This window comes from Dermacentor albipictus, chromosome 7 (assembly GCF_038994185.2).
Source record: "Dermacentor albipictus isolate Rhodes 1998 colony chromosome 7, USDA_Dalb.pri_finalv2, whole genome shotgun sequence".
In the NCBI taxonomy this organism is placed as follows: Eukaryota; Metazoa; Arthropoda; class Arachnida; order Ixodida; family Ixodidae; genus Dermacentor; species Dermacentor albipictus.
Window position 1 is genome coordinate 64,385,079 of NC_091827.1, and position 241,215 is coordinate 64,626,293.

Sequence of the window (241,215 nt, forward strand, 5' to 3'; positions counted from 1 at the left end):
AGGAAGTCCATGCCGAGAATGACGTCTCGTGAACACTGTTGGAGGATACCGAAGGTGGCAAGGTAAGTCCGGTCATGAAGGGCTATTCTTGCCGTGCAGATTCAAGTCGGCGTAATGAGGTGTCCTCCAGCGGTCCGAATTTGGGGCCCTCCTACGCAGTCTTAACCTTCTTCACCTGGGCGGCGTTGCGTCCGTTCATTACGGAGTAATTGGCCCCTGTGTCGGCCCCTGTGGCATTGCACTTGGGTCTTGGCGTCGGATCACGGCTGCGTCGCGTCGTCAAGCCGTCTTTCTTCGGTGTAGTCCTGGCTTCCTGACTTCGTCGGGACGGCGGCGTATCGTCATTAGGTCGTCGAGATGGTTTCTTCGTCGTCTTCGTCAGCGGCGGAGGATCTTCGTCAGTTCGACGAACAGCAACCGCACCTCCATCGGTTGCTGCTTTTAGTTTACCGGATATGGGCTCGCTGACCGGCCCCGGGCTGGGCCAGTGTATGCTCGGCGCTGCGGGGAGAGGTAGCGTCCTGGTGATGGTGAACGCGACGGTCGTCGAGAGCTCCACTGAGTAGCGGCGAGGTAGTCGGCGATATCGCGAGGGCGTTCACACTGCTGCGGGCGCGGAGCGTTGACGGCGAAAACTCGCAGTCCCATCTCCCGGTATGGGCATCGGTGATACACATGGCCGGCTTTTCCGCAGCGATAGCAGAGCGGGCAGTCGTCGGGGGTTCGCCAAATGTCCGTCTTCCTCGCGTAGGTGCACTGGGCGACGGGTGGGCGTGCTGGTAGCGGCGGCGGCGGACGACGGAATTGCTTCGTTGCAGGGCACTGGCGTGGTCGCGGAGGGGGACCTTGACGGCGTGCGACGGCGGCGTATGTCATCGCTTCTGGCTGGGGCGGCGGTAACTGTGGTTGCAGCTCGGGAACTCCAAGCGATCGGTGCACCTCTTCTTTCACGATGTCGGTGATCGAAGCCACTTGGGGCTGCGACGAAGGCAGGACCTTGCGCAGTTTTTCGCGCACAATGGCCCTGATGGTCTCCTGAAGGTCGTAGGAATCCAATCCTTGGATGGCGTACTGCGGCGTGAGCCCCTAGCGGTTATATTGCCGGGTGCGCATCTCCAGAGTTTTCTCGATCGTCGATGCCTCTGCAGAAAACTCAGCTACAGTCTTCGGGGGGTTAGGAATAAGTCCTGCGAAAAGTTCTTGCTTGACGCCCCGCATCAGGAAATGGACTTTCTTCTCCTCTGACATTTCCGGGTCGGCGTACCGGAAAAGACGGGCCTTCTCTTCCGTGAAGATTGCGATGGTCTCGTTTGGCAGCTGCACTCTGGTTTCTAGTAGTGCTTGGGCTCGCTCTTTTCGCACGACGCTTGTGAACGTTCGCTAGAAGCCGCTCCGGAACAGGTCCCACGTCGTTAAGGTGGCTTCGCGATTCTCGAACCAGGTCCTAAACTGCGTCTTACAGTGCGAAATAGACATGCCGCAGCTTGTCGTCTCTGTCCCAACTGTTAAACGCAGCGACCCTCTCATACGTCTCGAGCCAGGTTTCCGGGTCCTCGAATGTTGATCCGCGGAACGTCGGAGGTTCCCTGGGCTGCTACAGCACGATGGAGGACGCTGGGGCTGCCGTTGGGGTTGCCTTGGCCACAATCTTTTTGGTCTTGTCAGGTAGAAGTCCGGGCTCTGGGGACAGCTGTTGAAGACGGCGGCTTGCTCGATGCTCCGGGATTACGTTGGTGTTCTCTTTGAGGTGCGGGCTTGGATCACGGCTTGTCGGGGGCATCCTGTACATGAACGAAAAGCACCTCCACCAGATGTCACGTGGTGGTGACATTGAATAACACAGTAGCAAATACTGTTAAACACAAAACTAACTTTTATTGGGTGAACTTGTGCCCACAAAAACAGGCTACACTTATAGCACAACGATAGCGGCGAACACGGTCGGTGATCGTCGAAAATCTGATCAGCGGGTCAAGCGCGTCGGCATTCATAGAGCAGTCGTGGAATGTTCCAGACTAATCGGTCGGACCCGCGTGCCTTCCACAAAATTCTACACCATTCGCGTCACGCGATGAAATGAAATCAGATAACAGCCAGGTAGAAGCATCGATAACCTTCCAGAAACTTCGGATACATGCAGGCGCGTCCCGCGCTATGCGATTACATTTGTTAACCGGCGAAACGTGGTCGCCCGATAAAGATAAGTACACGTGTCAATATGTTACTGGGAGGTTCAACGCTCGCCCCAAGGAACTCCTTAGGTTTCAAAGAAAGGTGGTTCAGGACTCTTTTTAACATTGCGAATCTCTGCTCGTTTACAAAGTAGAGCATGTGCCTCTGATTTCAATAGTGCACATTAACTGACAATAATTCTTGGTTACTATGACTAAATATAAAAGTGTGTACTCAGTTCAATTTCAGTGTTATATGTATTGGTGCAAAGACGTAACGTATACTTCCCGAGCAGTGTGTTGCACCGTGTCACATTTCTTTTATATATGTTAGTAATGTCCTGCAATCAGTTTCAGACAAGCACAGCTGGTGTACTATAAACATAAATATGAGAAGTAATACTCCGTAACGTCCCAATTAGCTCACCAACCAAGGCAGAAGCACACATGGGCCTACTGTACAACGCATTGGCATTGCCACACAGGAAGCAGTATGCCGGTACAAAAGAAAAAAATCAAGATTTAGAAATTTTCCGAAGGTTTATAGTAATTCTCTGGCTTTACGTGTCAGAACTACGATATTGTCACGTTGTCGTGACGGTAAAATAAAGAAACCACAGTGGTTCAACGCAACTCGCGAAACTAGCTGTTTATTGCGAGAATCTGTGGCCAGCAAAACCGACAGCAAAATGATAGCCCAGCAAATACTATAGAGTATATAGAGTATAGAGTACAATCATAGCAGCAAGCGTAATCGTCGATTGTCGAAATTTTAAGAGCAAATCAGACACTTCGGCAATTTATACATGGTTCAGTGAAAATCCGAGCGTTATCACAGGTGCCTAAGTTCTAGAATAGACACCTCTACTCACATCACGCAAGCACTCTGCTTAAACAAAGCTCCGCGACAAGATAGGCCAAATATAGAGTCAGCTACAGCAATCGAGAGTCTTCTGATAAATGCAAGCGCATCTTGCGTGGAGCGATAACACTTGACACTTGTTAGTCAGTGAAACACAGTCATCAAAAGATATGAACGAGTACGCCTGTCATTATGATTACGAGGCACGCCTTAGTTCAGGACATGCCATAGGCACGCCGCAAAGAGACTCACGCGCAGTGGGAAACAGCGTAACGGAGGGCTACAGATTAATTTCGACCACTGGGGGCACCTCAACGCAAATCGCAAGCGTAGTAAGCTAGCGTTTTTATTGCAATAGAAATTATATGGACACTCCAGGTGTACTTCCACCGTTGCCGTCGCCGTGACATTCAGTATAACGTCCAAGTGTGATAAATTTGTCGCCGTGCGCCGCATGCTGCTGGTGCAAGTGAAAGCGTGCGATGATGAGCGGACGACGGGGGCTCAGTATCATCATCATCATCGTCATCAGCCTGGTTACGCTCACTGCAGGGCAAAGGCCTCTCCCATATTTCTCCAACAACCCCGGTCATGTACTAATTGTGGCCATGCCGTCCCTGCAAACTTCTTAATCTCATCCGCCCACCTAACTTTCTGCCGCCCCCTGCTACGCTTCCCTTCCCTTGGAATCCAGTCCGTAACCCTTAATGACCATCGGTTATCTTCCCTCCTCATTACATGTCCTGCCCATGCCATTTTTTGTCTTGATTTCAACTAAGATGTCATTACCTCGCGTTTGTTCCCTCACCCGATCTGCTCTTTTCTTATCCCTTAACGTTACACCTATCACTCTTCTTTCCATAGCTCGTTGCGTCGTCCTCAATTTGAGTAGAACTATTTTCGTAAGCCTCCAGGTTTCTGCCCCGTAGGCGAGTACTGGTAAGACACAGCTATTATACACTTTTCTCTTGAGGGATAATGGCAACCTGCTGTTCATGATCTGAGAATGCCGGCCAAACGCACCCCAGCCCATTCTTATTCTTCTGATTATTTCCGCCTCATGATCCGGATCCGCAGTGACTACCTGCCCTAAGTAGATGTATTCCCTTACGACTTCCAGTGCCTCGCTGCCTATTGTAAATGCCTATTGTGGGCCTGTGGGCTCGCTGCCTCGCTGCCTATTGTAACTGCCTATTGTGGGCTCAGTATAGTGCGCACAAAGGAGAAAAGCCGGGAAGTAGCGTGCCGTCTTCTTCTATCACGTGCAAGGCTCAGTGGGGGAGCAGTTTCAGTGTAGCCAACATTCCTGCAATGCTTTCAAAGTTTTCCTTACCCTGTACTGTAACACAACGCAAAAACAGCGAATATGATATTCGATAAATGCAGCACTCTTTCAAGCCCAACGTACGGGAAATTCAACACGGTACAATACCGCAGCCAATCTTGCACCACTTCCTCATACTTTAGACGTTTCGAGGGCTAAGTCAAGCCATGCTTTTTTTCTAGAGACTTTATTGAGGATAAGCACATCGGTGTTTTCTAAAATTTGGTTGCAGGCTCGCCTCATGCAAGAATTGCGGAATTGTCAACAAAAATCCTCTTATAATAGCCAGCAAGCATAACCTTCAATTGCACTCTTAAGCAAAATTACATGCTTTTGCCACAACAGTGATCGTCATCTGTCTTGTCCGCATTTCTTTTCCTTAACGCGGCGAGCCCGGTGCTTTCCAGTAACTAACGACATGCGCGTTATCAGCATGACATAGCATTCCCGACAGGAATGTAGCGGGTGCGGAAAACGCAAGCAAGGCAGAAGAAGCTTATTGTTGTGGGGCCGGAGATACACCCCAAAGGGTGTCACTTTGCCTAAGAGTGTGGATGTGTCCGTGGTTTGGCTTGCCCGATTTTATTTTACATGTTGTTTTATTAAGTGTGCTATGGGTTATTTGTAGAGTACGCTTTCACAAATGGGCAATGTGGTCTGAATAACACATAAAGAAACATTGGTGAAGCCATGGTAAATGGGAATGTATGTTTCACTATCAGAAATAGTGTTGCACTGCTAAGCACAACGTCGCGTGTCCGATTCCCGAACGCAGTGGCGGAATTCTGACATTGGCGAAATGCAAAAAAAGTCTAATATAAACGGTAGTGCACTTAGATGTAGGTTAACCTTAATTAACATGAAGTGGTCAAAACTAATCTCGAGTCGCCCAAGGGCGCGCCTCATAATCTATTTTCAAAAGTAGATAGCGTGACTTCTCGCATCTCGGTATTACATCATGCCATGAGGTGACCAGACAAGGGTTATCCTGACAAAAGTATATCGGAGGTTACTCCCGAAATGTGCAGCATTGACAGTGATCACAAGATTTAAACTTGCCCTCGATATCCTCGGACGATGCTGTGACAATACTTGAGGGGGGGGGGGGGCGTTTTGCCGAATGCAGGGGACAGAGCAACTGCTGTAACGCCACAGAAGCAATGTTCAGGCCAGTTAGGGAGGGAGCATTTCTTTCATGACCAGGTGTCTCACGACGTTGACATTATGAGGAGTGTCACTAGCAGCGGTGCAGATGTCCGAGCTTAAAATGGTGCAACGAGGAGACGGACCGGAAACCGTCGGTATTAGCAGGATACTGGTATGTAGCCAAGTATCAGCACCTGATGATATGATTAGATAGATTTAGTTTGGAGTTTACTGTGCCTTTTGTTTAGACTAGTGTATGCGTCGCGATGTGGTATAAACACTGTTTCTCAGCATGAAGCTAATGTGTCTCTGCAGCTTGTCCTCAAAGCAACGGTAGGCAAAATTTTACTCTAGCTCAGGAGTGGAGCGGCACGGTGCGTCCCCTGGTTTCCGCCATTATTGCATTCAAAAGCAGCGCATGTCATTCGCACCTCTGGAGACCTCCTTACAATATGCGCTCTGGCCGCGTATGTTGTTGGTGTTGTCCTGAGTAGCTGTGGCACATACCCACAGGGGGGGATGTGTCGTCGACACTGTCTCATGGAGAGGCCGATGACGTGACCGCGCCTCAAGTGTATGTAAGGAATGCTATCGCAACAGTGCTACTTCAAGAGAAATAAAAGCGATTTAGGCCCACACTGCTATTCATAGGCGGCTCGCATTAAATTGCAACTGTCTAATCGATGCATGCTTAATTGTTCAGAGGCTTGTAAACCATTGATACAAGTATCCAGAATTATTCGTTATATGCTCTCACAAAACGATTGCGTTTAACAAAAATTGAAATAACACTGCGAATGTTTACGTACAAGCTTAAAGGGATCCTGAAACGATTTTGACGATTTTCTACAAAAGCACGGAGTTGTTAGAGTACCCCTTTCTTATCATTATTTATGCATTATGCATTAATTACGCATGCGTGCCCTGCATAAAGCGTGTGATGTATTATAAGGTTTTAAAAATGAACATCGCTGCCAATCGCAGCACACTGCTCGGCGGAATTTTATGCTGCCCCTACCCATATGACGTAAATCACCAAAATGACGTCAGTGGGGCGAGTTATCCGATTGGCTGACCAGGACGCTTGATTGATAATTATCCAACTTTATGGTAAACAAATGATGCTCGTAATAGTTGGAATGTTAGTTAATTTCTTTTTATAAACAGAAAGTAACCTAAACAGAATGCACAAGAACAGTTTTTCAGTGCACTTAAGCACTTCCGGCACACAGCAAGTGTCGTCTGCTTGTGTCACAACGTGCTCGGTCTTTGACGAGAGCTCCGCCGTCAGTGTCGGTCTCAGTCCTTTAGCGAGCACCATGATTCGACTATGTTGCGTTGTGGACTGTAAACATAACGACTGGCAAAATGTCAAGCTGCGACATCGCGTCCCTCTGCAAGGCAGCAGACGAGCTAACTGGCTGTAACGCATTGGACTGCCGCTAGCCGATTGGCGTCAGGATTTGCGTGTTTGCGGCCGTCACTTTACACCAGAAGGTTACTAACGCAATTGCGTTTCGCGAGTCCGGTGTTAAGGCAAACACAAGCGCAAGGGGACAGGGCCTGGCCGCTTGACTGTGCCGTTTAGCAGAAGTGCAAATGTGAACGGTCTGCGTGGTGCAGCCACCTGGTGGCACAGAGCTCAACCATACGCAGTAGCAGTAACGATATGTATTTTTTGCTGCTGGTGTAAACTTTTCGCAGGAGTGTAATCATCAAAATTTTGTTTTTGTAAATGTTTAAAACGTTTCACACTTGGTTAGAGCATTATTAGCGCTTTGTTTGGCTAGTGAAGCTCTGCGCCAGCAAGTTCGCTGGACCGCGCAGACCGATCACCGATCACCGCTCACGTACGTGTACGCTAAGTTCCTTCATCAGTTTGAGTTTATGCCTACAGCAATCTGCCGAAACGCGCAGCTTGCCTGTGGTTACCGGGATACCAGACACGTTCGGCGCTGTGAGCGAATGCTCGCAACGCACGCTGCTTTGATAGCTCTCGCTTGAGGTCAACTGCCAAGCAAGCTGGCGGAGATTTTGGAGAGGCTTCGCGCGCTCGCTTCTAGAGAAACGGCAATCACCGACACGACATACCATCATGACGCAGAGCCAGTGAAGGCGGAGCTTAGCCCCGATCACTCGGCGAACGAGTTGAGGGGAAAATGCATGACCGTGGAGGAGGGTAACTTGTAATCGTCTGTAGCTCTCTTAATATCAGACGTTTCACGCAAAATGTGGTGCGAATGATTAACTTTAGCTGTACCCAACGCGTCTGCAAAATTTGTCCTAACCCTTTTCAGGGGCCTTTTAACTGGAAGTGAGAATTGCTCACTATTTGAATGAAACGCAGAAGCTATAGCAGAGCATCTCCACAGCCCGAGCGTACTTCCAAGGGCGAACCTTCCTGGGAGTCAACGTAATCTCTATCGGTCTCACCAATTCTGCACATCAAGCTGGAGTAGTGCCGGAGTGATTAGATTTTATCCTTTCTTCGCTTGTCCGGTAGTGAATGGCTGATGTTTCAGCTGACACTGCATTGTGTGTTCCTCTATGAAGCGCTTCATTCTATTTATCCACATTAGAGCCCGCATACAGTAGAGTGCTCATATAGATAGAGGCACAATAACCAACTTGTAATGTATAGTGTGCAGGCGATTCTTTCTAGAATTCAGGCGGTTCCTTTATTTGCCAGTTCTGCACAACGAAGACGAAGTGCCTGCGAGCCAGGACGCTATTTCTCTAGCTCACCTGTTTTCTCCTTATTTCTGCGTACATCTTTGGAGAGTCGGCATCGTTCGTGGCGCGGATGCAAGTTTACGTCCCCGTGCCTCTGCCGGGAATAACGACTTCAGCGGCGGCTTCGTCTAGGAAGCGGACCGACCTCCAGAGTGACACCGACGGCGATGACACCAGCGTCTACTCGCTCAACAGTTAGGACTTCTCCTATGCCGCCTTCGAGCTTGTGCGGAGCCGCAAGGCGAAATGAAGACGCACCACGAGGGCATCCATGTCTAGCACGCCAACGGTAGGACCAACTCAGAATACCGCAGTCAGTACGATTCTATTTGTACCAGAACTCGCTACCGACAACCTGAATAGACTCAACAGGCAGTCTGTATCGGTGTAACTTGAAGCGGTGGGGCAAAATCAGGTCACAGACATTAGAGTCAACACATGAAAAAATGTGTTGGCTATCGACGTCACACATGAGAATGCGCTGAGAAATTTGACTAAAGTAACAGAACTAGGTGGAGTTAAGCTCCGCTCGTACATCTCCCTGAACACTGGTTCCACTACTGGTGTCATCTACGACGTGGACATCTCCATCTCCAGCGCTGACTTGCCGATGCTAGTGAAGCCTGCCATTGATGGCGTCGCCATAACACATGTGTATCGCCTCGGCACAACCCGCTGTGTAAAAATTATGTTCAAGGGCGAGGCTTTCCCTTTGCATGTCAATGTGGGCCAAGTGGGCCCCATGCGACCATTCATCCTAAGGCCATTGCACGCTGTTGCGAGCCCCACGCTGCAGACTCTTGTGCAGCCACCATTCTCCATTCTCAAATGCACCAATTGTCTTGGGTCCCGTGATGCTTCCTTGAAAAGCTGCCCCAAAATGAAGAAGGAAAAGGCGATCTTGAAACAAATGGCGAGAGACCATTCGTCTCGTCAGAAAGCTGTTACGGCCTTTAGAAAGCGACGCTCCCGACGCCGTCGGACTTCAAAGAACACTGATGCCTCTGTGAAGCGAACGCCCCACCCGACAGCACCTCCTCCTATACCTCCCAGGCCGGACGAAATTCAATCTAAATCTGACAAAGACATGGCGGAGAACAATACAACTTGGTCCGCACTAATAAAGCAACAACCAAAGTGACAACAACAGCGGAAGTCATAACCGAAACCGCAGCCGATGCCACAGCCGGTGGCACAGTCGGTGGCACAGCCGATACCACAGCCAGAGCCGGAGCCACGTCAAATGATACAGCTGCGCACGGCTGTAGAGCGCACAGCGCGGGTTTCTGACTAATTGCCCGAAGACGACCGTAGAGTGATTATGAAGCTCCGGTCTCCAGATGAATACTTTTCGAATGTTCTTAAATAACCTGCACACTCCGTCATCGCGAAGTGCAATGAAAGTGCTGGATGCTCTCAATTCAGTACTTGCAACTCTTGAGTTAGTTTTATGGCTCACCCGCGTCATTCCATTCGCACTGAAGTCAGAACGGCTGGGGTTTAGTTTAACAACATACTATCACGCACTGCAACGTACTGCTGACGCCCACCGCCTCCTTGGTCTTCACTGGTGACTTCAACGTGCATCAGCAGCTATGGGGAAGCACCAAGATTAGCTTCAGACAGCAGAATGACGGCTACCTAACGTATCGGCGGAGCACTTGCTTGGACTTGATTGCTTTACAGGCGCTTTGCTGCGTGCACACAGTGTTCCTTATATCCCGCTTTCTTTCTTTCTGTTCCCCTTTCCCTTCCCCCAGTGTAGGGTATCGAACCGGACGCTCGTCTGCTTGACACCCTGCCTTTCCTCTCTTTGCTATCTCTCTCTCTGCATGATAGTGTGATTGTACCGCTTATTTCTCATATTTAGGAACTACAAAACACAATGCTCATTTAACTAAGTGTTAATTTTCGAAAAGGTTCACCGGCAGAGACGTTTTATATATTTCCCACCAGGGAACTGCAAGTACATGTGGCCAATTATTGCAGGATTTGGAGTTTACAAAGAGTCCGGTGTCGAACACAAGCTTCCGGGTGCCTCTCTTCCAATCTAGCCGTAAAGTTATTTGAGATTCTAAGTAATTTTGCATAAAGTGTTCAAGGAAAATTTTTTCATTTAATGCTTACATTGCAGTATGCATTTCGTGGGACTTTTTTCTTTTTTTTCATTTTACCATCGATTCTCAGTGTTACGGACAAAGAAACATGCCTTTGGCGCCTAACAGCTCCAATCTTGCTTTTGAAACCCTTTGTCTGATATGCTTATTTAACATTTCATGATTGTAGCAACGTACCAAAGAAATACAACTTACCACACATTTTCTTGCAGTCAGTTGCAGTGGAGAATCCATAATTGCCCATACTGCAGTTGCTAAATTTGAAGGGCTTACACCGACCTGACACCTGGCTTAAATACCAGCGATCCTCTAGTGGTACACAATTATCGCTATCAGCCTCCCAATTCTTGGGCTGAAAACAACCTCCAGACATTTGATTGGTTTTTGCTGCAAAGCCTGTACCTGAAACGCACAAGATCGGAGAGTGTTAAATATTTTGAGACCTTCCTGGTGTATACCGTTGTTTCTTTGTTTCACGTTGTTAAAGCATGGTTACGCAGCGCTGAAAGAACCTGAACATTTATAAGACATGCGATGAAGGGTTCGTTTTATATATAAAAAAATTATGGTGTTTTTACGTGCCAAAACCACGTTCTGATTATGAGGCACGCCGTAGTGGAGGACTCCGGAAATTTCGACCACCTGGGGTTCTTTAACGTGCACCTAAATCTTAGCACACGGGTGTTTTCGCATTTCGCCCCCATCGAAATGCGGCCGCCGTGGCCGGGATTCGATCCCGCGACCTCGTGCTCAGCAGCCCAACACCATAGCCACTGAGTAACCACGGCGGGTATATATATATATATATATAAGTCATATAATGAGCAGCCAACAAACACTGACACCAAGTACAACATAGGGGAAATTGCATGTGCTTAATAAATGAAATAAATTAATAGAAATTAATGTTTAATTTCCGTTAAATTAATTAATTTCCATTAATTTATCATTACTTTATTTCATTTATTAAGCACATGCAATTTCCCCTATGTTGTACTTGGTGTCAGTGTTTGTTGCTTCTCATTATATGACTAATAATTATCGGGTCCCTCGGTTAACCCCCTTTCTTCTCGTTTATATATATATATATATATATATATATATATATATATATATATATATATAAACGAGAAGAAAGGGGGTTAACCGAGGGACCCGATAATTATTAGTCAAATAATATCTATTGATAATATTGATATATATTGCATAATAATTGAATGTATTTGTATAGAACTTGAAGAAACGCCCTATATATATATATATATCGGGTTTTTTTTTCAAATTTCAGCGCGCAGCACCCGACGCAACATACGCAGGAAAACGACGGCGAACTTTTTGGAACACGTATGTACTAAACGTTTTCGGCTGGTGGGGCAGCCTTCGTCAGAGTAGAGTCACTGACGAAGAGCACTGTACTCTGACGAAGGCTGGTCCACCAGCCGAAAACGTTTAGTAAGTCTTCCAAAAAGCTCGTCGTCTCTTTCCTACATATATATATATTGTTACGGGGTTAAAAACAGTCAGACTTGTATTTAAAGAATATTTACAACAGTTACAGCAGCTGACAAGACGGTAGACAGCGCGCGAAGACCAGAACATCGTCTTCTTCCGAAGATGATTAAAACTTTTTCGTCGTCGGCATGTCACATGACCCCCGGGGGCTGCTGAAGCACCGGCTCGGTGCTGGTTAGGAGGCGGGCGAGTGATACAACTTGAGACACGCAAAGTAGACCACGTAGGAGCGATGCTGAGCCACGGTTGGCTCAAGAGGGGTGATTTCGTACGTGACGTCAGTTACATGACGCAATACACGGTAAGGGCCGGAGTAGAGTGAAAGTAACTTCTTCGAGAGGCCAACGTGTCGCGACGGCGACCAAAGGAGAACCAGGGCGCCCGGTGTGTAATGGACGTCACGATGGCGGGTGTCATATAAGCGCCGCTGATTGTCCTGCGACTCCACAAGTTGACGTCGAGCAATATGGCGTGCTTCTTGTGCTTTGAGGATGGCTTCACGGGCGTACTCGGATGTGGAATTCAGACTAGCAGGCAGAACGGCGTCGAAAGGTAACGTAGGTTCACGGCCACACAAGAAGAAGAATGGAGAGAAGCCTGCGGTATCATGGCGAGACAAATTATAGGTGAAGGTAACGAATGGCAGCGCAACATCCCAGTCGAGATGATCATTGGAGACATACATGGACAGCATGTCAGTAAGGGTGTGGTTAAGGCGCTCGGTTAGAGCGTTCGTGTGTGGATGGTAAGCAGTATCAAGTTTGTGTTTAGTCGCGAACGAGTGTAGAATGTCATTGACAACGTTAGAAAGAAATTAGCGGCCTCGGTCGGTGAGCAGCTGTCGAGGGGCGCCGTGGTGAGGGATGACGTTTTCTAGGAGGAAATCGGCGACATCGGTGGCACAGCTTGTCGGAAGAGCCCGTGTGATTGCATATTGGGTGGCGTAGTCTGTTGCTACAGCAATCCACTTGTTTCCCGAATCAGACGTAGGAAAAGGGCCTACAAGATCAACACTTACATGGCAGAATGGTTCTGATGGTACGTCAAGTGGTTGAAGGCGACCAGCAAGGAGTGTGGTTGGCTTTTTGCGTCGTTGACAAAGATCACACGCAGTGACATAACGGGAGACGTCATGGTATAGACCAGGCTAAAAGAAGCGCCGACGAACGCGGTCATAAGTCCGTGACAGGCCAATGCCACCGGCCGTCGGTACATCATGAAACTATGCGAAAACAGTCTGACGCAGATGCTCAGGCACAACAAAGAGTCGGACAGGGCCGTCCGGCCGCATATTACAGCGGTGCAATATACCATCTTGAAGTTCAAGCATGCGAAGGGAAGGATCGGACGTCGTTGAAGTGAGCCGCTGAATAAGGTGTTGCAAGGAGGCATCCCGACGTAGTTCGGGTCCAATGTCGCGAAAAGCAGCCAGAGACAGAACGGTGACAGGCATGCCGGCCGCAGAACCGTCAGGAGGGTCGACAGGATGGCGCGACAAGAAGTCCTCATCTTGATGTAACCGGCCGGTCATGTAGACAACTCAATAGTTGTATTCTTGGAGGTGCAGAGCGCAGCGGCCAAGGCGCCCAGAAGGAACTTTGAGGGACGAAAGCCAACACAGAGCGTGGTGATCAGTGATGACTGTGAATGGGTGGCCGTACAGATAGGGGCGGAATTTACCCACTGCCCAAACGAGAGCCAGACACTCGCGTTCCATGATAGAATAATTGCTCTCCGCCGAGGAAAGAAGGCGGCTGGTGAAGGCAATATCACGTTTTCGCCCTTGTTGTTTCTGTGCCAAGATAGCTCCAATACCGTGGCCACTGGCATCGGTATGGACTTCTGTTGGAGCTGACGCATCAAAGTGAGCGAGAATGGGTGGAGACGTAAGCAGCCCAATCAGCTCGGTGAAAGCACCAGTTTCCTCAGGGCCCCAAATCAATGCAGCATCGTTCTTGAGGAGCCCATTGAGAGGGCGCGCAACGTTCGCGAAATTTCGGACAAACTGACGGATGTAGGAGCCATGGCCCAAGAAGCTGCGAACATCCTTGGCACATGTTGGCACGGGAAAGTCTTTGACTGCGCGTATTTTATCATGATCGGGGCACACACCAGAAGAATCGATGAGATGCCCGAGAGCAGAAATTTCACGACGACCGAAGTGGCACTTGGACGAATTTAGGTGTAGCCCCGTCTGACGCAAAACAGATAGGATCGTAGACAGGCGCTCGAGGTATGTCGCAAAAGTCGGAGAAAAGCGATCACGTCGTCCAGGTTACAGAGGCAGATGGACCGCTTGAAACCGTGTAGGAGGGCGTCCATCATTCGTTCAAATGTGGCCGGGGCATTACATAAACCGAAAGGCATCACTTTGAACTTATACAGGCCATCGCGAGTAATAAAAGCTGTCTTCTCGTGGTCCATCTCATCGACGGCAATTTGCCAATAGCCGAAGCGAAGGTCGATGGACGAAAAGTGTGCTCCATGCGGGCAGTCCAGGGCATCGCCAATGCGTGGTAGCTACCTTGTTGAGGTGTCGATAATCCACGCAATATCGCCAACTGCTGTCCATCTTTTTAACTAATGCAACAGGGGATGTCCATGGGCTGCAAGAAGGTTTGATGATGTCTCGAGAAAGCATCTTGTCAACTTCGTGTTAGCTGACATGTCGCTCAGTAGGCGAGACGCGGTAGGGTCGCCGATGGACTGGGCTCGCATCACCGGTGTTTATTCGATGTTTTACGACAGATGTTTGTCCTAGAGGGCGTTCTCCAAGGTCGAATATGTCCCAGTATGAGGCAAGGAGGCAACGTAGTTCTTGAGCACGCTGTGGAGGAAGGTCGGGAGCAATCCTTTTTGTTAGGGCATTCAACCTCGACGAATGCAGTATTTTGCCAACTTCAATGCCCGCTTTTTCTGCTGTAAACACGACATTGCTGCTGCAAGCACGACATTGAGTTAAAGGTAAAAATGCCAACTTTGGCTGAACTGTTGCCCTATTCAGACATAAGCTTTCCAATAACTAGAGTTCCGCTTTTCAGAGTAGAAATTTGAACGCTGGTAAGGCAACACTTGACTTCCGTCAACCAAGATGACAGGCTGGCTTAAGGAAGGGATACTGTACAATGGAACTCACATCCATGTAATCAATCACGCAATCGAGAAATCATCCTCTCTATATGGCTTTCATAGATTAGGAAACGTTATTTGATTCGGTAGGCATTCCAGCAGTCATAGAAGCATTACCTTATCAAAGAGTGCAGAAGGCTTACGTAAATATCTTGGAAAACGTCTACAGAGCTTCGACAGCTCCCTTAACTCTCCACAAGGAAAGTTGAAAGAGACCGATAAAGAAAGGAGTCAGACAAAAAGGCACAATCTCTCCAATGCTATTCACTGCATGCTTGGAAACAATTTTCGAGGTACTAAACAGGGAAGGCTTAGGAGTAAGGATCCTGTAAGGGAATTCTGGAAACCAGCAATGCATTTGTCCTCTCGGATTCTGTCACAACTACCCCGGCGGCCATAGTTCCAGAAATACAGTTCAACATGAATTCAAGTCTCCTCATGAGTAAGCTGCAACACCTTAGAAGTCTTTTCCGACGATACAAAAACTGCTTTTCGACTTCATCGAGGATTCGACAAACAGTAGTTGCAAAGCGTCACGTAATGACCGAAGAGTGCGCTGGACCACTCCGGCAGAGCCCTTGCCGTGCTTTGACGCGAGAACGTGAAGCTATAAGGCAACATGTCGACGAAATGCTGCGCGACGACATCATCCAGCCGTCGAAAAGCCCGTGGGCATCTACTGTAGTCTTCGTGAAGAAAAATTTAGAGGACCCTTATGCTTCATCTTAAAGAGTGAAACGCGATACCATTCAAGATCCCTGACTGCTTTTCACGCTTCCCTGGCCGTGGAGCGTACTTAACTGTAATGTTTTTCGGGAAATGCTGGCCGCGAACGCTATGCACGAAGGCAGGTTTTCTGGTAGAAATGCAGCCTCTTGCGGGAGCCGCGATACGATGGACGCGAGTGCCAACTGGAGGTATTGCAAGGAACGGGGCTCACCGCTACGTGGCCCCCGAGACATCCGCGCGACGACGCACGCAAATGGCGGACGCCGCAGCTCGTTTGTAAGTGGTAGAAACGCTGAAAAGGGATTTATTTGTGTTTTCGCGTAACAGAATTATGTTTTCATGTATAGTCAAATTGTAATCCGAGAGCTATCATGTTGGTAGGCTGTGCGTAAGTCATAGTTTACTATTTTTCACGTATTTCAGCTTGAGAAATTCAATTATTTCAGTAAATTGCTTCGGTCCAATAGAGGGCCTGGGTATGTTTGGATCGCCAATCTTTTTTTTGCGAAACGACGGCCGACGCTGACACCAGATTTTATGTGACACGGGCTGCTTAACTCTGTCGCATTAAAGAGGACGGAACCCTGCGTTTCTGCGACGATTATCGTCCACTGAACAAGGTGCCAGAAGAAGGACGCTTACCCCCTCCCACGGATAGATGACGCATTCGATCGGTTCTGCAGCGCTGAATACTTCTCCTCCATGGATCTCAAGGCCGGCTAACAGCAAGTAGAAGTCGACGAGAGAAATCGCGAAAATACTGCCTCCATCACGCCAGAAGAGCTTTATGGGTTCGGGGTCATGCCATTTGGTCTATGCTCGGCGCCTTAAGCCTACCAGCACGTGATGGACCCGGTGTTAGCGGGATTGAAGTGGCAGAACTGCAATGTTTACTTGGATGATGCCGTTGTCTCCGCAGCGAATTTTTACGATCACCTTGGGCGGCTTACGACCGTACTAGAGGCCACCAAGTCATCAGGGCTCTCCCGGAAGCCGGAAGCGTGTCGCTTCGCTTACGATGACCATGTGTTTCTGGGTCACGTCAGCAGGAAGTCTGGAGTCCGCCCCGACCTGCAGAAGAGAGCTGCCCTAACAAATTTCCAGCAGCCCATCGACACGGCACTGCGTAGATTCCGTGGCATGTAGGCCTACTACAGGCGCTTTATCAAGGACGTTTTACGCATCGCTTAGCCGCTGACACATACAACTAAATGTGATGTCGAGTTCAACTCGAAAACGCGGCATGCCGGAGCATTTTAAGTATTCAAACGACGCATGCAGTCGTCACATGTACTTGCGCACTTCGACGAGGACGCCGACAGAGCCATCCACACTGACGCCGGTAGCCTAGGACTCGGTGCCATCCTAGTCCAGAGGAAAGACGGACTTGAGCGGGTGGCAGCTTACGTTGGCCGGTCATTACCAAAGGCGGAAGGCAATTATTCTACTACCGAAAAGGAATGCCTCGTCATCATTTAAGCTGCAGCAAAATGCCGGCCTTACCTATAGGCAGGCTGTTCAAAGCCGTCAGCGACCATCACATGATCTGTAGGCTAGCGAACTTAAAGGACCCTTCATGACGCCTGGCGTGGTGGAGCCTCAGACTGCAAGAATATGACATTATTGTAATAAGAAAGTCCGAACGAAAGCACTCTGATGCCGACTGCCTGTCTCGCGCCCCTGTGGACCCGCCATTCCAAGATTACCAAGGTGAGAACGCCCTTTTATGTACTGTAAGTGCAGACGACCTTGCCGAGCAGCCGCGAGGGGACATGAAGCTCAGAAGCCTTGCTGAGTCTTGCAAGGCAAGACTGACTTTGTACCGACGGTATTTAGGCGCGGATTGTGTTCGTTTTTCTTACGAAACGACGTCCTCGTAAAGGAGAACTTTTCACCAGCTTGCGCAAACTACCTTCTCATTGTGCCCACATCACTCTGGTCAGAAGTCCTGCATGCCCTGTACGATTATAAGGTAGCCGGGTACCTCGGTATTTCGCTTACGCTCGCAAGAATACAAGAGATGTACGGCGCCTGACCGCCGACGTCCTCCGTCAAGACTTGTCGATACTACCAGAGGAGCAATGCCAGCGTGATTACTACAGCCGATCAAGCCTCCTTGCCGACTGTTTCAACAGATCGGGATGGATTTGTTGGGGCCCTTTCCAACATCAACATCTAGAAACAAGTACAATGCCGTGACTAGTTACTACTTTACCCGCTGCGCCGAAACGAAACTTCTGCCTAGATGTGGTGGGGCCGAAGTTGCTAAATTCTTCGTCGAGAGCACTGCGTTGCGACGTGGTGTCGCAGAAGTCCTTATCGCGTCCCGACAGGGGAAGGCCTTCCCCGCAGAGGTCACCCAAACCACATTGCAATACAGCCAGAGAAACTACAGGAAGAGAACTGCCTACCACCCGCAGACGAATGGTCTTACGGAGCGGCTGAACAAAACCCTCGCCAACATGCTTGCAATGTATGTCGACGTCGAACAGAAGACGTTCGAAGATGTCCTGCCATAGGCAACACTCCCTCACAGCACTGCGGTGCAAGAAACAACGCAGATCACGCCGTTCAGGCAGCTTAACGGCAGGAATTCGACGACAACTCCCGATGCAATGCTGCCGCACGTCACCGACGAAGAGAACATCGACGTCGCCACCAATCTCCAGAGCGCCGAAGAAGCCCTACGGCTTTCCTGCCTACGCCTCGGTAACCAGCAGAAGACCGACAGGTGACACTACACTCTTCGACGACGCGACATCGATTACCATCTCGGCGACCGTGTTTGTATCTGGACTCCGATACGCCGACAAGGACTTAGCGAGAAACTGTTACGCCGCAATTTCGGACCTTGCAAGATCATCCGACACATTGGCGCACTTGAATGCCAGACGGCATTTCGCCATCACAGCGGTGCCGCGCAAGACCTGAAGTCATCCATGTGGTGAGTCTTAAGCCTTTCTACGCCAGCTGAGAAACTTGGGGGCTGTTTTCTTGTTATTTTGTTATCGATGTTTTTTTTTTTTTGTTAGGCGTGGTTCTGTTTTCGCTTTCGGCATAGTAGCATCGGGACGATGCTTTTTAAGAGGGGGTATTGACGCGCTTACTTGTTAATCGGCTGCGCGCGTTTTCACCGTCTAACCAATATTATCTCCTAATGCAGAATGCGCCTGTATGTATCGGAAACTTCTCGAATGCTATCGATGGTTCTATCAGCTGTCTGTTGCCTACCGGACCTTGTGTTACCCGATTACATGTATGCCAGATGCGAATTCTACAGCACTTCTAGAAGACACATAGGCACCAGCGATTACTTTGGAACCTTCGATGACTGATATACAAAATCCAATGCGCTTGACCCAATGATCAGATTTCGGCGATCGCCGACTGTTGTCGCCGCTGTAGTTGTTCTTGCAATATAGCCTGTTTTTAAGTGCACAGGTTCATCCAAAAAGATGCTAGTTTCGTCACCCACAGTTTAGTTGCTTTCTTCACAGTCACTATTGCGAGCAACATGTGTATATATATATACATATATATATATATATGTATACATATATATATATATATATATATATATATATATATATATATATATATATATATATATATATATATACATGGAATTTTCTTTCTCTATATCTAACATGATACTATCATTACACGGACAATATTTTCACATAGGTGAGCGGTGTTAAAGGTCATCTCATCACTTGTTGGGCCGCGGAAACTAGTTTGCACACATTATAATTTCATACGAAGGCGCTAGCTACAAATACACTCATTTGGTGCGCTATCTATTAGAGCATACTCTCTAGAAATCATCTGTGAATATTACATGAAGGAGAAATATTTGTATGAAAATCAATATGAGCACATCAAAACCTATAGGCACTTTCGTGGAATACTTCTTCCTCTCTTAGTTTCACTTGTTCCTGAATAGGACTTCATTTCGTGAGTAATATATAACGCGATACGTATTAATACCAGTAAAGAACTTCGTGTTTCACGAAGAAATGAATTCGCTAACTTTTACCTTCGCAAAGCACATTAAAATGTTCAAAAGTCGCCTTCTTGATCCGGAAACTGAGATCCAACTTGACCTTACAATGATAGTGTATCTGACAAAATAATGAAATGACAATACATGTGGCTAAGTGCAGCATCACATATTGAAATTTTGTTTTATGAGTGATAAGCATAGCAAACTTATGACAATTTTGAGAAAGATATATCACGTCGACATGGCTCTAGTCGATGTAATGTCACTGCGAACATATGACTACGCTGCTGTGCTCTTCTTATGCAAATATATATTTTCGAATCCATCATCCACAGCCATCAACCCAATTGTTAACATACTAGATGAAGCCGCTGGATTCTTTTTTGCCAACAGTGCAGTAGGGCACAATAGGGCAGAATCTGTATGTGAGTCAGTTTTCATGCCTAAATGTGTAGTAATGACGTAAAATAACTACAAAATGTCAGTAAGGATAGGCCGACCTTTTAGCTCTCTTTGAAGTTTGCTTAACATGTGAGTGAGTCACAAGGGAAAAAATAAAGAGGCTTTATACTCAATGCAAGTGTGCCAGCAATTTTTGCTTCTATTCGTGCATTTTGTGGTGGAACTGCATTCTTGGGTTGGTTTACTTATTACAGCAGCAAACGGCGCCAAAGATGGAGACAAATAGGATGACAAGACGCACCTAAATTTGAAGGTTTTTTCGTGATCACGCGGAATAAATGTGGGTCGGCAAGAATAAACAAAACATCCACATCAGCCTGAGTACATAGAAGAAACAAGCCTGCTGGACGTTCATTTCGCATCTCAATAGAAAACGGACATCCTTCAGGGATAGCATACCAAAAGGCATGCTCATACAAGATTCCCCACACTTGTTATCTCGAAAGCTTTCATAATTTCTCTAGTCAGTTGAGATATATGAAAGGCATATTAAACTAGCATAAATATACTACACGAAAAGTTGTCTTTCAGTTTTGCAATTGCATTGTAATGTCTGTGGTCGTGCATTGTGCTTAGAGATTTCTAGCGTTCTGTACTGATCAATGCTCAGTTGACTAAAAAAATTCTGGAAGCTCTTGTGATGAAATGGCTGAAGGAATCTTGTGTCAGCATGCTAGTTGATGTGCCAAAGAGAACAACTTCGAATTCTTATTGGGATAGTAGGCTTGTACGCATGTTTTCCTTGTGCTGATATGTAACTTTGATTCAATATCATCAATGAGAATTTATTCTGCGCGATTAAGAAATAAAGCTTCAGTTGGTAGCGCGTTTCGCATATTCTCGGTTGCCCTTTTGTCCCTCTTCCTTTTTGGCACCGTTTGCTTGAACGCGGGCACATATTTTGGCTTCGAATGTTGACTTGAACTTACATATCAATTTTCTAATACGCTGTTTACACCACGCTTATTATTTTGAGAGCAAATACAGATTTCATTTCATTAGACAAGAATTGAAAATGCATAAGCAGAAGTTAAAGAGTAGGCACGTATGGTATATTACACAATGAGCTTAACCCTTTGACGGTTTCGCCGTACATGTACGGCGGCGGTTTTCTGTCCCGCAAGGTCTTCGCCGTACGGGTACGGTTTCGACCCTGCGTTCGAAATTTCGCGCCATAATGACGATGGACGCTTACTGGGAGGTGCTGCCACCTCTTAGGTCTTACAAGAAGCGTTTGAAATTTGCGCTACCTTCTTGGGGAGATAAACAGAACTGACTTCAAGCTTCAGCGCGTCGCGCAGACTGCGGCCACACCCCTTTCGCGGTTTCTGTTTCGCCGCGTGATCGCAACGGAGGCGCGCGATGCGTCATTTTTCTCTTTGTCGGCACTCTCTTGCGAATGCTGTGGAAGTTGATTTCTATCTTGATTGGCGCTGCTCCTAGCTTGTTTATAACCGCCGCTCGCGAGGTATTCTCGCTCTCAGCGGCAACGCGCTTTCGCGGTTTCGGTTCCGCCGCAACGGAGGCGCGCGAAACGTGATTTTTATCTTTGTCGGCACGCTATGGCAGGGGCGGCGGAAGTTGATTTCTATCTTGATTGGCACGGCTCTTAGCTCGTTTATCACCGCCGCTCACGAGGTATTCTCGTTCTCTGCGGCTGCGCGGAGACTCGTGTTTCAAGGAGTACCACACTCTAAAATACTATTGAACATATTGCAGTTCTGAGTGATGCCGACGCCAAAATACTGTTCCCTAATTTTTTTTACTATTTATTCCCGACTTTATACATCTTGTACATTCAATATCTGCAATAAAATAATTTGACCACCCGGGAAAGTTTTTTTCAAAATAATTCGACCCTCAAAGGGTTAAAAATTGTAAAAAAATTGTTTCAGGGTGTGGGTCGACGAAGATGCCCTGCGACAATGGTTTCTTGTACACGCTCTCAAGCAACCTAGCGTCCTGGTTACTGCAGTTCATAAATAGATTGTGTTCAAATGTTTTAAGTTGTCTGGCGATGCTAGCAGTAAGGGCTGTTTAAACTGTCAATGCGATGTGCCTAGCTATGGGGGAAACCAATACGTAGAGTTAGTGGCTACCTAAGAATTACCAATAAGTGATGCCCTTCAAACCGCACTGCAATGCATGGCACATCGGTGTGCGCAAACGCTGATCAAAGCGTCATGCCGCAACTGGCTTCTCTTTCCAGTTTTTTTTTTCTAGAAATGCTGCGCCATTCAGTTAGGTACTGCGGAGGCGTCCGTGCGTTTTTTTCTGAGACTAGTAGCGTGGCGGGTCTGTTGCTGCAACTTCTCAGAATTGACCCCTCGGAGGCCGCACGCCCAGTGGCAAATGCTAAGTTACCCAAATTGGCGCGAATTTCATTGGAGAGCGGTGCATTTCTCAGTACATTCAAGGCGTACCTTGCTAAATCGTTGGCGTGAAAGGTGCTCATTAAATGCTGCACATGCCCAGTTTATTTGTAGGGCCACCTCCTAAAGCATCGGGTTGCTATCCATGAGGAACGCTTGTGGCGCGAGTTCCATTCCGCTCAGCGTCGGGTAAACATGAGGGATCTTTTCAAGCGAAGCTTGTATTGGCTCACAAATGGCGTTGTCGTGGTCATGCAAAAGACGCAGTTGTTCCCAGAGCAGCAGGCGGGAAAGTGCGGTTTTAAAGAGTTGAGCGCTGCACCGGCGCCGAAGCGTGAGTCGTCACCGAACATTCCAGCTGCATAGGCGCGCGCTCACGCCCCGCGCTACCAGTCAGTGACCTTTCGCTTTCGCCGTGCAAGGAAACGGTAGAAAATGTTTGCGCCGGCTACTTTTCTGTTCAGTTCAGTCTCGTTAAACGTATGGGACAACCACGTGTTGTGCATTCGCCCGAGGAAAGGGCAGCCTTCGACGAGCGGTGGCGAGAACTCGCCCGTGAACGGGCTCGCCGTCGGCGCACTGGTCCAGCTTTTAGAGGCGCCCGAGCCCAGGCAATCCGACAGCAACAAGAAGATGCCGAGCTGAGGACGCGGGAGGCCGAAGCAATCCGACACCGTTACCAGTAGCTTACTTAACCGGGACTAAGGTCAGGTGTACGCTGGACAAGCGTCGCTTACCTCAATTTTCCGTTATATGTGTTGGTCACTTTTCTTCATTGCAGAGCTGCACTTTCCCAATGGCTCACCTGTGGTTACCCAAGTTGGTATCAAATACGTTCTGTGGAGGGCGGCAGACAGCTACTGGCACCTATACAATGGCCTAATTTGTCATCTAAGTCTAGATCAGACTGATCAGCACATACACAGTGCTCCAAGTCGGGGTCAAATAGCTTCTTCGACTAGTGGTAGTTACCCAGTCCCACACATACAATGATCCATGTGGAAAGTGCGTTGGACTAATGTTCTAATAGAACAGGGTTCGAAAGCAACCGACAGGGAAAACTTGGGTCAGTTTGTATGTAATACTGGGTATGGATCTAAATACAGAAGAAGAAGAAGAAGCTCGAAGCGTGCAGACGTGCTTTGCATCGGCTCCGTGATTTCAAATTTCCCAAGCGCCCAAAATCTCCTGGTACTACCGGTATCAGCGGAATATTTGCCAACATCAAGGGGATTCAACGGAGCCGAACTTCGGTGAGCCGCAGTTTTAAGACCAACGAGAGCCCTATTCGTTCGGCCACGCCGACGGAAGGGTTAGCCCTAACGCCGAACGCTGGCGCGCGGGAGCTCGGAGACCCGCAAGCAGCCACCGTGTCTACGGTGAGCTGTGGGGACGATCCAGCCCGGAACGCTACGATCGCGGGGAACTCAGGCACCATTGCCCACCAACCCACCGACACCGAAACCATGGAAGTTGTACCCGAGAGTCACCCGAGACCCCTGCCTGACGAGGCCTTGCCCGGGCCGTCTCCCGTCCTCTCGGAGCAGCTCCACAATCAAGAATCCCAGTGGCAAACGGTCGTTTCCCTTCATCGGAAACGCCGCCTTCAAAAACAACAATCCACTGGTGAGCAAGATCCAGTCGGGCAAACCCCGCCATCGAAAACCACACCGTTAGGGCCAGCTCTCACCCAGGCGCCAGCCGCCGCCGCGAAAGCCACGTCGCAAGCTACCTGCGAAGAGCGCGGAGCCGGAACACCTATTTCTGAAGACGCGGCTGCAACGAGCAGGCCTCGCCGACGCGCGCCTCCACTCCCGCGCACTGACATGAAAGTCATTATCCGACCGACCCCGGGCCTCATCGTTAGAAAACTACAGACCCACCAAGTGGCCAAGGCGATCGTCCAAGCCACCGGAGGTGCGCCGACCTGCAAGGGGGACGACTTCATCGTCCGCCTGCGACACGGCTCGAACATCATCATCGTGAGCACACCTCACGAGGCCACGGCGGCCACCCTCATGCAAATTATAAGCCTCACCTTTCACGGACGATCACACCCTGTGAAGGTGTATCTTTAAACACCCGAGGGCCTGCTTAAAGGTGTCGTACACGGCATCGACGCACGCACCGGCGAAGAAGAGCTTATGGCGAATCTTCGGGTCCGCACACATGGAGTCCGCATCGTGCGGGCCCGTATGCTCGGAAAATCCCAGACAGCCCTACTCCACTTCGAGGGACCACAGGTGCCTAGATTTGTGTACTACTATGGAGGGGAGATGCCCTGCCGAGACTACCAGCCGACAAGGCAGTTCTGCTCCATCTGTAGAATCACCGGACACCGACCAGACGTCTGCCCCAACCCAACGGTTCGTGCGTGCAACGTTTGCAACTACATTACCCCGACGCCGGACACACTTGTGTTCCGAAGTGCGCCCTGTGCGGAGGGGCCCATCTCACCGCCGCAACAGAGTGCAACAACAAGCTCAAACGCATTCCACCCAGATGGAAGCCTGCCTCCACCACCACACCCAAAACCCAACGACAGCCCCGCCCGGTCACTCACTCGACCAAGGCGGCTGACCTTCGCCCGCGATGGTTCAGCTCCGAGCGGGAAGGCTCCGACTTCGACTACTCGGAGTCTCCGAGCATCTACGGATCTCGGTCCGGTTCCAACCCGAGGTCCAGGTCCAGGTCCCGCTCCTGTTCTCGCCCACGGTCTCACTTTCGGTCGCCCAGACGGCGATCTCGGTCGACGCCCAAGCAAGGACAGCAGGCAGCACCAGCCATCGCGGTACTGAAAGACAAGGGGCCCCAGCAACACCACCGAAAGACCAAGGAAGCCTCAGTCAAGAGGAATACCAGTAAAGAACACGAGGTAAGCTGGGCAGCAGTAGCCTCCCCCTCGTATAAAAAACCACAGACGCCACCATCGGTGAAATTGGAACAGGAACTCGCCACCATGCGCGCACAGATACAGACACTCACACAAGAAAACAGACAACTCAAACAACAAGTGACACAGGTCACACAAATACCACAAGAGGCGGCTCCACACAAGGACATCATTGACCTCCAAACCCATGTCGATGTCATCCGCACCCAGATGCAAGCCTTTATGGACGCTACACGCGCCCAGTTGGAACAAATAACACAGACTGCAATACAACGGACAGATGCAGCAATAAAACATATGGAAGCCACTGTAGACAGCAAGCTTAAGAGCCAGCTTCACTCCGTAAAACTACGAAAGACACTACGACAGAACCTTTACAAGGTCACACCTGTAGCAGCACCAAACCAAATCGTAACATCACCGACCACAACGTCCAACAATGCCTAGACCATATAGGCAAGTCAAAGAAAACTTAGAAATTTGGCAATGGAACTGCCGTGGGTACCGCAGGAAGAAAGGGCTGCTGGCACAATTGATCGCTCATTCCTCAAAACCACCAGGGGTCATAGCCCTACAAGAGCCCGGTACCCGACCAACACTACATGGCTACGAAGAATATCACACAAGTCAAGACGACAAGTGGAAGGTAGCCACACTAGTAGACAGAAACATCACAACCATACAACACAAACCCATAGACGACGTGGACGTACTACATGTACTTCTCGAAATAATATACAAAGGCAACCAGAAACAGAGCGCCTTCGTACTCAACATTTATTGCCCCCCTAGCCAAAGGCGGGCAAACATAGGAAAACTCTATGGGGACACCCTCCGCCTCGCTAAAGACAGTCCCCTGGTAATCATGGGCGACTTCAACGCTCAGAACACCCTGTGGGGTTACCAGAGGCAGGATTGGAAGGGTCTCCAGCTACAAACACTAATTGAACAGTGTCACCTTACACTCATCACAGACCCGAACATACCGACGAGGGAAGGGAACAGCGTAACACGCGACACCACTCCCGACCTCGCCTTCATCACTCAAACCACTCGAGCCGAATGGCTCAACACACTCGAAAACCTAGGCAGCGATCACTTCATATTAAACATAACACTACAGACTGGACGCCTACGCAGGCAGATCGGCACAGCTAAACTCACTGACTGGCGAAAAATCAGGGAAGCCCAAGAACAGGACGCCGACACAATCACGAATCTGGAAGATTGGTGCGACAACCTCCGTCGACATAAACAACGCCACACAAAGGAAATCGCCAGAACGGAAGAGACCCCAGAGGTGGATCCCCACTTACTACACCTGTGGGATGCGAAACGGGGCCTTACCCGCCGCTGGAAAAAACAGAAACATAACAGGAAATTGAAGACGCGCATAGCACAAATAACAGCGGAAGCAGAGGAATATGCCATGCAACTCGCTTCCGCGAACTCGTATAGATTCTGTGACTCCTTCGGTGGCACGCTGGACACGGCGAAGACGTGGCACATCCTCAAAGCAATCCTGGACCCCACCAAAACCAAAGGAGAAGGACACAGGGCTCTGGAACGGTTACTACACACCTACGCAGGCAGCCAACAAGACCTCATCGATGCCATCAAGACCAAGTGCTATAGAGATCCCACTCCCACACAAGCATGTAGAACACCCAACACAGGACAACCCAACCCGCTAATGGACGAACCTATCACCGAAAATGAAATGAGAGCGGTTATCGCAGCCACCACCCGTAACACAGCGGCGGGTACGGACCAGATCACAAATTCGATGATCAGAAACCTGAGCGACAAGTCTATCTCCGCGCTCACAGCCTATCTCAACAAACACTGGGAACAAGGTACGGTACCGGCGATGTGGAAACACGCACGAATAATTATGATCCCCAAACCGGGCAAGAAATTGGCAATTGAAAACCTCAGACCCATATCGCTCACCTCCTGCCTCGGCAAGGTGTACGAAAAAATTATAAACACGAGACTACAGAGACACTTGGAAGATAACAAACACCTGCCGGACACCATGTTCGGTTTCCGTGCAGGCCTGTCCACACAAGATGTGCTACTCCAAATCAAGGAAGAAGTCCTCAGCAACGTTTCCCGCTGCGGCGAACACGTCCTCCTAGCAATCGACATCAAAGGGGCTTTCGACAACGTCAGCCACCAAGGAATCCTAGAAGGGCTGGCCAACACCAACTGCGGCGTGCGAACGTACAAGTATGTTCAGAGCTTCCTGAGCCACCGCACGGCGGAGCTGAAGATAGGAGAGATCCAGACCCCAGTGTACCACCCTCCCAACAAGGGAACACCACAAGGTGCTGTCATCTCTCCCACGCTGTTCAACGTCGCCATGATCTGCCTCGCAAGCAAACTGCAGGACGTAGCGGGTCTGCGGCACGCAATCTACGCAGACGATATAACACTCTGGACCACAACAGGGTCCCTCGCTGAAAAAGAAGAACGCCTACAAACTGCAGCAAATCTAATCCAAGAATACGTCAGCCAGCGGGGACTACAATGCTCGCCCGAAAAATCTGAGCTCCTACGAGTCTGGCGAGGCCGGGGTAACCACGCAGTCCCCACAGACCCAACAAGAAGACTCGAGGTACGCCTAAACGGGGGCCTCATACCAGAGAAGCCATTGCTGAGGGTGCTGGGCATGTGGTTGCAGTCCAACCAGCGCGCTACACACACCCATACACCCCTCAAAACCAGTGTCAAGGCGATATCACGCATGATCTCCCGCGTAACATCCAAGAACAGAGGAATGAAGGAAAGGGACACCCTCCGACTGGTCAGTAGTCTGGTGGTGAGCAGAATGACATACAGCCTGCCTTACTACCACCTCACACAGTCCGAGACGAAGCAGGCCGACACACTTTTGAGGATGGCATTCAAGACCGCTCTCCGCCTGCCGATGAGTACATCGACTGAAAAATTATTGGCGCTAGGGTTGCACAACACCCTCAGCGAACTGACAGAAGCCCATTACGTCTCGCAACAACAGAGACTAGCGCGGACTCACACGGGCCGGCAGGTCCTACAAACCTTGGGGTTCCCAGCAATAACAACACGAACCCAAGAAACCTGCTTAATACCTCGTCACGTCCAGGACAGGTTTCACGTTGCCCCGATACCACGCAACATGGACCCTAACCTACACTCCGGCAGGAGGAGAGCAAGGGCCCAGTACATGGAGAAAGCGTTCTGGTTCAATACCACGGCCCGTTTTACGGACGCCGCCATGTATGGGACGAACAACAAGGGCGCAGTGGCAGTGGCATGCGACCACCGAGGCAACGTTACCTCCGCTGCATCGACCCGCCCCTGCACGATCACGGAAGCCGAAGAGATGGCCATCGCGTTAGCCATCCGCGAGGGCCTACGCGCAAACCAACCAGTGACGATCCTTACGGATTCCCAGCAGGCCTGCCGCAACTTCCTACAGGGAAGAATTGGAAGACCTGCAGCACAAATCCTAGCACGAATACCTAAGGAGGACCCTGAGGACTTCACCACCCAAACCATCATCTGTGGCATCATCTGTGGCACCATCAACAGTGGCATCACGGGCAACCTGCAGGCCGACAGAGCAGCTCGAGGATTCGTACATAACCGAGCACTCATCACGCCGGCTGCAGAAGACCCGGACCCTGTCGACCTCGAGTATTCAGCCATCGTTAACTACCACAGAGGGCGTCGCTCGCGATATCCACCACCCCATCGAAATCTAAAGACAGAAGATGCCGCTGCCTGGCGTAGGCTCCAGACAGGCACTTACACGAACCTACACATATTACATCGGATACACCCCACAGCCTACACAGACGAATGCCCATGGTGTGGGGCCACGCCAACCCTATACCACATTACGTGGGAGTGCACACTACAAAACATAGAACACCTAGACACGAACACCACGAGGGAGCAATGGGAGGCACTGCTGTCCAGCTCGGCCCTCGACGACCAGCTCAAGCTGATAAAGAGAGCGGAGAAGATGGCAAGAGCCAGCGGAGCCCTGGACTAAGGGCCCCGACCATTAGCGGTTTTCTGATTATTCTTTTTATAAAGTTTATCTATCTATCTATCTATCTACTGGGTATGCGCCGCTGTCCAGTTAAATTTTTTGTTGCCAGCTTCGCGAATGGCAACAATATGCGGCTTGTATATATTTGTCTCAATAAGGCAATCAAACTCATATATGGAAGCAATGTAAGGGGTGCTCAAATAGTGCTCACCTCCTGTACAGGCGAACGACTTCAAATGATCTGCCATAATAATAATTTTCGTTTAGAGGTATGCTAAGAAAAACGGATAATTGCTGACAGGCCTTTTTGGGGGGCATTTGCACAACTAGTTAAACTACCACACGGGCAGTTGCATCTTAAGCGTGCAGCTGCCCATAGTACTTTCTCAGTGAGGATATCCTCGCCTTTCCGCCAGAATATTTTTTACTTGCAATGTTCATTTAGAAAGGGAATAAAATTATATGTCAAGCTTTCCAAATTAGAAATCAACATGGCAGCTCTGTGAAAACCTCATGTATGACTGTATATCAAAAACTGCGGTTAGCTTGATCAGGATGCCACGCTAAACTGCACCCGTGATTAATGGATGCCTGTTTTTATTGCTGCTCCAAGCGCTGCTGTTGTCCATTGATTCTGTTGAAGCAAATGAGCTACTGCAGAGTGCCAGTTCAGTCTATTTCTTGCGGTGTGCGTTTATAGCGCTGCACATGTGTCAGTCATACCATTCAAAAGGAGAAAGAAGTGCACACCAACGAAGGTCAACCCGAATTAAACGTGTTGTCATCAACCCGTAAAAAGTAAAAAGTGTGAATTAAATTAATTTCAGTTCATTTCACTTATTGAATCCTCAGGGCCAAAGGCATTAAAGAGGGGAGTGGTTACAAAACAGAAATACATAAATAAATGCAATGCATATTACAGAACAAGTAATATCATCCTCCTGTTATACAATGTTAGCTAGTGCAGAACGAAAATACTGGTTATCAATTATGTCGGCGATACCTGCGGGAAGGCAGTTGCATTCGCGTGATGTGCGAAGCAAGAAAGACTGAAATGCAATTTTAGTGTTACATATTTCAATGCCAACTTTGTGATGATGGTCAATGCGATTTGACACGTATCTGGGGGGCGAAATGAGGGAATCGCGTAGCATGGGGTGATGGTATAGTTTATGAAAAAGGCTCAAACGAATTGTCTGCCGGCGGGATGCTAGAAGAGATAAAGAAAGATTAGCTTTCATGCTTGTTACACTTGCGTTATGGTAAAAGTTGGACAGGATAAAACGAGCAGGGTTATTTTGAACCAGCTCAAGTAACGTTATCATTTTCTCATGAATCGGATCCCATATCGCGGCGGCATATTCCAAATTAGAACATATGAGTGTTTTATAAAGCAGTAATTTCAAAGAAGATGGAGTTTTGGAAAAGTTACGGCGCACGTAGCCCAACATGTGGTTAGCTTTGTTAGTAATGTATTCAATATGACGCGTCCAGTTAAGGTCAGCAGAATTATGAACACCCAGCTATTTATATGAAGTAACCGCTTCTAACGCAACGTTATTTAGGTAGTATATAGGCGGAGAGTTGGCACTTCTTGATATTCGCACAATTTTTCACTTATTAGTATTAAGTTCCATAAGCTATTCATTACTCCAAAGAGAAATGTTAGAGAGGTCACGCTGAAGACTGTTAGCATCGTCGGGAGATTTTTTTTGCGCGAAAAACAATGCAGTCATCAGCAAACAAAAGAATGTTAGATGATACAATGGAAGAGAAATCATTGATGCAAATAAGAAATAAAAGGGGTCCAAGCACTGACCCTTGTGGCACGCCCGAGTAAACTGCGCTGAGAGGTGAGTTAAAATTATTAGCGCACACGAACTGCGATCGGTTAAAAAGAAAGTATTCAATCCATTTCAGAACATCGTAGCCGATATTCAGTTGGGTTAGCTTTAAACATATTAAGCGGTGACAAACCTTGTCGAATGCTTTCGAGTAATCTGGGAAAATGCAGTAAGGTTCTGATGCGCGATCTGAAATATGGTGAAGTTTGGTAGTGAAGCTGGCAAGTTGTGTTTCGCAAGAAAATGACCCACGAAAGCCAAGCTGTGCGGGTGTAAAAAATGAATTAGGCTCGAGAAAGTTCACAAGGTTGGTGAAGATTACATGTTCTAATAGTTTGCTACAAGTACTAGTGAGCGAGATGGGGCGATAATTTATAGGGTATGTTCTATTTCCTGACTTGAATAATGGAACCACCTTGCCGACTTTCCATTGTGTTGGCAGAGTGGAACTATCGAGAGTCTGCTGAAATATCTTTGTTAGTATTAAGCAACTGTAGAAAGTCGTATTTTTTAAAATTTAGCATGAATGCTGTCAAAACCGGGCGATGAATGAAATTTTAGGACATCAATAAGTTTAGCAACGCCAAATGAACCGATGAAAATTTGAGGCATAGTTGGGAAATTATACCGGAGTGGAACGGGATGTTTCGTGTTTGATATGCGCGAGAAGTTCAGAACAAAAGTTTCGTTAAGTTCCGATGCGCGTAAATGAACCGTAATAGGGTCACCTGACGCGTCAGTTAGGTTACTAGATTCTTCGGTATGCGGGTTGATGACGCGCCAAAATTTTTTATTGTTGGTAGATAGCATCGATGGTAAAATGTTAGAGAGGAAGTTATCTTTTGCTGGCTCAAGCGCAGTTGTATACGCATCAGCGGCAGTCTTGTAAGCGTCTAAGTGTGCGTTACGTCATGATAGCCTGGCTGTACGATATCGGCGCTTTTTCTGTTAGATAGGCGTTTTATATGGGTAGTATACGATGGGGCTTGAGGATTAGAAGTGATGGTGCGTCTTGGAACATATTCTTGAGTTAGTTCGTGAACTTTGGCCGTGAACATACCCCAGTTAGTTTGCACAGTGTTTTTAAAGTTTCTGAAGACGTTTTGAATAAGAAGTGATAATTCATTGTTAATGGCATTGAAGTCTGCTCTAATATAATCTAGTATGGTCTTTTTTCTTTCTTGCAGGTTTAGGACAGGCAGTGTTAGTGTTGAAAATGAGCAAAGAGTGATCACTTATGTTAGGTAAATAGGTGATGGCTAAAGCAAAGTCGGCTCGATTGGTTAGGACCAAATGTAAAGTGTTGGCAGTGTTGATAGAGATTCTCGTAGCGTTAGTGACCAATTGGGTAAGTGAAAAAACAGAGCATAAATCAAGAAAATCGCTCACATCGGATGAAAATTGAGATAGGGTGGGAGGCCGGGTAACCCAAGAAATATTCGGAAAGTTAAAATCACCTAGTAAAAACAAGGAAGCCGATGGAAATCTGGCGCGTATTAAGTCTGTCATGAAGGTCATTAATAAACGAGCGTAGAGAAGGAGGACGATAGCATACGCCGAATATTATTTTCTGATGGTCAAGACTAACTGATGCCCAGACAGTTTCCAAGACGCTATTAGTGTAGATGCATGGTGACGGTACGTCTTTCGAAATACCAAGGAGTACGCCGCCTCCCCGTTGATTAGTTCGATCACTGCGATGTAGTGCGAAGCGGTGTGCGTTGTGAAAGAGTTCGTTATCGTGAATTTGAGATGATAGCCAAGTTTCAGTAAGTGCGATGATATGCGCCGAACAGGTGTCGATTGCCGATGAAAGAGAAAGAGAAGTTTTCTTATTCAAGATACTTCTGATGTAAGTACACACAATCGTAACATCAGATGGTGATGAATGACCGCTGCCCCTCTCGCGCCCCTAGGACGCCCCATGTGACGAAGCGCTTCATCCTTGGGGCGCTTGTTCGAATGGCTGCTTTATTTCAGCGATTGTGCCGTTAGATGGATTGTACATGAAGCATTTGCCGCGTATGTATAGCTTATTGTAGCGAAGGCGAAATTTGGGTGATCCCGGATGGCCGATTCCAAATTAGGTAAGTTTCCGTCTCGCAGCTGGAATGGCGGGTGAAAATCTTCGCTCATTGAAATTTTGTCTTCCTTGAAATCATTGAGATTTGATAGGATTAACTCTTTTATTTTGTAATTGGTAAACGTGGCAATGATGGGTCTGCATTTATTAGCGGAAAATATTCCTAAACGATGAACACGCTGAAATGGGTCGTTTCGTAGCGAGTCAAGAAATTTCGTTAGTGCATTGGTTAGTGTGCTTTCAGTTCGTTGCCAAGTTTCAACTGAATCTGTTAGTCCATGAAAAATCAAATTATCGCGGCATGACCTGTCCTCCATGTCATCTAGGCGCTTTCGTAAAAAACTTTTTTGTGAAGTTAAGCTTTCAATACTTTCTTGCATGCCTGCAAACTCATGACTGAAGGTATCAAGGCCTTTCCCTTTCTCTTCTAGTTCACCCAAACGATAGTTATTTTTGTTTCGATGCTTTTCTGCCCAGCCTTATTGGATTTAATGTCTGCGGTCAGCTCATGTTGTGCCTTCGAACTTTGTAATGAGCGGGAGTGAACATCTTTGAGCAGTTGAAAAATTACGGTCATCTGTTCTGCAGGGTCTTCAGGGAGTGATTCAATTTCTGATAAGGATTCGGATCGAGTGGTGGGGCCCGCGTTCGTTTCTATGTCACCGGAGCACAAGGGTAGGAAAGCCATAGGAAAGCAATTATGCACAGTTTCACACAACACCCCTGGGAACTGGAACAGCAATAAGCAGATGTCATCGCTTTTTTTCAGCGTACAACGAAAACGTACACACCTGCATCGGAGCAAAGCGAAAATCAGGAGCCATGCTTCTTGCAATGTTCCGGTGCCCACTGAATCCGAGGATGCAGTGGCCACAGCTTAAATTCTTTGCGGGTGATGATGCAGTTCTCGATGGGTTGAACGGCCGAAGGCGAGTGATTCCATCGGGTGCGCAGGGATGAAAGATTTGTTGAAGAGGCTACAGTCAGGCAGTGGTAGCATCTGAGCTGATGGGCATGAGGGAGATAGCGATTCCGGTATCAGCCAGGTGAAGAAGAGCGTCAGCGTAACCTCCATCGGAGCAAAGCGAAAATCAGGAGCCATGCTTCTTGCAGTGTTCCCGTGCCCACTCTATGTGTTCTATGTGAACGGCAGACACATTACATTGCGCATTATTGATTTTTTTTTACTCTTTAGACTAGCTTTTCAAGCACAGAAAAACCAACAATTACTAAAAAGCAGTGTATAAATGCGAGCAGCGTATGAGTAGGAGCCGTGTAGAAATACGGGCTAACACTGCAGAGAAAATGACATACCTGGTGGCAAACAGACACGTTGTTTCAGATACATGGCCCTGAATATTGCGCAGAGAAATTGTGAAATGCTTTTAAGAATTGATGCAAATGTGCATTTGGTGTTAAATATAGTTTAGTTTAGTATATCTTATCGTTAAATTTAGTGAAATATAGGTCACGTGAACAAGGTTTTCATGTAAGGTATTGTGTGTCTTACGTCGTGTAAAACTCCAATAATGTTTATTCACCATTGCTGTTCTCAAAGAGTAAGCACAATTAAACCTAAGCAGACAGCACAGCAGGTTCTCGGTATGGTGCATTTTACCATTAGCTCAGGAAAATTGTAATTAGCGATTATAGTTACACTTACTAGGGCAGATTTTTGCCTCCACTTTTTGCAACAAAATGTACTTAATCAATAGAAGCTTGCTAAAGTGAGTAGAACAAGTTTGTCTGCATGCATAGCTGTGCTAAGTGTGCACATAAAGACGAAAAAAAATCAACCACCCAAATAGTTAACAGCGGAAAAGGCAAAATACTGCATTAAAGGTACACTCACGAAAAACACTAAATCGCTCTACAGCTGCTTAATACTGATAGCGTATTCTTCGCAAACCTAATTATCCATAATTGAGGGGCAATTGCTTAATTATTAAAGCATATATTGAAAGTCAAAGCAAGGTATCATTTTCGTTTATTTCGCGCTGAAACCCCGGCGCTTGTACATCAGGGCGATGTTACAAATTGCGAATTATATCTTTGATATTTGGGTTACGTTAGATCGGGAATGTTTCCCCAAACTTGCCATGTTCAATGTTTTGCTAATTTCTTACGCACCGTAGGTAATGCTTACCAATAAGCAAATAAATAGCTAGTAGCATAGGCAGTCAAAACGCATGTCTTCGCAAGCTGAGGTGGGTAATAAAGCAGCCGCTGCCACGTTTCATCATATTTGTGCGCCTTGCCTAGTTTACCGCGCCTTTTCTCCTGACAGGCGTCGCGTTTTTGGTACTGCCAAATGGTACTTTATTTGTAGAGATCTACATATTTTTCACTTTATTGTCCCAATAAATGAACGATAATGAACTTTTCTACACTAAGGAATCCAAGCTTTATGCAGGTTTATTCGACAGTTGGACTGCTTACATTGGTTTTTGCTACACAAAGTATTGCAGATATGCGTTTAGCTGTGTTTAGCAACCAGTTACCGCGAAATTTGTTCGAATTGCAATTCTGCTTTCCGTTATGGATTCCAACGCGGTTACATCGAAACGAGGTTCTTCGTTTCCTGAGCTGTCTGCGGGGGACTGACCACCAACACCGCTCCGATATTTCAAAATAGCAGCAGAATGGTAACATTCTTTCGGGCCATGTTTTAAGGCAGCTCATCTTAAGCCATTACGTAAAGAATCGCTTTCGTGAACCTTATCCATACATCGATAAACCATTTCTGGAGGAGTAATTTTACATGCAAATGCAATGGTATAATTAAAAAAATTCTTTTTAGTGTTAGTAACAGATGCTCATGTAACAGCACCTGTCAATCTGCAAACTATTTTCATTAGTTCATTCCTGGAAGTCGTTTCTAAGAGGCCAGCATGTCACCAGTGATTAAAGAAACTAAATCGCCAATCTGGCCACAATCCTTGCTGCACTACCACAATGCATGCATTAAATAAATACAAGTATCCCGGCAACGGCGGCCGCATTTCGAAGGAGGCGAAATGCGACAACACCCGTGTACTTAGATTTAGGTGCACGTTAAAGAACCCCAAGTGGTATAAATTTCCGGAGTCCCCCACTACGGCGGGCCTCACAATCAGAAAGTGCTTTTGGCACGTAAAACCCACATTTAAAAAAATAATAATAAATACAAGTAGTCCATAACTGCGGAACATGAATGCGCAACACTATAGTCGGATACAACTTTAGAAAAAAAAACAAAAAAACTTTTGGCACGTAAAACCCCATATATTATTATTATTATTAACTTTAGAAAAAAGGGGAGGCCCCGCCCAGATGACCGAAGCGGCGAAGTCACCGGCCGTCCGGCGCATGACGTCGGTCCAGAATGCGCGCCCATTGGTGCACCCGCCTCGGAGGAGTAAACGCCTCCTTTTTTCTAAAGTTGTATCCGACTATAGTGTCCTCTTCACGTCTAGACTGAATGTGTTTACACCAAATGTAAAAGTAGTACTGGTATGCCAGTTGAAGCACAGAAAATTGCTTGTAAATGGTCAGAGGGCCCTAAATAATATACTTAAATACTTGTTGCTTGGAATCAGTTTTGTTTTCAAAAGGTGGATGCTCCGTGACGTCATTAAACATCAGCTCTCTCCTTTCTCGTAAGCGTTGCTAAAAGAAACGCGCGGGAACATTTTATATTTAAGAGGAATGCCATCCTACGTGAACTTACGGCTGCCCAACATCAGTGATCCTTTTCTTTTGTCTCAATGTCAGGACGTCAGGATTATGTCAGACGCCAGGTTCACCACTTGGAGTGCAGCTTTTATATGAAACTAAAATAGCTACTACCTTTTTTCTAAACGTCATTTCTGCAAGCTTTGTTACCTTTATATGAGAGGGATACATGTAGTTGGTTTTACACGCCCCTACCCTTATATGCTCAAGTGAAAAAAAAATGGAAACCGCCGGTGCAGTTGGTATGTTTACAAGACTATGCTTCTTGATGCTCATTTTTTCTCGCTGCTATTTCTTTAATATGACTTATTTTTTTCTTATTGCTCAAAAAACGTTCTTAGATCCTTCATATAGCCTTCTTTACAAGCCAGTTTGTACGTTTCGAGTGCAGTTCAAAGCGCGATACATTTCGCGGTGCTTACCACGGAGATTGCACATTTTATTGATAATTTTTGTTGCAATTTTATGCGGTAATTTTTGAGAATGCTACATATATATTCCCTACAAAAATTAGTCTGAGCTTGCAAAGTTAAACGTGACAACTATTACAAGTACATGTAAGCGTAGAAGTGCTACTACCATAGGCGACTCGGGCTAATGTTTTTGTTGTTGTTGTTGTCCATAGTTTAAGACATCTTATATTGTGGTGATAGTTGTAGTTGTCTTCGTAGAAGTGGTACTGGGGACGAAAACCGAATATTATCTACATGCAGAAGCATGTAGCTATTGCCTGAAAAAAGACATGAACACAAACACAAAAAATAAAATGAAAGTAAGTGCGTATCTCAATCTCGTTATAATTTTGAATAAAAACCGAACAAGCAATACACCTTGGTTTCCTCAAGGCAAAATATGCTACTTAGAATGAAAGAAAAGGAAATGGGCATATAATGGTGAAAATTGCTGTTTGGAATATGTGCGGAATATTTGGAGATTGAGTACATTGTTACGATATAGAGGTAACTAGAAGAAAGCTTACCTAATATTTTGAGATTCGTTTGAACAGTCCTGATTTTAGGCTTAAGAAGAAGCTTTTGCTCGGGTGCTCCTATTTAAATAAATGTGAACGAATAATACATTTTTCTCGGCAACCATTGCATCAAATTTGAGGAGGTTTGTTTCATTTAACCGAAATACTTAAAATCTAGTGACTGTTAACTCCTAATTTTTTATTTATCTCGTAAATTTTTTTACCAAAGATTGGTAAAATCGCAAATTTTCAGAAAACGAAACTATCAAGTTTAATACTCTGTAACTCAGCAATACAAAAACACATCAAAATTATATGAATTTCATCTAAGCGTACATCTAAAGCGAACAAAATTCATAGGTTACACATGAATCTCAAGAAAATTTAGTAATATGTAAATACGACTTCTTCAGAACCCTTGTACACAACGTAACGATTTCGCGTAAGATATCAATTGACGTACTGAATTTGTCCGCTTTGAATGATCTAATGGAGCTGTTTACAGAACTGCGATATCTGTTTTTGATGCATAACTATAATTTTGTAAACTTCGTGCTTATAATTTTTTCAAACTTTCGAATTTTTGAAAATTCTTTTACCGAAATTCAGGCCCTAAATAGAAGTTCCGCTCCCAACAGTCAGTAGAATTTACCTCTCGCTCTGTCTCAAATGCAGCAAATTTCATTAAAATTGGTCCAGGAGTTACCTCAGAAAAGCGTTTCAGTGTTTTGCGGGTATTTGAATAGGCCGCGTCGGAGTTGGGCCCGAACTAAAGCTTGCTTTTAAATCATGAGAGAAGACGGTCATGTATATTCATTCGAGTTGATTCTTTATGCATAATTTGATAAATGCGTACCTGATTTTGCGCGTAGTGCACATCAAACGTAACCAAGATAAGTATATTAGTTGTACAAATGACCTTTTGTATATATATCTGAAGTTTGAGCAGAAAGATGGCTCCTGTACTTTTGCGTTTCAGTGCTGCATTGTGGGCTTTAAGTATTGTGACGCCCTGAACTTCCTGTTCTTTTTCTACTCGTACGTTTTAATATTATTTTCCATAAAGCAATATTTGTTTGCCCATTTAATGCGGAAGAGTGAGTCGCCACAGCAACACTTTGTGGAAACGGGCCAGCAATAGTAGCGAAGGTTACGGGAGTGTTGGGCAGATGCGGTCGCTCGTATTGGGCGATTAATCATGTTTTTATTATTCATGTAGACGTTAATGACGTAATATATTTTATTAATCATGTAGACGTTAACTCCCGGTTTACGCACGGGTGTAGTGTCAGCACGGAATACCCAGAAACAGTGGAACGGGTTGTGATTTTGCTTGCGCTTACCGACCCCCTCGGCGAGGTAGAAATTGGCGACTCACAAGACGCACTTCGTAACAACGCGCGGGGGCGCATTTCCTCCGAAGCTCTCTGGATCTTAAGGAAAGCTGGTCGACAGCACTTGAATAGAACCGCGTTCATGTGGTTTCCAATGCACGTCGATAACCCCACCGACGAGGGCCCCCCTAACTTGAACGAGGTAGCAGACCGCTCTGCGTGAGAAGTGACCCGCCACACAGAGTCGGAGACCCCCTCTTCGAGTTCGGACTTCCTGGTGCGAAACAGGCGAGAACATTTAATCAGATAGAATGACATCACCAAGGACTACCACTTAGGTAGGCCGATATTGCCCCCACTTCATCCCAAAACGTCCCCAGGCAGTCTTCTGGTGACAACTGCAAACACACACCTTTCCCAGTCCAGTGCGATGGTGGTACATTTTCCCTTCGCAATACCCGAGTGCGTTTTGCAATTTATGTCAGGCAACTAGAGGGACGCGCTTGCACATGTTGTAGAAGTGTCCTGTCATAGCAGCTAAAATGGCAGCAGATCCGGAGCCTCTTGCGTCGAAGTGGGCCACCACTCTGCGCATCTCCAACCTCAAGGCACAAGAGCAGGCAGTCCAGCGGGTCGGAGAGGTGGCGACGAGGCGAGGCCTCGAAGCCCCCTCATGGGAGACCTGAGCTCGGGTTCGTAAACTTTGCCGGATTTTCAGTAAAATTGTTTCCATCTATCATCGCTCTGCGTGGGAATACATGAAGGTACGTTGTAATGCTGAGCATTTTAACTATAGCGCCGCTGCCGTGGCACATAAAAGGCAATGCTAGCATTGAGCGCTCGCAAGCTCCTATGGTTTTCCGTCAATATCAGCTTCTACATCGCACCACAGACTGATCGAGACGCGAAAGCTACCACTTAACGCACGTGCGTGGCAGCACTTGCTCACGTCAAGGAGGAGGAATATAGTGCTTGTTACCGGTAGATCTAGCCTCGCAAACACATTGCGGCAATTCATCTGCCGAGTGTCAATTACCTTTAGAAAAGGATTGGGGGGAGGGGATAAACTGTGCTACAGAGGTAAATGCGACTCAAACATCAGATTTATCGGTAACGCTGTTTCCTTAGCCGGCGTTCTTATTACGCTCCACTAGGTATCTGCGAAGTATTTGCGTTGCAAAGTGAATGCGCGAAGGTCACATGAGCAAGGGGAGTGATAGCGAAGTTAGTAAGTAGAGCATGAACGAGAACTGGTGTAATGGGTGTGTCATGTACGCGCGCTACTCTGGCGCCATATCGCAGCCATCGTCATCGCACAGCCCGTCTTGCACGGCACTATGCTTCTCTTCACACGCTTTCCTTGCCCCAACGGCAAAGTCGTCCCATCGCGGCAGGAAAATTCTCCCACCAATATCAGCGGAGACAACACCCAATAAAGCGTCACATCGATCCTTACGCGTAGCCGCTCGTCATCGCCTCTTACAGGAGCAGTGACTCCGTCAGAAGCGCTGGTACTGCAAACTGAACTCAGCAGCTGACGCCGCGGGCGAGCGTAGCCATTCCCACCACATGCCGTCACCTGGAAGCTGAAGCTTTCGCTCAATACGTAGAAACATATTTTCGTTGGGCTTGATTAAAGGAAATTCATTACAACTCTTCATTTGACAAGTTTGGAATGGGCACTGTGTAAAGGCAGTAACCCCTATTTCGACCTCGGGTTATATTGCCAGCATATAGCAACAATAGGTCCAGATACCGTAGTTGGCAGATCTTTAATGTTTCCTAACTGAAACTGAGCCCGGCAGAGTTGGATAAGAATACCTTAATAATGTCATGAACACCGGCCTCCTGATCATCGTTTGAAATATTTCTTAAAATTACGAGAGAATCATCTACGTACCGGCATATTTTAACAACACGAGGATCCTGCACATGTGAATGGATGCGTGCCCCGACATAGGCCAAAAACACATCACACAAAACCGAAGCTACTGCCGAGTCTTTACATATTTCTCGCTTTGGAGGGCAACGTTTCCCTCAGACTTCACAGCAGTTGAGTTAAAAATAAATTCTAACAAATTTAAGCGAGTGGTATTTCAAATCCCTGTAGCATTCTCAAAATCCCTTTCTCCGTAAGCCGCTATCTTTTCTTTTAGGACACTTAAGAGCTCTTGATGTGGAACAGAGTAAAACAATACTTCTATATCAACTGGAAAACCATTTTCAACCCAGGTGACAGTTCATCCAATATAATTTCAACGTCCGAAGAATTCCTTATCGAAAAGTGATCTCCGCTCACTAATAGCTGTAGATGCTTTTGAAGGTATCGAGCGAAGACGCATTGCCATGACCCATTTTCCGAAACTATGGCGCGAAGTAGTACTCCTGATTTATGGCTCTTCAGCGTGAAACAAACGTCAAGAAACCCTTTTCGCTCCTTCCTTGCTTGATTAGCAAGGCTCACTAAGCGCAGATCGTACACCAAACCAAGTGCTTTTCTTTTTTGGATCTGCAGATTTAACGTACATTTAAAAAAAATTTGTTCAATGACACGAGCTGTTTTCTCCCGAGCCATTGCCTTTGGCAACACGGAAAAACCCCCTTCCTTATCATCTTGCTAAACAATACGGTTGTGTTTTTCGAGGGCTTTAAAAATCTTCGTAAAGGCAGTTTTGAGGCCGGAATGGCCGCGCCATTCCTTTTCAAGCACGCCACTTCTTCCGTAAGGGCAGCTTCTTTGTTCTGCTGGGCGCTGCTGTCTGCAATGCGGCGTACCATGGAGAGCAACTCCAAACGCCGCACAGAAGCTGAACTTTGGTCCTTTGTCCAAAATATTTTTGACCTCTGGTGGGATCTTGGCTCCCCCTGGAGCTTTCACCTTATTCCCGTCTACAACTGCCTTCCTTGGTCGCATTTCCAGGCTTCGAAGCACTCGCTGCCGAAGAAATTCAGTGGAAATTGCCGCTTGCCTTTTCACTGCTTCCAGGATCCTCGCGTTTTTAAATTTGTCGTAGATAATTATCTCGGAAACTTAAGAAATGTTTCAAACGATCATCTGGAGGCTGCTGGTCTTGACAATATTAAGGCGTTCTCATCCAACTCTGCCGGGCTTAGCTTCACTTGGGTAACTTCAAAGAACTGCCAACTACAGTATCTGTGCTTATTGTTGCTATATGCTGGCAATGTAACCCGAGGTCTAAAAAGGGGCTACTGCCTTTTACCAGTGCCCATTCCAAACTTGTTAAACGAGGAATTGTACTGAGTTGCCTTTAATGAGCACTAAGAAAACATGTTTCCACGTAATGAGTGAAAGGTTCGGCGTCCAAGTGACGCGGCTTAAGGAAGCCGGATAAGCATCGGTTTTAGTTACTGCGGTTTCAAAAGCGTTGCTCCTGAATCATACATCTCGCGATGACAACGGAACCTTTCTGTGAAAACGCTGGAGTTAGGACTCGCGGCACTAGCCGCGAGCCAACTGACATTCGTGCATCTGTCACTTCAACGCGCACAAAACGTTGAAAGTGCAGCGCATACGAAGCTACCGGCTCTACGCGGACTCTGAAAACATTGGAGATCACTTTGAAGTTCAGGCCCGCGCGGGCACGCACTTTAGGCGCGTCGCAGACCGCTTTCACGACACATGAGCGCCGGCAACGCGCGCCTACAGTGTCTGTCAAAGTTGCATACTACGGCGTCCGCGACTCGCCTTTTAACAGGGCATGTTAGCACTGCCCATTCCAAACTTCTTAAAAGAGGAATTGTACTGAATTGCCTTCAGTCAGCCCTAGGAAAACATGTTTCCACGTAATGCGCGAAAGGTTCTGCTCCCAAGTGACGCGGCTGAAGGAAGCCGGATACCCATCGGTTTTAGTTACTGCGGTTTCAGAAGCGTTGCTTCGAAAGATTAAGAACCCTTATCGAAAGAGTAAGCCTAGTAAGCAAAAAAAGCCTCGTGTAGGTGATTCCGTATATTCATAAATTGTAACACAGTATGAATATACGGAAAAACTTTACAACTTTTACAATGAGAAGCAAAGAGAAGTTGTAACAATGCACTACTAAGCATAGAAATTAATTCGCAGACAGAAATGTAGCCAATGAAATTCCTTCGGGTTGCGGTCGCCGGTATATAGGCCAAACGGGCCGATGTTTCAACGAGCGGGCCAGGGAGCATAATCTTAATGTGCGTAATAAGACAGGCAGCTTTCTGGTTGAACATTGCAAGCTGTGCGGCTGCAAGCGAAAATTTGACGACACTAAGTTTCTGATCCAAGCAAAATACAGGACTGAGCGAGATATCATGGAAGCATCTTATCAAAAATTCGACGGACAAATGCGTCAGCAAGCCATCCATGTTTTTGAATGATGACGAGATTGAGTATCTTAAAGTTTATGTTTAGGACCTAAAGAGTTTGATCCCCTTCTTCAAGGTGTTTTTTTCTTTACATAAGCCTGCTCAAGCCAAGTGTGTCAATGCCTTGTTCTGTGCGCATGATCCTTGTTTTCATTATTGTATTTTCTTGTGCATAGTGATTTCACCTTAGGCCGAAGCATTGAGATACGTGGTGATAGTAGACTATATTCGATGAGCGTATCTTGTTCTTACTGCTTCAATGGATTTAGTAACGTGTTCTTAAACGCGTGCGGTATCTTGTTTTTGGTTGATCATGTGTGACCATATCTGCGCTAACTGCGATGCTACATGGCAAGCTTCCTTGCACATAAATAGGCCGGTTTCGGTGCAGATAAAACCAGTTGTTAGACATTGTGTTGTGGTTTGTGTTTCTTTGTCTGCGCCCCAGTCGCGCTGCGCCTTTTGAATGTGTCCCTACGTTTCATTACCCGGGTTAAGGCAGATACAGGTAATTACAAACATAGGTGCTATTATGCCGACTTAACAATACTGTTCCGTATAGTCCTCACCCCAGTTCCGATAATTGTCCCATAGCAGAACAAAATTTCAGACGCCTGTGTGGTATAATTCGTCCGACAAACTGTGGAAGCACCCTCTGACTGCTGTCGTGTATCTCGTTGCACGTGAATCGCTGTCTTGCCAGGAACTTCTTCAGTGAACCGAAAACATGGAAATCACTAGGCGCGAGGTCAAGACTGCATCGTGGATGGTCCAGACTCTCCCAGTAAAGTGTCCGGAGCTTGTCGGTGGTTGTGATTGCCACATGTTTCCTCTGATTGTGGTGGAAGATCACGGTGTTGTCCACATCGAGAAGCCCTCTGCGTTCTTGCCTGATGGCAGCCAGCAGAGGTTACAGTGTTGAACATTAACTGTCCGCATTGATGGTGGCACCTTGTGGCATTAAATCCAACAGAAGTGGGCCTCGGCGAAAAGACCGTTAACGTAACTTTCCCAACAAATGGCACTGGACGAAATTGTTTTGTAACAGGCGAACCCGGATGTTTCCGCACCATGCTTTGCTGCTTTGACTCCATAGTGAAATGCAGGATCCACGTTTCATCATTCGTAGCAGTGCAGCCCAGGAATATTTCGCCCTTCTCGGCATACATTTGCAGCTGATTCAATGAAGCAATCATTTAATGAAGAAACCACGCAATTCAACTGCTTAGGCATCCACCGGCATGAAACCATCCGGTACCCTAAGGATGCGTGAACAATGTCGCAATCACTCCCATACGAAATGCCAAGCTCCCGGAAATGTCCTTGAGGAGCACACGCCGATCTGCTTTCACCATCGCAACCACGTGGGAAATGATCTTGTCAGAAAGCGACGTGTGCGGCCACCCCGAACGGTCATTCTCATGGAAGTGTACACGGCCTTTTGCGACCTCACAACACCACTACCTCACACTTCTCAAAGCTAGACACCTTTCCCCATACGTAGGCTTTCTTAACTATGAATTTCGATGGGCGTTCGTCACTTGCTCCATAGAAACCGAATCACACATCGTGATTCGTACGCCATGGATGTGTGAAGCCCAACCGCCATCTTCAACTGACAGCAGCGCCATGCCTCGGAGCTACCGGCAGATAAGACCAGGCCGGTCCAAGAAAGGTTGACCGCTAGGAATAGATATGCTGACTTCGCATTTACAGCCATAATTTGGCTAAAAATATAGGGGTAAAGACTTTTTGATTAGTTGTGTTTCTTCTTTGCACGCAAGTCTACCGGTTTTGTTGGGATCCCAAAATTCCGGTCATGACTTCTGTAGTAATGTTGGTGTCAATAATTTCCGGTGCATGGCTGTTCTTTCCCGTACGAAGTCGCAATGAGTGGGACATTTCACTGCGCACTTATATCTAAGGCAATCGCTGAATTTCCGAGGCTTGAACAAAGCGTCGTCTTATATGTTCATTGGTGCAAGTACGTCGGCGGTGGCCACACCGACTCGGCGACCGATGCCGCACTGCGCACTTGCATTGAATGGATTTCTAATGTAATGAGCTTCGACAGTGAAGGCAAAGCAGCTGGAAGGTGTGCAGCTCGGAAATCAGATGTTCCGGAACTCAATGATACCCAGCACTGCGGGACCCAGGACATGAATTGTTACTTAGAAATAATCATTCACATTTCGCACTGACATATAGGTTGTTCCTTCATTTGAGTGTTTTTTTTTATTTTCGTTGGTAGCCTGTTTGCTATGATCGATGGAAAGCTTTAGTTGGTTGACATTGGCATGACGGGGATAGTCTGCACTGTGTTTTGGACAATCGCACAGCTGTCGTGCATGTCGCAGTGGCACAATATAACACGGGTTTTTTGCGCTGCGCCACGTGAGCCTGAATGTGAGCCTGAATGTGAGCTTTGCGCAAACAAGATATTTGTGATGAAACTGTAGCATGTGTGGCCTTAGCCTAGTGCTGCCTCTATAGATACGTACCTGATTTTTGAAGTCGTATGTGAACATAGAATATGTAATTCATGAACCTTGTGATCCTTCGAATTACTGAATCCTACTAAGATTAAACCTAAGGCTGTCACGTTGATAAAGGAGCATAAGTTCATGCGCTAAAATCACTTTTTAAAGCTGTATGTAAATTACGAGAAGTCTACAGCGCCGAAGAAGACATTTATTGATTTTTGGACCAGCGTTCGTGAGCCCCTCATATAAGACATTTCAATGTGATAGCGTTAAGGGCCCCGTTTCGCAGAAAATCTGGTGTCGGTGTCAGTGTCGGCAGAGTTGTCCATAAGTGAAACTTTCCGTGAGTATTTAGGTATATGAATATACCAGGCCTTGCTATATGACATGTGGTATATGCGGGCTATATTGCCACATCATTCTATCACTAAATTTGCTCATACCTTGTTTTACATTCTTTGCCAAGTTAATCCTCGGAGTTCTGAGAATGAGAGCCGACAAACGAACGACAAGGCTGATATGTTGAATCTTCCCAGACCTAAATATTAAATGTGCGAAACAGTAACAAAATCTGAAAATTATGCACTGTTTGGAGCACCTTTGCACAACATTCAGAATTGGCCGATGCAAGAGGCCGCGTTTCTACGAGAACGTTTGCCTGCGTTGACAGCTTTCACCGCCAGCGTTTTCCGGCAAAAAAGTCTGCGAATCCCAAGCCCAGTAGGAACCGTTGCAAATGAAGCTAGTGTGTGCTGGTTGCTTTGATTTTCGATAATTAGCGGCGATGTTGGCGGCGTATATGTAAGTTCTTCAGCGTTTAGTCCAGTACTACAGTGGTGAGCCGATGTTAAACATTCTCTTGCGGGCACTACTACTATTTGTCTGCGTCGTCCACAGAACACACAGGGAGACGTGTTTGCTTGAGGCGTTGTTATGCCTTGTTCTTCATAATCTCTGAGAGTGATGATCATTATTATTGCCTCGCTTGGTACGTCACATCGGGGCAGAAGTGTTATACTTTGATACAATTATTGGGCTTACTTATATTAATTAGGATAAAATTGCATGTGTACATTGTATACATACATTCGCTGTCTGCGTCAGGTTACGTGGCGTAGCGAAGACGCACCTGTTCCGCGCGGCTCTTTTTTTTTCGGGTCTGTGTGTCCTAGCTGCTTAGACGCCAGCTCCAAGCGCCCTCTTCATGCTACAGACAATTGTAATGTTCACGCAATCAAAACCCAGCACGTGACCTCATCACCCCAGCACCTGCACTTTTTTCGTATAGGAAAGCAAGCACAGCACGTGGCACACGCTAATACTACGCCTCTCAGCACGCGGCGGTGCCGGCTGCGATGTGCGGATAACCCAGCGGCACACGCGGCAAGACCATAGCAACAGCGTCTGGAAGGCTGGCAAAAGAGGCCAAGAAAGCTTCGCTTTAAAATTAAGGTACACATGCTGCAGTTGCCGGGAAGCGTGACAAGCAGTAAAGGACCTTTGAATGCTATCGTGTTCCACTCCTAAAGGCGAAGCTTAATCGTCATCAAAATTGTTCATGCACTTCTATTACGATAGCAATTATATGGGGACTCCAAGCGCATTTCTACCATCGCCATCGGCGTCGCCGTTGCCATGAGATTCCGCATAAGTGAAAGTGTGTGAGGATGAGCCGGCGGACGTGGCTCAACCTCGCGTGCGCGAGCGAGGAACGCGGCGGGATGCGAGCCTTCTCTTGTGGCGCGTGAGGCAGAGCGGTGAGGCGAGGGAGGCGGGGCGTTCTTCTCCGGCGGCTGCTAGGGTTACAGTGTAATAGAACAGTAGAATTGCTTCTAGTTAACTGTACTACGGTGCCGCGATGTCCTCCTCGCCAGCCGCTCCATACAGAGTGGAGACAACCGGGGCGTCTTCCACGGCGTTGGCCACGCGAGTCGCGGACGCCGTAGTAGACACCTTTGGCGGACCCCGTAGGGACGCATTGCCGGCACTCGTGTGTCTTGAAAGCGGCCTGCGATTTGGCTAAAGTGCGAACCTGCGCAGGCTACATCTTCAAAGCGTTCTGCAATGTTTGCAGAGACCGTGTAGTGCCGGTGGTTTCGTATGCGCTGTGCTTTCGACGTTTCGTACGCGTTGAAGCGACAGATGTACCGAGGTCAATTGGCTCGAGGCTGCTGCCGCAATTCCTAACTCCGGCGTTTTCACAGACAGTTGCCGCTGTGATGGAGAGAGGTGTGTTCATGTTTACCTGTGCGTGCGTGACACCGTGCTGGTTAATTTAGTTAAAACACGTTGACGGGCTAGTTGGTTTGAATTTCATGTGTACACGCGACTGAACAAGGACGTAGAAAGAAGCAGACACGCAAAGACAGCGCTGTCTCGGTGTGTCTGTTTCTTTCTGCGCCCTCGTTGAGTCACGCTTACACATTCTATCCTTGGTAATTTAGTTAGTAAGCGAATGTTTACAAGTTTATACGGCCGATAAAATGACTATCTTTACTTCGTACAGCTGTCTATTAATGTCATCGCCATCGGTGCTTCGCCTTTCCGGCGTAATTGTGATTTTTTTTTCATCGTCTACTCTCATTGCAGCATTGGCATCCGCAGTGTCGTAGAATCTTCAGACGCTACTTACAAGTCCCATATGACGAATCGCAAATACTTGTAAATAGTAGAGACGATGTATACGTGCCCAGTATACTTAAACTTCTTAACCCCCTTGGAAGATCCCAGAAGTTTGGGATATACTCTACTGAGTATGGGCAGACAATTAAAAAAAAAAACTTAAAATGTTTTCGAACATGAAATATCTGACCGCTGGTCTGGCAACTAAAATTTTCCTAGAACCTGTTGTGCCCGTGACGTATAGGGGATCAAAATGTCGCAGAACCATAACGTAATTCGTGAGAGTGAGATACTATCACGCTATCAAAACAGCGGGGTTATCACGGTATAATTGCTTAGTGTACACGAATATTTTGTTGCCGCAACAAGAATTACATCGATTTATTAGTGTCAACGGTCAATGCATGTGGCACCCTCCCTCTTCAGGCGCCATGCCTAGGGCGGATGTGTGACCCAGGTAGCCCAGGTTTCCTGACACGCCCTGAAATAAGAATTATGCAGGGGAATATCACATGTTTCATATATTTATTTTGTGAATCTTTTGAGGCTAATAAGTCATTTCAGAAGTGAGTAGGCATAATATAAGTGTACCAACACGCACTACAGACAAAAACCAGAGGAATTAATAGAGGAAAGATACACGAGCAAATGAACCCAAGAAATTATAAAAGGAAATAAAAAGGTATCTTCAATTGCAGACTAACACGAACCTAACTAAAGCCTCAAGATAATAAAACTGCGCAGGGTTTCATTTTCTAGTTTGGTGAGCGGAAAAAAGAACATAAGCCTACATCTGTCAGTTGTGGGAATTTTTTGTTTATGGGCAGGTTCTAGGAAGCAGGTTGCGCCTTCGATGTTTATTGCAGTAAGTTTTTTCTCTCTATCTTTTAAGACGCAGTCACTAAACAGTTCCCGCAACTACATGCAAAGGTGGACTGAACGTTAGGTTTATAGACCAAACTCTGGATTTACAACGGTAGTTGTTTCAAATAACACTAGCACAACGGTTCTAGTAGCTTGTTAATACTATATGTCACTAATAATCATGTCATGTATTCCATAAATATAGCTCATGGTCAACTTCAGATCGAACGACAGTTTCAAAAGTAATAAATACTTCCATTATTAAAGGGTAATAATTCCACTCATCTCCGCACCCCAACATGCACGAGCGGCTTTAAGTTGGCTTGTCTCAGAAAGCATAAGTCATAAGGTTAAGTGAATAACTGATATTCAAACTCACAGCAGCGGCTACATCGCAGCTTACCTCATTATAATGGGTCTCAAGCCAGCCCGTTCAGTCGTCTTACGGCCATAGGTGGGCAACATATACAAAACTTCGCCGTACCCACTAAAGAAACGTGTTTTGTTTAGTGATGACTAAGCAATAGGCCAAACGTTTTTATGTTGATGAAACGTTAGCCTTAACTATGGTTAGATTTATAGGTGTTTGCAAAGATAAATATTCGGGCATCAAGCGAGAGAAAAAGAGAGAAAGGACGCAGATAAAGGCAGGGAAGTAAACAGAGGCCGTTGCGTTGGTTTCCCTGTACGGGGGGGGGGGGGGGGGGGCGAGACTAGGGGGATAAAAGTACAACGAGAGCGGGAGGGAGAAAGAGAGAGACAAGCACAAGCACACCGCATACACTATATAGCAGTAAGGTGTGGCGTTCTTAGTCTACCGTGAAGTCCTGTAGACTTCAAGAATCGTAGTAGCGCTAACATCCACGTGGATGTTTTGGGAGCACTGGCCTAGAACTTTTAGCTCTGATAGTTGACGATTGTCCAGTTGATCCATCGCTCTGCACATCCCTGGTCTCTCGACCCTATAGAGCGGGCAGAAACAGACAATGTGTGCGAGCGTCTAATCACGGGTACATGTGTCGCAAGTGGGGCTCTTGACCATTCCAGTAAGGAATGCATAAGTTGGGCGTATGTTACAAAACAGCCCTTCTTTCCAGTACACAGAGCGAGCGAGCTTTTAGTGTAGCCGCCAGACGTCTTCGTCAGAAAGTGAGAAATGATTACAGAAGAAAATTTCAAAAAATCAATTTTTTAGTAAACCTAAACAACATTTGAATTGTTACAGAGAACGCATTAAAACAGCCAAGCCTGCTTATTCTAGGGCCCTATAACGTAAAACTATTCCAATATGTTTCTATTCCAATTTCCTGACGTCAAATTTGCGTAACCACCGACGCAAGCACCTGGCGGTCACCCATAGGGTTGTCTGAACAGACCAATCAAACGCTCTCCTCGTTCATAGGAGGTCCCTTTTGTTTGCTTGAAAGCGAATAACATTGCCTACACTGAGCGGCTTGTTGTATCTAATTGGCTGACAAGAGGCTAGGAGAACGCTCAAGTGGAGAGGGATTCACTAGGGCAGAGCCAGTGCACTGAAAACCGATACCCGGATGAAGAGGGTGGTGCCGGCGTCTGCGATTGGTCGGCTTTCCCTTACTTAGCTTGTGGTGGCTGGTCGAAAATCGCGGCGGCATGCAACGGAAGCTTAAGAATGACGCTAAAATTGACCGTCAGCAAAGAAGAGTTGGCAGAATGAGGTAGTAAACGTGTCGAAAGTGCTTAAAAACGTTACACGGTCATGCAAGAAGTTTTATCATACGCAAATACACCCATGCTCTCCGGCAGGTGCGTGTAGCCAGCGTCTCAGCGATCGGCAGCAGCTATCTTTTATTCCTTTCGGAACGGGGCAGCCTGCGGCTATTCCGAAAAAGATTCAGTTTTGTTCGGCATATTAATGCGTCTTTATCGCGTAGACGTCACTTTGACGCGGTGAGTTCGTGCGGTTTTGTGACGTCGCGTGACAGGCAGGTGAAGTGGGTGCAGCCCGAAAACTTCTTACCAGTAGTCGAGGGCTAATGGCGAAAAGGGGTCGAATCAGAAATAACTGTTTTTCTTTTTTCTGTCAAATTATGCATAATCAGTTTGCACACATCATATCAGATGGGGAGGTATTGCGGTTTTTGTAACGTCGCGTGACAAACAGGTGAAATGGGGGGTGGTCGAAAAAAGTTTTTGACCAATCGCAGAGGGCTGATAGCAGAATTGGAATAGAAAAGTTTGGAATAGTTTTACGTTATAGTGCCCCTAGTTACCGTACCTATGCGGTGGTAATAAAACCACGGACTAAATCAACGGTCAAGTAATCGATTAGTTTCTACTAACTGCTACATTACTTTTGTGAGGCAGTTTATGGCACCTGTAATCAATGACATTTTTGTTAATAAGTAATTATAATCGGATGCGTTTTCTGGAACGTGTACAAGTCTGCAACTATCTTGTTCGCTACCACGGTTTCAGCAACTTCCCCAAAAGCGAAGTGTGTCCCCGATCTGAGATTGCATGCTCGCAACGCCGCTGACACGAAGACGCCGTTCGCCAATCCCCGCATCAACATTTCCGTTTCCCGCCACCAGTGGGACGAAACTGGTGCGAACGATGGGCCACGAGATGATCTGTATATAAAGTATGTATTCCTATACCTGGTGTTTATAAAGTCGCTCTTTCGACAGAGGCGCTGCAGTCGGTGGGAAGAATCGTTTTTTTTTTTAGAATATCGCTTTGAACGAAACGTCGTATTCGCGTGAGACCGAAACGTCACTTTGTGCGGGCTCGGCCGCCAACTGTTGCACCTGTCTGCTCTGCTTTTGTTGCCGCTGGTGCGCCAAAGTTTAGAACTGAAGTCAGTGTATTGCTGGTGCCGCTCACTACGACAACATATATTACGATTTGACAATTTTACGCGAATGCGGAACGACCTTGTTGCAGTGTTGGCACGATTTCCCTCCGCGGTGACGTGCACGTACTGAAGCCTCAGAATTTCAATGACACGGAAGAGGAAGCATTTGCTGTGTCGGAAGAAGTTGTTCTGCTTCCGCTAACGTCATTATTTGTATCGTTTGGCGTTACGGGCGCACGTGTCGTTTCTTGTGATATGTACAGAGAGACAGAAAGAGAGAGAGAAAAAGAAAGGGGAAGAAGGAAAGGCGGGGAGGTTAACCAGACTGAGTCCAGTTTGATACCCTGTACAGTCAACAGCAAAAGTTTACGGGATGCGATTTCCCCTTCAAATGTCAATTCCTGCCCCGTTAGGGCATGACACTTCGTATTTAGTGGATCACAGTATAGGTGGCGAAGGCCACTCACTACATGCTAGAACATTTAATTCGAAACTATGTGACCACGCTTTGAGAGAATTCAGCTTCCTGGCAAATCCTGCATCTCGTGAGCTTTTGCGGTTAACTGTACGATAGTTTAACCTAAATACACAAACATGCAGAATAATGGTGTTTTAGTTCCCGGATATGCAATTGAAGCCACGGACAGTAACGCTCGCTTGGGCTGGCGCATATGTCAACGGAATTTTTCATTCGGCCTGTTTGTCTTAAATTAGCGAGTTTTGATGAACGAGCCTTCATTAGCGAGTGCAAAGTTCAGTCGTTCGAGAACACACAGAAACCGAGCGACGACCATTTAGCATATGACTGAGAAGCCGCTGTGTTCTATTAGACAGCGTCAGCCACAAAAGAAGATTGCTTGTCCTCTACCTCACGGTGTTTTTGGTCCAGAACCCGTGTAGCTCTGTGGTGCCGGGAAGCCGTACTGAACACCGCATCAAGACTGGGTAAGCGACATTATAGTTCGCCAGAAGCCATGGTGCATTTCGTTAATTAGTTTGTTTCCTTACGCATGATTAGAAAGTTTTTTCTTCAAATGTAACCAACCAGACGACTGTTGGTCATTTCTGACAAGTTTCATCGGGTTATAGGAATTCATTTCTTCGGTATTTCTTTCACTCCTCTTAACACCGAATGCCAAAATCACAAGAAAATTCAGTACTTACCGCATTTTTTTACACATTCACTCCTGTTTTGGAAACCCCCTTTGTAGCAGCCATTGTACTCCTTGCAGTATTCGCCAGGCGACCAGTAATACCGAGTAAACCTAGCCTTGCAATTTCCTTTTGAAGGACCCTGCCTGCACTGCCAGTTTGGGCGTTGTTTCCTAACCGCGTCCGTTACTGCGGAAAAAGAAGAGCATGCAACCTTTTAAGCATGGGAAGCGTTTTCCATGTAGAAATAACTTTTATTTCGACTTTGCTTTTATTTTGACTTTGCTTTATTACATTAGCAAAATTAGTAACATGCTTCCTTTGAAGGCGTTCTTGAAACCTATGAGCATGAACAAGCGCAGCATGCCTCTGTCAGGGGTTTGTGAATGAGCATTCGAAACGGAACTGAAGGGGAAATAATCAGGGGCGTTTTTATATGCTCGTAATTTGCGGTAGCTGTTCCTTCTGTGCGTAAATTACGGGAAAGAAAGGTGGCGACCTCCCTTATAAGACATTCCTATCGCAAATAGCTGCTGATGTAGCTGTATGCACCCGAAAAGCAAAACCTAAATAATCAATTCCACGAAGCATTATCATGATAATCATCATCATTAAGATTGTAATTAGTCTGTTTTTAAGCCCACTGCAAGACAAAGGCCTCTGCAAGGGATATTCAATTACCCTGTTCTGCGCTTACTGATTACAATTTGCGCATACAAATTTTCTCGTTTGATCAACGCACATCAGTTTTTGCAATCCTCAAACGCACTTCCCGTCTCTTCGAACCCATTCTGTAACTATAGTCCACCGGTTCTATAAATATTGGTCCACCAGTTGTCTGCCCTGCAGATTACATTGCCTGCCCAGCACCATTCTTTTTCTGCTAATGTCAGCAAGAATATGGGTTATCCCCGTTTTCTCTGTGATCCTCAATGTCCTCTTCCTATCTCTTAACGTTCTGCATAACATTTTCCCTTCCATCACTCTTTACACGGTCCTTAACTCGTTCCAAAGCTTCTTTGTTAACCTCTAAATTTCTGCCCTATATCTGCGCCGGTAGAATGCAATGATTGTGTACTTTTAAACAACAGTGATAAGCTCTCAGCCAGGATTTGGTAATGCCTGTCGCATGCAAATAAACCGATTTTCATTCGTTCTTTCTGTATCCCTCTCATCATCAGGGTCCCGCTAAGAAATGCATAAGTATTATTTGGGTTGTTATCATTCATGCATTTCGAAAGCAATTATAAGACACTCCAGGTGAATTAGCGACTGCTTATTGCAATGTACACGGCCGATAAAACTACGACCCTTAAATAACTTAGTTTCCTAATATATTTTCATCACTATTCTATTATTGCTTCCCCTTTCTGGTGTACACGTGACTTTCTTTTTTAACCCCACAAAGGGCACATGACAAATGCCTGCTACAAAATTTCTGATGGGAGATACCTCAGAACAACGACGAAAGACTAACTGCCTAACTGTCTGGTAGTCATAGAAGCCATGTGGGCCGGCGTTGGTTTTGGAGGCATCGGTGGAGCATTGACGAGAGGAACTGCGGCCACTTGTGCGTACGTTGGTGGGGCTCAAGGGGTTAGATGGGCCGCATACGCTGCGCCAGCCATGGAAGCAGATTCCTCCTTGACAGCGTCTCGCAGATTGGTATCCGAGACATAAGCCCTCCGGCGAAGCCAAGATACTGTAGTTCTTGTCGAATTATTGCACGGACCATTCTTGTAACGTGGGGTTGTCGGCGGTAGTGTTTGCAGTGCTGTATGACTGCAACCATACTTATTCGAGTTCGTCAAGCTGCTGGCAAGTAGTGACGATATCAGCGACGGTAGCGGGTTTCTTGATTACTAACGCATTGAAAGCGATAGCTCCGATGCCTTTGAGGATGTGGCGAACCCTTTCTCATTCGATCATGGCCGTGTTCATGCGTGGACAAAGAGCAAGCACATCCGCGATGTACGACGTATAAAATTCCCAGAGTGCTTGCTTGCGAGTGTCGAGGGTCTTTTTCGCGAGGGCGGAATGAGCCGCCAGTGTGCCGAAGATTTGTCGGAGCTGCTGTTTGAAAGTTCACTAGTTTGTGAAATCAACCTCATGGTAGAAAAGCCTAGTCTTCGCCACTCCTGTGAGATAAAAGGCAACTTCACGTAGCTTGGACGAATCGTCCCAACGGTTAGCCGAACTCACTCGGTCGTAGTCATCCAGCCAATCTTCGATGTCTTCACCGCGAAGTCTAGCAAATAGATGGGGATCACGCCGGTGCCCCCTAACAATCCAATACGGAGATGATGATGAAACAACATTCACTGGGCCCGAAATAAATCGGTGGTGCACGCAGGCACCAGACGGGGTGGTTCCCTAGTTACGGGACCCATATGTTTCCAGCAGCTCCTGGCCCCTGTCCGTCAGTGCGAGCTGAATCTGTAGGGCGGGGCTGGATAACAAGGTCTCCCATCGCTCAAGGGGTTGGGGATTGGGGGTGTTGGTGGGAAGGGGAGGAGGGGGGGTCTTGAGTTCTGTGCACTCTGCCAAGACGTGCGGCAGGGTGCCCTTTTCTTTTCTGCAAAAAGGACAGAGCATATCGTATTCCGCAGGGTACATGCGGTTCATCAGTACGGGATGCGCAAGCGATGCCGCCTGCGCTCGACGCAGGATCGTCTGTTGTTGCCTGGTGAGTTTGGGGTGCGGTTCTGGCAGTCTGCACCTTTCTTCTCGGTACATCCGCGTAATGTCGCGAAAGCTGTTAACCGGGTGCGGTAGCTCTTCCGGCTCGTGCTCGGCCCGGATTGACATTTCTCGGGCATGGTAGTCGGCGATGGTGTTGCCTGCTACCTGCGAGTGAGCCGGGACCCACATGAGCTCTATGGCTCTTCCCGGAGGCTTGTGCTTGGCTAGAATGGCTCGGGTCGCGGAGGAGATTACCCCCCTGCGGAAGCTTCTGTAGGCTGTCTTTGAGTCGGTGACTACGGTGTCCACGCTCGGCTGTGCGAGTGCGAGGGCTACGGCCACTTCTTCGGCAACTGCGGGGTCTGTTGTCTTCAGGGACGCACTGAGGATCAGCCTCTCTTTTGAAGTAACCACCACGGCTGCACGGTCACTGTGTTTTCGGAGCGAGGCGTCCGCGTAGAGGACCCTGGGTTTCTCTTCCAGCTTACGGGCTAGGGCTTTGGCTCGCGCGGTGCGCCTCTCATCTTCCTTGCCCGGCGTCATGTTCCGGGCAAGGGGTTTTGTCTGAATTATCATTTTCCAGTCTTCCGGAAGGGCCGTCTTGATGGGTACTGGCTCGATCTGCCATCCTATCTTGCGTAGGACGGCTCGTCCGTGTTCCATGTGACTGAGCCGGATTCTCTGATTAGAGAGGTGGGCTTCGATGAGCTCCTCCACCGTGTTGTGGGCGCCCATGTCTAGTAGTTTTTGCGTGGATGAGTATATGGGTATGCCCAGTGCTTGTTTCGTTGCCTTACGAAGCATCGTGTTTAGGGTGTCCCTATTTGCCTTCGTCAGCTGGAGATACGAGGCGGAGTAGGTAACCCGCGACACGACGAACGCGCGTACCAGGCGCATGGCATCGTCCTCTTTAAGGCCTCAGTTTCTGTTTGATACCCTCCGAATCATACCAAGTATCTGTTCGGTTGTAGTCTGGATCTTTGTGATGGCGGCCTGTGCCTTTCCGTCGCTCTGAAGTAGTAGGCCGAGAATCCTAATCTGCTGTGTTGGCTTGATGGTCATTCCGGCGATCGTGATAATCACGGTCGGCGGCAGCTCCTTCTTGGTTTTTCCCGGTTGGGTCATGAGCAGCTCTGATTTCTGGGGAGCGCAGCTCAGTCCGCACGACTTTGCGTGCGGACTCCCCTATCCTGATGGTCGCCGTTCGGTTTGACAGAAAATCTTTTATGTAGCCGAATGTCTTTCTGCCACACCGGGTTTTGTTTAGATTCTGCAACACGCTCGCGTGGGACACGTTGTCAAACGCCCCCTTCAGGTCGAGGGCGAGTATCCCACGCTGCGCGTGCCTCGTTGCCGGCTTGACGACCAGTTCGTGGAGTTGGACCATCACGTCTTGGGTGCTGAGATGTTGCCTGAAGCCGTACATCGTTTCTGGCATCTGATCCGTTTCTTCGAGGTGCTTTTGCAACCGGCGAAGGACCATGCGCTCCATCACGTTCCCCACGCAGGATGTGAGGGAGATGGGCCGCATGTTGTCTATCGTGAGGGCTTTGCCGGGCTTTGGAATGAAGCGGACCTCAGCGTCCTTCCATTCCTTCGGCAACTGCGAGCTCTCCCAGGCTTCGTTAATGTGCTCTAGGAGGCCGCGGTCCGCTGTACCGCTCATGTTACCGAGTAATTTGTAAGTTATGGCATCCCTGCCGGGTGCACTTCTCTTGTTACTATCATCTATAGCTGTCCACAGCTCCATCATGGTAAACGGCCGGTCCAGTTCTTCGATTTCGGGTCCTTCGCACCTCTCGGGCACCGGGTACTGGCCCTTCTCTGTCTTTAGGTACTTGGCCTACAGGTCTTCCAGGAGCCTGCAACCGTCTGCCTTGTACGTGTTCAATACTTTGGTGAGGTTGCGATTGGTCGCAGTTTTGCTACTCAGCGGGTCGATCAGATGCCTCAAGAGACACCACGTCTTCCACGTCGAGAGCTTGGCCTGTAGGCCGTCGCATGCCTTCAGCCAATTTTCCTTACATAGCTTGGCCGCGTACTCGGCGATCTGTTTGTTCAAGACTACTATGCGCTTGGCCAGCTTTCTGTTACGGAGAGGCTGGGGTAGTTTAGGCCGAGCTGGTTGATGTATAAGTGCCTGTTGGCGCGTCCTACGACATGCCGGCGGACAGCTGGAACAATCGGTGACCTGATGGAAGATGCAGGAGGTTGAGCTTGAAATAAGAGGACGGAGGACCGAAGAGCACACTCCACCAATTGTGACACAGAAGTTATCACGACGTTTATTACGCGTCGGAGATGTGGGGAACCGACCACGCCCAAAGCACAGATCACACTCAAAAGAAAGCCCCACAAGCGATGACGAAGAAGAACCCCATGTGAACCCCACGTGATGGTGATCATGTACAGATGACAAAGAATAGCTCAATCAATGCCCCCATTCAATCTTTTTGGCGAATATGTTGCGAAACGTAACACTTCCTTTTACCTAATACAGACTTATGACACCCTTTCCCTTGGCGAAATTTGGACGCTTTCGCCAAAATCATACTGCTTTCGTAGACACTCAAAGGGGGTGTGGTGGTAATAAGAATCAACATAGTGCCAGCAGAAACCACTTCCCTTCACTGAAACCCAAGTTTGGTATCGAGGCGCCCTCGATTGTGCTAGCTTTTATTGTATATCCTCACCATAAGCAAGGGCACCATAGCTGCAGCTCTACTGTCATGTTTTTGTTTTGCATGGCTGGTAAGGAGGCGTGCTTCTGATTAATTTTGGAGGAAACAGTATGTTTGAGTGGTAGTAATGGACTCAAACGTGGTATCCAGCAACATGAATGGCATGTTGAAACTAGAGCGCTAATTATCGAGTGATTTTGACGGCAAAAAGTCAAGTACAGTTGAGCGGGGAACAATGAGTAACAGGGCAATATGCATCATTTTGAACTAACCACTCCCTATATTCTAACTGTAGTACCAGTTTGTTTACAGGTGTCACTGCATTACTACTGTGCTTGATCAGAAATCATTCGTGATTGCGAAATGGAAATTAGAGGGAGAAATGCGCACTGAGTGCTCGTGAGTTGTAATCCTGACAAAAAGAGCCATAAATAAGTTCACCTTATTTTTGGAACTAAGTCAACACAGTCCCGGTACAGTTCTCAATCAACACATTTTTTCTTTGTATTTTTTTTCTCTTCCCTAGCTACGCCTCGAAGAAGTTTTAGCTCGCTGCGTCTTAATATTCACAGAGGTAACATTATTTGAGCAATGCTCTCTATTAAAAGTCCTAATTGCTTGTACCTGCTTCATGCTATTTAGCTCTTCTCCTATAGAATGGTTCGGGCATACAAGAGAGAGATATCCCGTGCGGCTACGGCCCAAAATGGCAGGCAACGAGCCCACCACGGTTGAATGCCAGCGCTAGCAATACGCCCGCACATTGCCGTACCCTATCTCTCACTTATTCGACTCCCTCTCCTCGATCCACTATCTAAACCTCTTTGTGAACTATGAATACTCCTTGTAATGGCTGCTATCAATGGACTATCACCCACACGTGCGGAGTCACCGGGCTAACTGCATCAACCCGTGACACGACTCCTAACCGTATTCCGTATCCATCGCCTCTAGCTGTCTTTCGGGTCGTACCTGCACCTGGGCCCTCCAAGAAGCACGAATCTGCGTTGACCGGTTTAACATGCACCGACTTTCGCGCTTCCGCGCCACGTCCGCTGTTCCGTGCAGTTCGTGGTCGGGTGTCTTCAGCACCACTAGTTTCCAGGGGCTTTTTCCTCCTCGGCACGAGCCAGGCAGCCAACCGTGCCCTTCGAGTGTTTCACTCTAACTGTGGAGACATGTCACACTGAAAGAACAGACGTCTATGACGTCACACGCCCTCATCGCCAAAGACAAGAGGGGCATTGCATGGCGGCTGGCTTCGTTGGCTTCTTCAGCTTACGGCTACGTGATCAATCAATCGCACCATCCCAATCTCACCAAAAGCATCGCGACATTGCCCTGTGCCTTCTGACACTCTGTAAACCAGTTGGGAGGGTGGCGTCTACCGGTTTCGCACACTTTTTGCAACGATGCCTTGCAACGCCCATCCGCAGTGCCACTTTCAGCCTCGACACCAGACAACTTTGTTCTTCCCCTTCGCTTCTAGACCGACTTTATGCGGGATGCCTAAATGGAAACCGAGAACTGCCGGTTCTGTGCACATTCTTTTTTTGTTGTGCTTATTTTGTATATACGTTTCAATCGTATTATGGCTTAGGGAGGGGTGGTGGTAGCTGGCGAGCCTCTGCGCTGGCGTCACAGCTAGGTACAGCAGCACTAGGGAAAACTACCACCACTTGTAGATTTGGGATGCGGATAAGAGCACGATTACTAGCCCGATCCGAATGGTCGCATCTGCTTATTACTCCCGAAACTATCGCTACTATTGCTGACCGGTTTCGATAATGTGTTGCTGCGGCTGCTGTCTAGGACTTCGGCCTTAAAATATTCAAACTAGAACAAAATAATACGCTCAAGTGAGAACAATGGGCTATAAACAAGTCCCATATATCAAATACTATTAAAACTTACGAGTAGAAAATTAGCATAAAGAATGATCAGGGCATCACAACATTACGGTGCCTAAAACTGATAATGTGACTGTCAAACACATAAGTAAAAAAGCCACTTTGCTGCTCATATTCTCGGTATATGCATAGAGTCCTTTACCCAATCAGCATGCTACCTATGGTACCGTTTGCTGTATAATAAGCGAGATATCAAGCATATATTTTATGCTTTACAATATATGTGTGTTCAAAGTAGGTACAGAATATCAACTCGAATTATTGTAACTATCTTCCCTCATGATTTATGCCTCGCGTCAGCGCTGTTGAAACAAATCTCAAATTTTTGATAGAATGCTGTCTTGATAACTGTACATCACAAAAATGCACCTAATCTCTAACTATTCCGCACGTATTCAGTATAGCCACAATTTTCACCATATTACGTGCAATTACTTTTTCTTTCATTCGAATAATTATCATTTCTCTCGAGCAGATGAGCAAGTATTGCTTGTTCATATATATATATAGTCAGCGTTATACCGAGAAAATGATTCATATTTATCTTCAGAGGTTCTTTTTTTGCGTTTTTCTGCGCGTGTGTGCATGTTTTCCTCCCAGCTATTTCTATATGCCGTTGTATGTTGATGACCACATATATTTTCGTACCCGGCATCATTTCTACAAAGACAATTACAAATGACACCTCAACGTAAAATTTGGTCAAACCATGGACAACAACCACAAATAAAGCAACCCGCGTCGCTTAGGATGGTAGTATATCTACGCATACATAAACTTCTAATATTTATCCGATTTAATTTTCGAAGCTTCAGGAATTTTTTTATCATGAACATAACTAGAACTGTGAGAACTTACCGCATAATATTGCAAGAAATATCACAAAAATCACCAGTAAAAGACGCATTCTTCCTGATAGGAACCGCAATGTCTTCTGTGCTTTGACCAGTCGAAATGTACAAGGTGGCTTGTAAGGAAGGCTATATAAAGGATATAAGAACGTCTCTTGGCCAGCGACATATGAATAAATGATATTAAAGGAATAAGGAAAAAACAAACGAGCATCAATGAGCCAGGTCCCGTAAAAACGATAGCTGCACCGCTGCGTTTAATTTTTTTTTATTTGGGTATTGACGTGGTCGCTTTGACGTTATCACATCGAGAAAAAAAGAACATCGCTGACGTTTTCCAACCGTAAGGGTAATTAGGAGGGCATTGCTCCTAAAAGATAACAAATACGCGCACGTTCCTTCTGGCTGCGCCTGCATGTGGTCGCAAAGAAGAGAGGGAGCTGATATTTAATGACGTCATGAAGCACCCACCTTTTGAAAACAAAACTTATCCGAAGAAACAAGTATTTGCGTAAATTACTTAGGCTCCTCTGACCATTTACAAGAAATTTCTTACGCGGTAAAAACATGCCAGTACTCTGCTTAAATTCGTTTAAACACATTTACGTTAGGATTGAAGAGGATTATATTGTGGACCAATCATGCTCGGCAGTTATAGACTGCTTGCTGCATTTATTTAATGCACGCATCACGGTAGTGCCGCCAGGGCTGTGACCGAATTGGCGATGTCATTTATTTTAATCACTGGTGACATGTCGGCCTCTTAGATACGACCTCCATTTGTCAACTTGAGGAAATAGTTTCCACATTGATAGGTGCTGTTACAGGAGTATATGTTACTAGCACTCAAAAGAATCTCGGTAATGATGCCATTGCATTTACTTGTGATATTGCTCCTCTGAAAATGTTTTCTTGATGCTTGATTAAGATTCTAGAAACCGATTCCTTGCGTAATAGTTCAAGGCTAGCTGCCTCAAAGCATGGTCTAAAGAAGGTTACGGCTCTGCCTCTATTTTAAAATATCCGAGTGGTGTTAATGGCGAGTCATCCACAGACAGCTTAGTAAAACGAGAGCCTCGTTCCGACCTAACGAAGGTGGGATCCACAGCGGAAAACCGAAATACAAAACGAACAAAATCTGCGGCAGGTCGTTTCTGAAAACAGCTAAACTTATAACTGCAATATATTGTGTATCGAAAACCAAAATAAACCCTCCTACTGCCGCACAATCCTGCATGAAACTGTTCTTCCATACTCTATAACAGTTGATCGCTGTTTATTGAATGGGACAATAAAGGGAAAAATATGTTTACCTTTTTTATTAAAAAACCAAATGATGATACCTAAACGCAAATCTAGGGAGATGTGTTCATGTTTGCTTGTGCGTGCGTGACAGCACGCTTGTTAATTTAGTTGTTATTCCTATGCTTACGGGTTTATACGTCTGATAAATCTACTATCCTTACGTCATACAGATGTCTAATAATTTGCTATCGCAATCGATGCTTGGCCTTCAGGGGAGAAACAACGACTTTTTTTTTCGCTCCAACCGTTTTTCTGTACACCAGGGTCTTGAGGTAGTCCCGGATCGAATGGAGAGCGCGTTGGACTCATGTTGCAAGGGAACGGTGTTCGAAACCACCCATCCGAACAGTGGGGGTTGCCGTGTATATAGCAATGGGTATACGCCACTGTACCAATGACTTTATGAAGCTAAACCTTTACTATACACGTCGAGCCAAGTTTCGCCATCGCCGCGAATTTCACCTTCATTTGACTGCTGCTGCGCCGTAGCCTTGGCAACGCATCACATGGCTCGCCGCGCCGAGCTCCGCCGCCCCCGCCGCCGGCTTGGCGCATGCGCTCTCCGCAGCTGGGTTACGGCTTGACCACCTGACTTGCCGCACACCTCGCTAATAGGAGCGCCGCGCTCACGTAGTCAGTGCGAGCTTGGTCATGGATGAGAGCGAGACCGGGCCTTCTTCTCAGCGTTGCGCGGGATCTGGAGGCTTTGAGCCGTCATCGCCATGCGGCGTCTGAGCCCTCCGTGGTTGTCACCCTGTGAGCTGCCTCACTGGAGAAGGTCCGGAATGCAACAAGCGCTGTTCCGTCGAGATCAATGTAGCGACCACGTCCACGCCCTGTCCGTTTGTGCTTCGACACAGCGCATGTTCGTGGCGTCTCTTTGCATGTCTAACACTTGCGCTTTCCCTGTAGCACAACAGGTGTCGCACCATAGGACGACGCGGGTTTACACAAACTTAATCACAGTTTAGGCACCTAGGCACCTAGGTACCTGGGCACATATGAAACTGACCTAATCACGGCCGTCACATCTGGCTTAACCATGATTGTATTTCTCAGTGTAATAATTGCAGCTAAATCAAATGTTAAGCAAGTGAAAACAAGTTTAACAAGGCTAAACCAAGCTTTCGCTTTGCATATCCAGGGTTACCTGAGCTAAGCGCAGGAAATTTTTGAGGTTATCTTGGCAAAGGGCAATAATGTGTGGATTGTGTGTATTTTGCCACAGTGTACATGTGCCTAAGGCTAAGGACCTTTGAAGACGTCGTTTTCCCCGGAGGGCCCGCGGCTTTCACGAAGAGCGTGCAATGACTGCTGATATCCTTCATGCGAGGCACCGAGTTCTTTGGCACCTGTTGATCCACATAGTGATACTCGCATTAGGCTCAAGCTAAGCAATTGCCAGCTGTGTATGCCAGGCTAACCTCGCCCCCCCCCCCCTCCCCTCTGTTGAAACACCACTACCGCCAGCACCACCAGCGTAAGGTAATAGAATTCATATATTGAGAGAGCAATGTAAGGGGTGCGTATTTTGCCTCAGTGTACATGTGCCTAAGACTAAGGACCTTTGAAGACGTCGTTTTCCCCGGAGGGCCCGCGGCTTTCACGAAGAGAGTGCAACGACTGCTGATGGCCTTCATGCGAGGCACCGAGTTCTTGGGCACCTGTTGATCCACATAGTGACACTCACATTAGGCTCAGGCTAAGCAATTGCCACCTGTGTATGCCAGGCTACCCCCCCCCCCCCCTGTTGAAACACCACTACCGCCAGCACCACCAGACTAAGGTAATAGAATTTATATATTGAGAGAGCAATGTAAGGGGTGCTCAAACAGTGTCCTCCAATTTTAAAGGCACAGGACTTCAAATAATCTGTCATATTAATAATTGTCGGTTACAGTTTTGCTGAGGGAAAGTGATATGTGACTTTTTGGACAGTTGCAAAACTAGTTGAACTACCCCATGGACAGTTGGAGCCTAAGCCTTCAGCAGCCCACGCTACTTTTGCAATGAGACGATCACCGCCTTTCAATCTAAAACACTTGTGATTTGCATCTCTCATTTATAAAATTAGTATAGTAATATTTCAAACGTTCCCAATTAAAAATTAACATGTCAGCTCTATGAAAATCTCATGTGTGGCTCTCTATCAGAAACTGCTGTTAGCTTGGTCATGGTGGCACGCAACACTGCATGCGTGATGAAAGGTTGTTTTTATTGCCGCTCCAAGTGCTGTGATAGTGCTCTCATTCTGTTGAAGCAAATGAGCTGCTACAGGGGCCCTGTTCAATCCAATTCATGTGGTGTCCAGTCTCAGCGCTTGACATATATCCTACCATTCAAAGTGAGAAAGAAGTGCACAGCGACGGGGAAGATCAACCCGAATTAAATGTGTTGTAACAGCGAATTTATGCTGTGTATGCGCTGTGCATACACAGCATTGTGCACTGTATTGTGCACTATTAACTTGTTCGCTCTTGACATTACCTTTTCATGCACAAGAACGTCAACAGTGTCTAAACAATTAAGTAGCAAATGCGGCATCAGAGATTGTAGCCAGCAGCGTATAAAGTGCGCTGCTACTACACAGAAAATGAAATACCTGGTGGCAAAATGACTCGTGGTTGCAGGTGCAAGGCCCTAAAAATTGCGCAGAGAAATAGTGAAAAGCTTGTAAGTGATGTAAACGTGCGTTTAGTGTTAAATACAGGTCACATGAAAGAGCCTTCCATATAAAGTATCGTTTCCCTTGGATGCAATAATGTTTAATCGTTACCGCTGTTGGCGAACAGGAAGCGCTATTAAAGTTATGTAAACAACACAGTGGCTTTTCGCTATGATGCATCTTACCGTTAGCTCAGCAAGATTACAATGAACGCTCATAGGCACGCTAGTTACGGCAGATCTTTACCGGCACTCTATGAAAGAAAGTGCATTTGAATCATTAGAAGCTTGCTAAGATGAGTATAACAAGTCTGTTCGCACGCATAAATGTGCTAAGCGTGCACATAATCACAACAAATGAGTCGGCAAAATAGATAACAGCAGAAAGGGCAAAGTATTGTCGTTAACGGTACGCTCATGAAAAACACAAAATGAGTCTACATCAACTTGATACCGATAGAGTATTCTTTGTGAACTTAATTATCAATCATTTAGCGGTAATTGCTTGATTGTTAAAACATAGATTGAAAGACAAAGGAAGTTATCATTTTTATTTTATTGCACGCTGAAAACCCAGCGCCTCTACGTCAGCGTGACGTTATAAATTCCAAGTAATGCCCTTGATATTTGGGCCTCGTTGGCTCGGCAACGCTTCCCCAAACTGGGCATTTTTAATGATTTCCTCATTTGGAACAAAATGAAGGTAATGTTTAGTTTAAATAGCTCGTAGAATATGTAGTAAAAAGCAAACTGGGGTGCGAATTAAAGGCGTTGTCACCACGTGTCATTGCTTTTGAGCGCCTTTTCTCGATTACCACGCCTGTTCTCCAGGTACAGGTGTCGCGTGTTTTGGCATTGTCAAACGATAATTCATTAATAGAGGTGAAATTATTTTTCACTTCATTGTCCCAATAAATAAACGGTAATCAGCTGTTCTACGTTAAGGAATAAAAGTTTTATGCAGTCATGTTCCATAGTGGGACTGTTTATATTTGTTGTTGCTAGACGGAATATTCCAGATATGTGTTTAGCTGTTTTTAGCAACCAGTTGCTGCGGATTTTTCTTCGAATTGCGCTGCTGCTTTCCACTGTTGATACCAACGTGGTTACATCGAAATGAGATTCTCGGTTTTCTTTGCTGTCTGCTGTAGACTGTCCGCCAACACAGCTGCGATATTTCAAATAGCAGCAGAACGGTAACATTCTTTCGGCCATGCTTTAAGGCAGCTTACCTTCAACTATTAAGCAAAGAATCGGTTTCAAGAACCTTATCCAAGCATCGAGAAGACATTTCCAGAGGAGCAATTTTACAAGTACATACAACGGTATAATTAAGAAAATTATTTTGAGTGCTAATAACAGATATTCATGTAGATGCATTTGTCAATCCGCAAACTATTTTCACAAGTTGAGGCCTCAAATTCGTTTCTAAGAGGCCTGCATGTCACCACTGATTAAAAAACATAAATCGCCGATCTGGTCACAATCCTGACTGCACTACCTTGATGCATCCATTAAATAAATGCAACAAGCAGTCATTAACTGCGAAATATGAATGGGCCGCACAATATTCATCTTCCCTTCTAGCCTAAATGTGTATGAACAAACTTAAAACCAGTACTGGCACGCCATGTAAAGCACCGAAAATTACTTGTAAATGATCACAGAACCCTAAATAAATACTTATTTCTTCAGATCAGTTTTGTTTGCTTAAGGTGGATGCATTACGAGGTCACTAATCATCAGCTCGCTCCCTCGCGACTGCTGTGGCTGCCACAGGCAAGCGCTGCCAGAAGAAACGCGCGCACTTATTATTAAGGCGAAAGAAAGCCTTTCTAGTCTCATAACTTCTTCTTTCAGTCTCATAACTTGTAATGACTACTCATGACTCCGAAATGACCAATATGTCTAACGACGGCTTCTAACGACTACAATAGTAGGAGAGGACTAGAAACGTCTAGCAATGAGTAGTAATGGCTAAAATGACTACTAATGACTTGTAATGACGTCTAATGACTACGAAATGACCATTATGTCTAACGACGGCTTGTAATGCCCATAATTGATTACAAAGGACTAAACGTGCTTGCTAGTGCACAGTAATGACTAATAATGACTGAAATAGCGTGTAATAACTACAAATGACTGAAAATGCTTAGTAATGAGCAGTAGGGACAAATAATGACTGAAATTAGTTTTAATGACCACTGATAACCACGAGATGACTAACATGTCTAACGACGAATTGTAACGACTACAGTTGATTACAAATGACCAAAAATGCTTAGTAGTGAGCAGTAATGACTAAAAGAAAGAAGAAAAAGAGAAGAGGCAAAGAGAAAGAGGCGAATGATTAGAGTAAGAGTAGGATTTCGCCGTTCACCTTTTACGAGCGATCTTAAGATAGCCTGTAATTTTTTAAAGAGCAATACCATCCTAACTACCCTTACGGCTGGACAACGTCAGTGATTTTTTTTGTCAGTGTGGAGACGTCAGGACAACGTCATAGACGCCAGGTCAGCCATCTAAAGTTCAGCTTATATATGGAACTAAAATATCGATTATCTGTTTTCTAACCATCATTTCTGCTAGCTTTGCTACCTTTACATGAGAAGGGGCGTGTACTTGGGTTCCTACCCTTCTTAAATTAAATATTATACCCAATTGAAAAATAATGCTTACCCTTCGCCTTGATGTTCGTTTGTTCTCGCCCGATTCCTTTAATATCATTTCTATGTCATTGGCCAAGAAACTTTCCTGGATCATTTATATCACCTTTTTAAGCCAGGTTTTACGTTTCGAGTGGCGTTCAAGGCACTCTACACTTTTCGGTTCTTACGAAGGAGAATGCGCCTTGCAAATTTAGCGGTCTTAGAGTTCTTTCTATGTCCATGATAAAGAAATTGCTAGATTGCAGAGAGTTAGACCTGATGACTAGTAATACTACACATGGCCACAAAATATCAGGGACCACGAAAGCTGAGAAAAAGCTGCACATCTCCAACGCCATTGACCTCCACTCGCTCTCTGTGACACGACTCAAGAATCAGAGTCGAGCACCGGGAGGGCACTCTCCGCCACCTGGCCCGTGCCGACAAAATTGCCTGTGGAAACTAGTGCCGCTGAAGATACGTACCGACGAACAATTGCCACCGGAGTACTTTGACAATACAACCCGTAGATGCCATCAACCTACTTGTCTTTTCTAGCTTACCGCGCCCCAGGTGTGCATACCTGCTGTGGCTCAGTGCATCGGAGGTTCCGCTGGTGAACTCGAAGTCACGCTTTTGAATCACTACAGCGGTGGTGACATTTTTACAGCGAAGCTGTTAAGTGCTACTTCTCCCAGGTTTGTATCCCTGCCTGGGCACACAACTCGAGCCTTCTCCTCCGCGTTCGACGCCAGCTGCGTCTTTCTCCAGTTTCTCGTAAACCCTCTGTAGCTCTCAATATAATGTAGGCAGCTTGTAAAAAATTATGCGAAAATTGGCCACTTAGGGGACTCTTTAATTAGGCTGAGTTTCAGTCACTTTTCGTAATTTGTTAGTGCACAGTGAAGTTGTAAACGTTTGAGAATTCCCGTCTTTTACCAATGCATAGCAGTCTATACAGAGGGAGTATGGTTACAGAAAACGGCTCTTACTCGTTCTATGGAAACTATCGCGAAACAAATTATATTACAATTAGCCACTAGGACGACTCTAACACTACCCAGAGTTTCATATACATTTAATGCTTGCGCAGTTCACACTGAAGTTGTAAATATTGTAAAATTCCCGTCTGCCATGCGGCGATACTTGCACACGTCCCTACTTCATAAAAGAATAAGAATGAATAACTCCATTGTCAAAACATGTATTCTTTGTCTTTGTCCATCAACAATTATAATGATGATAATCATTTTAATAATACCTGCACATACATACAAGCATCGATTGAGGTAAAACACACCACAGCTTTGCGGCTCGTCCTTCTTCACAGAGGGGAAGGGCTGATGAATTTATTTTATGGAGGATACATGTAAGAACTCTCATCTGGTTAAATTTGAGTCCACGCTCGAACACCAGGTGATTGAAGGTAATCCGGAGCTGACAACTATACGGCGTGACTGTACGCACGAGTGTTGCTTTGAGACATTGGAGGGACACAAATGAGAAAAAAATTGCGGAGCTGTTGTGGTTAATTTGGCTTGTCTAATGCTAGAGAAGTCGTGCTTACAGTGTGAAGCAGATTAGTAAGCCAGACAAGTCGCAAGAAAAAACAGCTGGCGCCGCCACCATTAGGAAGTTTCGGCACCGACTCACCATGACATCATGGAATTCTTACGCCGTCTGCTATAGGGCCAAGAAGAGAAGAGTAAATGAAGATTTATTGTGCCAATCACCGATAAAGTATTATTTTTTAGCCCTAGGAGGGTGGCTCTCTCAGTCCAGAATGCCGTTGGCTGATTGGCTGATACCGCGGCCCGGGCCCGGTCCACCAGACTTTGCTGACGCTCCCGGCTCTGTGCTATTAACATTGCCTCCCCCGTTTCTCTGAAGCGGATCTGAATTTTCATCATCATTGTTGTGTAAGTGGTGTGGGTAAACACAGTGTGCTGGAGTGTGTCTGGTTAAATCACAAAATCGGCATAGTTATGGAAATTTTGTGGGGTGCATCCGGGGCATGATAATTCCGTGGATATGTGCATTCGTTTGTAGTCTGCGTAGGGCGGTGGCTTCCCCCTTGCTAAATTTTTGATGTTCGAGACGATATTGTCTGCCTTCCAGCCGGTGGTGTTGAGATATTACGGCGTAAATGATTGGAATGCCCTCCACCCTCGTCGCATTGCGGAAAACATACTGCAGGAACCCCCTACTGGTATGCCCTCGGGTGACAACATGTGCTGCTTCGTTTCCTGCCAGATGTTCATGGCCTTGAGTCTGTGCGATGTAGGTTTCGGGCAGTTGTCTTGTTATGTCTTTTAGAATCTTCACTGCGGTGACAGAGATTCTGCCTTTTCGTAGGTTTCTACACGCGGTTTATGTGTCGCTCCCGATGATGGGTGGGTCTTTGCATATAGCAATGCCTAGGACGAGGGCCACAACTGCCGTTGTTTCTGGTTAAGGTTAACCCCTTAACCCCAATCGGCGTTCCACTTTCTGCTACCCTGAAAAATACAACACAGGCACTTACCCGTTGACCACTGCCATGGTTTGTTTTCAATGCTGCAGGCGGCTTGAACTGGCTTGGCTTTTCAACTGAAAAGTTCCAGCGTCCTAGCAAGGAAATCAATTGGGTAGCTTGGCCATCCTCTAAACTTGGACACTGACATTGCGGGATACCCGCCGTGGACGCTTACATGCTAAGGTGTTGCGCTGCTAAGCACGTGGTCACACATTGGAGACACGTTAGAAATCTCCTGGTGGCCTAACTAACCCAGATTCGACCAATACGGTGCGTTTCATAATAAGTGGTGGTATTGGCACGTCGACCCCCCGAATTCAAGCATTGCGGGACACCTTGCTAGTTCACTCTTTTATCTACAACCGCAAATGTTATCGGCTGCAGCTGCTCAAAACAAGTTTCAGAAAATGGTGCAATCAAGCACAATGGTTGATGCATTAAGACCAGTTGAACAGAGCTTAAATTCCGCGTATAAAGAATATAATAATCAAGTTCCATTACTTAGTTACCACGTTACATGTAGTACAGCACCTAATTTATCGGTCGCCAACCGAAAGCAATAAAAAGATTGAGATTTCAGGCTCTTTTGTAACATAAAACAACACGTCCTCTAGATTTCTAGAAATCCGCAAAAATGTTCTCGGAATAAACCTGTCAATGCTTCCTGAGAATGTACCGAACACATCGTAAAAAGTGTGAAAGCATTTGTACCATTTCAAGACGTCCTGGGAACGTTGAGTGCTGTCCGGCAATATCATACCAACGCTAGAGGAAAAGCTCCCCATAACGCCGAAGCATGAAATCATTAATCGCAACGGCACCACCATTTTGCTTGTCCGTTTGTGACCGCTATATTAAGCAACGTGCTAACAAAAAACATGAAATGCAGTCAGAGAGGGTGACATAATCTCATGGGTGGCCACAAAAGGAAAAATTTGGAGGACGCTTAAGCTTCGTATTTTAAGAGGAAAACACGGTACCATTCAAAGATCCCTGACTGCTTATAACGCTTGCCGCCAACTGCAGCTTATGTAACCTGAATGTTTACCCAGAAACGCTGGCGGCAAACGCTATGCATACTCTCCTACACTCTAGCTATGCACGAAGGCGAGTTTTCTGGTAGAAATGCGGCCTCTGGCGTGGGCCGCGATGTGGCGGAGGCAAGCCCCATCTGGAGGTGTTGCAAGGAACCGTGGGTGCCGGTTTATCGCATTTGATAATTGCGCGCGCCGACTTGCGCAACTTTCAAACGTGATAAACCAGCAAAAATAGTGCACTCAAATCACATGTATTCGCAAACTAGGATGAAAATTAAAAAGGTCATCTAACGTGTAATTATTTTTGCGCGCCTCTTTAATGGTCCAGATGACGCGTTATTGGTATTGTCAAATGGTAATTTATTAGTAGAGTTTAAAATAATTTTCACTTTATATAATGAAGCGGTCTGCGCTGGACGCATGAAAGAAGACGAAGGAAGGTGCTAGGGGAGAAGTGAGAAGGAAGAAGTTGGAATAAAATGGCGGACGACACCCGTCTCACTTAGATTATGTCATTTCTGTTGCCGTTCTAGTTAGGAACGCTACATTTTGGCGCAGCCGACAGTTTTCGAAGACCAGCGATGCGGGTGACGTTTTTCGTCGACCAGGCGTCATCAGAGTCTGTTGTGTTCACCCGATACCAAGTGCACGGTGAGCCAGCGACGGACCTTCCTCTTGAAGTTAGTTCTACCGCGCTGATCAACGTGGTGCTGCAACAAGCTGCAATCAGCCGCCAAGCCCTCGTGCAAACAGGATCGGTGACAGTGAATCTACAACTGCAGACACTGAGCGAACTCGTTCTGGAACCCATACGACGTGGCACCCTCAAAGAGGAAACGCCTGCCGGGAAGGTGAGCCTAGACTTGAGTGTTATGGAACTGCAAAGGAACATTATACAACAGATCGAAATAATGAGAACTTTCGTCCAAGCGCTTAGTCGAGAGCAGTCAGCACGAAGTATTGTTGAACCAGATGTTTTTGAAGGAAAATCGCAAAATGCACACTACTGGCTGTGTTTTTTCGAGTACGCCTGTGACAAGAATCTGTGGCACTCCGACGACACAAAGATTTTGCATATGCGCCGCTATTTGGGCGGTATAGCCAGAAAATGGTATGACGTGCAACTCATGGATTATGGAACAACATGTTGGGAACTGTGGAAAAGCAACTTTTTAGGGGCTTTCGAAGGCAACGCAGTAGAAAGATGGGATGCGGCACTGCGGTTCAGTTATACAGGTGGCTCTCTGCTTGAGTACTGTCTTGAGAAGCGTCGCCTGTTGTATTCTGCAGAACCGAAGCTGTCGTCTTCTGCTGTTGTAGCTTTGATAACGCAAGGGTTGTGTATCGAGATCCGTAGTCATGTCCAGCTCAAAGGTCCAAGAACGTTTGATGACCTTCTGAACTTTCTACAGACCTCAGTGCCAAGAATTACATCGAGAAGACAGCCAGATGGTAGAACAGAGCACCTTGATTCCAATCTAGAGTCGTTGCTGTCAACTGAATGTGAACACAGCTTCATAAACAAATCTCTGGGAAGCGTAAATCATGACTGTGAGGATGGTGAAGAACCAATTACCGCAGTTCACGGCAACCTACTTCCACATAATCTGTCTACCGTGCATCACAAGCCCCAGAAAAAGAGCTTCAGTGAGACAGTATATTTGGTGTCGTCAAGCTTATTGTACGCCCCCATTAAGGTAGATGGCATTGAAGTGAAGGCTCTCGTTGACAGTGGAGCTTCGGTATCTATTATCAACAAGACTCGAGTGGATGCCAGTCGTCTGCACGCTGGTAGAACATTGCGTGTCCAAGCCTACGATGGGTCGGTGACCATGCATAGCGAATGGGTAACCCTGGCTATTGAATTTCAAGGAAATGCTATTACCAGTGACGTATTGGCCATTCCCAATGTCACCTACGATTTTCTTTTGTCCCGTCCAGACATGAAAAAACTTAAGATGAACCTCTATTGGGATGACAAGGTAATGGCCGAAGACACGATAAGAACAGAAGACCCTGGTGAAGAACCTAGTGTATCAAGGCTAATTTTTCACCACGAAGACATCAAGACTAAGTACCCAGAGCTTATATGCATAGGAAGCTACCCTCCAGCAATGAAATCCCATGTCGTTCCTTTCGAGCTCGCAGATAAAACAGTGGTTCGTAGAACCCCCTATAATATGTCCAGAGATAAAAAGGTGTGGCTGAAAAAGGAGTTGCAAGAAATGTTAGACGCAGGTATCATCCGGCCTTCTGTATCCCCATTTGCTTCTCCTATCACTATTGCACCTAAAGAAGACGGGACATTCCGCCTCTGCAGAGACTACCGGGCTCTCAATCGTCAAACTGAATTGATACCTTATCCAATGCCGAGAATCGACGACATCATTGACGAAACCGGTGGTTGCCATTGGTTTTCACGAATAGATCTCTGCAAGGGCTTTTGGCAGATTCCACTAAGTGAAGAAACGAAGAAGTACACCGCGTTCATAACCCCATTTGACTTGTTTGAGTACAACCGCCTACCATTTGGTTGGAAAAACTCCCCTGCGTGGTTTCAGAAGATTATGACGGACATTCTGAAACCTTACCTGGGCACATTTTGCAATGTGTACATCGACGACATCATCATCTACTCAAAGACAAAGGACGAACACCGTAGTCATCTTTCAAAAGTTCTTCATGCCCTCAGTCTTGCCCAACTCAAAGTCAACTTCAAGAAAAGTGCGTTCTTTCAAGATACCGTAGTATTTCTTGGCAGGGTGTTTGATGGACAGACTAAAAGCACCAAGCAAGAATCGGTAGAGAGAATCTCCAAGCTGGTAAAGCCTTATGATGTGCACTCCCTGCGCGTTTTTCTTGGCCTTGCAGGACACTTCCGGGCGTTTATCAAAGACTACGCACTGAGAACAAGGTGCCTCACACGTTTAACTCAGAAAGACGTGCCTTTTCATTGGGACGAGAAGTGCGAAGCTGTCTATCGTGAGCTTGTAAAACTAATATCGTCGGACCCCATCTTGCGAATACCGGATTTTTCCTTGCCTTTCGTGCTGAACACGGACGCATCACATTATGCTACCGGTGCAGTTCTATACCAGAAGCCATCCAAACAAGCTGATCAAACCAAACACTACGTCGTGGGGTACTACAGCTATACCCTGAAACCCGCCGAAATCAATTACTGTACCACAGAAAAGGAAGCTCTGGCCGTCTTAAAAGCTGTGCAGTACTTTCGTACTTACCTGGAAGGTGCCAAATTCATACTTTTCACGGACCATCAGGCATTGACTCAACTTCTGAGCATGGCCCAGCCAAGAGGCCGCATTGCTAGATGGGTGAACTATCTGCAACAATTTGATTTCGTAATTTCGCACCGTCCTGGCCCACTCCTCACTGACGCTGACGCACTATCAAGATTACTTGTACAGGAATCAAGCAATAATCCAGATACAATCAATCATATTAAGCTATGGGAAGGTACAGAAGAGCTCCAGTTTATCAATGGAAGGTATCACGTACCACCAACTATGATTCCAAGGATTCTTCATCTATACCACGACACCCCTGAATCGGGTGGACATGATGGCTTCTGGCGCACTTATAAGAAATTGCTCATGAGATTCACATGGCCGGGCATGAAAAACGACATCAGCCATTACATCCGCACATGCCACCTCTGCCAGGTGAACAAAGTTAAATTCAAGCAATCGACAGACGTTATGACAAACCCTGAATATTCAAGCATCCCGTTCGAAGTAATTCATTTGGACTTCGCGGAGCTCAAAAAGAAGGGGGAAGGAGTCAAGCGAACGCAAGCTTTCTTGCTCTCCATAGATGAGTGCACACGGACGATTGCGGCTAAAGCTGGCAAAGAAGACGCAAACAGCGTAATAGACCTCCTCAAAGCTGAGTGTTTTAAACACACAAAGACGCTCGTCTGCGACAACGGGCCGGCTTTTCGGAGTGCCAAATTATCAAAGTGGGCCCAGGAGCACGGCATCATGATAAAGTATTCTTCTCCATACCACCCGGCAGCAAACGGCCTAGCGGAACGTGCCATACGAGACATCAAACAGTATCTGAAGATGTATCCAGACTTTGCCGGTGGCTGGAAGTGCTGTCTCGAGGCCGCTGTGAAGCATCACAACAGATCATACACCACGAGTTTAGGCTGCAGCCCTCATTTTGTAACTTCAGGTACAGCGCCCATACTTCCTGCAGATCGTGAGCTAGGTCTCCTAGAGAACCTCGAACTTGCGGAAGTAAGAAAAACTGTCAAAGAACAGGAGATCTACAAGCGCCGCATGAAGCGAAACTTTGATAAAAGGCACAGTAGCGAGATACCGGACATACAGCCTGGAGACTATGTCCTTGTAAGGAAAGGAGCTGTGCCCTCAAATTCAAAATATTGCGGACCATTTCAAGTTATTAGGACTGCATGCCAGCATGGAATATTGAAGAATGTCTGGTACGCCGGAGCCTCCGGCCAAACGGAGTGCGCCGCTATTGGAAACGTGTTCAAGTATTACCCCAGGAGGTGTAATTAAAAGAAATCCGGAAGAGTGAAGCGGTCTGCGCTGGACGCATGAAAGAAGACGAAGGAAGGTGCTAGGGGAGAAGTGAGAAGGAAGAAGTTGGAATAAAATGGCGGACGACACCCGTCTCACTTAGATTATGTCATTTCTGTTGCCGTTCTAGTTAGGAACGCTACATATAACAGTAGGATCATCAAGGTTACGGAATGTATACCAAGAAAAGGGCAACGCACTCGAGGGCGGCAGAAGACTAGGTGGAGCAATGAAATTGGGAAATTCGCGGGCGCTAGTTTGAATAGGTTGGCGCAGGACATAGGTAATTGGAGATCTCAGGGAGAGGCCTTCGTCCTGCAGTGGACATAAAATAGGCTGATGATGATGATGACGATCTCCCAGCAAATAAACTGTAATCTATTGTTCTACCCTAAGGAATAAAAGCTTTATGCAGGTTTCTTCCTTCGTGAAACTGTTTATATTGGCCTTTATTGCCCAAAATATTAGAGATTTCTGTTTAGCTGTTTTTAGAACAAGTTGCCGCGGATTTTCTTCACATTGCACTTCTGCTTTCCGCGATGCATACCAACGTGTTTACCTCGACACGAGGATATCGGTTTGCTGAGCTGTCTGCGGTGACTCACCGCCAACATCGCTCCGATATTTTAAAATAGCAGCAGAGTGGTTGCATTCTTTCGGCCATGCTATAAGGCAGCCCATGTGTTGACTATTGCGCAAACAATTGGTTTCGAGAAACCAATCCAAGCATCGAGAAGAAATTCGCAGAGGAGCAATTTACAAGCAAATGCAATGGTATCATTGCGGAAATTTTTTCAGTGTTAATAACACATAGTCATGTAACAGCACCTGTAAACCTACAAAAAATTTTCACAACTTTATACCTGAAAGACGTTTTCGAGAGGCCAGCATATCACCAGCGATTACAATAACCAAATCGCCAATCCTGTCACAATCCTTGCTGCACTGTCGTAATCTATGCATTAAATATATGCGGCAGGCAGAGCATAAATGAGCCATAATATCATCCGCTTTACTTCAAGCCCCATATGTGCTTAAAGAAATTAAAGACCAGCGCTTCCACGCCATCCAAAGCACAGCAAATTGCTTATAAATGCTCAGAGAACCCTAAATGATTTACTCAAATACTTGTTTCTTCGAATCAGTTTTGTTTTCGAAAGGTGGATGCTTCATGATGTCATTATACATCGGTTCACTCCCTTCTTGCAAGCGCTCCCAGAAGAAACGCGCGCACTTATTTTCAAGATCAATGTCTTCCTGCCAAGCCATATGGCTCTACAACGTCAGCGATCTGTTTTTTTTTCTCTTGGTATCGAGATATCAGGATAATGTCAAAGGCACCAGGTCCGCCATTTTGAGTTCAGCTCAAGAGTGAAACTCAAATATCGATTACCTGTTCTATAACAGTCATTTCTGCTAGCCAGCTTTGCTACCTTTACGTACAAGGCGCGTGTAGTTGGGTTATTGCCCTCCTTTAACTATATATCGATACCGAAATGAAAAAAACTGCTACCGCTTCGCCTTAATGCTTGCTTGTTATAGCCGTATTCCTAAATTATCATTTATATGTCATTAGCAAAGAACCGTTCTGTGGTCCCGTAAATATTATTGACGGCGCCACATGCCGCTAACGCCAAATCTCACGAAACTGTACTGCTGCGAAGATTGCCTGGATGGCCATTAGATGTTTCAGTTGACATTCAGAACCTCTAACAGAGGTCCAAATAGATCTATTTTATGCTATAACAACTTAGGTGGTACTGTCAAAAGTACCCTTTCTTTACGCTGAAAAGACGTTATATAGATGTCGCTGCTGGGCTTTTTCTACCTAGTTCGCATATAAGTTTTGAGCCGAAATACGTCATAAATACGTTAACGCGATGCAAGTTTATACGTTCCCTGGGATGTGTGGGAAATGTGTAGTGTGTTTTTCACCTGATAAAAAGGTTACACTAGCCTTGAAAAGTTTCACAGCAACACTTCATTCTAGAACAAAGATTTCGTATAACAATAAAGTAACCTTCTATATAATGGACACAACTCAATAAAAGAAACAGTACGATTATATTCTCATGTGTGTTTCTTAAAAGAGTTCCTGAAACATTTATTTAGCATATTTTAATAAAATGTACGCAATGCGAAACGTCACAAATGAACATCCCGATGAGCATCACACGTATTCCATACATATAACAAGAAAACATAATATGAACATTGAAATGCCCGAATGATGACTAGCATGAAATTTAACAAAAGGTTTTCTGCACACACTACCGTTACGCTTGGCAGCACAAATAATATTGTCTCAGAAATATCTGCAACCTTACCAAAATGCAGATAACTAGAGTGCAAATGAAACAATACTATAAATTGATTTGTAGGTAAAATCAGCAAAATGTGAGTTGAAAATTGGTCGAAGAGAAATCCACAAAATGTGACTAAATACACACAAACTACAAACGTACTGGTGTGCCTCAATGAAGTGATGCAGACACATGTAGCGTGAGTATACCATTAAAGGCAGTACATTGTCTTTGTGATATCTGCAGAATGTTACTAGAAATACGCAATGGAGTGCTATCTACTCTATGTTATAGAATGAAGGGAAAACTTAAAAGACAATAGCGTATTGTCTGCACTTGTGCTCGTATGAAGGCTGCGTTGGCAATGATGATATAAATGGCAGCTGCATGACCGCATAATTGGGGCAGCTGCATAGATTCAGGAAAGAGCACAAGGTTCCCGAGAGTGGCAGAAAAAAAAAGTTCACTCATATCTGCTGTACAGGAAGAGTAACAAAACTCTGAAGTTTTTGTGCCTACTGAAACAGAAGTCTACGTGGAGACGTCTGTATGCATAACGTTTTGCAATAGAGCTACCGGCTAAACAACCCTTGTTACTTAGGACACGTATCTCATTGACAATGGATTTACTTGGCACAACACTGGAACACAAAATGCAGTATTGGAGCAGATGGCACAACCTATAAAAATACCGACAATTCAAGTGCAAGTAATACAAGAATATCAATTTATGTGCAGGTAAGATTAGTGAAATTTAACTAGAAAGTAGGTAGAAGTAAAATCCACAAAATGTGACTAGAAATGCACAAACTACAAACGTACTCGTGTGTCTCAATGATGGGATGCAGACACATGTAGCGTGAGTATAACACTAAATGCCGTACATTGTCATTGAGGTATCTGCAGAATGTTACTTGAGGTACACAAAGAAGTACAATGTTCTCTCAATATTAGAATGAAAGGAAAATTGAAAAATGATGTTGTACAGTCCAAACTTGTGCTCTTTTGGAGGTTGTATTGGCAATGACGAGAAGAATAGGTGCTGCATTCTGGCATGACAAGTCGTGGCCGTTGAATAGGAGGCTGGGCACTTTGTATAGGAAACAGCACACAGGTACCGAGAGTTACAGAAGAAAGAACATGCTGACTCGTATCCATTTTACAGGAACAGTAACGCAACTCTACAATATGTGCACGTACTGACATAGAAGTCTATGTGAAGACCGACTGTATTCATATTGCTGTGCAATATACCTATTGACTGAGCAACTCCTGTAGATTAGGACATGTATCTCATTTAAAATGAACACACTTGGCACAGCAGATGATGCGCATGGCACACTGGAGACATCGTAAAGCATTTCACACTAATATAGCACATGGCAAAATGGAGACGTGATGGTGCACTTGGTGTTCCGGAGACATGGGGGCACTTGGCACAGCGGCGGAGCAAATAGCACGGTATTGGACTATTTGGCCCATTCGGGACTTCGCAAAGCCCTTGGCAAATGGAGACCTTATGGGGCACTTAGTATGCTTGACACGTGAATAGCACTTGGATTAGTGGTAGAGCACATAGCAGTATTGCAGTACTTGGTAGTATTGGACCACTTGTAACTTTCAACACATACCGTACTGATCAAAGTCATAATATACGATTTTTAGATTCTATGTATGCGTTCAAAATTATTCCTTGATAATAATAGGTAACATGTCCACTGAATAAATTTTCTTTACCATCATATACTCATTTATATGTGCAGTTTACTTGCAAATAATAGCTTCAAAACATAAGTGTTGTATATAATGTGCCGGCTACACTGTGCACATAGCACTAACGTGTACGAAAATATTCACGGGATAATACGCACTCAGTGTTTTACTTTAGATGAAGATTCGGGACCCTGAAGCAATACCCGAAAGCCACAGAGCACCCTCAATAATGCACTGTATAGGTTTTCTAGAACCAGTATTTGTCTTGGAGAGGCTGGTGGATGGAAAACCTACGCAGTATATGAAGTAGGACAACTTCCTAGTTTTGTTTTGTAGGATTTATGTGTCAAGAACCTGCATTTAGAGCAAAAAGTAAAAGGCCAGAAATATGTTGGTATCTCTAAGTTAACTGGTACACTATAGCGTACCTTGGCATGTATGGTGAAGCAATCTTTCTATGTTATCACACTAAACGTGTCCACCATACAACTTGCTGTACGATTCTTAAGCTCCTTCAAATATTTCTCTGCACTTCAACTTCACCGGAAAACTGCAGTAAATAAATTCTTCAAATGCACGGCTGCTCGAAGCGCCTAGTGTAAATAATATTACGTGCATATTTTGCTAAGCTTACACTGTTTTAATATAACTTTCTAAAAAAATTATGCAGCTCTCAGGCACAGTGCGAATCGATGTGCGCGAAGCTTTCTGTGCTGCTTGCTTTGACTGACGATACTTAGTGGCGATGTTCACAGCAAATGCTTAATTTCTTCAACGTGTTGTCCAACATGAGAGTGGTGAGTTGATGTTAAACGTTACCTTGCGTTTACTACTGCTGTTTGTCTGCGTAGGGCACAAAACATAAAGGAAGAGGTGTTTGTTGAGGTGTTGCGCCGTGAATTTCATAACATCTCACAGTGCTGAGCATTTTCCTTGCGTCACATGGCACATTGAATCGTGGCAGAAGCTTTAAACTTGAATTGGATTATTGCGCTGTAGGTGCCAAAACCACAATTTGATTATGAGGCAGGCCATAATGGCGCACCCAGGACATATTTTGGCAACGTGCCCTTCAATCAAAGTGCCCGGGCGTTTCTTATTTCGCTTCCGTCGAAATGCAGATGTTTCGGTCAAATCCGAGACCTCGAGCAATGCCATAGCCGCAAAGCTATCGAGGTGGGCACAGAAGTGTTGATATGGCATGTGACCACTTCCGTTGTGCCGCCTAGACCCATCGGTGCGCTTTAATTAATGCGTCTGTTTCTGCATGCCCTACGTATGTTGTCCGCCAGACATATCTGTATGGTTTTATGTTTACCAAATAGCAGAAAGCGCCCCGAACCACGCCTTGAACTTAAGTTCATCGAACGTTTTCTTGCCTTGTGACGTGACATTTTCCTTATCCTCCCCCCCCTTGTGTCTGTCTGGGAACTGCGATCGAATTGTGGCAAGGCCGCTCGCTATTCACTCGTTTCACGACTGCGTCGGTTCTACACTTCTCTGCCTCGTCTGCCCCGTCCTCTTTTCCATTTTATTTAGCTACCCTCTGGACTTGCACGTTCGTAGAAAGGCGGGGGATCATGGATAATTAGAGCTGTCGATACGCTTATGTGGCGACGACCTGGGTGCTTCAGAAGGCAGTGTGCACATTCGGAGTGGTGTTCCTCGTGTCTCCTTTCTTCTCTGCCACGCTCCTTCCATGTATATACACGCACTCAACCCCCCCCCCCCCTTCCGACGTGGTGTGCCGCACAGCAGCAGCAGCCACAGCAGCCACAGCAGCAGCAGCCACAGCAGCAGCAGCCACAGCAGCAGTGGGAAGGCCGAAGGAGAAGGCAAGGAAAGGTTCGCTTTGATAATTACTGTTAGTCCAATCATGAGAAGTCAACGAACAAAGACGCCAAGGACAACATAGGGGAAATTACTTGAACTTACTAATTGAATTATTCAAAGATAACCCAATGGCATTGAAAATAGGTGAAAAACAAGTTGCCGCAGGTGGAGAACGATCCCACGTCTTCGCATTACGCGTGCGATGCTCTAACCGATTGAGCTACCGCGGCGCCGTTTCCCCATCCACTTTCTTGGGTATCGAGCTAACGGCACATGATACACTGACAGAAAGGTTGAAAGAAGCCTGAAATATCATGGAGACTCGAACGTTTGATATGCCTTCATCCAGAAACACTGATAAGCGAGATCCCATACGAGACACTAAAAAAAAACAATTAACAACACCTTGTCAAAAAATACCTTACATTCAAGCACATAGAAATGACAAAATTAAGAGCTATGTCATACTTTGAAGCACTGCAGCACAACATTACTGCATGAAGCACCGAAGCAGCTTCTGCTGATTAAATTGTGCTTTTCATGGCAAAATCAATCCCGTCAATATAATTTTGTAACAAATAATATTGTTCACTTTGTTGGCTGAGCCATGATACTAAAAAAAACATAAATAGAACTGCATACAACCACAGCTAGCTTTGAGGCCGACATAACGGGGTATTTGCCACCTGCCAGTGCTAACATGTCGGACTTTTGGGGAGTTCGCAACAATGGTCTTGTCGGTAAAGGCCACACCGAAAGGTACTTGTGGTGGCTTAGGTGTTGAGAGTAATGTCACAGTGACACTCAACCATCGGGAAGCGACTGCCCCAACCGTTGAAATCATGACGCTTAATGTCCCCACTTCCGCGACCAGGCACAAAATGTCACAAACCTTATTGTATTGGCGAAGCGACGCCGTAGGGGCCAGCACCCGTTGCATCCGGCAAAGTCGCGCGAAGCAGTCAGATTCATTACGGAATGTTATTAACTAATGTTTTCACTTAGCTGTACGCTAAGTGAAAACATGCGTCAATTCGCCTATTTGTCCCCAGTAGAAATTGGCGTTCCACTTTCTTTCACCCTGAAAAGCACAACACAGACACTTACCCGTTGGCCACTGACATGGTTTTCTTCAATTCTGCAGTCGGCTTGAATTGGCTTGGCTTTTCAAATGAAAAGTTCTAGCGTGCCAGCAAGGAAATCAATTGGGTAGCTTGGTCACCCTAACTTGAACTCTAACATCGCGGTACCCGCCGCGGTCGCTTAGTGACTAATGTGTTGTGCTGCTAAGCACGAGGTCTCTCATTGGAGGCACCTTAGAAATTCTCTGGTGGCCAAATTAATCTCATTCCCTCAATACGTTGAGTTTCAATATCAGCGGGTGGTCATGGCACGTCGAACCCCAGAATTCAAGCATTGCGGGACGCCTTGTTAGTTCACTGTTTCACTCCAACTGCAACTGTTATCGCCTGCAGGTACTCAAAACAAGTTTCAGAAAATTGTGCAATCAAGTACGATGGTCGGTGCATTAAGACCAGTTGGCCAGAGTTTAACTCCGCGTATAAAAAAGATAATAATCAAGCTCCATGGCTTAGTAACCCTGTTACATGAAGTGCCCCACCTAATTTTTCGTTTGCCAACCGACAGAATCTTAAAAGTTAAGATTTCAGGATCTCTTCTAACTTTTAACAACACGTCTTCAAGATTCTTACATATACGGAAAAATGTTCTAAGGATAAAACAGTCAATACTTCCTGGAAACGTACCGAGGACATCGTAAAAAACTATAAAAGCGTTTGTACCATTTCAAGACGTCCTGAAAACGTTCAGTGCTGTCTGGGAGTATAATACCAACTCTAGACGAAAAGCTCCCCATAGCGCCCATGTATCAAATGGGTACTCGCAAGGGCGCCGCCATTTTTCTAGTCAGTATGTGACCACTATAGTAGGCAACATGGTAACAAATAACATGAAACGCAGACAGAGAGGCTGACATAATCTCATGGGTGGCTTCAAAGGAAAAAAATTGGAGGACGCTTAAGCTTCGCTTTTAAGAGAGAAACGCGGTACCATTCAAAGATCCCCGACTGCTACTAACGCTTCCCGGCAACTGCAGCTTATGTAACCTTACTTTTTACCGGGAAACGCTAGCGGTGAACGCTATGCATAGTCTGGTACACTCTAGCTATGCACGAAGACGAATTGTCTGGTTGAAACGCGGCCTCTTGCGTGGGCTGCGATGCGCCATCTGCAGGTGTTGAAAGGTACCGGGAGCGTCGGTTTATCGCGTTTGAGATTTGCGCTCGTGGGTGCGCGCAAATCTCAAACGCGATAAACCGGCTAAGATAGTACAGTCAAAACTCATGTCTTAGCAAGCTATGGTGCTAATTGAAAGCGTCGTCTAACGTGTAATTATTTTTTAGCGCCTTTTCTCGATTACCACGCGTCTTTCCTCGTACAGGTGTCACATTTTGGTATTGTCAATTCGTAATTCATTAGTAGAGTTGAAAATAATTTTTCGCTTTATATACCCGTTGGACCATTAGGGTTACAGAATGGATACGAAGAGAAGGGAAATGCAGTCGTGGACGGCAGAACACTAGGTGGAGCGATGAAATTGGGAATTCGCGGGCGCTTGTGGAAATCGGTTGGCTTAGGACAAGGGTAAGGTCCGATTTACGCTGGAGCCGCCCATCGCCACATGCCGCACCGCACACGGTTGGTTCATGAAAAGCGGGTGGCCGCCGCGATCGGTCACAAAATTGCATTTACGCTGAAACCGCATGATGCGGTGCGGTTCGCATGCGCCCTCTGGTTGTCCGAATAAGTAACCGGCGACTGGCAACATGCAACAGCGAGTTGGCAGCGTCGTGTGCTCGCGACCAGCAAAATTTCACGCCGTGCGAGCATTTTGTTATTACGTTTGCTCTCTTCGTAGTTATTGTTTAATTATTTAGCTCGAGCGGTTCGCATGCGCCGGCATCCGCACTTCTATTGTACGGCGCGACGTCTGTTGAAAGCTGACAAACTTTCGCAAGTGCAGAGAGCAAAGCTGTTCGAAGCCGGCAACTATCGCCAACAGCCGACGACACTGGCATATTTTTTTTGTCGGTGTATAGTTGAAGCTTCCACGTCATGGCGAAAACGCGACTCTTGCACTGTCAAATTCTGTGCTACATGTTCGGTGTTGACGTGGTGACCAACCTTTGGAACACTGTAGTTACCTGTGCCACTTTTTTCCTTTATTTCTGCCGCCTAATGTTGGGACAACATACATCACTGTGTGCTCGGTTGTCTCCGGTGCGATGGCGATATTTTTGTAGCTGTGCTAGCGAAAGTTTGGGTTGTGTACAAGGGACGCACCACCGCTCCTTGGCTGCACGAAGCAGCAGCGTGGAAGAAACAGGAAGCGACCCCCATCCAGAGTGGAGTTCTGAGAATCCTCCAACGCCCTCAGTGTCTCGGCTACCAGACAGGGACCGAGAGTTTGCCCCCTGGAACACATGCAGCTCTCACCAGCGTCTTTTGTAGAAAATAAACTCAGTCTATTTTCTGCCACCAACCGACGCACACGCCTTTCATGGACTGGGCCAGACCCTGTACGTAACAGCTTGCAAGAATGCGCATACACGAACACACAGGTGTAACTAAGCCAATGAGCAAGGGATCTGTCGCAGCAACAGTGTAGGACGCTGAAGTGCCGCAGCTTTATCTATTAACATATTTCTGCAAAGATGGTTCTATTATCGCGGAATACAGCTGTGTTGATGGGACAAGTCACTTCATCATCGAGCACGCGTGTGAATCTTCAACAGCGACTTTTTGATTTAGTTGCACTTTGCTGCCGAGGTTTCTTTAGTAGCTGTCAAGTTAATAGTGAGCCTACAATTTTACATGATGTAATGTGGCATTGCACTTCGAAACAATGATTTAACAGCATGAACGTACAGGAGCGCTCTGCGACACATACACACAAAGCTAGTATTTGTTAATTATACGTTACATCATTGTTTCAAAGTGCGCTGCCACATTACATCATTACTAAATAACTCACCCACCAGTAGGTCTTATCAAATGATTGCAATTATGACAGACATAAAAGTATTATGTACGCATCATAGCTACTTTTTAGGCAGAGATCCTTGCCAGATATGTTTTCAGGAGAAGAATGTTTGCATGAAAAACAATAATGATTCATATTGCTGAAAAGACACCCCATATAGGCATGAAATCACTTAACGTTTCCATTTCTTGTTGGTGCTAAAAATGCCCCTGTAAATCGATGTAGTGCTATCTCATTCATGCCTTAAGAGATGGCAGAAGTTTACAGTGGCTTAAAAGGCAGAAATGCACATGCATAAAGGCCTAGGTGGCGAATATGATGCTCCTTCACTATTTATCCACACCTCTATCAGCATTTGGTCCAACAGCCTTTGGTCAAAGTGAATACAGGCATGTTTTCTCTCTCAGCAATGGTAACAATCAAGGATGATTGCCTTGAGACCATTTGTTGCTGTCAGAATCATTTATGCATGCATTCTCTTTTTATTTGTTCCCGTAGATAAAAATGAAACTTGCACACGATGAAATAAATCAGTGAGCTATAGCAAAGTAATGTTAATTGATAGCATTGGGCATGGCCCAAATGTCCTTCATGTAGTGACAACCTCGCTAGCTAATGCACAGCCACATTAATATAAAGAGAAGTGCATAGGCTAAGCAGGTGCCCAAGATTATCAAGCGACTATAAAGATCTAGATTAAGGGGATGCAGGTGCTGATGCCCCCTAGTACTTGGGGCCCCAACGATTGCATCCCCCTGATCTAAAACTCTCTAATAAGCTTTGCAATGAGTGCAGTGATTTTGCATGCGAGATGGTTGATGTAGTGAGTCGTCTTATATTTGCATTTCTTAATCAGTAACTTCTTCAACAGCTACACAACAAAGAAATTAAACGCTGGCTCATATGGTGCACAAGACACAAGCAGGGAAGAACATTTGGCATGCCTGCTGTAACACCAATTCCAACATGCAGTAGCTTGTAGGCAATATGTGCATGTTCATTGTGTCAGTGCAACTTGCGCCTACTTGTAATGAAAGAACAGAATGTCTGCATTGTAGACATTAGTTCATTAGCACCATTTTCAGGGCAGCACAAGAATGTAAGGGAATGTTTGTTGCCATTTTTTATTTTCATAATCAACAGACAGTTTGTTGGGTGGAGCTTTATGACAAATTCACAATATGTTCTATGTAAATCTGCCATGCGGACGTGTTCTATTATCCAGCCATTTCATAAGTAGTCAAACGGATGCGAATAGCCCCATAAGCACTTTGAGACGGAACGCAGAAATTGCAGTTAATAATCCGTAGTGATTCACACTCTGTGCTGAATAGTGGCCAATGGGGTGCACATTCTCATCTGCCATACAAATCCATATATTACAAATATTATTTCACCCGCTCTCGTATTGCTTACAGTTGCACGAACCTTACTACATCATTCTCTGTGGAGTGAAATTATCTTGCAAGTCACAGCTACTTGTTCACTCTATTAACATTTATTAGCCCCCAGACTCTCCTGTGTTCCTCCATTCAAGCTGACATAGCATGGCGCTGCACAAACACCTTTTTCCATTCCAGTGAAATGAACATGGCGTATATTTGTCATCAAAGTGTGCTTTAAAGCATAACTGTTTATAATTCTTTAAGCCTCTGAGAAGTAGGGATGGATGTTCAGCCTTCTGTTGTGACATTTCATAGCTTCTAACCCACCGTCATATTTCTAAACAAGTAATGATGAAACTATATATTCAACCCATACTATTAGTACAACTGGGGTATTGCTTCCCCAGGGAAGTCTCACTGCCACTTCCGCAATTTCGCAAATACTTAGACATGTTGAAGTTAACTTCAAAGCCTGTGTTTTAATAAGAAAAATAAACCAGGTTAACCCAACAGCCCATATATCATTCTGTTAATCACTTGAAATACTAACTAGTACATGGCATATAGCCATATTGGATTCAGTTTGTATGTTTGGTGAATAGCACAAATCATTTTTGTCGCCCTTACAACCTAGCTGATGCTATATTTCTTTATGATACTTAAGCAACAACCTTACTTGGAACATTGCTGTAAGAACTATAACTAGCTTCAGAGGAGCACTGCACATGTACCCTCAGACCACATCGTAGACCTTTTTCGATAGACACTAGAGGCTAGCCAAAATCAGCATAATTTTGAAATCTAGATGAACAGGGTGCGAATTAATGTGTGTCAAATAAATGTCTGTTCCATTGAGAGGCTGTGTATTTGTGTGCGATGTAATTATAAATTCACTACCCTTATGGAAGAAGAACATAGCACACAAATCAACAAAATCAAGTTCTCTCTGAAAAGTTGCTTTTGGCCACTATTATATGCAGCGAAGTAAGACTTCACAAAGCACAACTACGGCTTGGGCGCATATTTGCACATTATATAGGAAGCAGAGGTGGGCGAGTACTAATTGTGTTGAAAGAGAAATTGAACAAAAATAGTAAGTGTCAAATATTGAATAGCGACACGACGACGTAAGTACTTGTAGTAGCAATATTTATTTCCATGTATTTAGGTACTACATCTTAACCAAATAGTGCAAAAGAGAGCTACCTATTGGGGACAACGCTGAAGTTTTAAGTACAAGGCTACTAATTGTTACATTAAAAAGACTACTTGAATAGACTATCAACAACTTTAGAGTTGTTGCAAATGGGGTGAAATGTGCGGCCACTGCCTTCCTAATCTAGAGATCGCGTGAGCCAACGCATGGGTGACGCGTGGGTGTGATTTACAGAAGCCACCGCCAGCAAACCTCCCAGACATTGCATGCTTCTCTGGCACCATCTCGTAGCTACTGTAACCGCACTTCGCTTTTATTCTCACGCTTTCGCTATACACTCATCTGCTTTCTGGCTCATGAATCTGCTGCACCTTCCTCTCCGCTTTCCTCCTGCCTCTTCTTGCTTGCTGCGTTTTCTACCTCCCACTGCGTGCTGCGTTTGATCCCATATTTTGCTGTGCTCGTTCGCCCGGTTAACCCGAGAGAACGACTGGTCCTTACAGCACGACAAAAGCAAAAGGGAATGAGCTCAAAAGTAAACGGAATAACGAGTGAAACGAATAGCCTGAATGCATGCACTATAAACCACGTTAAAATATTGGTTGGTTGAATTGGATGCTTAAAGGATGATTGGTTGAATGCGCAATAGATGTGGTCTACAAGATACCTTTGCCACGTGGAGACGATTACGTGGGCCAAGCAGGCGCAGGTGCCTAAATGATTTTCTGTCCGAACATCGATACAACTGGTAGTCTGGTACAAGCACCTGGAGACCTTGCCATACATTGCGCTTAATACCTTATCTTTCACAGCACGGTGACCTTGCCGAAATGTGGTAACCAGTGAAAAAGGAAAGTAGTCGAAGCCTACAACATCAAGATGACTCAATGTGCCGTCTATCATAATAATCATCATCATCACCCTGGCTATGCCCACTGCAGGGCAAAGGCCCCTCCCATACTTATCCAACTACCCCTGTCGTGTGCTAATTGTGACCATGTGGTCTCTTCAAACTTCTTCATCTCTTCGCCCACCTAACTTTCGCCGCCCCGTGCTACGCTCAACTTCTCTTTGAATCCATACCATCCGTTATCTTCCCTCCTCATTACATGTACTGCCCATGCACATTTCTTTTTCTTGATTTCAACTAAGGTGTCATTGACTCGCGTTTCCCCCGCCACTCAATCTGCTCGTTTCTTATCCCTTAACGTTACACCCATCATTCTTCTTTCCGTAGCTCGTTGCGTCGTCCTCATTTTAAGTAGAACCCTTTTCGTAAGCCTCCAGGTTTCTGCCCCGTACGTGAGTACTGGTAAGACACAGCAGTTATACACCTTTCTCTTGAGGGATAATGGCAACCTGCTGTTCATGATCTGAGAATCCCTGCCAAACGCACCCCAGCCCATTCTTATTCTTCTGATTATTTCAGTCTGATGATCCGAGTCCGCGGTCACTACCTGCCCTAAGTAGATGTATTCCTTCACCACTACAAGTGCATCGCTACCTATCGTAAACTGCTGTTCTCTTCCGAGACTGTAAAACGTTACTTTAGTTTTCTGCAGATTAATTTTTACACCCACCCTTCTGCTTTGCCTCTCCAGGTCAGTGAGCATGCATTGAAATTGGTCCCCTCAATGACTAAGCAAGGCAATATCATCAGCGAATCGCAAGTTACTAAGGTATTCTCCATCCCCAATTCTTCCCAGTACAGCTCTCTGAATACCTCCTGTAAACACGCTGGGAAGAGCATTGGAGAGATCGTATCTCGCTGCCTGACGCCTTTCTTTATTGGGGTTTTGTTACTGTCTTTACAGAGGGCTATGGTGGATGTGGAGCCACTATATTTATTTTTCAGTATTTTTACATACGGCTTGTCTAAACCCTGATTCCGTAATGCCTGCATGACCGCTGAGGTTTCGAATGAATCAAACGCTTTCTCGTATTCAATGAAAGCTATATACAAGGATTGGTTATATTCCTCACATATCTCTATCACCTGATTGATAGTGTGAATATGGTCTATTGTTGAGTAGAGAGAGAATAAACATTTCTTCGGGTAAACGCAGCTTTGGAGAGGCGTCCTCATTACAGCATGCGTTGAGCTCGGGTCGTGTCCTGGGCCCTCGCAGCCTTTACGAAATCCTGCCTGGTCTTTTGGTTGACAGAAGTCTAAGGCATTCGGGATTCTATTTGCGATTACCTTAGTAAATACTTTGTAGGCAATGGATAGTAAGCTGATCAGTCTATGATTTTTCAAGTCTTTGGCGTCCCCTTTATTATGGATCAAGATTATGCTGGCGTTCTTCCAAGATTACGGTACATTCTAAGTCATAAGGCATTGCGTATATAGGGTGGCCAGTTTTTCTAGAACAATCTGCTAATCATCCTTCAACAAATCTGTTGCTACCTGATCCTCCAAAGCTGCCTCCCCCTTTGCATAATTGCCAAGGCTTTCTTTACTTCTTCCAGCATTATTTGTGGGCATTCAGGCTTTTCTGGAGTATTCCCTCTTCCATTGTAGTCGTCGGTGTCACTGGTATAGTACAAATCTCTATAGAACTCCTCAGCCACTTGAACTATCGTATCCATATTGATAGTCGCATTGCCGGCTTTGTCTCTTACCGCATACATCTGATGCTAGCCGATTCCTAGTTTCTCCTTCACTGCTTTGATGCTTCCTCCGTTCCTGAGAGCGTGCTCAGTTCTATCCATATTATACTTCCTTATGTCGCTATCTTACGCTTGTTGATTAACTTGGAAATCTCTGCCAGTTCTATTCTAGCTGTAGGGTTACAGGCTTTCATACATTGGTGTTTGTTAATCAGATCTTTGGTCTCCTGCGATAGCTTACCGGTATCCTCTCTAACGACGTTACCACCGACTTCTATTGCACACTCCTTAATGTTGCCCATCAGATTGCCGTTCACTGCTTTAACACTAAGACACTCTTCCTGAGTTGAAGTCGAATGCCTGTTCTGTAGCTTGATTCGAAATTCATCTATTTTCCCTCTTACCGCTAACTCATTGATCGGCTTCTTATGTACCAGTTTCTTGCTTTATCTCCTCAAGTCTAGGATAATTCGACATCTCACCGTCCTATGGTCACTGCAGCGCACCTTGCTGAGCACGTCCACATATTGTATGACTCCAGGGTTAGCGCACAGTATGAGGTCTATTTCATTTGTAGTCTCGCCATTCGGACTCCTTCACGTCCGCTTTCGGTTATTCCGCTTGCGGAAGAAGGTATTCATTATGCGCAAATTATTCCGTTCTGCAAACTCTTCTAGTAACTCTCCCCTGATATTCCTAGAACATGTGCCATATTCCCCCACTGACTTGTCTTTAGCCTCCTTCTTGCCTTCTGTAAGGTCGTTGTGAGTGTTCGGCTTGGTGAAGCTCATATGTGCATTATTTTCGTTGCTTAAGTGCGTGCTTCCCCGACTTCTCTGGGGCCCACTCTGTTTTGTGTATGTGTTTCATGGCAATGTTGTGCTGCTGGCTCGCACCCGGGCCGCTTCCAGAGAGCGCCTGCTTTGAGAAGGCGGTGGCCGGTCGCTGTTCGGCGAAAAAGGGAGCGGCAGGGGTTCTCGCACACTGGTTCTGGCGAGGGCCATAAATCGCGCAGCGAGCCGCCGTAGCGGCATCTGGAGAAGGGAGTAATTGGGGAGTGTTTTGCGTCGGGCCGAGGCGCCGCGGGGGGCTCGAGTGGCGGCCACCGCCGGTGCGAGTTACGCAGCCCGGGGACATGGTCCCGCGGCTGGGGGGTGATAATGTGTGCGGCTGAGCAGGCAGTGTGAGCTGAGGCCTGAGAGACGACGGACCGTTCTCGTCAGGTGCCCGATCGGAGCGACGGACTGCTCCGAGGCCTTGCTCAGCCGCATTCGTTAATGTGAAGCCGTTTTCCTTGTTTGCTTGTATCTCCTTGTACTCCATATACTCCTTGTAACCATTACTATCTGCCTGTAAATAAATCAGTTCGAATTATTGACATCAAGCATCGTTAGTGCCAAGATACCGAAACAGAGAGCAGGGCATCGGCTCAGGAAGAGCCGAGAGCGAACAACAACCACAAAGAAAGAAGAACCCGGCGGAATAAGAAGAGAAGAAAGAAAACTTTACTCCTTCCCTGGCATTGAGGTCGCCCATCAGTGTAGTGTATTTTGTTTTGACTTAACCCATCGCCGATTCCACGTGTTCATAGAAGCTTTAGACTTCCTGGTCATCATGAGTGGAGGTAGGCGCGCAGATCTGTACGACCTTCAATTTGCACCTCTGATTAAGTTTCAGAACAAGACCTGCCACCCTCTCGTTAATGCTATAGAATTCCTGTATGTTACCAGCTATATTCTTATTAATCAGGAATCCAACTCCTAGTTCTCACCTCTCCGCTAAGCCCCGATAGCACAGGGCGTGCCCGCTTTTTAGCACTGTATATGCTTCTTTAGGCCTCCTAACTTCACTGAGCCCTAATATATCCCATTTAGTGCCCTCTAATTCCTCCAATGGCACTGCTAGACTCGCCTCACTAGATAACGCTCTAGCGTGGAACGTTGCTAGGTTCAGATTCCAATGGCGGCTTGTCCGGATCCAGAGATCCTTAGCACCCTCCGCTGCGTCACAGGCCTGACCACCGCCGTGGTCAATTGCTTCGCAACCGATGGGGACTGAGGGCCGGGGTTTGATTGTTGTATTCATGTAGGAGGTTGTGGCCAAGTACTGCACCAGAGTGGCCAATCCTGCTTCTGTGAGGGAGTGTGTTACCGGTTCTGGTCACCGAGATCAGGCCGCACTCCAAGCCTGTTTATGCAATTTTATCAACGTGAAGATTTTTTGTCATTTTCTTTTTTTAATCCGGTGGAAAATTGCACGGCACCGGCATTCGAACCACGGTCCTCTTGCACGCGAGACGGATGCTCTCTACGCCATCGCTTTTTTACCCAAGTTTGTGTCAAATACATTCTGTGAAGGGCGGCACACAGTTACTGGCACATATTGTAACATTCGTGGTGCTGGTCGCACTCTACGTTGTAATCTGGAGATAAGATTGCCCCGCTTGCCGCGCTATTTTCCTTTCTTTTGCCACTCCCTCATTGGCTGCTTAGCGCTCAAAACGCGCGTCGTCGAACGAATCAACGTCATTGTCTTCCTGGCGCTGCGGGGGTCGTCTGTTCCTTGGGCCGGTCATCCTGCCGCCCTCAGCGTCTAGTCGTCGAATACGTAACAGCTAGTGGCCGCGGTGGGATCGAGCTTATGGGCGAGCGCTTCGCTCCCCGCTCACCTTGCTAAAAAAAGTGGGAAGACAAATTCATGGACAAATCCGTTGTCGAGTACGTGCTGACCTTGTTGAAACGCCTTCGTGAATCGCAATAATTGGCGCAGATAACCATGGCAGAAGCGCAGCAATGCGCGAAGGTGTATTACGAGAGATCTGCACGCACTCGAGCCTTCAAGGAAGGCGACATAGTGCTCATCTTGAAGTCGTCGAAGGCAAACAAACTGGAAGTAGCATGGGATGGTCCGGTCACGGTTAAGCAAAAGCTTTCAGACACCAATTACCTGGTAACGACGCCCGGTGAACGCGACGACGTGACAATCTACCACTGCAATCTAATGAAACCATTTATCGAACGTATGGAGACGCTGAGCATCGTCCTAAACTAACCAGAGGAAATAAATGTTCCAGCCCCTCAAGTACCGAGCCCTTGCTCTTCCCCGTCGACAGAAGAAATACTCGAATCTGTCGCTAAACGAGCTTCTTTAGCAATCGAGCAAAGTAAGGAGTTAAAAGAGCTTGTACACATCAGCGAATCAAGTTCTCACAGGCACCGAGTCTTTTGCTGCGCCCTACGTCGATGACATCGCTGTTTTCTCGAATACCTGGAAACAACATTTGGGACATCTGCAGCAGGTATTCCTTCGAATCCGTGAAGCAGGCTTGACTCTCAAACTGAGCAAATGCTGTCTTGCAAACACTGAAGTCCACTACTAGGGGCACGTTGTTGGCTAAGGGAAGCGATGCCCTTCCGAATTAAAAGTTGAAGCCATCACCAGCTTTCCTTTGCCAAAATAAAAGACTAACTTGCGTTCCTTTTTGGGTTTAGCTGACTATTACAGAAGCTACATTCCAAACTTCGCACATATCGCTAGTCCTCTTACAGATGCTCTGCGCAAGACCGAGCCAACTATTGTCCGTTGGAATACGGCGCGTAAGGAGGCATTTGTTGCGATTAAAAAGATTCTTGTCAGTGCACCGGTTCTCACGGCACCAGATTACTCTCTCCCTTTCTTAGTTCAGTGTGATGCCAGTGACCACGGAATGGGCGTTGTTTTATGTCAGGTAAAGGAAAAAGGCGAGGAGCACCCTGTTTTCTACGCAAGTCGAAAGCTAACGTCACGCGAGCAAGCCTACAGCACAACAGAAAAAGAATGCGCTTGCTTAGTGTGGGCTCTCGAAAAGCTCCCATGTTAGTTGAAAGGCTCTTCCTTTATTTTTGAAACCGATCATTCCCCCTTAGTGTGGTTAACCCAAATGTCAAACAAAAATGGTCGCTTGATGAGGTGGAGTCTAGCGCTTCAAAAGTTCGATTTTCTAGTGTGGCAAAAGAAAGGCAAACGCCATGCCAATGCTGACTGCCTTAGCCGCATTCCCTAGTTTTGTTTTTTTTTCTCGTATGCATGCTAGCTAATGCAAGTCTTTTCATTCTCGTATTCAGTTTTCGCGTGTTCTGCTCCCAGTGAATTCAACTGCCAGACTTTCCTAAACATGGGCACGAGGTTACTTCTGACGTTGTTACTGCGTTTCTTCCGCTCTTCCAAATGCCCCTTCAGATCATATCGTGCCGGCTGACGGATAAACCCTGCGCCAGAGGTCTGCGGCCTGCTCCCGGTCGCTACGTGCTCGGCAGCCTTCCGGCACTCGGCGAGCAGTGCTAAATATGAGCGTCACCTCCTCCCGGACGTGTCAACCCCATCCATGGGCCTGTTCCTTGAGCCTGAAGACGCTTGGCGCCTTCTCAACCCTTTCTGCGATCTCTAGCTCAACTTGCCCACCTGTGCCACCAAGCACCTGAACGTCTTTTCCAAGCGCAAGGACAATGTGATCTTGCAAAGCGCTTCAGTGCTGTGGCGTGGACAATCTTGTTGCCCACACATACCCGCCTTCAGTTGTTCAAGGAGCGTCATCCTCTTGAACGTCTTCCGAAAAGGGTAGCTTTGGCAGAGCTGTAACATTCGCGGTGCTGGTCCCATGCTACGTTGTAATCTGCAGATAGGATTGCCTCGCTTGCCGCGATAGCTTCCTTTCTTTTGCAACTCCCTGATTGGCGGCTTAGCGCTCAAAAAGTGCGTAGCCGAACGAATAAACGTCATTGTGTTCCTGGCGCTGCGTGGGTCGTCTGTTCCTTGGGCCGGTCGTCCTGCCGCCCTCGGCGTCTAGCCGTCGAATACGTAACAATATCTAGTGACCAACGTTCGCATCTAAGTAGTTCATTGAAGACAAGCTCAGACTGCTCGGCACGTACCCAGTTCTCCAAGTTGGTGACAAATAGCTTCTTCGACTAGCGGCACCTACACAGTCCCACACATACAGTGACCCATGTGGCGTGAAAAGGTTCGTTGAAGAGCGGTCTTTTTGTAGAAATTGTCACACGCTCAGTGACCCTAGTTATACCAACGGTTGGTTTCGAACCCTATAAACTGCACAGATCAGCAAGATGTGCTGCCCATTCGAACATGGACTACCCAGAGACCCAGGTAGGCGGCAGGACGGGTAGATGCAAACATTCATAGTGCGAAACAAACAAGCATTTACATTATATATATTGTCCTTGGTGTCCGACTTCATATATATATATATATATATATATATATATATATATATATATATATATATATATATATATATATATATATATATATATATATACAGAACAGGACGTGCAGGCAAGAGTTTATCCTGATTGGTGGACGTGCGGGGTACCAACACGGAGCTCCCGAGCGGTCGCCCCGTGAGCCCAGACACGATGATCGACAGCCAAAGCACCACAATAACCAACCACCCACCTCCGGTGCTGCAGACAGTGACTTCCGTGGTGTTGTCCCAGCTGTCAGACCCAGGGACTTTCAATGGCATCGGTGGTACGGGCGTTGAATACTGCATTTCCTGGTACGAACGTGTAAGCAGAAATAATCGGTGGAACCCAACACTATTGCTAGCGAATGTGATATTCTACCTCTGAGAGGTAACAGCGCTAGCATAGTACGAGACCCACGAACGCAACATTATCAGTTGGTACGTCTGCAAGCAAAAGCTTTTAGACCGCTTTTGAATAGCTCTTTGGTCGTCAGCTGGCAGCGAAGAAGCAGCTATCGACCCGTGCTTAAACGTCAACAATATGTTAGGTGGCATGTATTCAAGATGTCCTCGCGCTCTGCTTTAAAGCTGAAGAAGAAATGAACAAGACCGACAAGGTGGGTTACATCCTAAAGGGCATAGCAGATGACGCATTCATCTGCTTATCTGCGAGAACTTATGACTCGGTGGACGTGATCATCAAAGAATGCCGCATTTTTGAACTGATGAATAGTCGCCGCAATAAGCAGCAGCTCAACAGGCTACTAAACACAGCTTTGAGGTCTTTGTCTGAGCAACAGCTACATGGACCTCCTCTGTCTGGACAAGAAAATTTCACGCGATTAATTCGTCGCCAGCTCGAAGCCATGTCTCCCGCCGTTCCTCGTCAGCATTGCCCAGACAGCGCATGTTCTTTCTCACTTATACAGGCCGTTCTCAGACAAGCGATAGCAAATTTAGGCCTATCGTCTCTCTGCCCTATTCGTGATGCCGCTATTCTAATGGACCAACCCCGTCCAACCACTGCTTTTCCGTTTTCAGTGGTTCCATTCCGCCATCGTAACCCGGCTGACAGGAGAACACAGGACGATAAGACGATATGTTTCAATTGGCCGCGTATTGGACATATCGCTCGTCATTGCCGCCATCGTTGGTCATCGCCCTCAGGTACGGCTTCCCGTCCACCCATCCAGATCAAAGTATTCCCCGTTTCTATGCACCTCTTTCATCTATGAATACCGACAATGTACCTACGACCTCCCCAACCAGCTGGTAACCATCGCCCTTGGTCATCGGTCATCGGTCTCGTTCGCTGCAGGCCCGGCGCTCTTGTTCCCACGCATTCGTGGCACAAGAAAACCACTCGAATCAACTCCCGGAAGTGATGCTGCGTCAGCGACCCGGCCGACAACCTTTGGAAATATATTTGATGTTGAGGTGGATAGAGTCTCTGTCAAGTCCCTCGTCGACAGCGTTGCGCAGATGCTTGTATTGAGTGCCGCACTTCGCAAAAGACTCAGAAAGGTCCTCACGCCGGCCGTACCAGGCACAGTGCACGTTGCCGATGGCAGCACGCCACCGGTTGTCGGCCTTTGCACAGCAGGCGTAGTGACTGCCGGTCATCAAACCACCGTCTTATTTATTGTGTTAGGACGCTGTCCGCGTGACCTGATTTTTAGGTTGGACTTTCTATCCACCCATTCTGCCCTATTAGACTGCCTACAGGTGTCGTGCAGTTGGATCTTCCTTCTGACAGTAACTTTGATTCTGATGCACATCATCCGTCCCTGTGTTCTGCCGAATTCGCCCGGTTGCCGTCTCAAGCTGCTAGTGTTGTAGCTTTTAATGCTCGACCACATGTTCCTGATGGCGACATCGTCCCTGCGCTTGTCGACGTTACTCTACAGCATGGCGTCGCGCTCCCAAGTACTGTTCTCACCATTATCGATAATTCTGCTTGGATTCCCGTTCTCAACTTTGGTTCTGTTGCACATGTTCTTCCCTGTAACATGAGAGTGGCCGGTCTGACACATGTGCATGAGTATGAGGTATCTCCGCTTGCGCCCACTATTTCAGCCTCTGGACATATGGTCACGTGTTCCCGTTCGGCTTCGTCACCCTCCCACAAAGTCGATAAAATGGCTACCAACCTCTCTTCAGCTCATACTGAAGACCTTAGGCTCTGTTTAGCCTGTTTATTTACTGCGGTAATTTTTTTTATTTCGATGACGGCCCGCTCGGCCAGACAGCAGTAGTCACTCATCGGATTCACATTGGTGACGCAAGTCCCGTCCATCGCCACCCGTACCCCGTATCTGCTGCAGAGCGCAGCATCATTCAAAACGAAGCCGCGAAGATACCGAAGACTAACATTATCCAGCCTTCCCGTGGGCCTCACCAGTTGTCCTATTCAAGAAAAAAGAACACCTGGAGATTTTGTGTTGATAATCGCCATCTGAACAAGATCGCCAAGAAGGATGATGTCGCCTCGTATCGATAATGCACTTGAGTGTTTACATGGGGCGAAATATTTTTCATCAATGGACCTACGCTCGGGCTACTGGAAGATCGCTGTTGATGAGAAGCGTCGTGAGAAGACAGCGTTTATTAGACGTGAAGGACTTCTCCAATTGAGAGTCATGCCCTTCGGGCTTTGCGATGCCCCAGCGACGTTCGAAAGAATGATCAGACACCCTTCTTCGATGCTTGAAGTGGACCATCTGTCTATGTTATCTCCACCACGTAATCGTTTTTTCTCCAATCTTGGAAACCCACATTCCACGTCTCACTACTGTCTTTGCTGTGCTTCATGCTGCGAAACTTTAGCTCAGCTCGTCGAAGTGTCACTTCGGTCGTCGTGAAATAAGTTCTCGGCATCTTGTATACGCCAATGGAATGCAACCTGACCTGGCCAAAGTTAGAGCCGTGCAAGACTTTCTTGTGTCATGCTCAGTTAAGGGCGTTGGCACCTTTATAGTCCTATGCTCGTACTTTCGTTGCTTTGTTCAAAATATTGCTTACGTTGCGCGCCCTCTCACCGAGCTTTTAAACAACGACGTCGCTATTGCGTGGGAACAGCGGCATGCCTAAGCCTTCGCAGCACTCACAGCATCAGACTCTTGATGAGCTCTCCAATTTTAGCCCATTTGGACCATCAGCACCAACTTAAATCCGTACACATGCTAGTGGTCACGGCATTGGCGCTGTTCTAGCCCAGATTAAGCGCGGTCAAGAGTACGTTATGACTTACGCAAGCCATCTTCTGCCCATGGCCCAACTATTCTATCATGGAGGGAGAGTGCCTAGCGTTTGTTTAGGGGATAGCAAAGTTTCGGCCATACCTATTTTGTCGGTATCTGCGCGTGGCTACTGACCACCCTTCTCTCTGCTGGCTCTCCTCTTTGAACTACCCTACAGGGCATCTTGAGCGTTGGGCATTGCGCTTGCAAGAGTACATTTTCTCTGTAGTGTACAAATCCGGTCGTTTACACCAGGATGCCCACTGTTTTAACCGCCACCCCCCGCAGGGGCGTCTGCGTCAGCAGGCGTTTGGTGTGTTGCGATACCACGTACCCGAGCACATGAGGGTTGGACCTTCCCGCGTGTAGCCGTGCGCGGCTTAGCCGTGTCTGGGGAAAAAGGGATCCTGGAGGTTGAGCCGATGCTAGGTGTCTGGACCTTTAAGGCTCCCCGGCGGAGGCAACACACCTCTTTGGCCTCTGCTTCACATAGACGGCACCTCCAGACTGACCAACCTGGAGGAAATCGGCAGTCACTTTTGCTGTCCCTCTATTCAACCTTTTGCTTTCCCTCGCGCTATCTCTTCTTTCCTGTCTTCTTATCACTTCTTCTCACTTCCGAATTTCTTGGTGGCAAGGGTTAACCTGGTGTATGTATCCAACCTTGGGTATGTTATATTAGGTTATAGTGGCTACGTACAGCTGGCGTCTGCGTTTCCTTCCGGACTCGTGGCGTCCCCTTGTTGGGCTCGGTGGTGGGCGGCTGGCGTAGCTACCGAAATAAATAAATTCTGCATGGCTAATACGTAATTCCCCCCACTTTCCTATCGTCCTCGTTCAAAAAGAGGGCACACCGAAGAAACTTTTCAACTATTCAGCCAGCGCAAAGAAACTTTCCCCCGCTACCATGTAATACACAGTCAAGACCCTGAAAAGACAGTCAGAACTATCTCACCTTTCATCGTAGCTAAATGCCTTACCGACACACTAGGTGCTGGCTACAAAGTGACAAAACTAAGCAGTGGCGACCTACGTCTTGAGGTCCGCGACACTCTACAGCATGGTAAACTCTCCAATCTCTCAGCTTTCCGTAATGTGACAATCACTGTTACCCCCCACCGATCACTGAACACGTCTAAAGGAGTCATCTCTGATGAAGATCTGTTGAGCCTAAGCGAGGAAGAGCTCCTGGAGGGCTGGAAGGAACACAGTGTGATTCAGGTCCAAAGAATAAAGATCAAGCGAGACAACCAAGATATCCCAACTAAACATCTCATCCTCACCTTTGCGTCCAGTGTTCTACCAGAAATCTTAGAAACAGGATATACCAAACTTCGAGTCCAGGCTTACATTCCAAACCCCCGAAGGTGCTTTAAGTGTCAGAGATATGGCCATGGTTCGCAAAGCTGCCATGGCCGACTTACCTGTGCAAAATGTGGCGAACACGAACACGAATCCAACTGTAATGGCACCCTCCACTGTCCCAACTGTGACGGTAGACATGCAGCATACTATCGAACCTGCCCCACATGGAAAAAAGAAAAAAGACATAATCACAATGAAAATCAAAGAAAACATTTCATTTCAAGAAGAGCGGAAATGTGTTTCCTTTTTCCATACCTCAGGGTATGCTGGTGCGGCGCGCAAGGGGGCAACGTCGCAGTAGACTCCGGCTCCGGCCCAGCCCCCAACGAGTGTGGTTGCGGCCTTGCCACCAGCCCCCCTGGCAGCCCTCAGCAGCCAGCGCTGCTGCGCCGTCCCCGAAGGAGGGCCCATCGACCTCTGCGTTGGCGGCCTCCAAGGCCCTGCTTTTCGAGGCAAGGTCTAAGGTGAAAGCACCCCGCTCGTGTGAGTGGAAGTCCAGCGGCTCCCAAGAGTCGATGGACACAACCCCGAGCCAGAAGGCGAATCTAGTGCCTCGGGAGCGGCGCGAGTCTCACGACCGCTCCAAAAAAGACAAAACTCGTACCATAACCACGGGGCCTGAAAAGGCTCCGTAAGTCATTTCATTGACTTAGCTCCTCTTGACACACAGCACAAAAACACGAACAATATGGCTACACAAATAATACACTGGAACGTTAGAGGCCTTATCCACAACCTCGATGACGTTAAAGGACTCTTACACAAACATAACCCAAAGGTGCTGTGTGTTCAGGAGACACATCTTAAATGCACACAAACAAACAAACAACCCAGGAGACTATATGCTATAGTGTTGCTATATGCTGGCAATATAACCGGAGGTCTAAAAAGGGGCTACTGCCTTTTTTTTTATTGCGATGAAGGCTTGCCCTTAAGGCATAACTCTTGGAGCGTATATGTGTATTATATGTGTGTGTGTTGTGTGTTGTGTACTGCCTTTTAACCGTGCCCATTCCAAACTTGTCAAAAGAGGCATTGTACTGAATTGCCTTTATTCAGCCCTAAGAAAACATGTTTCCACGTAATGAGCGAAAGCTTCGGCTACCTAGTGACGAGGCTGAAGGAAGCCGGAGACCCATCGGTGCTAGTTACTGCGATTTCAGAAGCGTTGCTTCGAAAGATTAAGAACCCTAATCCAAAAAGTAAGCCTGGTAAGCAAAAAAGGCCGGTGTAGGTAATTCCGTATATTCATAAATTGTCACACAGCATCAAGAAGATTGCTTCGAAGTATAAGGTTCCAACTTTGTTTGCTGCGCCATGTAAGGTGTCGAAAATTTGTACAATGACAAACAAAGAGAATTTGCCCCAGTGCACTATTCAGCACAGGAATAAATTCACAGACGGTATGGCAAATGTTTTCTATGCAATTTCTTTCGGTTGCAGTCGCCGGAATATAGGCCAAGCGGGGAGGTGTTTCAACGAGCATGCTTGGGAGCAGAATCTTAATGTACGTAATTAGACAGGCAGCTGTCTGGCTGCAAGGGAAAGTTTGACGACACTAAGTTTCTGATGACAGCAAAAGACAGGCCCTAGCGAGAACTCGTGGAAACATATAAAAAAACTGGCGAACAACTGCGTCAACAGGCTATCCATATTATTTAATGACGATGAGATTGAGTATCTTGAATGTTTTGTTTAGGATATAAAACGTTTCACGCCCTTTTGAAGGTGTCTTTCTCTCGTTACATAAGCCTGTTCAAACCAAGTTTGTTGATATCTAGTTCTGTGCGCATGTTCCTTGTTTTCATTATCGTATTTTCTTACGCATAGTGACTTCGCCTTAGGCCGAAGCATTGAGATACGTAGCAATTTTAGACTATGTTCGATGAACATATCTTGTTTTCTCTGTTTCTATGTATTTAGTAATGTGTTTCTAAACGTTTGCGGTATCTTGTTCTTGGTTGATCATGTGTAGCCATATCTGTGATATCTGCGATGCTACATGGCAAGCCTTCCTGAGCATAAATAGGCCGGTTTCGGGGCCAATAAAACCAGTTGTTAGTCAGCGCTTATTTTGTGGTTTGTGTTTCTTTGTCTGCGCACCAGTCGCGCTGCGCCTTTTGAATTTGTGCCTATGTTTTATTAGCCAAATTCAGGCGGGTACACGTAATTACAGATACACGTACTATTATACCAACCTAACACTACTTTTCTGTATAATCCTCACACCGGTTCCGACATTTGTCCCATCGCAGCAGAAAATTTGAGAAGCCCATGTGGTATAATTTGTCCGACACACTGTGGAAGCATCGTCGAATTGCTGTCGCGGCTTCATTGTTGCACGTGAATCGCTGTCTTGCCAAGAACTTCAGTGAAATGAAAACGTGGAAATCACTAGGTGCGAGGTCAGGCCTGCATTGTAGAACATTAACTGTCGGCATTGATGGTGGCACCTTGTGGCATGAAATCCAGCAGGAGCGGTCGTCGGCGAGAAGACTGTTAACGTAACTTTCCCAACAGATGGCACTGAAGGGAATTGTTTTGTCACGGGCGAACCCGGATGTTTCCTCACCATGCTCTGCTGTTTTGATTCCGTAGTGAAATGCAGCATCCACGCTTCGTCGCCAGTAGCAATGCAGCCCAGGAAACTTTCGCCCTTCTCGGCATAACGTTGCACATGACTCAATGAAGCAATCATTCAATGAAGCAGCCATGTCATCCAACTGCCACCCACCGACATGAAACCTTCCGGCACCCTAAGGACCCATGAACAATGTCGTAAACACTCACATACGAAATTCCAAGCTCCCGGAAATGTCCTTGAGGTACACACGCCGATCTGCTTTCACTATTTTAACCACATAGGAAATGATCTTGTCAGAAAGCGACATGTGCGGCCACCCAAAACGGTCATTCTCATGCAAGTGTACACGGCCTTTTGCGACCTCACAACACCGCCACCTAACACTTCTCAAAGCAAGACACCTTTCCCCATAAGTAGGCCTATTTAACTGTGAATTCCGATGAGCGTTCGTCCCTTGCTCCATAGAAAACGAATCACAATTCGTTGGTCGCACACCATGGATGTGTGAAGCACAACCGCCATCTTCAACTGACAGCAGCGCCGTGCCGCGGAGCTACCGGCAGATAAGGCCAGGCCGGTCCAAGAAAGTTCGACCGCTGGAAATAGATATGTTGACTTCGCATTTACTGCCATAATTTGGTCAAAAAAATAAAATTAAAGACTTTCGGATTAGTTGCGTTTCTTCTTTCCACACACGTCTACCGGTGTTGTTGGGAACCCAAGCTTCCGGTCGTCGAAGCTGTAGTAATGTTGGCGTCAGTAATTTACGGTGCAGGGCTGTTCTTTCTCGTACCAAGTGGCAATGAGTCGGACATTTCATTGCGTGCTTATATCTAAGGCAATCCCTGAATTTTCATGGCTCGAACAAAGCGTGGTCTTATATGTTTATTCGCGCATTTACGTCGGCGCCGGCGACACCGGCCGTGCGATCGATGCCGCAATACGGGCTTACACTCAATGTACTGCCAATGTAATGAGCTTCGACCATGAAGGCGAAGCACTTCAAACGTGTGCGACTCGGGAATCAGATGTCCTGGAACTTTCATGATACCGAGCGCTGCGACATCCACAACATGAATTCTTACGCAGAAATAATCGTTCATATTTCGCACTGACATATACGTTTTCCCTTCATTTCAGTGTTCTTTTATCGTTGTTGGCAGACTGTTTGTTACCATAAATAAAAAGCCTTAAATGGTGGACAATGGCATGACGGGGATAGTCTGCACTGTGTTTTGGACAATCGCCCAGCTGCCATGCACGTCGCAATGGCACAAAATATTGCGCGTATTTTTGCACTGCGCCACGCAGTAGCCTACACATAGCCTGAATGTGAGCTGCGCGCAAACAAGATATTTGTGATTAAACGGTCGCATGCGTGGCCTTAGTGTAGTGCTGCCTCTATGGATGCTTGACTACTTTTTGAAATCGTATATGAACATAGAATATGTAATATATTAACCTTATGATTCTTCCAACTACTGAATCCTACTAAGATGAAATCTCAGGCTGTCGCGTTGATAAAGAAGCTTATTTCACGCATGTCTCTAGTGAAGCTAAGACGGGAAATATTTGCTCACTGTGTGTCTCGTTAGTGCAAAAACAGAAAAGCAGGGAAAATTAATTTACGACGATTTCACAGGAACCATCAGTATGGCTTTTAAAATTTCACTTTTTTTGCAGACTCACTTGGAAAAGCTCGATATTGAGGACCCGCTCCTTGTTCCCAGTTCTGAGTGTGGTAAAAATGTTCCCAAGAACACACTCCGGGGCAGTACGCAGCGCTTGGTATTCACATGGAAGATTTATACTCTCACATGTCCCGTGCACGTCCTTAAGTAGTGTGCTAGCTGACTGCATGCTCATGACGATCAAAGTGGCGCACTAGATCTTCTTGAAAGATGCAGAGTCGCGAGTCCACGCTGTTTGAATCTACATAATTTAGGCTTAATGTGCACCCTCATAGAGTAGGAAATAGATTATTGTGTTGCAAGATCAAGCCTCTCCATACGCTTCAATGCAGCCCGCATGCTCAGTAATACCTTCTTAGCTTGTGTTGAAAAAAAAGTATTCAGATACGTTGAATACTATTTGGTTTTATAGGCAAACACAGCATTAGCAAACTTGGGGTCGATGTTGTTCAGCTCTTCAGGAACGAGGACGACACATCAACTTCACATTTGAAGTTCTGATGCTAAAATTCCTGTATATCAGGCTAGATGTTATTAGTGAGCATGTCTGTTGGCGATATCGGCTGATAACGACGAATGCCCTTCATGACTTTCTACACTAATTAAGAATAGTGTTGCTAAACCCCCAATATAGCCACAGCCGTACGCTTTCTTTGCTCAATTTGCGCAATAGAGCGTGACTAAACAAATCATGTGAGTACCCAGAATATTATTCCATTGACCTACAATAAGTTACTTATGAAACTAAAAACACAATCTCCCCACAAACTTCACCCCCGTAACAGAATGGCGGGGATCAGTGGCGTAGCAACAGGGGGGGCCGGGGGGCCGTGGGCCCCGGGTGCAAGGGGCCAATGAGGGAGGGGTGGTGTCATATACGTCTGAAGACACCCCTCTTTCCGCCGGCTACACCCTGCGGGGGGGGTGACAGAAGACCTAAGGGCCCCGGGTGCCACGTGACCTAGCTACGCCACTGGCGGGGATACTTCAGTTGCATTCCCTTTTGGAAAAGTTGAAGAAAGTGTCATCAAAGTTTTAAATCAATGTCGCGTTATCAGCAAAGGTTAATATTAACAGAATTTGAGAAGCAGGTAGACTAGCGAGTGATCAAGAAGTGACCCGATACAAGACGAATGCAATGTGAAATATGTATTCATGGCAGTCCGATCACGGTAAAATTTTTGTATTCTATTCCTTTTATCTGCTAGGTTCAATATGTTATATCATAAGAAGCCAACAAACACTGACACCAAGGACAACATAGGGGTATTATTTGTGCCTAATAAATGAAATAATGAAAGGATAAATTAATGGAAATTAATGTGGATAACAAAACTGGCTGTGGCTTAGCTAAGGTTAAGCCCAGGATACGAAGCATACTAGCCTTTATTTTAACGCGACAGCGTTAAAGAGCTCGTGTCGCAGAAAAGCCGGTGTCGTCGGCGTCGGCTCAGGCGTGCGGCGCTTGCTCAGGCGCACATTTCGTTGTCACGCCGAACGCTGCGTTGCTCAACGCTCACCGCGTCCGATGCGGGGCGCGTAGTCGCTGCGCCGTAGCAAAGCCACCTAGAAACAGTCTCTGTAGCACGCCGCAACCTTCGCTTCTCATTCCAACGAGCAGCTCTGTCTCCAGGAGGCATCTCACCTCGTGAGTGTCTAGCAGAGGCAAGCGCAGCTGCTTATATACCGCCGCGACGCCGCGAGTGACGGCGCGAGTTGGAGCCCCGTTTCTCCTCTGTCGTGACGTCACGGTGTCATGTGGTATTGAAGGCGACACCGCCGCGTCTGAGGAGCTGGGTTGAGCTCTAGTAACATGCTTCGCATAAAAACAACTTGCCGCAGGTGGGAACCGAACCCACAACCTTCGCATTTCGCGTGCGATGCTCTACCAATTGAGCTACCGCGGCGCTGTTCTCCCGCGGTAGCTCAATTGGTACAGCATCGCACGCGAAATGCGAAGGTTGTGGGTTCGGTTCCCACCTGCGGCAATTGTTTTTTCATCCACATTAATTTCCATTAATTTATCCTTTCTTTATTTCATTTATTAAGCACAAGTAATACCCCTATGTTGTCCTTGGTGTCAGTGTTTGTTGGCTTCTTATAATATGACTAATAAACATCGGGCCCCTCGGTTAACCCCCTTTCTTCTCGTAGTTCACTATGTCAGTTAGACAGGACAATTTTCGAATACAATTTCTAGGGCACACCACAGCTCACTTACGTGCTTTGCGCATTCCCACATTTTAGTGACTGTGGGTGACACATGGACTATACTGCACTATTCTGTTGCGGCGCGCCATTAAAAGATTTCGTGTGTAATTACGGAGGCTTACTGATAATAAATAATGGATCAGATATTGCTAGCCATTCATATCACTGCAAGAAAATGAGGTTGTTTTATTACATCTGGGTTGAAGTAGTACATTTGCTTCGTGTCTAATAATATTTGTGTGGTATATCTGTATTTTTGTAATGCTGCTGCTTTTTTTCCATTTTCTGCTGTTAGTTGCATTGCCATGTTTTGTCGGTATTCTTTTTCTTTTTTAATTGATGCGTGTGACTCCTCCCGATTCTTGCATATTTAACTTGAAGGTTGGTTTTTCATATCGGTCAATGATGTATGGAGAGAGGGTTAAGATCATGCGACTGTTACTTGTATATTGTTAGCTTTGCTGCAATAAATTTCAGTGCACAATGAGCATCTTGAGGTTTTGGTTTATTTTTTTAGTGCTTGTCTTGTTGCACTGTTCAAGCTATTAGCTTACGATTAGCAAGAGTATTAAAAAGACCACTTAAATGCTAAACATGAGGTCTCTATTGCTTAGCTTGTCTTCGTATGAATAATATTCCATCACAACAGCAAAAAAACACACTTTTTGAAGCTGTATGTAAATTGCGAGGAGTCTGCAGCGCTGAAGAAGACATTTATTGATTTTTGTCGTGTGTTCATGAGCCCCTCATACTGGATAAATTGAACGCGGTAGCGCTAAGGGCCCCGTTTCGCAGAAAATCCACTGTCGGTGTCAGTGTCGGCAGAGTTGTCCATGAGCGAAAATTTCCGTAAGTATTTAGGTACACATACACCAGGCCTTGCTATATGACATGCCGTATATGCGGGTTACATCGCCACGTCATTCTATCACTTAAGTTGCTCATGCCTTCTCTTACATTCTTGACAAAGTTAATCCTCGGAGTTTTGATAATAAGAGCCCACAAACAAATGTCATGGTACAAAACACTGACAGTGCACGGCTGATATATTCAGTCTTCTCAGACTTAATTATGAAAAGTGCGACAAAGTAACAAAACCATAAAATATGTACTTTTTGGTGCGGCTTTGCACAACTTTCAGAATCGGCCGATGCTAGCGGCGTCGGTTCTACAAGCCCCAGCGTTTCCCTGCAGCAAAGTGTGCGAATCCCACGCACTGTAGAAACCGTTGTAAATAAAGCTAGTGTGTGCTGGTTGCTTTGAGTGTCGATAATTAGCGGCGATGCTGGCGGCGTATATGTAAGTTCTTCAGCCTTTAGTCCAATACTGCAGTGGCGAGCCGATGTTAAACGTTCTCTTGCGAGCACTACTACTATTTGTCTACGTAGACACAGAACACACACGGAGACGCGTTTGCTTGAGGCATCGTTGTCCCTCGTTGTTCTTAATCTCGGAGAGTGTTGAGCATTATTATTGCCTCACATGGTACGTCGCATCGCGGCAGAAGTGTTATACTTTGATTCAATTATGGGGCTGTACGTAATTTAACTAATCGTGATAAAATTGAATGCATACATTGTATACATACATTCGCTGGCTGCATCAGGTTACGTGGCGTAGCGAAGGCACGCCTCTTCCACGCGACTCTTTTTTTTCGGGTCTGTGTGTCCTAGCTGCTTAGACGCCAGCTCCAAGCGCCCTCTTTATGCTATGGACCATTGTAATGTTTACGCTATCAAAACCCAGCACGCGACCTCCTCACCCCAGCACCTGCACTTTTGTCGTATAGGAAAGCAAGCACAGCACATGACATACGCTAAAACTACGCTTCTCAGCACGCGGCGGTGCCGGCTGTGATGTGCGGGGGTGGTGGTGTGGCAAGAAACCCAGCGGCCCACACGGCAAGACGTACCATAGCAACAGCGTCCGGAAGGCTGGCAAAAGAGGCCAAGAAAGCTTAGCTTTAAAATTAAGGTGCACACACTGCAGTTTCCGGGAAGCGTGGCAAGCGGTAAAGGACCTTTGAATGCTATCGCGTTCCACTCCTGAAGCCGAAGCTTAATCATCGTCGAAATTTTTCATGCACATTTATTACGATACCAATTATATGGACACTCCAGGCGCATTCATGCCATCGCCGTCGGCGTCGGCGTCACCGTGATGTTCCCTATGAGTGAAAGCGTGTGAGGTCGAGCCGGCGAATGTGGCTCAATCTCGCGTGCGCGAGCGAGGAACGCGGCTCGCATGCGTGCCCTCTCCTGGGACGCGTGAGGCAGAGGGGTGAGGCGAGGGAGGAGGGGCGTTCTTTCCTGCGGCTGCTACGGTGTCGCGATGCCCTCCTCGCCCACCGCTCCATACAGAGTGGAGACAACCGCGACGTCTTCCAAGGCGTTGGCCACGTGAGTCGCGGACGCCGTAGTAGACGCCTTTGGCGGACGCCGTAGGAACGCCTTGTCGGCGCTCTTGTGTATTGAAAGCGGTCTGCGGCTTGGCTAAAGTGCGCACCTGCGCAGGCTCCATGTTCAAAGCGATCTGCAATGTTTGAAGAGACCGTGCAGTGCCGGTGGCTTCGAATGCACTGTGCTTTCGACGTTTCGTACACCTTGAAGTGACATACGCACGGAGTTCAATTGGCTCGCGGCTACTGCGGCGATTCCGAACTCCAGCGTTTTCACAGACAGTTTCCGCTGTCATCGTGCGATGTTTGTTCATGTTTACCTGTGCTGCATAATTTAGTTAAAACACGTTTACGGGGAGTTGGCTTGGATCAGTAACAGAATGTGTAAGCGTGACTGAACAAGGACATAGAAAGAAGCAGACACACAAAGGCAGAGCTGTCTCCGTGCGTCTGTTTCTTTCTACGTCGTTGATGAGCCATGCCTACATATTCTACCATTGTTAATTTTGTTAGTAAGCGAATGTTTACAAGTTGATGCGGGTGATGAAACTACAATCCTTACTTCGTACCACTATCTACTAATTTGCTATCGCAATCGGTGCTTCGCTTTTCCAGAGGAACTTCGATATTTTTCCACCGTCTACTCTCATTTCAGCATTGGCATCCGCAGTTTCGTGGAATCTTCAGACGCTGCTTGCAAGTCCCATATGACGAATTGGAAATACTTGTAAGTAGTAGAGACGACATATACGTGCTTGGTATACTTAATCTTTTTAACAGCCTTGGCTGATTCCAGAAGTTCCGGACATACTGTACTAAGTATGGGCACACAATTAAAAAAAACACTTAAAATGTTTTAGAACATTGCATATCTGACTGGTCGTCTGGGCATTTAAATTTTTCTAGAACCTGTAGTGCCCGTTACGTATAGGGGAACAAAATGTCGGCGCTAATCAGCAGGAGAGCCATAACGTAATACCTCAGAGTGAGACACTATCACGCTATCGAAACAGCGCTGCTATCACGGGATAATTGCCGAGTGTACACAAATATTTTGATGCTGCAACAGGAATTACATCGATTTATTACTGTCAATTGACAATGCATGTGGCACTCCCCTCTTTAGTTGCCATGCCTAGGGCGGTTTCCATAGCCTGGTAGCTTCAAGTTCTTGAGATGCCCTGAAATAAGAATAATGCAGAGGAATATGACACATATTTATATTTTTATTTTTTGTCTCTTTTGAGGCTGTTAAGGCATTTCAGAAGTGAGCAGGCATAATATAAGTGTACCAACACGCACTACAGACAAAAACCAGAGGAATTCATGGAGGAAAGATATTTTACACACGAAACGATAGCAACACAAGCAAATGAACCCAACTATAAGAGAAATAGAAAGTTATATTCAATTACAGAATAATACGAACGCAACTAAAGCATCAAAATAATAAAACTGCGCAGTGTTTCATATAAAGTTTGGTCAGCTGAAAACAGAACACAAGCCTACATCTATCAGTTGTAGCAACATGTTGTTTCTGGGAAGGTTCTAGGAAGCAGGTTGCACATTCGATGTTTATTGCAGTAAGTTCTTTTTCTCTATTTTCTTAAGATGCGCTCACTAAATAGTTCGCGCAACCACACGCAAAGGTGGACACAACGTTAGGTTTATAGACGAAACTCTGCATTTTTGGCGGTAATTGTTTCAAACAACACTAACACATTGGTTCTAGTAACTTGTTAATAGTATACATAGCTAATAATCCGATCATGTATTCCATAAATATAACTCACAGTCAACTCCAGATCGTATAAGAGTTTCATATATCAAAAATACTTCCAATAATAAAGAGTAATAATTCGACTTATCCCCGCACCTCAAAATGCGCGAGCAGCTTTAGGTTGGCTTTTGTGTCAGAAATCATAAGTCGTCAGGTTAAGTGAATAGCCGTTTCCAAACACACAGCAGCGGCTACATCGCAGGTTATCTCATTATAAAGGGTCTCAAGCCAACCCGTTAAGTCGTCTTACGACTACAGGCCGGCAACATATACAGAACTTCCCCGCACTTCCCCGTAACGCGTTTTGTTTAGTGATTACTAAGCAAGAGTAAGCAAGAGGCAAAATTTTTTTTATACTGATGAAACTTTAGCAGTAACTATGGTTAGGGTTATAGGCGTTTGCAAAGATATTTATTGGGGCACCAAGAGAGAAAAAAACAGAGAAAGGATGCATATAAATGAATGTCGGTTAAGCAGAGGTAGTTGTGGTTGGCTACCCTGTACGGGGGGAGGAAGTAGGAGGATAAAAGTACAAAGAGAACGGAAGGGAGAGAGAGAGAAAAATGAGCACAAACAAACCGCATACACTAGAGACCAGTAGGGGGTGGCGCTCTTAGTCTATAGTGAAGTCCCGTAGACCGCAGCAATCGTAGCAGCACGAATAAGGCCCTCGGCGCAGGTGTTCTTTGGGAGCACTGGCCTAGACCTTTTAGCTCTGACCGGTTGTGCAATTCGTCCATCAATATGCACATCACTGGCCTCTCGACAGTATAGCGCGGGCAGGAACACACAATGTGTGCGAGCGTCTAGTGACGGGTGCATGCGTTCCAAGCGGGGCTCTTGGCCACGCCAGTAAGGAACGCATAAGTTGTGCGCATGTTACATACAGCCCTTCTTTCCAGTACACACACAGCGAGCGAACTTTCCGTGTCGCGGCCAGAAGCCTTCGTTAGAAAATGAGGAAAGAATACTGAAGGAGATTTCAAAAAATCAATTTTTAGTGAACATAAACAACATTTCTATTGTTACAGAGAACGCACTTAAACAGCCAAGGCTGCTTGTTCTAGTTAACGTACCTATGCGGTGATAATAAAACTACGGACTAAAGCAACGGTAAAGTAATCGATTACTTTCTACTAACTGCTACATTACTTTTCTGAGGCAGTTTATGGCAGCTGTAATCAATGCCATTTTTGAAAGAGGTAATTATAATCGGATACGTTTTCTCAGCAACGTGTACATGGCTGAAACTACCTTGTTCGCTACCACGGTTTCAGCAACTTCACCCTAAAGAGAAGTGTGTCCTTTGAATGAGATTGCACTCTCGCGACGCCGCTGATAACGAAGACGCCGTTCACCAATCACCGCGTCGTTTCCGTTTCCCGCCACCACTGGGACGAAACTGGTGCGAACGATGGGTCGCGGGACGGTCTGTATATAAAGTATGTGTTTCTATATCTGGTGTTTCTAAAGTCGCTCTTGTCGATAGAGGCGCTGCAATCTGTGTGAAGAAGCTGTTTTTTTTAAGAATATAGCTTTGAAAGAAACGTGGTGTTTGCGTGAGACCGAAACGTCAGTTTCTGCGGGCTCGGCCACCAACTGTCGCACCTGTCTGCTCTGTTTCTGTTGCCGTCGGTGAGCTGCAGTTTAGAACTGAAGTCAGTGTATTGCTAGGTGCCCCTCACTACGACAACATATATAATGATTTGACATTTTTACGCGAATGCTGAACGACCATGTACTGCGATGTGGGCACGCTTTCCCTCCGCGACGACATGCACGCACTGAAGCCTCAGAATTTCAGTGACACGGAAGAAAAAGCATTTGCTGTGTCGAACGATGTGGATCTGCTTCCGCTAGCGTCATCATTTGTATCGTTTGGCATTACGCGCGCACGTGGCATTTCTTGCGATATGTACAGTCAGCAGCAAAACTCTACGGGATTCGGTTTCCCCTTCAAATGTGAATTCCTGCCCTGTTAGGGCGTGACACTTCGTATTTAATGAGTCACTGCGTAGGTGGCGAAGGCAACTACGTGCTGGAGCATTTAATTCGAAGCTGTGTGACTACGCTTTGCGAGAATTCAGCTTCTTGGCAGATCCTGCGTCTCGTAAACTTTTGCGGTTAACTGTACGTTAGTTTAACCTAAATACACAAAGACGAAGAATAATGGTGTTTTAGTTCCTGGATATGCCATTCAAGCCACGCATGGTAACGCTCGCTTGTGCTGGTGAACGTGTGAGCGGAATTTTTCAATGCATCTGTTTGTCTTAGATAAGCGAGTTTTGATAAACGGGCCTTTATTAGCGAGTGCACAGTTCAGTCGGTCGAGAACACACAGAAAACCAGTGACGACCGTTCAGCATATGACTGAGAAGCCGATGTGTTCCAACAGACAGCGTGAGCTACAGGAAATGTTCTTGTCCGCTACCTCACGGTGTTTCATTGTGTCTAGAACCCGTGTGGCCCTGTGGTGCCGGGAAGCCGTACTGAACACTGCATCAAGACCGGGTAAGCGACGCTATGTAGTTCGCCAGAAGCCGTGCTGCGTTTCGTTAATTAGCTATTTTTCTCACAAATTATTCGTAATTTTTTTCTTCAAATGCCACTAACCTGACGACAGCTGCTCATGTCTGACAAGTTTGATCTGAGTCTACGAATTCATTTCTTCGGTATCTCTTTCAATCCTCTTAACACGAAATGCCAAAATGACAAGAAAATTCAGTACTCACCACATTGTTCTATACAGTCAATCCTGTTTACGAAACCCCCAGGGTAGCAACTAGTGTGCTCCTCGCAGCCTCTTTTAGGATACCAGTAGTACTGAGTAAACACAGTCCTGCAATTTCTTTTTTCAGGTCTCTGCAAGCACCGCCAGATTCGGCGTGGTTTCCTTACCGCGTCCGTGACTGCAGAAAAAGAAGTGCATGTAACCTTTCAAGCATGGGAAGGGATTTCCATGTGGAGCTAACTGCTCTTTCGACGGTGCTTTTAAACAGTTACAAATGCATAACTATCACGTATGACTGCGCCTAACTATTCCATCAGTTACATTTAAAATATTTATCGCATTAGCAAATTTGGTAACATGCTTCCTTCCAAGGTGTTTTTGAAACCTATGAACATGAACAAGCACAGCATGCCTCGGTCAGCGACTGTGAATGAGGTTTCAAAATGGAATTGAAGGGAAGATAATCAGGGGAATTTTGATATATTCCTAATTTGCGCTAGCCATTTCTTCTGTGCGCAAGTTAACGGAAAGGAAGATGGCGACCTCCTTTACAAGACATTCCTATCGCAAATAGCTGCTGATGTAGAAGTATGCACGCCAAAAGCAAAACTGAAATAATTAATTCCACGAAGAATCATCATGATGAACATCATCATTATGATTATAATTAGCCTATTTTTATGCCCACTGCAAGATGAAGGCCTCTGATAGGGATATCCAATTTCTCCTGCTTTGCGCTAGCTGATTCCAATTTGCACATGCAAATTTTCTCATTTGATCAACCCACCTCTGTTTTTGCCATTCTCAAACGCGCCTCCCGTCTCTTCGAACCCATTCTGTAACTATGGTCCACCGGTTCTGTACATATTCATCCACCGGTAGTCTGCCCTGCGGATTACATGGCCTGCCCATCTCCGTTCTTGTTCTGCAAGAATATGGGTTATCCCTGTGTGCTCTCTGATGCTCAATGTCTCTTCCTATCCTTAACGTTACGTCTAACGATTTTCCTTCCATCACTCTTTACACGGTTCTTAACTCATTCCAAAGCTTCTTTGTTCACCTCTAAGTTTCTGCCTCATACCTGCCCCGGTAAAATGCAATTATTGTGCACTTTTCAACGACAGTGATAAGCTCCCATACAGGATTTGGTAATGCCTGTCGTGTGCAATCAAACCGATTTTCAATCGTTCTTTGCGTATCCCCCTCCTCATCACGGTCGCGCTGAAGAATACATAAGCATTATATAGGATGATATCATTTGTACATTTCGAAAGCAATTATCAGACACTCCCGGTGAATTAGCGACTGCTTATTGCAATGTACACGGCTGATAAAACTACGGTCCTCACATCACGCAGTTTTCTAATAGATTTTCATAGCTATTCTAATAATGTATCCTCTTTCTGGTGGACATGTGACATTCTTCTTTAATCCCACGAAGGACACGTGACAAACTCCAGCTATAAAATTTCTTATAGGGGATACCGGAGAACAACGACGAAATTAGGGCAAGAGTCTTTAAAAAACCAAGCAGGATTAGTGCGTCATCTGCAATTCTCTTAAGGACATGCGCCACGGTATGGGCTTCGGATATTTTCGCATTCACCTTGTGGCGCAGAGTGAGCACGTCCTGTATTTACGGTGCCGAGTGATTGAAACGTGATGCCGGAGCTTTTTGTGCCACCAATGAGCGTTGGGTAATTGTTGTGCGGGTCCACATGCGGTCACAGTTCGTTATAAAGGGCGTCGATTTTTTTATCTCAGCATCCCCAGCGCTCAGCACTTGCGCAGATAGCACCGGCAGCCATACGCTCTGAGTATGCCATTTCGATCGCTGAGCACTCTACGCATGGTCGGAATCAGTCGGTGTGTGAACAGTCTAAGCTATGTCTTTTTGGCCAGTGAAGTGACGTCCAACGCGTTTGCTAAATAGTGCATTTATGTATTTATTTATTTAGCTCAACGTACCGTTTCCCACGAAGGGGTATCGCAACAGCGGAAAGTACAGGATTCAAAGATGGTAAAAGAAAGAAAGACAACATACATTACGAAATCAGTGGTTGAAAATATGCAACAGGAATTCAATAGGCGGTAAAGATCAAACCTTATTAGGAATAGCATTCCACTGTTGCATGATGGGGACAAAAAAAGCTGTATTTGAACATCTCAGTGCTGTGTTGAAAGGAGACATTCAACTCCTGATGGTGTCGTGAGGTCTCGCGGGTGCGACGTATCTGCTGACTAGAGGAATCACGCAATTGACTGGTGGCCCGGAATTGCGTTAATCTGCACTCGCTTGCCCTGCACCAACTCTCGTTCTCATCAACGACCCTAATTTATGCATTTCGGAATTTCCAACAGAAACAACTCGATGCTGTTCCTCCTCCTCCTCCTCGCTGGATGTTGTACCTAAGTTCCCATTTTCCTACCTTCTTCCCTGCCCTCCCCCGTAGTCTGCTGTCCCCTCCTTCACACTGTTGTCGTCTTCAGCGGCGGACACTTCACTGGTAGTGCCGTCATGACCATCAATCATGGACGAAAGAGAAACAAAATACGAGAGGCGCGGCCATCACATTTTGAAGCCGGAAGTGCAGCCATGTTGGCGTGTCATCCTTCCTTGCTGGTGAAGCAGAGCACTGACATGGACACGGCGAAGACACACAAGAATACGCGACATTCGCTGTTCTTGTGTGTCTTCGCCGTGTCCGTGTCAGTGGGCTGCTTCACCACCAAGGTATGATGATTAAACAGCAACTCGTCGAACTTTCCACGTTACTGAGTGTCTTTCTTCTTTGCACTTCCAATCAGCTTTGGCGGAGCTGATAGGCGCGAGTTTTGAATTTCCATTGCGACGAGCCTCCGGAAGCGTGTGCTGCTGGCCACGCGCCAGAATAGAGCCTACGAAACGAATAGAGCCGTAACAGTTTTCGTGAAGCACACGCAGTCCCGTCTATTTCCGTAGCACGTTGAAGAAGACAAGAAGACCACGCTCTGACTACTGAAGTGTGTCTGTTGCTGGCTGACACTCACACTCACAGCACCAAAACACAGCATTCAAGCTTACACACCACGCTCCAAAGTCAGCTTGTCTGTCGAACGGAACGTTCTGCGAGAAAGACGTGGGCCGAAAAATATTATTCCACTTTTCAAAGGCCGAGGGCAGCAGCGAGAGCTTCAGGGGCGCGTTTGCTATGGCAGCGTTGAAGTTTCGTCTCCCAGACCCAGCGCTGCTTTGCAAAAAACAGCACTGACTTCCACCACACTTTCACCAACACATCCACGCTGGCCGGGCCCTCTCCTACGCTTTTCCTTCCTCCATGCCATCGCTGACGGGTCCGCGACTGCTTTCCGACGTGGCTATTTAGATTCCTTTCCTGTTCCTGCTACGAAGCCAGCCTCACTCACGGTGCTCACATGAAATTGTCCATCATTACGTGGCGGAATGACGGCCGTCAGCTTTATTTCTACATTTGGTAGCTTCTCTTCTACCCCATTTTCTGGTGCTGCCAACTCTTGCGTCCATTTTCTAGTTCATCCCAGCTCATTCTCCTGCTCTAGACAGTCTAGTCGCAACACTAGCACTCACATCATACGGATCAAATGCGTGCCATTGGCCGCGCCTACCCATTCAAGCCATGTTTTTTCCAACTCGTAGGGATACACGCACTCAGTACAACACATCCTGGAACCCTTCCTACCAACCATCGTATGTACTAAAAAGGCTCCGTAAAAAAGTAGCCCTGCTTGTAGAAAATAATTTCGTGACTTACCTTAACTTTACAAAAATGACAAAGAAACTGAAAAGCACAAAAAATAAACTGGAATGCTTGTTTAAACTAACAACCTAATGAGTGAAAAATCTAATCATAAATAAACTGATGGCTTTGACGTACTGCTCCAGCTGATCTGAGCAGGCACTTCCCGTGGGAACGTCTGTTCTCTTCAGCGTCACTCGAGAGAGTAACACCTAAACAAGCACCTTATTGCGCCGCTGTTACAGCAGTTCATGTCCACAAATCCTTCGCGCATTGTATCACTGCACAGTGTCTGTGTCTCGTGTACGCGCACGGGACAGCGCTTGGTGCCTCGTCCAATCAGGAATCACGGCAAATAACTCGCTATCATCGGGGTCACTATAGAAGGGTATTTAGGAATAGATGCGGTTGTCTTTGGAAGGATCCAGTCAACTACTTTTTTCACTAATCCAAGTGTGCTTATCTCTTAGTTTGCGGGCACAAGTCGTCCCGCAATGAACCAGTTCTGGTACCGTCTTTCTTTAAAGACTGATACATTTCTGGTGCTGCGCCAGGGCATGATTGGAAATCTGCCGTGCACAAGAGGATACACATGAGACTGCCACATTGTAACCTGCAGAACTGAACTGTCTTCAGCATAGCATCACATGTGCCACATCCCTCACCTTCATAAAGACCTGCCTGATTTCTGACCACTTTCCAATGCGCCGACATCCCTGACAATGATTACCACCGATGTCGCTACCACACCATGCCCGGGGACATTATGCCAGCTCGTCGCATGTTTACACAGGCCTGAGTCGTTCCATGGCTGTATGTTCGGGGATGAAGGGGACTGATAAGGCTAATTCAAGCATGTCGCAAATATCGACGCCTGTAACGAAGAACGAAAGCTTCAGAACACGCACTTCGCGTTGGAGGAGTCGGTGAACACGTGGTTTGAAAACCATGAGGCAGAGCCATCGTCGCAACAACAGTTTCGGGGCAGCTGCTTACAACATATGCCAACGCCTGTCACCGAGAGATGGCGTAGCACTCTAGCTTATTCCAAACCAGAAGCGACGACGCACGAGCGACAACGGGAGGATGTACATTAAGGACATGTCCTGCCTCTTCAGACTGGCTAATCCATACTTGACCGAAGAGAAAAAGCCGTGCCATCTGACGAGTACCGTTAAGCGAGAACTTTTTGCAGGATTGGTGGGCAGTCCATCAAGCATTTTTTTTTTAATCTTGTGCCACAGCAAGTACGATTGGAGAAGACATTCTAGCAGTGTGCTCGTCAATACAAACTTGACGTTCGCAGTACATCTTCAGAAATAGTAACTGCAGGCTTAGGCAGTAACACCGAAGAGGTCAAGGATCATATGCGATAAATCGTAAACGAAGATGATCGAAACCGTTCCATCTCTATTCTTGCCTATACACTCACTTTACTCCAACGTCAGTCGAGATAAAGTTAGGCCACGTAGCCTTCCAGCTCACCGCAGATAACCTTCAAGATAGGGTGCGCTCAGCCGCAGCAGCCGGAGGACAAAAGGAGATAGGCAGTGACCTGTCTGCTTCCGCCCCTTCAAATACGCACACGTCTTCCGCTACATCGAAACCAGCCAGCCTGGATTATGTCATGATTGAGGTGATTTCTAACCTGGTGAAGAAGAAAAGCGTGTTTATTCTGAACGTGTATAGTGCACCGAGGGACAGGGGGCAGAGATTCAAGCTGATTCTGCAGAAGGCTTCTAAGCTTGCCGGGGACCATCCGCTGATCGTGGCTGGGGCTTTTAATGCTCCGTATCACGTGTGGGGTTACAAGCATGACACAGTTAAAGGGAGAGACCTTTGGCAGAACGCTGCGCAGTTTGGCCTTACGCTGGTCGCTGACCCTGCCTTTCCGACACGTATAGGGACGTCGACGCGTAGTGATACTACCCCTGACCTCTGCATTGTAAAGAACGCGTCCAAGCCTAGTTGGTGCAATCTTGCCCAAGACCTAGGTAGTGATGATTATATTAGCCAAGTCGTTTTTGAGGTTGAGGGTAGGCACCCTGAAGCGTTAAGGTTTATAGACTGGGATAAGTTTTCGATGATCCGGGAGGAGAGAGGAGAAAGTGGGAAGGAATTCGAAGGCCTGTACCAGCCGTCCCTGGAGAATTGGGTCACCCAGGTGAGGGAGGATGTAAAGGAGGCTACGAACGAGATCACTACGGATTAGGAGGTGGCTAGTGGTGATAGCAGGCTGGCCCATCTGACTGAAGCCAAGCGGTCGATGCTGGCTAGATGGAAGGGGCAGCGGCTTAATCGCAGGCTGCGTAAAAAGATTTCCGCACTGATTAAGCTGATTGAGGAGCGCTGTAAGCTTTTGTCTAGACAACAGTGGGATGAGGTATGCAACTCGGTGGACAAGCAGGTGCGCAACGGGACGTCGTGGGGCTTGCTTATGCATTTGATGAACGACTCCAGTACGAGAGTTAGTCAGGGGCACGTCCTTGCTAGAGCTTTACACGAAGCGGTGGGGTCTGCCTCGGAGGAAGAGCTGGTTGAAAAGCTGGCCAACAAATACCTTCCTGTTGTAGACCCGGATGCTCTTTTGACGGAGCAGGCTTACACGGGAGAGGACAAGTTTTCCCTTGATGAGGACTTTTCTGTGGTAGAGATACGCAGGGTTTTACATAACCTTAACAGCAAGTCGGCTCCCGGACAGAACGGGATTTGGAAGAAGCTTTTGAAGAATCTGGACGATAGGTCAATCAAGTACCTTACCGGGGAGGTTAACGCTATGTGCAGAGACGGGGTGGTTGCGGAGCAGTGGAAGACAGCTCTCACGGTACTGATTCCCAAGGCTTGCAAAGTCCCGAGCCCACTTCCTGTGTGGGCAAGGTAGCCGGGCATGCGGTGCTTAATCGGCTTACGAGGTACCTTGAGGAGAACCAGGTCTACCCCCCCACTATGATTGGTTTTCGGGCCGGGCTGTAGACTCAAGTGAAGCTCATCAAGCACCAGGTCATTGATCGAGATGGAAGGGGCATTAAGGCCCTCCTAGGGCTGGACCTGTAGAAGGCTTTTGACAACGTTCGGCACTCCTATATTCGTAAGTCCATTTCGGATCATGGCCTCGGCGCGCGCTTTCATGACTATGTCAGGTCCTTCTTGTCAGGCAGGAAGGCTACATTGAGGGTTGCGGAGCTGGAGTCAAAAACGTTAAATCTTGGAGACAGGGGCACTCCTCAGGGGGCCGTCATCTCGCTTACATTGTTCAATCTGGCCATGGTCGGATTGACCAAGAAGCTGTTGGAGATTGAGGGGATTAAGCACACCATTTATGCAGATGAAGCGACCATATGGTGTCGCGGTGGTAGTCAGGGCTATATCGAAAGTGTTCTGCAGGAGGCATTAGATGTAATTGAGAATTATTTGGACCCGACTGGGTTAAGGTGTTCCCTCACCAAGTCGGAGCTGTTGCTGTACAGTCCAACTAGTAGGGGACCCAAGCCAAGGGGATGCCCCGTGGATCAGCTGTGCATTCAGCTTCGCACAAGTAATGGCGATCTCATGCCTAGGGTAGATTAGATCAGGGTTCTGGGGATGGTGATAGAGTCGAATGGCGCCAACACACTGACGATCCAGAAGGTCATTGCCAAGACAGAAAATATGGTACGCCTAGTGAAGAGGGTGGCCAACAGCAGACGGGGTTCAAGGAGCATAGTCTGATTAGACTTATGCACACATTTGTATTGTGTCACTTTATTTATGCGGCGGCCATGTACAAGTGGAAACCATCGGAAAAGGAGCAGCTTGACACGCAGATTAGGAAAATCATGAAAAAAGTGTTGGGAGTGCCAATGTCCACCAGCACCGACCGACTTCTCAAGCTGGGAATTCATAATACCTTGGATGAGATAGCTGAGGCTCAGGAGAGGACGCAGATGGTGTGTCTATCCACGACTAGCGCGGGTCGGCATATTCTGAGTGAGTTAGATGTTCCTCAGGAGAATAATTCGCAGCGTGATGTCGGTATTCCCTTGAAGATCCGTAGTCGGTATCACGTCAAGCCTAGTGCCAGGAACATGCAGCCGGAGCAAAATGTGGGTAGAAGAAAGGCAGGGGGGCTTGCCTGCTGAGACTCATTCGTGATGAGAATCAGAAGGTTGGCTTCGTCAATGCTTCCTTTAACGAGGAGAGGAGGGTGTTTAACATAGTTGTCGTGGACAATGAGGGCAGTGTCGTTAACGCTGCTACCGTTTGCACTGATAGGCCAGAGGTCGCGGAGCAAGCGGCTATTGTGCTCGCCCTGGTTGACAGGTGCAGGCCTTTTGTATATAGCGATTCAAAGTCGGCCGTTAGGGCCTTTGAGAAGGGCTCGGTGGCTAAGGTTGCTTTTAAAATTATGCAGACATGTGAGATCTCTCAACACTACTTCAGTTGGTTCCCTGCTCACCTTGGGATGATTGAGGGAGCCCCTCCGAATCTCAATGAGTCCGCTCATAAGGCAGCGCGAGATATTACCCTCCGCTCTGCCCTGCGCCACGGCGTGGCGGTACTCCCCGATACAGAGACTCCCCTTCCACATACAATGAAATCACGAAGTATTACTTTCTTAATCGCAGGGTTTACGGTTTGCCGCATCCTAAACTAAACAGGGCTCAGGCACTTACATTACGCTTACTGCAGCCTGGTACTTATTCTTGCCCACGAAGAGTAGACATGATTTATCTGGAGACGTATACAGAACCTTATTGCCAAGATTGTGGTGCTTTAGCCACGCTCGAACACATGCTCTAGTCTTGCGAATGAATTGAAGACTCGGCGATTAAGGATGCGTCCAGGTGGGAGGCTGCACTTCGCAGCCCAGACCTGGATGAACAATTCTGGGCTGTCCAGCGGGCTCACGACGTGGCCGTGAGGCTTGGCCTTCCGGTCCCGACGTGGGAGCGGCCCGCTTAGTGGTTAATTATCACTACTTGCAGGACCAAATAAAGTTTTCCATCCATCCATCCATCCCGCTCCACCGTTTTGCGCGAGAATTAGTTAGCTGGCGTTCAGAACTCCATTGCCTCTTATTAAGCGTGGAATTCTTCTTTTCGCAGTTTTGAAGATAATCCATAATGTCTGCCAAAGAGAACTACTCTGTAAGAGCTGGCATTTTGGAGTATTCATTCCCTGCTGGGAAGTGCATCTTTGCCAGAGAGAAACTGAGCAAACCGCGCCCTCCCAGATAGTACCTAGGGAAAAGCAGATTTCAAGAATCAAAAGTCCCCACATGTGTCTCTCGCAATTCACGCATGCGCGAAAATCGAACAAATGCGAGAAAGAAGGTTTGTACCAGCAAACGTAACCGGGCAGCTTGTGAAATCGGTGGTGTTTTTCTTAAGCAGCTTTGCAACCGAACGAGGACGGCGTCTGCGCCCCCGTGCTGGCTCCGGTTTGTCTCCAAATTCTGTCTGCACATTTCTTTAGCACTATGAACAAAGGCAATGCTGAAATCTGATGATAAAACTTGTTAAGCGTCCTTCATATTCTTTATAGAAAAACTTAGAACACAAAGTCTGGCGCCTGTATACCTGAAATTGCGCTGCTTAAATGTTTGCTGTTGATGGATAACAAATTTTTTTATGAAGAGCCAACCCCGCTTACCATTCAAGAATGCGTTGAACATGCATTGGCAGGTTGTTAGTTGCGGCACTGAAGAATGATGGGTGTAACGTTAAAAGATAAGAGCAGATTGGGTGAGGGAATAAACGCGAGTTAATGGCATCTTAGTCGAAATCAAGAAAAATAAAAGGGCATGGACAGGACATGTAATGAGGAGGGAAGATAACCGATGGTCATTAAGGGCTACTGTCTGTATTCCAAGCCAAGCGAAGCGTACTTTTCAGGTACATGGCCACAATTAGCACATGACCGGGGTTGTTGGAGAAATATGGGAGAGTACTTTGCCCTGCCGTGGGGGTAGCCATGATGATGATGATGATGAATACACTCTGTTATGGCGTGCCGACTGCTCGAAGCGTTGCGTGCTCTGTGATGTCACCGCGTTGAACCGATAAATAACTCGAAGTTAACTTCGCTCGCTGCTGCTGCCGCAATCTCTCACACCAGAGTTTTTATAGCGAGTGTGCGCGGTTACCGAGAGTGAAGTGTTCGTGTTTCCCTGTGCGAGACACCGACCATGTTAGGTAATTTAGACAGTCAGCGAATGTTTACAACGGCGCCTTCTACTCCGGCGGCTGCTGCGTATGGCGCTGCCGCTCGAGCCCGGTCTTGAATACGATCTGCGATGCGAAGAGCGTAGGCATCTAGGCGTATCGATGGACGATAGCGTCGAGTACCCACTTGTTTGCGCGTCACCCGCGTTCGCGAAGTGAAACGTCACTGCCACTTTTTTGTCCGCGTTACCTTGAAAAGCGCCTGTGCCATACTGGTTTTCTCTGAGGTGGTCGTGTACTGTTGTTGCTCCTTGCCTGACGCCTTTCTTCGTCTTGTTTTCGGCTAGCCTTTTGTGCCTGTGCGCGGATTTGTGCGCGCTGGTTTGCGTGTGCATGTGTGGATTGACCTGTATGTGTGTGCGTGCATGGCTCTGTGTATGCAAGCACGGAAAGTTTACGTGCGTAATTGTGAGTGCGTGTGTCGTGCGCGCTCAGGCACACACGTTTGTGCGTCCATGTGTGTGGGCGTATGTGTATCTTTGTGTGTGTCCAAATACACAGTGTATACCGGCGTTTGTGTTTTTCCGTGTATGTGCGCGTTCGTGCATGTGTGTGTGCCAATATTTGCACGTTCGCGCATGTGTGTGATTACGTGTGTGCACGTGCTTGTCAGCGTCTTTGCGTGTTTGCGCGCGTGTTCTTGCGCGCATGTGTTTGTGCGTGTGATCTTGTTTATGTGGGGGTCCCTATGTGTTTGGTCGTTTGTGTCTATTTATTTGACACAGTCATCTGAGTTTACTTTTACGTGCTAGCAACCCCTTCAAAATTCAATCTATGGTTATCGAGAAAAGTAATTCTACCTTTATGGGTATTTAGGGAGCAGCTCCTGAAAAAAACCTTCCGCTTTTGAATACCTAATTTGGTGTTTCAAATTTTTTGCAAATATATTACGAGACCTAACACTTCCTTTTACCTAATACAGACATGAATTTTCGTGGGCAAAATCGTACGCTTTCGCCAAAATCATGATTGCTTTCGTACATGCTCAAAGGCGGTGCGGAGGTAATAAGAATCAATATGGTGCAAGCGGAGACCACGCTACCACACTCAAAGCCACGCTTGGTATGGAGGCGCCCTCGCTTCTGCTAGCTTCTATTGTATATGCTCACCATAAGCAAGGGCGTCATATATGCAGCTAAACTGACAGGTTTTTGTCCTACATTTCTGGTAAGGACGCGTGCTTCTGATTTATTTTGGAGGAAACAGGAAGTTTGAATGCTAGTAATGGACTCAAACGTGGTATCCGGCAGCGTGGATGGCAGATTAATGTTGCTCTTTGAAATTAGAGCGCTAATGATCCAGTGATTTTGATGGCAGAAAGTCAAGTACAGTTCTTTTTATTGCGACAGCATGCCTTCTGGCGTAAAAAATTATTAACACGTGTAGGTACACGCCAGATTCTCGGAGGAAGTCCAGCAGTGACCGGTGGTGGTGCCCCAAGATCGAACTGTCTACATCCGGCGGCCGACCTGGGCGTGGTCCACATCGAAGCAGGTGTTTCTGTCGGAGGGCGTGTAGAGAGGGGCAAGGCCAGAGGAGGTTCCCAGTGTCCACCTTACATACAAGAGCGGGACAGAAGGGGCAGGATTCGCTGATAGAGGCATGGTACAGTGCCGACCACGACCAGGTTACCGCAGAGGTAAGGGCGACAGGGAGGCGTAACCTTCATAGCAAGACTTCTTCCCCGTGCGCTAGGCTGCCAGGGAGGTCGGTGACACACGGTGGGAGAAGTGCTCGCGTGACCCGCCGAAGGTGTTCTTTTTCTGCGAGGAGCCTTGTCTCCGGAGAGCTGAAGGCCGATTGAAGTGGACGAGAAGTTTTGTTATTACTTGCTGCATCCCCTAAGGCTTGTGTGGGATGTGCATTGCGAAGTATCCATTGCACACGTACTGCAAAGGGTAACTGCTCAACTGTGTACTGAATATCCTGTGCCAAAACGTTGGAATTCTGAACACGTGGCAGACAACGGATGGCAGCTGAGAAATCGGTGAAGCTCACAATGTGCCTACTAGAAGGCAAAAGGAGCAGACACAAGATGGATACTCCGTCTCGGATTGCCAAGAGCTCCGTCTGTGTCGATGGCCCAGCAGGGGAGCATGCATATGGGCAGGTTGCTATTCCTGACAATACTTCCGGACAAGCGATAGCCGTGGGGACGTGATCATGACGCACACTAGCGTCGACATACGCTACATGTCAGAAAAAAGAGCTCGCACTCGTAGTTGATGACCTATTTGCTATTACACTGGACTCACTAAGGTGGCCAACGGATCGTGTGTGTATGCGAATCAGAGGCCGATTGTCCGTAACTGGCTGATAAAGCCCCGGTGGTTGTGGCGGGCAGGATTCGCGGGACTTCAGCGAACCGTCTGCGACATACTTATCAAGAGTTGCGGCTTCAGGGATATTATGGCACTTTGTGGAACGAGCTTGGCAACGCTGGGGAACCAGTTCGTCTTGCACATTTAATTGCGCTTCGGTCTGGAGCGCATGAATGGGCGTAATTTGTGGGAGGCCCGTAATAACACGCATTACTACTCGATTGATAGATTACAAGCCGTCCCACACTGCGCGTGTCATGTGGTCAAACTGGGCGTGGCATATCAATCTTGGCTGTAACACAGTACGTATGAGGAGGCGGGCGATGGTAGTGGCGGCACCACCTGACTTTTGAGAAATTCTGCGGATGAGTTGCAACATTTGGATACCTTTTGACGTGCTGTGCTAATCCAGGGGCTGGTGCAGCCGGAATCGTACAGGTCCAGGCCGAGAACTCGGAGTGAGCTGAGGACTAGAATTCTGCCTCCATGCAAAAAAGGACGATAGGGGTGGAGATAAACGCAAGCCGACCGCGCGCATTCGTGACCGGAAGTAGACTCGTCTTTTGAGGCGACAACATGATTCCTACAAAAGAACAACATTGATCTGTAATTGTAAGAGCAAACTGTAGCTTGTGGCTTGAATTTGGAGAGACGGGTGGATGGTCCAGACTGTGCTGTCATCGGCATGAATGAGTGCGTGCAGGTCAGTAACGTCACTCAATCGCCATGCCAAGTGTATGAGGCTAATGTTGAAAAGTATGGGGGCCAGCGCTCAGCCTTGCGGTACACCGCGATGTGGCCGAAAGGATCCCACATTGTCTTTGTTGATGCGGATGGCGAATTCACGAGATGCAAGAAAGGTGGGAATAAACTTACATACATGGGCGCGTAAGTGAATCAAGTGTAGCACTTCAACGAGGGCAGCGTGGCTGACGTGGTCGCATGCCTTATGCACATCTATGCCGATAATGGACCTAACTCGGGTCGATTGGCCACCAATCAAAACCATAGAGGATAAGTGAGCTAGGCCATCCTCTGCACCAAGATGGGGGCGAAAGCCAACTTGCGATGGATGATACCAATGATGGACGCCTAGCCACCACCGGAAACTGTTAGCCACCATGCGTTTCAACAATTTCCATAATGTACAGATAAGAGAAATTAGTCGAATATTTGATATGTTGTCATGAGGTTTGCCTGACTTTGGGAAGGTGATTATAGCTGTTTACAGCCAGTGCTCCGGTACTTCTCCTGACCGCCACGCAGCGTTTATTGAGCTGAGAACGCATTTTCACGCCTCATCACGATTCTCACCAGTCCACCGGTCTTGGCCCATTTTGACCCGTCCGTGCCTACAGAAGTCCGAACCAGTGAGGTCCAGTGATTATGGGATCGGCGCCGTCTTATCGCAACATAAACACGGACATGACTGCATTATAGCCTACGCTACCCGGGTCCTGACAACTGCAGAGCGCAACTATTCGATTACCGAGCGCGAATGTCTTGTTCTCGTCTGGGCTGTTTCAAAGTACCGCCCATATTTATATGGCAAGCCCTTCTCAGTAATCGCAGACCATCATGCGCTCTGTTGGCTTTCGTCGCTCAAGGATCCTACTGGCCCGCTCGGTCGTTGAGCCCTCCGACTATAAGAATATCCCTACTCAGTGTCTTCCCAAGTCGGGAGGCCAACACCAGGACGCAGATTGCCTCTCCCACTACCCACTCGAAGACGTGACCTCTACGTCTGCTACTGACACAAACGCTTGTGAACAGCCGAAAGACTCACCTGCGCAGGTGAGAAGTAGGAGCTCCCGCTTGTCTTCAAAAAACGCAATAAGGCCAATATTCCACGAGCCATCACATTGCATCTCAATGGCAACGTTATTCCAAGGGTAGACAGACCACGTGTACTAGGCCTTCACATACAAGACAACGGGAAGGCAACACATACCCTACACGTGCTCCGCCAACAACTTACCCAAGTAAAGCACATGATAAAGCGCATTACAGACCGCCGACAAAGACTACAAGAAAATGCGCACTCCAAATTGTGCAAGCCTTCATAATTAGCCAATTACCCTACCACCTGCCCTATCATAATCTGACTCAGACTGAGGAGCACCAGATGGACACCCTCCTCCGTACGGTACTAAAGGCAGCACTGGGACTACCCCAAAAGCGTCTACACAGCTCCTACTACGACTGGGGGTGCACAACACCACCCACGATCTAGTTCAAGATCATCTTAACAGCCAATTGCAACGTGGGCAACGAACAATTCAAGGGTGCCACATTCTATCCCGGCTATGATACCAAACACTAAGAAACCCACAACAGGAAAACCGCACACTTGTTCCGCTGAGCATTCGCAACAAAATTCACGTGGCCCCAATTACCCTTAATATGCACCCTGACTATCATAAAGGCCAAAGAAAGCAAGAGCTCAAGCCCTGGCTCGTCTCTTTGGCGATGGCACATCGAACGCACCGGTCCTATACACCGGCGTGACCCGATACCCACAGAAACGGGCCCTCTGTCTAGTCGTACTATATGGTAAAGACATTCTGAGAGTTTCGGCCACGCTCAACACTGTGGACAGTGGCACGGCGGAAGAGGCTGCTATCGCCCTAGCCATCGTACACGCTTCAACCATGCCGGCACTGGATGGGCCCGTCACGGTGGTCACTGATTCCCAGACAGCCTGCAGCACTTTGGCACAAGAGAGGGTGACACCCTACACGCACCGCATCCTTACCTCATTACACCCCACCGCTTTACACAGGGTGCGTATCGTCTGGACACCTGGACACGCCTCTCCATGTTAATGAACGCGCTAATGCGGTAGCCCGAAAGCTCGCTAACCAGGTGCCATTGGAAGAGCTGTCCAACCCAGACCGCGCACCGACAGAACCACTAAACTACACTGAAACTCTACAATATTACAGAGGTACCAGGAGACACTTCCTTCAACCATTTAACTCCCTTCATCGAGAAGATGTCATCGCATGGAGACAGCTTCAAGCTAATTCATTCCCTTCCTCGTCTACGTTCACCTCTTCCACCCCCAAAAAATATCCCTCATACTGTACCTACTGTGGAGCAAAGCCCACAGTATATCATTGCACCTGAGAATGCCCACACCTTCCAGGTTACTCCCCTATACCTTCACCTTCCTCCTGGGAGACTACGCTAACCAGCTCAGACCCGCAAGAGCAGCGACGGCTGATCCGGCAGGTACGCGGAGTGGTGCGAGCCAATGGGGAAGTCACCCAATCTCATGACAAATAAATGTTCTCTCTCTCTCTCTCTCTCTCTACTTTTCCACTGCTGCATGTCATCAACGACCATCGCCGTGACCTGTCCTTGCGTATCATCATTGACCACCTGGAATCGTCACTTGCCACTGATCCCTTCGCTTATTCACACTTTAAGATACTTCAGCAGTATCACCCTCCCAGTGATTACATTTAGACGCTCCGGGACATCCCTGCCGCCGGGTGATTATGCTACACGCGTGTGGTATTTGATTGTTTGAACGAGGTGATTGGGCGCCAACACTCAAGAAGAGAAGATGAAGAACAAGCTGGGCTCACGCTGTGGAACCAACCGGTCAGCGCTGTAGCCGCTGTTGTAAATACGACCTGTGAATAGTTGCTCGTCTTACTGACTTGTCCTTCGCGTAACAATATGTCTTATTTCTTTTTCTTCCACTCCAATAAGCATCTTTTCTCTCGAGGAAATGAGCAAGTATTGCTTGTTCATCTCTTAATCAGCGTTATACCGAGATAGTGATGCATATTTATCTGCAGAGTTTGTGTTTCTGTGCTTCTTCATCGTGTGCGTGTGTGCATGTTCATCTTCTGGCTATTTCTATATGCCATTGTATGTTGATGATCGTATGTATTTTCGTACCCCGCACCATTTCTACAAAGACAATAACAAATCACACCTCAACGCAAAATTTCGTCAAACCATGGACAACAACCACAAATAAATCAACCTGCGTCACTTAGGATGGTAGTACATCTACGCTTACATGAACTTCTAATATTTATCAGGTTTACCTTTCGAAACTTCAGGAAATTTTCGATCATGAACATAACTAGAACTTTTGGAACTTACCGCATAATATTCCAACAAATATTACAAGAAACACCAGTAAAAGGCGCATTCTTCCTGATGGGAACCGCAGTACCTTGTGTGCTTTGGCCAGTCGAAATGTACAACCTGGCTCGTAAGGAAGAGTGCATAATTTATATAAGAGCGTTCCTTGGCAGGTGACATACGAATAAAAGATATTAAAGGAATAAAGCAAGAAGAAACGAGCATCAAAGGGCATGGTCCCGTAAAAATGACAGGTGCACCGGTGAATTTCAATTTTTTCGATTGGGTATTGACCTGGTGTCTTTGACATTATGATATTGAGGAAAAAAGACGTTGTCCAACCGTAAGGGTAGATAGGAGGGCATTGCACTTAAAGATAACAAGTTTGCGCGCGTTCTTTCTGGCTGCGCCTGCATGTGGCAGTCGCAGCGGTCGCGGGAAGGGAGTGAAGCACCCTCCTTTTAAAAACAATACTGATTCGAAGAAACAAGTATTTGGGCAAATAATTTAGGGTCCTCTCACAATTGACAAGCAATTGCGTGCGCGTCAAATTGCATGCCAGTACTGCTTTTAAATTTGCTTAAACACATTTAGGCTAGGAGTGAAGAGGATCATTTTGTGGGCCAATTATGTTCCGCAGTTATAGACTGTTTGCTACATTTATATAATGCGCGGATCACGTTAGTGCCGCCATGGATGTGACCAGACTGGTGATTTCATTTTCTTAATCACTGGTGACATGCTGGCCTCTTAGATACGACTGCCATTTGTCAACTTGTGAAAACAGCTTGCACATTGATAGGTGCTGTTACATGAGTATCTGTTACTAATACTCGAAAGAATCTCTGTAATGATACAATTACGTTTCCTTTATATTGCTCCTCTGAAAATGTTGTCACGGTGCTTGGTTGACGTTCTCGATGCCGACCCTTTACGTAATAGTTCAAGATTAGCTACCTCAAAGCATGGCCGGTTACCTCTCTGCTGCTACCTTAAAATACCCGAGTGGTGTTGGTGGCGAGTTATCGGCAGTCTGCTCAGCAAAAGGAGCACCTCATTTCGATGTAGCCAAGGTGGGATGTACAGCGGGGAACAGAAAGGCAAGCCGAACATAGTTTGCGGCAGCTAGTTTCTGAAGACAGCAAAACTCATATCTACAATATATGCTGCACGAAAAACCAATACAAACAGTGCTACTGTAGAATAATCCTGTATAAAACTGTTACCCCTTACTGTATAACAGTTGATCACTGTAGATTGAATGGGACAATAGAGCGAAAAATGTTTTCGTCTGGATTATTAAATTAGCACATGACAATAGAAAAACGCGAATTGTGTGCGACGAGAAGAGGCGTGGTAATTAAGAAAACGCGCACAAAAATAATAACACGCGACGTCCAGGCCTCGCACACTATCAAGTTCCAGCGGTCGCCACTGTGGGCGAAAAATCAATCCAGACGCATTCCAGCTTGATACGCCTAACTGGAGCTACCGTAATTTGGTCGTATACTTTACTTCGTGAGCTTTCTGCTAGTGGCCCTCAATGCGGCTGAATATCAGGTCTCTAAATGTACATATAATAAACGACTTACAGAGGTAAAATGCCATTGTTTTACAAGATAAGCAGATAATTTTTTATTGTATTTCTGTTATTAAAGTCTGTGCTCGAGCCGCCCAGCGCCGCAAGCCGCACCGCAAGCGTAGGGTCGTACGAACAGTGGCACATGCCCAACACTTGTGCACAAATTTTGGTTTAACTGTGCATGGTTTACACTGTATACACAGTGCAAACCGAAATTTTCGCCCAAATGTTTGACATGCGCAAAACGCACCGTACGCGTGCGGTGCGGCTTGCGGCACTGAACAACTGGAGTCTAAATTGGCCTTAAGAGCACTCGGCATCATCTAGCGCCACCGCCGAGAAGTCTGGGATGGCATCCGAAATGCATGGCACACCGGTATGTGCAAACGCTCACAAACCCGTCACGCGACAACGGGACTCTCATGTGCTTTTTTCATGGACACCCTGCGCCATCTAGTGATACTGCCTAGAAGTCGTTACGCTGCCTCTGAGAAAAGTAGCGTGGCAGGCAGGCTGCTGCCAACACTCGGAACTGTTTCCTCGTGTACCACACACGCAGTGGCACATACTCAGCGGCCCAAGTTGGTTCAAGTTTCATGGGAGAACCGCACATTTCCTAGTGCATACAAAGCACTAGGAAATGATAAAGCAGTGATAAAGCAGTGACGTGGAAGCCGTTAACTAGAGGAAGCACAAACCCCGTTAACTTGTGGAGCAGCCTGCTATTGCATCGGGTTGCTATCCACGAGGAATGCTTCTGACGTAGGTTCCATTGCGCTCAGCGTCGGATAAATTTAAGGGATTTTTTTCCTTCATTGCACCATGGCATGCTCCCAGTGACGCATCCACAGTTCCCCAAACTCGTCTCAAACACATTCTTTGAAGGACGGCGCACATCTGCTGGAACATACCCGGTGACCCAAGTTGGAATCCAACTGATTCATTGAAGGCCAGCGCTGACCGATAGGCACATACCCAGTGCTCCTCCATGTCGTAATGAAATGGCTTCTTCGTACAGCGGTCCACACATGCATCCCGTCCACACCCCTTCCCCCATCTACATAAGGTGACCCATGTGGGCGTGAGAGAGTGTTCGTTGAAGAGCGGTCCGTTTGTAAAGATTGCCACAAGCTCATTGACCATAGTTAGTCCGACACTTGGTTTCGAACCCTGCTAACTGCGTAGAGCAGCCGGATGCAATACTCATTCGACAGAGCTACCTAGGGATCCAGGTAGGTGGCAAAATGGTTAGGCAGGGCCATATATATATATATATATATATATATATATATATATATATATATATATGTGTGTGTGTATGTGTGTGTGTGTGTGTGTGTGTGTGTGTGTGTGTGTGTGTGTGTGTGTGTGTGTGTGGCCCCCAGATAGTGCGTGTTGTACAATGACAATGCGAACGCATTCAGTGTGGAGCGAGCCAGACCCGGTAATGCGTAGGGCAGATGACCGATGGACGATTAAAGTTACACAGTGGGTGCCAAGGGAAGGCAGACACAGTCGAGGACGGTAGAAAATTAGATGCGGTGACGAAATGACGAAATGTTTCGGCGCATGTTGGATTCATCTAGCGCAAGGCAGGGGCGATTTGAGATCGCTGGGAGAAGCATTCCTCCTGCGGTGGACATAGAAATTGATCGCAGCTGATGTGTACCATTCTTTGTGGAATCTGTCATTTTAGATTTCTGTGTAACCCTCATAGTGCTGCTATTTTTGAGGCCAAAGCATCGTAGAGTAGGTCGGCACCTGTTTTTGAATTGTTTTCCGCAGTGTAGAAGTAGGTATCGAAAACTGTAAATAAATCAAAACGCCTCTCAAGCATATATATATATATATATATATATATATATATATATATATATATATATATATATAGAAGGTAGACAGGGCTATTGACCACAAGAGAGTAGGGAAATAGAAAGCAGAGAGAGCGATAGACAGAGGGAAGTTAGAGTGACGTGCAGAGGCAGCAGAATCGCTGAAAGAGGTTTGCTAACTTATTCCACGTTCGTAGGCTCCAAAACACACCCGAAGACACCACATCATAATTGTGCCAACGCAATAGTGTTATATGAAATTGAGCTGATGATGTAGTTTTACATGTGGAATATTGCAGTTAGTTATGGTTATGTAAAGTTAGTGCCAGCTGCCTCTCGGAAGCGCAAGTAGATATGATATGGATTCATGTCTTTTTATGGCCATCGTTGAAATGACAGCCATTTTCCAATGTTGAAGGCTTTATGCAGTATAACTGCTGCAGGTTAGCTTTCTGTTTGTTTTTCTCTGTAGTAAACGACGCCGAATAGAAAACGGTCACATTTGTTTATGCGCGGAACGAGCCCTAAACAAGGATTATGCAAAACACCCTTTACGCGGCTTTACTAGTCGCCTTACGGATTCTGCAAGCGCTGGAGCGGTTTCTACGCAGGGGCATTTAGAAGCATGACAGAGTGCAAGAAAGAAGGTGCTAACAGTTCAAATATCGTTTTTTTTCAGTTTGTGGGGAATAGTGGTCAAAAACATGGATTATACGAATTTGTATACGCGGACCTCAGTTGTGAGAGACGTTCAGCTAGCACTTATTCGTTCAGTAAAAGCTGAAAAAAAGTTTATAATGACGAACAGCAAAAAACAATAAGAAACTACGAAACAGTGGTAATGCAGTGTAGATTGCCGGCTAAATTACAGACGAAAAAACTGGCTGTGGCTTAGCTAAGGTTAAGCCCAGGATGTGAAGCATACTAGCCTTTATTTTAACGCGACAGCGTTAAGGAGCTCCGGTCGCAGAAAAGCCGGTGTCGTCGGCGTCAACTCAGGCGTGCGGCGCTTGCTCAGGCGCACATTTCGTTGTCGCGCCGAACGCTGCGTTGCTCGACGCTCACCGCGTCCGATGCGGGGCGCGTAGTCGCAGCGCCGTAGCAAAGCCACCGAGAAACAGTCTCTGTAGCACGCCGCAACCTTCGCTTCTCATTCCAACGAGCAGCTCTGTCTCCAGGAGGCATCTCACCTCGTGAGTGTCTAGCAGAGGCAAGCAGGCCCCGTACACTCTCAAGTTCAACAAATGGCCACAGAGGGCGAAAAATCAATCGAGGCGCGTTTCAGCGTAAGCGCGCAAGTGGAGCTACTGTAATTTGGTCGAATACTTTAATTTGTGCTTTGTCTGCTAGGGGCGCTGAACATGCTGAATTTTTTACTTTACACAAACCATTGACATAAACAATCGAGGCGTCTAAGGATGTTTTGTTACCTCAGGCAAATAGGCAGTTGATTTTTTTTAAATTTGATTGTTGAAGGTGCTGTTTAGTCATTGCGTCAAGGTTTTTGTACTTGATTAACCACCGACAGCCGACAGCCTATTGGTATCGATGTGTTTCCTGGCCGTTGGCGTTCGAATACTGCGGCGGTAAAACCGGTAAAACATTTTCGAAAGCATGCTGGTTTCGTCTGCAAGTAATTACATTGACTTGCTGTAAAGAGGTCTACTCTTGGCGAAAAATAGTGCCTCATTTTGTTTAGGCGTTGATTATCATAATGAATGCGGCGGAGGTTGAGGGAGTACGCTTGAAGGTACGTTTTTATGCCGTTGATCTCCATAACACCGAGAGTACGCAAACCGATGTCACAGAACACCTGATGCATCATTATTGTGTGTTCTCCGTCATCGCTTGTTTGCTGTACGCCTACTAATTCTTCATTTCTTCAAGTGTTGTACCCTCCTTTTGTTCTTGTTCTCTTGTGCTTCACTTACAGTATGTCGTTCCGTCAGCTGTAATGCGCATTTGCAAAACCAATACGTTTGATAAGACGCAGTGGTTATCATAATTTCACTACACATGTATTAGGCTGGCACATATGGTTCAGATACAGATGCCTGTATGCGGACTTGCACGACGTTGATGCGGAGATTAGGATAATTATGACACCCGTAAGGAAGAGGCAGCTGACGGCCGTAAGCTGTTGCGTTCTTTCAGCCACACTACCCGGCCTGGTAGTGCTGTAAAGATGCTGTATAAAAGTGACACGCGGTGACAGGGAAATTATTATACTTAGCAGCCGACCGTACGTTTTGTAGCTTCGGTCTTCTTTCTTGTGCGTTTGTGCTAGCCTTATTAATGAGCCATTTCTTGATTATGTTCTTGACTATGTAACCGCGTTTGTGTGGATGCGTAGACGTGTGCTTTCTGTTTGTACTTGTAAAATGCAAATAAAATATTTTCAGGCTTACTCAATCTTTGGTGTCATGTGCGTTTATTCCAGTCGAGGCCATCGTGCCACCTGGAAACCGCATTCTATCAGTAGCCCTACACGAAATGCAACAGCTGGAGCGCGGCGGCACAACTCGGGGTAACGGCGCCGTAATAAACGAAAAACCGCTCGGGATGCCCTTAAACGTCAGTTCAGAGTGTGCCTTAACTCGATATGACTCAGCGCTACATGTATTCTGCTGCGCCTCGATCGCGCTCCCGCCAGTTTGGTTGCTGTGTGGCAAACGTAGCGCCTACATACACACACAGGCGCTACGTTTGCCACACAGCAACCAAACTGGCGGGAGCACGATCGAGGCGCAGCAGCCAGAAACCCAGTAAAGCCACAGAACACCTGGTAAAGCGTGTGCAAAACCCCGTTTCCGTTTCCTGTTGTACAGCGCCACCGGTGGTCGCATACTTTAGTTCACAACGCCACCGCTACGCTTATTTCTGTAGCACTGTGGAAGCTACAGTTTCCCTTCTCTAAGTTTGTATAGGTGTTCTGTGAGGCAAGCGCAGCTGCTTATATACCGCCGCGACGCCGCGAGCGACGGCGCGAGTTGGAGCCCCGTTTCTCCTCTGTCGTGACGTCACGGTGTCACGTGGTATTGAAGGCGACACCGCCGCGCCTGAGGAGCTGGGTTGAGCTCTAGTAATATGCTTCGCATAATAATTAGGCTGCGCTTTCGGTGCAGCGCTGTCTTCGTGTTCGTCAGTCCGCTACGGGCGAACGTAAGGTGGTGACGCGTTTAGCGTTCTACTCCGGCGGCAGAGGTGTATTGCGCGGCCCAGCGCGGCCAGGCGAGCCCTGTTGTTGAAAGTGATCTGCGATGGGGACAGAGTGCGCCGAGCGCTGATGCCTTCGCGTGCGCTGTGTTCTCGCCGCTTCGCTTTGAAATAAGAGGCAGCACGAAGGTCATTTCTCTCACTGCTGCTGCAGCGGTTCCTCACGCCAGCAAATTGAAAGGGAGGGTGGGGAGGGGGGTTCCAAGTTCATCGAGGAAGGTGTGTTCATGTTTCCTTGTGCGTGCGTTACAGCATGCTTGTTAATTTGTTAACAGATGTTTGTTGGATGTTTGTTGAGAGATTAAATGGTCAATGCGGCCCCAGCGACTCTAGCCAGCAGTGTATAAACGCCAGCTAATACTGCACAGAAAACGACATACATGGTGGCAAACTGACACATGGTTTGAGATACGAGGCCCTAAAGATTGTGCAGAGAAATGGGGAAAAGCATGTAAGTGAAGTTATACATGCGTTTAGTGCTAGATACAAGTCACGTGAACAAGCCTTTCATATAAGGCATCGTTTGACTTAGATGCAATAATGCTTAATCGTCATTTCTGTTCGCGAAGAATAAGCGCTATTAAAGTTGCGTCAACAGCACAGTGGATTTTCGGTATGATACATCTTACCATTAGCACAGCAAAATCGCTATGAACGCTTATAGGTACGCTCATAACGGCAGATTTTTACCTGCACTCTTTGAAAGAAAGTGCATTTCAATTATTAAAAGCTTGCTAAGGTGAGTCTAACAAGTTTGTTTGCATGCATAAATGTGCTAAGCGTGCACACCATGACGTAAGAAATGAGTCGGCAAAACAGATAACAGCGGAAATGGCAAGAGTTGATCCTTGCAGTTGCTGCCGGCAATTGCTCCACCGTAGCGACAATTAAAATAAATCACATAAGTATTGTCATTAAAGGTACGCTCACGAAAAACACAAAATGAGTCTACAGTAACTTTGTACTGATAGGGTATACTTTGTAAACTTATTTAGCACTTACTTAGAGGTAATTACTTGATTATTAAAAGATAACGTGAAAGTCAAAGTCAGGTGTCATTTTTATTTTTTATTTCGCCCTATAGCCCCAGCGCATCTACGTCCACGTGACGTTTTAAATTTCACGTCATGTCTTTGATATTTGGGCAGCGTTGGCTCGGAAACGTTTCCTCAAACTGGCCATGTTAAATGCTTTGCTCATTTGGGGAAGAACGACGACGAAGTGTTTCTATCATAGAACGCTTGTACCTTTGTCTCGCTTTGTTTCTTTCCAAACTTTGGGAGCTGCCGCTCCCGTGTTGTGGCAATGGACGAAGAAGCCCTCGAAGACCTTCCTGGAGCCAAGCCATCACGTGCGGTCGCATCCAGGAAACGTGGAAATGCGTCAAGTGACACGGACAGCGAGGCAACCGAGTTGTACTCGGACAGCGTCGACTCGTCGGACGACGATTTCACGCTTGTCATGAGCCGAACCACAAAAAGAAGACTACTGCGGAGGTCATCGTCGCCAAGTGTCTCTACCGTGAAGACAACATCACAGCGCTGGCCGCACACTATGCTCTTCATGCCTGTGGACCCAGTGTCAAATCTGCGACTCCTAAACAGGCAAGTCCTTTCTGCGTTTCTTGAGGGAGTCGCGCCAAATGAGATAAAGGACGTGAGAATAAACGCACGGAAGAATGTCCTAGCAGTAGATGTGCTACACCGTAGTGCACTGCAAAGCCTGCGGCACGTAACGGAGATCGACAAAGTACAGGTGCGATCCCTGATACCTACTGGCTGCAATGGGACTATCGGCGTCATTTATGATGTCGATATTTCTATACCAACCGACGACTTACCAATAATAATAAAGCCAACTACAGAAGGCACTCTTATCACGCACATCACAAGACTTGGCAACACCCGTTGCCTGAAGCTGTGGTTTGATGGAGACAGCCTTCCCTCACATGTCAAAGTTGGCCACGTCCGCCACCCAGTCCGCCCATACATACCGAAGCCCCTGCAATGCTACAAATGCTGCAAGATGGGACACGTAAAAGGTGTCTGTAGGAATAACCTCGTGTGCCCACGGTGCGCCGAATCTCATTCAGCAGATGCCTGCCGCGCAACTGTGTTAAAGTGCCCTAACTGCCATGGTACTCATGAGGCCTCATCCAATGATTGCCCGCGGGTGCGGAACGAGCGAGCAGTACTCAAACGTATGGTACGGGACCATTCGACACACAAAGAGGCTGCCGCTACTCTCAGGCGACGACGACATCGGCCACGAAGAGCAGCACGAAGAGTTACGTCTACTGAAAGATATACACCAGCTTCCGGCAAAGCGGTTACCGTATCAACGCCGACTTCCACAAAAACAGATACTGCGAAAACGAAGACTGCGGCAGCACGCTCACCTCCTGAAGAGTGGCCTACACTTCCAAGAGCACAACCTGCCTCGGAGTCACACCAAAGTGCGCCGCCCACAATGACCTCACGAACCGCGGATGAGACGACGACTGAGGATCGCCAAGTCATAGTGATGCTGAAGTCACTTATGGACGCCATGCGCATTCTACTGAGCAGCATGAAAACCCCGTCGGCACAGAGCGCACTGCAGGTGCTGGACACCTTGAGTCCGGTGCTTGCGGCTCTAGGGTAAAACCATGGCCCGAACGATGCCGTCGTTTCAAGAGGAAGTCAAGCATGCATCTGTCCTGCAGTGGAACGCCAGAGGGCTTAAGTCACGCATGTCCGACTTTAGACAGTTTGTTTTTACGCACCAGTTCCCCATTATCGTGATTTGCGAGCCCCACCTGTCAGCTCCCATCAGACTGTCCGGGTATGAGTGCTTTATGTCCTCTACCCACGGAGAGTGCAGCAAGGTTGTTGTGTTTATGCGCCGTGACTTGACTTATGTACATCACCCAGTGCCTCCTGACGAAGCAAATCAATACGTTTGCTTAACAGTGAAGAAGAAAAAGCTCACGTTTACAATTCTTGGAGCCTATTTATCTCCAACAAGCCGTCTAGATTGTGAGCGCCTACGGGGAATTTTGACATCTACTCCAGAGCCGTGGGTGCTCACTGGTGACTTTAACGCCCACCATTACCTATGGGGAAGCTCCAAAGTTAACTCTAGGGGCAGAACGTTGGTGTCCTTTGCCTCTGAACGGGAATTTTGCTTGTCAAATGATGGTAGCCCTACTTATCTGCGTGGATCAGCGTATGGCAGCTGCTTGGACCTAACCTTCGTGTCACGGTCGCTTTCGAGAAGAGTGCACTGGTTTTCCGATTTAGAAACACGGGGTAGCGACCACATCCCAACCTATTTGAAGATCGAAGGTTTGAATAGTTCCATGTCTTCCAAAACCGTCCAGTGCACCGATTGGCCTAAATACAAAATAATAATGGAAGACTGTTGTCGCGACGGCACCTCTTATAACCTACAGGGTGCGATAAAGGATGCCATACAAACAACCACGCATCTGCTTTCGAGGAGTTCTTCCCGCACCGATTTCGACATTGAACTATCAAAACTTCGAGCCATTCGCCGTCGTGCGGAGCGAAGATATAGACGCACGAAGTCAAATCATGATTTGAGATTGGCTAGACGAACACAAAAGAAAATACAGCGGCACATGAACAAGCTGGCTTCGCGACAATGGGCATCCTTTTGCGAGTCCCTGGATCCGCGAAAACCATTGTCGCTTATATGGAGGACTGTTCGTGGCCTTCGCACAACCTCTGGTCAGCGCCACCCGTTTAAATCATTGGCACTCTACCTACAATGTAGAGAAATTGACGTCGCTGAATCTTTCTGCAGAAAGATTGCTGGCGAGGCACATTCCGATGGAACGGGTACGGGAACCCTCGACCACCCACCGTTCTCACGCGATCCCCGCATGGAATTCCCTTTTTCTATGGAAGAACTAGAAGCTGCGCAGGCTTTGTGCAGGCGTTCTTCAGCGCCAGGACCTGACGGCATTACATACCGTGCCCTGCGTAACCTAGGAGACCAAGCTCGGAAGGCACTCTTGCTCCTGTACAACGGCTCCTGGCAAACGGGTACGGTTCCGCAAGAGTGGAAGTCAACTCGCCTCATTCCACTTCTCAAAGCTGGCAAGTCGCCTTTGGACATTTCCTCATACCGTCCGATCGCACTTGCCAGCTGTGTCGGAAAAACAATGGAACGAATGGTATTAACACGTCTGGAATGGTACTTAGAGTACTATGAAATCTATCCACAAGCTATGGCCGGATTTAGACGGGGCCGTTCGTCAACAGACAGCGTTGTTGACTTGATAACCTTTGTGCAACACCAAAAGGCCTGTAAGCGTCTATCTGCTGCTCTGTTTCTAGACGTTAAAGGAGCTTATGATAATGTCACCCATGAAGCCATCCTTAGCACGTTAGAAGCCGTCGGACTTGGTGGCAAGATGTATATGTGGGTGTGCAGCTACTTACAGAGGAGATCATTCTACATGCACACAGAAAATGGCCCGACGTCCGAGCATTATGGTAGCCGAGGAGTCCCTCAAGGAGGAGTGCTTAGCCCAACTCTCTTCAATCTCACCCTCAGTGGATTAGTTTACAACCTGCCAAGCACCGTACGACTTTCCATCTATGCGGACAACATCTGCATTTGGGCATCAGGTGTGACACGACTTCAGCTTCGTGCTCGGCTTCAGAAGGCAGCCACAAAGACATCTTGCTACCTTCGTCAACAAGGACTTGAACTTTCATGCGGAAAGTGCGCAATGGTGGCATTCACGAGGAAGCCAATGTCTGGTTACGGCGTATCTATTAACGGACAACTTATACCATACAGCAGAAGTCACAGGTTCTTGGGAGTCGTAATTGACAGAGACCTGTCTTGGACTCCGCACGTCAATTACGTAAAAAAGCGGCTGACTGCTATCTGTCACCTGTTCAGGTTCCTTGCAGGAAAAAGTTGGGGAGCATCTATACACGCTATGTTACAGTTGCACATGGCGTTGTTCGTTGGATTCCTGCGCTACAGCCTGCCTGCAATATCCAACACCTGCAAGACTAACCTGCGTACGATTCAGAGCATTCAAGCCCAAGCCCTTAAGATATGTCTTGGCTTACCACGCAGTGCATCAACGGCTGAAACCATTGCCCTAGCGCAGGATTACCCGATCACGACGCACATTGCCGTTGAGACAATGCGTATGCATCTCAGGCATTATGCTAGGACCCCTTCCCACCACTTGGCGAGCCTCACTGCTTCAAGGCCCTGCTCGACATTTAGCGGTATTGTCAGTGCACATCGTGCGTCGTTTACCTCAGGGTACGCACCTGCGGCCACGCCAGCGTTTCCTCCGTGGTGTTTGAGCCGTCCACAAGTTGAGATAATGATTCCAGGACTACAGAAGAAGACAGATCTACCGGCCCCTGCTCTAAAACAGCTGAGCTTACTTCTTCTGCATGAAAAGTACAGCAACCACGTGCACATCTATACCGACGGATCGACTACGTCGTGCAGTTCTGGTGGTGCCGTGGTTATACCAACGCGAGGAATGACACTGCGGTTCAAGACATCGCATGTCACGACCTCAACGGCGGCAGAACTAACGGCCCTGCGTCGAGCACTGGAATTCATTGATTCGGAAAGACCCAGAAAATGGGCTGTGTTTTGTGATTCAAAACCGGCATTACAGTGCACGCAGTCAGTTCTCCGACACGGATGTCATGACCAATTGACATACGAAGTCGTGAAACTTCACCATGACGTCCAACAAAAAGGCCACGAAATCGTTTTTCAGTGGGTACCTGGCCACTGTGGAATCAGTGGCAATGATTCCGCCGATAACGCTGCTCGCACAGCTCATCAAGAAGAGCACAGCGTTCCGATTCCGCTTTCAAGGACTGACGCTGCAAGGCAGCTTCGACACTTGGCACGTAGCCTCACAGTGACCGAGTGGAACTCGCAAAACACACGACTGACACGACTACATCGACTAAACCCCTCGCTGCAGCTCCGACCTCCACCCGGACTTCCTCGACGTGAAGCTACGCTTCTCTGTCGCCTTTGGTTAGGAGTGGCCTTCACAAAGGCATACTCTACAGTAATTGGAATGACTGACAGTGCAGCATGCGAGGTCTGTGGCACCGAAGAAAACATCGAGCACCTGCTGTGTCACTGTCCAAGATATGCCCTAGAGAGACAAGAACTCGCCAAAGCTTTCCAAAAACTGGACAATCGACCGCTTTCTGTGCAGGTGCTGCTGGAACACCGCCCCCATCGCCGGTCGGCCCATAAAGCGGTGAAGGCACTTTTGTGTTTCTTAAGGACGACGGGTTTGTGCGACCACCTGTGACTATTAAGGCAGTTTTTGTAAAACCACACGCGTCAGCGAACTTGCCGCAATTTCCTTCTTTCCTTCCCTCCTCTCTCTCCCTGTGATCTTTGCTTTCCCCTTTCCCATTCCCCCGGTGTAGGGTAGCCAACCGGACGTTAGTCTGGTTAACCTCCCTGCCTTCTTCTTTTCTCTTTCCTCCCCCTCCTTGCTCATTTGGAGAACACTGAGGGTAACGTTTACCAATAACCAAATAGCTAGTTGCATGTGTAGTAAAAACGTATGTCTTTGCAAACAGGAATGCGAATTAAAGGCGCCGTCAGGATAGGATAGGAATAAACTTTATTTGTCCAACGGTTGTTGATGTTGGTGCCCGGGGCTAGGCTGCCAGGGGTCCATCAACCGAGGAAAATGTTTACGCTCTCCTTGATGCTCGTTTGTTCTCGCCCTGATCCTTTAATATCATTTATATGCCATTGGCCAAGCGCCGTCAGCACGTGTCATTATTTCTGAGTGCCTAAATTTCCTCGATTATCACCCCTTTTCGCCTTGTACATGCGTCGGGTTTTTGGTATTGTCAAATGATAATGCATTTATAGAGGTCAAGTTATTTAGTTATTACGCTAAGTAATAAAAGTTTTATGCAGTCAGCTTACATAGTGCGACTGTTTACATTAGTTCTTGCTAGACGAAATATTCCAGATATGTGTTTAGCTGTTTTTAACAACCAGTTGCTGCAGATGTTTGTTCGAATTGCGCTGCTGCCTTCCGCTGTGGATACCAACATGGTTACATCGAAATGAGATTCTCGGTTTGCTGAGCTGTCTGCTGAGGACTCGCCTCCAACACCTCTCCGATATTTCGAAGTAGCAGCAGAGCGGTAACATTCTTTCGGCCATGCTTTAAGGCAGCTTCGGTTTCAAGTACCTTGTCCAAGCATCAAGAAGTCATTTCCAGAGGAGCAATTTTACGAGCAAATGCAGCGGTATCATTAATAAAATTCCTTTGAGTGCTAATAACAGATGCTCATGTAACTGTAACTGTCAATCTACAAACTATTTTCACAAGTTGATACATGGAAGTCCTTTCTAAGAGGCCAGCATGCCACCAGTGATTCAAAAATAAATAAATCGCCAATCATCTGGTCACAATCTTTGCTGCAACACCTTGATACCTGCATAAATTAATGCAGCAAGCAGTCCATAACTGCGGCACATGAATGTGCCACAAAATAATCATCTTCCCTTCTAGCCTAACTGTGTTTAAACAAATTTAAAACCAGGAAAAGAAGGGGTAAGGCGGGCAGATATGGACACAAGAGAAAAGAGGTCGACAACACCAAGGCCGACTATCAACTGGTACGCCATTTAAAGTACTGGAACGCCATGTAAGGCACCGAAAATTGCTTGTAAATGGTCACAGCTCCATAAATAATTTACTGGAATACTTGTTCCTTCGAATCAGCTTTGTTTGCTAAAGGTGGATGCTTCACGGCGTCATTAAACATCAGCGGGCTGCCTTCTTGCGACCGCAAGCGAGCGCACGCACACGCAAGCGCTGCCATAGGAAGCCTGCGCGCTTGTTATTAATGCGAAAGCCTTTCTAGGCTCGTGGTGAAGTCTGTGTCAGCAGACGTGAACGCCGGCGTGTCGGCCGAAGCGTCATCACACCATATGAAGGCAGACTAAAGACAGATTAAAGAATGAAAAATGATTGCTGGGGGCAGTTAGTGAATGAAAAGGTTATAATAGTGATCGGTACCGGTAATAATGACTAGTAATGATTAATAATGACTACTAATGACTCGCAATGAATACTCAAGACTCCGAAATGACTAATAAGTCTAAAGACGGCTTGTAATGACCACAGCTGATCAGAAATTACTAGAAATGTCTAGTAACTAGTAGTAATGACTAAAATTACTACTAATGACTTGTAATCACTACTAATGATTACGAAATGTCCACTATGTCTAACGACAAATTGTAACGGCTACAATTGAATAGAAATGGGTAAAATGTTCAGTAGTTGAGCAGTAATGACTAAAAGAAAGAAGAAAAAGAGAAGAGGCAAAAAGAAAGAGACAAATGGTAAGATGCGGAAGAGTAGGCTTTCGCCGTTGACCTCTTAAGAGAGATCTTAAGAATTCCGGTAATTTTGTTAAGAGCAATGTCCTGCTAACTATGCTTCCGGCTGGATAAGGTCAGCGGTCTTTTTTTGTCAGTCTCGAGATGTCAGGATAATGTCAAAGACCCCTGGTCTGCCATTTGAAGTTCAGCTTACATATGAAACTCATATGTCGATTATCTGTTTTCTAACCGTGATTTCTGCTTGGTTTCCTACCTTTACATGAAAACGAGCGTGTAGTTGGGTTTCTACTCTTCTTAAATTAAATACCAATGTCCAATTAAAAAAAATGTTTACGCTCTTCTTGATGCTCGTTTGCGCTCGCCCTAATCCTTTAATGTCATTTATATGCCATTGGCCAAGAAACATTCTTCGATCATTCATATAATATTCTTAATAAGCCAGGTAGTACATTTCGAGTGGAGTTCAAGGCACTCTACATTTTTCAATTCAATTCAATTCTTTATTCAACATCGTCATGAGGATGTTGGGTGCATCGACAAAAAGCCAGAAGAAAGGCTTGACAGAGGTCGACGCACCCTACAATGACTTGGCAACAGTATTGCAGTGTATCATACAGCATGTGTAAAGCATTCGCAATAACAACACTGACACATATGAAACGGTATTTGAACATTACAGGCAAAAACAAAACCAAGCACAAGCAAAGAGAATGCGCCTTTTACTCATAATTTCTGTTGCAAATAGATGCAGTAATTTCTTAGAATTTTGTGTATCTTCCTGATAAAGAAGTTTCTGAAGAGGGGAGAATTAAAACTGATAACTATTGCAATTGCACCCGGCTACAAGATATTACGGACCGCGAAATCTGAGAATAAGCTCAATATCTCCGCAACTTCACAACGCGGCCTAGTATTTGCATTTCGGGCCTCCACTAGAACATGCTAGGAAAGTCTTCATATACAGTGTTACTGGCCATTGCTACAGGCTACTCAGGAATTGAGCGTTTCCCAATCCCGTGGTACGTAAACTTTTGTGGCCGGTGTTCTACCATGCGTAGAAGTACTATCAACATAGTTGACGCGGGGTGGTGTTTTTGTAGTTTTTGTCCACGGTTTCGGGAGTTTATATTTAGGTTATAGTTGTAATTCTCTTTGTATAAGGTGTGCCGGGGACGAAAATATTATGTTGCCTACAAGCAATGGCATATAGATATAGCCGGCAGAAACACATTCACATACACACAAAAAGAAGGTGAACATAAATACGCATCACGATTCAATTATAATGCTGATTAAAAGATGAACAAGCAATACTTGCTAGTCTCTTCAAGACCAAAGATGCTTCTTAGAATGAAAGGAAAAAGAACTTGCACATATAATGATGAAAATCGCGGTTACCAGGAATATGTGCAGAATATTTGGACATTGACTACATTGTTGTGAAATCGAGTAAGCAAGAGAAAAATTTATTTAATATTTCGAGATTCGTTTCAACAGTGGTGACTTTAGGCTGAAATAATGAAAGAAGACTGTCATTTTCGGCCACGGAATTTGATGCTTTGTGCATACAATAATAAATATATTCTTGATATTGCGCATAGTTTACAGCAAACGGTACCATGGGGAGCATATTGTTCAGGTAATGGACCCTGTGTATATACCTGGACTTGCCCTTCTTTAATGAAACACACAGCCATATTGTGAGTTTTAAGTACCTTAATGTTGTGATGCTCCGGACTTTCTTCACGCTCTTTTTCTACTCGTACGCTTCCATGCTACTTTACATATAGGACTAGTTGCTAGAACTATGGTTTTGCCTGAGTGCGTTATTTTGTTTTCTATTGAGTATTTTAAGGCAGAAGAAGGAGCCACCACAGCAACACTGTGGTGGCTCCTTGACGAGTATTCTCATTAAAGGTGCGCTCACGAAAAGCACAACATCAGTTTACGGTAACATTATGCAGATAGAGTATTCTTTGTGAACTTCACTATTAATAAATTAGTGGTAATTGCTTGATTATTCAAACATACATTGAAAGCCAAAGTAATCATCTCTTTAATTTCATGCTGAAACCCCAGCGCATCTACGTCAGCGCGCTGTTATAAATTCCAATGCCTTTGATATTAGGGCCGCGTTGGCTCGGAAACGTTTCCCCAAACTGGCCACTTTCAATCGTTTGCTCTTTTGGAACACAATGAAAGTAGTATTTAGCTTAAGTAGCTAGTATCATATGTAGTAAAAACTGATGTCTTCGCAAACTGGGGTGCGAATTAAAGGCGTCGTCACTAGGTGTCATTATCTTTGAGTGCCTTTCCTGTATTACCACGTCTTTTGTCCTGATACAAATGTCGTGTTTTTCGTATTGTCAAATGATAATTCATTATTGGATGTCAAATCATTTTTCTCTTCATTGTCCCAATGAACAAACAGTAATCAGCTATTCTACGTGAAGGAATAAAAGTTTTATGCAGTCATGTTCCTTAGTGGGACTGTTTATATTCCTTCTTACTAGATGAAATATTCCAGTTGTTTTTAGCAACCAGTTGCCGCGCATTTTTGTTCCAATTGCGCTGCTTTCCGCTGTGGACACCAAAGTGGTTACATCGAAACGAGGCTCTCGCTTTGCTGAGCTGTCTTCTGAAGACTCACCGCCAACACCGCTCCGATATTTCAAAATAGCAGCAGAGTGGTAACATTCTTTCGGGCATGCTTTAAAGTAGCTCATCTTAAACTATTACGTAAAGAATCGGTTTCAAGAATTTTATACAAGCATCGAAAAGGCTTTTCCAGAGGAGCAATTTTACAAGCCAATGTAACGGTATCATCAAGAACGTTCTTTTGAGTGCTAGCAACAGATACTCATCTAACTTCATCTCTCAATCTGCAAACTATTTTCACAAGTTGATACCTGGAAGTCGTTTCTAAGAGGCCAGCATGTCACCAGCGATTAAAATTAATAAATCGCCAATCTGGTCACAGTCTTTGTTACACTACATTGATGCATGCATTAAATAAATGCAGCAAGCAGTCCATAACTGCGGAACATCAATGTGGCACAAAATAATAATCTTCCCTTCAAGCATAAATGTGTATAAACAAATTAATAACAAGGCAAAGAAGGGGTAACGCGGGCAGACACGGACACAAGAGAAGAGAGGTGGACAACACGAACGCGGAAGCGAGATGCCAAAGAAAAGATGGCTTGTGTGGTCGTACTTAATTTACTCGCACGCCATTCAAAGTACTCGCACGCCATTTAAAGTACTCGCACGCCATTTAAAAATTTAAAGCGCCATAAATTGCTTTTAAATTGTCACAGCACCCTAAATAATTTACTCGAATACTTGTTTCTTCAAATCAGTTTTGTTGGCTAAGGTGTATGCTTCACGACGTCACTAAACATCAGCTCGCCCCCTTCTTGCAACCTCGGCGGCTGCTACACGCAAGCGCTGCCAGAAGAAACGCGCGCGCTTGTTGTTAAGGCGAAATCCTGTCTAAACTCATGTTGAAGATTGAGTCAGCAGACCTGACCGCCGGAGTATCGGCCGAAGCGTCATCACCACAGATGAAGACAGATTAAAGACAGATTAAAGATTGAAAATGATTCATAGTAACAGTTAGTGAATGATAACTTTATTATGGAGATTGGTAAAGGGGGCGGGAGAAAAGCAGAAGGCAGGAAGATTACCCAGCATGACGTCCAGTTGGCTACCCTACACCGTAGGAATGGGAAAGGGGAGAACAAAGATGAGAGGGAGAGAGAGGAGGAAAGGAAAGAAGGAAATTAGCGGTGAGTTCGCTGACGCGTGTGGTCTAATAGTAATTGCACTAATGGTCACAAACGTTCGCACAAGCCCGTCGTCCTCAAGAAGCAAAAAAGTGTCTTCACTGCTTTATGGGCCAACGAGCGATGGGGGCGGTGTTCCGGCAGCATCTGCACGGAAAGCGGCCGATTCTGCAGTTTTGGAGAGCGTTAGCAAGTCCTTGTCTTTCTTATGCATATCGTGGACAGTGCTACAGCAGGTGGTCGATATCTTCTTCGGTGCCGCAGACCTCACATGCTGCACTGTCGGTCACTTCAGTTATTGTAGCGTATGCCTTTGTGAAGGAAACTCCTAACCAACGGCGACAGAGAAGCGTAGCTTCACGTCGAGGAAGTCCGAGGGCAGGTCGGATTTGCAGTGAGGGGTTTAATCGATGCAGTCGTGCAAGTCGTAAGTTTGGCGAGTTCCACTCGGTCAATGAGAGACTGCGTGCCAGGTGCCGCAGCTGACTTGTGGTGTCTGTCCTGGAAAGCGGAATTGGAACGCAGTGCTCTTCTTGCCATGGTATGCTGTGCGAGCAGCGCTATCGGCGGAATCATTGCCACTGATTCCACAATGGTCCAGGTACCCATTGAAAAACAACCTCGTGACCTTTTTGTTGGACGTGATGGTGAAATTTGTCGATTTCGTATTTCAATTGTTCATGACATCCGCGTGGGAAACCTGAATGCGTGCACTGTAATCCCGATTTTAAATCACAGAACACAGTCCATTTTCTAAGTCCTTCACAATCAATGAATTCCAGAGTACGACGCAGACCCGTTAATTCTCTGCAGTTGAGGTCATGACATGCGATGTCTTGAACAGCAGTCTTATTCCTCGCGTTGGTATAACCACCACGCCACCAGAACTGGACGACGTAGTAGATACATCGGTATAGATGTGCACGTGGTTACTGTACTTTTCATGCAAAAGAAGTAAGCTCAGCTGTTTTAGAGCTGGGGCCGGTAGATATGTCTTCTTCTGTGCTCCTGGAATCATATCTGCTTGTGATGGCTCAAACACCACGGAGGAAACACTGGCTTGGCCACGGGTGCGTACCCTGAAGTAAACGGCGCACGATGTGCGCTAACATAGCACTAAACGCCGAGCAAAGCCTTGCAGCAGTGAGGCTCGCGAGGCCTTGGGAAGGGGTCCTAGCACAATTCCTCAGATGCATACGCATTCTCTCAACGGTAATGTGCGTCGTGATTGGGCAATCCTGCGCAATGGCAATGGTTTCAGCCGTTGATGCACTGCGTGGTAAGTCAAGACGTATATTAAAGGCCTGGGATTGAATGCTGTGAATATAGTACGCAGGTTAATATTCAGGTGTTGGATACTGCAGGCAGGCTGTACCGCAAGAATCTAACGAGCAACGCAAAGTACAGCTGTCACATAGCCTGTATAGATAGTCCCCAAATTTTTCCTGCAAGAAACCTGAACAGGTGACAGATAGCAGTCAGTCGATTTTTCACGTAATTCACTTGCGGAGTCCAAGACAGGTCTCGGTCAATTACGACTCCCAAGAACCTGCTACTTCTGCGGTATGGTACAAGTTGTCCGTTAAAAGATATGCTGTGAGCAGATATTGGATTCCTCGTGAATGCCACCCACCATTGCACATTTTGCGCGTGAAATTTCAAGTCCTTGTTCACGAAGGTAGTAAGATGTCATTGTGTCTTCCTTCTGAATGAGATTCGTAGAGGATAATAATAACTCGGTAATGACGAATAATTACTACTAATGACTTGTATTGACTACTAATGACTCCGAAATGACCAACATGTCTAGCGACGGCTTGTAATCACCACAATTAATTAGAAATGGCTAGAAATATCTAGTAATCCGTAGTAATGTCTAAATGACTACTAATTACTTGTAATGACTACGAAATGACCAGTATGTCTAACGACGGATTGTAATGACCAGAATGGATTAGAAATGACTAGAAATGTGCAGTAATTAGTAGTAACGAATGAAATGACTACTAATGACTTGTAATGACTACTAATGACTACGATATGTCCAATGTGGCTAACAACGGCTCGTAATGACCACAACTGATTAGAAATCACTCGAAATGTCAAGTAATTAGTAGTAATCACTACTATTGACTTGTAATGACTAATAATGACTACGAAATGTCCAATATGTCTAACGAATGCTTGTAATGACCACAATTGATTAGAAATGACTGAAATGCTTAGTATTGAGCCGTAATGCCTAAAAGAAAGAAGAAAAATAGATGAGGCAAACAGAAAGAGGCTAATGATAAGAGGAGGAAGAGTAGGCTTTCGCCGTTCACTTCCTAAGAGGGATCTTAAGCGTCCCTGTAATTTTTTTAAGAGCAATGTTGTCCTAGCTACCCTTACGGCTGTACAACGTCAGCGATTCTTTTTTTGTCAGCGCAGAGATGTCAGGATAATGTCAAAGACGCCTGGTCCGCCATATGAAGTTCAGCATATATATGAAACTCAAATGTCGATTATCTGTTTTCTAACCATCATTTCTGCTAGCTTTGCTACCTTTAGATGAGAAGCAGCGTGTAGTTGGGTTCCTACCCCTTTTAAATTAAATACCAATGCCCAATTGAAAAAACAATGCTTATGCTTCACCTCGATGCTCGTTTGTTCTATCATTTATATGTCATTGGCCAAGAAACATTCATTCATACAATATTCTTTATAAGCCAGGTTGTACGTTTCGAGTGGAGTTCAAAGCACTCGGCATTTTTCGGTCATTGCCGCGGAGAATTCACCTTTTACTCATGATTTTTATTCCAAACTTATGCGGCAATTTCTTAGAATTCTTTATGTTCATGATCAAAAAAATAGCTGAAGAGTAGAAAGATAAACCTGATAACTATTACAAGTGCACCCGGCCACAACATATTAGGGACTGCCAAATCTCAGAAAAAGCTCAATATCACCGCAATTTCACAATGCAGCCTAGAGTTTGCATTTCGCGCCTCCGCTAGAATCTGCTAGGAACATCTTCATATACTGTATTGCTATTGCTACAGGCTGCTCAGAAATCGAGCGCTTTCCGATATCCCGTGGTTCGTAAACTTTTGTGGCCGGGGTACATGTATGCGTAAAATTAATATCAACATAGTTGACGCGGGATGCTGTTTTTGTAGTTTCTGTGTATGGTTTCAAGAGAGTTTATATTTAGCTTATATAATTGCAATTGTCTTTGTAGAAGGAGTGCAGGGGACGAAAATCTGATGTTGCCTACAAGCAACGGCATATAGATATAGCCGGCAGGAACACATTCACATAAATAAAAAGCTGAAGATAAATACGCATCACGAATGCAGTAAAATGCTGATTAAAAGATGAAGAAGCAATACTTTCTGGTCTCCTAAGGACAAAAGGTCCTTCGGAAAATGAAAGAAAAAGAAATTGGAGATATAATGGTGAAAATAGCGGTTATCAGGAGTATGTGCAGAATATTTGGACATTGACTACATCGTTGTGATATCGAGTTGGCACGAAGAAAGTTAATATCTCGAGATTAGTTTGAGCGGTCGTGATTTTAGGCTGAAATAATGAAAGAAGACTGTCATTTTCAATCTTTCAAGTTGATGCTTTGTACATAGATATAGTCTTGATATTGCGCGTAATGTACAGCAAACCGTACCATGCTAAGCATACTTGTCGGGTAAAGGACTCTGTGTAATATACCTGCACTTGCCCTTCTTTAATAAAACCCGCAGCCTTATTGTGGGTTTTAGGTACCTCATTGCTCTGATGATCAAGATTTTCTTTATGCTCTTTTTGTACTAGTACGCTTTCATACTACATTATATATTGGACTAGTTGCTAGCCCCATAGTTTTTCTTAGTGCCTTATTTTGGTTCACATTGAGTATTCTAAGGCAGAAGAGGGAGCCACCACCGCAACACTTGATTCGAACCAGCCTGCAATAGTAGCGATGGTTTCGGGAGCAGACGTGGTTGGTCGGATCGGGCGAGTAACCACGTTCTTATCCACATCCCAAATTCACAAGCCGTAGTATTTTTTCTCGGTGCAACTATAGCTTGTTGCAGCGCTACCACGGAGGTTATCTACCACCACCTCTTCTTCCTGGAGCATATAGTATGATCGAAAGATATATGCAAAAGTAATTGCAATCACGGGACCCGTATGAGACCCGAAGCGTCAAATCTTCATTGAATGGATTTTACCTCTTGGCGAGGGTTCGTTTTGTCCCGCTACATGGGTAAAGAAAGTCCAACAGAAACAAGAGTAACTATGTATAGAAAATGCAGTTCCGCGTGTTCATTGAAGCATTCCACATGGAGCTGGTGTGGTAGCAAAGAGGTCTAACAAGGCTGTCCGGTGATGGAGGCTGAAAGGCACTGCAAACGAGTGGTGTACGGCACCGTTGCCAGAAGAGCGCGAAAAAGGCAGGCGCCCCCTTCGCAGGTGGGTAAAACAGCGACAAAGGTCACAAGACAATGTCGTGATGCCCTTAGCGAGATTGGGATGGCGCGCATACTTGGTGACGTAGCCGTAAGTTTATCAAGCCAACGAAACCAGCTGCCGTGCAAGGCGCCTCGTGACTTTGGCGCCAAGACCATGTGACGCCGTTGGCCTCTACTCGCTCCTTGTGACACGTCTCAACAATAAGCGTCGAGCACCTGAAGGGCACTCTCTGCCGCCTGGCCTGTGCCTATGAAATTGTCCGTGGAAACTAGTGCCGCTGAAGATGCCTACGACGAACAATCGCCCCCGGAGTACTCTGACAATAGAACCCGTAGATCCCATCGACCTACTCGTCTTTTCTAGCTTACCGCGGCGCAGCTGCGCATACCTGCGGTGGCTCTATGCATCGGAGGTTCTGCAGCTGAACTCGAGGTGGTGGGTATGAATCTCTACTGCGGGGATGACATTTTTGCAGTGAAGCTGTTAAGTGCTACTTCCCCCAGGCTCATCTCCATGTGTCGGCACACAGCTCGAGCCTTCTAGTCCGCGTCCGACGCCAGCTGCGCTGTTCTCCAGTTTCTCGCGAACGCTCTGTAGCTCTAAATCTAATGCAGGTATCTCGTAAAAAATTATACTGAAAGTGGTCGCTTAGGCGACTCTATCATTACGCCGAGATTCAGCTGCTAGTTATAATTTGTTAGTGCACAGTGAAGTTGTAAACGTTTGAGAATTCTCGTCTTTCGCCAATGCATTGCAGTCTACAGAGGGAGCATGGTTACATAAAATCGCAGTAACTCGTTTTTATCCCGAAACAAATTATGCGACAATTAGCGCCGCTAAAGCCACTCTACAATTATGCAGAGTTTCATATACATTTACTCATTACGCAGTTCACACTGAAGTTGCAAATATTGTAGAATTCCCGTCTGCCATGCGGTGGTACTTGCACACGTCACTACTTCATAAAAAGAACCAGAATAAATCACTCCATTGTCGAAAGATGTAGTCGTTCTCTTCGTGCTTCAATAATCATAATGATTATAATTCTTTTATTGATACCCGCATATACATAGCTGCGTCGATTGGGGTAAAATACACCACTGCTACGCTGCTGGTCCTTCTTCACAGAGTGGAAGGGCTGATCAATATTTTTTTTATGGAGGATACATGCAAGAACTCTCGCCTGGTCAAATTTGAGTCCACGCTAAAGAACACCAGGCGATCGATGTTAATGCGGAACTTACAACTATACGGCATCACTGTTAGCATCAGTGTTGCTTCGAGACGTTGAAGAGACACAAAAGAAAAAGAAATTGCTAAGCTGTTGTGGTTAATTAGCTTTTTGTGAAGCTAACGAAGTCGTTCTTACAGTGTGAAGCAGATTAGTGAGCCGCACAAGGCGCAAAAAAGCAAGCCAGCTGGTGCCGCCGCCATTGAGAAGCTTCGGTACCGACTCATCATGACATCATGGAGTTGTGATACACTCTGCTATAGGGCCTAGAAGAGAAGCAGAAATAAACATTTATTGCGCGAAACACCGACAAAGGTTTCTTTTGTCGCCCTAGAAGGCCGGCTCTCTCAGTCCAGAACGCCGTTGGCTAATACCGTGGCCCATGCCCGGGCCTGGTTGCCCAGAGTTTGCTCACCGTCCTGGCTCTGTGCTATTAACATTGCCTCCCCCGTTTCTTCGATGGCTTGTAACGGTTCTGAATCTTCATCATCATTGTTGTGCTCGTGGTGTGGGCAAACCAACATAGTGTGATGGAACGTGTCTGGTTAAAGCACAAAATCGGCATAGCTTTGAGCAATTTGTGGGGTGTATCTGGAGCATGGTAATTCCATGGATATGTACATTCGTTTGTACTCTGCGTAGGGCGGTGGCTTCCTCCTTTGGTAAATTTTGGATGTTGGAGTGGATACGTATCTTCAAGTCGACGCTTTAAGGATGCATATCAGGCACTTCGCGCGACTTCCATCGCATCATCTCGCCTCCCTTCCTGCCGCTCGACCTCTTTCAGCGTTTAGCAGGATTATTGCCGCCAACCACGGAACTTTACCATCAAACTTCACGCCTGCAGCACGACCATCTCTACCGCTGTGGTGCCTCCATCCACTCCAGGCTCTTTTTGATATTTCCGGCATCAAAAAGAAAACGAAGATGTCATCTTTCGCCCTCAAACAAACCATGCTTTCATTCCTACATGACAAACACAAAGAACGCATCCACGTTTACACGGATGGTTCTGTCTGCTCTAATAGTTCAGGTGGAGCAGTGGTAATTCCCGCAGAGTCTGTCACCCTCAAGTTCAAGACGTCTCACGTAACATCATCGACGGCTGCAATACTCGCAGCTATCCGTGCTGCTTCAGAGTTTATTTGTCACAAATCGTCACAGTCATGGTCCCTCTTATGTGACTCGAAGGCAGCTCTCCAGTGTCTCATGTCCCCTTTCAACCACGGACCAAATATGCAACTAGTGGCAGACATCCGACTACTCCCCCATCACGCAATCAACAAGGGGCACAACGTCATCTGCCAGTGGATACCGGGTCACTGCGGAATTTCGGGCAATCATCATGCGGATGATGCCGCCCGATCGGCCCACGATGGTGCCCACGTTGTACCACTACCACTGTCACGCACCGACGCAGCCACAAGTCTTCGCTCCCTCGCCCGCGAGCTTACGCAGAATCTGTGGAACACCAATGAGTTCACGAAAGAACGTCTCCACAGATTGGATCCATGTCTGCAACTCCGCCTACCACCAGGGTTACCACGAGCGGAAGCGACACTTCTGTGCCGCCTGTGGCTCGGCGTGGCATTCACGAACTCATATTCGTTCCGCATTGGAATGGCCGACAGCCCTACTTGCGGCACCTGCGGCTGCGAGGAGACGATTGAGCACCTCCTTTGTGACTGTCCCAGCTACAAAGTGCCAAGAACAGTGCTCGTAACCGCGCTCGAAAAACTGGACAATCGCCCCTTTACAGAGGAGAAAGCTCTAGGACACAGGTCCAGACGGGCTTCGGCAGTCAAGGCCTTAAGGGCTTTGCTGAAGTTTTTAAGGACGTGCGAATTGTGCGATCGCCTTTGAGTGTTGTATCGCGTAGTATCGCGTTACTGCGTGATATTCCTTAATTTTTTTCTCCTCTTCTTCTTCTTTCTCCTTTTATTCCCTTTACCCCTTTCCCCAGCACAGGGTAGCCAGCCGGTAATTACACTGGCTAACCTCCCTGTCTTTCCTCCTCCTTGTCTCTCTCTCTCTTTCTCTCTTGGAGTGGATATTGGCTGCCTTCGAGCCGGTAGTGTTGCAATATTACGGCGTAATTGATGGGAGTGTCCTCCACCCTCATAGCATTGCGGAAAAAATTCTACGGGAAACTCCTACTGGTATGCTCTCAGGTGACAACATGTGCTGCTTCCTTTCCGGCCAGATGTTCATGGCCTTGAGTCCATGCGACGTAGGTTTCGAGGAGTTGTGTTGTTAAGTCGTTTAGAATATTCACTGCAGTAACAGGGATTCCGCCTTTCTGTAGGTTTCCACACACGGTTCGGGAGTCACTCAAGATGATGGGTGTGTCTGTGCATATAGCAATGCCTAGGACGATGGCCGCAACCTATATAGTTTCTGAATTTCTGACCGGTATGGTAGGAACGACTAGCTTATTCCCTTGATTCTTGATCACGCTAATTACGTGTGCTGTTTTGTTTGGGTACTTTGCCGCATCTGTATATACCATGTTGGGATTCCTTGAGTGTTTCTTGCTTAGCGCTTGAACTCTTGCTTGTCTTATGTCTTTGTGGTGTGTTGCATTCACGTGGCGAGGTATTGGAGCGACTGAGATAAGTTCTCCGAGAAGTGGTGCTAATCGGGCTTTCATGTCTGACTCTGCTATGAAATTTTCGCCGTATGAGAGTTTCCGATGTACTGCTCTGCTTGCTTGAGTATGCTTAAGGCGTTCCAGCTGGCTGGCACTGTGGGCTCCGCTTATTTCTTCCGAGGTATTATGGAGGCCAAGGTTGAGGAATGTCGTGGTTGAAATCATACTAGGAAGTCCTAGTATGCTTTGGCTTTTTTCTGATAATGATACTGAATTTTTCAATTTCAGCTTTCATAAGGAGTACAAGCGGGATGCTATATGTGATGCAGTTTATGAGAAGGCCTGTGATTATTTGGATGATTCGTTGCTCTTAGATGATCTTCTTTGGGTGGTTCTGCGCCTAATGAGATGAGTGGCTTGTGATGGATCTTCTCAAGCTTCGGAAGTGTAGCTGCGCCAGAACCGTCTTTATGTGGTGTGAAGCCAAGGACGCGGAGAAAGTCAACTTTTCGGATATCGAATCCATTGATTGTGTCTTTGGGATCTGAAGCAACATAGGCTCACGATCTTCCCCGGGTCCATGCCTTGAGCTAAGTAGCTCTGTTTCTTTAGGGGTGCACGGGAGACCGCATTTCAAGAGGTACTGTTTTATCTGATCGATTACCTCTTTGAGGGTAGTACGCTCTTGGCCGGTCGTGGGTGCTTTCGTGCATAACGCTACATCGTCGGCGTATATTGCATGATTTACGCCTTCGACGTCATCGTGTTGTTGAGAGAACTTAATGACGGCGAGATTAAATAGCAAAGCTGAAATTACTGACCCTTGTGGAGTGCCTTTTCTGAGCTTTTCGAATTTGTTGCTTTGGAGGTGGCCGATACGCACCATAGCCGCGCGAGCTCTGAGGAAGTCCTGTACGTATTGGTAGGTCCGGATTATAAAGTTTGTCTCGTGGAGATTCTGGAGGATTGCTTCATGCGTCACATTACCAAAGGCTCCTTTTACATCGACTGCTAAAATCTAGAACTTTTTCTGGTATTTTATGTAGTCCAAGATCTCTTCCTTGAGCTGATGGTGTACGTTTTGTGCTGGAAGAAGCCATCGGGAGCCGAACATTGTGTCAGGCTTGAGTCCTGAGTCTTCGACGTAGGAGGTGGGGCGATCGGGAACCATGTGTTCGAGAGAGAGATAAAACTTTATTGTGTCCTTGATGGGGTTAAGGGGTGGCGGGGGTCGGGAGGCTAACCCCCAATCCCCCCCTTCCTCAGACGGCGGCCAGTTCTTGCTTCCTGGCGGCGTCTTCGGCCATCCGGACGGCCCAGAGCTGCTCCTCTGGGTCCAAGCTGAGCAGCAATGTCTCCCACTGCTCGGCCGTACTAATGATGCGTGTGTTAGTGCGGGAGGTGTTGGTGGGTGAGGCTTTGGGGCATTGCCAAATATTATGATTGAGGTCGGCGCGGGCTTTGTACGCTTTGCAGAGTGCTGAGTATGCATCGGGGTACATGCGGTTGTAAAGCACGGGGTTCGGAAAAGTTCGTGTCTGAAGGAGTCGCCAAGTGGTGGATTGAGACTTAGTCAGCGTTTTGTGTGCTGGGGGGTAGCGTAACCGCTCTCTGCGGTAGTGCAGTAGAATTTCTCTGAACGTGACCATTCGGTCCCGCGCGTGACCGCGATGCAGAACAGAGGGCTGGTCGGGATCGGAAGACGCAGGAGAAGGATGATGCGCCCGGTGTGCGAGAGCTCGGGCGGCATCGTGGGCGGCTTCGTTTCCAGCCAGACCCGAGTGGCCAGGGGCCCAGATGATCTGCACGCGGCGTTGCCTTGAGAGAGGAGTGCCAGAGAGAATCTTCTGCGCTTGGGGTGCTATCAGTCCTCTTGCGTAGTTACGAATGGCCGTTTTTGAGTCGCTGATGATGCAGTGTGCATTGGTAGCCGCGTAGGCCAAAGCGATGGCCGTTTCTTCGGCTACTTCGGGTTGCGTTGCGAATATTGATGCGGCCGCGGAGAGGTGGTACTGCGAACCCGCGACTGCGACTACCGCCATGGCGTTTTGGTTGGGGTAGTCTGCTGCGTCCACGTAGGTTACGTCAGCGGCTTGGTCGTAGCGCTTTTGTAGTTGTTTAGCTCTTTCTGCACGTCGCTCCGGATTGTGTTCAGGGTGCATATCGCGAGGTATGGGCGGGATAACTAGCTGATCACGTATGTTTGGAGGGGTGGGTACTTTTGGTCCGAATTGGGTGGTGTAGGTTATGCCTAGGGTGCCTAGAATGTGCCTGCCCGTGGTGGAATTGGCAAGTCGTTCGTATTGGCTAATACGGTGTTCGAGTAGCATTGCAGTATAAAAAGTAAGAGAGATGGGCCACAGGTTGCTGATTTGTAGTGAATTGTTGGGTATTGGTATCATAGTGACTTCTGCGTGCTCCCATACTGGCGGAAGGTCGTCTTTTTCTCAGCAGTTATTCATGCAGTCGAAAAGTCCATTTATGGTCTTGCCTGGAAGATTTGGTAGGATCCTGTTGATCACCTTGTCATTTCCTGACAATGTGTTACCGGTCAATTTGGCAAGAGCAGCTTGCAGTTCAGGAAGCGCGAAAGGGCTGTCGAGGTTGAAGTTTTCTTCGCCTTTATATGGTCGGTGATTGGTGACCTTGTGAGAGTTGTCTCCGACAAGTTTGTCGTTAATTTCTTGCGAAACTGTCCTTAATTTCTTGCGAAATAAAGGGCACGCCTTTATTGGGTCTTGCTTTTAGTGGTAACTAGAAGGGATCACCTAATATGCCGGGTCTTTGTGCTGTGTGTGCCTCGAAGTTGGTCACACAGCTTATGCAAGGTCTGACTGCTGAGCTGATCTTCGTATTCTTTCGCTTCCTTTGTCATGTGGGTTATTCGTTTATATAGAGTGCGATTATAATTTATATTTTTCCACCGTCTCGGTAGTTCTGGACTCCCAAAGATGTAGTAGGTGAGAGCCTACTGCCCGCGTGTCCATTGTGAGTTGGATGTAGTTCGTGTGCTTCTCCGGGTGAGGGCGAAGCTGCGCTACTCGATGGGCACCCATTCGGCCATGATCTTGATCCACCGTCTCCGAGAAGCATGCACGAGGGGCTTGGCTTTGATCTGAGCCAAACGGCCACTATGTGGCACATCAAATTTCATCCAAATGCGCACTGAATCGTGCGTGTCGCCTTCCCTCAACTCGATCTCTCGAAGTACACCGACGGCACCGTTCACCAGTCCGTCCTTCGCGTCGACGTTGAACGCGACCATGCATGGCTTGTCCCTAGCGAGCAGTATCCTATGGGCTAAACTGCCAATTCCGACATGCGCCATACCAACCACCTTTGCCTGGGCGCGAACACACTGGTCCTGAGATCTGTATCCGAGGTACACATCAACGGCTCTATCCTCGTGTACGTCTCCGACACCTTGTAGGGCAACATCGGTGTTGAACGCATTGACGTCTTTATTGAAGCAGAAGAGACGCACAGCACCGGCCGCAAGCACCAAGGCTCCGTCGGCGCTAACAAACCGACTCCAGGGCCGCTATTTTGTAGCGATGTCTTATGCCGTATTCTCTGCTATTCTTATCATCCACCACACACGGCCGCCTGATCCCGTTGTTAATTTGGGCAGACCATCGCTCTGACCACTGGCCAAGCATGAAAAGACTGAAAAAGCATAGAATCGGAAAAGGCATCGCTACAAAATACCGGCCCTGATGACGCGCACGTGTTCTGGTTGGAGGGCCCTCCCATCCTCGATTTTCGTGAGGATCGCCGAGAACGCGGCGTCCTATCGATTCACAGCCTTCCGCAACGGGATGTGACAGACATGATGCCACTTCACCTACGAGCTGAACACCTTACTGCGATCGTGTGCAGGTCTAAGACCCCGTTAGCACGAACCGGAGGCAGCTGTCGCATATCGCCACACATTATGATGTCCAAACCACCGAACGGCTCGTCACACTTGTACGTGATCTGTACGGCGTTTGCCTGTGGAATCATGAGGCTCATATTCCCTTAGGCAATGGCTCATACCCCCGTAAACGCGGCCCATATGTTGATAGTTTTTGTACACCGGAAAACAGAAGGACCCTAGTTTATTCCTTCTAAATTTGTACAGCTCACCCAGGCAAAGGAAGGTGAGGTTCAGGGCTCTGCTTCGCAAGGCCCTCAAAATTTCAAGCAACCAGCCACTGTTGATAGTGGGGGACTTTAATGCACATCACCAGGAATGGGGGTACCCGCACCAAAGCCCGAAAGGCAGACAGCTGTGGGAAGATACGCATGACATAGGGCTCACTCTACACACGGACCCTGAGAGTCCAACGAGGGTGGGCAATAGCGTTAGTAAGGATACATCTCCAGATCTAACATTCTCGAAAAACATTAAAGATCTAGAATGGCATAATTCGGATCAAAATTTTGGCAGCGACCACTACATAATTGTTTCCATACTGAAAGTGGGCCTTCAAACGCGCAGGGCTCGCGCGCCGGCCGTCGTTGAATGGGATAACTTTAGAGATATCAGGAGAGCGCAGGAACTGGGGCCCATCAGAAACATCGAGGAATGGACGACGGCGCTCAAATCGGACGTTAGAAGGACGACAAGAACGCTCGAAGGGGATAACGCCCCGGAGATAGCGGACAGCCGTCTTCTGCATATGTGGGAAGCTAAGCAAAGCATGGAACGTCGTCTCAAAAATCAGAAATGGAACCGCAACCTCAGAAGAAGGATTGCTAGGCACAATAAGGAAATCGAAGATTATACTTTTACATTATGCGAACAAAATTGGGCCAACAAGTGTGACGAAATGGAGGGGAGCATGCACCTCTCCAAGACGTGGAACATCCTCCGGCATTTGTTTGACCCTGCAAGCTCGAAAACTCAATCCGGTATAAGATTGGCAAAAGCTAGGCACGCGTTCGTAGGGAACGATGATTATTTCATGAAGAAATTAATTGAGACGTTCTTGGGGAAACATTGCGAACTCCACTACCCGACTATGGTGGAGCGCCTAACGAGGCGTTGGACGCCCCCATCACAGAAGCGGAAGTGCGAGCAGAGATTGTAAGACTCAGAACGAAGTCGGCTCCAGGCCCTGACGAGGTAACGAACAAAATGCTCAGAAACTTAGACGATGATTCCATTAGCTATCTAACGAAGTACATGCAGGAATGTTGGGAAAAAGGCGAGCTCCCACAACAGTGGAAGACGGCAAGCATTACTTTAATACCAAAACCCGGGAAGCCTCCGCAATTGGAAAACTTACCGCCAATTTCCTTAACTTCATGCGTGGGGAAATTGATGGAGCACGTCGTCCAGACCAGACTGATGGGCTTCATGGAGCAGGGCGATCTGTGGCCACAGGAGATGGTCGGGTTCCGACCTCAATTGTGTACGCAGGACGTCATGCTCCAAATCAAACATGATATAATAGACTCAAGGTCTAAAGATGCAAAAGCAATTCTGGGACTGGACCTCACGAAGGCTTTTGACAACGTAAAGCATGAGGCGGTCCTGGAAGGGCTGAACAAGATTAATGTAGGTACCAGGACATATCGATACATCAGGGACTTCCTGACGGGAAGAACTGCTTGCATGAGGTTCCAAACGCTGGAATCCCCCACAATTGAGCTAGGGAGTAAGGGTACGCCCCAAGGATCAGTGCTGTCTCCCCTACTCTTCAACGTGGCTATGCGAGAACTCCCCGAGCAATTGGCAAAGCTCGAGGGATTAAAATTTAGTATATATGCGGATGATATCACCCTCTGGGTCAACCGGGGAAGTGATTCAGCCGTCGAAATCCTGCTCCAGGCCGCCACCGACATCATAGTCGATTACGCGGCCGAGAGAGGCCTAGCATGCTCGCCGCAGAAATCAGAATTGTCTATATACAATCCGAAACACTTAAGGTGCAAGGCACCGTCGGAGATCAAAATTAAGGTGGCGGGTAAAGAGGTACCAATAGTAGAGCAAATTAGAATCTTGGGCCTGATTCTCCAGTCACACGGCTACAATGGCGAGACCCTCAAGAGGCTGCAGAATCACGCATTACAGACCCTGAGCCTAATTAGGCGGGTGGCCAGCAAAGGTCGAGGGCTAAAGGAAAAAAAATTTATTTAAGCGAATACAGGCGTACATATTCTGCCAGGTGAGCTATGCAACGCCATATCTCGATTTGAAAGTGGTGGAAAGAGAAAAGATTGATTCTCTAATCAGAAAATGCGTAAAACGAGCGCTGGGACTGCCCATGTGTACATCAACAGAGAGACTGATGGCTCTAGGAGTGCACAACACATGGGCAGAACTGGCGGAAGCGGTGCGAACCTCTCAAATTGAGAGACTTGGCACCACGAAGACAGGAAGAGCCATATTGGCCAAAGTTGGAATAAACCCGGACAGAGGCCCCACCCAAAAGGTGGAAGTAGATAGGGAAATTAGAAAAAATCTGATTATCCCCCCTCTGCCAAAAAACATGCATCCGGAACATAACAAAGACAGGAGGCATAAACGAGCGGAAGCATTAAAAATTAGATTCGTTAATATCTCGGAGCATGAGGTGGCCTATGTAGATGCGGCGGGAGGTAGCGGCAGTTTTACGGTGGCAACGGCCGTCAGCGGCCGGGGTATTCCCGTGACTGCTGTCACTCTTCGCGGGCGCAACATAGAAGTTGCCGAGGAAATTGCGATCGCATTAGCTTGCACTGGAACGGACGCGAAATTTGTGATCAGTGACAGGAAAACTGCCATACAAAATTTTAGCAAGGGAAGGATCTCGCCCTTAGCGGCCAGAATCCTAGGCCAGAGAAAGCTAGATAGAAAAATTCAAATAATTTGGACTCCGGCGCATGAAGCCGTCCCCGGCAACGAGGCGGCCCACGAGCTGGCTCGAGATCTCCACCGCCGAGCCGCTACGGGGCCCCTCGATGACCGAGGGAGCGCAGAGCGCATGCTAAAATATGGGGAGATCACGCAGCATTATAGATTGGCTCGTAGACTGGTATCCCCGCCAGACCCAAAATTAAACAAGAGACAAGCAGTCGCGTGGAGACGACTACAAACTTATACATATCCGCACCCGGTTATGGCGAACCACATGTTCCCCGAGGCCAGGAGCGATAAATGTAATCTTTGTGGGGCGAGAGGTACCCTCGACCACATAATATGGGAATGTCCGTACTCTCCCGGGGGAACGCACAAAATAGATAGTAGAGACACCTGGGAGACCCTGCTACGCAGCTCGGACCCTGAGCTCCAGCTCCGGCTCGTCCAACTGGCCGAAGAGGCTGCTGGGACCCAAGACCTCCCAGCCTGCATCTCAGGCGGCGGCACTCGCCCCCTGACCTGTGCGTCAGGGGGTGGGTAGATCACCTTTTTCCGTTGGACATTAAAGTTTATTCTCTCTATCTATCTATCTCTGTACACGCACATCACGAAACACTGCAAATTAGCTAAAGATTGCTCCGCTGTAAAAAGGATATTGGTTACTTGAGACGTCCTAAAGGAGCAATGTGTGATCCTCGCCACATGGTTCCGCTTGTGAAGAATGCATGAGGAACTATGACGGGGGGAAGGGGGGGGCGGAGACAGGTCGGGCTGGTTTCTAGCTCGGGGAGTTCGCTACCTTCTCAGATTTTGTGGTTTAATGACAAAGTGCATAATGACGTATCACACGCTTGGAATGTAAGTAGTCTTAAAATGTGTATATTTATGTAGGCGCGTTTTGTCGTCTTGTTTAAACACTATTTGGGGGTTGGGCAAATCGCTACAGTACATTTACAATGAAAATATAGAATTATGTAATCGGTGACCGGGTTTCTTATGCATTTCCAACGCTGGGAAGGTATACCAAGGAGAAAAGTTCCTTAAATCTGTATTAGTAATTTACCCTTTTACAATAAAAAAAACATTTCCGCAATGAGCGCAAGTTTGCTATGCTACAAAAGGGCCAAAGACGAAATACGGGCACGCCACCTTGACGTTCACCAACCTGTTCACCATGACGCCATAGAATTTGAAGGCACCTTACTCAGGACTGGCTAATTACTTATAAATAAAGGTATACTGCAGATTACTAGAGAAGAACGAAAGTCTGAAATGACAAAGTTTCAAGAACTTCAAGCCACAACGGCCATGGTACATTGAAATCCATGACGTCACATTGACATACAGTGACCCAGAATTCACGACGAAATGAGAAAATTGAACTTTGGCCATCAAATTCACACTTTACCTTACACCTTTGATCCAACTTTATGCACCCTGACCTAACCGTACGTACATTAAGGAATAAGCAAGCTCAAATGAACAAAATCTGTCAGTATCACGTTTTACATTATTTATTGTTAAAATGTGATCGTTAGTTAGTCAAGACAGCCTCAATTCACCCATTGCCAAAAACAAATTTATCGATTTAGGTAATAATAGGCATGATAAAAATGCAAAACTTGTACGAGTGCGTACATTCTTTGTACCCCCAAATAATGTGTTCAACTGAATTCAGACGGCTCGTACAAGAACGGAAGCTTCTCTATTCCCATTTATCGCACCCTATCTGAAGTCGCCCAATGTGTTTATATCGCATTAGAGCTACAACATAGCTAGTTTTCTTGATATACCTCGTTTCGCCGTTGCGCTTCTTAGCAGTACAAAATAAAATTAGTTGTCTTAATTGGTGTCGCTTCAAAGATGGACTCACTAAAAATTAATTTTAGTAATTCTAAAATGCATATGCTGCTTATGCTGCCTATCTCAGTGGAACCAGGAACGCCCACCCAATAGTAATGCTCCGTTCATCTGCCTTTCAGACATTGAAATATTGCCGCGTCAATATTGACGCGATAATATTAAGCTGTTTTTAACTTTAATGTTCACCGTCTCTTGTTGATCCTTTCGGCAGCACTTAATCCACGTTCCTCTATTTTCTTTTTAACACTAATTGAAAACGTCAGCCTTCATAGCAATTGTGCCGATTTTGGCTAAGTTCTCCTTACTGACAACAACTAAATTATTTCGACGCAATAGACGGGTAACGAACTTTACGAAGATTGATTCCACTTCCACATGGCTGTCATTTTTATAGCGCTGTTGATACTGCTGATGAATTTTAAAGGTGTGAGATCTAGACAATGCTTCGTTGTGCCACCATCTTCCTCCATATACTCGCCTTCTAGAACTACTGATGGTGACACACACAACCAAACACACACACACACACACACACACACACACACACACACACACACACACACTCACACACAGAAAGGAAAATAAAGAAACTCTCAGCGGCTCCAATTTGCAACAATCCCCTCTTCCTCCGAGAGCCCGGCACAGGGCACCTCATCGCACCCTTTGTTGTCGTTTTTCCACAGGTGCAGCTCCTTTGTTGTAATGGAATGAGTTGCGACGCCTGAAGTGCAGATGTAGTGCCTACAAGACATTGTTTACGCTTGGCCTTCCAGAATGTCTGTGCTTGCCCCTATTCATTGACATCATATAGACATATGTCATTAACCCGTTGACGCTTGCAGCTCTTCATTTTTAATTTCCTCTTGTTAAAGAAGATTCGACATGCCGCGGCCATGGATTACATAGCAAAAGGGTGTTCCCGTCACGCTAGACGAACACTGTATCTTTTACTCGTGGTGGTTGTTGCAAGGGCATGCCTTGAGTATAGAGACGAATTTTCGCGTTGCTTATCAAGAACTGGCTTTAGCTTGTGGACATGTTTTGATTTTACGTTGGTGGAAAATACTACAATCGGGAGGAGGGGCTGCAACTCGCTTTCACTTGTAGCACGTGATATGAGTGATCGTTATTTTGAGCTGAAAGTCGTAAGCATATTGGTATAAGTGATTGAAGGGCCAAAAATATTGCGTTTGTTTAAGTAATTTTTCCAACAGCAAAGTGTCTCGTGAAAACATCCCAAGGCACAATATACTTCATCAAAAGAACTGTGAAGGGAGATGCGCATGATGCTCTCGGTATAATACTTACTGCTCTCCATCTAAACAGCAGAGAAATCAATTCTGACTGGTTGGCCCAGAATAGAAGCTGACGTTCAGAATAAAACAAAAATTAAGCATTTGGAGCCGCTGTGATTAAAAGAGGGCAAGTCTGAAATGCACACGTGATGCATTGTCTCATAATATATTAGCAAACAAGCAAACAATCGGGATATTTTGCACTTTGGGAGGAGCATATCTATTATACATCGTATCAAAAAAAGAAACGATGCTGTTCAATTATTCCAGATGGTGATGAACTGGCCACACGAATCAAACTGCAATTTTCGGATGAAATATGTTGACATTGATTTCGGTGCTTCAGCCTAATTAACAATCGGGGGACATAACTGCCTCAGGAAATACGTACAGTCGCGGACAGAATATTACGGAGCATGAAATCTAAGATAAAGCTGAATATCTCCGCAATCTCACAACGCAATCTGGTATTTGCATTTTGGACCTCGACTAGAATATGCAAACAACGTTGTCGTGGGCAGTTTTACTGGTTACTGCTACAGGCTGCTCGGGAAGTGAACGTTTTCGGTGATCCCGTGGTCCATTTTATCCTTTCCACGACTGTACGTGTTCTAGAGCAAGTAGTATAATTAATATGTGCAAGCCGGAAATACGTACGTCGTTTTCCTTGAAAATACCTACTTTTTTCTTCCATTAGCACAGAGGGACATATTTTATGAGTATTTCATAGGAACATAGCGTGTATAGATAGTCCCCAACTTTTTCCTGCAAGAAACCTGAACAGGTGACCGATAGCAGTCAGTCGATTTTTCACGTAATTCACTTGCGGAGTCCAAGACAGGTCTCGGTCAATTACGACTCCCAAGAACCTGCGACTCCTGCGGTATGGTACAAGTTGTCCGTTAAAAGATATGCCGTGAGCAGATATTGGATTCCTCGTGAATGCCACCCACCATTGCACACTTTGCGCGTGAAATTTCAAGTCCTTGTTCACGAAGGTAGTAAGATGTCATTGTGGCTGCCTTCTGAATGAGATTCGTAGAGGATAATAATAACTCGGTAATGACGAATAATTGCTACTAATGACTTGTATTGACTACTAATGAGTTCGAAATGACCAATATGTCTAGCGACGTCTTGTAATCACGACAATTGATTAGAAATAACTAGAAATATCTAGTAATCCGTAGTAATGTCTAAATGACTACTAATTTCTTGTAATCACTACGAAATGAGCAGTATGTCTAACGACGGATTGTAATGACCAGAATGGATTATAAATGGCAAGAAATGTGCAGTAATTAGTAGTCACGAATGAAATTACTACTACTGACTTGTAGTGATTATTAATGACTACGATACGTCCAATGTGTCTAACGACGCCTCGTAATGACCACAACTGATTAGAAATCACTCGAAATGTCAAGTAATTAGCAGTAATCATTACTATTGACTTGTAATGACTACTAATGACTACGAAATGTCCAATACATCTAACGAATGCTTGTAATGACCACAATTGAATAGAAATGACTGAAATGCTTAGTAGTGAGCCGTAATGCGTAAAAGAAAGAAGAAAAAGAGATGAGGCAAACAGAAAGAGGCTAAAGATAAGAGTAGGAAGTGTAGGCTTTCGCCGTTCACCTCCTAAGAGGGATCTTAAGCGACCCTGTAATTTTTTTAAGAGCAATGTCGTCCTAGCTACCCTTACGGCTGGCTGTACAACGTCAGCGATTTTTTTTTGTCAGCGCAGAGATGTCAGGATAATGTCAAAGACACCTGGTCCGCCATATGAAGTTCAGCTTACATATGAAACTCAAATGTTGATTATCTGTTTTCTAACCGTCATTTCTGCTAGCTTTGCTACCTTTAGAGGAGAAGCAGCGTGTAGTTGGGTTCCTACCCCTTTTAAATTAAATACCAATGCCCAATTGAAAAACAATGCTTATGCTTCACCTCGATGCTCGTTTGTTCTCGTCCTATTCCTTTAATATCATTTATATGTCATTGGCCAAGAAACATTCATTCATACAATATTCTTTATAAGCCAGGTTGTACGTTTTGAGTGGAGCTCAAAGCACTCTGCATTTTTTGGTCATTGCCGCGGAGAATTCACCTTTTACTCATGATTTTTATTCCAAACTTATGTGGCGATTCCTTAGAATTCTTTATGTTCATGATCCAAAAAATAGCTGAAGAGTAGAGAGATAAACCTGATAACTATTACAAGTGCATCCGGCCACAACATATTAGGGACTGCGAAATCTGAGAAAAAAGCTCAATATCACCGCAATTTCACAACGCAGCCTAGAGTTTGCGTTTCGCGCCTCCACTAGAATATGCTAGGAACATCTTCATATACTGTATTGCTATTGCTACAGGCTGCTCAGAAATCGAGCGCTTTCCGATATCCCGTGGTGCGTAAAGTTTTGTGGCCGGGGTACATGTATGTGTAAAATTACTATCAAAATAGTTGACGCGGGATGCTGTTTTTCTAGTTTTTGTCCATGGTTTCAAGAGAGTTTATATTTAGCTTATATAATTGTAATTGTCTTTGTAGAAGGAGTGCAGGGGGCGGAAATCTTATGTTGCCTACAAGCAACGGCATATAGATATCGCCGGCAGAAACACATTCACATAAATAAAAAGCTGAAGATAAATACGCATCACGATTGCAGTAAAATCCTGATCAAAAGATGAAGAAGCAATACTTTCTGGTCTCCTAAGGACAAAAGCTCCTTCGGAAAATGAAAGAAAAAGAAATTGGAGATATAGTGGTGAAAATCGCGGTTATCCGGAGTATGTGCAGAATATTTGTACATTGAATAGATCGTTGTGATATCGAGTTGGCACGAAGAAAGTTAATTTATTATCTCGAGATTAGTTTGAATGGTCGTGATTTTAGGCTGAAATAATGAACGAAGACTGTCATTTTCCATCTTTCAAGTTGATGCTTTGTGCATAGATATAGTCTTGATATTGCGCATAATGTACAGCAAACCGTACCATGCTAAGCATACTGGTCGGGCAAAGGACTCTGTGTAATATACCTGCACTTGCCCTTCTTTAATAAAACCCGCAGCCTTATTGTGGGTTTTAGGTACCTTAATGCTCTGATGCTCAAGATTTTCTTTATGCTCTTTTTGTACTAGTACGCTTTCATACTACATTATATATAGGACTAGTTGCTAGCCCCATAGTTTTTCTTAGTGCCTTATTTTGGTTCACAATGAGTATTCTAAGGCAGAAGAGGGAGCCACCACCGCAACACTTGATTCGAACCGGCCTGCAATAGTAACGATGGTTTCGGGAGCAGATGTGGTTGCTCGGATCGGGCGAGTAACCACGCTCTTATCCACATCCCAAATTCACAAGCCGTAGCATTTTTTCTCGGTGCAACTATGGCTGGTTGTAGCGCTACCACAGAGGTTATCTACCACCACCTCTTCTTCCTGGAGCATATAGTATGATCGAAAGATATATGCAAAAGTTATTGCGATCACGGGACCCGTATGAGACCCGAAACGTCAAATCTTCATTGAATGCATTTTACCTCTTGGCGAGGGTTCGTTTTGTCCCGCAACATACGTAAAGAAAGTACAACAAAAACAAGAGTAACTATCTATAGAAAATGCAGTTCTGCGTGTTCATTGAAGCATTCCACATGGAGCTTGTGTGGTAGCAAAGAGGTCTAACAAGGCTGTCCAGTGATAGAAGCCGAAAGGCACTGCAAACGAGTGGTGTACGGCACCGTTGCCTGAAGAGCGCGAAAAAGGCAGGCGCCGCCTTCGCAGGTGGGTTAAACAGCGACAAAGGTCACAAGACAATGTCGTGATGCCCTTAGCGAGATTGGGATGGCGCGCAGACTTGGTGACGTAGCCGTAAATTTATCAAGCCAACGAAACCAGCTGCCGTGCAAGGCGCCTCGTGACTTTAGCGCCAAGAGCATGTGACGCCATTGGCCTCTACTCGCTCCTTGTGACACGTCTCAACAATAAGCGTCAAGCACCTGAAGGGCACTCTCTGCCGCCTGGCCTGTGCCTATGAAATTGTCCGTGGAAACTAGTGCCGCTGAAGATGCCTACGACGAACAATCGCCCCCGGAGTACTCTGACAATAGAACCCGTAGATGCCATCGACCTACTCGTCTTTTCTAGCTTACCGCGGCGCAGCTGCGCATACCTGCGATGGCTCTATGCATCGGAGGTTCTGCAGCTGAACTCGAGGTGGTGGGTATGAATCACTACTGCGGGGATGACATTTTTGCAGTGAAGCTATTAAGTGCTACTTCCCCCAGGCTCATCTCCATGTGTCGGCACACAGCTCGAGCCTTCTCGTCCGCGTCCGATGCCAGCTGCGCTGTTCTCCAGTTTCTCGCGAACGCTCTGTAGCTCTAAATCTAATGCAGGTATCTCGTAAAAAATTATACTGAAATTGGCCGCTGAGGCGACTCTATCATTACGCCGAGATTCAGCTGCTAGTCATAATTTGTTAGTGCACAGTGAAGTTGTAAACGTTTGAGAATTCTAGTCTTTCGCCAATGCATTGCAGTCTACAGAGGGAGCATGGTTACATAAAATCGCAGTAACTCGTTTTTATCCCGAAAAAAATTATGCGACGATTAGCCGCTAAAGCCACACTAAAATTATACAGAGTTTCATATACATTTACTCATTACGCAGTTCACACTGAAGTTGCAAATATTGTAGAATTCCCGTCTGCCATGCGGTGGCACTTCCACACGTCACTCCTTCATAAAAAGAACCAGAATAAATCACTCCATTGTCGAAAGATGTAGTCGTTCTCTTCGTGCTTCAATAATCATAATGATTATAATTCTTTTAATAATACTTGGGGTAATAATCGATTGGGGTAAAATACACCACTGCTACGCTGCTTGTCCTTCTTCATAGAGTGGAAGGGCTGATCAATATTTTTTTTTATGGAGGATACATGTAAGAACTCTCGCCTGTTCAAATTTGAGTCCACGCTAAAGAACACCAGGCGATCGATGTTAATGCGGAACTTACAACTATACGGCATCACTGTTAGCATCAGTGTTGCTTCGAGACGTTGAAGAGACACAAAAGAAAAATAAATTGCTAAGCTGTTGTGGTTAATTAGCTTTTTGTGAAGCTAACGAAGTCGTTCTTACAGTGTGAAGCAGATTAGTGAGCCGCACAAGGCGCAAAAAAGTAAGCCAGCTGGTGCCGCCGCCATTGAGAAGCTTCGGTACCGACTCATCATGACATCATAAAGTTGTGATACAGTCTGCTATAGGGCCTAGAAGAGAAGCAGAAATAAACATTTATTGCGCGAAACACCGACAAAGTATTCTTTTTTCGCCCTAGAAGGCCGGCTCTCTCAGTCCAGAACGCCGTTGGCTAATGCCGTGGCCCATGCCCGGGCCTGGTTGACCACAGTTTGCTGACCCTCCTGGCTCTGTGCTATTAACATTGCCTCCCCCGTTTCTTCGATGGCTTGTAACGGTTCTGAATCTTCATCATCATTGTTGTGCTCGTGGTGTGGGCAAACCAACATAGTGTGATGGAAGGTGTCTGGTTAAAGCACAAAATCGGCATAGCTTTGAGCAATTTGTGGGGTGTATCTGGAGCATGGTAATTCCATGGATATGTGCATTCGTTTGTACTCTGCGTAGGGCGGTGGCTTCCTCCTTGGTAAATTTTGGATGTTGGAGTGGATACGTATCTTCAAGTCAACGCTTTAAGGATGCATATCAGGCACTTCGCGCGACTTCCATCGCATCATCTCGCCTCCCTTCCTGCCGCTCGACCTCTTTCAGCGTTTAGCAGGATTAATGCCGCCAACCACGGAACTTTACCATCAAACTTCACGCCTGCAGCACGACCATCTCTACCGCTGTGGTGCCTCCATCCACTCCAGGCTCTTCTTGATATTTCCGGCATCAAAAAGAAAACGAAGATGTCATCTTTCGCCCTCAAACAAACCATGCTTTCATTCCTACATGACAAACACAAAGAACGCATCCACGTTTACACGGATGGTTCTGTCTGCTCTAATAGTTCAGGTGGAGCAGTGGTAATTCCCGCAGAGTCTGTCACCCTCAAGTTCAAGACGTCTCACGTAACATCATCGACGGCTGCAATACTCGCAGCTATCCGTGCTGCTTCAGAGTTTATTTGTCACAAATCGTCACAGACATGGTCCCTCTTATGTGACTCGAAGGCAGCTCTCCAGTGTCTCATGTCCCCTTTCAACCACGGACCAAATATGCAACTAGTGGCAGACATCCGACTACTCCCCCATCACGCAATCAACAAGGGGCACAACGTCATCTACCAGGGGATACCGGGTCACTGCGGAATTTCGGGCAATCATCATGCGGATGATGCCGCCCGATCGGCCCACGATGGTGCCCACGTTGTACCACTACCACTGTCACGCACCGACGCAGCCGCAAGTCTTCGCTCCCTCGGGCTTTCATGTCTGACTCTGCTATGAACTTTTCGCCGTATGAGAGTTTCCGATGTACTGCTCTGCTTGCTTGAGTATGCTTAAGGCGTTCCAGCTGGCTGGCACTGTGGGCTTCGCTTATTTCTTCCGAGGTATTATGGAGGCCAAGGTTGCGGAATGTCGTGGTTGAAATCATACTAGGAAGTCCTAGTATGCTCTGGCTTTTTTCTGATAATGATACTGAATTTTTCAATTCAAGCTTTCATGAGGAGTAGAAACGGGGTGCTATATGTGATGTGGTTTATGAGAAGGCCTGTGATTATTTGGATGGTTCGTTGCTCTTAGATGATCTTTTTTGGGTGGTTCTGCGCCTAATGAGACGAGTGACTTGTGATGGGTCTTCTCAAGCTTCGGAAGTGTAGCTGCGCCAGAACCGTCCTTATGGGGTGTGAAGCCAAGGACGCGGAGAAAGTCAACTTTTCGGATATCGAATCCATTGATTGTGTCTGTGGGATCGGAGGCAACGTGGGCTGGTGGTCTTCCCCTGGTCCATGCCTTGAGCTAAGTAGCTCTGGTTTTTTAGTGGGGCATGGGAGACCGCATTTCAAGAGGTACTGTTTTATCTGATCGATTACCGGTTTGGAGGGTAGCACGCTCTTGGCCTGTTGTGGATGCTTTTGTGCATAACGCTAGATCGTCGTCGTATATTGCATAATTTAGGCCTTCGATGTCATCGAGTTGTTGTGAGAACTTAATGACGGCGAGATTGAACAGCAAAGGTGAAATTACTGACCCTTGTGGAGTGCCTTTTCTAGGCATTTAAATTTTGTTGTTTTGGAGGTGGCCGTTACGCACCGTAGTCGCGCGAGCTTTGAGGAAGTCCTGTACATATTGGTAGGGTCCGGACTCTACAGTTTGTCTCATCGAGATTCTGGAGGATTGCTTCATGCATCACATTCTATAAGGCTCCCTTTACAACAACTGCTAAAATCTAGAACTTTTTGTGGCCTTCTATGTAGTCCAAGATCTCTTCCTTGAGCTGATGGTGTACGTTTTGTGCTAGGAGCAGCCGTCGGGAGCCGAACATTGTGTCAGGCTTGAGTCCTGAGTCTTTGACGTAGGAGGTGAGGCGATCGTGAACCATGTGTTCGAGTAGCATTGCAGCACAGGAAGTAAGAGAGATGGGCCGCAGGTTGCTGATTTGTAATGGATTGTTGGGTATTGATGTCATAGTGACTTCTGCATGCTCCCATACTGCCGGAAGTTCGTCTTTTTCTCAGGAGTTATTCATGTTGTTGAAGAGTCCATTTATGGTCTTGCCTGGAAGATTTGCCGGGATCCTGTTGGTCACCTTGTCATTTCCTGACGATATGTTACCGGTCAATTTGGCAAGGGCAGCTTGCAGTTAAGGAAGCCTGAAAGGCCTGTCGAGGGGGAAGTTTCGTTCGCCTTTATATTGTCGGTGATCGGTGACCTTGTAGGCATTGTGTCCGACAAGTTTGTCCTTAATTTCTTGCGAAACTCTCCTTAATTTCTTGCAAAATAAAGGGCATGCCTTTATTGGGTCTTGCTTTTAGTGGTAACTAGAAGGGATGGCCAAATATGCCGGGTCTTTGTGCTGAGTGTGCCTCGAAGTTGGTCACACAGCTTATGCAAGTTCTGACTGCTGAGCTGATCTTCGTATTCTTTCGCATCCTTTCTCATGTGGGCTATTCGTTTCTATAGACTGCGATTATAATTAACGTTTTTCCACCGTCTCGGTAGTTCTGGCCTCCCAAAGGTGTAGGAGGTGAGAGCCTACTGCCGGCGTGTCCATATTGAGTTGGATGTATTTAGTGTGCTTCTCCGGGTGTGGGCGAAGGTGCGCAACTCGATGGGCACCCAATCGGCCGTGATCTTGATCCACCGTCTCCGAGAAGCATGCGCGAGGGGCTTAGCTTTGATCTGAGCCAAATGGCCGCTATGTGGCACATCAAATTTCATCCGAATGCGCACTGAATCGCGCATGTCGCCTTCCCTCAACTCGATTTCTCGAAGTACACCAACGGCACCGTTCACCAGTCCGTCCTTCGCGTCGACGTTGAACGCTACCATGTATGGCTTGCCCCTAGCGAGCAGTATCTTATGGGGCCAACTGCCAATTCCGAAATGCGCCATACCGACCACCTTTGCCTGGGCGTGAACACACTGGTCCTCATATCTGTATCCGAAGTACACATCAACGGCTCTATCCTCGTGCACGTCTCCAACACCTTGTAGGGCAACAGCGGTGTTGAACGCATCGACGTCTTTATTGGAGCAGAAGGGACGCACAGCACCGGCCGCAAGGACCAAGGCTCGATCAGCACTGATGAACCGACTCCAGATGATGCGCACGTGTTCTGGTTGGAGGGCCTTCCCATCCTCGATTTTCGTGAGGATCGCCGAGATCACGGCGTCCTATCGATGCACAGCCTTCCGCAACGGTATGTAAGAGACATGATGCCACTTCACCTACGAGCTGAACACCTTACTGCGATCGTGTGCAGGCCTAAGACCTCGTTAGCACGAACCGGAGGTAGCTGTCGCATATCGCCGCACATTATGATGGCCAGACCACCTAATGGCTCGCCACACTTGTACGTGATCTGTACGTCGTTTGCCTGTGGAGTAATGAGGCTCATATTCCCTTAAGGGATGGCTCATACCCCCGTAAACGCGGCCCATATGTTGATAGTTTTTGTACACGTACATCACGAAACACTGCAAACTAGGTAAAGAACGCTCCACTGTAAAAATGATATTAGTTACTTGAGGCGTCCTAAAGGAGCCATGTTTGATCCTCGCCACATGGTTCCGCTTGTGAAGAATGCATGAGGAAGTATGATGGGGGGGGTGGGGGCGGAGGCAGGTCGGGCTGGTTTCTAGCTCGAGGAGTTCGCTAACTTCTCAGATTTTGTGGTTCAATGACAAAGTGCATAATAACGTATAGCGCGCTTGAAATGTAAGTAGTCTTAAAACGTGTATATTTATGTAGGCGCGTTTGGTCGTCTTGTTTAAACACTATTTGGGGATTGGGCAAATCGCTACACTACATTTACAATTGAAATATAGAATTATGCAATCGGCGACCGGGTTTCACATGCTATTTCCAACACCGTGAAGGTATGCCAAGGAGAATAGTTGCATAATTCTATATTAGTAATTTACCCTCTTACAATAAAAAAAAAACACTCCCACAATGAGCGCAAGTTTGGTATGCTACAAAAGGGCAAAAGACGAAATACGGGCACGCCACCTTGACGTTCACGAACCTGTTCACCATGACGCCATAGAATTTCAAGGCACCTTACTCAGGACTGGCTAATTACTTATAAGTAAAGCTATACTGCATATTATTAGAGAAGAACGAAAGTCTGAAATGACAAAGTTTCAAGAACTTCAAGCCACAACGGCCATGGTACATTGAAATCCATGACGTCACATTGACATACAGTGAGCCAGAATTCGCGACGAAATGAAAAAATTGAACTTTGGCCATCAAATTCACACTTTACCTTACACCTTTGATCCAGCTTTATGCACCCTGACCTAACCATACGTACATTTAGGAATAAGCAAGCTGAAACGAACAAAATCTGTTAGTATCACGTTTTACATTATTTATTGTTGAAGTGTGACCATTAGGTAGTCAAGACAGCCTCAATTCACCCATTGCAAAAAACAAATTTTTCGATTTAGATAATAATAGGCATGATAAAAATGCAAAACGTGTACGAGTGCGTACATTCTTTGTACCCTCAAATAATGTGTTCAACTGAATGCAGACGGCTCATACAAGAATAGAAGCTTCTCTATTCCCATTTATCGCGCCCTAGCTGAAGCAGCACAGTGTGTTTATATCACATTGGAGCTTACAACATAGCTAGTTTTCTTGATATACCGCGTTTCGCCATTGCGCTTCTTAGCAGTACAAAATAAAATTAGTTGTCTTAACTGGTGTCGTTTCGAAGATGGGGCCACGGAAAATTAATTTTAATAATTCCAAAAATGCATATGCTGCTTATGCTGCATATCTTAGTGGGACCGGGAACGCCCACTCTTTAGTAATGTTTCGTTCATCTGCCTTTCGCACATTGAAATATTGCCGCGGCAATATTGACGCGACAATGTTGAACTGTTTAGAACTTTAGTGTTCACCGTCTCTTGTTGATCCTTTTGGCATCACTTAATACAGGTTCCTCTATTTACTTTTTAACACGTATTGAAAACGTAAGCCGTCATAGCAAATGTGCCGAGTTTGGCTAAGTTCTCCTTACTGACAACAACTAATTTATTTCGACGCTATAGACGGGTAACGAACTTTACGAAGATTGATTCCACTTCCACAAGGCTCTCATTTTTATAGCGCTGTTGATATTGCTGATTAATTTTAAAAGTGTCTTATTACGGCAGATTTTTACCTGCACTCTTTGAAATAAAGTGCATTTTAATCATTAGAAGCTTGCTAAGGTGAGTATAGCCAGTAAACTCGCACGCATAAATGTGCTAAGCGTGCACACAACGACGAAAACAAACGAGTCGGCAAAATAGATAACAGCATAAAGGGCAAAGTATTCTCATTAAAGGTACGCTCACGGAAAACACAACATCAGTTTACGGCAACATTATGCAGATAGAGTATTATTTGTGAACTTCACTATTAATAACTTAGTGGTAATTGCTTGATTATTAAAACATAAATTGAAAGCGAAAGTAATCATCTTTTTAATTTCATGCTGAAACCCCAGCACATCTACGTCAGCGTGATGTTATAAATTCCAATGCCTTTGATTCCGTTTCCCAAACGGTTTCCCCAAACTGGCCACTTTCAATCATTTGCTAATTTGGAACACAATGAAGGTAATATTTAGCTTAAGTAACTACTATCATATGTAGTAAAAACTGAAGTCTTCGCAAACTGGGGTGCTAATTAAAGGCGTCGTCACTAGGTGTCATTATCTTTGAGTGCCTTTCCTGTATTACCACGTCCTTTTGTCCTGATACAAATGTCGCGTTTTTCGTATTGTCAAATGATAATTCATTAATGGATGTCAAATCATTTTTCTCTTCATTGTCCCAATGAACAAACAGTAATCAGCTGTTCTACGTGAAGGAATAAAAGTTTTATGCAGTCATGTTCCTTAGTGGGACTATTTATACTCCTTCTTGCTAGACGAAATATTCCAGTTGTTTTTAGCAACCAGTTGCCGCGCATTTTTGTTCCAACTGCGCTGCTGCTTTCCGCTGTGGACACCAAAGTGGTTACATCGAAACGAGGCTCTCGCTTTGCTGAGCTGTCCACTGAAGACTCACCGCCAACACCGCTCCGATATTTCAAAATAGCAGCAGATTGGTAACATTCTTTCGGGCATGCTTTAAAGTCGCTCATCTTAAACTATTACGTAAAGAATCGGTTTCAAGAATTTTATACAAGCATCGAAAAGGCTTTTCCAGAGGAGCAATTTTACAAGCAAATGCAACGGTATCATCAAGAACGTTCTTTTGAGTGCTAGCAACAGACACTCATCTAACTTCATCTCTCAATCTGCAAACAATTTTCACAAGTTGATACCTGGAAGTCGTTTCTAAGAGACCAGCACGTCACCAGCGTTTAAAATTGATAAATCGCCAATCTGGTCACAATCCTTGTTACACTACCTTGATACATGCATTAAATAAATGCAGCAAGCAGTCCATAACTGCGGAACATCAATGTGCCACAAAATAATAATCTTCCCTACTAGCCTGAATGTGTATAAACAAATTAAAAACAAGGCAAACAAGGGGTAACGCGGGCAGACACGGACACAAGAGAAGAAAGGTGGACAACACGAACGCGGAAGCGAGATGCAAAAGAAAAGATGGCTTGTGTGGTCGTACTTGATTTACTCGCACGCCATTCAAAGTACTCGCACACCATTTAAAGTACTCGCACGCCATTTAAAGCACCGAAAACTGCTTTTAAATTGTCACAGCACCCTGTAATAATTTACTCGAATACTTGTTTCTTCCAATCAGTTTTGTTGGCTAAAGGTGTATGCTTCACGACGTCACTAAACATCAGCTCGCCCCCTTCTTGCAACCTCTGCGGGGAGGAAGAAGAAGTTTGGTTCGACACAGTCGTACTGCTGTCTCGCTCCCGAGTGTTTTTGAATTTTTTCGACGTTTTGTCAAATAGATTTGTCGAAGACGTCGGACGACTCGCCAAGGTACCTTCCCTACCGGAGGCTGGGGGGGCCTACGCCTCCCGTCGCTTCGATAGGAGCCTGCAGAAGAGCCCGATCTGGTAGCGGCGAGAGCTCCGTCATGACTACGCCTGACCTGACACCGGGCCAGAAGCCACCGACTGACCCTGACAGCAACCGTGGCTGTAAGCGATACAAGGCTACAGAAACAGACGACGAGTCTACGCTTATTGACGATTGTGACATAGCTGACATCACAGATCTGGACGATGAAGGCTTCAGGCTTGTGCGTCACCGCAAGAAGAGGACCGTCGGAATCCCAGTGATTATTACCCCTGCCACAGAAGGAGCCGACCTGAAAAAGGTAAATCCCATTGTTCTGTCCACGGAAATTGAAAAGATTCTTGGCCCATCGCCAGTTAGGAGCCGATTTACTGCTCAAGGAGCCCTGCTTCTAGATGTACAGACAGAAGAGCATGTGAATTCCCTTCTCAGCTGCAAGTCAATATCAGGGACTACAATATCAGCACGAGTTCCCAATTCGTGCCTGCAAAACACGTGCATTATTAGAGGAGTACCGAAGTGGTACACTGACGAGGAACTGCTGCTATACCTAAAACCACAAGGTGTTTACCATGCAAGGAGAGTCACGCGACGCGTCAAAATTTCCGAAACCGATTGGGAGTCCAGGCAAACCAGCTCCGTGGTTCTTACGTTCGCTCCAAATACAGACCGTCCAGAGAAGATCAACTTGGGCTTCACAAGACACGAGACCATTGACTACGTTGAGACACCACCTCGGTGCTTCAAGTGTCAGCGCTATGGACATGTGGCCAAGTACTGCCGTGGTGAGCAGCGGTGTAAGAGATGTGGAGGACCGCATGATTTCAAAACATGCACGTGCAGCGAGAACTTTCTATGTGCAAACTGTAGTGGTTGCCATCCAGCTAGTTACAGCAAGTGTCCTACGCGTGCAGCGGCAATAAAGCGTAAGAAAACGTTTATCTTGGGGCCAACAGGAAATGATGAGAAAAATACGACGAAGAAAGATACAGAAAGTCACAGAGAGTCGGACGAAATCCAATGGAGCTCAAAGAGTGAAACTGATTTTCCAAGCCTGAAGCCTTCTCCAGGAATCCAGGACACAGTGGTGCCATTGCGCAGCGGACCGGCTAAAGCAGTCAAATCAGTGAACAGAGGCCCCGTGGAAGAGAAGACTGCTGAACAACCGGAGCAGCGAAGTTATGCGTCTGCACTGCAGCGACCCCAATCGCGTTGCGGCGAAAAAAATCAACAGGAGGACTGTCAGCAGGTGCTACGTGCTCTCTTCAAGGCCTTGCGATCGCACATAGAGAAGATGCCGGCGAGCTCGATGAAGGAAATGCTCGAAGTAGTCCTGGCTCTCGAGTCAGTGATTGTAAGCTCTGCCTCTTCTTAAAGCACCAAGCAATATGGATGCGGTCAGGACACAATGTTCACCATCTCGTCCACAGGTGCCACTTATTATGCAATGGAACTGTGCGGGTCTTGCGTGCCACTTACCTGAACTGTCGCTTTTCTTACGCAACATGCCTGTGCCAATATTGGCCCTGTCCGAGGCTGGTCTTCCAAGTTCCAGATCAATTGCTGGTTATGTCGCACATGGAAATAAAAGTATACCGACATTTCCGAACGGAAGCGCCATGCTATATGTGAGACGGGAAATACCACATTCCGTTCTACCAGTTCAAGACCTTTGCAGCAGTGCTTTGGAAGTCACTGCTGTACAAGTGCGGCTGGGAAACCGCAGTCTCAGCGTGGCCTCCGTATATGTGAGCTCTCGTCAGAAGGGTCCCGATGGGAGAAATTATAAGAGACCTCTGCAGCCGCTGCCCAGCTCCGAGGATTATATGTGGGGACTTTAACGCGCACCATGGTCTCTGGGGCGACAAGACGACTGATGTACGTGGAAAGCAAATTGTTAGAGCTTTAAATACCGAGGTACTCTGCGTGGCAAATGATAAACAGCCAACGTTTTTTCGACCACCGGCCTCTTACAGTGTCATTGACTTGACGTTACATTCAACGGACATCCTCGCATCGTCAACGACTAGCAACGATAGAATGGGCAGTGATCATTTTCCTGTCTTCGTTAACATTGCTGGATATAGAACCAACGGCCGAAGATCCTGTCCTGTGACGCATTGGGATACGTACAGGGATGGCCTAAGCGAATCTTCTGGAGACCTGTTCGCGGACATGCTACGTAGCAAGAGATTGGCTACCGCTGAGCTGAAGCTACCCGACCACTTCCCCGCTCCGGATCTAAAGCTCAAAAATCTATGCGCTGCCCGTAGAAGAGCGGAACGGAGGCTGATGAGGACGAAGGGTGACCCACCAATGAAGACTATATACAACAGGATTAACACAGTGATTCGGCGGTATACAAGGAAACTAAGAAGAGATCAATGGGCATCATTTTGTGCAAGCCTGTCGGTCTTCACACCAGTTCCAAGGATATGGTGGGTCGTTAATAACCTTGCTGGAAACTTTCGGCCACACAAGCCATTTGAAGCCCTAGCAATGACGTTAGGCTAGACACTCGCTTGTCTTTCGAATGCGTTCGCTGAAATATACTCTTCCGGCAGGTCAGCCGGAACAACCGACCCGCCACCGCCGCTGTCGTCGTCTTTAATGGATGCTCCTTTCACACTCAGAGAGCTGGAACTAGCCATGAGCAGCCTCCGACGTCGCTGTGCGGTGGGACCTGACCTTATCAGTAATCAGATGCTGACAAACCTACCGGTTGAGAGGCGGCGTGATTTGCTGGCATTTTTCAACCAAGTCTGGGCCAGTGGGACTATCCCACATTTATGGAAGGTAGCATGGGTGGTACCGGTTCTGAAACCTGGAATGAATCCTGCAGCTCTGGACTCATACAGACCGGTTTCACTGACCTCGTGTGCAGCGAAGCTAATGGAGAAGATGGCGTGCACAAGACTCACTTGGTATGTCGAGCAGGGTCGAAAACTAACATCGTGCATGACTGGGTTTCGGCAGCGTCTAAGCGCTCAAGACAATGTGCTGGACCTGCTAAGCCACATAGAACATTACAGTGCGGACGGCCTGTCGACACTTGCTGTTTTTATGGATGTCTCTAAAGCTTACGACTACGAGTCTCAAAGAGCCATCATCAGCCAGTTACAAGTTATAGGCGTCACGGGTCATCTATTTATTTATTTATTTATTTATTTATTTATTTATTTATTTATTTATTTATTTATTACAGAACCCACAGTGCCAGTGTGGCATTACAGTGGGGGGGGGGGGGTCATATAGTATATACAACAAACAGTACAAGTCATTTCATAATAAATGCTAAATAATTTACAGCACAACATATACATCCCGAGAAACACAAATTCAGTCAATAACAGAATATATCTTAATGAAGAAAAAGAAAGATACATCTTCAGACAGCATTGGTCCTTAGAGCACAACTTCAATCATCAAAAGAACATGTTATGACAAGGAAGAAAAAGATGCATCGTTAGACAGAATTGTTACAGATTCCTGCGGTAACCTGTTCCAGTTCGAAATCGTCTTGCACTTCGTACATACGTTCCTCAATGATCGTCGCATCAGAGTTCGTCTTGGCGACACTTTGGGCGATGAAATACGTATATTTCGTGGTGTGCCACAGGGGAATGTTTTATCTCCCTTATTATTTAACATTGCCATGAGTAGCCTCCCAACAGTACTAAACCATCGAACACCAGTGAAGATATCTATATATGCCGATAATATCTGCATATGGGTCTCCGGCTACCAGCATCGCCGCCTCGCACGAATAGCCCAGGGAGCAGTAAAAGCAATTCAGGGTCACTTGGCAACGATTGGATTAACACTATCAGCAGAGAAATCATCATTCATACTATTTCCTGGAGTGAAAAGAAAATCTACACGCTTGACGCTGACTTTGGACGGATACCAGATTCGACAAGTCACCAACGTCCGATTCCTGGGCGTTACCTTAGACCACAGGCTACACTGGCGCCACGGCGTTGATCACGTTGTGGCGTCATCGTCACCCAGGCTACATGTGCTCAAGCGAGTCGCTGGCATACGCTGGGGCAACCACCCGACGTCAATGCTACGGCTACATACAGCGTTTGTTACCAGTCGAGTCCTGTATCAGCTACCTCTGATGTCACCCTCCGACAGCCAATACGAGCGCTTAGAAGCCATCCACAGAAAAGGTATCCGACTTTGCCTTTGAGTCCCTCAGCCAGCGTCAAACAAGAAAGTGCTCTACGAAGCTGAGTCACGCCCTCTACGACTTCAGGCTTCCGAGGCTCTGATGATCCAGCTACTACGATTGAGTGAGTCGACGCCCGGGAGAGCCCTCTTACGACGTATAGGTAACAGGCCGCGCTCACATTTTTATGCAGCATTGACCACGCTTCGCGTATTAGGGTTGCGCTGCTCGAGATCGAGGGAAAGGATAGAACCACCCTGGACATTCGAGGACATCACATGCAACTTAAGTGTACCACTATTGCAATCGAAGAGCTGCATTCCATCTGCAGAAGCCAAGTCATTAGTCCTGGAATACCTGAACACGACTTACCCGAATCACCTACAAGTATACACAGATGGCTCTGTCAAAGCAGACGAAGACCGCTGTGCAGCTGCATACTACATTCCCTTTCTAAGATATACGTGGTCTGGGCGTCTGGACTGTATAGCCTCGTCGACAGTTGTGGAAGGCGTAGCGATAGCTTCTGCTCTGCGCAAATTAAAGACTTTGCCTCCGCAGAATGTGGTTGTCCTTACGGACTCAAAGGCCGCATTACAACAAGTATACCGTGGTTTGCCATCCCTCAAGTTCCCACGCAAATCCCTAGCCATCATGAAAGAACTCAACAGCAAAGGCTTCACAGTAAAATTTCAGTGGATTCCCTCCCACATTGGTATCTCAGGAAACGAAAAAGCTGATGCGCTTGTATACACAGCACTCTATCATCCTCCCAAAATCAAGGCTCCAAAGAGTAACAACGTGCAAAAATCTGAAATTCGAAATCACTTTGCGTCGCTTTGGGTTCCGCCGCATATGTCCTGCGTAACCAAGAGATTGCACCGAGAGGAAGCCTCACTTCTATATCGTATAAGGACAGGATCTGCTAACACACCGGCCTGGTTATTTAAAACGGGGCGACTCAATTCTCCGAACTGTACGGCATGCAACGAGACAGGAGACATTGAGCACTTTTTGTGGTCCTGCCAGCAATTCCAAGATGAAAGAGACACTCTCCTGAAGAATTTGCAAAACAAGGACCTTCCGCATGCGCGCCTGCAACACCTTATGTTTCCCGAGGAATCAGTGGTGGCCCGCAAAGAAACTTCACGTCTCCTGATCGAATTCTTAAGAGACACTGGGATGATGGACATATGGTGAAACCCATCAGCGGTATTGTGCGAGACGCTCGGGCGGAGCAATTGCCGGCCTTGTTCGCCAGGCTAAACCCGCCTGTTGCTACAATTCACCACCACCACCACCACCACCACCAACCTCTGCGGCTGCTACACGCAAGCGCTGCCAGAAGAAACGCGCGCACTTGTTATTAAGGCTAAATCCTCTCTAAACTCACGGTGAAGTTTGAGTCAGCAGACCTGGGGTGCGATCTTGTACGCGTTCCAAAATAGAACGGAGGCGGTCCGTTCTTTACGTCGCGAAATAGGCGGTCCGTTCCATTGTATTCATCTGATATCCGACGACGCGGAATGGTTGACAGCAGATATCACGGCACAATTGACGTCATGGCATTCGTCACGGTTCAAATTGACCAATCGTGTGTGGCTCGGTGGAACGGACCGCCTACGTTCTATTTTGGAACGCGTACAAGATGGCACCCCAAACCGGCGGAGTATCGGCCGAAGCGTCATCACGCCAGATGAAGACAGATTAAAGACAGATTAAAGATTGAAAACGATTCATAGTGACAGTTAGTGAATGATAACTTTATTATGGAGATTGGTAAAGGGGTGGGAGAAAAGCGGAAGGCAGGAAGATTACCCAGCAAAACGTCCAGTTGGCTACCCTACACCGTAGGAATGGGAAAGGGGAGAACAAACATGAGAGGGAGAGAGAGGAGGAAAGGAAAGAAGGAAATTAGCGGTGAGTTCGCTGACGCGTGTGGTCTAAAAGTAATTGCACTAATGGTCACAAACGTTCACACAAGCCCGTCGTCCTCAAGAACCAAAAAAGTGTCTTCACCGCTTTATGGGCAAACGAGCGATGGGGGCGGTCTTCTGGCAGCATCTGTACGGAAAGCGGCCGATTCTGCAGTTTTTGGAGAGCGTTAGCAAGTCCTTGTCTTTCTGATGCATATCGTGGACAGTGCCACAGCAGGTGGTCGATATCTTCTTCGGTGCCGCAGACCTCACCTGCTGCACTGTCGGTCACTTCAGTTATTGTAGCGTATGCCTTTGTGAAGGAAACTCCTAACCAACGGCGACAGAGAAGCGTAGCTTCACGTCGAGGAAGTCCGAGGGGAGGTCGGATTTGCAGTGAGGGGTTTAATCGATGCAGTCGTGTAAGTCGTAAGTTTGGCAAGTTCCATTCGGTCAATAAGAGACTGCGTGCCAGGTGCCGCAGCTGCTTTGCGGCGTCTGTCCTCGAAAGCGGAATTGGAGTGCAGTGCTCTTCTTGCCATGGTGTGCTATGCGAGCAGCGCTATGGGCGGAATCATTGCCACTGATTCCACAATGGTCCAGGTACCCATTGAAAAACAACCTCGTGACCTTTTTGTTGGACGTGATGGTCAAGTTTGATGATTTCGTATCTCAATTGTTCATGACATCCGCGTGGGAAAACTGAATGCCTGCACTGTAATCCCGGTATTGAATCACAGAACACAGCCCATTTTCTAAGTCCTTCAGAATCAATGAATTCCAGAGTACGACGCAGAGCCGTTAGTTCTGCGGCCGTTGGGGTAATGACATGCGATGTCTTGAACCGCAGTGTTATTCCTCGCGTTGGTATAACCACCACACAACCAGAACTGGACGACGTAGTCAATACATCGGTATACATGCACACGTGATTGCTGTACTTTTCATGCAAAAGAAATAAGCTCAGCTGTTTTAGAGCTGGGGCCGGTAGATATGTCTTCTTCTGTGCTCCTGGAATCATTATATCTGCTTGCGGATGGCTCAAACACCACGGAGGAAACACTGGCTTGGCCACTGGTGCGTACCCTGAAGTAAACGGCGCATGATGTGCGCTAACGTAGCACTAAACGCCGAGCAAAGCCTTGCAGGAGTGAGGCTCACGAGGCCGTGGTAAGGGGTCCTAGCATAATTTCTGAGATGCATACGCATTGTCTCAATGGTAATGTGCGTCGTGATTGGGAAATCCTGCGCAATGGCAATGGTTTCAGCCGTTGATGCACTGCGTGGTAAGTCAAGACGTATCTGAAAGGCTTGGGATTGAATGCTGTGAATGGTACGCAGGTTAATATTCAGGTGTTGGATACTGCAGGCAGGCTGTACCGCAGGAATCTAACGAACAACGCCAAGTACAGCTGTAACATAGCGTGTATAGATCGTCCCCAACTTTTTCCTGCAAGATACCTGAACAGGTGACAGATAGCAGTCAGTCGACCACCGACCATAAAAGGAGGCGACAGACTGCGACGGACCACTGGGCATGGTAGCGCTGCTGGCACGATGAGCTCAAACCCATTTGTTTTTGCCATACAGGTGAGCAAACGTTTTGGGAAATGCCTAAAATCCAATGAATTGTGCCTAATTGTGCTGTCATGCGTAAGGCTGCTTTCAAATTTGTTATGTGACTTTTGCGTGCATGTTTCTATATTACTGCTTATAGCAGGGGATGTGGAAAGTAACCCTGGGCCTGATTATGATCAATTTTCCAAGCAGCTAAAACAAATTTCAGACGACATTCGTGTTATTAAGGAAGAACGTCTAACATCCATCCACTTAAAACTTGACAGCCTAAGCAATCTCGATACCAAGGTTTCTACATGCATGGAACAAATTAATAACCCCCAGAAAGCACTAATATCGCTTGAACTAAAGTGGACGTTCTTGAAAATCGCTAAAGAAGATCAAATCTAATTGTTTACGGTCTTCCCGAGGAAGCTAAGGAAAACGAAGGCTCACTTGAACACAAAGTGCACGAAAAAATTCTTAAAAGTGTCCTCGAAGTCGAGGATGTAACGATTGAAAGGATTCACAGATTGGGCAGGCCAGCAGCTAAAAAAACCAGACCGGTTATCTTGAAGCTCCTGGACTACCGCGACAAAACACAAATCCTAAGCAACTGTTATAAGCTTAAGGGGAGCAGTTTTTCAATCGGCGAAGATTTTTCATGGCGTGTAAGAACCATCCGGAAGAAACTATGGAACTACGCGAAAGCTAGAAAAGAATCTGGCGACAAGGTATCGCTGTCCTACGACAAATTGCGTATCAATGATGACCTCTACCGATGGGATGACGAAACAAATGATGTGGCCCTAATCCAAACGCATTCAGCTATCTCGAGCAAAAAAAAACGGGAAGCAGAAAGGCAAACAACGCGCACTCGGCGCAACGCGCCACGTCAGAAATAACTTTCTGCAATATTAATGCGCGTAGCATACTAAAGAAAACTGACTTCCTTGAGGCATTACTTCTTGGTATCGAACCAGATTTTGTTGCTCTAACTGAGACTTGGCAAACAATCGATATCAGGGATGCTGAAATCACACCACCAAACTACGTAATCGTACGGAAAGACTGATTAACACGTGGTCGCGGCGTCGCCTTATTGATTAAAAAGGACATCCCTTATGTCGTATTACCTGATGTCACAGGAGTGGAAGGAATTTTTTGTAAACTAACATTTTCTACAAGCAATATTGTCGTCGGCTGTATTTATCGTAGTCCCTCATGTGAGGTTGAAGTGATGGAAAGACTGTGTTTGTATGCGCAAAATTACGTTTTGGGGGCCAGACTAATACTTCTAGGGGATTTTAACTTGCCTGATGTGAACTGGCAAACATTTGAACATCACTCACCAAGTGCTGATATGCTTTTCGAAGTTATGCTTTCACTGAATCTTAGCCAAATCGTAAAAGAGCCCACACGTGTTCAAGGAACCACTTCCAACACAGTTGATTTAGTTTTTTTGAGCTGTCATTTTCCGTTAGAGCAAATGCCCCTTGAACTCATTAATGGCATGTCTGATCATAAGATTACTTTGTGCGCTGTACCTGCTCATAATACATTTTCTTCCCCACCACGCATCACTTACCCGGACTTCAGTAGAGCAGACGATACGAGTATTATTGACTACTTATCTAGCGAATTTACCGCCTTTGAAGAACTTTCAATACGTTCCACTACAAACATCGAAACATTGTGGCATGGTTTCAAAAAAATTATGTTTCATTGTATTTCTAAGTATGTACCTTCTAAAGTTAAAAAAAACGAGAAAGCACAATCACTGGATCTCACGTGACATCATTCATGCCAAACGTAAAGTCAAACGTCTGAAAAAATTAATGAAACTAGCACCTAAACCTTCATCTCGAAGTAATCTTACTCTGGCTATCCAAGACATGAAATCTAAAATAAAGACAGCGAAGTCAAACTTTTACACAAACACACTTCAAGGATTTCTAAGAAATTCACCAAGCAAATTCTGGAACTACCTTAATCCTAATGCATCAAGTGATCCCCAAGTGTCGCCCGAAACTAGCAAACAAAGTGCTAATTCACTAAATAACTACTTTTCTTCTATCATCACATCTGACGATGGGAAACTGCCCCAAATTGACATCACCGTTAACAGCACACTAAGCCCCCTCACCGTCACGGAGGCCGGAGTACTGAACCTTCTCCTAAACCTGGACACAAAAAAAGGGCCAGGCCCGGATAAAATACCCAACGCTTTCTTGAAAAGGTACGCAGAATGGATGACGAAGTACCTTTGTATAATATTTAACAAATCATTATCATTATCTGTTCTTCCACAGGATTGGAAATCCGCAAAAGTTGTGCCAATACATAAGTCAGGCTGCAAAGACGACCCGTCCAACTTTCGGCCGATTTCTCTTACGAGTACCGTGTGCAAACTTCTAGAACACATCATACTAAAATATATAACCGTTTTCTTAGACAAGGAGAGTATCATATCACCATATCAACATGGCTTTCGCAGAGGCCTTTCTACAATCGCTCAACTACTAGAACTAACCCACGACATATCATTTAATGTCGACCAACAAAGACAAACAGACGTCATCCTACTCGATTTCTCGAAGGCGTTTGATCGGGTTTCACACAAAAGGCTCATAAGGAAACTTGAGGCTACATTAGGTACAGGCCCCATAATTGACTGGATTTGCGACTATCTTACTAACCGTACCCAGTTTGTGGAAGTGAATGGACAGATTTCACAGACAGCCCGGGTAACATCGGGAGTCCCCCAAGGAAGAGTTCTGGCTTCCGTTTTATTTCTAATTTTTATTAATGACCTGCCCGCAAAAATCACAGGAAACATTAGGCTGTTTGCAGATGACTGCATCCTTTATCGAAATATTAACTCGTATGATGGCCATATAACATTAAACAACGACTTGAAAGCTGTGTCTAACTGGTGTGCCCACTGGCAGATGGCCATCAATACTAAGAAATCTGCTGTTCTTTCAATCACCAGAAAAAAAATAACTCGAGCTTTACGTATACCGTTAACGACGTGCCACTAATACGAGTTCATGAACACAAGTACCTCGGATTAACGTTAACACATGACTTCAGATGGAACTCCCATATAAATAATGTCACAGCAACTGCAATGAAACGCCTTTTCTTTCTTGGAAGGCACCTCAGACAAGCACCACCCGATACAAAACTTCTGGCTTACAAAACTTTCGTCAGGTCAGTCCTTGAGTACGCAAATGTTATCTGGTTTCCACACACTAAACAACTAATTAAAAAACTAGAAGGTGTACAAAGGAAAGCTCTGCGGTATATATACAATAAACATAAATTAATAGACTCGCCCACCGAACTACTTAACAAAGCCGGAATCCTAACAGTACAAAACCGAGCTGTACTAGCCCGTTCTAAACTTATGTACCAGCTTTTACATAACAAGCTTAATATTGATACCTCTAGATAAATCTCCAGAAATGAAACACGGCCGACGCGGCATAAAAACACACAAACACTCAATGAGCATTCTTTTCATACCGATTGCTTTAAGAATTCCTTCATTCCTTTAGCGATAAGAGAGTGGAATAAACTTAGTGAATCCATTAGTAACAGCTCCTCACTAGATACATTTGCTAATTCAGTGGAAGAACACCTCCTTGCCTTACAGCTCTGACACATAGCCAAATTTGTTACCGATCTTCATAGCCAAACACTTTAATCTATGAGTGTGCCTTTTGTATGATGCATCATACCCATGACTGCATCCTGTTTGTCATGTTCATTAGGTATTGTATATAACATGTGCTTGCAGGTGTTTTTTTTTTCTTGTTCGGTTTCTTGTTTTCTCAGATTCTTCCTTGTTATAGTATATTGTGCCCAAACATTGCATTTGTGATGAACTACTTATTTCTTTTGTTTAGTGAAACCAAAACCTTTGCAATAACACACTTATAATTATATAATCCATTTATATTCTTTGTTGACAAACACTACCCTATGTACTTGCCCTTCCTGTTATAATCCCATGAGGGATTGACAGTATGTGAAAAAATATATAAATAAATAAATGACTAGAAATATCAAGTAATTAGCAGTAATGACTAAATGACTACTAATGACTTGTAATGACTACGAAATGACCAGTATGTCTAACGACGCATTGTAATGACCAGAATGGATTATAAATGACTAGAAATGTGCAGTAATTAGTAGTAACGAATGAAATTACTACTAATGACTTGTAATGACTACTAATGACTACGATATTTCCAATGTGTCTAACGACGGCTCATAATGACCACAATTGATTAAAAATCACTCGAAATGTCAAGTAATTAGTAGTAATCACTACTATTGACTTGTAATGACTACTAGTGACTACGGAATGCCCAATATGTCTAACGAATGCTTGTAAGGACCACAATTGATTAGAAATGACTAAACATGCTTAGTAGTGAGCCGTAATGTCTAAAAGAAAGAAGAAAAAGAGATGAGGCAAAGAGAAAGAGGCCAATGATAAGAGGAGGAAGAGTAGGCTTTCGCCGTTCACCTCCTAAGAGGGATCTTAAGAGACCCTGTAATTTTTTTAACAGCAATGTCGTCCTAACTACCCTTGCGGCTGTACAACGTCAGCGATCTTTTTTTTTTGTCAGTGCAGAGATGTCAGGATAATGTCAAAGACGCCTGGTCCGCCATATGAAGTTCAGCTTACATATGAAACTCAAATGTTGTTTATGTGTTTTCTAACCGTCATTTCTGCTAGCTTTGCTACCTTTAGATGAGAAGCAGCGTGTAGTTGGGTTCCTACCCCTTTTAAATTAAATACCAATGCCCAATTCAAAAAACAATGCTTACGCTTCACCTCGATGCTCGTTTGTTCTTGTCCTATTCCTTCAATATCATTTATATGTCATTGGCCAAGAAACGTTCTTTGATCATTCATATAATATTCTTTATAAGCCAGGTTGTACGTTTCGAGTGGAGTTCAAAGCACTCTGCATTTTTCGGTCGTTGCCGCGGAGAATGCACCTTTTACTCATGATTTATAGCTTTATAGCTTTTACTCAAAAATAGCTGAAGAGTAGAGAGATAAACCTGATAACTAGTACAAGTGCACCCGGCCACAACATATTAGGGACTGCGAAATCTGAGAAAAAGCTCAATATCACCGCAATTTCACAACACAGCCTAGAGTTTGCGTTTCGCGCCTCCACTAGAATATGCTAGGAACATCTTCATATACTGTATTGCTATTGCTACAGGCTGCTCAGAAATCGAGCGCTTTCCGATATCCCGTGGTGCGTAAAGTTTTGTGGCCGGGGTACATGTATGTGTAAAATTACTATCAAAATAGTTGACGCGGGATGCTGTTTTTCTATTTTTTGTCCATGGTTTCAAGAGAGTTTATATTTAGCTTATATAATTGTAATTGTCTTTGTAGAAGGAGTGCAGGGGACGAAAATCTTATGTTGCCTACAAGCAACGGCAAATAGATATAGCCGGCAGAAACACATGCACATAAACAAAAAGCTGAAGATAAATACGCATCACGATTGCAGTAAAATGCTGATTAAAAGATGAAGAAGCAATGCTTTCTGGTCTCCTAAGGACAAAAGGTCCTTCGGAAAATGAAAGAAAAAAATTGGAGATATAGTGGTGAAACTCGCGGTTATCAGGGGTATGTGCAGAATATTTGGACATTGACTACATCGTTGTGATATCGAGTTGGCACGAAGAAACTTAATTTAATATTTCGAGATTAGTTTGAACGGTCGTGATTTTAGGCTGAAATAATCAAAGAAGACTGTCATTTTCAATCTTTCAAGTTGATGCTTTGTGCATAGATATAGTCTTGATATTGCGCATAATGTATAGCAAACCGTACCATGCTAAGCATACTGGCCGGGTAAAGAACTCTATGTAATATACGTGCACTTGCCCTTCTTTAATAAAACCCGCAGCCTTATTGTGGGTTTTAGGTACCTTATTAGTCTGATGCTCAAGATTTTCTTTATGCTCTTTTTGTACTAGTACGCTTTCATACTACATTATATATAGGACTAGTTGCTAGCCCCATAGTTCTTCTTAGTGCCTCATTTTGGTTCACATTGAGTATTCTAAGGCAGAAGAGGGAGCCACCACCGCAACACTTGATTCGAACCGGCCTGCAATAGTATCGATGGTTTCGGGAGCAGACGTGGTTGCTGGGACCAGGCGAGTAACCACGCTCTTATCCACATCCCAAATTCACAAGCCGTAGTATTTTTTCTTGGTGCAACTATGGCTGGTTGCAGCGCTACCACAGAGGTTATCTACCACCACCTCTTCTTCCTGGAGCATATAGTATGATCGAAAGATATATGCAAAAGTTATTGCGATCACGGGACCCGTATGAGACCCGAAACGTCAAATCTTCATTGAATGCATTTTACCTCTTGGCGAGGGTTCCTTTTGTCCCGCTACATACGTAAAGAAAGTACAACAGAAACAAGGGTAACTATCTATAGAAAATGCAGTTCTGCGTGTTCATTGAAGCATTCCACATGGAGCTTGTGTGGTAGCAAAGAGGTCTAACAAGGCTGTCCGGTGATGGAGGCCGAAAGGCACTGCAAACGAGTGGTGTACGGCACCGTTGCCAGAAGAGCTCGAAAAAGGCAGGCGCCGCCTTCGCAGGTGGGTTAAACAGCGACAAAGGTCACAAGACAATGTCGTGATGCCCTTAGCGAGATTGGGATGGCGCGCATACTTGGTGACGTAGCCGTAAGTTTATCAAGCCAACGAAACCAGCTGCCGTGCCAGGCGCCTCGTGACTTTGGCAACAAGAGCATGTGACGCCATTGGCCTCTGCGCCTCAACAATAAGCGTCGAGCACCTGAAGGGCACTCTCTGCCGCCTGGCCTGTGCCGATGAAATTGTCCGTGGAAACTAGTGCCGCTGAAGATGCCTACGACGAACAATGGCCCCCGGAGTACTCTGACAATAGAACCCGTAGATGCCATCGACCTACTCGTCTTTTCTAGCTTGCCGCGGCGCAGCTGCGCATACCTGCGGTGGCTCTATGCATCGGAGGTTCTGCAGCTGAACTCGAGGTGGCGGGTATGAATCACTACTGCGAGGATGACATTTTTGCAGTGAAGCTATTAAGTGCTACTTCCCCCAGGCTCATCTCCATGTGTCGGCACACAGCTCGAGCCTTCTCGTCCGCGTCCTACGCCACTTGCATTTTTCTCCAGTTTCTCGCGAGCGCTCTGTAGCTGTCAATCTAATGCAGGTATCTTGTAAAAAATTATACTGAAATCGGCCGCTGAGGCGACTCTATCATTACGCCGAGATTCAGCTGCTAGTTATAATTTCTTAGTGCACAGTGAAGTTGTAAACGTTTGAGAATTCCCGTCTTTCGCCAATGCATTGCAGTCTGCAGAGGAAGCATGGTTACATAAAATCGCAGTAACTCGTTTTTATCCCGAAACAAATTATGCGACAATTACCGCTAAATCCACTTTAACATTATGCGGAGTTTCATATACATTTACTCATTACGCAGTTCACGCTGAAGTTGCAAATATTGTAAAATTCCCGTCTGCCATGCGGTGGTACTTGCACAGGTCACTTCGTCATAAAAAGAATCAGAATAAATCAATCCATTGTCGAAAGATGTAGTCGTTCTCTTCGTGCTTCAATAATCATGATGAATATAATTCTTTTAATAATACCCGCATGCACATAGATGCGTCGATTGGGGTAAAATACACCACTGCTACGCTGCTGGTCCTTCTTCACAGAGTGGAAGGGCTGACGAATATTTTTTTTTTATGGAGGATACATGTAAGAACTCTCGTCTGGTTAAATTTGAGTCCACGCTAAAGAACACCAGGCGATCGAAGTTAATCCGGAGCTTACAACTATACGGCGTCATTGTTAGCATCAGTGTTGCTTCGAGACGTTGAAGAGACACAAAAGAAAAAGAAATTGCTAAGCTGTTGTGGTTAATTAGCTTTTTGTGAAGCTAACGAAGTCGTTCTTACAGTGTGAAGCAGATTAGTGAGCCGCACAAGGCGCAAAAAAGAAAGCCAGCTGGTGCCGCCGCCATTGAGAAGCTTCGGTACCGACTCATCATGACATCATGGAGTTGTGATACAGTCTGCTATAGGGCCTAGAAGAGAAGCAGAAATAAACATTTATTGCGCGAAACACCGACAAAGTATTCTTTTTTCGCCCTAGGAGGCCGGCTCTCTCAGTCCAGAACGCCGTTGGCTAATGCCGTGGCCCATGCCCGGGCCTGGTTGCCCAGAGCTTGCTGATCCTCCCGGCTCTGTGATATTAACATTGCCTCCCCCGTTTCTTCTATGGCTTGTAACGGTTCTGAATCTTCATCATCATTGTTGTGCTCGTGGTGTGGGCAAACCAACATAGTGTGATGGAAGGTGTCTGGTTAAAGCACAAAATCGGCATAGCTTTGAGCAATTTGTGGGGTGCATCCGGAGCATGGTAATTCCATGGATATGTGCATTCGTTTGTACTCTGCGTAGGGCGGTGGCTTCCTCCTTGCTAAACTGTGGATGTTGGAGTGGATATTGGCTGCCTTCCAGCCGGTAGTGTTGTAATATTACGGTGTAATTGATGGGAGTGTCCCCCACCCTCATCGCATTGCGGAAAACATTCTGCGGGAAACTCCTACTGGTATGCTCTCGGGTGACAACATGTGCTGCTTCCTTTCCGGCCAGATGTTCATGGCCTTGAGTCCATGCGACGTAGGTTTCGGGGAGTTGTGTTGTTATGTCATTTAGAATATTAGAACATTTATTTAGAATATTATTTAGAGTATTTAGAATATTAGAACAGAGATTCCGCCTTCTTGTAGGTATCCACACGTGGTTCATGAGTCACTCAAGATGATGGGTGTGTCTGTGCATATAGCAATGCCTAGGACGATGGCCGCAACCTATATAGTTTCTGAATTTCTGACCGGTATGGTGGCAACGACTAGCTTATTCCCTTGATTCTTGATCACGCTAATTACGTGCGCTGTTCTGTTTGGCTACTTTGCCGCATCTGTATATACCGTGTTGGGATTCCTTCAGTGTTTCTTGCCTAGCGCTTGAACTCTTGGTTGTCTTGTGTCTTTGTGGTGTGTTGCATTCACTTCGCGAGGTATTGGAGCGACTGAGATAAGGTCTCCGAGAAGTGGTGCTAATCGGGCTTTCATGTCTGACTCTGCTATGAACTTTTCGCCGTATGAGAGTTTCCGATGTATTGCTCTGCTTGCTTGAGTATACTTAAGGCGTTCCAGCAGGCTGGCACTGTGCGCTTCGCTTATTTCTTCCGAGGTATTATTGAGGCCAAGGTTGAGGAATGTCGTGGTTGAAATCATACTAGGAAGTCCTAGTATGCTCTGGATTTTTTTGTGATAATGATGCTGAATTTTTCAATTTCAGCTTTCATAAGGAGTAGAAACTGGATGCTATATGTGATGCGGTTTATGAGAAGGCCTGTGATTATTTGGATGATTCGTTGCTCTTAGATGATCTTCTTTGGGTGGTTCTGCGCCTAATGAGATGAGTGGCTTCTGATGGGTCTTCTCAAGCTTCGGAAGTGTAGCTGCGCCAGAACCGTCTTTATGGGGTGTGAAGCCAAGGACGCGGAGAAAGTCAACTTTTCGGATATCGAATCTACTGATTGTGTCTGTGGGATCTGAGGCAACGTGGGCTGGTGGTCTTCCCCTGGTCCATGCCTTGAGCTAAGTAGCTCTGGTATTTTAGTGGTGCACGGGAGCCCGCATTTCAAGAGGTACTGTTTTGTCTGATCGATTACCGCTTTGGAGGGTAGTACGCTCTTGGCCGGTTGTGGATGCTTTTGTGCATAACGCTACATCGTCGGCGTATATTGCATAATTTAGGCCTTCGATGTCATCGAGTTGTTGAGAGAACTTAATGACGGCGAGATTGAACAGCAAAGGTAAAAGTACTGACCCTTGTGGAATGACTTTTCTGGGCATTTAAAATTTCTTGCTTTGGAGGTGGTCGATACGCACCATAGTCGCGCGAGCTTTGAGGAAGTCGAGTACGTATTGGTAGGTCCGGATTCTATAGTTTGTCTCGTCGAGATTCTGGAGGATCACTTCATGCGTCACATTACGGTAGGCTCCCTTTACATCGACTGCTAAAATCTAGAACTTTTTGTGGCATTCTATGTAGTCCAAGATCGCTTCCTTTAGCTGAAGGTGTGCGTTTTGTGCTGGGAGAAGCCTTCGGGAGCCGAACGTTGTGTCAGGCAGGAGTACTGAGTCTTCGACGTAGGAGGTGAGGCGATCGTGAACCATGTGTTCGAATAGCATTGCAGCACAGGAAGTAAGAGAGATGGGCCACAGGTTGCTGATTTGTAGTGGATTGTTGGGTATTGGTATCATAGTGACTTCTGCGTGCTCCCATACTGCCGGAAGATCGTCTTTTTCTCAGCAGTTATTCATGTAGTCGAAAAGTCCGTTTATGGTCTTGCTTGGAAGATTTGGGAGGATCCTGTTGATCACCTTTTAATTTCCTGACGATGTGTTACCGGTCAATTTGGCAAGGGCAGCTTGCAGTTCAGGAAGCGTGAAGGGCTGTCGGGGGTGAAGTTTTGTACGCCTTTATATGGTCGGTGACTGGTGAGCTTGTGAGAGTTGTCTCCGACAAGTTTGTCCTTAATTTCTTGCGAAACTGTCCTTAATTTCTTGCGAAATGAAGGGTACGCCTTAATTGGGTCTTGCTTTTTGTGGTAAGTAGAAGGGATCACCAAATTTGCCGGGTCTTTGTGCTGAGTGTGCCTCGAAGTTGGTAACACAGCTTATGCAAGTTGTGACTGCTGAGCCGATCTTCGTATTCTTTCGCTTCCTTTGTCATGTGGGTTTTTCGTATCTATAGACTGCGATTATAATTAATATTTTTCCACCGTCTCGGTAGTTCTGGCCTCCCAAAGATGTAGGAGGTGAAAGCCTACTGCCGGCGTGTCCATTTTGAGTTGGATGTATTTAGTGTGCTTCTCCAGGTGAGGGCGAACGTGCGCAACTCGATGGGCACCCAATCGGCTGTGATCTTGATCCACCGTCTCCGAGAAGCATGCACGATGGGCTTGGCTTTGATCTGAGCCCAACGGCCACTATGTGGCACATCAAATTTCATCCAAATGCGCACTGAATCGTGCGTGTCGCCTTCCCTCAACTCGAGCTCTCGAAGTACACCGACGGCACCATTCACCAGTCCGTCCTTCGCGTCGACGTTGAACGCGACCATGTATGGCTTGTCCCTAGCGAGCAGCATCTTATGGGGTAAACTGCCAATTCCGACATGCGCCATACCGACCACCTTTGCCCGGGCGCGAACACACAGGTCCTCAGATCTGAATCCGTGGTACACATCAACGGCTCTATCCTCGTGTATGTCTCTGACACCTTGTAGGACGACATCGGTGTTGAACGCATCGACGTGTTTATTGGAGCAGAAGAGACGCACAGCACCGGCCGCAAGGACCAAGGCTCGATCGGCGCTGACGAACCGACTCCAGATGACGCGCACGTGTTCTGGTTGGAGGGCCCTCCCATCCTCGATTTTCGTGAGGATCGCCGAGATCGCGGCGTCCTATCGATGCACAGCCTTCCGCAACGGGATTTGAGAGACATGATGCCACTTCACCTACGAGCTGAACACCTTACTGCGATCGTGTGCAGGCCTAAGACCCCGTCAGCACGAACCGGAGGTAGCTGTCGCATATCGCCGCACATTATGATGGCCAGACCACCGAACGGCTCGCCACACTTGTACGTCACATCTGTACGTCGTTTGCCTGTGGAGTCATGAGGCTCATATTCCCTTCAGCTATGGTTCATACCCCCGTAAACGCGGCCCATATGTTGATAGCTTTTGTACACGTACATCACGATACACTGCAAACTAGCTAAAGATCGGTCCACTGTAAAAATTATATTAGTTACTTGAGACGTCCTAAAGGAGCCATGTTTGATCCTCGCCACATGGTTCCGCTTGTGAAGAATGCATGAGGAAGTATGATGGGGGGGGGGTGGAGGCAGGTCGGGCTGGTTTCTAGCTCGGGGAGTTCGCTAACTTCTCAGATTTTGTGGTTTAATGACAAAAGTGCATAAATGCAAAACTTGTACGAGTGCGTACACTCTTTGTGCCCTCAAATAATGTGTTCAACTGAATTCAGACGGCTCGTACAAGAATGGAAGCTTCTCTATTCCCATTTATCGCACCCTATCTGAAGCCGCCCAATGTGTTTATATCGCATTAGAGCTACAACATAGCTAGTTTTCTTGCTATACCGCGTTTCGCCATTGCGCTTGTTAGCAGTACAATATATAATTCGTTGTCTTAATTGGTGTCGCTTCAAAGATGGAGCCACTGAAAATTAATTTTAGTAATTCTAAAATGCATAGGCTGCTTATGCTGCATATCTCAGTGGAACCAGGAACGCCCACCCAATAGTAATGTTCCGTTCATCTGCTTTCAGATAATGAAATAATGCCGCGTCAATATTGACGCGATAATATTAAGCTGTGTAGAACTTTAATGTTCACCGTCTCTTGTTGATCCTTTCGGCAGCCCTTAATACAGGTTCCTCTATTTGCTTTTTAACACGTGTTGAAAACGTAAGCCTTCATAGCAATTGTGCCGAATTTGGCTAAGTTCTCCTTACTGACAACAATTAATTTATTTCGACGTTATAGACGGGTAACGAACTTTACGAAGATTGATTCCACTTCCACATGGCTGTAATTTTTGTAGCGCTGTTGATACTGCTGATGAATTTTAAAGGTGTGAGATCTCGACAATGCTTCGTTGTGCCACTATCTTCCTCCATTATCGCCTTCTAGAACTACTGATGGTGACACACACTACCAAAAACACACACACACAAAGGAAAATAAAGAAACTCGCAGCGGCTCCAATTTGCAACAATCGCCTCTTCCACCGAGAGCCCGGCACAGGGCACCTCATCGTACCCTTTGTTGTCTTTTTTCCACAGGTGCAGCTCCTTCGTTGTTATGGAATGAGTTGCGACGCCTAAAGTGCAGCTGTAGTGCGTACAAGACATTGTTTACGCTTGGCCTTCCAGAACGTCTGTGCTTGCCCCTATTCATTGACATCATTTAGACATATGTCATTAACCCGTTGACGCTTCCAGCTCTTCATTTTTAATTTCCTCTTGTTAAAGAAGATTCGGCATGCCGCGGCCATGGATTACATAGCAAAAGGATTTTCCCGTCACACAAGACGAACACTGTATCTTTTACTCATGGTGGTTGTTGCAAGGGCATATAATGAGTATAGAGACGAATTTTCGTGCTGCTTATCAAGAACTGGCTTTAGCTTGTGGACATGTTTTGATTTTACGTAGGTGGAAAATACTACCATCGGGAGGAGGGGCAGCAACTCGCTTTCAATTGTAGCACGTCATATGAGTGATTGTTATTTTGAAGTGAAAGTCGTAAGCATTTTGGTATATGTGATTGAAGGGCCAAAAATATTGCATTTGTTTAAGTAAATTTTCCAAAAGCAAAGTGTCACGTGAGAACAGCCCAAGGCACAACGTCCCTTATCCAAAAAACTGTGAATGGGGGAGAGGCGCATGATGTTCTCGGTATAATACTTAATGATCTCCATCTAAACAGCCGAGAAATCAATTCTGACTGGCTGGCCCGGAATAGAAGCTGACGTTCAGAATAAAACAAAAAAAAGGATTTGGAGCCGCTGTGAATAAAAGAGGGCAAGTCTAAAATGCACGCGTGATGTATTGTCTTATATATAGCACGCAAGGGAGCTAACAAGCAAACTATCGGGATATTTTTATTTACAGCCTACTGCAGACGCTAAATAGGTCCAAGCAGGAGGGGCAAAACAAAAAGAGAATGACAATAACAGCTGCAAAAAGCACAGCAAAAAGTGATTGCAGTAAAGAATGTATAAACAATGACACAAATCAGGAACAGAAAACAATAACTCTGCAACTGTCAATAAGTAATTTTGTCATAGGCATCAATACTGGTCAGTATATCAGTCGGGAGTAAATTCCATTCAGTTATTGTGCGCGGAAAGATAGAGTATTTAAAAACATTGACTCTAGCGTTGTACGGTGTTAGGGATTCCGCTTGACGATTTCTTGTTACGCGCGTTGTGGTGGACTTAATAAATGGACCAGGACTCAAGAAGAGTTTGTTATTTTTGATTAAGAAAAGTAACTTCAATCTTTGCATTTTGCTTCGTATTTTCAGTGTCTGTAGTTATGTTGTGTCATGAGAGTGGTGGGGGAGTCAGTAGAGCGGTATTTGTTAAAGATAAATCGAACATACTTTCTCTGGATCATTTCCAACGCCTCAATGTTATGTTTTGTGTAAGGGTCCCAGACGGTGCATGCGTACTCGAGTTTAGGTCTGATGATTGAGGTGTAGACTCAGAGCTTTGCGCTAGTAGGGGCAGCTTTTAATTTGTGCTAGAGGACGCAAAGTTTCTTAAAAGCTGACGTGCAAATGTTTGATATATGTTTCTTCCAACTAAGATTGATTGCTATAGTAACACCTAGGTAAGTGTATTCATTAACTTCCTCGAGTGGATGAGATGGAAAGTTATATGAAAATGATAGGCTACTCTTTTATTGGTAACTTTCATGAAGACTGTTTTGTCATTGTTAGGCTTCATGTCCCATCGATTGAACCAAGAATGAATGTTTCGAAGGTTAGAATTAAAAATGACTTGATCTTTAGAAGACCTAATATCATTGAACAATACACAGTAGTCGGCAAAAAGCGTAATCGGCACTGGTTCATTAATCATATGAACACCATTTATATATATTAGGAAGAGTAATGGTCCCAGCACACTTCCCTGTGGTACGCCAGAAGTGACTGGGAGGTGGCTGGAAAAATGAGAATCAATACTGACGAACTGTGCGCGGTTAGAAAGGTAAGCCGACACCCTGTTAATTATGAAAGAAGGAAGCCCAGTAAATTTAAGCTTGCATATTAGTTTGTCATGTGGAACAAGGTCAAACGCTTTCTTAAAATCTAGAAAAATAACGTCAATCTGCCCGGACCCGTTTAGTGTATCAGCAAAGCTATGAACTACAGATGTTAGTTGGGTGACTGTTGAAAGTCCCTTTCTAAATCCGCGTTGAAAGGAGATAGAATGTCCCTATCACTCAGAAAGGTAGTTATATAAGTGGCTACAATGTGCTCAAGAAGTTTACAAGAAGAAGATGTAAGCGATATTGGACAAAAATTTGTAACAGAATATGCAGTACCTTTCTTAAGTATTGGCACAATCCGCGCAACTCTCCAATCCGAAGGAACGCTGCTAGTTTATAGGCTTGCACTGAAAATTATGACAAGAAATTTGCAAATCATTTCACTATAACGCTGCAAGAACATATCTGGAATCCCGTCAGGACCAGGTGACACCTTTGTTTTCAAATTTAACAACATGGATAACACACCTGCAGAAGATACAATGCTTGGTTCGGGACGACATGATGGAGCTGTTTGTCGTATTTGGGAGTGGGATTTCGCAAAAACACTGTAAAAATACGTATCAAAATGTTCAGCAATGCTAGCTTTATCGGTGACAAGAATGTCATTGTGCATAATTTGGTCTATAGGCTTGTTTTTCTGGGACAAGTGTCTCCAAAATTTCTGCGGAGCGTTTTGACTAAAGCTCGGCAGCGTGTGTTCAAAGTAATGACGTTTTGATTGGTTCACAGTTTGACGCAGTGCAAGTCGTGCAGCTGCTATATGGTTTCGACAGACACGTGTACGCTTTAATCGCTTTAGTTTTGGTTTTAAATGGAAGACCCTACGCGCGATCCAGGGATTTCTTTTGTGCGTTTACTTTATTCTCTGGGGAATAAAATCTTTTATGCAGTACGTGCAGATTTCTTAAACTTATCCCATAGTATATGCACATCATTTCCTTTAAAATCGCTCAGGCATAGATCAAGGGAATCAAGCACGCTTTCGTCCCTGGCATGCGAAAAGTCTCTTACACAGATAGGCTTTGTAGGTGGAGAGTTGTTGGGATTTTGGATGCTGCATGAAAAATACACCATATTGTGATCGGAGAGGCCGTTTTCCACCGAGACACGAAACTTTTCAGTCGATCGGCTGATAAACACCAGGTCAAGTACGGAAGCACAAGTACCCTGGACACGCGTGGGTTGTGTAACTACCTGTTGACGGTTAAGTTGTAACATAATATCGAAAATGTAATGTGCGCCAGGGGCAGAACCAGAAACAGGGTAATTCCAATCCAATCCAGGCAGGTTAAATTCACCAGCAAGAATTATTTTATCGTTAATGTACTTAGACATGTGATCAGCCAAGTCGGAAAAAATGTTTGTGGTGAATCAGGTAGGTGGTAAACCGCAAATAAAAGCAAAGACTGGCCCCAGCAGCACAGTTTTAAAGAGACGTTCTCGTGATGAATAAGAGGGGGTAAAACAAAAGCTTGGATACCCTGCTTTACCAATACAGCAACACCATCACCCCTTGATTGTCTGTCGCAAAGAAACGCGTTATACAAGGGAGGAAAAACATCTTCGTCATTTATTTCATCTTTGAACCAAGTTTCGGTGATTACCACAATATCCAGATTATATTCTAAGATTAGAGCTTCAAGTTGGTCCCTTTTATTAGCTACACTACGGGCATTAAGGTTTAGTAGGCGTAGCTCCTTATCGCTGGAAGCCTGACGTCACTCACTACCTGAACAGGATTGCCGTCGGGGCAGTTTGACCCTCGCACACGTGGCGTCATCCCAAGCGTAAATTTCACTGTCCACTTTCAGCTTACCGTTTATCAGCATTATTTTCTTTCCATCTTTTTTCTCCCGTTTGGCACTAGCCCAAAGAAGCTTTCTTGTGCGAAGTGTCTCGTGTGAGTAATCGTGTTGAACCGATAAGTCCGTTCCTTAAAGTTTGTAAGCGTTTTTCATACTTTCCTGTTTTTCATTGCAGTTTTGGAAGAATATTATAACTGGCCTTTGCTTTCCAGGTTTTCCAACTCGGTGAATTCTTCCAATTGATTCGCAGGTGATGGTAAGCTTTTCAGTGAATGCATCGATAACTTTTTGTTTTAGTTTCAACGCAGTTTCATCCGCGTCTTCGGACAAACCGAAAACCATCAAGTTCGAGCGCCTGTTTCTGTCCTCCAAACTGACGTCTTTCGCCTGAAGTGTATTGAATGCTTCTGCAATGCCCTCTATTCTTGCTACACGGCTTTCTAAGTCGGCAAACTTCGAGGTGAAATCAGACATCAGTTTTTCCATGTTTGCCTGTTGCACCCGAATAGCTGCAACCTCGTCTGTAAGTTTATTCTGGCCAGCCAGCAACTGCCTCAGCAGATCTCTTGTACTGGGGTCTCCCGTATTCGGGCCGGGATTCAACTCTACGTCTCCTCAGAGCATGAGCTTGCACACGCTAAATACTTCACAAACAATAGAAATGCACTGTCGTGGGCAGTTTGTGAGGAGGATATCTATTATACATGATATCAACAAAAAAGAAGAAACGATGGTGTTCAATTATTCCAGATAGTGATGAACTGCCCACACGAATCAAATTGCAATTTTCGGATAAAATACGCTGACATTGATTTCGGTGCTTCGGCCTAATTAACGATCGGGCGACATAACTGCCTCAGGAAATACGTACATGTTCGAGAGCAAGTGGTATAATGAATATATACTGAAACGTACATCGTTTTGCTTGAAAATACCTACTTTTTGTCTTCCATTAGCCCAGAGGGACATTTTTAAGTGGATTTCATAGGCATATTTTAGCAAAACTGCAATGCGCTCATATCCTGTACTTTCTGCATGGTCATTTTGTATCGGCATGCTTGAGCACCATATATAGAGACTTTGCTTCATCATCATCATCATCAGCCTGGTTGCGCCCACTGCAGGGCAAAGGCCTCTCCCATACTTCTCCAACAACCCCGGTCATGTACTAATTGTGGCCATGCCGTCCCTGCAAACTTCTTAATCTCATCCGCCCACCTAACTTTCTGCCACCCCCGCCCGCACTTTGCTTACCTATACCAAAATCAGTGACCATGCCAATTTCAGAGACCCACCATTCAGAGCTCATACAAAGTCGTGAATAGTCCCCGTACAGTGCGCCCGAACGTTGCATTTTGCTTTGTCCTAGGGTAACTTTTGTAGGCTACCCTATACATTATATAACAATAGCATGTCATTGCCATAGGTGCTTCATAATGTCTTTCCATCAGCGCGAAGGGGAGTTGTGTCGGTCGCAGTTACCATCGCGTTTATATGCCACAGAATGTCGCCAAAGAAAGCTTATTTGAATAATGAACCGTTTGGTCTTAGCCTTCAATGGTAAGCGTGTTAACCGTGAGTCGGACGAAGAAGCCCCCTGTAGGTGCAATCATGTTTACTGCGCATTTGACTTGTATAGCATTGATTACAGACCGCGACCGTTTGCCTATCGCGTTAAAAAAGCGATTCATTGATGTTTTAATGCACAAACGGATGCATGGACGACAAGTATTTCCTTTTATGAATAAAATGCAGCACGAATAGCACAGCTAGGTCTATACAAGTAGCGCTTTCCGGCTAAATCGCTGGCTCAATTATGCTGAAGTTTCTCACACAGCTACAATTTCACATTGCACGCAGTTTTGTTGCGGATTTGTGGGCATTAGTTTCCTCATTTGTTCAAAATAAATTCAAGATAGGTTTTACCTGTGGTGACCCTCTATACAAAACCGTTTCGAATTCGCTGCAACTAGAGAGACTTTGTGCAACTTGAAGATGAGGGTGCTCCGGCTGCAACATAGAGTTAACCCAGACAACACCATGACATCCTCAGGAGACCCTCAGCACATTTAACTGAGTAGGTTTGAGACTACATGAGCCTCAAGACATCCCATTAGGTTCATTTATCCGGCCTCAGCCCCTCCTCAGCATGTTCTTGGAGGAGCATTCGAGGATATTTTCAGCAGGCGTTGAGGACATTTTGAAGACTATACATAGCTGCGCCCAGTGCAAATCCCTTATAATATGAAATGAAGTCCTCTGTTTTCCGTCTAGGAAGTGAAAATTTAGGCTTAAAACTACAGCATGCGCTTACTGCTTGACAGAGCATACTTTTGAGCCCTGTTGCAGAGGGCTCAATCTATCGTGGTCAGCGGAAGTTTTTCTACGACGCATTTTAATTACTACTAAGATTGGAAAAAAAACTGTGTTTTGTGTCGTGCACTCTATGTTTTGTTAACAGAAATCCCAACTATGCATAAATTATCAGGCTAGATCGCTACAAGCTGGCACTAAATTATGCACAGGAGTGGCTTTCGCATTGCATGACAATAAATACAACTTCTAGGCGTATTACTTAAACTATTTAACTCAAACTTTGATTAGCATACAACGCTTTGCGCCATGAAATTGGTAGCGATGAAGTTGCTTAAGCACGTTTTATGGGAGTGTTTTCGATACCGTTCGTTTACAGAGACGATAGTTCGCGACTGTACTAGCTCGTGTGTTCAAGAAAGACCATGGTCCGAACAAGCCATTTTGGAAGGCCAAGTGCATCAGCCATCGCAGCAAAAGGCGAGAAAGGCAATGCTACCATACTTACGGACAAAAATACCGTAAAGACAACTTTTGGATAAATTGGTGTCAACTGTAATTCAGTGCTGTGAGCGTGTACTCTAAATGGGTGTCATCATATGCATCTGCTCTGTGCATCTCACTTTGTTTTTGGATTTTCAGCTCCCCCGCCCTCCGGTGTAGAGGATCATAGCTGATTTTCCGTTCTGGTTAACTGATATTTCGCCTTTCATGCGTCTGCCTCTCCCTCTCTCTTTCTCTCTCTCTCTCTCTCTATCAAGAAGTTGTCAAATGCTTTTGTCAGTGATCCTGCAGCAGAAATGCAGAAATGAAACTGTGGCGCCATCTTTCGCATTAAGCGTGAAACAACGTTTCACGTGGCGTTTCGCCCAAACGTTGACAGATGGGGCGCCGTTGCCCTTTGCAGTCAGAGCCCCTTTAGGTTACAGTTTCGTAAGGGCTCTCAAGTTTCAGAGAAATCGAAACGGTTTTGTCTAGCGTCGCCGCAGACGAAACATACTATCAATTTATTCTGAACGAATGGGGACAACAAGGCGCCCAAGAGTGCAATTGCACTGCGTACAATCGGATATTGTAGCTATTTGAAAAAGTTGAGCGCAGACGAGCCAGCTACTTCGCCAGAAAGCGTTACTTCTATACACCTGGCCTTACTATACATAACTACACAACCCATAAACATAAATACTTTTATGTAACATAAAGTCCGCGTGAACATAATTATAAAGAAGCATATACATAAAAGGAAATAATTTTCACCCGTGCACGCATTTGTGCATTGAAAGATCTCTGAAGCGCTTTTTTAACACGTTTTGTAACACGGCAAACCGTCCCTGTCTGTAAACGACGCTATGCTAGTCAAAAACAGTAAACATGTTTGCACCTATATGTGCCTTGTTCCACCTACTCAGGGCTAATATGCTTGCCAATTAAAGACTAAGATCGGATGGTTGATTAAACGTGATGGCAATTACGACAGGCACTCAAATTTGCCTTCGCGTTATTGGAAAGGCCTAATGAAATACATGTGACAATGGCAGCTTAATGTTATAGAAACTGTATGACTGCCTGTAAAGGTTTCCCTAAGACACAGCAAAATGTAAAGTTGTGACGCACAGCGCAGCAGATTCACGACTTCTTATGACCTCCGAACGATGGACCTCTGACATTTACATCATGACTTATTTTGGTATGAGCAAGCAATGCGTTCTGCAAATGAAGCAGTCATACTCAAGCATGCCGGTACAAAGAAACCATGCAGAAAGCGAGCGCATTACCGTTTTAAATGCCAAAATATCTCACATTAGATCCACATGAAGAAATGTCACTCTGTGGTAATCATAATCTCGATGTCCTTCTCTCCAAGTGCAAAACAGCTTGCTTGCATGCTTGCCTGCTTGCTTGCTATAGTACGCGACGATGTATGTGTAGTATAAGATGTATCCACATGTACTTCAGATACGACCTCTTTTAACCAGTGCCGCTCCCATTAACTTTTATTTTATTATAAACGTCATCTTCTGTTCTGGGTCAACCAAGCATTGATTGTTTATCTCTTTGAGCCGATGCCATCAAGTAAGACACCGAAAGCATCACGAGCATCTCTCTGCACATTTGTTCTGAGGAAGTACGTTTTGCATTTGGCTGTTTTCACGTGACACTGCCTGCTGGGAAAATAATTTCAACAATACGATATTTTAGCTAATTGAATAACTTCTAGAAAAAACCTTGTGACTTTCGCTTCCAAATAGCAATTTGCCAAACCATGTGCTACAAGGGAGCAAGAGTCGCTGACACCACTCTTGACTACATTGTTTCCTGTCCATATATAATAAAATCATTTTCGCCAGCTAAACCTTGTTCTTCATAAGCAACATGGAGATTAGACTCTTAACTTATTGCATGCACTTGCAACAACTCCCACAAGTAAAGGATCGATCGAGTGCTCTTCCTGCGTGTCGAGAAAATCTTTTTGCGATACAATCGACGGCCACGGCAAGTCGACCGCGGCAAGTCGAAGCCACTGGCGTCAGTGGGTGAATGACATGTATCTAATTGATATCAACGAATAGAGGCACGCGCAAACGCACCGCAAGGCAAAACGTAAACAGCGTCTTGTAGGCATGCCATCTGCATTTGAGCCGTCGCAACTATTTTCATTAAAAAAAAAGGAGCTGCACCTGCTGTAAAAACAACAAAGGGTGCCATTGTAAGCACTGTGCCGGACTCTCGGTGGAATTCCCGATAGTTGCAACTTGGAGCGGCTGCAAGTTTTTTTATTTTCCTTTGTGTGCGGGTGTGTGTGTGTCTTTTTGGCTGTGTGTGTCGCCATCAGATGTTCTAGGGAGAGAGTTATAGGGAGCAAGATCATGGCATAACGAAGCGTTCTCGAGATCTCACACCTTTAAAATTTATCAGCAGTATCAACAGCGTTACAATGATGGCAGCCATGTGGCAGTAGAATCAATCTGCATAAAGTCCGCTACCCGAACTTCGAGAAAGACACCTTGTTGTAATTAACTGGAATTTATCGAAGACCGGCACAATTGCCAGGAAGCCTTCTCTTTGCAGTATTTGTGCAAAATTATATGGAGGAACCTGTATTAAGTGTTGTCGAACAGAGCAACAAGAAATCGGGAGCAGTAAAGTTCTGAACATCTTAAAATTGTCGCTTCAGTATTGTCGCGCCAATATTTCAGTGACTGATAGGCAGATGAATGAAACAATACTATTGAGTGGATGCCCTTCCTTCCGCCGAGGTGTGCAGAACTGAGCAGGAGGTGCACTTGCGGGTTTTTTTTTTCAATGTTTTTCAGTGACCCCATCGCCAAAGCCACTACAAGACAAACCATTTCACTTTGTCATGCTCAGAAGCAATGGTGAAATGCCACATATCCAGAAAACTAGCCATGTATTAGCTGTAGTGCGATATGTACACATTGTGCTGCTTCAGTTAGGGTGCGATAAATGCGAATACACAAGCTGTTATTCTCGTACGAGCCGTCCGCATCCACATGAACACATTATTTGAGGGCAAAAAGAATATACGCGCTCGTACAACTTCAGCGCATTCCTCATGTGTATTAGTATCTAAATCGTTAAATTTCTTTTGGCAGTGGCAGAAGGTTGTCTTTGATAACAATGACTTTTCATAATGAACACTAAGTAATGTAATTATATGACACAGAAATGTATTTATTTCACCTTGCTTATCTCCAGAAGTGCATATGGTTAAGTTAGTGGGCTTCAATTAGATCAAAGTTCGAGGATAAAGTTGGAAGTTCATAGTTAAAGTTCAACTTTTTTTTATTTTGCCCTGAACAGAGTTCTGGCACGTCAATGTGACGTCATGGATATGAAAGCATCTGAGCCGTTGTGGCTGAGTAAAGGTTCTTACGACCTTTTCAGTTCAGACTTCTGCCGTTTTATAATAATATGCGTAGTGTACCTTCAGTGTTAAAAAATTAGCTAGACTTGAGGATATGTCGTTAATGTCCATAACGTCATTGCGAAATGGGGAATGGACTTCAAGGTGGCGCGTCCTTCTCTCGTCTCTGCCCTTTTTTGTGGCGTACCAAGCTTTCGCTCATTGTGCGAGTGTTTTTTGTTATAGAAAGTGTCCCCTTCGGAGGAAGCGCATAGCATGTCATGCCCAGTTGCAGATTACATAATTCTACGAGTGCCTTATTGTAACTCTGCTGCAGCAATTCGCCCAGTCAACGAATGGTGCTTAGGTCAGGTAACGAAACGCACCTGCGTCAATGTACATATGACGTAAGACCTCCTACATGCCAAGCTCCTGATACGTTGTTGTACATTCCTCAGTCATTACACCACCAAATCTAGGAAGTCAGCCAACTCCCTGACCTGAGAAGCAGCCCCCACACCGTCACATTTCCTCATACTTTCTTTGAAGCTGGAACTATGTACCGGCGATCAAACATAGCTACTTTAGGACGTCGCATGTAACGAATATCGTCGCTCTCGAAGAGAAAACTACTCGGGCTCATCTGAGCAGGCGCCTTTTCTCTGTGCTTATGAGTGCGCTTTACTAAGGTGTCTATTTGGACCTGCTGCCATGGAATAATTATGTGCAGAGTTGCACATAAAGGACACGGACACAAGAAAGAACGATGGGACACGCAATGCGCAACACTTACAACAATTTTATTTGGGAAAGAACGTGACCCTTTTCTACACTTGCTAGAACACAGAGCATGTCCAGAGAAATATCTTTCTACACATGTCCATCCACTCAAAAAAGCTATCTCTTTTGCTGACAGTGCGACAGACGCCTCACTGACGCACCTATCTCCTAATTTATAAATATTATGTGCTTCTATTATCAAAGGAGCCATTTTCGTTTTTCTTTCTTGCTATTATCGTGCACCAGCCGAGCTTCGTTTTGAAAATGCAATCTCCGTAGTAAGTGGCTAACCAGCCACTTGTCTTATATTTAATATTATTCGCATGCTCACGCAGCCTGTCATTAATGCACCGACCTGATTGTCCTATGAAAAATCGTTTACAGGATAGGGGTATACGGTAGCCTATGCCTTTGTTACACGCTACATAATTGGCGCGATGCTGGGTGTTGTACAATTTCCTTGCCCTATATTTTGTCTCCGTCATTTTGCATAACTTTGCCAGTTTACCCGGGACAGAGAACAACACCTTCACGTCAGCACGTTGGGCTACCTTCTTTAAATCGTGCGACACCCTACGAATATAAGGGATTCCCGTAATCTTTCATTTTTCTTTGTGGGCTGGACGTGCAGCATTACTAGCAGTACTTATGGCCTTGAAAAGTTTTTCTACTACAGAAATTAACATCTCTTTCGGGTACTCTATCTCTGGGAGACGAGGGCATCGTTGGTTCCAATTGGTAGTCATTACGTGGGTGCATGCTTTTTCGAAAGCATTCTTGAGGCAGAGATTTAAAATCACCCTCTTAATTAGTTTTGAATGTGCGGAGTTAAATGCGAGCATGGGCTTGTTACCTCGGGGCTCGAAGCTCTAACACAGTGATCATCGTTAAAAATGAGCTTTATGTCAAAGAACCGGATGCTTTCGTTACTGGGTAATTCGTGCGTCATTTCTAGGAGCTTCAGACGTTTTTCTGCGATGGACAGAACTTTTCCGACTTCTCGGTTAAAACCAGATGGGTTGCATTCTAAAGGAAAGACAAAAATCTTGGACGTACCTAAAACCTTTGCACACCTTTGTTGTTAATAGTTCGGAGGCGAGTGTTCTCTTGAGGTGTGATAAAAATAGATCGTTCAGCATAGGTGCAATCCATGACCCAATGCATATTCCCGCCTTCGTTAAAAATTGGCTGCCGTACCACTTAATGAATGTCGACGTAAGGTAAAATTTAAGAAGCTCTAAAAAAATGGCTGTGGCTTAGGTAAGGTTAAGCCCAGGATGCGAAGCATACTAGCCTTTATTTTAGTTGTTGAACCACTGTTTAGCCTGGTGAACTGCTGTTGCTCGGCTATATTTGGTTCGGCTAGACGAAGAAACAACTCATGCATTACTTCTTCGCCTTCAAGAGTGGAACGCGACAGCGTTCCCGTCGACCCGCCAAGGGGTGTAAGACAATGGGCTACAGGGCAGCGACTACGCGCCCCGCATTGGACGCGGTGAGCGTCGAGCAAAGCAGCGTTCGGCGCGGCAACGAAATGTGCGCCTGAGCAAGAGACGCACGCCTTAGAAACAGCGCGTTTCTAAGGCAACACCGCATTCACTAGAGGCGCTTTTGTACCGCTTTGAAGCGTTGTACTCGTGGCTCAGTGGTAGCGTCTCCGTCCCACACTCCGGAGACCCTGGTTCGATTCCCACCCAGCCCGTCTTGCAAGAGTTGAGCCAAAGCCACTTCTCCTCTGTCGTGACGTCACGGTGTCACGTGATTTCATGGTCACCGCCGCGCCTGAGGAGCTGGGTTGAGCCCTCGTAATATGCTTCGCATAAAAGTTCCCGCACGCAAGTCCGGTCTCGGATTCGAAGGCTATCCCTCCGAATTCGTCAGTAGCTCCTTCTAAGCAGAGAAGAATATCGTCGTGAGGTAAAGATTATTAAAGATTGGTAATGGTGATTGAAAAGGCTTTGATATTCTTGTCTGGATGTGAGCTTACGAAGTGTAAAACGTTGTATGAATTCTTCAAAAGAAACGGGTCATTTACAGGTAGGACTTTTAGTTTTTTCGGTAAAAAGGAGGATATAGGCTTCTGCCAAGTGTCGTGCTCTGGAACTAAAATCCTCAGGGGTGCGTCAGTTTTGTGCATTTTCACTTTAAGAAGCCCATTTAGCTGATCATTAGTACTCTCTCCTATGCTTTGCCGGAGTCTAGGAGGATTCGGTCGCGTGCATATCTTCTTTGCCTCGCATTTCAATTTCTGCAAGAACATGCCCTCGTTGCTATTAAGAAATTTAGAAACAGCCTGTCTGACCTTATTGCCAAGCATGCTGGATTTTCAGATTGCGAAACCGCCCTCTTGATCAACTTGAAAAACACATAAGGCATGGTCCGCTAGGTATCGCGCGACACGTTTAGCAGAAACCATTGAACTCGGCTGCTTACACCGTGAAAGAACGTCCCCTCCTTGGGAAGTGCAGTGTTGTGCTTCGTCGCTGGGAGCACGACGCGAAACCTGCCGAACGTGGGAAAGTGGTTCCATCATTCTTTCTTGTGTCCGTACATGCTTATGAGTGCGGCTGAAGTAGTGTATTTACCCCGTTCTAGTCGCAGCCATCATTGTTGCTTTCAAATGTTCTGTGTGTGTGTGTGTGTGTGTGTGTGTGTGTGTGTGTGTGTGTGTGTGTGTGTGTGTGTGTGTGTGTGTGTGTGTGTGTGTGTGTGTGTGTGTGTGTGTGTGTGTGTGTGTGTGTGTGTGTGTGTGTGTGTGTGTGTGTGTGTGTGTGTGTGTGTGTGTGTGTGTGTGTGTGTGTGTGTGTGTGTGTGTGTGTGTGTGTGTGTGTGTGTGTGTGTGTGTGTGTGTGTGTGTGTGTGTGTGTGTGTGTGTGTGTGTGTGTGTGTGTGTGTGTGTGTGTGTGTGTGTGTGTGTGTGTGTGTGTGTGTGTGTGTGTGTGTGTGTGTGTGTGTGTGTGTGTGTGTGTGTGTGTGTGTGTGTGTGTGTGTGTGTGTGTGTGTGTGTGTGTGTGTGTGTGTGTGTGTGTGTGTGTGTGTGTGTGTGTGTGTGTGTGTGTGTGTGTGTGTGTGTGTGTGTGTGTGTGTGTGTGTGTGTGTGTGTGTGTGTGTGTGTGTGTGTGTGTGTGTGTGTGTGTGTGTGTGTGTGTGTGTGTGTGTGTGTGTGTGTGTGTGTGTGTGTGTGTGTGTGTGTGTGTGTGTGTGTGTGTGTGTGTGTGTGTGTGTGTGTGTGTGTGTGTGTGTGTGTGTGTGTGTGTGTGTGTGTGTGTGTGTGCGTGCGTGCGTGCGTGCGTGCGTGCGTGTGTGTGTGTGTGTGTGTGTGTGTGTGTGTGTGTGTGTGTGTGTGTGTGTGTGTGTGTGTGTGTGTGTGTGTGTGCGTGCGCGCGCGCGCGCGCGTTTGTGTGCGCGCGCGCATACCTTAAGACCAACAGATCCCTGTGGATGTCTGGTGGTCATTGCAGAGAGCGAGCAGTCATGTCCAAAGGCTATAATCCTTAAACGCTTTCACCAGCTGCTAGTGTAGATTCGTACGGCTTGCTCTAACAATCATGCCGTCGATAGCAAAATACGCCTACCATGTCCTTCGTGAGAAGAACGTGTGGAAACACTTCCCCTGCGGTTGTTTCTTTGACACTCTGGGAAATTATAGGTTGGTCCGAGATATCCGGCAGTGAAATCTTCACAGGAAAACATGAGTATGGTATTCCCCCCCCCCAAGGCGGGGGGGGAAATACCATACTCATGTACCATACACACATATGGTCAACTGCAGAAAGCATGGTCAAAGATACTCGAAACGGTCACCGACAATTTGCTGACATTCATGCTTCATCGCTGCGTAGTTGTAATCGAGACAAATTGCATCTTTACATAATACTAAAAATGTTTTTCTCATGCTTTTTTCTCATGTTTTTCTCATGAGGGGGGGTTTGTTTTGTCCTACGTTTATTCCTTTTGTGATCAGGCCTTAGTCACTAATATGTGTAAAGTACGAATAGGCATGTATGTTTGTTTTTTTTTTGAAGAAAAAGCTATTGAGAAACAGGGCAACATTTTATTTGTTAAAATATCCACCTCTCTCATGAAAACGCACTTCTATATTCGCGTTCTGATTTGTTTACTTATATTAGTGTTCTACTGCTTTGTAAGACCAAAAATGAAAAATAATTTTTCCTTTTTGTATACTACGCACATTTCATGCACAAAACCTCTCACATGGCGCCTTTCGCAGCAGTACAAAATACTTGGCACTTATACGCTTTCAACAATACAACATTACAATGATGACTCCTTCTGAACTGAAGGATATTCGGCTTTTGCGTTTTTCGTTAAGAAACAGGACTAAAAGCAAATGCGTGAACACACATCTATGTTCTTCTGTGCCATCGGTACGCATGCTATATTTAAAGCAGTGAACTTCACCTGCAAAAAAAAATAAGCGGAAACAAGACGAGTCGACTATGCAGAAAATTATCATGGATACATAGGCTTTATAGAAAAATGGGAAATTTCCTCGCATGTCAGCGTAGGGCCACGTCGTTTTGACGACGTCTACATGTGTGGGAAATGCAAGGCCTATGAACTAGGCAGAGGAGGAGAAGGAGGAAGGAAAGAGACAAAGGCAGAGAGATCAACCACACAAGCGTCCAGTTTGCTACCCTACAGCTTTCAAAAAGAGAAACAATTGATAGGGGGAAGCAGTAAGGAAAGGAATCAACAGCACGGAGCACATGCGAGGCTACCCAACTCACCTACGATCACTCATGGAAGCCAGTCTATTTCAGAAATTGTAGCGATGACCATGTTACTTTGTCAGCATGCGACAGACGAGGCCAGTGTGTAAAAAATATTTCCCTCTATAAATTGCCCAGAGTTCAGCTGGCTCAACAGAGTACGAAAAATTTTGCGCTTGGTGTTTTACCCTGCACAAAACAATGGGTGTTCCATTGAATTTTCACAGCTGCGCGAGTCAGACATGGGTGTGTGCCATGCCATTTCAATAAGGAGGTTCGCGCAAACCGGGTACCATGATCAGTAAGGTTGTTATCTATGATGCCACAGTGACCCGGCAGCCATTGAAATATGACTTACATCCTTCAAACGCAGCTTGATGAACAATTTAGCTCTGATATCTGCCCGCGCGTCCTGCTGGGTGGGGCTTATTGTAAACTCTGAAGGGGCACCTTCGAATCATGAATGACAACCCAGAATATAGACTGAGCTTGCAGGATGTAATTGACAGCAGCACGTAAGCGGCAAGTGTTGGTACTGTAGAAGGCGGGACACGTGACAACTTGATTTGATTCTAACAATTTGGTTGTAATGACCACGACTAGAAACTGGAAGGAGATTAATTGGAGGAGGCTAACTGGAGGAGACTCATTCATCGGTGTAAATCTAACATCCTCTCCACGTATAATTTCTTCAATAACAAAAGCGTCATCTATTGTACGTGCACTGATGAATAATCAGCCTTCGCAATCCTCAAACGCGAGAGGCATACTTGTGATTGCCGAAGGCATTACAGGGGGGATCTATGTCTCACTACTGGCGTAAAATTAGACGAAATACCGCTTTGATGACATACGCGTATGCACACAGGTGTCCCAGAATGCATAGCGAGCATAGTGCTTTAGCGTGTGCCAGTATCAAGGATTTCTAAGTGAGCACTTTCGTGAAACACGAGCAACGCGTCATGTGTTTTGCAAGAAGTTATGCTGTCCATGGACTGGTGAAAAGCCGACGCAAAGAGAACGTTACGGATGAAGAACGTGGATACGGAGAAAGGCCGATAAACAATAAGCGTTTCCACCGGTGGCCACTGGCGTTGCACCATTCGTCGCACTCAGACTCACCAAGACCAGAATCAGCTGGGCCAACTCGTACTGCGACTCATAAGAATCAGACTCGAGCAGGCCCACTAATACTTACTAACACACGCACACTAGGGCTCACTCTTATTCATGGAATTATGGGCACAGTCGTACAAACGGAATCGTGCGTTAAGATTCAATTCAATGTCATGCAATCAGCCACTTGCTCATTTGATTTGAACTCACAAGTTCTTATATCTCACGTGTATCACCAGCTCACTGAAAGGTTCACTGAAACAGTGCAAAATCAAAGTGACGTTCACACTCGCGTATAGTTCCACACACTGCCGCAGACTCACTTGCACACTCATCGACTCCCAGTCCCACGTACTTTTTCACGCTCATAATCACGTCCACACCTACATAACGGCGTTAACCGATAATTCAATTCGTGTAAAGTTATACTGAACTACACTCACAGATGTTCGCACTCATGCTTGTCATCCCCGACTCAAGCTCATATGCTCTGCAGCACTGAAGCTCACCGTACGTCCATGCGCTTACTAGCCCAGCTTAGTGAGACCATGTGAATTGTAGCTTTTCTTAGTCTGGGACTCTGGGTTTCGTGCTCTGTATCACATGTGTCATTCCTTATTTTTTCGAGCTTGTGACAGTTCGAAGCGTAATCTGCGTGATCCCAGATTAATCTGAATCTTTGTACTGACGGGTGGGGTGCGTTGGATTCATTAAGCTTGAATAATTAAGATAAGGATATTAGGTTTGAGGGAGGGCATGGGGTTAAGTTTACTTCGGAAACAGGAATCGGCGCAGTGCGCTCTGCACTGTTCATTCTCGGAATAGCTCGAGAGTCGACGTGAAGGCCCCCTCGCCCAAATTTCGGTACTACTACAGTCTCAATGTTTCTGGCCAAGTCCACAATATAAGCGGAACGCGCTCAGGGATTACCTTACAAAATATATTCTTTCTTAGGGCTAACTAGAAGTGAACTTACCAAAATTCTACTCAGCGGGGTTGACTGAGAACCAGACTCACTAGAATTCTACTAAGCCAGGCTCACTTGGACCGAGACTCAAGGGTCGGTTTCACTCGAAGTGAGTCGACTCATCAGTGCGTTTGCCGACCTATGCACAGCCACCGATAAACAAAAAGTCAAGGTGAATACATGACTCCTATTTTTTTTCATTAGTTCGTCTCCGTAAGATCCCTCCATGGCCTATGTTGTAGTGAGAAAAAGTAAAAAAGAGTAGTAAGATGAGAGGTCGGACAAACTTTATACTGGGGCGCTATAACGTGAAGCTATTCCAAACTTTTCTATTTCAATTCTGCAATCAGCCCTCCGCGATTGGCGAAAACTTTTTTGAACCACCCCCCCCCCCCTTCGCCCGTCTGTCACGCGACGTCACGAGAACCGCGATAGCACCCAATCTGATATGACGCGTACACACTGATTATGCAACATTAGATGGAACAAAAAAAATGTTTCATTTGCACCCAACGCTATACAGCTACACCTGTCCTCACGGTAACGTGCCAGACACTCTGGCGCACCTCCTCCTGCAATGCAAGAACACCCGTGCAAGCATCACAGCAACACAACTAATAGCAGCAGACGCTGACACAAACCTCCTTGCTGAAACGTGGGAGGCTTCGATCTCCAAGCCGAACCTGGTCGGCCAGCGCGAACTCGTCGCCCGGGCCTGGAGGGCGATGCAAGCCAGAGGGTTCCTAGAATAAGGGACCCTCCCACCTCGACTTACAAGTCACTACTTCAAATAAAGGTTTCGTTCTCTCTCTCTCTCTGATTCGACGCCTATTAGTCATTTACCCTCGGCTATCGGTCAAGAGTTTTCGGGCGGCACCCACTTCACCTGCATGTCACGCGGCGTCACAAAACCGCGAATACTCACCGCGTCAGAGTGACGTGCACGCGTTAAAGATGCATTAGTAGTTTTTTTCTGAATAGCCGCACGCTGCCCCGTTCCGAAAGGAATAAAATATGGTTGACGCCCATCGTTCAGGCTCTGGCTACTCGCACCTGCCGGAGAGCATGGGTTTATTTGCACACAATCAACCTTTTTGAGTGGTCGTGTAACGTTTTCGAGCACTTTGGGCACGTTTACGACCTCGCTCTGCCAACGGTTCTTTGCTGAGGATCCGGTTTACAGGCATTCTTAACCACGCCCGTCTCAGGGGATAATGTTCTATATGGACTGTTGGGCTGTCCAGGCCCCGGCTTAGCAGAAAGATACACTCCTCGAGATGGCTTCGTGAATAAAAGTGGGCTAGAGTGTGAGAGAAAGTTTCTATCTGTTATGATGCATGGTGCACAACACCATTTTAGATACAAAAAGGGATCATGCGGACGCAAGGATTGTAGCACGCGTATGGCTTGAAGTTTCAAATTACTAGCGGCAAATTACCGACATCCTGAAAAGAAAAGTAAATAATGCATTCCATCAATATTAACATATGCAACTAATATTACGATGATAAATGAACGTTAGAGCGCTCGAAGAAATGTGCAGCCAGCGATGCGACGAAAATTAATAGGCGTAACAACGATACTCAAGAATCCAGTGTACGGTTTAGAAAGCATATAACGGAGGTAGATATTACAGTTAAGAATATAAGAAAGAAATCGAATAAGGTAGGCTGTGTTTGCTTTTTCTTGCGCACTTGTACACTTGCTTGCTTGCTTGTTGCACAATATGAACCCTCCAACAGTGGTCGTACAGACATCTTTATTCATATCTTCGCCTGCGTATCTACCCTTCACCCACCGTGGTTGCTTACTGACTGTGGCGTAACGGTGCTAAGCACGAGTACGCGGGATCAAATCGCGGCCGTGGCGGCCCCATTTAGAAGGAGGCGACATGCATACACGCCGGTATACCGCGCGTGGGATGCACGCTAAAGAACCCCGGGTGATGAAAACTAACGCGGAGACCCCCACGAAGGCGTGCCTCATAATCAGATCGTGGTTTTGGAACGTGAAACGCTAGAATCCGATTCATTCAAACACTTGTCTCCATCTCCTGTAACATGGAATTCAGGAAAAACAAGACTCCCGGAAGTAAGGGAACAGCGAATTGTGATGACGGTCGTGCGCCCCTGATCCGAGGTCATCCGGGTCACTGCGAGAGAAGCGCGGTCGTGGAAGGTGACTTCTTGCGACCTCTTCCGCTGAAGGTGCACTTCGACTGCTGGGTCAGCTATGTCGACATTGCATTCTGCGCCACAACACAGTGACAAGCTTGCATTCCGGCAGGTCATTCAGCGTATCGCGGTAGTCCCTGCTGCCACACTTCAAGAATGGCAGGTGCGAGTGTTTTAGAGGCGAAGGTACCTTAAAAACAGCTCTCCTTTTCTCTGAGTGCGGTGCGCAGTAATAGCAACACTGCACGGGCGTATACGATATGCCTTCTGTCGATCTGTATTGCGTACTTTCAGTAATGAAAATATGCGACGTACTAAAATATGCGACGTACTATCAGCTCAAAGTCTAAGAGAAACAGGTCGAAGACAAGGATAATGAGTGTTTGCGTGCCCAGGTTATGGTGCATTTCTAGCAGCACAATGGTTTTAGTATTAGGAAAAGGCTTTCATGACTTTATTTTTTGCAAATTTTTTGTGCTACTTGTCACGCCGAAATATGTCAAAATAAATGTATTCCTGAGCATTTCAAATAGGGTCCCAGGTTCCTGGCGCCTCGGCAGTATTGGTGTCCTAACCCATAAAAAAGACGTCCACTGTAGAATGGAGAACAATGACTTATATTTCGTTGTGTGGGAACATTGTGAAAAGAGGCACATATAATTCTTCTTTTCCAGGAATTTGAAAGATAAGAAAGAATTCAAAGATGACGAAATATCGGCTCATGCCGTGACATAACGTTATCTTTTTTGCCGGCCACAGTAACTAATGCGAAAGAAAGTAATAATAATGAATCACTGAAGGATCAGTACAAGTTCAATCTCAAGAAAGTCGCAACCTACTGCAAGGCGCCTTTGATTTTCGAATCTTGCTGCATTTTTAGCAGTGACCGAATCTTGAGCTTAAATCGTAGATTTGGGAGCAACATCATGCTTAGAAACAGGTTGCAGAAAAATGTGTCCGCCGATTACGAGTCTCGCTAATTTCGCTAATGCGAAATATTAGCGCAGCTTTATATGTGTTTTCGTTTCGCGATATATTGAGGCAAAGAACTTCAAATCAAAATCACCGCACCGACTGGCAGTGGGCCAGTGCCATCAGTACCTTCGCAGAGGAAAAGCCAGTATGGGAATGCTGGCATGATGAGCGGCATCGGAGCCAGCTGTGGAAGAAGACGACGAGGAAAGCGCGAGCAGCGGCATGAGCGTTCGGGCTATACCCCGTTTCAGACATCAAGTGCAACGCTGTGGAAACTACCATAGAGTTTCCTACGAAATTACTAGAGAGAACTCTGGCGCTAGTGTCTACGTGAGCTACAATGGGAGCGCTTGTCCCAGCATGGGAATTATGGGAAGTACATGGATTTGCCTAAACTTTGTCCTTTTTGGCTTCAAATGGCTTTGTGACTTTGTAAACTCGTCATTTTCAACAGCTCATTGCGTAATAAATAATTAAATAAACATCATTAAAATTGCCCGACGGCAGGATTCGAACACAGGGACTCTAGTACAGGAGCCTGATATTGAAACCATCAAGCCACGGATGCATGCATCGACAAGTGAATGAAACGCACTTATGAATTTATCGCGGGCATACCAGTGCTTTGAGACGCTTGGTGCGTTTCGATTTGGACACATAGACAAGCTCAATCGTTGTAATTAATAGCAATTGTACGCGTTCCCGGCTACTTCTGCACTTCGAAGAATATAGATTGAGCTGAAATATAAGACTATAAGATTTATATAGCGTAATATACAAAGCCACAAGAACGTCTGAATCCACAAGCACGAAGATCAGACAAATCCATGTACTTCGCATCATTCCCATGGTAGGACAATGACTGCAGCGCCAGAGTTCCCTCTAGTAATTTTTGTAGGAAACTCTATGGAAACTACAGATACTTATTGCAGTGGCCGCTTCCGCACTTAGAAATAGTTCGACGTTCTGGATCGTAACTGTGCGAAACTGTTCTTTATATAGGCTCAATATTACATGAAGCACTTTTAATCCTTAGAAACAAACTGTGGTATATGGTTATTTAAGGCATTGTTTTAGATCAATTTGTTTTTCAGTGCGTTTCCTTTCGGTCTTTTTTGTTTGTTTGTTGTTGTTGGCAGCCGGTCGCGGCAGCCCCACGTATACGCTCATGCGAGCATACGTGTTTGGCACGCAGCACTGCAAGGACGCAACGCGCGAAGTCATACATTTCCGACACCGGACTTCGTGCGCAGCCATGCACGGAAGCAACGCGCAGAGTGATACATTTCCGTCACCGGAGTCCTTGCGTAGCTTCCACAGCTTTGCATGTGATGTCTGAAAGGGAGTACTATACGCTCTAAAACAACATGAACGTCGCGCTCCAATGTTGTTCGTTGTAACAGATGCTTTCATCAGCTTTTCGTTGTTCTTGCTCGCGTTGCAATTTATGCTGATAGCACCTCGCTGTTACTATTACCTTCGCTGTCGCGTTTGCTGAATGCCGCATTACAAGTACGTAACTGAGCCAATTATTTGCCCTGCTGGTTTAATGTGGATGGGTAGCCATCCGTTCTGACAACACTTTAAAAGTAAAATATTTGTTGCGGCTATGTTGCCGGGCTACGTTTTGGAATGTCGGCTGAAAATTTTGTTGCACACAATAAGCGAATCACTGATTTTTATCATTTCAGTAGAAAATAATGCGACATAGTGTCACATATTGTACGAGCTTAGAAAATTAACTTATGGGGTTTTACGTGCCAAAACCACTTTCTGATTATGAGGCACGCCGTAGTCGAGGACTCCGGAAATTTTGACTACCTGGGGTTCTTTAACGTGCACCTAAATCTAAGCACACGGGTGTTTTCGCATTTCGCCCCCATCGAAATGCGACCGCCGTGGCCGGGATTCGATCCCGCGACCTCGTCATCAGCAGCCCAACACCATAGCCACTGAGCAACCACGGCGGGTGCACGAGCTTCGCAGATGACGCACAGAGACCGGAGGAACATTAAAGAAATCGAAGCGAACCGTGCGATATTTCCTTCGTCCTGCCTCCGTATTTAGACTTCCATTGCCGGAGCTGCAAATGTATCGTTTTCGCAAACGTCATGAGAGCTCTGCGTGTTTGGTCACGTCCAGGCGCAATTGAACGCCCTCCACTGCAGAGCGTGGCATGCCTAAACAAACAGCATCAGTGCCTGTTTTTATCATTTGAATCTCGTACGAGGCAGCGGTGTCGCGGCGGCAGTGACGAGTACGCGGTTCCACGCTCGTCGAAGAGGGTGAAAGGGGCTCCACCACGATACACGGAGCACGAGTGATGACGTAGGAAGCGTGCGTTTTTCCACCTTCCGGTGCTCGGTTGCAGGTGCTTTGAGAAATTTCCGCGACACGACCACTTCGCACCACCGGAAAAATCCCCACCGCAGGACGGGGTCGCGCGATGACTCATGTCAACAGCTCGTCGCCTTCGATAGCTGTAGGTCACGCGCAAATTCGCTCGCTTCGGTATCGCCTTATCCGTCTGCTTGGGAGGCGGCGAATTCACTTCGCTGGAAATGTACCGCGCCCTTTCTCATCTCCGGCCGGCGGCCGTCAGACCCAATTAGGTCGTTGTAAACCTTGCTCGCATTCTTGTCCCGATACATTGCAGTGCGGACTGTGAAGGAAACGCTAGAGATCAATGATAACGCAATCTGGATTAATCAGCTGCACGTTTGGAATATCAAAAATGTAGGCTTTACTATTTGCCGAGAATATTTATTTATTTATTTATTTATTTATTTATTTATTTATTTATTTATTCATTCATTCATTCACTTATTCCTTTATTCACTGATTCATTAATTCATTCACGTGCTTTAAAGGGACACTAATCATAAACACTAAATCATTTAAACCGATAAAGTATTCATTTTTCTTTTCAAAACATCATTTACAATAATTTAGCAGCAATCGCGCGATAATTAGAGAAAATGGCCAATGTTTCATGTTTTAACATTCGCGGCTAAACCCCCATCTCCCGTTCGTCAGTGTAACGTCCACAGGTTTCAAAGTCCTTTATTCGTACTTCGACCATTGTGACTCACGACGTGTTCACGACACTTGCTATACGTTCGGGCATTGGTGCTTTTAGACTGCAGTGTAGTCCAATGTTTCCCTTAAAGAGAGAGAGAGAGAGATAGAGAGATTTTCCTAGCCCCTAAAGCAGACGCCATCATAATTCCATGACTTCAGGTTGAGCTGGTGCCGAAACTTACGAATGGCGTCACCGCCACTAGCCTTTAGATTTTGCGCCTTGTCTGGCTTGCCAAGCTGTTTCTCGCTGTAAGAGCGGTTTCTTTAGTATAGTAGAAGGGCTAAATCACCACAACAGTTAGACTAATTTTGTTTCTTCTTTCTTTTTTTGTCCCTTTAATGTCCCAAAGTCACAATGGGGTTAACAGTGACGCCACAGTGGAAAGATCCGGATTAATGTCGATCACACCTGGTGTTCTTTAGCGCGGAACCGAATTTAACTACGTAAGAGCTCTGACATGTATCCTTCATTAAAAAAATGACACCAAGGTGGCAGTGAACAAAATCCGCGACCTCGAGTTCAGCACCACAACCTTTTATGTACTGAGTCATCGTCAGTATACATACCGTGCGCCGAGGAAAGCGAGAAAAGACAAGTAAGCTAGCGGCACATTCGGGCTGTAGTTTCAGAGCACTCTGGTAGCGCTACCAAGGACGCGCGTTAGAGCAGCTATGCGTCAAGGCTGGCACATAAGCGGACTCCACCTGATGATAACGAAGCAAGACCGTCACTTCCATACGCGGTTATTCTTGGAATGAAGCTTTAACTCTCGTTTTCGCCATCTTCGTAGAATGGCCAGAGCGCTCTCGAGGGACCACTTGAATATGCGACACGAACGTTCCCGTACTGGCTGAACTATACCGTATTTGCAAGTCCCGTGTACACTAGCGCCAGAGCTCCTTCTAGTAATATATTCTAGGAAACCATCTCTCGGGAGGTACAGCTGGTTCCGTTGTGCCTTCTGCTTTTTTTTCTGTGCCTTCTGGTGTCGCTTCTTCGACGTTACGCAACGCACCTTGGCAGGCGAGTTTGTCTAGCCCCAACGCATCGCCCGGACAACATGCTTTCGATTCTTTATGCTCGCACCGTCTCGAATATCGACCCGGCTGATGTAAACAGCGTGCGGTGTACAACCGAAGGACGAGCAGACGACGGCGCAGTCTCACGTGTGGGGTTTGCAGACTCCACAGCGACGCCGCATACGTGAGAGTATAGGGCGGTGGCGCACTTGCTGCAACGAGAGAATAGCTGACTATAAGCGCATAAAAACCAGCGCATAACAGCCGAGCAACTAGCAACGGCGCACCGTGCCTGTCCTCTACATGCATTCCTTCCGCGTTGTGTCTCGTCTTCAAGGGCAGAGCGACCGTGGCCATGGAGCAGACGTTCCCAAGCACGGTGTTTGCGCGGGTGACTTACGTGGCCGTAATGGCGTTCACGGGGAATCATTTACCATGAGGCGATGCGATGCACACCCTGTTCGTGTCGTCTCGTTATGCCAGCGAGTGAAATGCCAGGCGTAGGCGAGAAATGCTCTGTTGACAGACGCTTGTTTTCGAAATGGAGGACGACGCCGGTAGCACAGATGGTGGTCTGGGGCCAGACGAAGCACCGTCTGGGGCCAGACGAAGGCAGGAAGCGAATGTTGACGTACAGGAAGAACTGATTGCTTGAGAACGTGTCCTCGCAATGTCTACGGCAAAGCACGGAACCAACGATGGTTGTCAGAGTGCCATGGGAAAGTCAGCCGCAAAGTTCGGCACTAACGAGCAATTCCTGGGAAAGAATGACCTTCAATAACTGGCATTAAGGCCCGCATTCACAGACACTTCTTGCGCTAGCTTTGTTCGTATAGGAGAAAATTTCGGTCCATCCTGATGCTGCACATGTTATTAGCAAAGGCAGCCGACCCATGGCAAAAAATCACATACAAAAGAAAAGCTTTGCGAGTTCAAAAACTGGGACAGCGTAACATACAGAGGAAGAAACAAGCTGAGCAGGTCAGATAAAAGAACAGAGCACTTTTCTATCTGGCCTGCTCGGCTATCTGGCTGCTCGGCTATCTGGCCTGCTGGCCCGCTCGGCTTGTTTCTTCTTCTGTATGTTGCGCAGTTCCAATTTTAGAATGCAATACCAACTCGCCCAATCCTCAACCCTAGTGAATTTGTGAATTCTGCCCCAGTGATCCATAAAATATATCTAAAGAATGAAAGATCCTACACTTGAATAACAATGCAAAATCCTAACCAACATTCCTTGACTTGTCCTCAAGAATCTCTTCAACACGCATAAGCCTACGAACTGTATCCCTGTAAGCAGAACGGGTTTTCAAAAAAGATTTTGGGACGCCAACAGCGTTAAGAATGAGTCAACCTAATAGATATCAGTTAGGATTGATCCATCGATCAATCGATCGATCGATCGATCCATTGATTGATCGATTGATTGATTGATTGATTGATTGATTGATTGATTGATTGATTGATTGATTGATTGATTGATTGATTGATTGATTGATTGATTGATTGATTGATTGATTGATTGATTGATTGATTGATTTTAACGTCTCGAAGCAACACTCCTGCTATGAGGGAGGCCGTAGTGGAGGGGGTAATTTAAGCCAGCTGGGTCTGTTTAACGTGCACTGAAATCTAAGCACACGAGAATTTGTTCCCTTTCTCTGCCATCGAAATGCGCCTGCCGTGACCGGGTATCCAACCCGTGACCTCCTGCTTTGTCAGTAGACCACTGTGGCCAAATAGCCGGAGCGGTGGCTGCGTATAGTACACCAAGAATACCGTCGTGAAGAATAACGAAGCCGTTTCTAAGCGATGAATACTGTAGATGTGTGCATTTCAATCCGAAGTGTTGATGTACAACAAGTAGCTCTACCATTAGTCACATTGAACTTGGTTGCATGGATTATATGTGCTTATATGTGCTCAATTTTCACGAAGGGGCGGGTGGCATGGCAACAGCTGGCTCAGTACTAGATGGGTGCCTCTTAAACATCTTCCTAGCGCTGCCGAATTTTATCACATTTTTCTTTCAGCCTGCAGTAGTATTTGCTATTATAGATGCCTCTGTCATATATGAACGCAATAATAGATGGCAATGAGCATGAACTGTATATTAGTTTTCGATCACCCTACCTGCTGCGTCACGACGAGCCGAATCCATTGGAACAAACCCAGCACAGAAGATGAATTGAACTCCGTTGTACTGGACTCGCATAAGGCTAAACATCATGAAACATTTATTGTGAACAGTTGGGGAATGATGGAACAACAAATTCAAGTCTAGTCCTGTTACTGGTGACGTGTACAGCGTGTGGGAAGTTTTGGTATTTACTTCCGGTTATATCAGTGCATGGAGCCTATGTTACGAGTAAGCAGCAAGTTCACTATTCGGTTTATCCCATCCAATGTTAGGGAAGCTGCTGAAAACTGGTAATATATACGATTCTTCGTCTTACGGCCACCATTTTCAGACATTTTCTGAAACCAGAATGCTTTTTCTGCTCTGATATTACCTAGGTAACCAGAAAAAAAGTAATATCTTTTATATAGTGTTGTCAGGTTTGTCTTCCTATGAGAAAGCTCTTATTTCGTCCTAGAACATGAAATTGTGTCATTTTCATTGCACAGGTAATCAGTAGACAGCAATTCTACAAGTGAAGGAAGAGAACTGATGACCAGTTTCTAGGTCTCACGAACATATACTGTACCAGTCTTTTGTTTGCCTTTACCCATTTTGTCTAAAGTTAGGCGTGACACCGTGCATACTCACTATGCGTGCTTTTGATCTCGATTCACCACCGCACATTGAGAACTTGGGTAATAGCTTTGGCCGACTGCAAATGTAGGGCTGACCCAAATTGTTTGTGGGTAACCAACGTGTAAATGCTGGGTCGCCGGTGACCTTCACCGTGTAATGCTCAACGACTGTTCAAAATAAGCACACCTCTTAGGCAATGGGTATTCAGTTTCATGGCATCATTGAAAGGCTGTTCGAGAGGGATGCATTAGTGCTTTAAAGGTCGTATGAGGTAGTCCACTCGCGTGGCAGTTTGGGCGAGTTGGTATGTCATTACTTTCTTTAGGTTTGTAGCGCAGCTCCGAAAGAGCAAAAAAAGGAAGGATGTAGGGGCAATGAAAGGGAACGGAAAACAGAGTGAGCGCTACCTCCTTACTGAGCGCTACCCCTACCTCCTTTCTTTTTTGCTCTTTCTGAGCTGCGCTACAAGCATAAAGAAAGCGGTATAGTCACTATAAGCTTTATTAAGGCATCGATGCGGAGGAAATTGTTAAGCCTTCATAATAAATAACCAGTGTCTAAGAGATGCGACCGTTTGTTTGAAGTTTTGCCGAAGCTCGCTTTACTAAACGCGCTACTACCAGCAGTACCTGGCTCAGATTTAAATTAAAAGCGGCTGATTATCATCCTTTGCAGCAGGCTTCTCCTCGAAACACACCATCACTGCAGCCTTACGCGAATTTTTAGTGCGGGCAGAGTGTTCCGAATCGGCCATACGAAGATACCACCTTATCCACGTGTTATCACGGTATCAAAAAAAAAAAACCATGTCAACTTAAGTGTGGTATAACGAATGACAAACCGCTCGAGTGTCACGGTCGCTTCAATTATCAGCCCAGAGCAAACTTAAATAAAATGCACACGTACAACCCGGTTATCTCGAGGTACATAATATCCGAACACTCTTACTGCATGCGACAAAAGCGAAACAAAGTAAGAAACTGTCGGATGCTTGTGACGGATATGCTTTTCTTTTTTTTTTTCGAACGAGAAAGGGGGAGTGTATACGTACGTCGTTGTTTCCGTTCCCGTCTCATGGCTCTGGTGAATTTCAGGGAAAACACGCAACGTGGGGATTTTCATTTTTTTTTGTACTGACGTCAAGGTCGCGCCTTGAATCAACCGGGAACGTCTCGGGCACTTACAAAAGAAAAAGAAACAACCGGATTTGCCTCACTCCTCGAGCATTTTAGACGATGCAGGCAGCATATATTTAGCCACAGCCTTCGGGTAAAGACAGCGGTTTTGCGAAACCGATGCGTAGGTCTCTAACCTGGGTAGCGTGGGAAGCAGCAAAAACTGGTGGCAAAATGGCACGTGCCCCCCTGTTGATCGTTATCGAATGCACGGTCAGCGTTTAGGAGGCCTTACGACTTTCGAGAAAGGCCGGCTACATTTTCTTTTGTTTTGCTTAGAACCACGTACCATTATATACACTTTTGCACACAAATACTTTTGTCTGAACGAGGGCCCACCGTCGCGTCGCACAATACTGCTTGGTAACTTGGTAACTAAGCCACTCATTACCTACTGGAAGTGACATACCACCATGGACATTTGTAACAAAGCGCTTGGGACCTCTAAAATTGTTTCGTTGTACAACGTCACTTCGACATTGTAAGATCGCACACCGTACTGCTCCCAATAGAACAAGCTAAACACCTATAACAATTTACCCGGTTTGAAGACGGCCTTTTTGCATATTCAGCTCTGTAGAACACAAGCTACACGACTGCCCACAATTCGGCCTACGCCAAAGTAAATTTCGTGATCGTCTTGACACCTCAAGTGGGCCCTTCTCTATGAGTAAATAAACTGCTCTGCCCCTGGTCCTATTTCTATATTCGAACAGAAGCGATGACAGAAAAGCTTAGTGCGATTTTTCGTAGGTGACTGACCTCATTCATCATTCGTAAATACTGCTATTTGTGCAACAGAATTTTTTAACAAACGGTAACATTTTCATGACTTTGACATTTAGTGTTATGCGGTGGGACGCTCTCCTTTTTTTGTGACTTCACTGCAATGACATGACAACATTTCTAGCCTTTCCTTTGCTAGCATGCTCTGAGCAAGGAGAGGGAGAGGTAGGACGAAAAGTGGATGAAAAAGGAACAGAGAGAAGTTGGGCGGTGTAGGGTCACAAGTGCGCGCAAATTATCCGCGGTGCTTACTGCCATTTCAAAGTTGGCCACGCGCTCAAATCTTCCTAAACAGCCGCAGAAGCGCACTGGCATAGCCATCGGAGGAGAAACTGATGCCCGACGCCATCGACCATATTTCTTAACAATACTTTTCCGTTTTTCATTATTATTAACTTTGCCCTTTATCACTAAGTAGGACGCCGATCACGGCTCTGTTTCGGCAAGGATCGGCCTCTCAGCCCGACGGACAATAAAAGAAATGAAGAATGCAAAATGAAAGAAATCGCATTGTACAAAACATAGCCTACAGGGTCCCAATGCATCTAGTTGCGGGAGTGGTCTGTAGTGCAGTCAAAAAGCGGCGCACAGAGAATGTCTTTGGTCGTCAAAATGTGTCCTTGTTCTAACACAGTGATCGATCAAGAGAATGGCCCCCAGAACAATGCATTTCGATTAGGCGGATCTAATGTAGTAGCCGAGTGGCCATGGAATTTTGGCGCAGAGCACAAGGTGAAAGGTTTGACTCCCGTTCATGCCGGCTTCGTTTATGTTCAGCCGAAATGCAAAAAGAGAAAAAAAAAGAAACAGAACGAAGAAAGTAAATCTTAATTTATGTCTACCTAGGGTGCGCGCTAGAAGAACCCTATCTGCCCTGAATTATTCCGATGGCCTCCGCATGCAGTGTCCCTAATAGATGTCGAGTTCGTTTCCGGGCGTTAGTAGATAGTCATTAAAAACATGAAGTTGAGATTTATTAAAGAAAGTTATGGAAGATGCAACGCGCTCGTTGGAAACCAACGTTAATTAGGCGGTGCTTTCAAGAAACGTTTCCACACAAATGCTCAGCAGAGGTCGCATGATCCGTACAATCTTATTGCACACTTAGGTAAACGAAATAAACTGTTCGCGCTCATCTTCCCATGGCAGAAGTTTCGCACCGTCTGGCTTCGTAGTGCTCATGTATCTATTGCTGTTATGCACCGCGTTTAGCAGCACAGCGAACACGTGCCTGCCTGGCAAGGCGGCAAGAGGCGGAAGTCTCCCGCAACGCCACACCCACGTGACCAAGGATGCTGCGAACTACACTGTCCCCCAGATCAGGCCACGTTACTCGGCAAGATACTCGCAGGGAAGACGCTCCAGCCTTCCAGACGGATTTCCCAGAAAGTTACGTTTTAATGAAGGAATTGGGCACACGGGGGCGTGTACTTGTTCCAGAGAGGATAGTTACGTACCGTCAGTTGTATCGTTGCTTAACTACGCGGACAACAGAGCCGGTTCTCAGCATATCGTTATGGGCGATACTGGGGCCTTACAGGGAAGTCGACTTGTCACGTGTGCTTTCCTGTGCGTGAGCTATACAACGAGACAGCAGCCGCAGGCAGTCCTGGTCAGCAAAGCTTGGAACGTTTCGCAAGAAACATCTTCGCTTTGAAAAGTTGCGCACTTGCCTGACGCTGCAAATATTGAGACCGTCTGCTGGGGACCATGCATACACGTTTATCGCCAGAAAGATTTTATTGCACTGTACGAAGAAACAAAATACTCGGCATAGGAAGATTTTAAAACATTTATTTTCTTTCTTTTCTTTTTTTGGTGTGTAGGTCAGAACGTCACATATGCGATAAAATATTTATACTTTTGTGACGTCACATTCACGCACTCCTACAGAGTTCAGCGCCAATTATTTTCTCTAGTTCTCGTCGTAGCTTGAATCGAGTTTATATGTAGTTTCAGCGCCGTGTGCTGGGAGACTCGTGACTGATTTCACTGATCGCCTGGCATGACACATTGCTTGATAGCTGAATTCTAATGGTACTGCGATGCTTGTACGTGACATTGCAACGCTGTATATCTGCGATTAGAACGGTTGCAGCAGGATGTGACCTGTCCCCATTTCGTTGTCAAGACTGTATTGTCCAGGGTGCTTGAGGGCTTTCAGTACACTTTGGGGTTGTTCTTTTGCGTGCCCTCGTCTACTCTATGCAAAGAATAAAAGAAAGAACAAAAACGAACTAAAGAACAGGCAGAAGGGTACACATCCTCTTTCTCGCTTTTAAAGGTAATTATCTTTCCGTCCAGCGAATGGGAGACGCTTTGAAAGAGTAATTCACCCGTCAAGTGCTGCTTTTCTCTGCATATTTAACAGGGATAAGCGGGCTAGTTGGTGGTCGTTATTGGAATGCATCATGTAACCGCACAAAGACAAGGGACAAGGAAGGAACCCACAAAACAGCCGCGCTTGTCTTGTGTGTTCCTTCCTTGTCCCTTGTCTTTGTGCGATTACATGATGCATTCCAATAATTTCTCTGCACAATCGCTAAATCTCCACACTATATCAATTAAGAACTGGTCATTTCGATATAGGCCGACGTGGAGCGGGATTTCTCCGGAACACACGAAAGCGACCAACCGCGGCGGCCCCGCGTAATCGACCACCAAGAGCCGGGCTCTTCGCACCCACACGACATCGTAGGAAGTTACGAAGGGAGCGCCGCGGTGTATCTTTCGTCGCGCGAAGCGGCGTATATCGACATGGCAACTGCATCTGGGTCGCCTCTCCCAGCGGGCGTTGGCGCTTCTGTGCTTTCCCGCCGCCGCCGCCGTGGCTCCTCCCTTTCGAGCGTCATTGCTCGACCTTCGTTTGCATGCCGAGCACGAGGACGCGAGGATTTCTGCCTCCTTGTCGCCGGCGCCAGTCCTAAGGTGGCGCGACGCTTGCGCGGGGCCGGTGTGATGTAATCGTACTCGTTTTTTTTTTTTAATGCTTGAACAATCGGCGCGCATGCAACGCGGGCTGGGTATAATCAGCGAAATTACCATATTGGAGGGTATACTCTGGCGCTAGGATCGTTCCGTTACCATTAGGCAATAATAGACAGCAGGTGCACTCTTGTAATATTCGAACCTCTGCCTTCGATCGTTCCTGGGGCGTTATTTGTTACGATCTATCTTCTCTAAATCTCCGAGCACTCATGTTTATTTTTTTTTGGGGGGGGGGGGAGCGCAGGGTAAGGGGGAGGGCACAAACAGTAAGCCTCTGCATAACTTTCCCTGTTGAGGATGTCGGAGGGTGTTGAGGGTGTTGGCACAATGGCTTCATTTATTAAGCCTGATTACTTTAAAATGCCAACCAATCATGTTTTTTTTTCGTAGCAAAGTAATATAAGCCTCTGGAAAAAAACAATCTGGGACTTAAGTGCCGAAACTGCGGTTTGATTACGAGGCACGCCGCATAGTGAGGAGAATCCAGAGTAATTTTGACCACTTTGGGAGTTTTTTTTTTTTTCGACCTGCGCCCAAGCCCTGAGTACGCGAGAGCTTTCGAATTTCACCCTCCACGAATTGCGGCCGACGTGGCCCGCCAACCGAACCTGCGACCTCGCGGTAGAGCAGCGCGACGTTATAGCCACTAAGCCATCATGGCTGCCACGGATCGCACGCACGATAATTTCGAATCGCTGCATTTATGACGCAATAATTTCGCGAAAAAAATGATTATTTTGACGAAGTCGATTGCAAAGCCGTTTCCAGCCACGGGCACGTAGCTCAGGAAAATCCATGTGCCATACCCATCAAAAGTCCCACGCTGGCCAAGCCGTCATGCTCACATCTACCCTAAACACGAGTGCGTCAGAGTTCGATCTTGCAACGTTTATTTCATACCTCTGATGCTTCGCTTCGTGCGTGCCGAACCCGAAAGCGCGAGGTACAACAGCCTCGTGGACGGCGCCGGCGTTTTGGGCGGTGCGGCGCCTTCGAGGGCCGTTTGGTGATGCAACCGGTTCTCGTTGTTCGCGCTGAAACAATTCGCGCGCCCGAGAGACACGGTTACCGCGATGAACGGCATGCGCCGCAGCATACTCTCACGTTGTTCCATTGAGCAATCTCGCGAATTATGCGTGCCGGAGCGCGCTAATTCGCGAGCGCCCTGCAGGTACGTGGAAAATGTCTGGCGGGATTTTTCCTTGGGATCTTTCTCCGTGAGCACCGAGGACGGGCGCACTTCTTTACATTGCACTGACTGTGGCGCCCTCTCAAGGGCGTCGTACTGAGCCCTACGTTGTTTATTCTCACGCTGATCGGTCTCCTTGATCACCTTCCACGCACAGTTAAATTATCGATCCACGCGCGGACGGCATATGGCTTTGGGCGTCTGGAGTGGCATGCTTACAAGTACGCGGAAGGCTAAAAAAACAAAAAAACAAAGATACACTCTACGTCCTCAACCCAGGCCTGGAGATTAATTGTGCACTTGTGGAGAATAAATGTGTGAATAAATGTACACTTCTGAAATTTTACGCGTAGGCCCATGACACACTACAGTTCATTAATCAATAGGCAGATGTTGTCATCTGTACGGATATGCAAATTTTTGGCAGTCTTAATTGACTGAGACATCTTCTGGAGCACCCATATGTTGCACATGAAAAAGCGGTTGACAGGCATCTGTCACCTTCTGAAGTTCTTCGCTGGAAAGACCTGCGGAATATACACAAGTGCTATGATGCAACTATATAGGGTACTTTTCCTCGGATTCTTGCGGTACAGCTTGCCACCATTGACTAACGCAAGTAAAACATTCTTACGTACTATAAAAAGTGCTCAGGCCCAGGTGCTCGAGATTCGGTTTGTGTAGGCCTTCCTCAAAGTGTGATAACGGCGGCAACTGTTGCAATCTCCAGGGACCACTTCACCAAGACCCTCATTACAGTTTAAGCATCAAAGTGTACACCCGGCCACAAAAGTTTACGGACCACGGGATCGCAGAAAACGTTCAATTTCCAAGCAGCCTGCAGCAGTAGCCAGTAGAACTGTATACGAAAATGTTTTTAACATATTCTAGCCGATGCCCGAAATGCAAATACCAGGTTTCGTTGTGAGGTTGTGGAGATATTCAGCTTTTTCTCAAATTTCATGGTCCGTAATATTTTTGTGGCCGGGTGTACGTAAGGCACCTTTCCCGCACTCCTTTCCACCATATAGCCTCGTTACCTGCGGAGAGACCACGCGCCTGGTTCTGCAGAACGGTACCCGCACGTCGTGAGGATATACCATCTTGCTTCACACTTGCAGCGATACCGTCGACTCCTTCTTGGTGTCTCATTCAGCCAAAGATCAACCTGGCAATACCTGGCGTCCGGAAAAAAAAACAGATTTTTCATCGCCGGCTCTTAAAAAGCTTAACTTACTCCTAATATATGCGAAGTAATGCAATTACACTCACGTATACGCCTCCGTCCTGCCGAACAGCTCTACCGCAGCTGTCGTCACGCCAGGAAAAGCCATCAGTATCAAGTTTAAAAGGTCTGACTTGACGAGGTCGACGGCAGCAAAAGTCACAGCGCTTCCAATCGCACTACACTTTATTTATGAAGAACCAACATACAGAAGGTCGATCTTCTGCTACTCGAAGTCGGCACAGCAGTGTTCACTGTCAGCGTTACGGCGCTGTCGACATGATCAGTTGGCATTCGCAATCGCAGAGGCCATACACCACCTGACCTAGACAGGACGTGAAATATTTCCAGTAGCTGCCAAGTCACTGTAGTATCATCGGCAATGAACGTCCCGATCAAGCTGCTCACTGATTCACCAATTTTGATTTCTTGCACAGAATAAAAGAAATCTAGAATCGTCAGTGAAAGTGCAGCGAGCGAGAAAGCCCGGAAAAGCAGTGAAACCGAAACAGAACTAATATTAAATACGGAAATTCAATTTTGCTCAGCCAAACCAGTGCGGTATTCTCTGTCGATCACTTTCGGTTATACAATCACTCTCGTGAGTAATAGCCTGACAGGTGCGCTATAGCTTCTATTCCTAAATTGTCAAATTCTGCCACGTTATCAAATTCGCCATCTTGGCAGCTCTGATTGGCTCAGGGGGCTTCTTCGGCCTCTCCGATTGGCCCGAAGTGCCGCCACTGCACAATTTCACAAAACAAGGGGAAATTTTCGTATGTCTAATCCAGCGCCCCCTGGGGGCATCGGCTTGTATGTGGGCGAGAGAATTCTTGGTAAAGTACCAAACACGCTGTCCTTGATCAATGTCAGCAACGTTGTCACCCGTCAGGGGCTTTATATTTAGGTGAAATCTGGAAAAAGGTATTTCGGCCCTTGCTCAGTGCGACCACATACCAACTAGCCCCAGCTTTCACTGCTTTCACCGATCGATTCTTATTTCATGACATCTTTACCATCCACCAAAACAAAGTGGCCTATCCCAGTGATATCTTCAGTGAAACCGCTGACAAGGCACGCAAATTACATAGAACAAAATCGTAAAATCATAGACAACGTGAGACTGTCTGTGCTAAGCAAGCTACTCCTGGCTATATCCACCGAAGGTCAAGAACGAGAGAGAGAAACCTTAAGAATTAGCGGGACGCATTAGCCTACACACATGCCAGATCATTAATATGGTGGCAAATGAAAAGGGAAAAAAGTAAACAAAATAAGAAAGAAGGATAGCAACTGAAAAGCACACAAGTTCGCACACTCACTGCAAATAACCATTTTCAAAAGAAAGATAAACACTGGAGAGCAATCTGAAGGAACTAGTTTAGAAAGCTTACCACAGGGTGGAAATCCAAACTAGAGAGACGTTCGCAGAAAGGAGACTTAAAATCAAGAGAGCTTAGACAATGGGTATAACCGGCTTACGCCAACGTTTAGACATCGCGAGTTTCTGCATCGAGGCTTGTTGTTTTCCTTGTCCATACAAGTTCATTTTGGAAGAACTTGCATACAAGTACGCTACACGTAAGACTAACTGACCGGAGGCACCCGACCCGCCGTTTAGTTACGTATCGTCTACTTCTGTGTCATTTCCTCCCAGCAGATTTGGCTTCCTTAGGTCCACAGCTGCTTGCCTCGGCAGCGTTTATGGTATAGCCGACCGGGCCTCATCGTCAAGTCTGAACGATTCCTTTTTACGATTACCGTTGATTTCCACATTCAGTGCGTCGAGTGCGAGGGGGCGCGCGACGAATGCGCGACGCTTTTCGCGTTCGTCGCTCGACAATTCGCTTGCCGCAACTTGCTCTCGCTTAAGGACACCATCTCGCCCGTGCTCAAACGTAAACCCCGCGCATAAAACGCTACGCGAAACCCACCACCCGGCACCTCTTCTTCCGTATAATACCTTCCCGCATGGGTCGTGTAAACGCGGAGAGAAAGCAAACCGTGTTTCGCTGACGACCGTCAGAACGCGCTCGTACTCGGCTTGCCGGGGTCGGCGGAGCCGCGTGTGTGTTACCGCAATCATTAGGCATCTGTGTCATCGGCCCACGGTGCGGCGCGCACACTATGCACTCAGAGCGCTCACGCGTGGCAAACGCATCCGACGCGCTCGCTGGGTCCCGAGGCGCTGATACGACTATCTCGGCACCGGCGGCACGTAGAGGAAAGGGGGGCGGCTTCCGGACGTGACACATCCAGTGCCGACTCCAACGTACCGCACCGTCAGATGCCCGCGAACTCACTCTTAAATCCACTGCCTCACAAGTTCTCTTGAGAAAGTGGAACAACTTTCGAATTAAGCTTCCAGCTAGTTGGCTGAACCTATGTGGAACGCGGCCACGATGTTCCGGGTAGCGAAACATGTGTGTCACGATAGATACCGGGAGTGTCGCACTGTGTCGCTGGCGAGAAGCTCGAGCCAAGGAACAGGAGGCAATCCAATGCATTTGTTCCCCCATTCGTTCCATTTGGTGCGTGGAACATCTTTGCTAAGATGTTCCACTTAGCGGTTAAGTCTGTGTGGAACGAGATTAACAGCGTGCGCGTGGTCGTGTGTAACTAACGAAGGTCCAACTTCCATGAGCACTGAGGTTTAAGGCTGGTGGCCACGTTAACTGGTTAGGGTTGGATGTTAGCAAAAGGCTGGTGGAAAAGCACACAGACAACTAATGGAGGCAGAATAGTCACGGGCATAAGCCTCTTTGGGAGATAAAGCAAAGAGATGCAGATAGCTGTATCACAATACGGTAACACGCAAGTATAGGTCATACACACCACGAGACTGTTTGTCTTAATCTCCATTGAAATGAGATGCGGTCCGCGTTCACCATCGTCATTGTGCATTCCGCCGTTGCCCATTGTCTTTGCCAGGCGGCACCGAACGCACTGAAGGTCGGAGCCTAAACAACCATTGAAAGTGACAGTAAAGTTCAAAGCTTAAGTTGTCTAAGTTGCTAAGTTGTTTAAGTTAATAGTTCACATTCACCGTTGGCAAAAGTTTGGCGTTCAAAAGAAAGTGACGAAAGCGACAAATTGATGGCGACGTCGCCTCAAAATTTTCGCCGCCTCTCGTCGTCACGACAAAAATTCTGGCAGGGCCTGTTCGCTGTTACTAAAGGGGCTAAGACTGACATATATTATGGCTGCAGTTTTTCCGAGAAAGAAAAATAACTCTCCGTGGCAGCTTTTGTTCACTTTCCTATTACAAAAAACGGCGTAAAGAAGCGACATCGAAATATTACGCGGTGACGTTACAATAACGACATCACAGCAGCCACTTGAGGGCCAAATTCAAAAGTTACAAAGTGCCTTTACTTTCAAATGCTACGGAGTAAATCTACTAGTGCCAGAAACACACACACACACACACACACACACACGCATACGGGTTTCGGAAGAGTGACCTCTTAGTTCGGCTTGTTATCCATAGGCCCTATAACGTAAAACTATTCCGAACTTTTCTATTCCAATTCTGCTATCAGCCCTCCACGATTGGTCAAAAATTTTTTTCGACCACTCCCACTTCACCTGTCTGTCACGTGACGTCACGAAAACCGCGATACCTCCCCATCTGATATGATGTGTACACACTGATTATGCATGATTTGACAGAAACAAGAAAAACAGTTATTTCTGATTCGACCCCTTTTCGCCATTAGCCTTCGGCTATTGGTAAAAAGTTTTCGTGCTGCACCCCCCTCACCTGCCTGTCAGGCGACGTCACAAAACCGCGAAAACTCACCGCGTCAAAGTGACGTGTATGCGATAAAGATGCATTAATATGCCGAACAAAACTGAATTTTCTTCGGAATATCCGCAGGCTGCCCCGTTCCGAAAGGAATAGAAGATGACTGCCGCCGATCACTCAGACGCTGGCTACTCGCACCTGCCAGAGAGCATGGGTGTATTTGCGTATAATAAAACTTCCTGCGTGGCCGTGTAACGTTTTCGAGCACTTTCAGCACGTTTACCCCCTCATTCTGCGAACTCTTCTTTGCTGAGGGTCCGTTTTAGCGTCATTCTTGAGCTTCCGTTGCATGCCGCCGCGATTTTCGACCAGCCACCGCAAGCTAAGTAAGGGAAAGCCGACAAATCGTAGGCGCCGGCACCACCCTCTTCATCCGTTTATCTACTATCAGTGCAGGGGCTCGGCCCCATCAAATCCCTTTCCACTTTAGCGTTCTCCTCGCCTCTTGTCAGCCAATTAGATACGACATGCCGCTCAGTGTAGGCGATGTTATTCGTTTTTCAAGCAAACAAAATGACCTCCTATGAACGAGCAGAGCGTTTGATTGGTCTGTTCAGACAACCCTGCGGGTGACCGCCTGGTGCTTGCGTTGGTGGTTACGCAAATATGACGTCAGAAGATTGGAATAGAAACATATTGGAATAGTTTTACGTTATACGGCCCCATGTTTCGCTCTAACATTCATTTCAACGCGGGAGGCAGCCGACTGCGTCAGTGGTGGAATTG

General features: G+C 46.2%; 1 protein-coding gene, 1 long non-coding RNA gene and 2 other non-coding genes across 4 annotated transcripts; 1 reads left to right on the top strand and 3 right to left on the bottom strand.

The window, feature by feature from the left end:
* Positions 1 to 24,386: 24,386 nt before the first annotated feature.
* Positions 24,387 to 102,159, top strand: Tango8 (Transport and Golgi organization 8). The gene is made up of 5 exons (XM_065435750.1): positions 24,387 to 24,580; positions 25,063 to 25,435; positions 28,917 to 29,075; positions 82,387 to 82,476; positions 101,878 to 102,159. Exons 1-5 carry the CDS (start codon positions 24,387 to 24,389, stop codon positions 102,157 to 102,159), a joined length of 1,098 nt encoding a protein of 365 aa, XP_065291822.1.
* On the bottom strand, positions 82,622 to 82,694 carry TRNAT-CGU (transfer RNA threonine (anticodon CGU)). The gene has a single exon. It is a non-coding gene; the product is annotated as a tRNA-Thr (tRNA).
* Positions 102,160 to 107,633: 5,474 nt separating the features above from the next.
* Positions 107,634 to 107,706, bottom strand: TRNAS-CGA (transfer RNA serine (anticodon CGA)). Its single transcript has one exon. It is a non-coding gene; the product is annotated as a tRNA-Ser (tRNA).
* Positions 107,707 to 111,477: 3,771 nt separating this feature from the next.
* LOC135904794 (uncharacterized) lies at positions 111,478 to 236,628 on the bottom strand. The gene is made up of 3 exons (XR_010565211.1): positions 236,497 to 236,628; positions 114,921 to 115,097; positions 111,478 to 111,589 (listed from the first exon to the last, which is right to left on the bottom strand). It is a non-coding gene; the product is annotated as an uncharacterized lncRNA (long non-coding RNA).
* Between the last annotated feature and the right edge of the window lie 4,587 nt (positions 236,629 to 241,215).

Bases quoted from the DNA above. Each gene is read 5' to 3' on its own strand.
- Tango8 (XM_065435750.1), top strand. From the start codon at position 24,387: ATGAAAGTCATTATCCGACCGACCCCGGGCCTCATCGTTAGAAAACTA. The intron at 24,581-25,062 runs GCAAATTATAAG...CATTCCACCCAG, and splicing joins GCCACGGCGGCCACCCTCAT to ATGGAAGCCTGCCTCCACCA. The intron at 29,076-82,386 runs GTACATAACCGA...TGTGCCGCACAG, and splicing joins ACAGAGCAGCTCGAGGATTC to CAGCAGCAGCCACAGCAGCC.